Source organism: Rhipicephalus microplus, chromosome 2, assembly GCF_043290135.1.
Source record: "Rhipicephalus microplus isolate Deutch F79 chromosome 2, USDA_Rmic, whole genome shotgun sequence".
Lineage (NCBI taxonomy): Eukaryota > Metazoa > Arthropoda > Arachnida > Ixodida > Ixodidae > Rhipicephalus > Rhipicephalus microplus.
Genome location: NC_134701.1, coordinates 77,442,472 through 77,696,514, shown reverse-complemented (window position 1 = coordinate 77,696,514; position 254,043 = coordinate 77,442,472). Strand labels below are relative to the sequence as shown.

At 45.8% G+C, this 254,043-nt stretch overlaps 4 protein-coding genes across 4 annotated transcripts; all 4 read left to right on the top strand.

The window, feature by feature from the left end:
• Positions 1-14,556: 14,556 nt before the first annotated feature.
• Positions 14,557-43,012, top strand: LOC142785022 (uncharacterized). The gene is made up of 6 exons (XM_075883438.1): positions 14,557-14,659; positions 20,986-21,012; positions 29,908-29,955; positions 32,748-32,763; positions 38,075-38,172; positions 42,592-43,012. Exons 1-6 carry the CDS (start codon positions 14,656-14,658, stop codon positions 42,879-42,881), a joined length of 483 nt encoding a protein of 160 aa, XP_075739553.1. The 5' UTR covers positions 14,557-14,655; the 3' UTR covers positions 42,882-43,012.
• Positions 43,013-47,342: 4,330 nt separating this feature from the next.
• On the top strand, positions 47,343-132,139 carry LOC142789991 (uncharacterized). Its single transcript, XM_075885021.1, has 8 exons — positions 47,343-47,623; positions 51,744-51,975; positions 59,318-59,486; positions 73,816-73,931; positions 84,363-84,507; positions 103,192-103,398; positions 110,738-110,944; positions 131,942-132,139. The coding sequence occupies exons 1-8, from the start codon at positions 47,446-47,448 to the stop codon at positions 132,137-132,139; spliced, it is 1,452 nt and encodes a 483-aa protein (XP_075741136.1). The 5' UTR covers positions 47,343-47,445.
• A 30,563-nt stretch (positions 132,140-162,702) lies between these two features.
• Positions 162,703-168,596, top strand: LOC142785013 (uncharacterized). The gene is made up of 2 exons (XM_075883429.1): positions 162,703-163,009; positions 168,226-168,596. Exons 1-2 carry the CDS (start codon positions 162,812-162,814, stop codon positions 168,511-168,513), a joined length of 486 nt encoding a protein of 161 aa, XP_075739544.1. The 5' UTR covers positions 162,703-162,811; the 3' UTR covers positions 168,514-168,596.
• A 70,830-nt stretch (positions 168,597-239,426) lies between these two features.
• On the top strand, positions 239,427-240,242 carry LOC142789977 (uncharacterized). The gene is made up of 2 exons (XM_075885015.1): positions 239,427-239,815; positions 239,895-240,242. The coding sequence occupies exons 1-2, from the start codon at positions 239,447-239,449 to the stop codon at positions 240,240-240,242; spliced, it is 717 nt and encodes a 238-aa protein (XP_075741130.1). The 5' UTR covers positions 239,427-239,446.
• The last annotated feature ends 13,801 nt before the right edge of the window (positions 240,243-254,043 follow it).

Sequence of the window (254,043 nt, the reverse complement as noted above, 5' to 3'; positions counted from 1 at the left end):
AAAATAGAGAGAGCTGGCTTGTCTCAAGTATATATATATATATATATATATATATATATATATATATATATATATATATATATATATAATTTTATATATATATATATATATATATATATATAGATATATATATATGATCTAACAGACAGTAATGCCAAGGAATGTAAGGGGAAGTTATTAAAACCAATGAAAAGTAAATAAAAAGAAAGAAAAGTGGGAAAAAAGTAAGCAGCCGTGGGCACGAATCGAACCTACGACCTTTGAATAACACTTTTGATGCTCTAACCACTGAGCTATCACAGCGGCCTTCCCTCCAGCCAGTTTTTTCGGGGGTTTATATGTGAATTTAGAAGCAGGAGTGCCAGCCAGCGCCATCTATAAGCCAAGCGGAAGCGACGAGTGTGAAACACTCTTTTATGCGCATGTGTGGCGCCACGTAGCACGTGAACTTATTACGAGCGGGCAGCTGATCAACAGTCCCTCGTATACAACCTAATGACACCAAGTCTGCCAGCCCGAGACCCTCGTTAATGAATAAGGGAAAGAAGTGTATACCTAAGGGCTCGTTTATCCGTGTTTGACACAATATTGGTGTCAATATGGGAGACTTGGTGTCATTAGGTTGTATACGAGGGACTATTTATAAGCTGCCCGCTCGTAATAAGTTCACGTGCTACGTGACGCCACACATGCCCATAAAAGAGTGTTTCACACTCGTCGCTTTCGCTTGGCTTATAGATAGCGCTGGCTGACACTCCTACTTCTAAATTCACATATGAACCCAAAAGAAGCGGTTGGAGGGAAGGTGCTGTGATATCTCAGTGGTTAGACCATCGAACGCGTTATTCGAAGGTCGTAGGTTCGATTCCTGCTCACGGCTGGTTATTTTTTCAACCACTTTTATTTCTTCTTATTTACGTTCCATTGGTTCTAATAACTTCTCCTTACAATCCTTGGCATTACTTTTTGTTAGATCTCATTATTATTGTGTCAAAACACGGAAACACGAGCCCTTAGGGTATACACTTCTTTCGCTTATTCATTAACGAGGGTCTCGTACTGGCAACTTGGTGTCATTAGGTTGTATACAAGGGACTATTGAACAGCTGCCACCTCGTAATAAGTTCACGTGCTACGTGACGCCACACATGCGCATAAAAGAGTGTTCCACACTCGTCGCTTTCGCTCGGCTTATGGATGGCGCTGGCTGGCACTCCTACTTCTAAATTTACATATGAACCCAAAAGAAGCGGATGGAGGGAAGGTGCTGTGTTAGCTCAGTGGTTAGACCATCGAACGCGTTATTCGAAGGTCGTAGGTTCGATTCCTGCTCACGGCTGGTTATTTTTTCACCCACTTTTCTTTCTTATTTACGTTCCATTGGTTCTAATAACTTCCCCTTACATTCCTTGGCATTACTTTTTGTTATATCCCAATATTATTGTTTCTAAGCACGGAAAAACGAGCCCTTAGGGTTGTTACGACGCGCACCTCCGACGACGTTACGAAGGGCGCTACGAATTCTCCCCGCTGCAACCACTGTTTTGAAGACGGCGACGCCAACACGGTCCCGAAGGCGCCACTGCTTCGAACTCCGCAGGGAAGGTCACCAGACGTTTGGTAGCGTAGGTTTCTCAGCTCGCGACTGCTTCTGCGCAGAGCTGATAGACGAGCGGACGAGACGACGGTGAGTTAAACAAGGTTTATGTACAGCGTATATACAGAGGCGTTACAAATTCGGCACTGGGGCCGACAGAGACTCGAAGAGCTGAGCTCTCCTCTCTTAAACATAGGTCTGCTCTCAAACGGGTCTGCTGCGACACACCTGTCGGCTCTCCAATAGGTCTCCTCTGACACGCATGTCAGCTTTCACCAAGGACCGCTGATCGTGACGCGCCGCAGGGCTTCTTCTATATGCACCGGTTCCAACCAAAATGTCCAATTAGAAGCGCCGCTGAACGCGAGGTCAGACTCCTCCAATGGGGGTCGCCGCTGGGCCGCGTCTTTCTTTCTCATCGAATCTGGAGAGGCTGCGCTGCAGGTGGCTGCACCCAAGGACGAGTGACGTCGCAAGGCATTGCGTCAGACCCGCCAGACAGGAAGACGCCGGTTGTTTACTCGACGGGCTCGCTTGCTGAGGTGACTCACTGCACGTGGGCGACAGAAAGGCGCCGTGTGTTGATGCCGTTGAGCTGTTCATCGCGTCAGGCGGGCTTGCGAGCCGGCCTTGACACAGATTGCCTTTTTCAGAGGCATGGACGTTCGCTGTCGACTCGCAGGCATAACAGCACCCCCGCCGCCAGACAATGCGCCGAAAAGACGAGCTGCTTCCACGGGGCTCGGATGTCAGGCGCGCTCGTTCGCCAGGTCCCTCCAGGTTCGCCTCCAGGGCCATGGGGAGAATGCAGCTCCAGACTCTGTTCCGGGAACACATCCCATTCTTGAGGACGGATCCCAGCTCCACTGGCTTGTCGCCACAACTTGCTGGCCAGCTTCGCTCGTCTCTGACGATTCTTGGTTTCAGCACTTGTCGATGGTTCTGCAACTTGTCAAAAACGGATCGACAACAGGCAACACACGACACAAGCAAGTGCCCTCGGTCACCCGACAGAACACCAGACAAAGCATAGTACAACATATACCTAGCTAAGTGTCCATTGGAATTTCTTTCCCTCTACATCAAGAGGCACATGTGGGACACAAGACTCTTAAAATGAGAACTCGAATTTTCACACGTACAACAACGCAACGAATTAGAATACAACATAAAGTTGGCTTTAAGATCACTCTGAACGAGAGCGCTCAGCAAAGGTCGTGATGAGGTCAAAATTTTGCCCCGAATCGCCGGCGAGAAACCGAAAGGTTGAGAAGGTACTAGCTAGAACGCACTGCTCAATGCACCTGCGTTAGCGTATAGCTTTTCCTTTTTTTTAGCGAACGTCGAAGTTGTGCCGCTGGTGTATTATGCTCCACCTCAGTTACCGGCCACTTTTAGGCGACGATACCTATGCGGTACCAAGAGCAGCTCACACTTGCGACGTTGCAAAGGGGAACAACGATACGGCTTGCTACGGATTGACTCCTCACCGCTTAGCTCTATATCGTGTTCGATCACCCTCGTGTTTCCGGGGCGGTCCGAAAACACGTCTCCAAACTCGGAAACAATCCTTCTCAGGTCCTCCTTCCGGACTTCACTTAACCTAGGCTCTAGGTTCAACTGCTCCAAGATTACCTCGGACTCCTTTTCGATTACATCACTATTGATCAAAATTTCTGCTCCTTCTTCCTCTGAAGCATTCAACAACAGATTTACGACCGCTTGACGTAGAACGTATGGTTTCATCAAGTTGTAAATTTTGTTTGGCCGCCTTCCTAATTTAACTTCACAATTGGCATCAGAAAGCGTCGATACTACTTTTGCGCGCCCTTCCCGATTAACCTCAAGCTTGTTCTTTTTGGACGGCCGCAGCAGCAATACCTGACTTCCTACTTCAAAAGCGCGCTTCTTCACCGATTTCTCGTAGTGCTCCTTCGATAGCACTTGTGCCGCTTTCATGTGGCGTTCCACTAGCGCTTCAATCGAGAGGTCCTCACGCTGCTCTCGAATGAGCGTCTGTGGATCAACCCTCGACAGCTTACTCCTACTTTCCGCTACAGGCGAGAGCTTTGCAACCCTCTCGCTCTGACTCAATGGCGCCATGTCGTCTCCCTCTACGCATACCGCGCCGGTCCCTTCGGCGACGGGCCGCTCGCGTCACTGCTCACATGACTCACGCGGAAAATGTCCTCTCTGAGGTTCCGTCGACCCGCCGACAAGGTCACTTGAGAGTTCACCGCATTGAACAAGATCAAGCTTCTGCGAAAGCTTCCGCGCTTGCGATCGCGTGAGGGCCATGTAAGCTGAGTTGTGGAAGAACGATTTACCCTGCTCTTTGAGAAGCTGCTCTGAGTTGTTGGAGAAAAGATAAGGAAAACGATCGTTTAGCGCGGCAGACACAGCCGCTTCGGTGCTAAGCTTACCGAACGGGCCTTCAATGACAACCGTGGTGATTGGTAAGCGAACACTCTGCTCCTCGGTGACTTGCCTGATCCACGCGCATTCTCCTGTAAAGTCATCCGGAGACACCAATGAAGGATGGACAACATCCATGGTTGCCGCTGAGTCTCTAAGTGCTTGGCACGTTTTCCCATTCACCCTAATTTCTTGCAGATACGGCTCCAACAACCGCATGTTTTTTTCTGATTCTCGGATTGTTGCGAAGGCAAACTTTTCCTGAGAGTTTATCGTGATGTGTCCTTCCTTTTTGCAGTTGTAGCAGATTAGCGGCTTCCGTGATTCAAACGCCTGTGTGGTATCAGTGCGTTGTTTAGGAATGTCACTCGATTTCTCCGCTTCCGTTTGCCCTTCCCCTACAGTGTCCTTCAAAAGAGACGGGTCCTTCTTGAAATTACGGTATGGAGCGGGTTTCCGTTGATCAGGTTTCTTTGAAAAGCCCTCTTTCCTTTCATCCTTTTCAACGCGCACTGCCCTGCTATGCAACTTTCGGCGAGTATAATACTCCTCAGCTAAATCTGCTGCCTTGTTTAGCTGTACTTCACCAAGTTTGTCCTGCAGCCAAAGTTTGACATCCTCCTCGATGTAGCGGTAGAATTGCTCCAAATGCAACGCATTCCACCACTCTATCGTGGTCATCATAAACACCTTCGCCTTGAGCCATTCAATTAAATCGGCTTTAAGACGAAACGCGAAGTCAACGTGTGACTCATTCCCCTTTTTAGCATACCGGAACCTTTGCATGAAAGCCTCGGGTGACAACTTATAACGTCTCAAGAGCACTTCTTAACCTCGTCATAGCTCTCAAACGCTTCCCTCGACAAGCAAGTTATCGCGTCGGACACTTCGCCGGGAAGAAGAGCTAACAGGTTCTGCGCCCAAAGAGACCGCTCCAAAGCGTTTCGCTCACAGACGTGTTAAAACTTGACGAGATACTTCGCCATGTCCTCGCCTACTACGAACGGCGGCAGTTGGTCCCGAATTCTATAACCGCTGACCTGAACTGTTGGAGAAGCTATGCTAGGCGCCTGCGAACACTGTAGTATTGCCGAATCTAGTCGTTTCAACTCGAGGCGCTCCTGTCTCTCGGCCTCCTCGCGCTCGCGACGTTCGCACCTTTCAGCTTCTTCACGTTCGCGAACTTCTCGCCTTTCAGATTCTTCACGTTCGCGAGCTGCTACTTTTCGCCTTTCAGCCTCCTCGCGGCGTGCTTTGATATCCGCCCAGGCGTCAACAAACTTCCTCAGCCGACACTCCTTCATCCCTCGTGATCTCAAGGATCGCTTGCTTTCGTTTCGCACGACCCAAAGTAATGCCGAGTTGCTCACAAATTTCGATGAGTTTCTTCACTTTAAGGTTCTCCATCGTTCACACTAGCCTCTTGCTGTTTGCCCCTGTTAACAATTTACTTGCCGTACCCACTATAAGTCAACTAGCAAGACACGCAAGCAATTTTTCACACTTCCGTGTTTACACCCTCCGCATTAACTTTGGTTTCAATGCGCTTCGACTTGGCTTGAAACGATCAAAGCTCACTCTAATGCTTCACACAGCCCTTCTCTAAACTACTATAACCAGAGCTAGAGTAGTCTGGTGAACTGAGGGGAAAACATCAGCCACTCACCGCATCGATGTCGCTGACGCCGGCCGATCCCGCAGCTGCCAACCACTGTTACAACGCGCACCTCCGACGACGTTACGAAGGGCGCTACGAATTCTCACCGCTGCAACCACTGTTTCGAAAGACGGCGACGCCAACACGGTCCCGAAGGCGCCACTGCTTCGAACTCCGCAGGGAAGGTCACCAGCCGTTTGGTAGCGTAGGTTTCTCAGCTCGCGACTGCTTCTGCGCAGAGCTGATAGACGAGCGGACGAGACGACGGTGAGTTAAACAAGGTTTATGTACAGCATATATACAGAGGCGTTACAAATTCGGCACTGGGGCCGACAGAGACTCGAAGAGCTGAGCTCTCCTCTCTTACACATAGGTCTGCTCTCAAACGGGTCTGCTGCGACACACCTGTCGGCTCTCCAATGGTCTCCTCTGACACGCATGTCAGCTTTCACCTAGGACCGCTGATCGCGACGCGCCGCAGGGCTTCTTTTATATGCACCGGGTCCAACCAAAGTTAGAAGCGCCGCTGGCCGCGAGGTCAGACTCCTCCAATGGGGGTCGCCGCTGGGCCGCGTCCTTCTTTCTCATCGAATCTGGAGAGGCTGCGCTGCAGGTGGCTGCACCCAAGGACAAGTGACGTCACAAGGCATTGCGTCAGACCCGCCAGACAGGAAGACGCCGGTTGTTTACTCGACGGGCTCGCTTGCTGAGGTGACTCACTGCACTTGGGCGACAGAAAGGCGCCGTGTGTTGACGCCGTTGAGCTGTTCATCGTGTCAGGCGGGCTTGCGGGCCGGCCTTGACACAGATTGCCTTTTTCAGAGGCACGGACGTTCGCTGTCGACTCGCAGGCATAACAGGGTATACACTTCTTTCCCTTATTCATTAACGAGGGTCTCGTACTGGCAGACTTCGTGTCATTAGGTTGTATACGAGGGACTATTGAACAGCTGCCCGCTCGTAATAAGTTTACGTGCTACGTTACGCCACACATGCGCATAAAAGAGTGTTCCACATTCGTCGCTTTCGCTTGGCTTATAGATGGCGCTGTCTGGCACTCCTACTTCTAAATTCGCATATGAACCCAAAAGAAGCGGATCGAGGGAAGGTGCTGTGATAGCTCAGTGGTTGGACCATCGAACGCGTTATTCGAAGGTCGTACGTTCGATTCCTGCTCATGGCTGGTTATTTTTTCACCCACTTTTCTTTCTTCTTTTTTACGTTTCATTGGTTCTAATAACTTCCCCTTACATTCCTTTGCATTACTTTTTGTTAGATCTCATTACTATTGTGTCTAAACACGGAAAAACGAGCCCTTAGGGTATACACTTCTTTCCCTTATTCACTAACGAGGGTCTCGTACTGGCAGACTTGGTGCCTTTGGATTGTATGCGAGGGACTATTGAACAGCTGCCCGCTCGTAATAAGTTCACGTGCTACGTGACGCCACACATGCGCATAAAAGAGTGTTTCACACTCGTCGCTTTCGCTTGGCTTATAGATGGCGCTCGCTGGCACTCCTACTTCTAAATTAAGATATAAACCCCAAAAAAGTGGATGGAGCGAAGGCCGCTGTGATAGCTTAGTGGTTAGAGCATCGAACGCATTACTCGAAGGTCGTAGGTTCGATTGCTGCTCACGGCTGTTTATTTTTTCACCCACTTTTCTTTCTTCTTATTTACGTTCCATTGCTTCTAATAACTTCTCCTTGCAATCCTTGGCAATACGGGGTGTTAGATCTCATTAATATTGTGTCAAACACGGAAAAACGAGCCCTTAGGTATACACGTCTTTCTCTTATATTTATATATATATATATATATGTAAAATAAAGATTGTCACCGCGGTGCCGGGAGGGTCCGTGACGGCGTGCGTAAAGGAAGGGTTTCCCTTTAATCGGTCGGTCGGCTATTTACCTTTTATCTTCGTCCGTTTCCCTACGGCGACAATCTTGGGTGGCCCGACACACGTCAAGAACTGAATAGCACGCGATATGAACCGTATGTGGATGTACACGGACAGTTGGTTTCGTTCTCAGTGTTGACAGTGGCTCTTCCTCTTTTTTACTTTCTTTCTTTTTCTTTTTCGTCTTTTTTCTCCCCCTTTTTTGTTTTTTTTCCTTTTTTTAGTTCTCTCTCACTCTCGCAAACATCTTTCAAGGCGAGAGGGACGTGGCAGCAACGAAGTTTGGAAGTTTATGTCAGTATAACTCATCCCCTGATGAAGGGAGGACCCCTCCCGAAACTGTTGGGAAATAAATATATTTCTCCTTGTTGACAACGCTCCCGTTGTGCCATATCCCATACCTTTACGAAGACTAACTAGCCCATTGAATTATTACTCCCACTATATATATATATATATATATATATATATATATATATATATATATATATATATATATATTTTAAGGCAACGATTTGGTTGCCAGACACTTGTTTCACTTGCCGAGCCTCTGCCCCACAACACTGGTCAGGCTGATGATGATGAGTATGTACATACGATACAATGACGCGTATAAATAATGCTCACACTTACTTTCCCTCACGCCTGAGTGGCCAGCCCGAACGCGTCTTAGACGGAAACGGAACGCCGAACGAATGGCTTCAGACGCAATACGTGGACAATCTTCGAACCCTGACAGCGATTATCCGAAGAAAGGTGGGTGGGAATGACACGACAGTTCACTGAGGACGGTTGTTCATTGATTGTATAGGGTCTAATGAAGCGTGACTGAAACTTTTTCATACAATCCTGGAGTACGAATGGGCATCCAAAGCAACACTTCATCGGCCGGACTGAAGGAGACGTCGCGATGAGAGCTGTCGTAGCGTTGCTTTCGATCTTGCTGATTGGCTTCTGTATTAAGGTGAACCCGTTGCCTTTTTCCTCAAGCCTTGTGATAAACTGCTCTGATACTGTTGCCGAGGCGTCATTTGGCATATTTAGGAAAGAGACATCGATGGTGAATGTCGGTGAACGGCCGTACACAAGGTATAAAGGTGAGTAGCCAGTAGTTCTTTGAACAGCGATGTTATGGGCAAACGTCACAAAAGGCAAAATCCTATCCCAGTTGTCGTGGTTTGGTGCGATGTCCATCGACAGCATGTCTATTAGTGTCCGATGAAGTCTCTCTGTCAGTCCATTAGTTTGGGGGTGGTAGGCTGACGTCGTCCTATGTACTCTGCCACAGGTTGGGAGCAGGGTTTCGATTAAGGTGGACAGGAACTTCTTGCCGTGATCACTCAAGAGGACGCGAGGTGCCCCGTGACGCAAAACAATGGCGTTGAGAGAGAAGTCTTCGACGTCTGAAGCAAAACTTGTGCGTAGTACATCTATCTCTGCTTACCGTGTCAGGTGGTCGACAGCAGTCCCGATCAAATGATTACCTGCTGGCGTGATGGGGGAGAGGTCTGAGTAGGTCTATGCCAACGATGGCGAAAGGAGTTTCGGGACACGGGATAGGTTGCAGAAGGCAAGCAGGAGGCGAAGTTAGTCGCTTCCGCCGTTGGCACAGATGGCAAGATGCAACATACTTGGCTGCAAAGGTAGAGATGCCAAGCTAGAAAAAACGCTTTCTTAGCGGCTTGTGTTTTGTGAAATCCCAAGTAGCCTGCACATGGGTCGTCATTAAAGGCTTCGAGGACTTGATGACGTAGAGAACGCAGAAGTACTGGAACCCGGTGGTGTCCATCAGTAGTGTAAGTGTAACGATGGAGCACATTGTTATCGAGCTTAAATTGCCGTAGTTGTCGGCGAAATCTAGCATTAGGAGTAGGTGATATGCCATTTAGGCGTTGGATAAAGCGATTGCGAAATGGATCATCACGCTGGCGTGTGTTGAACTCGGTGTAGCGATTTGAAGCCGGCGTGTCGATAACCACAAGGTGTGATAATGTGAGAGGTGACGCAGTGCCTTGCCCACCAGACGAGCAATCAGCTGACATACTTGATGATGACAGTGAAATGGGGCAGCGAGAGAGAGCATCTGCATCTTGGTGACTTTTGCCAGACTTAGAGATGACGTCAAAATCGTTCTCGTGTAGGCGGAGCACCCATTGACCAAGGCGACCAGACAAGTTTCTCAGTGTCGATAGCCAGTATGAGGCGTGGTGGTCTCTAATAACTGCGAAGTGGCGTCCATAAAGTTACGGTCGAAATTTTCGTATAACCCAAACGACAGCGAGGCACTCCTGCTCAGTTATAAAGTAGTTCTGTTCAGCCGCCGTAAGAGCACGACTAGCATACGCTGTGACTCTTTCCCGTGAAGTGGCATCCCGCTGTAGTAGAACTGCACCAATGCCTTGACCTCTCACGTCGGTGTGCAGACATGTAGGTGCATTCTCATTAAAATGGCACAGAACAAAGTCGGTCGGTAGAGCATTCTTGAGGGCTTGAAAGGCACGCTCACAGTCGTTCTTCCAAGCGAAAGTCGATCCGGATGTCAGCAGCTTGTGCAGTGGTGACGTGATGGCAGAAAAATGACCAATAAAACGGTGGAAGTAGGGCACCAGGCCCAGGAAACTTCGCAGGTGTCTCTGATTTTCTGGCCGAGGAAAGCGTATTACGGCAGCAAGCTTGTCAGGATCTGGACAAACGCCATCTTTGCTGACAAGGTGGCCCAGCAACTTGATGTTATTGTTGGCGAAATGGCAATATTTTTGTGTTTAGCTGAAATCAAGCACTAGAAATACACGTCAAAACTTCGTCCAAACAATAAAGATGCTGACGAAAAAAGAGGAGAAAATGACGTTGTCATCTAGAGAACAGAGACTTGTTTTCCATTTTAAGCCACGTAGGATTGTGTCGATCCTGCGTTCAAACGTGGCAGCAGCGTTACATAAACCAAATGGCACGACGTTGAATTCGTACAGCCCGTCTGGTGTTGCAAAAGCAGTTTTTTCTTTGTCCACTTAGTGCATAGGTATTTGCCAATAACCAGACCATAAATTGAGGCTGGAGAAACATTCAGCGCCTTGCACAGGGTCAAGTGGGTCGTCAACTCGTGGCATCGGGTAGACGTCTTTGCACGTGATTTTAATAGGTGTTCGATAATCGACGCAGAATCGCACCGAACCATCTTTTTTCGGACAAGCACTACAGGTGATGACCCCGAGCTGGATGAAGGCCGGATAACATCTCGTTTGAGCATATCACCAACATTGTCCTCGATGATTTTCCGCTCTGCAGACGACACTCGATCTGGGCGACGGCGTACAATTGTAGCGCAACGGCCTGGAGTTCTGCGTTCATAGGAAGCCAACGCAAACTGGCCGTTACCTTCAATTTGATTCTTTTCACCCCGCCTGCCACAAGGCCTCGGTTGTGACAACGCTACTCGAGAGAGTTAAGAACTTATACTCCAATGACAAAGAGCGAAAGAAAGAGGACGCCTGCGTAATTGCTGACCTCAGAAAAAGCGGATATTCAAAAATCTTCATGCGAGCAACCACCCGCCGCTCAGAGCAACAGAGGATAGGAAAACACCGATCAACCTCAATTGGCAGCCCCCCCCCCCTCCCCGAAAGGCGTACCGGTTCCTTACGTTCAGGGAACCAGCGAGATGTTAGCGCGGATCTTCAGGAAGGAAGAGGTTCGTATCGCGCACGTGCCTTCGTGTACGCTGGGCCGCCTCCTCCCCCACACGAAAGGCCGGCCGAGAATGGACAGGCGTCCCGGTGTCGTTTAGGTTATTCCGCGTGCCGAGTGCCCCTCGTCGTATATTGGTGAGACAAAAAACCAACCGGAAAGACTGAAGCAGCACGCCAACGTTGTGCGGAATTTCTACAAAGAGCGCAGTGCAATAGCCGAACATGCTGAGCAGTTGGATCACAAAATATATTTCGAAGGGATGGCCATCCTTGAAAGCGAGCCGAACTGGCCCGCGAGTGCTTTGAAGACGACGCTGCGAGTAGCCTCCGCAGTCACCCCTGAGGAAGGAACCAAGTCGGTTCTGAAACTTCGGGTTTCTTCAAAACTTTTGGTTGGAGTCTAAATCATCTCCCAGTTTCATACCCAACCAGACAGACTTCTGTCGAATGTTTACTTTCAATGATGAACTTATACATTCCCTAAATTGTGAACGTTGTCACATGACCAGAAGCATGGTGCTGAAAACCTTGCTCATATTATAATCGGGCCTTATTTTCTGTGAAGTGTTTGATAGACGGCAGCTGTACATAAAGCACGAGCAACTTCTTAAGGAAAGCAAGGGGGATTATAAGTGGTTGTTTGTTTTGCTGGACACAATATTATAAGAACTAAGAACGCTTCGAAAGAATGTATAGGCGATGTAATGAGTAGTAAATGTAATGTAAGTGTGAATAAAAAAAGTGGACGAAAAAATATCTTGCCGTGGAGAGACCAAACCCGTGACCTTCGAATAACGCGTCAAATGCTCTACCTTCTATACCTCGCCTTGCAGTGATATCTGTTAGTTCTCAGCAACATTATATCTGCCAATAAAAAAGCGTGCCCGTAGGGTTTTACCTCTTTCCTTCGTACTTAGCCAGTGGGACGTTCTGGCAGACTTCATGCTTTCATGGAGTGTGCTTAGGATTATTGGTCAACTGCCAGCCAGTAATGCGGTCATGTGCTAGTGACGTGTTGCAGTCTTGTCGTCACAGCTATTGAGGTGCTCACCCACGCTCCCACGTTTAAATGCACGTGTATACCCCATTAAGTGGACGGGATGATATACACCGTAGAAGCTCAGTTGGTAGCGCATCATGCGCGTGATTCGGAGGTTGCAGGTTGGGTCTATGTCCACGGCAAGCTATCTTTTCGTCTTTACCTTTCTTTACATTTACATTACGTACACTACTAGTAGCATCCATTTTATATTATTTGGCACTGTTGCCTGTTACTTGTAAATAATATTTTGCAATTTCATTGAAGATTATAGACTACCTAAGTTAAGCGATTGAAAACGATATTTTTCTCGTGTACATCATCGAGAAGATATTCGAAACACTAGCTAGCAGATTGTGCAAAGTTTTTCGTAGATGCTACTGCTCTATGTCTGCATGCCATGAATTTGTATAGCAATAGATTCTATCCTTCTTATCTAACAGAAAGAAAAGCATGGAAGTATTGACGGCTATCATCGCAGTAATGTTTTTGTCTCATTTGGTGTACCACAAGGCTCCTGTGCTCATATTTATTATTTTATATTTTAGATAATTCCCTTTGCGACTTCCATATGACGAAGAATCCGGCTGCTTGCGATTATTTTACCCTCTAGCATACCCTCTACCATATTAACTCATCCTAATTATTGTTGTATACTTCACTTTCATCTGAACGGCATTATGTTCGATGTTCACTCTGCTCTATCTGTCTCGACATGGGAGCAGGAAGTTGCGTTCTTGTTCATGCACCGACGGACCTTACTAGGAGGTCGTTTCGCAAAAATTGCCATGCAGGCATCGAAGGCATTTTCGATTGCGAGAGCAAAAGCAGTGGTGGTCTTGAGAGAAGTTAAGGTAGACGCAAGAATATGAAAGGGAGCAGAGGACATTTTCAGTTCGGTTTTCTGTGAGGCAAAATGTGTATGTCTTCATTGAAAAGTGAGAATAAGGTATGGATTGGAATGTCGTGCGTGTAATGTGGTCCATAGATTTGAATTTTGACCAATGCAAAATCAGTTATGGTCTGCCAAAGAGCTACAGAATTATTTACACTAATTACTCGTTTACTATGTCCCAGTCGCCATTCATGAGTACTTTGAAGTTCCGATGTATACATAGATCAAAGCAAATCTTGAAATACGCACATTTCTCTGCGTAATTCGCTAGGAAAATTTCAATCTCATTTTTTTATCTGTTACGGCTGGCTAGCTATCTGGTCACCTAAAACATCCTTTTTTTACAAAACTTTAATTATATAACAACACAAGTACGCTTACTCACTCTACTAGGTCCTAAGCGCAGCATTACACATTGAAATCATTCACTTTGCTTTATTGCTGCTAAATAAATTACTTCACTTCCTAAGAAACTCATTGCTACTTCACTTTTGTGTACCTTTCTAACAAAAGTAAGCAGTCCCGCCTATGTACTTTTCATTAAGTATCGTCCGTATGTCTTCAGGTCGTACGCAGTTGCTCATGCCACCTTCTTACATTTAGGGGCGATGTTCCTTATGGTCTAGGGCGGTCCTTCTCTCCGGCGTAGCTAGCACAGCATATCCACGGACAGACAGACAGACAGACAGACAGACAGGTAGGTAGGTAGGTAGGTAGGTAGGTAGGTAGGTAGGTAGGTAGGTAGGTGGGTAGGTAGGTAGGTAGGTAGTTAGGTAGGTAGGTAGGTAGGTAGGTAGGTACCATCTTGCGTGTACCGAAATGACTTCACCCCGGCCGGGGTCGAACCTTTTATTTTCGGGTGATAGGAGATTGTGGTGGTTCGACCACCTAGTGGGAAATTTTATTACCTAGTCATTTTCTCGAAACGAAACGCATATGAAATCGATAGTTCTTAAAAAATTATTATTAGGGAAAAAGATGTATATTTTAAAATTAGGGCACACGAAACCTCAATGAAGCATTGAAATGTAAGATACAAGCATAACTGTACCAAACGCAATAAAGGAATGAAATGAAGAGCTGATAACGTTCTTTATTTTGATGGGAAAATCAATTACTTGAAAGGTCAAAACTTTCATATAACCGATTCTTGGACAATCCTGTAAGTGGCATGAGCCATGGTTGAGGTATCACCATCAACATCATCGTTGAAGAGTCTAACCACTTGCTCACTGGGCGTTTTTATATATTCTACATTTAATTTTAAAACTAAAATTCTAGCTGGGTTTAGTATCATATGCCTTTACTTAAAACATGTTTTCACCCGCTTTTTTACCCATCCGCCATTTCGGGTAAGGGCTGTCGATACCAGGTCATCATCATCATCTAGGAGAAGAAAGCGCCCAGTCATTGGTCGTTCATCACCTGTTTCCTGAAGCAGCGAATTTTCCCTGCAGAGTCATGGGTAAGCAGGAAATAGTGTTCGAGAGCGTTCATAAAGGGCTGGATTTATCGGTGGTATCGCGAAGTATGTGTAACACAGGTGCCAATTAATAGATATTATCTTAGCGGAACCCAATTCCTGCTGAAGTAAGGCAGATTACTTTCAATGCACAGCCGTCAGCACCTTTAATTAGAACGTTCCAACGCATGGCCTCGGCTCGCTTATACTAAGGTCAGTGCCACCATGCTTTGAAAATTATAAGCTTGCTGCCCTTAAGAATAGAGGTATCACGTGTTGGTTTCACTGGTAAATATATGTTTTTGGTATGCCTGACTGGCGGGTCGGCGGCACTCACTTCACCTCCCGTTTTCGCCACGTTTCACTCATGGCTATGTTATCGGAAGCACCAATGGCGTTCGTTGTCGTATGCTTATCTATACAATGAACTATTGCGTGCGACAGGTTACGCACTTTCCGAGTTCAAGAGAGCGAGAATAAAATATCTCTATTTCACTATTCAAAGTGTCGTCTTGATTGATATGTGGGGTTTAACGTCCCAAAACCACCATATGATTATGAGAGACGCCGTAGAGGAGGGCTCCGGAAATTTCGACCACCTGGGGTTCTTTAACGTGCACCCAAATCTGAGCACACGGGCCTACAACATTTCCGCCTCCATCAAAACTGCAGCCGCCGCAGCCGGGATTCGAACCCGCGACCTGCGGGTCAGTAGCCGAGTGCCTTAGCCACTAGACCACCGCGGCGGGGAAAGTGTCATCTTTGGTGTGATCTCTCCCTTCCAGGAAACAATAGGCTTTCGCTGCGTCAAAGGTCCTTTCAATTCGCCGCAAGAATCATTTGTGTAAAAAGCACAACAAACACGCGTTCATGGCGTTTGTAAAAGTTGCCCAATAAATAAATTTGAAAGACGGTGGAATTGTTGATGTTCGCACTCAAAAACATATCCGCGAGCGAAACGTGGCAAAAAGGAGATGCGAGGTGAGCGGATTCGACCCGCTGGTCAGGCAGACGGGTAACAGAAATTCCCCAGTGAAACCGACGTGCGCTGCATCTGTCGTTAACTGCAGCAAGCATATCATTTCGAACGCTTGACGGCGCTGACCTAAGTCCAAAAAAGCCGAGGTCACGCATCGAAGTGTTCGAGTTAAAGTTGCCGACAGCTGTACTCGAAATAATTCCATTTCAAAGTGCCATAAAGGTAGGCACTCTGTATTCTTTTTAAGCGAGTATTTACAAACGACAAGCTTCACAAAAATAGCGCAGATGCAAAAATTTGTTCTCAAGTAGCATGCTAGAGTCACGGCCTGTCAATCTGCCCCTTTGGTGCGATCTGCGGAGTCACCTTGCTGCACATCGGCGAGATTATCACCCTTCCACGTGCTTGCACAGCGTCGTGCGAAAAGTTGTGCGAATTCTACTCATACTCCCTATTTCGTGTCAGTCCCACCTCTCGTCCTGCGTTGAGCATGCGATGCGATGTTGTTTTTCAAGACTTCTGTGAGCTTTAAAAATCCACACTTTTTATCTACAAGCTACTTAGTTCATTCCTGGTCAACTGGGGGTAATTTCACTTTGCTTGAATCAGCTCGTAAGAAGTCCTAATTGCAGCAAATAAAGAATATATAAACAACAATTTTCCTTCTTAAGAAGAAAAGTAATGATAATATCTGACATTTAACGTGCAAAAACCCCGTTATGACTATGTGCCACGCCGAAATGAAGGGCTTGAGAAATTTTCAACAATCCAATTTTTTTTACCGTGCAGTGACAAGGAGATCACTCTTGACTGCGGCCAGGGTCGTCCTTTTTCCTGTGTTTGTCGTATTCCTTGCGCTAGTATGTGTGACCCACTCATAGGCCACAAAAGACCGTCTCGAAATGAAGCTTCACCTAGCATGCATCAGAAACACGTGAAACTACCGGCGCAGACAGCTCACTCTGTCCGAAGGAAGCTTTCGGAAAAAACCTGCGCTGCCGATAGCTAGCGCCATTCCCGATGCGGCTGGTTTAAAGGGAACTAGCGGTCTCACAGGCGCAAAGGAGCATCCGGCAGGCCACACCGAAGAGCGGAAATCGGGCGGCTGTGATAGAGTACTCGACAAACACAAAAAATACTCACCAAACAAAGACATTGTTCTTAGTCTGTGGTAGGTGTACCCTAAGGATTTTAAACCAGTCGTTTGCTTGCGACATCATGTCTCGTACAATGGTTTCGTGGGCATAACTATAAGTACGTTGCCGATTGGTATCAGGTCCGCGTGCCAATTTGGTGACGTGAATAAGCAAATAATTGTAATGGGCTGCAGTGTCAAACCATCAAAAGTAGAAGCGGAGCTACAGAGATCATTGGTACGACGAAATAACTTTTGTGGGGAGAGTAACATTGGCCCTATTTTCGCCATTTCTCTGTGACCGGTGGCAACGCTGTGAGTAGAGCCGTTGCTTAGCAAGTGCCTCAGCTGTCAATGGTGCTTGCCGTGCAATCTCTAATGACGTAAGATGAGAAACTGGTGAAACCACGCGTCACCAAACCAAGGTGGAGCCGGCGTTGCATCGTATATATTGAAGGGGCAGCTGAGTACGATTCGTTGGCAGATATAGTAAATGAGTCGGAGAGACTGAAAGAAGCCAGTGTTTGTCGTTAGAGCGAAACTAAGACGGGGAAGCAAGCCGAGGAGACGGGGTAAGAATGAGCCTTATGCCTCAAGAAGCGTAATCGTGCGTAGCATAAAGCTAAGCAGTAATATTTACCTTGCGTCTTAATACGCTCACCCATGCATACCCTACTTAAGCAACAACCAAATTTTTTCTATAGCAGGACTTCTAGAGATAAGGCAGTATTACGGTCACTTCAAAAAGTGGCTGGGAGTTTCGACGCAACCTAAGTGCAACACGGTCTTCAGTGAAGGTCTGCTCTAGAGCACCTTCCCTGCGACTAAGAGCCGCTCCAAGCAATTAAAGGTGGCTCACAAACCTTCAAGAGAACGTCACCGTTGATGCACTCCGAGCACATGGTTATGCAACGAAGCTGGATTGCACTGGTCGCTTTGTCACTGGGTCATGATAGTGAAAACCACTGAGTTGGTGGCCCGACCACAATAGGCTACAGGATGAACAAAAACGTATGGCAGCTTCATTACTGAGAATGTGCGTAGAGTGGGCACCCGCATATTCCCGGACGTAGACTCATACTGCTCCTTCTGCCATTGTGTTCATGATGCCAAAGATTGAGGTCCATATGCAGGCTTTCTATGGCACGAGTATAGCCTTTTTTTAGGAGCATCGCAAGTGGGGTTTGAACATAGACGCTAGTTATTGCTGCGCTGTGTTCACTTCCACCGTGTTACGGCAGTTGGATTATTCGTCGTGTGCAGCTAGTTCCGCCAGGTGGTGGACGCTTGCAGATGTAGCGCCGTGGCGTCTGCAAAGCGTATTGGGAGGGGCACACTTTTTTGTACGCCCCCGGAGTTAGCCGCCGGTTTCCGAAACGTTTAGCCACATCTTTATTACGATTGCATTTATTGCTTCCTAATTTATTCAAATTGTATTACTGGCAAGCTTCGTCAAATTTAGGTCGGGGTTTTTGGTATCACTAGCCATGCTACTGCAACACTCGATGCAAGCTGGGCTCCTAATGTGACCCGACATTAACCCCCGAACGCAGAGATGTTACTTGGCTCGCGACTTCAACTTAACTTGAGCAAGTCGGCGTGAAGCAAGCAGTGGGCTTCAAAGTCAGCCTTCGCGTTTCATAGATGCTCATGCTGTCTTGCTTGGTCAAGTCAAGAACGAGCTTCAATGTAGAAACACGCTGCTCGCTTGCTAACGAGGGTAATAATGAAGTTGTTCGCGTAAGGCGTGTGTTACTGCAAAAAAGACCATACTTTTTAGAATAACTGTAAAAACAAAGGACCACAAGCATATTCTTGCCATGTTATGGCTAACGAGCGGCACGTGGTGCCTGCCGCCACAGCGATGCGCAGTGTTGCTTCTGTAAAGCGTTCGTTGCCCGCTGGTTTTAGTGGCCACCCAAATGCGGCGCGTTTCTCCACAGTTGCTTGTTTGGAGGCGAAGCAAGCATCACGTTGGGTTCTTTCGTCGATTTTTTTTTTCAATCGAATGCCACGGCATATATTTGTGCTGACCTGGCTCACGAGCTGACGCGATTTTCCCGGTATTTGCCTGTCTGGTTGGCTGTGTGTATGCCTGTAGGGGGCTAGGTCGCAGTTTGTATATTGTGATTCGTATCCTTTTGTTGAGCTTGGTAAACAAGAGCAAAAGCGGGGGACAGGACATTGCCCTTAGCAGAATTCTGTATCGCGGAGTGCAGCAGTGTCTCGCTGCATGATGGTGAAGCGGATAAAAAAAACCATGATAGGGGCACCTCTTCTTTATGTGTGTGCAATTTTACGTAGCGTTGTGCTACAAGAGATGCCTTTCTGAGCGAAAAACAGCGTCCTAGAAGGAACGAAAGGATAGACGAGGCACACAGACACAGCGCCGAGTCAATTTTGTACCGAAAGAGGCCGAAATTCTCGTCGTGTTTAAAAAAAACAGAAATGGTTTTTGCGGTTACGGAACACTTAGGCGTCGTCCCCACCGAAGTTATTAATACGCACGTGTGTGTAGTTGACACAGCCTGTCACACCTGGGAACTTAGCCACTTCATAAAAGTCCCGCATATCTATAAAAAGTGCTGCCGGCTGCGGAAAGCGCACCAGCATTGCGTACAGGTGCTTTGCGATGAGTAGCGTAACATTTCCTACTGCACGGCAAACTGTCGACTACGGAATGCGAACGAGATTCCCGGTGACGGTTTGGAATGTGCCAGCGCCGTAAAACTCGAGAGCCATGAGTACCTGTAACACTGGGGTCACAGGCTGTCCTCGGCTGTCCCCACTTTCACGAAGCGGCAACATGCCCAGCAGCTGCCACACTGCGTTCTTCGTGAATCTGTATCGAGCGTAGAATTGTTCCTCGTCGTAGAACTCCGTCGGATTTCCTCAGTCACGTAAAGCGGGTCCAAGAATCTTCGGCAGGCAGTGCGCCTCAGACAATGCTACGCTTACGGCGAGGCAAGCAAACTCAAAAGCGGCCACCCTTCGCGCGACGTCCATTCGAGAGGTGGCCATGTTGGAATAACGCATGAGGTCGCTTTCAAGCTAGCTCGCAGCTGGCTTGAAACTTGTCCTGACTTCGATCGAGCCAAGTCGCCTTCAAGTCTTCCACAAGTTCGAGAATGATTTATGGTGACCAGCAAGACTGTCTTGAGTCAAGAACGAGTCAAGTACGAGTGAAGTAACATCTCTGCATTCGGGGGTAAAAGACATGCATTACGTTCCAGAATGTGCTTGATCACTACGCATTTATTATATAGGCTCTATAACACTTTTGAGATAATCGTCGTACGCCTTCAATAAAGGAGCTAACCGCTTTATAATGGCTGCCAAAAAATTGTTTAAAATTCATCAATCGCGCTTTTTCTAGAATACATCAATATTTTAGAATTTAATAAGGTTACATACCTTAATGCGGTTCCTTTTCTCTTCTGTGCCAGTGTGAATGTGCTGAAATGTTCACAAAAAAGGGGGTGGACTGCGATGTAATCACAATAGGACAAGACCCTGCCGCTGTTTTTAAGCACGTGTCTAGGCACTTCCAAGTTTTTTTTCTTTCTTTTTTCTAACGCGTGGAGCATTTTCAGTATGATGGCCAGCGCAGGCACTTGGCGGCATGCCCCGAAGTCTGCGCTAACTATGCAGCTCATGATGTTGATATCATGTCCAACTGGCGTGGACATTGAGGTTACGGCGAAGTAATAAGAAAAGAGGTGACTTCTGGCTGATATCGAGCATTACTTGTAAATGTCAAGCCACATGTAGCGCTCTATTGTATTGTTAGTATGTTCATAGGAGCATCGACGACCAATCGTTAGCATTTTTTTACCACGCTGTGAGAGTGTTGTACCTCCCCTTTAAATGCGCTTTATTTGTCCCATTACTAATAGAAGTGCGCACTTTTTGAAAAAGTCTCAGTGCTATTTTTTATCCGAGCATTAACTTCATCACTATTAATGTTGCCCAATATCTATAACTTCTGCTGATGATAAATGCCCTTTCTGGATTTCTATCAACTGAATAACATTTGGTGGCAGTCCATTACAAGCAGTAAGGACATTGCGCTGAATCTGCCAGCACAATTATTCAGTCGCGTTTATTTTGTTCTAGCGTGAAATATATAAGTAACTACTCTCGGTGCTGCTTTCATTTATTTTATAGTTTACCTCATGGTTGTGATATATTTTTCGGATTTTTTTATCGTTTCAGAGGAAAGCATCGTTTTGAGTCCTTCTGGTAAGCAACCATCTTTTTGTATCTAGATGAAATATTTACTCTAATTTCTTGCGTTGAGATCACTTTTCTACTACAAATTTGCTGGCGGGTTTGAAAAATTTTGACGCAAGCGCCAGAACAACCAGAAGCACAAAAAAGTTGACAAATAAAAATTGCCTGCTCGCCAAAAAAAAACCTACGTTTAAAAAAAACGCTCATGCCCCTGTAGAGAAGAAACATTTTAGCAACGCAGCGTTGACATTTCGGTGCATGCCTCCTTAGGTAACGGCAGGATATAGCGAGCCGGTATTATTACACACGCCGGAACATTTCAAGAGCTGTTCAATCACGGCTTCATGACATTTCTCGCCATTGCATGTCTGCAAGCCAATTGTTACGTTCCGTGCTCTTCTTCCTTAAGCCTGGCATTCAAGGCCTGCGGGAATTTTTCGTGAAGTGTGTGCGAGAATGCTTTTGAGATTTTGAGTTTTTCTGTGACGGGCCTAATAGCGAAATCACCCCAGAAGGTCGAAAATATTATTAGACGCAATAAAGATAGCTCAATAACAAAAACGAAATGTAACCATGTATTTTACTGTCTTTGCATCAACCATAAAGTGGTTAGAACAGAAATTCTTGCAAGGTATGTGGTCCCACTGGTGCGCAATATAAACGCTGCCAAGAGTAGACAAACATTATGGTGAATTAGCACACCTATTGAACATTAATAAATATTACTTAACCTTACTTTGAAAAGCATAACTTCAATCGAGCGGTGCCTATAGCTGACGGTTTTCACTGCAGGTGGCTATTTTTTGCCGAATAAGCAAACGTGAATGCCCCTGGAGGCTTAAGATTATCATAGGTGACATGGCGTTTTTGGGGGATTTTTTTTGCTTAGATAATTGCTATAGCGCGAGAACAGAATGACGACAAAGAAAAAAAAAGAAGACGTCGTCTTCTTGTCCCTTTGTTGTCGTTCCGATTTCGCGTTATGACAATCGTTATGTCATACCAACTAGCCTAAACCGCCACGCCTTCGGTTTAGGTCTCGACTGTGTTATGCATTCTATACTCAGTGTCTTCATGATAAACGGGCAACCACATCTTTTCAATTTTTTCATAGTTTTAGACCCTCCAGTAGAAGGCGCAATTTACGCGCAATACAGTACGTATGTCGTGTTTATCAACTCACCTATACCCTGGAGGCATTGGCGTACTGGTGCGCCCGCCAGCAACCTCTCAGCAAATTTACGTCAGTGTAGTTTCGCTTGCCGCAAAGCGGTGGTATGCGTTATTTAGGCGTTTTAAGAGTTTTAGGCTTCTTTAAAGTTCACTTCTAAAGTGACCAGGTGATGGTTAGGCCTCGTATTCCAATCGCAGCTCCAACTGTTCTCAGCTGCTTGTCGACTATGGTAGCCCTCCCTGATTCAGTGTGCAGAGTTTAAATTTATTACCATGCTTTCTGGGCCGACCATGAACTCACTTTCTTTGAGCAGGCTTCAGAAATTGCAATGAGGTGAATGTGTAGCCAAAGCACGGCTGCACGAAAAGCGGGGTGCGGGCATCGCCACAGCTACGCAATTCTTTCGAAATTATTTCTGTCGTTTTTAAATAGGTTGTCCGATAATCCACCACAATATTTTACTGTAACAAGATTTTCTAACATCAGCAGGAATGCTTCATACGCCATCTCTTTCTTGTAGCAACTATTTTGCCTGTATTAGATACAGCTGAAATCATCAAAAACTATTGTTTTAACGTGCTAGCTTTCAGCGACGCTGCTGATGCGTGCATTATCTGTCTCGGTGCTCGCATGGTGAAGCGGGGGACTCGACTGGTATTAGAAAAAGTAAATATAATTGATGATTATGGATCATACTATGCTCCATGGGCCTATACACAATTAGCAATTTTAATACTAGGCCCGCCACAAATATATGTAGAGTGACGGCTTTTTGGGCAAACTTTATTAAAAATGGCAACTTCTGGTGACCTCTCGCTCGTCATTTGGCGAATTTCCCTGAAACGTCAGTGGAAACCCTGTTACGGCACAGCAACCGTCTGACCATGCCACATGCAGATCGTACGTGGAGCTGTAGGACAAAATAAGGTACGATGTGGACGCATTCAGAGGCTATTTAGAATCAGATTTGTTGTTTCAAATAAGTCGCAGGTGCACATGTTGATCTCTGACGCTTGTCAGTTTGCGAACTCCACCTCCAGATGGCAGTACCCACTATGCCACTCTCGTTGGTGACTTCAAGAATCAGGAAAATTCTAGCGCTAAGAATTGCACAAACTAAAGTGTTTTAAACGAGCAGCAAATATGTTTGTGCACAACGGCGATCGATATTGTGTTGAATGGATTGTATAGATCACTAAGCAAAAAAGATGTGAACTCTATTGAAAGTTTTTGATTAGTTTTAATTTCTTCGAGGTGGGTGACCTCCCAAGCGACTATAACTTCGTTCTGCTTAGCATCAGGCCGGAAGTGCGCTTGTATCTATTTAACGAGTAGGTACTTGGCAGCAGCAATTCTCTGCCTCCCATAGCAAAGGCCGATGCTCAACTATTTCACCAACGCTATGGTGGGTTAAGGTACGCTGAGCGGCCTTTGCAGAACCATACGGAGCCACCTTTCGAGATCAGTACCCAAAAACAACCTAGCACCAAGTCTGTGTATCCCTCTACCCATGGTACGAAACCGGCAGGTTTCCGGTCGCTACCGGGAATCGAAACCGACCCCTCCCGCATTGGAAGCGGACGCTCGAACCATGTAGCAACCACTGTGGTCCCGAACAAATTCAGCAGAAGCTAAATGGTAGCCACAATTTGCACAAGGTGCACCTTACATACACGAATAGACCCGGTATATCTGTCCGAAAGAGTTTAAGCATGTTAAGAATTGAGGATGCACACTCTTCAGAACCAAATTTATTATTGTAATTTTCTTCGATAAGCTAGCCCAGCTAGCTCTAGGACTGTAATATTGAGATGGAGTGCAAGCTATCACAGAGAGTGCATTAATTACTAATATGGCAAATATATCTGGAGAACGCGATCATCCGGCAACGCAAGACCATATGCCACCCATCGCACGTCTGCACACATGGAAACAATACTCGAATGTAAAGTCAGCGAGGCGCTGTTGAGGCATTCACTATGGCTGCCTTGTGAATGGCAGACGCTTTAGTACCCTTTCGAATCTGTAACTTCTATCACTTTACCACAAATGCCGTCGTGCACGGAACGCTACCAGAAGCCAGCCAAGCGGTATCATAAAATCAATAAAATTTATTTTGAGACGAAAGCGTTTTCTGCCGGGTCTACCAAGGCTTCAGTGACATACTTCTGCTCCACATATGACGTAGCAAAAGTACACAGACCAGATGACAAAGAAAAACGCCAGTCAATGGCAGTCCATCCTACGAGCTCTCGATCGGCGACAACAGCTGCTGGTCTTAATATCCACTGCGTCATGCTGGTGAATTTTTAAACAGAAAAGTGGCGTATGAGCTCCATATTATTTCCATAACGGCATCAAGACCAAAGATTATTAACGGTTTTAAAATTATATATTGGATTATTTCGTCGTTAGATGGATACCCATCTCTCATCGAATATGCCAATCAAAACTCAAGCATACCATGTTTTAAAAACAAGTAAAGAAACTTTTCCTGCCTCCTTCAAAATATAAAATAGTTTTGCAATGAACGTGGTATTGTGTATTTTTGTATATTCATGTAACTTTGGTTAAATGCTAAACCCAAGCGATGTAAACTTAGAATATTTTTTCTCCTGTTGTCTTGTGTACTGTTTATTTTTGTTTACATAAGCTGTGCACTAAGCATGGTAATTATTTATTTCCCTGGTTTCTCTCTACCTATTTTTTCTGGAACATTGAACGCATTTTCTCTGGTTTTGCTCCTGGATGTCTGACGTGTGAGTCGGGGATGAAGGCCTCGTCAGGGGTTGTGCGAGTCTCTTTTTGTTTTGCCTTATCGACATATTTCATTTGTTATGCAACTACCTCCGAAATAAACTATTTTATTTTATTTTATTCTCATGGTCACAAAATTTACCGGCATTAAAAGCACGTATTTTATATCAATCACTGCCCTCTCACAGTGATTTGGGGAAGTGTAGTACTGCATCGTGATCATGACATCCACAATTCCTTCAACACGTCGTGTCAATGCGCCTTCCATATTTGTCGTGTTTTTGAAAGGAAAAGTGCAACTTTGCGAACGCCTTAACACCCCACCAGGTGGCCAAGAGTGCCTTGCTATCATCAGGGCTAAGTCAAAGTTTTTTCCCTACCTCTATGGAAGGACCTTCAATGTTGTGAGCCACCACCACGCCTTGTGCCGGCTTGCTAACTTGAAGGACCCTTCGCGTTGTCTAACTTGATGGAGTCTAAGACTTCAAGAATTCGACGTTAATGTCGTCTACAAGTCCAGACAAAAGCACTGTGACGCCGACTGCCTATCTCGTGCCCCCGTTGACCCACCACTGCCGTGTGACGAGGACTGTGCAACTTCTTGGGAATCTTAAGCGTCGATGACTTAGCCGAATGACTGTGAGTTTACACTGAAATCAAGGACCTCATGGAATACATTGATGTGAAGCAGCCGTTGTTCCAAAGGTATTCAAGCGGCGACTGGCGTCGTTTTTCTCGCGGAATGACATTCTGGTCAAGAAAATGTTTTCGCCACACCAGGCCAATTTCCTTATTGTAGTACCCTCGGCATTACGCCCAGAAGTTCTGGAAGCTCCGAATGATGACCCGACGGCTGGGCACCTTAGATGTTCCCGCAAGTTAGCGTGAATACATAAAAAGTATTACTGGTCCCACCTGAATGCCGCTGTCATCGATTACGTTAAAACACACCGAGACTGTTTGCAATGGAAAGCACCGCCAACTAGGCCAGCTGGACTTCTGCAGCTCATACAGGCGCCACGCCGGCCGATCCAGTAAATCGGCATGAACCTACTGGGCCCGTTCCCAACGTCGACTTCCGGAATCAAATGGATCACCGTAGCTACTGACTACCTCGTCCACTACGTCGAGACAAGGGCGATGCCCAAAGGCAGTGCCACCGAGGTAGCACAGTTCTGCGTCGAGAACATCGTCCTGCGTCATGGTGCTCCAGAAATCCTCGTTACCGCTATAGGTACGGCATTTACTGGTGACTTCCCGAGGTGATTTTCGCACACAGCCAGATAAGCCAGTGCCGGACGACAGCGTACCACCTACAGACAAATGGTCTCACCGATCGGCTAAAAAAAGGCCATCGCCCAAAGTCTGGCCATTTACGTCGACATCGAACACAAAACGTGGGGCACCATCAGTTATTATGAGGCAACAATTACCGGCGTGTTGTGTATAGCGCAATTATTGCGGCGGATGCAGAACGCGGAGCCAGCTCCCGACGCGTCCACTAAAAAAGCTGATCGGTTCTGCGAGGGCGAACGCAGAATACCCGAGCTCGGGCAAGAAAGGAGACTCTTTCATTCACACGGTTCACGAGCGGAGTCGTCAAGGTCGCCCCAGTTCGGGACTAGAAGGGGAAGGCTTACTCGGAAGAGCGTCTGGCAAGAAGCAGTCCAGGCGCTGCCATCTTAGTTTAAGCCATTGTTGTCATGCGCGCGTGCCATTAGGAATGACACGGGGACGCGACCACTTGGCTTATCGAGACATAGTGGCGGCAGGGGAGACGGGTATAACCTCCGCCGCTGTACGCCATTACCGAGTGTTGTTAAGATGTTGGGGCGCCTCGCTGTCGCATGCACACCTGGTAAGCGCACAGAGCCCAACGGTGTACTCGCCGCTCTTAAGAAGGCTTCTACGAAACAACATTTAATGAGAGAGCTGACGGGGCTCGAACGTGAGAACGATCACCGACGGAGGCAGCACGGCCTGGCATGAGGGGGAGTGTCACACGCGGAGAACCTATCCCTTTGCGTTTTGTATTTGGTAAAGTGGTTCTTACCAATACAGTGTCTATTATGAAAGTGTTTCTGCAATTTGTTGGGGCAATGCGAGCCCACAGGTGACATTGGCTTGTGTGATGACCCTTTGTTCAACCAAGGGTTAAAACGAGGATGTTTGAATCTGAAATGAGAGGGCGGAGAATCGGGCTTGGACTCGGGCCGACGACTGAGGCTGCAATAAAGCGTCCCTTCACCGGAATACGGCTCTTCCTTCGTGCTGCCACCGTGCACTCGATTCATCGAGGGGACCCATTACGAACCTGAAAGATCTCCCCTCCTTACCTAGTGTAGAAGATTGTCAAGGAGGAGGAAATTAACTTAATCCTTCCGTATGTGACCTTCGTATACAACACGACAGTGTAGGAGACGAGGCAGATGCCTCCATACAAGTTGGTCTACGCAAGGAACCTGGCAGCGACGCTCGATGTTATGTTGCCAAACGTCGCTCTCGAAGGAAACCGCCTCGTCATCGTCTACTTGCGGTACGATGAAGAAGCTCTTCAACTCGCCCACTTGCGCATAAGAAATCAGCAGACGACAGACAGCTACCATTCCAATCTTCGACGAATTTCTGTGGAACACTACCCCAGTGACCACGCTTGGGTGTGGACGCCGATACGCCGGTGAGGACTCAGTGAAAAACTTCGGACAGTACGGTGGACTTCTGAGAGTACAGGGCAGTTTGAACAGTACAGAGTAGTTCCAAGTCTCTGGGCCACTTGACTACAAGATTGCTGCTGATTACATTACGAACTCTCAACGACGCCCAGTACGACCTGAACAGGGTAGTTCCAAGTCTCTGGGCTACTCGATTGCGAGGTTGCTGCCAATCGCATTACGAATTTTCAACGACGACGTGCGCGACCTGAAGCCGTCCATGTCATGCGCTACAAGCCAATGCATGAACAAACCTGATGGCTGTATTATCGTTGTTGCTGCTGTGTTTATTGCTCTTAGTGTTTATTCCCTTACTTACTACTCATTGTACTTTCAACATTTGTTCAAGTATCAGGACGCTGCCTTTTTGAGAGGGGGTCAGGGCCACAATCCTTCATTAAGTTTTGTTATTGCCCCGTTACACTCCAAGTAATGTTCGTCGCGAACCAAGCCTGCAGTGTTCGAGAAGCTTTGGGACTTTTGTGGACTGTTTTGTTAGGATTACGTGCGCAATATGAACATTACAGATTTTTATGGAACCTACGTGGTCGCCAGCAATAAAGCTGAAAGATTTGACGGCACATGTGTAAAGGTCGACGTGCTTCGCTACTTGCCAGTTGATCAACGGACAACGCTCAGATTGCCGTTCTCACTGCCAGTGTGCATTGCTGTAATATATTTTTTCTCGTTGATTGGCCACGAGTTCGGCCGAATAAACAGTTTTATCTTCCAACTACAATGTGCCCCCTTCGTCGACGTCACGACCCCTCGACAATATTGTTGTGAAACATACAGCAACAACTTATTAGTCACACAGCCTGAACTGCGCAAAAGCGAGTTTTTGCGCTCGTGATACACGGCCACTCATTGGCTTGAATGGCCACCAACTAATCACTGGACAACTTGTAAGGTTCGACATAATAAAACACTGCTGAATTCGGATTCGCATTGCACAAAATAATTTCGCCCATGCCTGCTTGAGGAAGCCGATTGAACTGCACTTCATCATCGTTATCTTCTAGCCTCGTCACACACCATTTATATATTTTTTAGGATGAATGAACACCCATTGCGTACTATATCGCCATTGAAGAGCCCTTACTTGTTGTGTAAATGATTTAGACGGGTTCTTCGAGTGGACAAACAAAAAACTGTGAGTTTTCGCAAGAGTTACAGCTCTGGATTAGCCTGAATACATTCAGTCTGAATTAATACATTCCTACAATCACTCAGCACTGGTGCACTATATATTGCGTTTGAATATTGTCCATTGCTGCGTGCGATACATTAGTGTTAAGAAAGACCCATGTTGTGAATAAGAAACAAACATTCTAATAACAGCATGGAAAATGCGACGGCTTCCAATATAATAGTTCATTAGTTAGGTATCATTGAAAATTTCGTGGTGGTGAGTGCCTAAGTTTTCCCATTCTACGATGTTATTTATCACTTCACGGGTTTCATAAAAGACAACGTCAAAATTCACTACCTATGTTTGCGTGGGTGTAATCGTGATAATTAGGAGAACTGTTTTAATTTCAGCGTTATTTCTGTCGCAATAGGCAGCAAATTTCTTCGTGTCCTACTATGGGATGTCAGGGCCAGAAGACGTAACGAGTGCAATTTTGCGAATACTCGATACGACCGGTACGTAATGTATGTGCCCTAATATCCTACAGATATTTATATACTTATCCATTGTTATTTAGGAAATGGCACATGAACCAAAAGGGCCTGCTACTTCGAATTGCATAATATGTGCAGAATTTTTATGCTGAAGGTAATGTGATCTTGTCTTACGAATATTTGCTGTGCAAGTACCAATATTTGTGGCATGCCTGTTTAGCATATTTTGTGTAAGTAATGCAGAACAGATTGGAGATAAGCAAATATTTACAGAAGTAAGGTTTGCATCAAGATGTGGGCGACTAGTTTACAGACCTTGTGTCTTGAAATTGTATTATACTCATTGGAAAGCCTAGCCTTCAGTAGGGTAATTACTTTCATTTAAAAGAAAAAGTTCGTAATTGCCCTTAAAATGAGAGAGCACTGCAGGATAATAGAAATGAATCGGAGGGATGCCATTTACTTGCGAAAAAAGCGAATACATGCTCATAACTTACTGCGCACTGTAAATAACAACGGTGAAAAGCAGCCCTCTGTAAACGTAATCATAGGCAATGGGCCGCTTCGTGAAAGAATTTGTAATGGATAATGTTTTATTGGGTGCTAATGAGGAGTATTACTTTTTGTTTGTTGCAGGCGAGGAGTCAGGTCCCATTCAGAGCCCCGTCATCGGTAGTCTGAGTGGTAAGAGTACAGAGCAAGTCGATAAGGTTCGACAATAATTGAATGGCCTCAAAGTGAAGAGAAAAAAAAAGAGAGAAAACGTAGGGTAGAGTATAGTACAGGTACGTGTAGCCTAGCATAGCAAGGTGATGGAATGAAAGAATGAGGAGGAGGATAAAACATATTAGCGGGCAAATATATCAGGATAGAACAAGAAGGTGGAAATGGAAGCGTGTGTTGGCAAGAGGAAATGGAGAGAAGAGCTAAAGCGTAGTATATTCCTGTAAATGTGATATATCTAGACGCTGCAAAACAGAAGCGAACGTGAGAAGGTGCGAATGAAAGAAGGGAGGGGTGGGGGGATGTATACCGTCGCAACGTAAGTATCGGTGCAAAAAAAAAAGAAGTGTCCCACCGTGGTGGTCGGGGGGTTAAGGTACTAGGCTGCTGACCCGTACGTCCCGGGATCGAATACCAGCTGTGGCGCTTGCATTTTAGGTGGAGATGAAAAGGCTGTAGGCCCACGTGCTCAAATTTGGATGCATGTTGAAGAACCCCAGGTGGTCGACATTTGTGGAGCCCTCCACTACAGGGTCTCTTATAGTCATGTGATAGCTTTGGGACGTTAAACCCTACATATCAATCAAATCTATAAGGAAGTGAAGAGTACTGATATGAGGGTGAGGAAAATAGAAGTGGAGGAAAGATGGACCTACAGCACAAGAAATGAAGGTTCCATATCACACCATGACCACGGAGCAGGGCGCACGTTTGAAATAACAGGGCTTGCTACCCGATAATAGTCACCGAAGGGCGGGGCAATCACTGCTCCAAAATTTTTGCTGCTTTACATTGAGCATAACGGCATGCGTTTCTTTTACCACACACCTTTCGCCGACAAATTTGTCGACTGAGGTGGTTGAAACTTCCTTTCCAGCATTTTTATGGTTAGAGCCAAAATCAATTTCAACTATTCTGCGTGGAATTTAGGAACTTAATAACAGAGTCAGAGCAATGCAGTATCGCACAGGCTGAAATGTAAAAGTGGCGTTGCAGTTGTGTACAAGTTTACCGGGAACGCTGGTAGAGTACCAGCATTTCTTCGTTTTGTCCTTTGCTTCGCTAGGGTGGGTTCATCGGCTCGTTGGACTAGAGTACTTTATATGCTAGCTTTAGGTAGCCAAGTTGCACCACTATTTCCCGGGAGCCAGTCATATGACTTTTGACAAATCCAGCAACGCTAATGGTCGCGTGCTATCACGTGTTCATAGGTGTTTAAAATACACTGCGGAGAAGTCAACACTACGCACACGATGCCGATGCTTCGCAGTGTTATTAGCTTGCTGGCGCCCTTCGCCAAAGCCTTCGCACAGACACCGAGTGCATCCGTCACAGACACTGGATGCGTCTCAATGACGGTACCCTTTCCTCTTCCTTCAGCGTCTCGCCGCGTGTAAAACGCAGTTAATCTAGCATCGGAGGCTTGCAGGCGTGGTGGGAGCAACAAAGCTTTTCTCGTATCTTCATAAAAAAATAAAAAGACAGCGAAAAAATGAATAAATAAGTGTTGCTACTCAGAAATGCCAGCGCTGCTCCTACGCGGGTGGTGAGTGGCTCTCCCGCAAGGCTTTTGAACCTAAGATGGCGTACCTTGGCGCAACTCTGCTACATTAAAGTAGCATATGCAGTAACTCTACGTCGGATTACCTCTCACAGTGCTCTTTCTCATCTTCAGAGATGGAAATGCAACGAGGGTTTGTATCTGCTAGCAGAAAACAGGCTTTTTTTTCGCCCAATGACAACGTCTCGTACGCAGCGTCATCTGTTTTTAACACAGCGTCTGCTGACGTCATTCCAGCTGTTGTCGATAGAAAAAAGGCACTGAGAGGAGCACGCGAACGTCCGTCGGTGGTTCAGGGGCCCTTGAAATTGTATAGGGGAAGGACTTCATATAGGCGCTAGGTTGGGCGAGGAGTAACGACGACAGATTTATTACTATCTAGAAGAATCGTAAAATCCACCGAGCCGTCACACCAGTGAATTTCTTAAAAAGTGAGTGCATTGTAACTGCTCGCTCATTCAGGCGCCTCAACCAGCAATATGTAAGCGTCAGCGGAATAATTCAAATATAGAGCTATGTAAGCACTGGCATTTCGTTGCACGCGATTCGTGCCTTGAGTCTATACAGAAATATTATTCATGTCATAGTAGGTATATTCAAACAGTACTCTCAGTAAGTTCATCAGAACAATTTACATCTGACTGTGCTTACGCGTAGAACTTGCTTCCTCAAAGCGCTTTAGAGAATTGTAAACACAAGCGATGTGTACCAAGCGAACGAGAAAGCAACGCAATATTTCTATTGTAGTACACCATAAAGACTGCATGTTGATCTCAGTAATTCTGTATTTCTTCAGAACTTGCAGCTTGTACAGGTAATGACACCTACACGACAATAGGTCCCCCTATACAGATCGTTTTAACTATAAAACGCGCAGTCTACAAAAAACGTTGCCTTAATGAATGAGTAAATTGTTTTAACAATACACGAGGTTAACTAGGTCGTTTTTTTACCAATCATCGTGTACTAGTGATGCCTTACTTGGCGTTTTAGTTCTACTCAATATGCAATGGCATCGCGGCAGTATATTTAGTGTGCAACGTAGCGTATTTCTTAGGTAATTACTGTATGTCATATAGCCGCTTGCTCATTATTAAGCACCTTCTTGAACTTATTAATCTAGTGAACTGTGTGGTAAAACCTTCTAATGTATATCATTGTTTTCCTTTTTATTCAATTTTACCTTCCGTAGAATTCAACCCGGATGAGTAAGTAGTTTTCTGTATGTATTATTAGCCTTCACTTTTGGCGAGCTTATTGCTAGAAGACCTAAGATGACAAAAATTTTATTTCATTTGACTCGCTTCCTAATGACGTTGGGATGCGCATACGACACCTTGAAAGGCAGGTAGCTCTGATAAAACACAACCGAGCTAGGCTACTCTTTAGTCACCGACCAAGCCTACCCAACAAGACCGGGCACATCGGCATACTCAGACATTGCACCCAACTTCATGTTCATCAAACATGCACAAGACGACACGTCGAGAACCACCGTGGCAGATCTCAACAGTGACCACATGATCATAGAGATGTATCTACCGACACCAGCCCAGACGGGGCGGAACATGCTGAGTTCCGGTGCATAGACTGAGAGTAGTTTTGTTGGAAAAGAGAGGCGCTGCAGTCGACTGAAGAAACATCACCGACATCAGAAAGTGGCGAAGTCACTCAACGTGGACGCCAGGCGTTCAACTAGGACAATAATGACCGATGTCCAAACCGATAGAATATACAGTCATCTGGCACACCTACTCGAGTTTATGATGTCAATCCTGAAGCAATAAAAAGCTAGTGCCTCAGTCATAAGCTGAGATAGTAGGTTGCCGAGCTAGACAAGGCCATGGAAGCACACTGCCACACCCTTTATAGACAACACTGGGATGGATTTTGTAGCTCTGTTCATGGTCAGCTTTACAACAGAAAGCCGTGGCAGAATCTACTACACCTTCTTGCATGTTAAAGACCAAAACGTATCAGAGGCAGTTGCCTTGTCAGTATTCTCCACAGAAGCTTGCGAGGAGTCTTTTGTCGATAAGCTCATTCATAAGCATTCTCTACTGAGTCCAGCTGACTGATATGCAGATTACGGTGATGAAGTACACACACTATACTGGACGAATACTTCACCGAAGAAGAAGCACGAGCAGCATTATTCGTCATATCTCGCTGACCATGTGTGTAGGAAATTTAATGGATTGATTGATAGATGGATATTTGGAGTTTAACGTTCCAAAACCACTATATGATTATGAGAGACGCCGTAGTCTAGGGCTCCGGAAGTTTTGACCACCTGGGGTTCTTTAACGTGCACTAAAATCTGACCACACGGGCCTACAACATTTGTGCCTCCGTCGGAAATTTATGGAGCACGTAATCTCCAGCCGTATCAACAACTGCCGAGGTAGATACATCTGGTAGATAAACTTTCATAGAAGCCCATGGGTTCGAAAACCGGCGTCTCATCAGCTGCTCATGAGGGTTAGTACCACATCTGGGCAAATACTCCCAGAAAAACAAAAATTAAGTGGGATGTGAAGCAATAGCTCGTAAACAGGTGACGTCTGTTTTTGGCACTAGCGCGAAATTTGATCTGAATTTAGTCTTCATAGAACCATGATTGCTAAGGACTCGGACTAAGGCGATCAGTGGCGAGTGGTCCACGAGTGCGGGTCAAGTGAACGCCAGTTGAAATAATAATGTGCTCATAACTATGTAGGAATTTGGAAGTATACCATGCCTCCGTTCGCCTCAACTTTACAAGAAAACATATTCTCGGAACTTTTATTGGGCATTTCTCACATTTTTTGCAGATGAATTAAAGCAGGCTGCATCGTATCTGTAATATTAGCAGCGTTGATAATTTGCTTCACACATACGTAAGTGCTTTAGCTCGCACGTTGCTTATGTTTTTCCGTTCCAACATGAAGAAGTGAGGCCCATGCACGCCAAAATTACGACACTTCAGTTTTTCCAATGGTCAGTATAGGTAAATTTTAATACACTGCACAAATGGTAATCAGAGCAAAACGTGCGCGGGCATTACATGCACTTTGTTTTGCATTATGCATCTATAAATTACCAAACATATGCGAATGCAGATATGCGAATGCGCCTTTTCGACGACACCGTAGCGCATGCGCCTTCTTTCAGTGGTAAAGGGCTGAAAGAACTCCTGGTGTTAAAGGCCTGTGTTCTAGCAATGCCAGTCCTCGCGGCTCCTACCAAACTCTGCCAATACGCCAGAGAACAGCACAGTAAAATGGAAAACGCGAACTCAAGCGCGATAAATAGCATTGCGATCTGCTCAGCGATAACACGAATAACCATAGGTACTGCGTGTTCAGGAAGGAAATCGGGCCGAAGGAGTAGAGTATTGCAAACTATTGCCTTTGTTTCTTATACAGAAGGCACCCGTTACTAGGCATACCTTTTTTGCTTCTGTATCCTTGCACCGCACATAATTTACTCTGATATCAATACAACCACATGGTGTTAAATGTATTCCGCCACATTCCGCCGTCCGTTGGACTCAGCACTCAAGAGGTTCACGAACGGCGAAACGCACCTAAAAACTTCGCGCACAGCAGAGAGCACAAGCGTGGAAAGAACACTAAAACATGTGAGGGGGTGTGTCATATCGCAGACGATTTTTACGAGTGTGCCTTTCCATGCAGTGCACTATTTGCACTGAGTAATAATGGCTTAAGCAAATAGCACTAAGAAACAAATTTTTTATAATAATAAAAGACTGTCATAAATGTTTTGCTGATTGCACCTAAACTATGCTGTTTGGGAAAAAATGTGATATGTAAAACAATAACGATCGCTCCGCCTTTGAAAAAGACGTTTTGTTTTTTGTTTTTTTTTTACTTTTCGGGCTTGTTCTCTCCTAACATAGATGTGCTTCAGCCGCAGCACCCAAAACTCGTCATGTGGGTATTCTTCACAATAGTTTCTGAGCCCCTTTTCGCCCGAACTTTCACGACCTAATTTATTAAACCTTGCAACTACCTCGAGTGTACAAGAGCATAGCCGCATGCCATCTTCATATTCCAGACACAACTGTCATTGCAGGATGCGATGCTCCAGCTTCAGCTTCAGGTCCTCGATAACAAGTGAAACATCACCAAGGCGATCCCGGAATAGTGCCTGAATAAAGTGCTATCGACAGCGTCAGCCATTGTGAAACATCTCGAAAGTTGACTTTGGTGAAAGAATTGGTAACTACGTTAGGAACTTTGTCATTGGAGGAAAGACCATTCTTTTAGAGGGTGATATTACATGCGCAAAACAGGATCTCAGCCGCAGAGGGACCCCATAAGGCTACGCAATCTATCCGATGTTATCCAATTAAATTATGCATGGCCTGGTCAAACGACTCTCATCTGGCAGGAACGTGAATTATATAATACATGCAAATGACATCTCGATCTGGTCGTTTAGGGGTGACGACGGGCAGATGGCCCTACAGTATGGCATATGGGTTGTCGAGGAGTGCTTGGCTGGCACTGTTCCTGGGTTATCTCCTGAAAAGTCAGAACTGCTTTATTACCGGCGTATCCTTAGGGGAAAACTTTTAAAAAGTTTCTGTAAAACAGGAGCAAACAAACAGATTCAATTACGGAGTTAAGATGGAGGCACCGTCTTTTTAGTCTACGCATCCGTGTCCATAAAATGATTATAAAATGCAACAAGGAGAATCGCGAAACAGTACGAAACAACTTCACTTTCAAGGTCCAAACGTCATGAGAGTGCCCAAGACGGTCAAAAATGAAAGCGCTTGACTAAAAAGGCACCGCCTCACTACACTGATCCACATCTTTGTCATTTGTCACATCGCATAAGGAACGTCTAAGCGCAAATATGTATAAAGACGAAAAAAATAAGATGGACACCATAATCCGTAAAGCATACGAAGTGGCTCTTGGCTTACCAGAATACACTAGCAATCAGAGGTTACCACGACTACGAATGCAAAGCAGTCTGGATCATATAGCGGAAGCACAGCCGATCTCTCACCTTGAACGACTCACTCTCACCAGCACAGGAAGGCATGTATTGCAACAGTTGAGCATTTGGGCATGACGCGTCGCCGGCAGCATGGTGATAAAATATAAATGCCTAAGAATGCAAGGGAAAAGATACACGTCGCCTGGTTTCAAGAACCACGAACCCAGTTTAAAATCGAAGCAGCACTAAAGCCAGAGCGACACTGTTATTGATAGCATACTGAAATAATAAGCACCAACATTTCAATGAAACCACGAGCTTTTTGGACCAACGGCGGATTGGTATCGTCGTATTAACAAAGAGAAAGCAACAACGCATGCAGAATCTGGCACCTGTACGTAGCTAAGGAAATAGCTACTGCTGTGGTGATAACTGACGCCAAAACTCAAACAGAACTGACTTTTCGCGCACTGCAGAACGGTATTCTGCTAACAGTAGGGTTGTGCTTGAAGCACGATTCGCATACTGTTGCATGCTGGCCTCATCTACCAGGCTGATTTGTTCTGGATTCCCGCCACTTTTGGCAAACTCTGCCCACAATTCGCCAACCATATGCCAATAAGGCAGCGCACTCCACCGAGTACAACACAACAGCCCATTCCGAAGGCGATGGCCATGTGGAAGAGTATGAGGACCGGGATAAAATGAACTGACCAAAGCTTTCTACTTGAACAGCAATTCTCTTGTCCGCCTCTTGGTAATCTACGTAGAGCCCAAGCAGTTACCTGATAATACCGGCAAAGTAACAGTTACCCTAATCCCGTTTTATATCAACAAATATGCCCCAAGATCTAGAGCACAACACCGGTAAAGTGTGCGAGAGAGACAAAGCTACGCTTACTCACAGGTTCTAAGAAGGTGAGGCGAGAGCCAAACGTATTAGTCTCGATGTTCTTTCAGCGAGGTGAGATGCCGCTCTGCGTAGCGTGGAGCTCGCAAACAAACTATGGTCAGTTTTTGCAGGCCCGTGAAGAGGCCTAGAGGCAAGGCCTTCACATCTTGATATGAAAGTCGCGACCCCGGGCCATAAGCTGCCGGGCAATTAATACAGTTTTTTCCACCGATCTACCTACCAAAGCATACACACTAAGAGCCTTTTAAAATTTGCGCATACAAAAGTGAATTGTATACCTCGTATACTTTTCAAACAATTGTGCCAAACCCCCTTCGGTTGATCAATGCTTATGGTGCTCGGCCACTGGTCCATAGGTCTCTGCTTCAATTCCGAACGTAGCGGCCGCATTTCCGTCGAGGCATGATAGCAGAAGCCCGTCTTTTATGCGATGTTATAGCTCGTAAAATGCATTGTATAAATATCCAAAGTCCTCCACTGTGGCGTGCCTCATCAACATATTGTGGTTTTCGGACGTATAGCTGGTATCATTAATATTATTAGCAATGTTCTTGTGTTGTGTATTCACCTCTCACTATGGCACCACGTAATTATTGTTTCGCATCAGTTAACATTTTGTGATACATCTCAGTAACTGTTCTTTTCTCTTTAAGCAAAAAGCCTACCACCGGCGTATGGGTTTGCCTCGCAGCCTTAGGCGTGCTCTTCTTCATTTGTCTCCTCGTTGTTTTGGTCGTGGCCATCAGTTCTTGTAAGTGCTTTCTTTACTTATCTAAGAAGTCCCATCACTCATAGTCTTATTTGTATGAATATATTAGTTTGAGTATTCTCCTTGTCATGCATTCATTTCCAGGTCACTTGCTTCTCTAAAATCACTTATGAGAGAACTATGTTAACGTTAACTAACAAATAATTTACAAATGCGTGTGTTTTCGCGTATGAAGTGCAAGGTCGCCACGATAAAGTGCAGTAATGATAGGCTATATGAAGTGCAACGTTTCATTTCACCTATAAGCGAGATAACGAGGAAAGGCATCTTATTGCCAATTACCCACCGCAGGCATTGCGTCCCGTGCCTGAAAATCGCGTATTAACCCCATGTCAGTAGAAGTTCTGTTAGTCATTTCTTTTATAAAGCACCTCTTTTGAGGCACAGAAACTTGGCTGAGACATGATTCATGCAAATTCTTATCACGCATGATATGGGTTCTCTGTCCTGACTACTTCATCATCACCGCCCTTAACATCAAAAGGTAGAACATAATTAACGCAAACAGAAACCTTCTTCTACACACAGAAAAGTGAAAGCCTTTTCTATTAATATAACGTTTTGACATATTTGTTATAGTTGCTTACATAAATTTGATTAAGTCTCTTTAATTAAGATAAATACGTCACACCACTTTAATCCCTGTAGATATTAGCCGTGTTTTACATCTTTTAAGATTATGTAGCTGTTTATCTCACACACACGCTGTTTCACAGAAATCTCTATCCTCGCACAGTATTGCCTTGTGATCTCCACGGCTGATGATCAAGAACTCTGCCATCGTTATATGTTAGATAGCCCGCTTGCAAGAATTATATCAAACAGGAATGGTGCGGCATCAATAATCTCCAGCATATTCACTTTCACCAAGTAGCAATCTAGCATGATTTGTAATATGAGTATGTGTTACTATAGTCATCTAGCATGGTCTAGCCATGAGGACAATCGCAATCGGGATCACGTTCGTTACGGCAGCCTCTTGTTATGCCATGCGCTGTAACCTCTTCGAACCATTGCGGAACCATGTCACACGCTGTTGTATTGGCGGGGAAAGCATTGCGGTGCGCACGTAATGCAGTGCAAAACAGTATGTCCGGACAGCATAGCGTTCCAGTACCCATTCTTCTTCTCAGCAAAACTTCTAATGAAGAATGTAGTATTTTGCGACAGGCATGTAGTGCGCCATTTCTCTATTTTGGGCGCAGATAGCTCCGCGTAGCATTCTACACACACACCACAGCGTTCTTCAGACTGTTAAAGGGGACAGAGTAGCTTAGATATGCGTAAGACCATTGATGGTTAGAACTTCTGATTCCTTTTTCAATCAATCAATCAATCAATCAATCAAACTTTATTTCAGGAATGCATACATTACGTGAATAAAATTTTTCAGTACAGAGGAGGTCCCGAAGTTAGAAAACTGTCGGGGGGACCTCCGTTAGAGAATAAGTAAATTGCGATAACAATGCAGCAAGCAGTGAAAAACACTTTGTATGATTTAAACAAAGAATGGTTAAAATTTTGTAATAACAAGGCAAGAAAAGTTCTGTGCAACAGCAAGTGGTATAGTTAGTAAAAGAAATACTAAAATTAGGAGTAAGGCACGACGGCAGAGTTTAGAAAACACGTTTTGTGATTAGGTACTCTTTAAACATTTTGCGAAACGAATAGAATGTGGGACATAACTTTATTTCAAGTGGTATGTTGTTCCATACGGATACACCTGTAAATTTAAGAGTTAGTTTTCCATAATTGCTACGCACTTTAGGGAGAACGAAATTGTGACAGGCTGAAAACCTGGTGTTATTAGTATTGACAAGATGTCGTGTGGATAGCCCTGAAACACATAGACCATGATAAATGAGGCGGTACATCAATATAGCTAACTTTAGAGTGAACAAAAGATTAATTGGAAGCACGGAAAAATAAATAAAGAGTGGCGTAGAAGGCGATTGAAATGGAGCGAAGGCGATCAGACGTAGTGCCCGTTTCTGAAGATGTAGAAGGGGCTCCAGGTGACTGGCATATGTATTACCCCAGGATGAAATGCAATAGGAAAGATGGCTATGAATATATGCATAGTATAATGATAAAATAATGCGTGACTGAAAATAAGGGCGGGCTTTAATGAGAACATGAATGCCAATAGAAGCTTTTTTTAATATTGAGAGTACATGATAGTTATATTTTAAATGCTTGTCTAGTATTACGCCTAAGAACTTCACATGATCCGATACGGAAATAATATGGTTGTTAAGAGATACGGAAACTGGTGAGGGAAATGTGTTCTGTGCGGATGAAAACACTACAAATGTAGTTTTAGAGGGATTCATATAAAGACCATGGAGTTTTCTATATATACATTAGAGAAAACTCTGGCGCTTGGGTCTATGGGAGCTGCAAGGCACGGCGCTTCTTTCAGCATGGGAATGATGGGTAGTACATTAATTTGTCTAATCTTCGTACTTCGGCCTCCGGGTGTGTTTGTGTGGCTTGGAGCTGTTTTATCGCGAAACTAAAATCAGCAAATGTTCAGCGCTTGCGCTTTACTATCTTGTTCTTTTAGACTTACCATTTCAAATCAGGTCACGAAAATCAAAAGGTTTCGTTCTTTCCTTTGAAACAAAAATGACAAACAGCAATGAACGATGCCAAATGTGCGACTTGCCGCCCGCAAGTACGAAGTCTAAACATATACGTGTGCTACGTATTATTACCATGTTATTTGAACAATCACAGGGCCAGAGTACCCTCTAGTTAATTTTAGGAAACTTTATGCTCTTTGACAGACTAGTTATGTGCATGCAGACTGGCTGTTAGAAGGCCAGCAATATTGATTGTGTGCATTCGAGTGATTCTTTCAACAGTAGGTGACACTGTACGTATTGTGCTCACCCCGCTTACTACGAGGTGAGATTACAGACACCATGAAAATTTATTAGCTCCTCTAACTGGCCATACTCTTTTAAGTTATTTTTCGGCAGAGTTACAACAGATCGAATACAAGACTAATGATGGTACTACTTTGTATAACACTTGAGCTTGTTGATATCGTATACATATTGCTTCAGCTTCTGAGAGAAAGAATTTGTAAGACACATTTCTTTCTTTCCAGACTACACGGTTTGTCGTACATATCTCTTAGCAGATGTTTAACCTGCACAGTGGAATTCACACTGCAAAAGGGTTGCATGCCATTGCTTTATCTGTGCACAGTGAATTCAATGTACACGATATATTATTTTCATTAAGTGAAAGCCTCTTTGTTTTCTTTGTTGCATTTCACTAAGGGAGCATTGCAAATAGTTCTCTCCGCAGCTCACCTGACGGCAACTTATACCGAAATTTTTGTTGTGATATACTAGGTGTGTAACATTCGGCTCCTTCACAATCTTTGTATTACTCTCTCTGACCACTCTAATGTGTCATGAGCTCGTGCAAGTATAAATGGGCACAAATAGTTGTGAAACATCTATGAGTAGACTGGTCCACAGGAAGTGACCACACTTCACATCGCGTTTTGTAATTGTGATGATTTGAGCAATCGCAAATGATTGAATACCGGATACACCAATGCAAAAATTCCTGTCTTGCTGTGTCACTAACATGTACTAACGAACTTGAGGTACAAACATACACGTAACAAGCTAGCGCTCATTTTTGTACACTTCCTTGTCCCTTGTTATCTGACTGTGCTGCGTGATCCTAGCATGAACATCGCACGGAGTTAAGGTGGCCACAGGCTTACTTCACAAGTATTAGAAGCATTACATCGCAGCTTTGTTAACTTACTCATACCACAGAGTGCGGTTACGAAGTGCTTAGTGAAGGATTTGAGTGTGGTTTGGTGATCATGGGTGTTGGTACGTGAAAAAGCTTTAATTATTTATAAGCGAGAATCATTCAGTGTGCAGCGGTGGAACTTCCAATATCTTCATGTTGAATTTCTGAAGAAGAAGATGCGCCCACAAACAGCAGCATAACCAATACTCGGCTCGTGTTTTAGATCGCTGCTGTGCCTTTGGACGGTCCTGAACGCTGCCTTGCTGCTGACAACCATTACGTTCTTGAAGAACCAGTAAACCTTATTACATTTGGTAAAGGTGAGAACAGGTTTATTGATAGTTAAAAGACGTAATGGTTTTCAGCGGCAAGGCAGTGTGCAGAATCGTTCAGAGACACAGCAGCAACCCAAAACACAAGCCGAGCGTTGGTATGCTGCTGGACAGAGGAGCACCTTTTTTTCCACAAATGTTATGCTTCATTGTGTAATGGGCCCTCGCAGAACTACTTGTAAATGTATCAGAGATTGGAGAAGCTTATTGTTTGCTTTGTTCGGTTATGCTTCGTACTCTTCTAGCGTGCATTCGAGTTTTCATTATTGTAACAATTTCTTTGCAGCGTACCCAAAAGAAGATTTCGCCAATACCGTCGAAGAAATCTACGGTGGCCGTGGGGATTATGGTGGTAGTGGCCACGATGGCCGAGATGACGCTAGCGATGCTGCCCGGGCCACTATCAGTGGTGGCGGTGGGGATGCCAGCGACGTCGTGAAGACCACTGGAAGCGATTCGAACACGCCGCCACCTCTCAGGAGTAGAACGCCTTTCGCCAATGATTCAAACACGCCACCGCCCCTCAGGAGCAGAAAACCTATCACAAGTGGTGAGCGCCTCATCGAAGGACATTGAAGTGAAATATTGAAAGCACTGAAATTGAAAATTTGAGTTTTGGGAACTCTGATGCCCTTAACTTGATGATCATAGGCTGAATAAATAGGTAGAAAACCAAGGTCAAAGTTTTTATTCAAATCGACGATTTTTACGTGAGACGTCGAGTATTTTAAAGCGTACTTGTATTTTGCGGCGGTGTGTGAATAGCGAGTTTTAAAAGTAAATTGAATAGTGACCCTATAGCGATGACACCGAATCGAATACGAATATGAACCAAACACCATTAGAAAAATTTTCTAATTTAACGCCAACAATTTTCGAAGCATGCCCTAGAACCGTGTGCTGACAATTTTTGAAAGAAGTCCTAAACAATTTTTTCAAAAGAAATATTTACATCCCTCATGAAAGGGCAGTTACCGTTACCTTTAGCGAACCACAATACTACTACACTTTAAACCGACCAGGAACTACAACCTTTCGAATATTTTTTAACTTCTTACAGAAATGCAGCTGTGATTATGTAGAGGTACTCTGTGATCAGTTCTCAAAGCTTACCATTAAAAATATTTCTATGAGCTAACGTCCCGATTCTCGTAGGGAACATAAGTTGATTGCTGACACCATTGCTTAGGTGGCACTGCAAGTTTTAATCAAAACGTCTTCATTCTGTGATCATTGTGGCATCAAAGATGCCGTAAGTATACATGGGCTGCTTGCATCTGCATTTTTCCATGATGAAAATGAAAAAAAAATTATATCTCACTGTTCCCACGTTTTGTCCTTTTGGTAGTTTTTCGTCTCAGGAGATTATTTGAAAACAATCAAAAGATACTCGCTAATTGAAATAGGCGCTACTCAATTTGAATTACGAATTGAAAAGTGAATAGTTCAATTTGTCATTCAAAATTTTCGAACATTGGCACACGCTTCATATACTTTAGTTACATTGGTGCAATTGAATGTTCTCTAACTTCGTATGCCAAGACATTATTCCGAAGTTTTATTTTTGGTGCGAGATTTTCAAAGTGGTGTCATCTTTTACATTGTCTTTTCTCGCTTGCCATCCCTATGCTTTGGAGTAAGCATAGGGATTTTGAAATTTCGAAAGTGTAATTTACTAGCATGAGAAAAACAGCTCATCGTCGTAGCGTCCTTTTAATGCATTTCTCTCAGGCCACAGTCACACGAGATGCCCCGGCCATTAAGATGAGCCCCCTTCGTGATGGCCACTTTGTGCCTAATTGAGAAATAGAATACTGTACTTTTCCCGCCTGGTGTTCCAAAACGTGCACCTAAACCTATGTGTACGCTCCCCATGGCAAGCATCTCATGCACATCTAATGGCAATATAGTAAGAGTGCATGAGCAAGAGAAATCAATTGAAAACATTGTGAAACACGCGTGAGTGTCAGTTAGCAGACGTTTCCGGTTTTCCACAATACGCAAAAGCGTAGCGGAGCGCCGGATAGTATATGCGCTCTAGCTCACTTCATATCAAGTGGCGCCCACTGTGCAGGATAAAAAACAAAGCCAGCTAACACGTAGTCTAGGTCTTCCGAAATTCCAGAAGCGCTGGCCACCACTGTGGTCTACAACATCAATAAATTCATAAACATTTGATAAAAGGGGGTATGAATAAAATCATTGTGTGGTTGTCAATTTTTAAATACAAAGCTATAAGCATTAGGTTTGAGTCAACGAGCTACAGCGCACATGATGATTGATATGTGTGGTTTAACGTCCGAAAACCACCATATAATTATGATAGCCGCCATCGAGGGGGGCTCCGGGAATTTTGACCACCTGGGGTTCTTTAACGTGTGCCCAAATCTAAGCACACGGGCCTACAACATTTCCGCCTTCATCGAAATTTAAGCCCCCGCAGCCGGAATTCCATTCCGCGACTTGCGGGTCAGCATCCGAGTACCTTAGTCACTAGACCGCCGCGGCGGGGCATCTAGAGCGCAAAGCACTGCCACTAAACAGAGAGGAGGTGGAGCACAATGGCTTTCGAAGTTGTAGCCACGTTTCGCTGCTGTTTATATGCGTCTAAAACTATGCTTTAAGGCGTGCGCAAGTGCAGTTTACAACCTGTTCTCCACTATACGCAAATCATTTTCTCGTAGAGTGGAATAATGGCACACAAAGTTGCTCTATAATGTCAAGGGTAATGTCAAAACTATAACAAAAACTAAGCAGCACGCTCGTATGTGATGCCAAGGCGCGAAAAGCAGTCGTCAATCACGAGGAAGCTCCTTGTGTCAAGTTGATGAATGCACAACTTTTTGTAGCTCTCAAAGAGAACATTCACATTGACGTCCACATGAGGATGCTTCCATGGTGGTAACATTTGCACTGCTCCGTCCTGATTAGCCGCTTTTGTCTGTTTTAACATCCCATTCTCTGAAATAGACGCGTTCACCTGGACGTCCAAGTCGATCATGACATGCGCCCTGCTAGTGAGACTTGCTCACTAGCAGGGCACATGTCCGGAGACTAAACAGGCAAACCTTGTTCCCAGTGATTTTGAACAGCTAGCCAACGCAGTTTTTTTCAATGAAGCGGGCCTTAAAAAAAAACTCCGACGAATTTTAAACCATACTGCGATAGCACTGTTTTCAAATAGTAATAACAGCAGTCCTGCAACAGCTACGCTAGTTTATTGTGTGCAGACACTCGTCTTTTTTGTTATATTATTAAGTGATGAACGATGATTCACAGACACCAAAACAGGCAACCGCTTCCTCTTCCATGGTGGCTATCCGTATCTGATGGCTTCGCCAAATCAAGTACACACCAGCGTGGCTGGCCAGAGTGTAAACACAACTCCCTTGCCTTCTCTGCGCACGAAAAGCAAACTGGCATTCTCATCCCATGCGGAAGAGAGCTGTGCCAGCTCGTCTGTACTCAGCAGTGAGAATGTCTGCAATGATTGCGGCAACACCTTTTGATTTCGACCCGCCGACAAGTGAAGCATCCGACGTGCGCCGAATCGATCTCGTCGTTGCAAAGTATTGCACATGCTTACCGCACTGGTCACTTGGTCCCGGAAAAGGAATAGGCAGTCCTCCAGCCAGTCGTAAGCTTCGCACCCCGGCACCGCGATGCCACCCCGAAAGCCATCCTGTGCCCACTTGAAACGGGGGGTCGTCTGTCGGCACTGGGGATCGAACCCGGTACTTCCAGTAGTTAAAGCTGCCGTGACGACTGAATTTTTTATGGAGGTGAAAATACTTGAGGGTCGTGGGCTTAGATTTAGGTGCACGTTTAAGAAGCTAAGTTGGTGGAATTTTTCAGAGCTCTCCACTACGGCGTCTTTCATAATGATGTGGTGGTTTTGGGACGTTAAACTCCAATATTTCCAATCAGTAGCTCAAGTAGACGCGTAAGTCTTTCACCACCGCTGTGGTTACCACCGTATTCAAACACGCTCTTTGACATGCCACCACCTTCGATGCAGCACAAACGACCTCAAACAAGCTGCTTTAGGGGTTGGCAAGACCGCCAAACGTATAAACACATTTCAAACGCGCAGGTTGAAGGCGGTGGTAAGTTAAGTTCAGGTCAAGGAGCGTTTCTCATTTTAGGATTCAGTGTAAGACCCGACGCCAACCACGGCTACACGTTGTATGCAGCTCACAAAAGGAACTGTGTCCGCGTCGCCTTCGCTTCGTAGAAGAAAGCGCGCAATGCATTCGTACGTTGGGCAAGGTGGGTTTTGAAGAAGAGTAGGCGCTTGCGTCACATTCACAAGGTGACCCGCATTTACAAGTCTGTATCCATAATTAGCTACTATTTTTTAAAATTTCTTTTTTAAAAAATTACTTACGGCTGTAAAGTTTCCCATGCATCACTGCGGTGCTTCTCGGAGCACACGTTTGAAGTTTTATTGGAATCGGCAAATAGCGAAAACTTGACCGAGTTTGCCTTTAACAATGGGTTATGTAGCAAGTTCGGCTAGTAGTGATATCGGTCAACAGCAAGGGGATCAACCCAGTCGAGAGGAAATATTGTAAACACTCATTGTGCTAGGTCATATCTATATTACATTTCTGGCTGTCAACTTTGAATATATTGGTGTTTGGACGTCATCACAGGGAGTTTTGAGCATGAAAACATATTTTAGGCCTCAAGACAAGCTTAGCATACGACCTTTGCTGGACGTTTTTGCGCAGTTGCTTGAACCGTTCTGTTTGCCTCTTGCTCGCTATTGGCAAAACACATTGACTTCTGAGGAACGGAGATGCATAAGCACGCTTTAGTCATATGACGCTCTGTGACAGATGTCACTGCAGATTGAAATGTTTAAACCTAGGCAAGAAATCTAGTTGGTAGTGGTTCAGTTCCACCAAAATTATTCATACACATTCGAAGAACGCCGTAAAGAAGAAGCTACAAGAGTGGAATTCAACGGTCCCTGCATATTTCTGTTTGACTACTGCCAATTCATATATCATAAGGATTGTGCAATGAAAGTAAACAGTGTAATGGGCAGACATCAAATTGCTGCTAACATATCAAGCTAAGAAGACGTTGTCACCCGCCAGTCAGTTATATGAAATGATTTCACACCAGTATTGAAATGCTTTTGTCTCAACGGCATTTTTCCCTTTTTACGCCTTTAGTAGCTCCAGTTCAGAGTGTCTCTCAAGCGTGGACAACTACTGCTGAAATACCAACGTCTGCGACGCACCCGATTACCACTACTCCTGCTACCACCACTTTGACAACGAGAGCACCAACCGTTGACCCGAATACTAGTGAGTGACTGTAGAGCCAGGTTGTACGAGACAGACACGCGTTTTCAGTAGCAACGTCTACCTTATTCTGTCAACCAGATAGTCGAAAATAGAGAAGGTGCACGCAGTACACCGGAAGTGGCGAGAGTGAAAGAGACGAAGGAGAAACAGAAAGCAGAGCAGCACGTCAGCACGTTGCTTGGAATGCTGCCCCGCAGGGTTTTTATGACCTCGGGGATGCGCGGTGGCAGCCGCGTCGTGTCGCTCTACGATCAACGCTACTTGAGTTGCGCGTATGCTTTTGTTATGTTGTATTACAGTGTGAATGAAGCGCTGTGCCAGGTGGTAGAATCACTGCTTATTCTCTTCTGGTTTTTGTAACACATACCAAAGCTCTTGATTCCGTCATATCATATGTATTGTGGGAATCGAGTTTGTGGGAAACACTAGGCGAGTAGTTTCCTGGCTTAGAGCCAAGTACTATGGATGTCTTTGTGTATTTTTAGTAGCCCTGGGCATATTGTGGCGTTACCAGAAACTGGAGTAATAAGGGTAGGTCTTTGACGGACGTAGCGAATGCGCTCACGTTTTAGTGTGGACATGAGGTTAGTCGAAATCACGTGCAAGCAGCTTTCGTAGGCCTATTTTCGTGCACATGAACAAGACTAGACAAGCGAGTGCCTACTCGACGCACTACACATGGAACGTTTATTGCATTCCTTTAGGCACAGAGCTAATGCTGTTATTGCAATTTACTATACCAGCACCACCAGCTCAATTATTTTGAGGTAACCATTGATTTTATGTGGTTATCTAGAGTCTGTACTGCGTGATGCTTGGCTTATGGTGACTGCAACAAGTTGCTCAGCGTGTGTCTGCTACACGAAAATGCCGACTAATACAAACGTTATTCCTTTGCCTTGTTTAACTCACTGAAAGTGTCTTTAGAGCCTTCAATTTAACACGGCATAGTTAAAGAGCTACTGGCACACAAATCATGCTGTCGGCGTTGGCATCGACTGCGTTGGTTGTGAGCAAGACATATTCTTGTGAGCTCGTGAGGCATTGCTAGGCATCGCTTACAAGCTAAAAGTATACATGGGGCAAATAAACAAGACATTAAGTTGCTCGGCTCGTCGTATATTCGATCACTGGTCTTCTGCGTAGTAAAAAGATGTTTTTTATCCCTGGTAGTCCATGAAAACTGCGTCAAAAAACAACCCTATGCAGGTGTTGTGTGGTGCGAGTAGTTTTTTTAACAGGTGAAATATGTCACAGAAGCACAATGGTACCTGGCGTGACAACCCGTAATACGCTAAACGAGGTTGTCGCCTAAAAGCCCACCTATTGCATAAATAATCATAATTACCAGCAACAGCATAGAAAATGCCAGGCCTGTGCGGAAAGCGCAGCACAGTCACAGTGAGAGCTGAAAGAGCAGTATTTCTAAATGCCGCGAGTAGTTCATTTATTTCCGACATAATATATTGTGCTCCAGTGGACACTTCGCACGTGTACTTGCAGTATACATGTATTTTAAGCATTTCAAACTGTGAATATTAAACAAACAGGCGGTATCACTAAAGTTACGTGCACTGCACTTAAAGATATTCGAACTCACTTGAATTGGCTGCAGAATTTTTCGAAAGCTCAGCTCCAACTGGTTCCAAGAGTGCTTGGCAATGCTGCCGAAGAATTATCAGCATGCTTATAAAAATAATCAAGCTTTAATGCGCTCAGTGCCATTGCAGAGGTGCAGTTCTTACGGCTCACGACTACTTACGCGAGGGACGTAGTTGCGAACCAGGATGTGGTGGTCGCATTTTGGTGCAAGGTTACCATTTATTTATTTGCACCTTGAATAGTGACCATCATTTCCCGAGCCTTCCACTCCAATGTTATTCCTACTTATCTTGTCGTCTTGGTACGCAACATCACAGGAATCGTTATTATAATACTTATTTCAGCTTGAGATATGCACCCACTTAAATAATAGAAGAACGTAGGCGGGTTAGTTTGCTAATGCATCTGAATCTTGCTAACGTTACCAAACAGAACCGGTGGCGTTAGATACGAGATTGTTCCAAAAGTAAGGTTCCCATATTTTTGTACAAATATAAAACATTCTTCATTGTAACAAAGTGACACATCGTTGAATACCTTACATTGTTGCCTACTTTTCAGCATAGTTTCGATTTTTTCAACGCACTTTAGAAGACGGTGTTCCAGCTTTTGTATTTTTAATTCGAAGACGTCTCCCGCAAACCTGTTGATGTTTGCGTTAGCTCTGCTAGTATTTGACTGTTGCTCTTGAAGGGCAGTGGCGGTGATCCAAGAAGACGCCACTGACGACGTTATTGTTTTGTTTCGGGGTGTAATGAAACACACACTTTCTATCTCCAGTGGCAATAGAGTTGAACAATTTATCTTTGTTGCCTCCTGCAAGAAGATGATGTTGCTTCTCTGCCACAAAAAGAACTTGCTTCCCTGCACCATTTGTGGACTAGCTGAAGGAGCATTAACCCTTCTCCTTAAACTCCGTCATTTGCCCAATATCTTGACGGGCAATTACTTCCGTCCATGGAGAAAATGAATTAGGGCTCGAACTTCGCAATTGGTGGGAGTGCTGATCAACATTTCTATCTCTGACGGCTGCCAAGTGAAGACTGTCCGGCACAGCAAATCGCGCGAGAGTAGGCTTGAGAAGGGGAGCCACTGTTCATGGCAGTATTCGCTGATTTAGCCTTGCACCTTCTCTCGATGCTGTAGGTCATTGGGAACCTTACTTTTGGTACAACCGTCACACCATGCAAGAGCGAGATCTATGTTGGGGAAAGCAGCCATGGTATATACAAACACATGCTACTCTAAGCAAAGTTAAATAGTGCTAAAGGAAGTATTTGTCAGAGAGAAAATGCAACCTGAACTCTCACTCTCTGCAGGTTTGCGAAAAGTTACTATCACACGGTACCAACAAATTCCATCGCAATGAACTCGGGATGATCGGTGAATTATAATACTATCCTTCTTTGTAACAACAGCAATCAAACTGTGGTTTTGTGCAGAAGCTGCATCATTAGGAAAATCGTGGTGTTTGTGGATAGAGGGATTGCGCACGCCCACTTGACTTAATTCCATAAATCCCGGCTCCAAAATCAGGTGTTACGCAAACAGGAAGTATTACTGACGTTACGTGCTCTGCACTTCAACACACTCACACTCTCTGGAAGGGCTGCAGCATTATGCACAGACAATTTGCACAATATGCACTTCCGTTGCAATTGTAACGTGTGACTGTGCTATACCTACGGTATTAGCCTTGAGGTGTTGAGCTGCATAGACTTAAGAACACTAACAGGAATCTAATAGCGCCAACAGTACGTAAAATTGTTAGCAACACGCTTACGTTCCAGAACAATAAGCTCTACGCTCAACAAGACCAGTTATATGAATGCCATTTATTGACGCATAAGCAATATAATAAGTTAGTTGTTACTTGCTCCTTGTTCTATACGTTGCCAAAAGAGACGTCTGTTAAGAGGCTGGCACATTCGCCACATTCTCCTACGTTCAATATAGATTTATTTCCTATTGTGCTTGTGAAGCCTATCGAGCTGACATGAACAGGGCGCTGTGTTTTTCGTATGGAACTTTGTCTATAATTAAAGAAATACAGGCCGCGTTTTATTTTCATCAGTGTGAAACTTTGGCATGTATTAGCGTAAATAATATATTTCATGAGAATCTGGTTTGCGCAATTTCACTAATGTGTCTTATATCGCTTTCAATTCTGGTGGGTTTTTGCATTGATATGAGAAAACATCAAATGAGTTCATCGTTCTGTAGCATAATCTATCTCAATTCCGAGGATTTTTATTTTTTAGCCTGGCTTACCCCATGTCGTATTTCTTTTTACGGGACTAATCAAAATTTGCCTATTGAATGGTTCGTGGCCATTCTGGGTGCGACGAAAAATTGTCCCTTAACACATTGACGATTGTGTTTCCAGCGAGTTCCAAAAATAAACTTCGGCGTAGTTACACGTCAGAACTTGGCATGCAAATCAGGTCGTATACTTTTTTGTGTACGGTGCTTATTTCTTACATGTTCCCGAGTACCGCTCTTTCCTTTTCTGCTGCAGAGCGACCACTACCTTTGGGCTCCCTTATCTGCACCGTACAAACCCCATTTGCTGTCACTTTCCGCCACGTCCCACCTGACGGTATGTGTTCGATAATTCTGGCCTACCCGTTTTATACCTATCTCGGAGTGACCCTAGACCCAGAATACTACGAGCATGATGGTGTCCAGAATATTTTGGACGTCGCAGCGCAGCAGAAGCACACAGAATATGGCATCGGCATTGACTTTGAGTAAGTGGTGCTACTGTTACAAAATTAAAACGCACTGTAATGTCGCATATTGTTCGCTGAGGCACAGGTGGTGACGATGGCACACGTGATGCTACGCACACATCTAACGAACGTTTTGACAAAATACTTTTCGTGCATTGGGCTTTGTCTCGAAGCAAGTCTTTATCTACCTTTATTTTTCTCTGCCAATGAATGGTTGCCGCGTGGCGACTATCATTGTATAATAACAATCATGTTACTCTCATCTTGGGTTGACGATTGCGCGAGCGTAGTGTAAAACCGCTGCGTGGTTGTCAAAATATCCTTCATTGCTAAGAGGTGGGGACTGTCCTTCTTCATAAAGGAAGCAGAACTACTATGGGAAAGCGACACGTGACCATCCTAAAACTTAGTGATAATAACTTCAAGAAATGCATGTATGTCCACCTTGTCACGTGAAAAACTGTGTGGGTATGCGCCAGCGGACTAGTTTTGCTTGAGTCTACTACGTACACTTCGAAGGCCTGACCTTTCTCACGACGAATTCTGCCCTAGGCGACAGAGAGCAGAAGGGAAGACGCCAAAGGAGGTTGTCCGAGTGAGGAAAGCGGAACCACCAACATTAATTTTTCAATTGCTCTTTTCCATTCCCAATGCACTTTCTCTTGAAAACCAGTATTTTTGGAAATAGCGTGGATCACGCTGCCCGAACACCTCTTTGAAAGCAGCACTGCCTGGGAAGCCACAATTCATACCTCTATAATTGCTATAAAGCATACTACATGAGTACTGTTCAAAGTCTAAAGCGATATGGTGCAGGACGATTGTGAACTCTGTTTATTTTAGAGGTATTAGTAATAGACATACATGAAGGTATACCACCGAATGTAGCGTTAAATAACACGAGAAAAGATTTGGTGTATGCAAAGCAACACATAGCCGGTCGACTCGACCGTACACCCAGCATAACCGCATGAAGGGATGGAATTGGCACGAAATTTCCATAATTAACTAAGTGCTAACGCTATGAGCGGCCTCACATATAAAAACACAATGGGATTGAGATAGCACAGGTGAAATAGCTGCAAGTTTGAGAAAACTTTATGGGGTCATTTCAATTGCAAATCGAAAGCTCTTTACTGCGTGATACTTCAATATTCGATTTTGACAATGTACTGTGGCCGTATCAGTGGCGGCCACAGTACATTGTCAAAATCGAATCGGCCGCATAAGTGGCGTCAGCGACTTGCAAAACGTAGTTTCAGTTTCCGCGATCTAAAGAATTGCCTTCGAGATTCTTATTATATACGGTTATATACTTGCTTTCAGCTCTCGCGAAACTAGTCTTCGATATTTGCGCTTTTCCGCCATCGCACTGGCACGGATTCAGCATTATGATTATCGTTGTTTGTTCAAGGAGTTTGCGTAGTTGTGTGTCGGGTTCTTCGCACTGGTTGTTTTGCGTGTACTTTGTTCTTTTCCGCCCACTGTTGGCATCAAAAAACCACATGCATTAACCTCATTTGCGTGGCTGATGCCGTTCCGGCTGCGCCATTCTATCCGTCGGCTTTGTTGAGACTTTGTGCGCCTAGTCCTGCACCAGTGACGAAGCCTGGGAGTCAGTGAAGCAGATTAGTTTTCTTCGACGATGGCTTTCGGGAGTACTTTTGCTCTCGCAAGGGGTTCGACTATCCGCTACAAGCAATTTCGGTCCGACACTATGTCGACAATGATACGTTATGACTCAAACATTCGGACCCATGCAGTGGCCATCTCGCACGGTGTAAGAAAAATAATTTTGATATCCGTGTCTTCTTGCGCAAGTATAGCCAAATGCGATCGCTCACCAGGTGTTAGTCCGGGTTGCACTAGATTTCTGTTACACATTATTTGTTAGAAAAAAGAACTGATAATATTGGAGCTTCTATATAAGAATTAGTCTCAACGTCCAGGACTCAACTGGCTTTAGCCGCCGGCCGGACTTGATTCAGGAGCTTAACAGTACGTTATGATGAGCTAGTTTGTAAATATTAAGTTGGAATACGTGGCGCAAGTTTGCCAATGAGAAGAACGAGAAGAGACAGAAAGAGTGCCAACTCACGTGGGAGTTACTCGAAGCCTTTCACATTAGGAAGAGTGGTGACTCGTGAGTCAGCGCGCCTTTAGTTTGGCTGCATAATAGTGAATTCCAACTGTTGGATCTAGATGTACTTTAGATGATTGCTTCGAATTGTCTGTCAGTCCTTTTTTGCTGTTTTTGTTCCTCGCATTTTTCGCGCAGGCTTGGTTGTGTTTGGGTTTTTTTTTGACATCCTTACATCAGGCATTTCTGTTTGTTGCTATTTCCCAGATATAATGATTGCAATAAATGTTTATTACATCATCAAAATATTCATGCCTACACGTGCGGGGAACGAAATGTGCTGCGCATGTCCTCCAAGGGCCTATATATTGTGAATGCTTCATGCAAATAAACTTAGTTGTGAGTTGGCGCTCTTTCTGTCTCTTCTCGTTCTTATTGGCAATCTAACTTGTGCCACATATTTCAACTTGATCCAGGAGCGCGAGCTGCACTCCTTGGTTCGAGCTTGTGAATTTTACCTCTCACAGATCCAGACTACGTGGTAAATGTTTCCAGAGAGAGTTTTCTAAACCACAAGGTCTAGGATCACACACCCCGCCCCCCAAGATATCGTACATAGTCGGGCTACTGCCGCGCAGTGGACACATTTATGAACAGGATTTGACTCACCAAGTGCTTGAAATATTTGTGGTGCTGTTCGGGTGCGAGTAAACATACAAAACGGTGCTATGCGTTTTTTAAAGTAATTATTGTCCGAAAATTTCAAATAGCCTAAACATCTTATCGTTTTTCCTGTTTCACCGATCTTTCTTTTTCAGGCTATCACGTTGTTTCCTTCAGTGCCATCAAATGCATACTAACGGTGTTTTACTGAAGTTGCATGAATGGCGAGATTATAGTTTGGCGCGAGGAGAAATGAGATGCTAACTTTCAATGTGTTCATTACCTGCCATTCTATATCGCAAAAATACTCTATTTTTCCGTCACTTTTGCAAAACTATCCTCTCAACAGCCCGCTAGTACCTTGCTCACCATGACTTCAATATCGGAGGAATTTTATGACGACCCCGACGACAGGCCACTTATGTTTTTACAAACCCTACGGTCTCGTCAAAATTCACTGCTTGTGGCCTGGCCTCTCGACTGAGGCTTCCATGTACGTCAACTCCTGTCGATCATGCAGCAAGAAAAACGTTCGACATCTCTTGCCGCTGGTCTTTTACAATGTCTCACGTGCCCATCCACTTTCTCCGAGTTCGTGTGCATAGATTTATACGGACCCCTTTCGCTTGTACCCGCTGGTCCCCGCAGGATTGTTACTGCAGTGGACCATCTTACTCGCTACGCTGATACAGCAGCTCTTCTTTTTGGTGGTGGTTTAGAAGTCGCTGGCTTTGTCCTGCGTGTCATTATCTTGTGGCATAGAAACTCGCGTGTTCTCTTTCGTGACCATGGCTAAACATCGCCTATTCATGTCCTCGCTTAAGTACTACAAGCCTGTGACACGATTGATAAGGCCAACTCGGCGCATAATCCGCAACGAAATGGTCCCACCTAGCGTTTTCATCTAACTCCGTCAGACACGATTTCTGATCGTTAGGATTGAAGGCGAAAAGCCACCATATATTTATGAGAGATGCCATAGTGGAGAGCTCTGCAAATTTTGACCACCTGTTTTTTTTTTTCAAATTGCGCCTACATCTAAGCACACGATTCACCTTTCTTATGTGAAAGGCTTTGAGTAACTCCCGCGTGAGTTGGTGCTCTTTTTGTGGCGGCCGCATTTTCGCCTCCATCGAAAATTTGGCCACCGAAGGCGGGATGCGATCCCACCACCTGCGGTTGACAGCCTAGTGCCATAGCCACTAGACCACCATGGCGGGTCAGACGTGATCTGTGTGTATGTTCAGCCCAATCGCAAGTACAAGGACATATTACTACCTTTTGACATATTTGCCTGCAATACTGTCATTGCATGCACGACAAATTACAGCCTGTTTTTGCTCGTGTATGGCATTGCACCTTTTTTGTTCTGGAAACCAGCTTCTTATCTTCGGCCCTTCCTGGAGAGTTCGCAACCCGCGTCACCTGCTGTCGTACAATCGCCTACGCCAACACATCTACCATTCAGGCCGAAAGGAAAGTTATTTGCGATGCGATGAGTTGTGTCATTTCACCCAGCCTACGACGTACTCTTTTGGACGCTTCTTAGCACACTGAGGCTCTGTGAAAAATTTGTTCACTGTTGCCTAGGTCCTTACACCATGCTTGAACAAATATCGGCTGTGCTTTATCGCATCGCTCGTGTAAGTTTCACTCTGACCGCTACCGGCGCGGTGCTGAGATCGCCCATGTCTTGCATGAAGTCCTATATCCGGCGCTTATACCTTTACTTAAGGTACAGCTAGCTATGTGCTTTCGTAACGAGGAAAAGTAGTGTGAGTACTGACTGTGTAGCTCGTAATCTTCACCTGTGCACAAAAGTATTCGTAATGATCACCATTGTTATTTGGCGCTGCTGTCCGGTTTTTTGGCTTGCGCGCCTGTGTTGTAAATTCAACAATTGTTTCGTCGTACCTGACGTCGTCGCACACAACTAAGCAAATCAGAGGCGATCAGGACTCTTGGTACAACCTCTTGTTAAGGCAATGGCACGCCCGCACGTTAATGCTTTGCGTGACTAAATACGTAAATTATCACATGAACACCCATCCAGCTTATCACTCCCTGCTTGAAAATATGAAAACTGTCAACATTAACCGGCGCTATAATAATTATTTTCGCTGCGTAGGAGATAGGCTTTCCAGCACGCTGCTTGCTGCACAGCACTTATTTTATTGCAGTAGTAATTATATGGACACTCTCCCTGAATTTCGTCACCGGCGTGGGCATCGGCGTGGGCGTCGATGTCATGCACCCTATATATATATAAATATCTGTATAAGTGAAAACGCAAGAAAGAAAAAAAATCCGGAAATAGACTCTGGCGCGTGGAATCGAACGTGGAACTTCCACGTCGTGATTGCGAGGCGTGAAACACTGAGCCACCAAGGGGTGCCTTTTTCAACGTTCAAACGGCAAGCTATTTATGTCGACCACTTATTGCTGTTAGCGAAAATTTAGGAGTGGGGGAACTATCGTGTTTTCAGCATTATCAGCGATATGGCGCAATGAGAATGGAGCAGCTATCATCTTTCACGCGTACTTCGGCCCGCGGAGATGAGAGAAGCGGACGATCTCACGCGCGCCGTTATTTCCCAAAGGGGAGAATCATACGTTTCTTCTGGCGTTGGGCTTGAAATGGAACGATTCTGTTGTGCTTACGGGTCACACAAAGGTCACTGCAATCGTTGCAAAGCCTCAGTTTGCGAAAAAGGCGTACTTCTCAGACACAGGGATTAACAACTGAGACGCTTATTCGCGTTTGTCTGTACCTGTGAGTACGTTTCGTGCATCATTTGTGCGAACTAAACGTGGGGCACGCTTCAATCTGCGTGCCACTCTGGGTATGATCTTCCCATTTGTTGCTGTCACGTTCATTGCTTCGCCTTTGCGGCAAACCTGTGACATTTTTTCCAGCACATACTTGGGGGGGGGGAGGGGAATTGTAAAATTTGATTGATTGATATGTGGGGTTTAGCGTCCCAAAAGTACCATATGATTTTGAGAAACGTCGTAGTGGAGGGCTCCGGAAATTTTCACCCCCTGCAGTTCTTTGACGCGTGGCCAAATTAGAGTACACGAGCCTACAGCCTTTCCGCCTCCATCGGAAATGCAGCCGCCGCAGCTGCGATTTGATCCCGCGACCTGCGAATCAGCAGCCGAGTACTTTAGCCTTCAAGACCACCAATGTGGGGCGAACTATAAAATCTATGCATCAGTGATATTACGACGCAGCCATTCTTTTGAAGGTCTGTTGAGCGGAATGACAACAACAAATAGACGCACTACATGGTGTACTATGTGCGGTACATAACCAATCAGGTTCCATGTTGTTCTAGCGATTACCCGGTGTCAAGTTGCATTAGCACTCTATTACAAAAAAGCAAGTCTTACTATAAGCAACAATGTTTTCCTTTCGAACACTTAGAAATACTACGTTTTATTTATTTCGCCTCTAAGTATACTTACGGGAGGCCCCTACCATACTAAGGTAAAATATAATGCACCTTGCTTCATTTGTAGTGGTAGCCGTAGAACATTATGAGATAGGAGCTTGTTCAGCTTTTAGTGAAAGTATTTATGTTGTCACAAAGCACTGTTTGCATTACGTTTGCTGGCGCTGCCAGGTGCAATACCTTGCACCACCTGCAAACGTAGAAGTGATGCGTCGTTGGTGCTGCGCCGCTCGCGGGTGATATCGCAAAGCGGAGCCGATAGAGTGAAAAGACGTGTGTCGAAAAAACACCTGCTATTGCTACAGCGGGCAGGAGAGTTACTCCGTAAGGTACCTTTGGCAAGCAGAGTTGCGAATGGCTCTCGCTAGGAACCACAGTTATTCAGCAAAGTCGCACTGAATTTTTGTCGCTAATATGCCTACCGTGCCAGGAGATCAATATGTTTTGTGAGTCGTAGACCGAATAATAGAGTTGCTGAATAACTAAGCGACGAATAATTTTACAGCACACTGAATTGACTAGAGTCAAGGCTGTTCGCTGAAGCAGCTGCTTAAAGAAATTCACGAATTCGACCAGGCGTCATCTTTTCCACTACGCATGTTTGCTGGACGCATTAGGAACACAGACGGAAAATTGTGCCACTTAAAGATAAAAACAGTACTTCTTGTTTTTGTGAGATCAGAAGGTATCAAGAGATTAGGCTGCTCCTGCAAGAAATCTTACACAAGCGACGTCGCAGGCTTGGATAAAAACGATCCACCTTTAACATTAGTTCACGAAAATGAATTTCACTTTTGATTGAAAACCACCCTCAGATTAGGCATAAGTTTTGGCGCAATAACCTTGATATCCACTCGGGAATGGTGAAAGATGTTCCGACAAAAGGAACGTTGTTTGCAATCTGACAACAGTGGTAAACTTTTAGAATGATGGGTGCGTTGGTTTGGCGCACCTTATGGCTGCTCCCTACAAAGGAAAATATCACATGCCCCACTGCCTTTGTAGTTAGGCCTGAAGTAATTTCCGCAGTATCTAACACTACTAAGTTAACAGAACCTGATTAGCTCTCTAAATCTCTTCTTGTGACTTAACTTGTGGCGCAAAGGCTTTGCATTTCAAACGGATCGTAATAATACATTATTTCTGTCTCTCTCGTGCTTAGCTTTTGTCGCAACCTCGCCAACATGGAAACACTCGTGATAGATCCAAGAACTAAGACAGCAATGGACCTCTTATGGAGCAAGCGGGTGTACCACTACGGCCAAGTAAACCCTACTGACCATCAGATAGACCTGCAAACTCCCACAACCAATTGTGCGCGAGGCCTAAAGGTTAGTGTCGCGAAGATGTCAATAGCCAGTGCTATACAAAATTATCGTTCACTCCGTACTTTTGCGTTTAATAACAGTTACCAATAATCAAAATTGCCTCACACCTAACACACGTGAAAGCTAACCGACAAGTGGCGACTTTAAAATATGGCTATTTCAGATTTCACTTTTACAGTGACAACTATATTAATTTGATTAGGTGTCATCAATCAGATAAGAGTACATGTCCGTATGTAGAATTTTCGTAACAGTTCAACACCAAAATGTCAAAGCAAAGCAACTACCTAAATTTTCTCTGGATTAACCGGAGCTTTCTAGCAGGCATGAAGGTGAGAGCCTTTTTATCTTGCCCTTCAATAAAGAAGGTCAGGAAACTTGCTGTTTATGACCTTTTTTGAATTCATTTCTTTTACGACGAAGCGTGGGATTCGATGCGATGCGTCAGTCAATGAACATAGCATTTGTTAATGTGTTATTCGCCCCCAAACGTCCCGGTCATTCTGGTGACCATCGCAATTGTATTCGTAAAAAATTATGCTGGTACTCCCAACGCGGGACTATGTTACCAATAGTGCCTTGTGTATGGATATACGAGTGACTAATAGTCAGATGCCTGCTCGTAATAGGTTCATGTGCTACGTGACGCCACCCAGGCTCATAAAGAGGGCGGCACACTCGCCGACATGGCTAGTGGTTGCCCTGACTGACACTCCCACGTTTAAACGCACATATATAACAATAAAAGTGGCTGGGGGATAGCCACGGTGGTAGATCAGTGGTGGAGCATTGAACGCGTTTTTTTAGGTCGCAGGTTCAGTTTCTGCCCACGGCAAGTTATTTTTTCATCTTTACAGCCACTTTATTTTCTTCACATTTACAATACAGTTCGATTTAGAAACTTCCCCTATACTTCCCTTAGTAATATTGTCTGTATATCTCATATATATCTATATATATATATATATATATATATATATACATATACGGGAAAGAAGTGTATACATAAGGGATCGTTTTTCTGTATTTTGACGCAATTATAATGATATCTAACAGACAATAATGCCAAGGAATGTATAGGGGAAGTTATTAGAACAAATGTAGTGTGCATAAGAAGAAAGAAAAGAGGGTGAAAAAATAACCAGCTCATGGCTCATTAGTTTTTTACTCACTTTTCTTTGTTCTTGTGCACATTGTATTTGTTCTAATAACTTCCCCTATACATTCCTTCGCATTATTGTCTGTTAGTGCTCAATATATATATATATATATATATATATATATATATATATATATGTATATATATATATATATATATATATATGTATATATATATATATATATATATATATATATATATATATATATATATATATATATATATATTGTGTTCATCAATGAAATTTTAATTAAAGCTGTGGGGAAACCCCCGGCATAAAATATTTCATGTAGAAAAGTTCTTGGAAGCTCATTCATGACACGTCTATGGAACCGGCAACCCGTTTCTTCACGGCGTCGATAACCACTAGGCCGTAAAGAACACAAAATGGTGAGGTCTGAATCATTCGCCCTTGGGATTATGCATGCCTGTGAAGCCCTTCGACGTTGAAGGGGCGTGGTGACCGTAATCTGAGAAGTTGCGCAAAGTGACAAAGGGCGCGTGAAGAGCGTTGGCCGGCCATTTTTACCACCAAAGTGGGGCACGCAATTTAATGCATACTTTCATTCAAACAAAACTCATTCTTCGCCGTGGTGGTACAAGCGATATATACAATTATCGGCTACGATTCACAAGCCACTGGTTCAGTTCCGGCTACAGTGGTTGTATTTCCACAATGAAAATGACGCGCGGGGTCTGTTCGATGTCAGTGCGGTTTTGACATCAGATAATTGAAGCATCCGGTGCCCTGCACTACACCCTGCCTCATTTGTAGATTGGCTTTGGTGGATAAAACAAGAAATTTTGTTAATAATTGTATGGAGGGACGAAGCAAAGAAAGACCAAGAGCCAGGGAAGCTGTGGGCGATGACTGGTCATCAAACGTCCACGTTGTAGCAGTGTCCGGAATTTAGCAAAGAACTAGAGGATGCGGTTGATGTTTGCCAAATCTGACTGACGACACTCCTCTATGATCACGTCTACTGTAGAAGAGCCCTCACACATGAGCTGATGCGTCATCTGAATCTTCTTCAGCACCTGCACGACCTTCTCACCTTCTATCATGTCGCAGTTGGCCAGGCAGCAGAGAGCCAGCACGTCCTTAATGTAGGAGAGTATATGACTCTGCGGAATATTGGGCACGAAAGGCCACTTTTTTGCGCCAATCTAACAGCTGGCAAGTTTACCAAACACGTCTTCTAACCTTTTTTCCATGCTTTCCAGCTGTTGAGTGGTTCTTGGTTGTTCTCATCGCACACCTTTACTATAATTTTCAAGTAGAGCAACAGATTGACTAGCTGAAGCGGGCACATGGGACCCCATTTGTTAAGTACACTGATGCTTTCTAACACGGCCAACCAACTTTCAATGTCGGTGCCATGGGTGCGGCACGATGTATACCAGCATCCTCAGACGGTACAAAAATGGATGGTGGCGATCAAGCGGTAGATGGAGAAGGTACCCAGCACCTCCACACATGCGTTGCCGGGTTGTCAGAGGTGTTTTACAGGAAACGACACTGGAAAGTGGTTGACCAGCACACTCGTGCACCCGTCAGCTACTCTGGTTCTTCGTTTTCGTTCACTTCATGGTTGGTAGGAATATTGTATGACTTCATCAAAGCTTTACCGACCGCTAAACATACTTCCGCGTACATAGCACCCTGGCAACTGTGCTCCCCACTTCGTTGTGCGCTTCCATGCTCAAGAGCGATTTTGCGAGCAAAAAATATCTCCCACTCGAGCGAACATTTGCGCTACGCGCCAAACAGTTGTTTCTATTCTTAGTTTCTTCTATAGTAGGGTCCAACGACCTCAAGGAGGACGCGCGATGCGTTTGAGAAGCAAGACGTGCCTTACATCTGCTCCAGCCAGAGCCCTATTTTCGTGTGACTACAGCGCTCAAGTCCCTCACCTGATAAGTTAAGCGCTTATAAATGTGAGCGTTTCGCCACCATTATGGACAATCTTCAGTACAAACATCTTCTGAATTGCAGCGACGTTAGAAAATCTGCTTGTCGGCAACGAAACTGCCGCGCCGTGTTCCGCCTCGCCAGAGGCGGCCCTCTTACCAGCAGCATTCAGACGCGACCACAATGGATGTGCAAACGGAAGGCAGAGACAGCGACCCAGTAACGCGTGAACTGGGCAAATGGACTTTTATATTCCGTGCGTAGAAGGGCGAACAGCCAAGCCTAGAAACGCAAGTTCTACCCTCTCACTCATTTTCGCTTCCCGCTAAGCCTAGCGCGTCTCCTGTCGGTGCTCCGGCCGACGCTTCCCTTGTGTCTTTCAAGCCAAGCTACTAGGCTCAACAAACAAAACTTCGCGTGGCACAGGTGGTCGCACTGCGACGTAAACAGATTCCCGGCACCATAAGAGTCGATTTCCGGCCACGAGGAGGACTCGCCTTGAGCAAGGCCATGGCGCAGCCAGTCACACAAGATCTGCAGGTAACCGCTGCTGGCGGAGACCTTGGAGAGCTTCAACTTCGGATACCCCCTACGAATAACACCTTCACGGTCGCTACCTGTCATGAGACCACCGCCCTACACTTCTGCTCAACTCAAGGAATTGGTTCTCCGGAAGAACAGCTACCTTGTCGCCGCCTACATAGCACCGTCATCTGCTGCAGTGCGCGGCGTCATCTAGAGAGCCTACTGGGAGGAAACTTCGGAGCATGTGGTAAAAACCCTTCAGACGCGTAACTCAGACGCTGATATCATCGCTGCCCGCAGAATGGGTAGGACCCTCTCCCTACTGATCGCCTTTGCGCACTGACCAGTACCACACACCATACGCTACATGAGTGGAGTGTATAGGTGCACCCAGTACAAGGGAAGCCCGGAAGCTTGCACAAACTGTCGCCGGCCGGGTCACAGATACGACGTGTGAACCCACCCCAAGAGTGACCACTGCTCAAGAACTGGAGACAAGCATGACCAGCAAGATGGCCCCTCCTGTACCCCAATCGGCAATTTCTGTGGGAGCCAGCACTTCAAAGGCACTGAATTGTGTAAGGTGAGAAACCCTGCCACAAATCAACCCACGACACTCTCTCAGAAGACAACGTTTCCTACCAAAGAGCACATTCCCCAACTCGGCAACACCCACCCATCTACGTCTTCGTGATCCTCCAGAGACGTCCATGCGGACGGAACGACCTCTCAGGACACGAAACTGCAGGCTCTGCGGGAAGAGGTGATGCAGCTCAGGGCAGCCTTCTATACCTCCCCGCCAACTCTCCCTCCAGTTTCACCACTCCAATCTTTAACCACCCCATCCCACTAGCGTTCTCAGAAAAAATAAGGCCTGATGAGAGCCCAGCCAAATCCAATGACTTAGAAGCGAAATTTCAGGATCTTGCAGAAAACTTGGAAGCCAGGTTCACAGAGCGCATTACGGTTCTAGTCACTGCACAGAGTGAACTTATGACAGAAGCGCCTATTACCCGTATAATGAATATTGTCCTCTCGAGCATCGTGAACCAAGTAGAAGAGCGTTTAGCTCATCTTACATCTGGGCTCTCAGCAGCCTCTCCTCCCTCATCCCCAATTCCAAAACAACCACTTCGGCCTTCCTCATTACAACATTTCTCCTCCGAAAGGCCGTATTTTGTTACAAATCATCCAATTAAACTGAAGGGGCTTTCGGCGAAAGCGTGACCCTCTCTAGAAAATCGTTACAAATTCTTTGTTTCCACCAAATACTATTGCAATTCAAGATACAAATATTTGCAAGCAACTTCCAGGCTATGCTGTTATTCCATCAGTCTCAACAGATGTTCCTCGCGTGATAACATACGTCAGTAACTCCTTACCTTACGTGCAGCATAATATCACTTCGTCTATCGCTCACACCTTCACTGAAATTTTACCCCCCAACCCTGCACGCTCCCTCTTTTATTCTTAACTGTCATCTTTCACGACAGTCTATTTAGTTACTTTATCCTCTTCTCAAGTCCGCCGCACAATTGGCAGCAATGAATCTCCATCTTGGGTGACTTTAATTGCGCTCACGTGGACTGAGGCTATCGGTGCACCAACCACAGGGTCACAGTCCTATAAAATGAAGCGTTGATGCTCCATCTGACCACTTTTATTGATTACAACCTGCCTAATCGGATTGATAATAGTGTCACAGCTGATACCAGTCCAGACCTCATGCTTAGAAGAAACATCACCGACTTGCAATGCGAAAAAACGAAAATCACATCGGGTAGTGACCACTACCTTATTTGCATTGCAGTGAATTATCGACAACCTCGGCGTAAATTTACCGTTCGGCGAGTTAAGTGGAACCAGTTCCGCAAACTCTGGCAATCCCTGCCAACACAGATTCCCTTCGACTTTGACTCCTGGGTTACAGGAGGACATTCGCCAGATCACCCAAAGGATAGATAACATCCAGAAAATCTATACTTTTTAATCCTCCCTCTCCTTTTATTCCTCTTTACCTCCACCCCTCCTGAGCTACTGTTGAGGTGTCCTCCCCCTGAGAGATAGTTTCAGGGCTCACTTTTATCTTCTTTGCACTTATTTAGAAATCATCCCTACCCGTTATGAACAGTGCACTGGCCCATCTCTCGGAAGCTCATTAACATTACGCAAAGATGGAAAACACAAAAGCACAACCGAAAACTAAAAATTAAACTTGCCAAGCTTCAAGCGCAAATAGAACAGCACAGCACAACCCTTTGCAAAGCTAACTAGGCGCAGATTAGTGAAAATCTCCGCCGAAATCTCTCCACCATTTACGTTTGGAATCTGTTGCGCCACACGCTAGACGCCACGCAATCTAAAAACTAGACGCATCTTAGCAATCACCGCCTCCCTTTTAACCATCGGCAGGACACCGATGCCTTTCTTACAAATGATAAATGCACTTATATTGCACCTGATCATCCTACAAAACACTCCGAGTACACTGGCACTAATACAGAATCAAAATTTCACGCAGCTTTGCCAAAATTGAGCCTAAGCGAGAAGGCTGCGACGCTCTCGCCTGTAGCGGAAAGTTGGCGTGAGCTGTCGAGGGTTTATCGACAAACACTCATTCAAAAGCAGCTTGAGGACCTCTCGATTAAAGATCTTCTGGAAAGCCACATGAAGGCTGCCCAAGTGTTGTCGAAGGAGTACTATGACGAATCGGCGAAGAAGCGCGCTTTTGTAGTAGGAAGTCAGGTAATGCTGCTGCGGCCGTCCAAAAAGGACAAGCTTGAGGTTCATGGGAAGGGCCCACAAAAGTAATATTGAAGCTGTCTGATACCAATTATGAAGTAAAATTAGAAAGGCGGCTGAACAAAATTTACCACAGTAACTTGTTGAAACCATACGTTCAACGTCAAGTGGTCGTAAATCTGCTGTTGAATATTTCAGAGGAAGATGGAGCAGAAATTCAGAGTTCTAGTGATGTAATCGTAAAGGGATCGGAGGTAATCTTGGAGCACTTGAAACTAGAGCCTAGGTTAAGTGAAGTTCAGAAGGAGGACCTGAGAGGGATTGTTTCCGAGTTTGAAGACGCGTTTTCGGACCGTCCCGGAAACACGACGGTGACTGAACACAATATCGAGCTAGCTTGGGAGGAGCCAATTTGTAGCAAGCAGTATCGATGTTCCCCTGTGCAAAAGCAGATCATGAAAGAGGAGATCGCTAAAATGCTGGAGTTGGGAGTCATAGTACGGGCGAGAGCGACTATACATCCCCTCTAATATTGGTTCAAGTGTCGGGAAAAGATCCGAGGCCATGCATCAAGTATTGGTGTCTTAACTCTATAACTAGAGACCAAACTTACCCGATACCAAACCTAAAGGAGATGTTAGAAGCTGTGTCACAGTCCAGCTATATTTTCACGTTAGACCTCGTGCGAGGGTATTGGGATGTCTCCCTTACGGAGCGTGCTAGGCGCTATGCCACATTCGTTTCTCCATTCGTAACGTATCGTCCACTTAGGCTGAGCTTCGCATTGAAAAATGCGCCCTTTTATTTTTCAGCCTTAATGAAGCGCGTTCTTAAAGGCCTCTCTGAGTTGGCTCTGCCGTATCTTGACGATGTCGCCCTCTTCTAAACAACTGGGAAGAACATGTCGAGCATTTACGCGTCGTGCTGAACAGGTTGAAAGAAACTGTTCTTACCGTGAAACCTACTAAATGTCACTTAGGCTGCGGCGAGGTGTCTTATCTGGGACACGTTGTGAGGCTAGGCCGACGTAGACCTTCAGAAAGTAATGCAGCCGCCGTCGTGAACTATCGATGACCAACCACAAAATTCGAGATAAGGGCATTCTTGGGCTTAGCTTGATACTATCAGCATCACGTGCAAAACTACTCTAGCATTACCTGCCCTCTAACTGACGCACTTCGAAATTCCGAGCCGGTTAAAGCAGTATGGGACTCAGAAAAGGAAAATGCGTTTTGCCAGCAGAAACAGGCCCTAAGCGAAAAGCCTGTTCTCTAGGCACCCGATTTCTCTACGAGATTTTTGATTCAATGCGACGCGAGTGATCGTGGCATGGGAGATATATTGTGCCAGGAAGACAGTGCTGGTAACGAAAGGCCAGTTTTGTATTTAGGTCGAAAACTGAGCGGCAGGTAAGAGGCATACAGTACCTCTGAAAAGGAATGCGCTAGCCTCGTGTGGGCCGTTCAAAAGTTAGCCTATTATGTCTCCGGTTAGAGGTTCGGGGTCGAAACAGAGCACTGTCCTCTAACTTGGTTAAATAACATGTCGCTTAAAAGTGGGTGGTTACTGAAGTTGAGCATGGTACTCCAACACCACAACTTTGACGTTCGCTACAAAAAAGGAAAGCTAAACGCCAACGCAGACGCATTGAACCATGTATTTTAGTTAGTACCTTCTCCCCCTTTCGGTCTCTCGCTGGCAATTCAGCGCAAAATTTTGTCCTCATCATGGCCTTAGCTGAGCGCCCTCGTCCAGAGTGATCTCAAGGAACCAACATTATGTTGCATTCTATTTTATTACGTTGTTGTACGTGTAAAAATTTGAGTTATCTTTTTTAAGAGTCCTGTGTACCACATGTGCCTCTTGATGTAGAAGGAACAAAATTCCGATAGACACGTAGCTAGGTATTGTTTGTAATATACATTGTCTGGTGTTCTGTCAGGTGACTGAGGGCACCTGCTTGTGTCGTGTGTTGTCTGTTATAGAACCGTTCTTGACAAGCTGTACAACCATCGAAGGTGCTGAGACCAAAAATCGTCAGAAGAGACAAGCGCAGCTAGCCGGCAAGTTGTGGCGACAAGCCAGTGGAGCTGGGATCCATCCTCAAGAGCGGGATGTGTTCACGGAACGGAGTCTGGAGCTGCATTCTCCCTATGGCCCTGGAGGCGAACCTGGAGGGACCTGGCGAACGAGCGCGCCTGACATCCGCGCCACGTGGAAGCAGCTCGTCTTTCCAGCACATTGTCTGGCGGCGGGGGTGCTGTAACGCCTGTGAGTCTACACCGAACGTCCATGCCTCTTAAAAGGCAATCTTTGTCAAGGCCAGCACGTGAGCCTACCTGACGCAAAATCAGCGGTGTCATCACGCAGCGGCGCTGGTCTGTCGCGCAATGCATAACGAGCCCCCTCAGCCCACGAGCCCGTCGAAGCAATCGGCGCCTTCCACTCTGGCGAGTCTTAAGCAATGCGTGACGACGTCACTCGTCCTTGGCTGCAACCACGCGCAACGGCTCCAGATTGGATGAGATTGACGCGGCCCAGCGCCGAGCCACATTGGAGTATTCTGACCTCGTGGCCAGTGGCACTTCTGGTTGGACATTTGGTTACTCAAAGGATCCACCCGGTGTCTTAAAAGGCCACTCACCAGGTTTCACAATTTTTGAGCTGACAAACGCAATGCGTAGACGACGCATTCATGATCACGTCTGCCAAAATTTGCACCGCTATGTGCTGCGGAAATGGGTCAAATTTCAAGATGAATGTTGCTCCCCTTCCCCTCTGCCGGCGCCGGCGTAGAAATCGAGGGCATGACGTGGGCGTAGGAATGGCCCTACGGACACGGTACACGGTCCTCTACGTAGACGACTCTGCTCTGACGTTGTCAACAGTATACCACGTGACAGAGCAAAAATTATTCACCACAACATGCGTAGTTTATGAATTTGTTGCTTTAGGAGATGATTGATTGATTGATATGTGGGGTTTTACGTCCCAAAACCACTCTATGATTATGAGAGACGCCGTAGTGGAGGGCTCCGGAAATTTAGACCACCTGGGGTTCTTTAACGTGCTTGCTTTAGGAGATGAATAAAATTGAAATAAATAATGAGACGCAATAAAAATTGTGCGCGTTTTTCTTACATTTTTTTCCCTGAAATGCTCCGAGATTCGGCGCTAATGTGAGAGCACTTCGTGTGTGTTCGAGTCCCCGTGGTCAGCGCATTGAGCAGAAAACCGCCGTGGAATGCTCCTACGCGTTCGCGCACTCATGGTGCTCATCTACTCTACCGCGTCTCAGCCAGCGTTTTCAAATATTCCCGCAGAAATAGGCAGAAGACCACAAAATAACGCTGGTTAACAAAGCAACGCCGCTCGCGTGCACGGGGGCTGGGCTTGTTCGGGCACGTCATGCGTACGTCACCTCTTGGTCGGATGCCGGAGAGGGTGGGGAAGAGATTTGGCTTGCGAATACTGCGGTGAGGAGCGGCAAGGGTTTCTAGCTCGCGTCCTCTCACCCTCGTTTCGTGCCGCTTCAAAAAACCCGTTTTCTCCGCTCGTAACGAACCGATTCAAAAAATTTTTGTGGCGAAATATTCCTCATCGGACACCCAACAACTTCCACTCTCTAACTAAAATTTGGTATGGGGCCTGGTGAGTGGCCCTTTAAAAACAGCCCTGTGGTGCGTCGCCAGCAGTAGACCTATGTGTCAGAGAGGAGAGCTCGGCTCTTCAAGTCTATAAACTGTCGGCCTCAGTGCCAAATTCGTAATGCCTCTCTTTCTATGCTGTACATAAACCTTGCTCTAACTCACCCTCGTCTCGTCCGCTCGTATATCAGCTCTGCACAGAAGCAGTCGCGAGCTGAGAAACCTACGCTACCAAACGGCTGGTGACCTTTCCGGCGGAGTTCGAAGCAGTGGCGTCTTCGGGACCGTGTTGGCATCCCCGTCTTTCGTAACAATGCACAACATCTGGGCTAGTAAAGGCACATCTCAAGGCACAGTATTTAAGACCTTCTGCTAGCTCCACTGGCCGCCATATTCTCGCCTCCCTTCACATAAACATACCCACTAATCAATCAACCTGTCTGGTCATTCCAAGACCCTATATAGTGCCTCTATAATGGCCAAACACTTGTATCGCAATGTCCACCCTCAGCATCACATCGCTCGCCAAGTAGCTCGCGCAAAAGCTCTTCACAAGTGTTACGGACAAGCCCAGGATGTCATTTGGGCAGACGCTGCTTGTACAGCACAGCAGGCTGTGGCAGTTGCCTAGAACTCTACACTACCTCATCCCCTGATTCACCACCTCCCCTCAGGCTCTACAGCTGAGGAGGCAGTGGAGACCGCCATCATCTCAGCCCTTGCACAATCAGATGTACAGTCGAGTGCATAATTTTAGAGACCACGGGAGCGCGTGCCGAGGCGCGTCACTGTGCCTTCTGGCGGCTGCACGGCTCTGTCCGGGAGTGCGTACTGTGCACGCTCGTCCCATGTCACCCGGCAGCCTGCCCTTTTGTTCGTTTCAACGGCGCGCATCTCGGAATGATGCGGACGGTGCAAGGTGTCACTTCTGTAGTCACTGTGAAGACAATGAAAAAAGCCAAGCGCTATTGTGACGACATCACATCATTGGCGAGTTTCGGCGTGCTGCACATAGTGCACGTTACTCCTAGGCGATCCGCGGCGTGATCACAATTTAAATGTCGAGTTAGGCAATCAATAAGCTCAGCCAGCAGTGTTGCCTTTTGCGCGCTCATTTGCCGAACTAACGCACGTAGTAATACTCGGTCGAAATATGATTTGTCTGTGAACATGCATGAAACCATCAAACGTCCAACCGCTGCAGAAAAGATCCGAGGAAGAAAGGTGAAAACAAACTCGGTTTATTAAGGATAAATCCTTTATTAAGGCCACTGCGGTGGTGCAGCGGTTTCGATGCTCGGCTGCTGACCCGAAAGACGCATCTTCAAGTCTAGTCGCGCACGCCGTATTTCGAAAGAGGAGAGATACTTGAAACTAGTTTACTGAGTGGACGTTAAAGAACCCCGAATGAGCAAACATTCTCAAGACGTTACTTTGGTGGAGCTTTATGCATTTCTCTCTATATATTGTCATTTTGTCTCGTCGAGACCCCGCACCTATTATTGGTAGGAGTCAAGCCTCGACCCAAGAGTTTCTAGGATTCGAACTTCAGATGTTCATGTGCTGTCTTCTACTATTAGAACCATAAACCCCGATTGAAGTCAACCCAATAATTGTATGCATTATAGTAGATTAAGACAAGTAAGCGTGAATTATGTCTTGAATCGTGTTATGTCTTGAATGGGCCGTTCAAGGATGGTTGTTTCGTGTACCAGCATGGCAGGAGCCCGATTCACACTGCTCGCAGTGCGAAATATTTGCTTGAAGGCCTTGCTGTTCGCACATTGGAATGGCCCCCTGTAGGAGTGGACCTGAACCCCATTGAAAACGTCTGATCTCGTGAAACGCCGACTTGCGGCGCGGAATCTTGGAAGTTCAACGAAGGAGACCCTATTCGCGGCCAGACAGGAGGAGTGGGAAGCACTTTGTTGCCGCCCCGAGATCGTGTCCACGCTTTGCAATTCGATGTCATCTCGTGTGGCGCAATGATTGCCGCCGATGGGCATTTCATTAAATACTGAAAGTAGTGATCTTTCCTGGAAGCAGTTATAGCTATCGTTTTCGTTTTCCTTCTGGCTTATAAGAATAAACTGTTTATTTATCGCGTTTCCTGGCTATTCATTCTGAACGCGTGATATTCAGTGGTTTACTGCATACCACTGCACGCGCGATATTTGCACCAAGAAATGGAACTAGCATAACGTCTTCGAGACAGAGCACAAAATTCATCACTGCAAGATGAGTATATCACGCAACTCTGTTTGAGAAAAGCTGAGAAACTGCATGTTTTCCGCGCTGCATCAAGGGAAAAAGCGTATTGCATGGCGTGCTCGCGTCATGCTATTATATTAAAGGCATTTTCGCCGCTATACTATCGCTCGGGAGTACCGGTGCTTGCACAGCGACTGCAAAAGCGACACGTTGCACCATCCGCGACGTTTCGAGATGCGCGTTGTTGAAACGAGCGAAAGGGCAGACTGCCGGGAGATATGGGACGAGCGTGCGCAGTACGCGCTCCCGGACAGAGCCGTACAGCCGCCAGAAAGCGCAGCGACGCGCCTCGGCACGCACTCCCGTGGTCTCTAAAATTATGCACTCAACTGTACAGCACGTCTTCACTGATTCAAAAACGGCTCTGTATAGTTAAGCAAGGGGCAGAACACAATCCTCTACCTGGAAGTTGTTGAACATGCCCACGCAATATTCACCACAAATGATAGAGCTCCAGTGGGTACCGGCTCATTAAGGGAACCCCGGAAATGAGGTTGCCAATAAATTAGCCCAAGGGTTACTTTGCCGCCCTCTAGACATCCCCGATTCGGGCTTCTTGAAGCAGTGGTCACACACTTTTTCAGAGCTCACGCAAATACCTCGTTTGAACTGCCGCATCTTCCCTCCTCCAAATCCCTCTTTTACGCACTCCGAACAACAACGACAAAAATACGTCTCCAGACTCGCACTCTTTCTTCCCTTCTGTACCACTACTGCGGAACTTCTCTGGAATGTTCCCTCTGCGGCGGACCTTACGCCACCCTTTCCCACATCCTATTCGGCTGCTCTTCTGATCCTCCCTCACAGGGACAGCCTGCCATCTCAAGCTGGAAAGACTGAGAAATTTTGCTCTCTCTCCTGAGGACCCGGCGTTGCCGCTTGCTGTGGTTACTAGGGCCGCCGATGTCACCGCAGTGAGAGGCATGACCGTGTAGACGTGGCGTGGGACCGCGCGGTGATCCAGAGACTCCGGGGGGTCCAAACACACTTGCTAATAAAGCTTTTTCCGTCTGTCTGTGTTAACAAAATCAACGTTTTCTTGACGGTGTGCCAATTCCTCGTCGCGTGTAAAGGCAGTACACTACGGTGGGCAATAAAGACAGCTGGGTCGTGCTCCCCAGAACAAAAACTTAGACGTTTTGAAAAAAAAATGAATCTGTCGCACATAAATCTCTTTCCTAGGGCACCTCAAGTCGGTTCAGCTCTGCTCTTCTGTGTTTTTAGGGGTGAAGATTCTAAGGGCGTGGGTCTGTACATGCACGTCTCTTGTGACCAGTTCGTAATCATGAAGCTGTATGACTCACTCAGCAGATGGCAATAGCGGGAGTGACAGACACATGAACGGACGGACGGACGAACGGACAGACAGACAGACAGACAGACAGGATTCACAGTTTACCGATGAAACCCTCCGAAGCTTCGCCCCACTCTTCGTCATTCACTCCGTGGTTATGCTGTAATTTTTTCCGCGATGTTTGTGGGAGTATTTTCCACACACTGTGCGGGATGAAACGCACGTGACAATTTTCATGAAGGGTTGATAACATCAGTTAATACGTCATGTAGCCGATATACAAACGCATGATTATGAGAGCGAATAGTTTCAAGCCTCCCCCCTTCCATAAAAGTACTTCTGGCTATGCACAATGTAACACTCTTACGAAATTGAATATACGAGACCACGCCTGAACGTGACTCTCTTTAAATGCAAAGCAGTTTAGGAGCGTGGCTCGTATTCTATACAGTGACTCGAGTCTTATAGTCACGCTTAAAATGAAAGGACCAGTGCACTCCCAGAACACTGCTAGAAATGCTGAAAGTTGGGTGAAAATATTGGACCACGACCGAATGAAGGGCACTTTCATACATCAGTTGCAATCTCATATACGTGAACACATACCGGCACTCATCAGTATGACAATAGCATACATATACGATTTCACGTATTCGTTCTATGTAAATGTCAAAACTGAAGAACTTTAATCTGGTCCCTAATTTATTTGTATGTGTGTTCTTTGCACTCACACTTTAGCTAATTCCTGGTCTCACTAACTTTGGAAACCATTTTCATTGCAGAGGCTCCTTGATTTGATTAACGACAAAACAGACAACGTAGATCGTCCAAGCTACACCATATACTCGTACCCACTATTTGTTCCTGAGAATTTCGCTGCTTTCGGAGGTCTACTGAGGTAAGCAGCTTGAAATGAGTTCAGAAAAATGGCGATTCTAAGGCCTATATTCGAGGAGCCTTTTGAAGTGTGGCAGCTTGGGCTAGTTGGTAAGGCATGACAACAGTTATAGCGTGAGAACAAAAGGACGACACAGAGACGTGTCCATGGTGTCCTTGTCTCAGTGTCGTCGAATTGTTCTCGCACTATAACTATCGTAGAGCCTTTTCAGCAGCAACGGGGGATTAATTTATGGCTGGTCACGTGGAAACGTTTTCTGCATATGTGGAAGTACTGAACACATTTTTCAGCTGCCCTGTTGTTACTGTAATGAAATTGATGTGGATGAACTAGCACGTTAAAAAACACCAAAAAACTAACCGGTTTTGTAACTCTTTACGCGACCACACGAAGTTGTGTTTGCTAAACAAACATTACAAAGTATTCCGCGGCGAAACTCGTCACAGGTGGCACGTAGTCGTGGCAATGCTTGTGCAGACTTTAGGTGACATATGTCAATAAGCCAGCGAACGGATGACAACTTCGGTTTTTTTTTTGTGACCTGATGGACCTTGTAGCAGCAAAGGAGACATGGCTATGCAATACACGAGCTCACAACCCGTGCTTATCTTCTATATGGGTTTTATTTTATTCCTCGATCTCATTTAATGTAATGAGAAACCACCACGGCAAAATTCAAATTTTAGCCAATAAGCTTTAAAAAGCATTTTTTATGCGTAAAGGTAGCAAGGAAAGAAAATGTGCGCTGGTTAGTGATAACTTTTATTAGCCTGGCATGCCTCCAGCCGATGTTGTGTGCATTTCCCCCCCCCCCCCCTCTTTCCCAGAATATTCGCATGAAGAAGTTGTTTTACCAAGAATGAATAAATGGGAGTTTTTCAAGGCCTTCAACAGGTTGGCCCCCCTGAAAAAAAATTTTGTCTGCGGCACTGCCTTCAAACCACCGTTATGTGCCCGTCTAACTTTGACAATTCTACAGCACTGTGTAATACGACTTCTAAGTGAGTGTGAATGAGGTTAAATCGGAGAATGGGAGTCTGGAGGCGCTGTGTCAGAGTTCTTCGGTGCGCGCAGCGTAGACGTACGATTGCATCGAGGCACTCTACGCTGCGTGAGAAATAAACGCTATCTGGCAGTTATCTTGGAAAAAAACGGATGGTGTCTGATATAGCAAGCGCACTGCGTCCGTGCCCGCCTCGGAGCCCATTATGTGAGAATTCAAGGCGATGGGTAGGTGCCACTACTGTATCTTCGTAGCCAAGCGAGGAAGCAGCCACCTTTTCGTACGTAGCGTGGCATTGTCAACGCAGCGTGATGAACTGTATGGTCTTCAGAATTACCTTTGTATGCCTTTTTGAGCGTAAAGAAACACACCACATATTATTGATGTATTGACATTGTTCTTTATTCTTTGTTCTTTATTCAATGATTACCCCGCTTAGGCCGAAGGCGCTGCAGCAGGGGGTTTACAATGTCGAGAAAAACACATCTTCATTAATACAGCACACTTGTTCATTCGATAAGTGATTCCATTTTCTAATGGAACGAACGAAAACGAATCAGCATACAAATTAGATCTGGTACAGTATTCTAAAATCTTGAAACAATGATCATTTGGCGAAGAGATATAATGAGGACTGTGAAGGTACTTTTCTTTTCGAATGCCGGTTTTACCATGAAATTTTTGTTACAGAAGCTTTAGCCGCACTTTCTTTCGACGCGATGAGAGTAATTCCCACCCTAGTTCATTTTTCATATTGGTGCAACTGTCATTTCTTGAGTACCGGATTTGGACGAACCTTACAGCTCTATTTTGTATTTTTGAAGCTTTTAACTTGAAGTACTTTGCCAGGGGTCCCACACGGCACAGGCGTATTCAAGCATAGGGCGAATGTATGTTGTATACGCCGTTGATTTCAAACATGCCGGCGCTTGTGTCAGGCTGCGCTGTATAAAATTTAGTGACTTGGCGGCCTTCGCAACAACTGAATCAACGTATGCATTCCATGAAGAGTCGGCTGAAAAAGTTACACCTAAATGTTTATAATGCGGTTTTTGTGTTACTATACTATTACAGATTACATACTCTGAAGCTAACCTAATTTTTTTAAGCGTGAAAGTGACATGAATGCCTTTATTGGCATTTAATGTCATTTTCCACCTTGAACATCATTCTTGGATGCGTGATAAGTCGCTTTGGAGCCGGGCGACATAACTCTCACTTCTAATGTTTCTGTACAAGACACAGTCATCTGCAAACAACCGTATATTAGAATCAATTCCTGAGCAAATGTCATTTATATATATTAAAAATGAAAGTGGCCCTAGGACTGAGCCCTGTGGCACCCCTTAAGTGATGTTTACAAAGCTTGATTTTTCGCCATTTAATACTACACACTGTTGGTGACCTGAAAGGTAATTTTCTATCCACACCAGAACTTTGCTGTCAATGTTTAGCGCTGCACGCGTACCTAGAAGAAAAGAGTGCGACACAGTGTCGAAAGCTTTTTGGAAGTCCAAGAAAAGGCAATCGAATTGTCCTCTATTGTCAATTTCAGATACTAAATCATGGTTAAATTCAAATAATTGTGTTGTACAAGATAAGCCCTTAAGAAAACCAGGTTGTTGAAATGCCAGCAAGTTGTTTGTTGATAAATGTGCCATTATTTCTTTACACAGATTATGCTCTAATAACTTGCAGGGTATGGACGTAAGTGAAATAGGTCTATATTTGGTTACGTCTTTCTTGGTCCCACTTTTATGAATAGGAACTGTATGTGCGATTTGCCAGTCGTCAGGGAGGGCACCGGAGGACAAAGACTTTGTGTAGATTACGTGCAGGTAAAGAGAAGTTGACTCAGCACACTGCTTTAAGACTCGAGGTGAAATTCTGTCCGGTCCAATTGCCTTATTATCGGTAAGTTTGCTTAGTAATGCCCTAATTCCATTCACAAATAACTCTACTGATTGCATTCTCGGCACGGAACTTGTGCATTGCGAAGCACTAGAGCTATATTTCGGCAAGTATACGAAAAGGAATAGTGCCACAGATATGCGCATGTTTGCATTTAAAGAGAATACTCTTGCTTGGGTTACTTCGAAGCACAAATATTGATTTGTCTGTGTGTCTGTCAGTCTGTAGACTTGTCTGATTGTGACTTGAAATGGCTAAAGTTCTACCATATCTGCAGCGCCCACCAATACTGCCTTCTTTCTGCGTTCATACTTGTGTGATTGTCGACTAAGAAGCAAATATTGCGCATATCTGAGACGCAACACGCCAATATTCCGTGGTGTATTTCTTTACACTGCAGAAGGCATATATAAGTAATTGTGAGGACCGTGGAGTTACTCACGATGCGCTGACACCGCAATACTATGCACGAAAAGGTGGGTGCTTCCTACGCTTCGCTACGATGACATGGTGGTGGTACCTACCCGTCGCCTTGCATTCTACACATTATGGGCTCCGAGGCGCACGCGCACGCCACGGGCTAGCTATATCGAAGGTCATCCTTTCGTTTTCTAAGATAACTGCCAAATGGCGCCCATACGCACGCAGTGTAGAGTGCCTCAATGCACTCGTTCGTATCCGCTGCGCACACCGAGGAACTCTAAAAGAGCGTCTCCAGAATCCTATTCACCAATTTTATTCCACAGAACATCAAATGAATGTTTTCGTCACTCTCTTCACATGCAAGACTTTTGTATTTTGACGACATATTCAGTAAAACATGCAGATGCGGGGCTCATTTTAAGTCGAAAATTGCACAAGTATGAACGCAGAAACCAGAGCAATATTGGTGGGTGCTACGGCTGTGGTTGGATTTCAGCCATTTCGGGTCACAGAAAGACAAGTCGACAAACATGCAGACAGATAGACCAAGATTTTTGCGTCGAACTATCCCACGATTAACTATCCTTTTTGAAACAGTGTTCTTTGCCAAGTAAAAGTTGCGTTTTGCCGTCTTGTATTTACGAACGGCAGACTCCCGTTCATGAACGATCAGTGGTAAGATTTCTGTTTCCTGTCTCCGCTTTCGCGTCCCCCCAAAAAGAACTTGAGCATTTCCAGAAAGTTCTTGTCTCTCTAAAAAAAGAAAAATAACAATGTCGACGAAGTATCCACTGAAATTTACAAAATAATTTCTTCGATTTGCATTGTCTCTTTAATTCCTGCGTGGTCATGTCTTTTTTTCACAAATAAATCTGAACGCTTCGATAAAGCTTTTCTGTCTTTTTCTTAAAAAATGAACTTTTTATTGATATCCTCGAAAATAAAAATAACATTTATTGTATGGTGCTCGTGGGAAAACGTACATGTCGAATGAGCTTGCGAAACCGAAACTAAAATCGCACAAAAACGGACAGTAAGACATGTGCAGAAGCAGCACCCACGTAGCTTTGGCCATGCTGCTGTTGTCTATGATCGCGGATGGGTGGCAACAAGAAGGAGACGTAGAGATGGAGAAAGAAGAGGTTAGTCACCAGAACTGTATAATAAACATGGTGTTCTTGGTGTAGGCCTCAGGTTTGTTATTACGCGGCATTCTTTCTCGTGCCCAAATCCCCCGGTCACGCCCTTCCGAGACTTCGACTTCCGATGGCGTCGTTGGAGTGGCTGTGCAAGACCCGTGACGTCATCAACGTCAGCGCCACGCGTCACGCTTCTGGCAGACAAACTGCAGGCTGCCGTTCCTGATGCCAGTCAGGTCGACTCCCACGTTATCTACCCCACTCAGAAGAATGCCGAACTTGTCTACCTAAACAAATAAATCTTCGAAGCGACTGACAACGAGGCTTACGAGGAAGAGCTCGAGGCGCCGGAAGAGCATACGAACGATGGGTCTCTTACGCTGTATCCCGAGTGCGCTTCTTCCTCCGAGAGGCAGCATACAAAGCGACCATTACGAGCGCTGCGAGGTCAGCGGTTACATCAACAGACGCCCACTCCGGTAGTGCCAGCACCTCAGCCCAGAGCGAGCTAAGTGACTCTTCTCTCGAGTAGCCGATATGACAACCAGTAAAGAAACAATGCCGTGTCATTGCACAGTGTTCCTGTCTAAAGTACAAATTCCCACGGTTGCCGGCGCACTTCGCAATTAGCAGTCTTTCTGGGACAATTTCATAGCCATTATTCACCTAAACGAAGACCTTTTACCTATTGGGAAGTTCAAGTACATTCACTGTTATTTGAACTGGGCAGCAAAAAAAGCAAAGTTAGTCCTAACCAAACAGAGTTACATCATCGCCATTAAGACTTTGAAGGAGCGATTTGGTCCACACGACTTCCTCGTCAACGAGCACGTTGACTACCTGATCACCTTATCGCCAGTCCAATTATCGGCGGATGTGGAGAAACTTCTCGTGCTCTACGACAAAGTCAACTTTCAAGTCTCTACCTTGATTGGTTTGGGTGTCCCGTCTGACAAGTACGACGTAGTCCTCCAACACGTCCAAATGAAGTGTCTTCCAGCCGACTCCGCGATTTTATACCCCCAAAAGGTGAAAGAAGTGCCGCAGGAAACGTCCGGTATTGCGACACGTCGCCAGGGTACTGAAATGCTCAATTTCCTGTGCATTCAGATTGAGGCCAGGAAGGGAAGCACGCCAGGACGACCGGCGTCAGATTGGTCGTGTTTATTACCTGAAAAAGACATCGTCCAGCATACGCCAAAACCGGCAGGGGCTCTGCCAACGGCATGCACACTCGCGGTCGAATATGTTGCAGTCACAGAAGGTTGCCCCTTGTGCAATCATTCCCACCACACCATCGCGGAACGTAACAACGAGCTTTCAGTGGATGAGAAATGGGCTCGCTTGTGCAGTGCTCGAAGAGTCTTCCGCTGCGGCAGGAGCAACCACATGTCAAAGTGTTTTCTACGTGCTAGCTCTATTTGTGCAGTTAGTGTCATCGTTGACATCTAATGATCCTGTGTGAGTTGTTCGAGTCTGCTGCACTGACTCGTAGAAACGCGACCTCCATGAATCAGTAGAAGTCCTATATCACCGGGCGAGACACAACTACGCCTAGAGTGACGCATGTTCCAAGCACTTTGAGTGGAGTTAACACAGCCCTTCTGCATCGTGAACTTGTTTACAGCGCAACACCTGAAACACAGAGCTCAGACTGAGCAAACGAAACGTACCGTCTCACAGCAATATATTTCCTACTGCAAACAGGCCGACCGTTGGTTGGGTGTGGGTCGCGAAGGCGTCTCACACTCATTCTTTGTGACAGTTGCAGCCAGCGCACATTCATTCAAGCGGATATTTCAAGGGCCCTCAGATGCCCGGTCATCGGAAACAAGAAGCTGGCCTTAGTTATGTTCGTTCACTCAAAGCCTCACTAAGTAGTGTGCTGCAGACGGGTAGCATTAACTCTCACAGGCCAACGTAGACACAGCGGTGACCACGAAAGCCTTAGATGTACTCGAAGTTTGTGCAGTAACGAACCCGCCGATCAACAGTACAGTCTTCGAGCTACTGTGTGACATAAACTGTAACGTATCAGACACCTTTCATCTATACAAATGGAATCAACAAGATATAAGCGTTTTACTTGGTTCAGACGTGTATTGGAGGCTGGCAAGTGGCATGAGTGAGCGCTTGAACATTGACCTCACGGTGGTTGAAACCAAGTTCGGTGGGTCCGTTCAGGAAACAATGGAGGTCGCAGTAAGCTCGCCAACGAGTGCTCTCTTCCTGAGCTACATAGAGCCTGACTTGCTTTCCTGCCTACAATTTTCCGGCGATGCGGCGTCTCGGTCATATCGCAGTCAAGCTATCTAATTATACAAAGGACGAGTCTCCACTAGCATTTCAGACGCCTGAATGGAGCACCGTAGACTTGTATGCGTGGGACAAAGAACCACTGAACATTGAAGTTTCTCAGACGCTTTAAGGCAGCGACACTCAAATATTAAGGGTATGCTATCTGCAAGCTCGATTTGAAATGTTCAACAAACATTCCTTACTGCGGAGGCACCACGGTGCGTCAATCACAGCGGAATTTAGGAAAGAAAAGACAAGCCGATTTGAAGAACCAAGGGTTCAGTAGAATGTTTATTATACGCTTTAATATTAAGCCGTCCGCAATGATGCTAATGTGACAAAGCTTCACGCTGGCGCTGACACCTCATCGAATGATCACGGTCATCCCTGCCACAACTATGCCCCGCTGAAGGATTCGAAGCTCGACGATATGTGCAGCAACTCATCGTCTTCGAATGTCAGCCAGTCGTCGAGTGGAAGTTCGTAGGTGATGCATCACCTTGTTGGGGAACTAGGTTAGAGTGTCATCAGATCGACCAAAATGCATTGATATGATCAGTTGCGACGAGTCTGAACGTCGATGGGCAACTTTACAGTAGCCCTAAATAACTGTGTCTGCTGACATCTTTACTCTCTTTGCTCGAAGGACATGTTTCGTGTTGTTAATTGTGAATTTGTGTGACTACAAGGCATGTCGCGTGCTACAATAGCTGAACCGTGCAATGTGAGGGCACCCAGAAAAGAGTGGTATACTGTGTGCATCGGTACTCTTTGACAGGGCTTTGAACAGACAAACAAAACGACTTGTTGAGAAAATGTACATTCTTTGTGCTAGCGAGGGAGAATCAACTGCCTAGTGAACACCTTGGCCCCTTGGGAATATGTTGCCGATGATTGCGAACGGCTGGCAAAGGAGTTGTATAGAGAAGAAACAGAAAGTTAGCTACGAGCAGTGAAATAAAAAAATGAAAACCTTGGTGTAGGCCTTGGGTTCGTCATCGTGCGACAGCTGCCACAAACGTTGCCACCGAGTATAGTCAATGATAGCTGAGAAACAACAATGACAGTGGCCATAGAGACCTCACTGTTGTTTTCCTCATAAAACTCGACAACTAGGGAATACACTAGCAAGGCCACTAGAGGAAAATTCACGCTTCTTTTCTTTTTAAGTAGGCCGAGATAAGAAAGGTTGATAAGAACCTTTCACCATCGTTACTAATACGGTAACAGTCTTTATACTCGTCAGATCACCGTTAAATAATTTTATGATTAAAACAGGGAAAAAAGCAAAATAACGTCTGTGAAGATCAAACAAATTGTATCTCAGTGCATAGTTCGTAGATTACTCTTTTTCTCAAACTTAGACGTCGTCAGCGCTTTTTGAACGGCAATAAGTAGCAGAATGTATCCAGAAAGAATACATATGAGGTGATCGACATTCGAAAGAAAAATTTAGTGAACGCTATTGTGAACACACACTCCGTTCAATTAGCGAGCGTTTCATTGAACCAGTTTATGAAATGCCAATAATAATACTAATGTATATTGTTTGCCGCTGTTTCCTTTAGACTTTTCAGTCATGTTGTGTATCAATGCACACGCCAAATTCAATGGCATGTCACGCCCCGCGTGGTTTATCAAATGGCCGGAAACTTAGTGCGCGCATTCAGGCAGGCCTATTGAGTGCACAGCTGGCAATCATGGTAGTTTTTCCAGCAAGGATCATCTTGCTGGATACACCACCGTTTTCGACAATTGTTCGACGTGACGCATTTCAGTATCAACGTGAAAAATATTTTTTTTTGTTTCTCGAAGCAAAGAGAACGAAAATATATACTTGCATGTCGGGCCTATTAGTGGAGTCTTTATATGCTAGTGCTGAAGCTAACTGGTAGCAGCAAGATAAAATAAGCTACACACTCAATACCATTACTTGCTAAAACTCACACAAAACAATGCTTTTCTTTTCCTTATCTCGAAGGTAATACTGAGTCCTCGGAATGATGCCACGTGAATATGACGCGTTTCTAGCTGCACGTCATGGAACGTAACTGACGGGAGTATATCAGGATTAAAACCCCTGTGCCTCACTTGTGCAAAAGACGAGCGGTCTTTTTTTTTGTATGCCTCAGTATTTTCACATGCCTGCGACAATATTTGGCTGCCCCACACATTTACGGAAATCAAGCAGTTGCTGGTTCATCAACAGGCGTTTCAAACCATTGAAATATTGGTTCGGTTAGGATAACCGCCAGTTGGGTATGTTGGCAAAGATTCATGTCGAAACAAGCGGAATATGCACTGAGATTGTGCGAGCGCTTCATCCAGTGTTTTTTTCAAAGTTTCGGTGAATATTACGCTTGCTTCATAATGTACTGTCTCTACTGCAAGTGTCCATGTCTAGAAAATCAGAAGCAAAGCAGTTATTTGTGATAGAAACTTGACTGTTCATTCTAAATGGAAAAAGTGGTGCTTGGTGGCAACAGGCGCAAAAGAACAGAAGAGAACAACAACACAGGCGCACATTCGTTTACAGGAATATAACATTACGGTGGCATCAAGGGAAGATGTACACTTGGCGCAGCATTGCACTATGTCAGTATGTTGACCAATTTTGTTGACGAGACCACCGTTCTACTTAGGCACGGTTGTAAAACTTCCCACACATTACTTAAAGGTTACTACATCGAGAGATGTGGGGAAAATTGTGAATGTCAATCGTGAATTGCCATATCAGAGAAGAAGTACTCATATTTGATAAATACGTCGCACTAAGATTTTTGTTTCTTTTCACCCGCACCCCTCCCCCATTTCGAGTTTTACTTCAGCTGTTGTAGTGTAATTTTCTCTTTTTATTGTATTCGACTTTTTTGTGTAGGCGCATGCACATTGGTGATCTTTTGTGGAATGGTGGTAGTCTTTTTTTAGATTAGAGAAATCGTACCTTGCTCTAATTTTGTAAGCGATATATGTATTTCTTCTTCAATAGGCTTTCCATTGTGAGAGTGCGTCTTTGTCGCCCCGCTGTGGTCGTCTAGTGGCCAAGGTACTCGGCTGCTAATCCGCAGGTCGTGGGTTCGAATCCCGGCTGCGGCGGCTGCATTCTCGATAGAGGCGGACATGTTGTAGGCCCGTGTGCTCAGATTTGGGTGCACGATAAAGAACCCCAGGTGGTCGAAATTTCCGGAGCTCTCCACTACGGCGTCTCTCATAATCATATGATGGTTTTGGGACGTTTAACCCCACATAATAATCAATCAATCAGACTAAGTCTTTGTCGTCACTCTTTTTTGCAGTCCCTGTTCCGTACCCACTTTTTGCACTGAAAACTGGTGGTTAGGACACTCACTTTAGTGACACCCACTGTTGAAACGTTGTCTCATCTCGCTAAGCTTTTAAATTCTACTGCACGCCAACTGTCCTTGCACTGCGAAAGCGAGTGTTGAAGCCAGAGCCATAAACATTTTTCTTCTCGGTAAGAGAGGGAAAGCACCTCTGTGATCTAAAGTGAAGGAGGGGCAAGCAGGTGAAGTGGCGTGTAATTTGGTGCATTGTATGCCACGGTGGAAAAAATTGTTTGGGGTGGTAAATAGACTCAGAGTGCCACGCCATGGTTAGGAAGCTGGTCATACCAGTTACTTATTTACTATGCTGCAGCTCTACTCCAGTGGACATCTTTATCGCCGAGGGATATCACGCGGAGGAAGACACCGCCTTCACCGATTGTCGCATGATTCCACCGACACTTCTGAGCAAGGAGCTCCTCACACCTGACCTTCAAAACGTGTATCCCGTGCGCCTCGTAAGCAACAGCTTCCTCTATTTATTCCACTAGCATGGTTGTTCAAACATGATAACCTGCATATAATTAACGTTTTTTCTTTGTGTGAAGGGAATAAATTCTCGTTTATTTTACCTTCAGAGCATGGGAAAAAGCATTTGCGGGTGACAGGCAGTGTCGTAGCACTCTAAGTAGCCACGCCTAGAATACACCTTTGGCCCATGGCACTGCCTGTAAGACAATCTCTGAAATTATCCGTGCAACATCTTTCATAGTTGTATAGGGACAGCATTCCAATTAGTGCAAGCAGCGTCACGATACACATGCCGCAAAAGTCCTTGTGTGTGTGTGTGTGTGTGTGTGTGTGTGTGTGTGTTTACTCATCTTTTTTATCTGTACATTATCATCATAATCGTGTGTTGCTCATGCGTCCTCATTATTGTCGCGTAGGATCATCATCTTGTATCTTCGTTCATCGTAGCTGTCAGCTGCCGGTTTCTTGGGTCTAATAAAGGTGTTCCAAACCAAAACTTCATACGTGGTGGAGGGTGCTGTTCGATCCCCCGTCGTCATCTCGACCGCTCTACCCTTTCGAGCTACGTTCAGGTCACAGCTTGTGCCAGGTGTCCGGAAATAAGTCGCTGCAAGATGAGGTCAGTGCTATAGCCGTTCCTACTCCACCACGCGGCGTGCCGCGCCTTCTCACGTCATCAACAGCCCCCATCGTGAGCCGCATTCTTTCGCTGGTATGCGCGGTGAAGATGTGGAGGAATGGCTGGACGATTTCGAACGCGTCGGCGCTGCTAACCGGTGGGATACCACCTACAAACTCGCCCACGTCTCATTCTACCTCACGGATGTAACGAAGACGTGCTTCCTCAACCACTTCATCAACATCTCCTTCTGGCCAGACTGCAAAGGTCAGCTTCACAATGTCTTTGGCACCAACTATTCGCGCGGCTCCCGCAAAGAAAGCCCTCGCGGCTCGGATATAGCTCAACGAGGAGTCGTATACATCCTACATCGAGGATGTTCTTTCACTTTGCCACCTGGTTGACACATCAATGACAGAGTCGGACAGGGTACGCCAGCTTCTTAAGGAGATTGCACCCGTCGCATTCAATGCCCTGCAATGCAGAATCCGGCTACCGTTAATGGCGTTGCAAGAACCTGTCAGCGCCTCGAAGAACTTGAGTCTATGCGCCTACAACCGGACAGTGACGCAGCCCGTATTACGGCGGATCCAAACCTACGAGACACGATAAGGACACTAATACGCGAAGAATTAGAATCATTGGGATTCACACTACCTTCAGTGGGTGCCATTCAGTCTCTTTAACGTGATTGGGGTATGTAATCAGGGAGGAGCTCACGTCCGAGACCCACATTTCGCACTGTGCTTTTTTTTTCTTACTGAAGATACTGTAACAACTGAATGTTCTATATTTTGTTTCTTCTCCCGTTAACATAATGTATGAGAGCCCCCCTGACAGTTTCTAACTATGGGGCTCCTTGTGTGTATTACCAATCCTGTACACACTTTTGTGTACACTGACATCGTTGTTGTTGAATAAACTTGAACATGGCCCACCTGGAGCCCACTGCCGCTCACACTCCCCTATCATTACTGCATGCCGCCGCAGCGCCATCAGGCACCATCAGCACGAGGTCACCGCCACGAACGTTTGCGTCGGTTGCTGCTGCACCGCCCACGAGCTTTCCCACAAGCTTTCCATCACCACCACTACCTCAGCCCTCACCTTTCCCTCTCACTGCTCTCTGTCCCAATGCAGTTAACACAAGGTACTAACCTCCTTATTGATCGACTTGCCCTACGTGCTACTAATGCGTCTATCGCGGTCACATTTCACGCTTTCGCCTTAAGCGCCAGCAAGGCGAGCATCGTGGGTACGACATACAAGAACGGGACTGTACAACAGGAGCCTTGTACCAGGGCCGCCGTCATTAGTCACTGCCTCGTCGGTCTCCATCTCCGCCAGCATCGGGTGAACTGCGCAGTAGTCATCGATCAACTCGATGCCGTTAACCATCGTCCTATACCATCGCTCCTCTTCTTCGCTTCAGCCTGCCTCCCTCGCTTCTGAACGTCATCCGGAAAACTAATCAATGCAGTTTTTTGAGGACAAACTGCGTTCCAACACAGGACTCCAATTCTTTCAGCACACCCTTACAATATGATTTCAGTCACAGTTTAGGGAGTGGACAATAATGCTTTAGTGGACACTGGGGCTACGTTTTTCATTATTCGTGCTGATTTGTGTGCCCGTCTTCAAAAAGTCACGATGCCTTATGATGGAGACCAACAGTGATCACAGCCCAAAAAACAGCGATTTGCCCTTTCGCTCTCTGTACTGCCCATTTGCTAATCGACGACATTCTTCACCTTATCGAATTTACTGTGCAATCCCCGTGCTCCCACAAACTCATTTTAGGCTAGGTCTTTCTTCCCTCTGCTTCCGCGGCTATTTGTTGTGCACAACGTGTCGTCCATCTTACTGACACAGACCACTGGCTCAGCGACGAAACCTTACAGGCCACTTCGACTCATCGCTGCTGTAGATATCGAGCTACCACCACATGAACAGCAATTAGTCTCAGTTTTGCCCAACGACGTTGACTCTGGTGACTTTGGTCACTCCGTCGCCCCGTTGTCTTGATAAAGGCATAGCTCTTCCATCAGGTGTGGCTGGCTTCAACAAAAAAATCAGCTGTTCTCGCTGCTACGAACACCACACACGATAATATTTTGCTGCCACGGGTCACTAATGTCACCTTCGTTGCCGATCTGGAGCCTGTGTGCGTCGTGTCGCTTACCTCCGTATCCTCTAAAGGCCATTGTGTTGATCATGCTGCTTCCTCGGCCTTTACAGCAGCCATCAGCAGAGACTTGACAGATTCACAGAAGCAGCAGCTGCTTGATTTGTTGGAAAAGTATGCCAACACTTTTGACGTCCATTCATCCACCCTCAGCCAGACTAGCAGAACAGCACATCGTATTCAGACTGATGGAACATCCATTGTGCACCGCCGTCCGCACCTCGTCTCTCAAGCCAAACGTAGACGATATGCTGCAACGGGAAATAATCCGACTCTCAGCTCGTCCTTGCTCGTCTCCCAACGTTATATTGCGTAAAAAAGATGGTTCAGTAATATTTTGCGTCGAGAACAGAGCACTCAAGATCCACTTGTAAGGACGTATACCCCATGCCACGCGTCGACGACGCCCTCGATTTCCCACAAGGTGCTGAATTCTTTTGAAGCCACGACTCACGTTCCGACTATTGACAAATCCCAATGCACGAAGATGATGAAGAGAAAACTGTGTTTGCAACCCCGGACGGCCTATATGAATTCAAGGCTGTGCCGTTCGGTCTTTGCAATACGCCCACGACTTTCGAGCGCATCATTCTGCAACGCTTGGATGATGTCTTGACTTGTCTTGCAGGCGCTGTTCTTCAAAGTACCTCCAAGAAGTGCCAATTCACCAGAAATATATCAGGGTCCTTGGTCATGTCGTGAGCAACGACGAAATTTGTCCAAACCCTAAAGAAATTGCTGCAGTCCGTCACTTCTCTCACCCCGACAAACTGAAAGATTTGCGAAGTTTCCTTGGCTCACCTCTTACTTTCGGTGATTTATACAAAACTTTGCCTCAACAGTCACACCACTTTATAAGCTACTTGCTTCCGGTATTTCCTTTGAGTGGTCTCAGGGATATGAATAGGCTTTAGACGTGTTGAAAAGTGCCCTCACGACCAACCCTGTACTTTCCCATTTCCACGTTGATGCCCCGACCTTTCTGCACACAGATGCTAGCAGCCACGGTTTAGGAGCCATGCTCCTGCAACGCGACAACTCTACACAAGAGCGAGTCGTTGCATACGCCAGCCGCGTACTCTCTGCAGCCAAGGTAAACTACACGATAACCGAGTAGGAGTGCCTCGTCATCGTTTGGTCGGTGGAGAAATTTCGTCCCTATATGCGCGGCCACCATTTCACCTTCGTTACCGACCAGGTTGTTGACTTTTGACACCCAAGAACTTGTCTGGACGCCTCGGCCGCTGAATTCTATGCCTCCTATTGTATGATTTTGACGTCGTATACAAGTGTGGCAGAAAGCACAGTTACGCTAACGCCTTTTCTCGCTGCCTAGTACCAGCGGCTCCACTCGGCGTTTCCGCAATCACATTGCACAACCCACCCTCGGAGTCCACGTCTACGGCGGTTTCCTCTCTCGTCTCTGTAGACCAGCTGCCTTCGGATGACCTCCATGATTTCTCTTCTCAACAGCTGGCTGACCCATACTGTCGGCGTATACTGTCGTATATCCATACTGTCGGCCACCTTACTGGCAGTTCTCGTACATCTAACGCGAAGCTCCGTCGCCAACTCTCGCAATTTAGGCTGGACAACTCAGTGCTGTACAACAAAATTTACCATCCTGACGGTCAGTGCTGGGTTCCCGTTCTACCACGATCGCTTCGGTCCGAAGTCTATAGAGCGCTTCATGTCGATACGACTGCTGGTCACTTGGGTTACCGTAAAACCTACGATCACCTTCGAAGTCTGTTTCATCGGCCAAGCATTACTACTAGCGTAGCTCGGTAAGTCGGGCCCTGCACTACCTGCCAATGTAGAAAACTACCAACATCTGCTCCCGCTGGTACACGGCAGCCTTCTATGTGCCCAGCCGCACCAATCGAAGTTGTAGGCGTCGATCTTTATGGCCCTCTTCTAGTCAGGGCTGCTGGAAGCCAGTGAATAGTAACAGCCGTTGACCATTTGACGCGCTACGCCGAGACGGCTTCCGTCACTACTGGTCCACCTTCTGAAATTGCTGATTGCATCCTCCGAGCCATTATACTGCGCCTAGGTGCTCCACGTGTATTGCTTAGTGACTGTGGACGAGCCTTCCTTTCGCAACTAGTGAACGAATTTTTTCACACCTCCCGCACAATTCACAACACTGCCTCTAGTTATCATCCCCAGAGTAACGGCCTCATGGAGCGATTCCACCACACTCATGCTGCCATGATCGCCGCCTATATTCAAGCAGACCTTAAGAACTGCGACGTCCACTCTAAGGCAAAAGGGTGTTAAATAGGAGTGTGGTTTATCCTTTTGGGGACTAATAGGGCTGTTCCTTTAGGAACTAACAGCGCCGGGTCTAACAGTTAGTCCCACAGACGAGCTGAAGGGACTAACATTTAGTCCTCACATTTACACCTTTGTGAGTAACAGTTAGTCCCACAATTCACCTTAAGGGCTAACATGTAGTTCTCACTTTCGCACCTTATAGGGCAACTGTTAATCACCACATTTACACCACCGGGCAACCGTTAGTCCTCACAGTGCACCTTGTCTGACGAACGGTTGATTTACTCAAATACTCCAATCGGATAAACTTTTTGTCCTCAGTTCAAACATTGTTTTTTGTTTATTTTCCGTCGGGCATAATAATTTTTTCGCCTGTTTTTCGGCGCAGTGAGCAACAAACTGCGCAGAAAAGAACACGTGAAAAAGTACTAAGCCACCACTGTGTAACTGCTTTCGCAGTCACGACAACAACGAAAGACAAAAGTGAGGTATCAAAATCTTTTATTTTTCTTCATACGCATGAAGTTTCTCCATTCTTTTAAGTGAATTCATGGTGAAGTGTACAAGTCCAGTCTTGTTGTCAAATCTTGTTCATTCATAGTGGAGCTCCTCCGATGGAAGCGATAGATGACAGGCATTGCAGACGCCAGCGCACGCAGCCTTCTGCCTGTTGTGTAACCCCGGCTGCACGTACAATAATATAGTAAAAGGAGTTAGACACGTGACAGAAGATGAAGATGCACGCATATGACAAGTACGAGCACGTTAATAAAAAACAAGCCCTAAAATATGACACACAAATACCTTTATTTTCACATCTCGCACAGTCCTTCTGAAGCTGTTCTGACGAAAGAGATGGATGATGGGCATCGCAGACGCCAGCGCACACAGTCTTCAGCATGGTGTGTGCCCACGGCTGCACTATAAGCATGTAAAATAGTGAGTCACACGTGATAGAGCATGAACACAAATGCACATGAGAAATACGTGCAAGGTGAAATGAAAACATACGTGAGATATGACTAGCTAATAATTTCGCTGTGACGTCACACATCGTCAAAAAATGGCAGCATGTCCGCGGAGTGAATGATGGGGAGTGGGGCGAAGCATTCGTCCGTCCATTCATTCTTGCTTCTGTCCGTTCCTGCGTACGTCTGTGTAATCGTCCATGCGTCCATCCACCCGTTCGTGCGTGCGTCTGTTCGTGCGTCCGTCCCTGCGTTCGTCCATGCATCCGCGCATGCGTCCGATCATGCGTCCAACCATGCATCTGTCTGTGTGTCCATTCGTACAATTATTCAGCACTGCAAGTACCTCCATCTCGCATCTTTTCATCATATATTCTCCATATAGAAGCACCGCCATCCAGCAGACATATCAAGGACTAAACGGGAGGTGACACATGCACACTTTCTTACGGCTTGCGCTTCGGGTTTACTTCCCACCTTTAACCACCTCGAGTTCATGGTATATACTAGTTCACTGTATTCATGTCTATGCGGCCCAACGCTCGCTAAACCTTTCTAAAACCAAGGAGGTTACACCCAGCGAGTATAACGTAGCAACCCTTTCTTGTCAGATCATGCTCAATGTACATGCCAATAGCTGCTAATGGGGATCGCAGCGTGCGCGTTACCTAAAGGCCGAATGCTCCTGTCTCTCATTCCCCCTTGGAAGCCAATAACATGTGCATTGAGCACTTTTATTGTTCAACAACGCACAGAAGAGATCTCTCACCGGAACCACCTTGGAGGTCAAAATCGTAAGGACCGCTATTTCGAGTATGTGCCACTGGTGGTTACGTACTACGAGGGACGCACAAGCCACGCCATAAGGAGCTTCGCCCCTAAAACTCATTTCAATCCCCGTAGCGCAACAGCTTAGGAGCACTTGCCCCAGCCACAGCTCCGCGAACCGCCGTGCCGCTAACAAGTCGGCGAGTCATAAGCGAGCAACCTCGTTCAGCTCGAACAAGCGAATGCGAGACCGAACACGGCGCTGCACGCGGAGCGTCTGCCACCAGCGAACTTCGAACAGGAGAGCGAGCGTACGCTTGGCCGCCGCCACGAACAACTTCGAGCTTGTTTGGAGCTAGCGCCGAAGACATCGACGGTAATGCGGCCCTTTTCCACAAACTCGAGTGAATGCATCGCGCAAATGCGAGTCCGCCGCCGTGGCCGACGGACGGCACCGAGCTGCTTGCAAACCGACTAACGGGAAAGCCAACTGTAATGGCGACCAATTTTCACTGAGTTCCAACACTAGCGAAAACCCCGCCAGCCCGTGCTGGTGCACTTGTAGGGCGCGACATACTACAACCGAGCTCTTTACGAAGACTCGCAACGTGTTTTCGATGACTCCCAAAACAGCGACGAGGTGTCAGCCCAATACCTTCAGCCTGGAGCTAATCGCGGCGGTGAAGACAGGCGAGCACTCGATGAGCGAGAGTACGGGAGTCCGACGGCAATGGCGGCTAATTTCCAGGCGGTCGCGAAGCACAGGCGAACTGCAAATGCCGCAGATAACGTTCGCGATGCATTTCGTGCGTGCGATATACAACACGACCGAGACCAATGCCGGCAAGTGCGATCCGTATCGCACACGCGACAAGTAGAGTAGAATAAAGAATGACAACGTACTTGCTTTAGAATCCAGCACGGATTTCTGCCCTGAGTCGAACTGAAGTATATATGTGATAGGCCTGCTGTCTTCTCGGCCGCCATATTGGCCTTCCCGACTGTTGCTGTTGTCTGTTGGTCGTGACTATCTTGAAGTCGGAGATATACATCGCGGCGTGGTGACGTGTCAAGACTTGCTCCAGACTTCATAGGTGCAGCGAAACGCAAAAGCAGCAGCCCACGCTCATCCAAGCGTACACACAAGCATCACGTCATAGTTTCTAGATTGTCGAATCCAGGCGGCCATAGTCGAGCACTCCGAGCTCGACGCAACGCGAACCATCGCCAGCAAAATACGGGGAAACACTGAGCCAGCAGAGGAGGAGAAGGACGGTTAGTCACCTTGGCAAAGCTTTTCACGCTGCCTGCAATCTCCGGGCGCTTTATCCCTTTCGATCGTGTTTGGAGGCTAAGTGGTTTCCCGCGGCACGCTTCCCTCTGTGGTTGCTCCTCATTGGTCTATCCGTTCATCGCGCACGCGATTTGGGCTCCGTTACTCCTTTTTCAGGTAATATTTCCTTGGAGTGTAGTTCTATCATTCGTGACTTTCGCCAAAAATAAGGCCATTCAGCGAACAACCGGCTACTCACCATTTTACCTAGTTTATAGACGCTCCCCTCTTCCTTCCTTGACGTCTCATTCTTTACCTTTCACGTGAATTAATCGACATGCTTTTCCGAGTAATACGTTTTACGACTCGCGCAGTGTCGCCAACGTGCTCGTTTAAATACACAAGCACGGCAGCAAGAAAGAGCTAGTTTACGATGAATCGCATCGGGCTGTATCCTTTCAACCTGGAGACGATGTGCTCCACTTGACGCCTATTCGCACACCTGGTTTGTGCGACAACTTTCAGCCACGGTTATCAGGCCGTAGACAGTTCTTGAAGAGACTTCACCAGTGAATTATTCCGTGACGCCAATTGTAGCTCCAGCAGATGGCCGTTATCGAACTACTGCGGCCGTCCTTATCTCCCGTATGAAGCCCTTTATGCGACGTTCTTTGCCCCTTAGTGTGGGCATTTAGTTTACCCATTCTCTTCATCTATACATTATCATCATTATCATGTGTTGCTCATGCATACTCATCTTCGTTCGTTCATCGTAGCGGTTGGCTGCCGGTTCCTAAGACCTAATAAAGTTCTTCCATTAGAACACTTCATTATATATTTATATATATATATATATATATATATTAATGAGATATAACAGACAGTAATGCCAAGGAATGTACAGGGGAAGTTATTAGAACCAATGGAATGTAAATAAGAAGAAAGAAAAGTGGATGAAAAAATAACCAACCGTGAGCACGGTTCCTGCTCACGGTTGGTTATTTTTTCATTCACTTTTCTTTCTTCTTATTTACATTCCATTGGTTTTAATAACTTCCCCTGTACATTCCTTGGCATTACTGTCTGTTATACCTCGTTAATATTGTGTTGAAACACGAAAAAAACGAGCCCTTAGGTATACACTTCTTTTTCTTATATATATATATATATATATATATATATATACACCAAGATAAATTGTAAGGTAAATGTGAAGAAAGAAAAATGGGTGAAAAGATAACTTGCCGTGGGCAGGAACCGAACCTTCGACCTTCGAAGAACTTCTTTCCTTTATTTACTAACGAGGGTCTCGTACTGGCGGACTTGGTGCCTCAGGTTGTAGACGAAGGACTATTGGTCAGCTGCCAGCTCGTAATAAGTTCACGAGCTACGTGACGCCACACAGGCTCATAAAGAGTCGGTCACACTCGCCACAATGGCTACAGATGGCGCTGACTGACACTCCCACGTTTAAATTTACACATATACTCAATAAAGTGGCTGAGAGGGTAGCCGCCGCGTTAGCTCAATGGTAGAGCATCGAATGCGTTATTCGAAGGTCGCAGGTTTGGTTTCTGCCCACGGCAAGTTATCTTTTGACCCACTTTTGTTTTTCCACATTTACTTTGCAATTCGGTCTAATAACATCTTTTTTACTTCGCATTATTGTCTGTTAGATTTCGTTATTGTTGTGTCAGAACGCGGAAAAACGAGCCCTTACGTAATATACCTCTTTCCGTTGGATACACACACACACACACACACACACATATATATATATATATATATATATGCATGTAAATATATATATATATATATATATGCATGTGAATATATATATATATATATATATATATATATATATATATATATATATATATTGTGTATACGTTTCAAAAAACTGTTTATTGGTGACGTCTCAACTGAAGACCGATGTTCATCAGACGAAATTCACTAGGCTCTGACGCACTTTTCTTTTATCGCCAAACCGAGGGAGAGAGAGGAGAAAAATAAAAAGACTGAAAGGATGAAGGGCCCATACTGATAATTAGTCCCTCAACCACTTGCGCGTCTGCGTACTTCCACAAACGCATAGCGCATCTATTTAGTGCAAAAGTGAAAAAGCGCACACACAAACGAATGACCAAGCAACCCATGCGTATAGATAAAATCAAGCCAAGTTTCTTTTTTTAGGAGGCGGGGAGAAAAAAAACATGGAAAATTCTTTGGTATATGTGAATGCTAGAAGTAGTTAGTTAGTTGTTATAGCTGGCAAAACACTCGCGCTGTCATGCCATGCAGTGAAAGCAGGGCAAAAGCAAGCTTTGTGCTTCCTTGTGGTCGTTCAGGTGGAAAAATGTTTTCTCCCTTAAGAAAAAGGCAAAATATTCTTATTGACTAACTTTACCATGCATTATTACATATTTCATAGTTTTGCTTCGATCTATATCTTGTGAAAATAAAGCCAGAGGGCGAAACGAAACTGCTGTTTCCAAACTTTTTTTCAATATTCGGCCAATGTTCTTGCTTCATTCGCTCTCAAATTACCTTAATCATTTGAAATAGGAACATATAAAACATAAAATGTAAACACACTGCTGGCTGAAAATTTGTGCTTTTTTTACAAAAACGTTACACTTGAAGCATGTTGCAATTAAGGCGAAAATGTATAAGCTCTCATAATCATGAAAGAGTAGCGCCTTGACTCTAATAAAGAAATTCACCATCTCTCGCTGAAGGGAACCGTGTGTAGATGCGAAATGCGGACGGTAACCGTTACACTGGCGGCAGCATTGGCGCTGGCGCTCGTCGTGGCGTTACGCAGGATAGAAACCTGGGGATACGCAAATAAACGCAGTAATGAAGCTGTGTTTTCTACTGCGATAAGCCAACTGCTACTAATGGGTGGTGAAAGACTGAAAACTCCGATTGGACAGGAAGCCCTACAGTCCACTTCTAGTTACCGCATGCTGCGAATTTTAAATGCGAAGCATTTCTTAGCGAACTTGGGCGACTATGAGCGTATCTATCTATCTATCTATCTATCTATCTATCTATCTATCTATCTATCTATCTATCTATCTATCTATCTATCTATCTGTCTATCTATCTATCTATCTATCTATCTATCTATCTATCTATCTATCTATCTATCTATCTATCTATCTATCTATCTATCTATCTATCTATCTATCTATCTATCTATCTATCTAGCTGCCTACGACTTTTAGCTCTCCTGGCCGTTTCGATAGTGGTATCTATACCAAACTTGGTATGGCATAACATGACTGTATGAAGAAAATATTGGACTAGTCATACCATCAAAATCGTAACATGTATGTCATGAATGTCATGACTTACATTTCATGGTCCTGCAGCTCTTGCGGTGGTTTTGTTCACATGGCATGTTGCAAAATTGGAGTGGTATGGCATGATTGCATAGCGAACACAAGCGACAGACACTAACATGACAATCATAAGATGCGTGTCATCTAACAACATGACTACATGCCACGCTCATGATGCGCTCGCGCCCCTTTCGCTAGCTCCACATATGCTCCCCGCCGCGGTGGTCTAGTGGCTAAGGTACTTGGCTGCTGACCCACAGGTCACGGGATCGAATCCCGGCTGCAGCGGCTGCATTTCCGATGGAGGCAGCATTGCTGTAGGCCCGTTTGCTCAGATTTTGGTGCACGTTAAAGAACCCCAGATCGTCGAAATTTCCGGAGCCCTCCACTACGGCGTCTCTCATACTCATATGGTGGTTTCGGGACGTTAAACCCAACATATCAATCAATCAATCAAGCTCCACGTATACCAAGTACGGTGTTACGTGACATCAATTGATGACGAAATATATGACTGGTGCAAACATGATTATTCTGACACGCGTGTCATATGAAAACATGACAACATACCTCGCTCATAGCGTGCTTACGACCGTTTCGCTAGCTCCACGTATAATAAATTTGCTATCACGGGACGGGAATAGATGACAAAGGTAAACGACACATCCAAACATGATAATCATTACTCAGAAATTATGTACGGCGTCGTTTACCTCCACCTTGTAACGTTGTGCTGATTTTAAAGTGAAATATCAATAATTCTTATTCGTGCTTAGCATATCATCGATTCCCACTGTACGTGGTATCTGCCAATTTTTTATTGCTCACACATACAGGAGAAATCTCCATTGGCACTAGCGTGAAGGTCAAGATCCAGTGCCTGTATTCGGGGTCGCCAGTAAACGATTGTGTAGCGTGAGCAGTCGATTTTCTTTAGTCAAAGCTCGCTAGCAGACGCTGCGTGCGTGAGCGCTTCCAGGTGAGGAATGGTGAGCGTAGGAGGGGAGTGGGAGGATGCGCGTATCCGTTGTGGTGGGCGCATAAACGCCGCTGGGATAGATGCCTAGAGGACAGAGAGAATTGACCTTACGAGAGGAACAATAGGGAAGGGCGTGCATGCGCTGTAAGGGTGGTCACGGCACATACCTTATAAAGCTTGACCATAAAACACTTCGCATATGAAAAATTGTTCCGTTGTAACTGATTAAAACAGCAATGCTACATAAATTTTTTAGCACTACATAGTTTGACCCTGGTGCGCGAAGCCTGAAGCACAACGCAAAATTTCTGCGTGAATTATAACACCTCACAACATCTCGCAGTCTCATATACTTGCACGCCTGTGTGGCGTCACGTAGCACTTCAACTTATTACGAGCTGGCTTATTATCTTATTACCAATAGTCCTTGGTATACAACCTAAGGCACCAAGTTTGCCAGTACGAGAGCCTCGTTGATGAGTGAGGGAAAAAAGTGTATACTTAATGGCTCGTTTTTCCGTGTTTTGACACAATAGTAAAGAGATCTAACAGACAATAATGCCAATGAACGTATAGAGGAAGTTATTAGACCGAATTGCATTGTAAATGTGAATAAACACTCACACACACACACACACACACACACATGTAATATATATATATATATATATATATATTATGAAGTCTCGGTAGTCTTGGCTGCGACAGCGTTTATTTGAGGAAAGACCTCGCAAAACGAACGGGCAGAGCCAGCACACAGACGATGACGATGATGATGAACCAGAGTGGCAATGAGGGCAAAGAGACAAGCGGATGATGGTGATTGTGATTATGCAGGGATGAGGACGATGTAAGTTACAAATGCCCACACTAATTCCGCCCCACTTGAAAGCGGACACCCTGGCCGCCGTAAGTCAAAGTGATGGGGAACGTCGCGTGAAAGGTTTCATGCGACAAACGTGGACAATCTCTGTGCTGCGGTAGCGGCGGTCTGTTGGGGCGACGAGTGGTGTCACACGATAATTAACCGGCGAAGTCTGTTCTAAAACAATGTATGGCCCGATGAAGCGTGGTTGGAATTTGTCACAGAGACCAGGAGTGCGAATAGGTGTCAAAAGCAGCACCTCGTCACCAGGTTGGAAAGACACAACGCGGTGGGATTCGTCATAGATGATCTTCCGCTCGTGCTGTCTCGCTTCAGTATTGATGCGAGCCTGATGGCGAGACTGGGCCAGGCGGGAAATGTATTCTTCGCTAGAAGACTGACATGAATTCTCATGGCTGCTAAAGAAGGAGACGTCGAGAAAGGTAGTCGGGGTGCGTCCGTACACGAGGTAAAACGGTGAGTAGCAAGTTGTTCGCTGAACGGCGGTGTTGTAAGTGAATGTGAGGAATGGTAAAATAGTGTCCCAGTTTTTGTGGTAGGGTTGGACGTAAACGGCTATCATGTCTGCAAGGGTTCGGTGAAATCTTTCTGTGAGACCATTTGTCTGAGGGTGGTAGCTTGAAGCTGTCTTGTGAGTAGTTCCAGATGCGCGCAGTACTTCATTTACAACTTGTGACAGGAACACTTTGCCGCGGTCACTAAGCAGTACACGAGGAGCCCCATGACGCAATATTATTGCGTGAAGAATAAAGTCTGCAACTTCCACAGCTGAGCCTGTAATAACAGAGGAAGTCTCAGCGTAGCGTGTCAGGTGGTCCACGGCAGTCACTATCCATCGTTTGCCAGCAGATGTGACGGGGAGAGGCCCGTAAAGGTCAACACCTACAACCTCGAACGGCATTGAAGGGCACGGAAGTGGCTGTAGAGGTCCAGCAGGTGCCGACGTGGGGAGTTTACGACGCTGGCATGGGTAGCAGGAACCGACGTACCGAGCTACACTAGAAGAAAGGCCAGGCCAGTAATAACGACATCGAATGCGGTCAAGAGTTTTTTTAAAACCAAGATGACCAGCAGTCAAGTCGTCGTGGAAGGCTTCGAGCACCTGAAGTCGGAGAGAGCGTGGCAGTACAGGAACCCAGCGCTGACCGTCAGGGTGGTAGACGTGACGGTGGAGAACCCCATTGTCCAGCCTAAAGTGCAGGAGTTGACGACGGAGTCGCGCGTTTGGTGGATGAGAAACTCCCGAAAGGTGGTCCATGATGCGTCTGCAGTATGAATCGGACCGCTGGCGGGAGATAAATGTTGGCTCGTCATCCGAAAAGGGTTGCGTTATTGATGCGAGCGTATGAATTTTGGTAGATGTGGTGGTTGAGTTCTCACGAACGCTCATATGGGTAGTTGGAAGCGGGCAACGAGATAAAGCATCGGCGTCTTGATGTTTTCTGCCTGACTTGTAAGTTATATCAAAGTCGTACTCCTGCAAGCGTAGTATCCACCGACCCAAGCGTCCGGACAAGTTCTTCGGTGTAGAAAGCCAGCATAAGGCATGGTGGTCCGTAACGATTGTGAAGTGACGCCCGTGGAGATAGGGACGGAACTTCTGAACCGACCAAACCACAGCCAAACAATCTTGCTCAGTTATAGTGTAGTTCTTTTCAGCAGCGGTGAGTACGCGACTGGCATATGCAATAACTTTCTCTAGGGAAGACTTGTCGCGTTGTAGAAGTACGGCTCCTATACCAAGGCCGCTAGCGTCGGTATGGAGGATAGTTGGTGCGGCTTCGTCAAAGTGGCAGAGCAGAGGTTCAGACGTGAGTGCCCGCTTCAACAGGTCGAATGCTGTTTGGCATTCTTGAGACCACAGAAAGGGGACGTTGGAAGCAAGTAGTTGGTGTAATGGAGCAGCAATAGAAGCGAAGTTCTGGATAAACCGGCGAAAATAGGAGGCAAGGCCAAGAAAACTGCGAAGCTCCTTTGGTTTTTCGGGGCGCGGAAAGTGAAGGACTGCAGAAATCTTGTCAGGGTCGGGCCGGATTCCATCTTTGCTAATGACGTGTCCTAAGACCTTGATAGATTTGCTAGCGAAAGAGCATTTCTTCGTGTTTATTTGAAGCCCGGCACCGGCAAGGCACGTGAAAACTTGATCCAATCGTTCTAGGTGCTCAGGAAACGTTGACGAAAAGATAATAATGTCGTCCAGGTAGCAAAGGCAACGTTTCCATTTCAGGCCACGCAGCACGGTATCTATCATGCGCTCAAAAGTCGCGGGTGCGTTGCAGAGCCCGAAAGGCATCACGTTGAATTCATATAGCCCGTCGGGGGTTGCGAATGCCGTTTTCTCCTTATCGTCTTCATGCATGGGGATCTGCCAGTACCCAGAACGCAAGTCGATGCTTGAAAAGAATTCCGCGCCTTGTAGGGAATCAAGGGCGTCGTCAATGCGTGGCATAGGGTACACGTCCTTGCGTGTGATCTTATTGAGCGCCCGGTAGTCCACGCAAAACCGCACAGAGCCATCCTTTTATGGACCAAAACAATAGGAGACGACCAAGGGCTAGATGAGGGACGGATGACTTCCCGTTTAAGCATGTCCGCAACGTTTTCTTCTATAATTTTTCTTTCAGTTAGAGACACGCGGTAGGGTCGGCGGTGTACAATAGATGTCCCAACAGTTTGAATTCGATGTGCTGTAGTATTAGTGCGGCCCAGCTTAGACGAGCAAATATCGAAAGAATTTGCATGTTTCTGTAACAATGCGAGCAACTGCTGCCTCTGTGAATATGTCAATTCGCTGCTGATAGTGGTGGTAAAGGCGGAGGAAGAAACATGCTCACCGAGGCAAGGTTCTTTGGATGCGATGGCCTGAAGTGGCGTGACGAGTACAGGCTCGAAGTCAGCAACACGGGCCACAGTAGTGCCCTGTGGCAGTAAGATCTTCTCCGGTGTAGAGTTGACAGCGGTGACAAGTGCCGAGCCATTGCAAAAACGAACGACACCAGACGGAAGCACTATACCTTTGCGAACGCAAAGTGGTGACGGTGAGACCAATACATCCCCGTGATAGATGCCGTTGGACGTAATGGTGACAATTTGCTCTTGTAGTGGCGGGAGTTCGATGTCTTTCGCAGCGACCAGACGAAGTGGCTTCTGATTATCGTCGTCAAGCATGTAGTCGGTGTCAGTGAGGTGAACGACGCGTTGTCCACAACAAATCGCCGCGGAAGCAGATGATAGAAAATCCCACCCTAAAATTAGTTGGTGAGAGCAGCGGGACAGGACAGCAAACTGGACATGATGGCGGATGCCGTCGATGAAAACACGCACAGTACAAAGCGCGGAAGGGCAAATGATGTTCCCCTGGGCAGCAACTAACGTGGGACCATCGTAAGGCGTCTTTACTTTCCTTAAATGTTCACACAAATCAGCACGTATCACAGACAATGTCGCACCTGTGTCCACCAAAGCATCGACTCGCACTCCTTCCACTTCCACAGAAACCATGTTACACGGGCCTAATGGAGGAATTTCAGTTCTAAATCCGAATGCAGTTTTTCCTCCACAAACTGCATCACTTAGTTTTCCGAACGAATATCAGAGGCGAATGAGGCGGGCCGAAGTGGAGAAGTGGAACGGCGGAAGGGCGAAGGCGAGCGGCGTCTCGTGTTTCGGCTGTTTCGTGGTGCAGTCGATGCAGGAGGAGATGGAGACCGGTGCGGGGGAGACCAATAACGCCGACCTTGATAAGACGCCCCGTTGTACAAATCCCGTTCACGCACATCGTTCCGACGCTCATCTTGCTGGCGCTTCCGGCAGAAACGGGATATGTGGCCGCGATAGCCACAGTAGAAGCATACAGGGCGAGACGAGCGCCCCGGTGGAGAATAGAAGGCATTCGGGGCACTTGGAGATAGCGCGGTCAGGTGGGCCGAAGGGTCAGGGGGCACGGAATGGTAGTTCACAGGGGTAGCGGCAGCAACTGACGCGTAGGATGGACGTGGCAATGTCGCGTGGGCGTCGCTGGGAGGCACGGCAGCAACTTGAGGGTACGTGGCTAAAGGGTGAGAAGCAGGTGGCTGTACGAGCGCAGAGCCAGTCAGGGATGTAAGTTCCTCCCTGATGATGTCACGTAAGGGCATTCCCGAAGGCTGAGTAGGTCGCGGTGTAGGAGGTGTGAAGCCCATGGACCGCAATTCTTCGCGCATAATGTCCCGGATGAGGTCACGCAGATGGCCATCTGACGTGGAGTGGTGGTCGCCGATGTCTGGTTGAAGGCGGACGGAGTCCAGCGCATCAAGGCGCTGGCATGTCGCAACGACATCAGCGATGGTAGCTGGGTTTTGCACAGCGAGGGCATTAAAGGCAACAGGCCCAATGCCTTTAAATATGTGGCGTACTTTGTCCGATTCAGGCATGGATTTATTGACACGCCGGCAGAGTGCGAGGACATCCTCGATGTATGAAGTATACGATTCACCGCGATGTTGTCGGCGAGTATCGAGTGTCCTCTTCGCGACGGCGGATCGAATGTCTGGTGTCCCAAAGACGTGCCGCAGCTGCTGCTGGAAGGTAGCCCAGTCGGGTAAGTCAATGACGTGGTTAAAATACCATGTCTTTGCGACTCCGGTCAGATAAAATGGGACGTAACGCAGTTTGGCGGCCTCGTCCCACCGATTAGCGACACTTACGCGGTCGTAGTCGTCGATCCAGTCTTCTACGTCTTCTCCACGACTACCAGCGATGAGCGGGGGTTCCCGCTGATGTCCGTGTATGTAAGTAGGAGGGGCAGCTTGCGGCGGTGCGTGGTTAATGACATCAGTGCCGGCAGGCTCGGTCTGGGACATGCTGCCTGACTGTGGGCGCAAGCGGCGGCCTGAACGAAGCTCCAGGGGGTATAGTGGGCTGCGAGAGGTCAGAGGACCGAAAATCCACCTCCACCACGTATGAAGTCTCGGTAGTCTTGGCTGCGACAGCGTTTATTTGAGGAAAGACCTCGCAAAACGAACGGGCAGAGCCAGCACACAGACGATGACGATGATGATGAACCAGAGTGGCAATGAGGGCAAAGAGACAAGCGGATGATGGTGATTGTGATTATGCAGGGATGAGGACGATGTAAGTTACAAATGCCCACAATATATATATATATATATATATATATATATATATATATATATATATATATATATATATATATATGAATGTGTGTATATGTGTGTGTAATGGAAAATAAACTTTTTTTAAGACAACGCGCAATCACTGTTCATGAACTTTCCATACGGCATGTGTACATACCTTTCGAAGCCATCTGATCCTTTATGCATCTAGCCATACAACATGACAGTGCAACCTGCTTTCCTAATGCTCAGGCAAACACCATTTGGAGCATGACCGTGAACCCGGCAGCCTGGAGTTCAACCACTTCGTTCGCCGTGTCCATTGGCATGTCAGGCCGGTGGTATAGGCCACGGGACACAGACAGCGATCCCCACGGCCTCGGACCCTACCAGCTTGGGAAGCCTTGCGCGAGCGAGCAACGCCCTGACATCCAACAACAGACGTCCCCGATTGTATTTGTGAGTGCACCATCTACTATTGCTCTTATTTACTGCTGAATATAGAAGCTTGGTTTTTGTTTGATTGCTTGATAAATCATAGATCATATAGAGCTTATATAGCAAACGTTAATCTTAAAATAATGAATAAAAAAGAATGGCCGGCCTTCTTCAAAGAAGTATTACGATCTGCCGAACTTTAAAAAATGAATAAGGCAAGTGTCAAATATTCATTTTGAAAAAGAGAAGAGAAGTAAACAAAAAAGAAGTGAGCAAGGAGCGTCAAAACATTGCCAACCACACCGATGGTAACGAGCGAAGACTCAGCGGCATACTGTACAAAACTATCTAACGTAATACACAAATATACAAACTCAGTCTTAACTGACAAAATGGATTTTTTGCCTGTTCCTTTCTATCTTGGGCTTCAATCTTTTATCATCCATACTGAACACAATGTCTTTTTGTTCTTATTCGTTTTCTTCGCTTTGCTCTCTCGTGTATCACCGTTCGGGCTGCCATCAATTGTTTTAGTTCATTCTTGCTCCCTTTTTTTCCTATATATTCTACTATTCTCTCATCTTCTCCCATAGCAGCCCCCTAGACTCTCTTTAAAAATAATACACTTACATAAACATAAAATGCACAGGCGCATGGTTATATGTTCTTATATACGCGTTAACATATAAAGAACCATATATATAGATTTTGTAAGCTACTCATACCTACATAGTACAAATACGCTATTCCAGAACTTCTCTTTCTTTCACTTTTTCGGAGGGGTATTTTTATGTGTATATGTACACATTTTGTGGTTTTTTTACTCAGTCTTCTGTTTGTGTCATTTCTATGTTCTTCTCAAATTTAATTTCTTTTTTTAATAAGACATTTGATTCTTTCTTACTTTTTTCTTCTTTCCACTTTTCTGAGAGTGTTTGCCAATTTTGGTAATTTTTTCTTTATTATTTTTAGCCAATATTGATCAAGTAAAGTATGCTAAATGATCAGACAAAAAGATTGTGGCGCCAAGGTCGTTTAGTAATTTTAGAGCTGATAATGTATGTTGTTTTTGTACGCAGAAATTCCACGTACAAAGATATGGTCATTCAGTGATGGTATTGCACTCTCTTTGCTGTTGGGGGCATGTCTTATCTCCGTTTTCATGGGGACACCATTCTGCGCTAAGAACTTTGGACTTACAGGAGGACCCTGACAAGAGGCTTGTCCTATCGCAGTAAACCTGTCTTCGCTATCCCTCTGCCTTTCGTTTATGCGGGTAACTCTATCTTTCTAAACGAGGAACTGTATGTCCCCTTTTAGTATGCACGATGCTCTTGCATATGAACACCTTATCGATCAAAGAAGAAAGTCCCACGTCATTTGTTTGGGCTGTTCTCCAATAACCCGGGTCTCTGACTCGGATTCATTCATTCTATTACCTTGTAACATATTTCCTCCATTGTATTGCATGAAATTGCCTCCGGAGGTGCATTGATAAACCGACTTATATGCTCTTCAAAATTATTATTTTTTTGGTTCATGACCCCCTACCCCCGTAACATGGACTGGGGCGCCACTAAATCAACACATTATGGTACAGAAGGAAGCATGTTATGCACAACTTATCATGTAAACAGGAAGCCGTCATCACGAGCCATGCAAAATTGATCACCTAATGATGTCACCGTGGACGTCCTGATTATGTCCCAGATCACAAAATATGCTTATTTCATGACAAGACATCGCCGCCTTCTAAAAGGTGCGCCCATCAAGAAGCCAGTTCTTAGCCAGGCGAAGAGCCGAAAGCTTGCACAAACTGTGGTCTTGGAGGCAGCATGACGATTAGATTTACTAATCAACAAGAAAAATATATCAACAAGAAAAATATGTATATAGACTTTTGCCGTCGGTTCTTCTTAAGTAAATCTATAAAAAACCCTTGCGAATTCCTGGTTATTCCGCTAGGCGCGAGACAATCAGCGTGCATAATCTAAATGGCGTACTTCGGGAACGAGCAGCTGAATTGAAAGCTTGGAACTTTGCTGGAGCTTTCCCTCCCTTGACTGTTGCGGCTGAGGTCATCTTTAAGCATTCCTTGGCCTGTTGAAGTTCATGGAGGTGGCTACTGGCTCTGGTCTGTGTCATCTGCTGTTAGCACTGAATCCCTTAACTTCTCCTTTTCATAGAAAAGAAAGAAAATCTAGGCACTTCAGCTACTGCAGTATAGAAGAGCCTGCCTTCCACTTTTAACGATATATTCATGATACCCTCTTTTTTACCCTATGTCATGGCACCTTGCTAAGCAAAGAGGGCCGCCGACCACGGCACTGCACAGGTTGCCGTACGTCTAAATCACGAAGGAACGACAAGCTGAGCTTGCCCTCTGATACCACCTTATGCTTGGCAGACATAAATCGCTGGCTTACAGCTCTTGCGGATATGTCATCTAACTTGGAAGGCATTAAGGTATCCATTAAACGCATATCAGAAAAGTATGATGAAATTCCTAGACGACAGGTGAAACGAAAATGTGAAATTCGAGACATACAAAAGTCAGTGACTAAGCTTGAAAAAGACCGCGAAAAGGAAATTCTTGATGATCTAAAACAACAGTTGACGATCTTGAGTGGAGAAGTAGAACGTTTAACGTAGAGGTCCATGGTATTCCACTAACACAAAAGGAAAACTTGCTTGAAAAGTTGAATGCCGTGGCTAGTTGTGCTGTGAACATTTCGTGCCTGACATTAAATCATGTTGAGAATGGGCATCGGCTGCCGTACAGAGTTGGGCAGACACCAGGAATCATCCCCGGCTGTGGCGGCTGCATTTCCGATGGAAGTGGACATGTTGTAGGCCCGTGTACTCACATTTAGGTGCACGTTAAAGAACCCCAGGTGGTCTAAATTTACGGAGCCCTCCGCTACGGCATCTCTCATAATCATATATGGTGGTTTTGGGACGTTAAACCCCACAAATCAATCAAACCAGGAATTATCGTGCGCTTTGCAAGGCAGTCTACTCGAGACATGTGGCTGAGCAGGCGAGATGACCTGCGGGCACTTATATTGTATATCCAAATTGTACAAAACATGACAAAAAAAGTTGCGATCTAATGCGACATGCCAGGGCATGGGCATTGAACAACGGCTTTTGATTCGCTTGGCATGCAAATGCAAAGGTTTTTGTCTGTCGTGCTGAACATGATCGAGCGATAGTCGTCCGGAATTTAGCGGACTTTCACATGCTGCTCGTAAACTGCGACACAAAATGAAACTGCGTGTATTATTTTTGTTTTGCATTTTGCTCCCTTCATCAGTTATGAACTCGCTACTTTCTGAAGTGATAGGCTTATCAGACTTGAAAAAAAGATTTTAGAAAAATAAGGCGTGGTAAACTGTATCCACTTCAATCTTCAATTGAGCCGTATCAATGGGAGGAACTTGACTGTCTTTTTAACATTTCTTCAGGGCTGTTTAACGTGATTATGTTCTCTGAGACGTGGTTTCCTTCGTAGCAGGATGCCTAAACCCTTCTTATGTATATGTCGTATTACATGAATCGATCCGACAAGCGTAGTGGTGATGTGTCTATCATGCTATGAAATGACTTCGACTCGGAAACGCTTTCAGATTTTTTATTCTAAATCCCGATTATGAAGTTCTCACAGTGAAGTCTCCTGCACAAGTATTCTGTATATGCTATCACCCTCCCGCTATTGACTGCTCTAAGTTTATTTTTTCATTTTTAGAGTCGTCCATTGAGTTGTTGTGAACCGATACCATTTGATTTTAGAGGGAGATTCCAACATAAACATGTTAGATGTAAACAACACAGCACGACGATTCATGTCTCTTTTGAATATCTAATTATTTAGGAATGGTCTTAGGACACCTACTAGTTTGACAAACCCATATACGACTCTTATAGACCTGTTTATAACTAAATTAGAACAATGGTTTATGCACTTTGGCACTACTATTCGCGCCATCAGCGATCATAAGCCCATATTTGTTTCTACTAATCATAACGTGAATCTCTATTCACGCCCCACCCTCCAACAAGTACTTTCTTATAGATTTTTTAATGGTGAAACATTGTATCTCTTTAGAAAAAAGCTACTGCAAAGAAACTTGCGTGTCATGCTTGAAAATTGTAATCGAGACACTGCATGTAAGATATTTCTAAGTATAATTCTAAAAGCCTATACCGTTCTTCATTTTCCTTAAAACGTATGCATACTGACGCTCGAAAATTGCGGGAAACCACGGATGGCAACATTATTACTATGCCAAATAAAAAAACGAGACCGATTAAATAAGACTTTCATCAAAACTAGAAACCTGAGGTTCTTAAGTCATTTAAGAAGTTAAAAAACTCTGTTACAAAGCAGCTCCAACGGGTTAAAAATGAATACCTTCTATACGAATTTATTATGACTGCGGGACGCTCTGCTAATATTTGGAAGATACTAAATACAATGCTTGGAAAATCACAGGTAGAAATAATTAAGATATTACAGAATGGCGCAGAAATAATAGGTAGTGATATGACAAACACTTTCAATGACTTGTTTCTTACTCTTGACCACCCTTTAGATAGTACTACAGATAATAATTATACGAATTCTCACACAGACCACAAACTATTTCTTACACCGATGATCGACAATGAAGTTGTCCCGTCTATTATGGCATTAAACAGCAGTAACGCCACTGATGTTTCAGGCATTCAAGTATAACCAGTGAAATACTTATTAGATATTCGAGCACCTTTTCTAACACAGATATTTAACCAAAGTTTGTCATACGAACCTTTGTACGTGACATCCAAATCGCTAAATTGACAGCAATAATCAAAAAAGGAATAAAAATAAAATGAGCACCTACAGGCCAATATCCCAATTACCTGTGTTTTAGAAAGGCTTTGAAAAAATATATTCAGAGAGCTTGTAATCTTTAGTAGACCACCAGAATCCTATGCATACGGCGCAATTTATCTTCCGCAAAAAGTTCACCAAGCTTGCCCTCCTTGAACCGAAAGAATGCATATCAAAGAAATTTGAATGTGAAGAAATGGTGCTGAGTACATTTATAGATTTTTGAAAGGCATTCGGCCTTGTTACCCATAGGATTTTGTTGAAAAAGTTGGAAACTTATGGCGTCAGAGGCATGGCACATTCATTAATTTCATCATATTTGAAACAACTAAGTAAATCTGTAATTGTTGCGGGAGAAAGATCAGATGAAAAACCGGTCAGTTATGGTGTTTTTCTGGGAAATATACTAGAACCATTTCTATTTTCACTTTATAATGAAGAAACTCCTACGATAGGTAATACAGACAAGTTCATTACATATGCACATGACACCAGTTTACTTTTTTCAAGGAACGTAAAATAATCACTTAATTAATAAAGGTACTGAAGTGCTATCGAGAATGAAATAATGGACGATTCAAACTACTTAAAAATTGACATTAGCAAAACTAAGGCGATATTGTTTCAACCGCGGAACAAGATCGTTCAACTAGGACCAATAACGTTTAATAATGCAGAAATTGAGTTTGTACTATGAATAAAAAGTTTCGGCGTCTATTTCGATCAGCACATGACATGGGATGACCACATCAATCACCTAATTAGCAAGCTATCTAGTACAATGGGTGTGATGAACTGTGTTTCTTTTGAATGTCCTATAAGCATCATTATGTTCTTGTATAATGCTCTGTCCGTACCAATACTTATTTATGAACTGTTAGTTTTGGGGTAATACTAAAAAAAATTGGCAAGCTCGCAGTTTTACAAAAACGTGTGGTTTGATAGGCGTGCAAGGTTTCATACCACTCACACACCAGTGACCTCGTTATAAGACAAAACATCGTTTCTGTAAAGTCAGTCTAACTATATTCTGTGTCGGCAGTGCTAATCTAGCCAAAAAAAAACTAGTACTCTACAAATGCTAGCGCGATTACAGGTCAACCTAATAAAGTATGATATATTCGCAAAGCTGAATATGTTAAATTAAGAAGTGTCGCGCTAACTACGGTCAACAAATGCTTCGGTTCACGCTCCCAGCTTTGTTAAATAGAATCTCTAAAAAGCAGGTTTTTATTATTCGGGAAACCTCAATTAAAGAAACACGGAAAATTTTCACCACAATGTTCTTATCATGAACATGCCTTGTAAAGAATGCCGTTTTTTTTTCTTTTTCGTTTTCTCTGTTTTTTTACAGAAAATAATTCATTTATTTATTATCTTTCGGTAATACGTCTATACATGCACGTTACTTTTCTGCATGAAGAACGTTCATGTACATTATATTCTGCATGTTTTCATATTCCTGTTTATTTTGTTTTTTTTTCTCTGTTCAGTACCACTTTTTACGCTGTAGGACGTGTAAGGTGGCCATGACACTTTCAAGCTGATTGTATAAGCGTTTTCCGCTGGTCTCCCAGAACATTTTGTTTTAAATAATTGATTAAATATATATATATATATATATATATATATATATATATATATATATATATAATGGCTGCCACCATATCTGAATCAGTGCGGGATAACCTTTGCTAGTGTGCCTCATGTGAATCTTCTTGATTGTCAGTACATGGCAGAGGATTCCAGCAATTTGGACACCTTGCAACGCAGCTTTAGCTATTTGATGTCGTGTTTGAGTGAAATATATAGGAATGATCTGTGTGGGTAGAAACGGCTCCACAGTTTCATACTATCATTGAGTATATTTACTACAAAGAAAAACCAATGCCCAGTGGCTCATATGTAGTTAGCCCAGGAATATTCCGTGGTGAGCATATTACGTTTCTTACTGAACGGGGCACTCTGTGGCTGGTACAAAAGACGTTGCGACTTTTTAGCGGTGTGTGCGCGCATGTGGCTTTGAGCTCCTGAGATTTATGCTTCGCGACTATGTGGGATGTACAGTCGATGATACGGCGAGAAAACTTTTTCTCACTGTTAGTTGAAGGTTAATAATGAAGCATGGAACATAATTTTATTTTTCTTTGCTGCGACTGTACATAAGCGCTCACTATATATAATTCTGGTAATTCGTTTTTGTCTGTTTTTTGTTACACCCACAAACACCGCGGACATGAGGCGAAGTCTATCAGGCGACTGCTGTGAGGGTGCAGCTGGTAAGGCAGAAATTAGTGTAACTTATACTGACCCATGTCTGCGCATAACGTGGTTTCTACATTTACTAACTAAACAGCTGTGTGAAATATTTCGGTGTGCAAAATAAGTGAGCTTTGCATCACTGATAAAGTTGCTAGCATGCAACCCGCATTCATGAAAACAGATACAAATAACGACAACAGAATTAACTTTATTTTGCTGCAGGCGTGCACAATGCCGAGCTACAACAAGTCGTTCAAGGTAGACACGACCTTCCAGGCGGTGGTGGGATACGACAAGGTCGAAGGCTGGCTCTTTACTTTCGATAGTGCAGAAACGCTTCGAAAAAAGGTCAGGACATGTGTCATTTTTGCAGCAGTACTAGCCAAGCTAAAGCGCTTCATAAGCGTGCTGCCTATTTGGGATTTCGATGTATGCCATATGCATTTGTTGATTGAAAAAAAAAAACTTTTTTGTAGTTTGGTAGATAAGCGATAATACGGAAACACGCTGAACCATAGGTCCGAAGTGAAGACGTGGTCGGTAACATCAGCTCAATAAAATACAAAAACAATAACAGGAATAACTATAACAACAACATAAATAACACCAACAATAACACCACAGCTGGGGTTTTGTGTCCCACAACTACGATATGGTTATAAAATATGCCGCAATGAGGCTTCTCAATATTTCTACCATCCGGTGTTCTTTAACGTATGTACACCGACATTGCACAGTACACGGGTCCGTCGCCTTTTGCTTCTATCAAAATACGCAAGCGGCTTGCGCACGAGTAGAACTTCTTCATGGCCTTTTTGGTGTGCATTTCACAGCGTATTTGCCGCCAAAAGACGCACCCAGAAGAAAATGAGCACAGCGACACGGCTGGTATTTCCAATTCTATTTATTTCAGGATGCAAAGCTTTAATACTGAAATACAACGCAAGCGCACTAAATGACAAACACATCTAACAGAAGAAATAACGCCCAAGGAACATAATATCTGACGTGTGCAGTTGTAAAGATTGTTCGATAATACACGCTTCACCGAACGTCTGAGTTAAAAGGCTCCCAAAGCGACGTGAGACATTTAATCATTGCTTCTAAGCCAACAATCACTACGTCCTATAATTGTGGTTCAAACTTGCATGTTTTGTATTCCACAGGCCAATGCGCAAGTTGATTCTCATTGTCTGGATTTAGCTCAGGTTTCGCAGTTCACAAATCACCCGCTGTGTTCAACATAATACTGCCGCAATACTTATTGTTGGCCTAGTTAGTACTTGCCCAATGACATGCTTTGGCGGCAAATAACACAAACATAAAGTAAAGGAACATACAATGACAAGCACAAGTGGCGCTTCCAACTAAAGTAATCCGGGCGCAAACCCAGACTTAAGTACCAACATACAGACATGCGCAGTCTGATTGATATGTGGGGTTTAACGTCCCAAAACCACCATATGATTATGAGATACGCCGTAGTGAAGGGTTCCGGAAATTTCGACCACCCGGGGTTCTTTAACGTGCACCCGAATCTGAGCACACGAGCCTACAACATTTCCGCCTCCATCGTAAATGCAGCCGCCGCCGCTGGGTTCCCGCAAACTGCTGGTCAGCAGCCGAGTACCTTAGCCACTAGAACACTGCAGTGGGGCAGACATGCACAGTCTTTACACAGCCTTACGCTATCCCGCTATCAAATAATAGGGAGTTTTAGAATAGCGCACCGCGAGCCCTTGCGCTGCGGTTGCTGCCACTGCGCATGCGTCGTAACGCGAGTCGGCGATCACGTTTGCGGACCACACGCAAGAAATGCGAAATTGCGTTCTGTGATGGCAGCCCGCATGTGGCCCGCAAGCGCTGGTTTCTAGGCTACGGCGTCGCTGCGATCGTGTGTTCCAGTTCGCAGCAGGGCAAACACTATGCTAAAACTCATATTGCGTCCGCTACGCCCGCAGCGCCCGCAGCGCTTGCAAACGGTATTCTAAATATCCCTAATCTTTTCTCCGATACGTACAACGTCACCAACAGTGCACTGATGCACCTTTCATTTTTCTTTTTAATGTATTAGGCTTCCGCTCACGCGCAGTTTTATACCTACTTCTACCAAGAATCTTAAACTTATTCAAACGTGGTGCACACCCGCTGGCTTTACAATGCAAATGCAAAAGCGCCAAGCCATCCGTCATTAGATTCAATCCTTGCTCCCCAACACGTTCATTAATGCAGTGCCCGGAAGTCCCAATGTACGAGTTGCCACGAGAAAGGGGAATCTCATAAAGAACGCATTTGGCACATGTCCCGTACAACGTGCTATGCTTCTTGTTTAATTTGAAGGCAGCAGAGGCTATAGGAAAGGAGGTTGTTCCGATTAAGAAACCTGAATCGAAGGCTAAGATTAAGGTTCCCACAATATGTGAAGACCTCAAGTTAGAAAAGTTGGCAACAAAAGTTGGCAACAAAGCTACGGCAATAAACATGTTTTTCAGCGCAAAAACACACAAACATGATGTACTCTTAGTGGGTGAACGAAGTATAGTGAGCGAACGGCCCACACGGAAGCTTTCACTTAGTAAGCATCTACAGAAGCTGCTAAAGTGCATTAAGATCAAGGACCACTTCTTCACTAGCAGTTCGAAAGACATAGTGCAGTTCCTGAGAGATAATGAGCACTCACCTAACAATGCCTTCTCAGTGGATGTGGAAGATCTTTTTTACTCAATTCCACATGATGAACTCTTCTTTAAGGTGAGATCCTGCATAGGAGAAAGTCGCGTCATACTCTTTCAAAATGTGGCTGACGTAACGGTAGATAACTTTTTAACTTTGTTGGAAGCCAACCTAAACAGTACTTCTGTATCTTTCACCAAACAGCTTTTTCTGCAGAAACGTGGTATTTGCAATAGATCCTGCATTGCGGCAATGCTGTGCAATATCATTTTATCTAGTGTTGGCTGGTTGCTTGATGAAGCTTATAATCTGGATTGCACCTTGAACGTTGCTAAGGCTTTAGGGCTATGGATGACTTTTTAATTCTTTTTAACAGGCAAAGCTCCTTGACACTATTCGATGATATTTGAAATGTTTTTAGGATTCACGGAAAAGGACTGGTTTTTGCAAAGGAACTGCCGCAAGGTAACACTCTGCAATTTTTAGATGTCCGTTTATCTTTTCATAGCGGGCAAACGTGCTGGCAATATTTTCCTCGCGCCAAAAAAGGAGTAATGCCGTATGACTTGCCAATAAAAAATAGTCAAGCGTGGTATAGCTATGCTCTGCCTGGGATCTACTCTCGAAAAATTGTACACGCACATGATGCAGACGTCTTTCGAAAACCAGTTCCAGCGACTTGAAGCAGTGAATTTCAATAACTTGTTATTGGCAGCTGTCTCCGAAGCGCTTTTGCGGAAAGCAAAAAGGGAAGGTACTAGAGGTGCTACGGGGGAGCAAGTAACTGAAATTGTAAGACCTACAGTGATTGTTAATGTTCATAAGGTCTCCCACAACATGAAAAAGGTAGCATGCCAGTATGGAGTACCTGTCGCCTTTTCCGCGCCCGCAAAACTGGCTCAGCTCTGCCCGAGAATTGCTCGAGGGGTGGAGGCGAGCCGTCAGGGATTCGGCGAGAAACATGACACAATGTACGAGAAATGCGCCAAAGACGTTGTTTATGAGATTCCCCTCTTATGTGGCAACTCATATATCTAGACTACCGGGTGCTGTAATAATGAACGGGTAAGGAAGCATGAAATAAATCTAATGAAGTATGGCTTGGCGCATTTGCCTACGCATTGTAAAGCCTGCGGGTGTGTACAACGTTTAAATGAGTTTAAAATTCTACGTAGAAGTAGGTGTAAAACTGCGCGTGAGTTGATGGAAGCCTATCATATTGAAAACAAAGGCGAAAGGCGTATCAGTGCACCGTCGGTGACGTTGTACGTATCGGAGAATTTTGTTCAATAGCTTGATAGCGTATGGCTGTGTGAAGGCTGCGCATGTCTTCATGTTGTTACTTAAGTCTGGGTTTGCGCCCAGACTTTAGTTGGAAGTGTCGCTCGTGCTTGTCGTGTATGTTCCTTTACTTTGTGTTTGCGTTGTTTGCGGCCAAAGCATGGCCACATGTCAGGTGAATCTCTTCCGCCATTCTTATTTTTCATTTATTTTCATTTATTTTATTCGGACATTTCCGCAGAAATGCCCACGAAGGGGGCAAAAGGAGAGTGTGTCTCCTGACTTGGCCCCTCTTCGTGAGGCACCTCGGGCAGGTAGAGCAGGACAGTACAAAACACCATAACATATTTTGAAATACAATACAAGTTGAAAAACAGTGAATACTATAAATATTACATGCATTACATATTTCCTTTACATACACTGTAGACTTGTGTTCTGTTTATTACATTGTAAATTCGCTTCTTAAATTGTGTTATGTTTTTAGCCTCCTTAGCGTATTCAATTATTTCAGGAATCCTGTTGCACAGAAGAATGATTTGGTTATTAATTGACTGTACACCATAGTTAGTCCGGCACATTGGCCCGACCAACGCAACAGTACGCAGATTATACGTAAGATCTCTGCTTAAGTACACATCAGAAAAAATCTGGAAATTATCTTTAATTTTTTTGAAGATTAACATGGCTAGTTGCATCCTATAGCACTCTGGGAACGGGAGTACATTATACATATAAAAAAGAGACATATTAGTGGGGACCGAGGTACTTATCAAACCTAGTGCGCGTTTTTGAAGAAGAATTATACTTTCTGTATTTGTTTTGTTACACGTACCCCAGACTAAAATGCAATAAATGATTTGCGAGTAGATAAAAGAAAAGTAAAGCTGCCGTTTAACTCTCCCTGGAAGGAGATGCTGTAAGCGTCGAATTAGACCGATCGATCTTGATATTTTTATTCGCAGGTTGTCCACATGGTGGGACCAACTAAGGTCACTTTGAAAACACACACCCAGAAACTGAATTTTATTTACCTGCGCAATATTTTCTCCATTAAATATCAGAGAGATAGCATAATCTATAGGCCTATTTTTTTGTTTGAAGAGCATAAATTTAGTTTTTTTTATGTTTAGTTCTAGCTGATTGACTGTAAGCCATGATTTTAGTTTATCCAACCAAGAATTTGCAGTTATTTCAATATCGCGAAGATCTAAACCAGAAAAGAAGGCATTGGTATCGTCGGCGTACATGACTATGTTTGGTGTGAACTGAATGTTAACTATGTCATTGATATAAAGTATAAAAAGTAGAGGACCAAGTATCGATCCTTGGGGAACCCCATACTTAATTACGCCCAAATCAGATTTATAATTGTGGAGCTGTACATATTGTTTCCTGGCCCAAAGATAGCTTTTCATTAGATCAAGCGCAATCCCGCGTATTCCATACAGTTGAAGTTTCCTAATTAATATATCGTGCTTTATCGAGTCAAAAGCCTTACGGAAATCGAGAAATATTCCCACAGTGTAAATTTTTTTTTTCAAAGTTATGAAGTAGGCTGTCCTTAATACGGAGTAAAGCAGACTGAGTTGATCTACCTGGTTGGAATCCACACTGTTCTTCACAAATGACATTTCTGTTTGCTATAAAAGAAAATACCCTCTTATATATCAGGCGTTCCGCGACCTTAGAGAAAAGCGGCAGAATAGAGATTGGGCGATAATTTTGAAGTTCATTTTTATCACCTCCTTTAAAAATTATTGTTACGCGAGCTATTTTCATGGCACATGGAAAAATTCCCGTCAAGAAGAGTCTGTTGCATATGTAAGTGAATGGGGCGACAATCAAATCAGCAACTGCCTTGATAGGTGCTGCGGAAATGCCATCTTCTCCTGGTGAGCTGTTCTTTAGTGAGCATATGACAGTGGCTACTTCCTCCTCGGTAACGGGTAATAAAAACAAAGAATTAGTGGAAGAGCTTTCAATATAGCATTCAGCCGGTTTAAGGTCAGTCGCTTGTGTTATATTACTTGAGGATCCTGCCTCAAGGAAATGAAGGTTAAATTTGTCTGCCAGTGCCTTGCCACTGAAGTGAATATCGTTTATCTGTATATAGCTAGGGACAGTGGCTTGTTTTCTTCCTATCAATTTATTAACCGAGCTCCAAACCATTTTTGAGTTGTTAATCACTGTAGAAAACTTGTAGGCATAGAAATCTATTTTCGCCTTCTTGAGGTCTTTGTTTACTTTGTTTCTAAAATTTTTAAACTCAATGAGGTCAGTTTGTTCTTTTGTTTTCAAAAAGTGCTGGAAAAGTTTGTTTTTTTTATTTATCCGCTTAAGAAGTGCCGGCGTAATCCACTCCTTTCTTGCTCTCCTGTGTTTCTTTACAACAACGTACGGAAAAGCAGTATTGTAGTTACTAACCATTTTTGACATAAACAGGTTGTATGCCTTAGACGGATCAGGTTCTCGGTACAGGTCATCCCAATTGCAGTTAAACATTAGAGAGCGAAAACGGAGAATATTTGGATCGTTTATATCTCTACGCATGTATTTTGGAGAATTCTGCAGTTCTGGCATTGTTAATAGTGCGAAAAAAGGTAAGTGGTCACTTATACCAGAGCTGAATACTCCGGCTAATGCACTGTCAGGGGATAAATTAGTGAAACAGAGATCAATGATCGTTTCTGATGTGCTTGTTATTCTGGTAGGAGTGCTAATGATGTTTTCGCAGCCATGAGACAACATTAACTCCATTAATTTTAGCTTAATAGGACCATCTTTTGATATATCTATATTAAAATCACCAAATGATATCACGAACCATCGATTAGAATTAGCATGATGTTGAAGCTTCTCTAAAAACTCAAGAAGTGAGTCAGTATTACCATTCGGGGGGCGGTAGATCAGTACTATTACAACCTTGTTGTGTATCACAGTAACTGCTTCGAAATCACTACACACAACACAATAGTCGGGCCACGCCTCATAGGGCAAATTTTGTTTGATATACAAAGATACACCGCCACCGCGTTTTCCAGTTCTGAATACTGATTCCATATTGTGATTTCCCAAACTGACCACGTCTGACTGTGAAGAAAACCATGTCTCCGAGAAGCCCATGATATCAAAGTCATAGTTGAGGTGTACTAATTCGCTTTCAATTTCCTCACCCTTGTTCCTCATACTCTGTGCATTAATATGATAAAGGGAAAGACCACGTTCAGAAAGAAAGTTCGAGTCCTTAATCAAATTCTTGAAAGAGACAGCATTGTAATGCATCGACTTGATCATCAAAACAGAAAAAAGCCATAAAAGGCGATAGGTACAGTAAGTGTTTAAACAATCTTGTTTAGATCATCTTCAGATGCAATTCGGATTGCGCGTGCTTCTGAATTCTTTCTGACAAAAATCTTTCCCTGTGGAGACCAAGTGAATCGATAGTTCATCTCGGTGGCTCTAGTCCTTGCCATCCAAAGGAGCTTCTTATTTGCAGGAGTTAAGTTATCAAATAGCTGAATATTACTGTTTTTTTCTCTTAGTTCGGCACGTTTAGCAAGCCATGCTGCCTTCAAGCTCAGTCGAGCGAATCTTATCAGTATAACTGGGGGTTTCCCTTTACGGGGTGGCAAGCGATGCATGCTTTCAACGTCACAGTCAGATAGTGTCTGCAGGTCAAGCCTCTTCGCAAGGTCGTTAACTCGTGACAGGGTATCCTCTTTTTCAATAAACGGCATGCCATGAATTTCCAGATTCTGGCGGCGACTATATTGCTGAAGGTCATTTAGTTCTAGGTTTATCTTGCGAATTTCTTTTTCGTCAAAATTTTGTTCCACAGCTTCTACTCTGTTGCGGAGGCTTTCTATGTCTCTATCGTGCCTTGCGCTGATTTCAAGAAGCTTGTCATGCGTATCTGACATGTGCTGAATGGATTGTTCAATGCTGGAGACTGCTTTAATTCTGTAAGGTCATCGACCTTAGTTGTCAAGTGCGCCAAGCATTTGTTAATTTCCGCAAGTTGCTGGCTCAAGGCTTCCGTTAAAGCTGATTGATCAGCGTTATTATTCATCTGAGTGTGCCTAGATGAAGGCACACGGCAAGTCTGACATTTTAAGGCTCTCTTTGCCTCTTTCCCTTTCTTTTTATAGGTACGTTCACTTATTCCGATACATTCTCCGATGTGATAGCATTGCCGGCATTCTGCACATGTTATGACATCCTCATCTTCAGAAAAGTATTGTTTACAGGATTCACATACGTCACTCATTGCAGCACTTGTCTAGTCACAAAATACAAAACTCGAGGACAGCAGTAGCGGCAGGAGCAGTTTCAAGCGATAAATAACGTACCAAAACTAACCAACCTGCGCATGGGCAAGAAGACAGTTAGGACCGTGCTCCGCTGAACCGTCTGCCGCCACTGCTGCCCGAAATGTGGTTGAGTCCCACGATGCGACCGAGTATATAAAGGGCGGGGGGCGTATCACCAGCTGGTCCGTCAAGTGCCCGCGCAGCGCTGTGGTGGATATGCGGATAGTACCAACTTTCTTTGGTTTCAGTTGGTCATTCCCGGGGCAATGCAGGCTGGTATGGATGCGCGGATGACGTCCACTTTGCGGGGTTTCTGCGCATGGGCAAGAAGACAGTTAGGACCGTGCTCCGCTGAACCGTCTGCCGCCACTGCTGCCCGAAATGTGGTTGAGTCCCACGATGCGACCGAGTATATAAAGGGCGGGGGGCGTATCACCAGCTGGTCCGTCAAGTGCCCGCGCAGCGCTGTGGTGGATATGCGGATAGTACCAACTTTCCTTGGTTTCAGTTGGTCATTCCCGGGGCAATGCAGGCTGGTATGGATGCGCGGATGACGTCCACTTTGCGGGGTTTCTGCGCATGGGCAAGAAGACAGTTAGGACCGTGCTCCGCTGAACCGTCTGCCGCCACTGCTGCCCGAAATGTGGTTGAGTCCCACGATGCGACCGAGTATATAAAGGGCGGGGGGCGTATCACCAGCTGGTCCGTCAAGTGCCCGCGCAGCGCTGTGGTGGATATTCGGATAGTACCAACTTTCCTTGGTTTCAGTTGGTCATTCCCGGGGCAATGCAGGCTGGTATGGATGCGCGGATGACGTCCACTTTGCGGGGTTTCTGCGCATGGGCAAGAAGACAGTTAGGACCGTGCTCCGCTGAACCGTCTGCCGCCACTGCTGCCCGAAATGTCATATATCATGTACAAATGTACATATCAGATACAGAATACCACTTTTGTTGCTATATATACGGCCTTACGGTCTAGTACCCCGGAAGTAAGGGGTGGTGCGGTTGACACAGCTCGACAGGGGCTTGAAGACGAGTATCCACAACACCACCCTGCCAATTTCGTGTGGTTGTGGCCCTTCGAGTAACCTTATAAGGATGTGGCACCACCACAGTTCTTACGGTCTTAGTTTGCGTATCAACAGTCACTGCTTTATGCTTGCTTTTGGAATGAAAGGCCTGTACGGCGAAGCGCTATTTTAACGTTACCACGCGATCAGATTGCTGTCGTTGCGGTCTTTTTTCCTGTAGATATTGAAATGCTAGGGACCAGTGTACTAAAATTTGGGAGCACGTCAAGGACTTCAGGTGCTCTAAACTTTCGGGACCCACCACTAAGGTGTCTCTGGTAATATTGTTTCGTAAAATGAGACGGGACGTGACTATTTGCCAGTGTGTTTACACCGATTAAATTGGACCGTAGCACACAGAGTGTGCATACCAGTCCTATTCGTCGTCGTCCACAGAATGGTTCACCCTTCATGCAATAGCTACGTAGCATTACCCCCCGGTTGTAAAAGCACCGGCTAGGTGCATTATATACGTGTTCTTCAGAGCGAGGGTGGTATGGTTTCAACCTATTAACGTGGAATACGTCACTGGGGGGGGGGGGGTTGCAGACAAATTAGTCTCGGAGACTGGAATTACCTCATAGGTAACGTCCGTTACCCGTCTTATGATATGGTAAGGTCCCTTGTACTGAGATAGGAACTTCTCTGATAATCCAACACGACGAACTGGGCACCAGAGAAGTATTACAGAACCAGGTGAGAAGTCAACGTCGACATGCTTGCTATCTAGAGAGACTTCTGAGTTGCTTGTGAAGCCAACAGCTTAGAGCAGGCAATCTGACGTGCGTGGTTGGCACGAGCGATAGCATCACGTGCGTATTCACTTGGCGGAGGTGCAGTAGTGGGTAGTAGGGTGTCTAGTGGTAAGGTCGGATCATGGCCATAGAGCATATAAAAAGGTAAATGACCTGCGGTATCTTGACGAGATGAATTATAGGCGAACGTCACGTGAGGTAGCGCTAGTTCCTAGTCATGATGGTCAGATAAGACATACATCGAGAGCATGTCCCTGAGGGTGCGATTTAGGCGTTTGGTAAGGCCGTTTGTTTGAGAATGGTAGGAAGTGGTCAGTTTGTGTTGCATTGAGGAAGAGCGATAAAAGTCATCGAGTACACGTGAAAAAATGCACGTCCACGATCGGTGAGCAATTGCCGAGGAGCGCCATGGTGTAGAAATACATCATGGAGCAAAAAGTTGGCAACGTCAGTAGCAGTGTTGGTGGGGAGCACTCAAGTTATGGCAAACTTGGTCAAATGGTCTATAGCAACGGCGATCCACTTGTTTCCAGTGTTTGATTTAGGAAATGGTCCGAGGAGGTGTACACCAACACGAAAGAAAGGTTCGGTAGGGATGGAGATTGGGTGAAGGAGTACGGCAAGGGGTGCGGCAGGTCGTTTTCGACGTTCACATTTAACGCAGGAGGCCATGTAGCATCGAACGGACCGCGTGAAACTACGCCAAATGAAGCGGCCTCGAACGCGGTCGTACGTGCGATATACGCCCAACTGGCCGGCAGTTAGTTCGTCGTGAAGCTCATGCAGGGCCGCTGAACGGAGATGAATAGGAACGACTAGAATTTGCTCAGGGCCATCTCGCTGGACGCTACGACAGTACAGCGTGCCATTTAGGAGAACGTACATGCGGAGTGACGCGTCGTTAGGGTCAGATTCCAGACGGGCAATGAGTGACCACAAGGAAGGATCGCGACGCTGTTCGTCACCAATCAGACAAAACCCAGACATGGACATGACGCTGCAGAGGCCAGGCTCGTCGACTGATTCATCTGGTTACTCAACAGGGTAGCGGGACAAGTAATTGGCGTCCAGATGGAGGCGTCCAGACTTGTAGGTAACTGAGTAGGAGTACTCCTGATGATGCAACACCCAATGACCAAGTCGTCCAGAAGGGTCATTCAGTGAAGAAAGCCAACAGAGGGCGTGATGATCTGTGACAAGGAACGTGTGGCCATACAAGTAAGGACGAAATTTCTAAACCGCCCAGACAAGGACAAGGCATTCTCGTTCTGTTATAGAGTAGTTGCGCTCAGAATTTGGTAGGAGACGACTTGCATATGCAATTACACGATCACTGCCCCGCTGTGTTTGGGCCAATAAACTGCGCCGATGCCGTGACCGCTAGCGTCTCTGCGCACTTTTGTTGGAGCATCTGGGTCAAAATGTGCAAATATTGGTGGTGTCGTTTGAGCGGTGATTAGTCGCGAGAAAGCGTTAGCTTGAAGGGGACCCCAACAAAAGGAGATGTCGTGTTTGAGAAGGCCTGTGAGCAAGTGTGCGAGCGCTGCAAAGTTCTTCACGAACCGGTGGAAGTAAGAGCATTTGCCCACGAATCTGCGAACTCATGAATAGAGCGCGGAATGGGAAAATTCGTTACTGCGCGTACTTTTGCCGGGTCTGGTCATACACCGGAAGCGTCAACAAGAAGGCCCAAGACAGTAATTTGACGAAGACCAAAGCGGCACTTCGAGGAATTCAGCTGGAGACCTGCATGTGTGAATGTTGATAGAGCGGTCGAAAGGCGTTCAAGGTGTATGGCGAAGGTGGGTGAGAAGATTCTCGCATTATCTAAGTAACACAAGCACGTCGCCCATTCAAATTCTTGAAGCAGCGCGTCCATCATTCTCTCGAAGGTTGCTGGGGCGTTGCACAGACCAAACGGCATTACCTTGAATTGGTGAAGGCCGTCGGTGGTAACGAATGCAGTTTTCTCACGATCCATTTCGTCTACAGCAATTTGTCAGTAGCCAGATCGGAGGTCCAGAGATGAAAAAAGGTGGCGCCATGAAGACAGTCAAGTGCGTCGGCAATACGTGGAAGAGGATACACGTCTTTCTTGGTTATTTTGTTGAAGTGCCGATAATCAATACATAAATGCCAGGAGCCGTCTTTCTTCTTTACCAAAACCACTGAGAAGGCCCAAGGGCTTGACGATGATTCGATGATGTCTTTCGATAGCATGTTGTCCACTTTCTTCAGAATCACTGCTCGTTCTGATGCGGACACGCGGTAAGGCCGACGGTGGATGGGCCCAGAGTCACCGGTGTCAATTCGGTGCTTGACAATATTAGTCTGGTCATCACAGATATCAAAAATGTCACCGTAGGATGCCAAAACGCGGCAGATAGCGTCGGTATTATCAGGCGAAAGGTCTGGTCCAACCATAATTCGAAAGATGGCTTCGGCAGAACCGGGTAACCGCAAGACTTCGTCTTGGTCCGGAACCGTTAAAGCGACAACGTTTATGTCATCATCTCTTATGGCAGTGAGTTGAGCAAGCGACGTCTGGTAAGGAGCACTTGAGGAATGAGGCCAAAATTTAGGAGCGGAAGAAACGCACAGTTTTCCACTGTGGTGGCGATGGTATGCGGCACTGTAAAAGTGCGCGTTAGTAGTGCGTCTGTTATCGGCGTAACGATGTAGTCTCCGTCGGGAACTGGAGGGGTCGATTAAATACAGACGTATGTTACAGCTCAAGGCGGCAAACGAACAAAAGTGGTTGGAGCCAAACAGCTGACGGGCTTTTCACAGGCATCAGAGAGCAGGGAAAGGTCGAGGCTGAGCATGCCAGAAGAACAGTCAATTAAAGCCGAGTGTGCGGAGAGGAAATCAAGCCTAGTGTGAGGTCATGTGGGCAACGATCTAGAACGGCAAAAAACAAATATGGCATGAGGACCAGCAATGTTGACATGAGCAGTGCACATTCCAACGACTTCTACAGGGCCGCTATCAACAACGCGTCTTTTCTTGAGTCGTAGAGGGTGTCATAATCTTCGGCAAACGGCGGCGTAAATGTGCGCTCATAATAGATAGGTGGGTGCCTGTGCCAACAAGGGCAGTAACAGGAACATTGTCGACTTTTACTTTAATGAGACTGTGGTGTGTGGGCAGCGTCAATAGAGAATTTCCGGGCGTCGTTTGTATAGCAGCATCATCTCCATAAGCTACAGTATCTAGTTTTTCTGCTGTGATTGTCCAGAGAAGCTCGGCGAGCAAAAGTGCCGAGGCGGTGGAGAGCGGGATTGGTGGCGCTGCGGTGACGGGAAGCGGCAGTAGCAGCAACCGGAAGAAGGGGCGTCAGTGGGGAGAGGCTTGTGAGGAGGCAGCTAGTAAAAGCTTTTAGGTGTAGCGGCTGGGCGTCCAGAAGTGGTAGGGCGCATTTAAGTAGGGTAGCTCTGACCTGGTGGGTTGGACCAGCGGCGACGGCAAGAACGAGAAATGTCAAGGTTGATGACAGGAAAAGCAGATAGGCTGGTCGTCAGGGGATCGCCATTGCGTAGGGTTCCGAAGGGCAATGATGGAGAAGATGGGCAAGCGTTACCTGAGGAGTATGGGCGTAGTTCAGGGTGAGTCACGGGACACGCTGACGGAAGACCAATATTAGCAAACTCCTGCCTTACCACAGCTTGAATTAAGGCTATAGATGGGTGTGATGGGTCACTGGCTTGGTTTGTAGAAGCCGGTTATGAATGGGAACTGAACAGGCAGCTTCAAGCTCCCGACGAACATTTTGGGTTACTTAGTCATACCTGGGTGGTAGGCGAGTGGCTTAACACGATTAAGTTGCGGCTGTGTTGGGCAGCCATGTGAATCTCTGCGTGATACGGCGGCTTTTGGCGTGTTCAAACCGCCGGCACTCTTTGATGGTTTCATTGACGGTGGTGACGTTAGTGTATACAAGCAAGTTGAAGGCATCATCGACGATGCCTTTGAGCCCAATTGATACCTTCTCAAGCTCGGGGATGTGTTCGTCAACCTGGCGGCAAAGGGCGATGACGTCGTGAGTATACGTGACATCGGATAAGGTAGACGTCGGTGTCCGAGTAGCCAACTGATCTCGCGCAGTTATCTGTCATGCAGCGGTGTTCCCAAAAAGGTCACGGATCTTCTCCTTGAAAGAGTCCCAGCTGGTATTGTCGGCTTCGTTCGTCTCGAACCACACCCGTGGAGGACCATCAAGGTAGAAAAGCACGTTGGCAAGCATGAGTGTCGAGTCCCACCTAAAGCTGGCGCTGATCCATTCACACACGTTGAGCCACTTGTCAACGTCAAGGCCATCCTGTCCGAAAAATACGCCCGGATCCTACGTAGGTAGGAATCACAGAAGACGGATGGTGAAGACGATGATCCTTGAATTTGTGACATGGTAGGACCCGTGATGATGCCGCCGTTGCGGAGCTTCGTGATGGGTACAGGGAAGGACCAGCACGTTCACCACAAATGTGTTACGTAAAATGACACGGCTCGTGATAACACCACTACCTATCGCCTGCAGCAAAAAAATTCGCAGATCTCATGTAAAGTGGGAGTGAATTATATGCAAAGGACGAATCAGGAAGGCTGATAGCTCAATTGAAGATTACCTCAAAGTTACCGAAGCGGACGTAAATTATGCCGTACATGAATTCCACGTCACGATTACTATGTTTGGACGTGTCTTTTACCTTCGCTGTGTATCCACGTCGCATGACAACGAATCCGGCGTATGCGGAGATAGCGGAACGGCAGTGAGCGAGTTATCAGTAGCATTTACTCGCGTTTTACACGACACGCATATTTGCATTGTCATGCTTAGACGTGCTATTTACCCTCGTCATCCATTCGCGTCGCGAAATACAAAATTTGGTATATTCGAAGCAAGCGAAAAGGCCGCGAGTGCACCATGAGTGTAGTATGTTGTCATGTTCTTGCATCACACGCAAGTAATGATTATCATGTCTGCGCCAGCCATATAGTTTTGGGATCCATTGACGTCAGGTAACATGAAATTTGGTAAATGTGAACTAACGAAAGAACCGGGAGCACACTATGAGTTTAGCATGTTGTCATGTTGTTACATGACACGCATGTCATGATAATCATGGTTGGATTTGTCATTTACCTTTGTCGTTCGTTCGCGTCTAGTCATACCACATTTAGCATATGTGAAGCTGGAAAAACAGCCGCGAGCGTATCATCAGTGTGACATGTAGTCATGTTGTTACATGACACGCATCTCATGATTATCGCGTTGGGCGCAGTCACATATTTTGTTTATTCATTCACGTCCTGTAATACCAAATTTTTATGTTCGAAGCTAGCGAAGTGGCCGCCAGCGCATCAGGAGCATGGCATGTAGTCATGTTCTAACATGGCACGCATCGCATGACTGTCAAGTTTACACCAGTCATACACCTTCGTCATGCATTCACGTCCCGTAATACCAAATTTGGTGTATGTAAAGCTAGCCAAATGACCGCGAGCGAACCATGAGTGTGGCGTAAAGTCATGACTCATTATTTACATGACATGCATGCCAAGATTTCCAGGTTAGGGGCTGTTACTTGTTTTCGCCCTGCAGTCAAACTATACCGTACCAGTTTTGCAACATGTCATGTGAACGAAACCACCGCAAGAGCAGCAAAACCATGAATTGTAAATGATCACATTCATGACATACATTATATTATATTGATGTTATGACGAGTCTGTTATGTTCGAGATACAGTGATGTTATGCCATACTAATTTTCGTATCGATATCATTATTGAAACGGCCAGGAGAGCTAAATGTCGTAGATAGATAGATAGATAGATAGATAGATAGATAGATAGATAGATAGATAGATAGATAGATAGATAGATAGATAGATATAGTAGGTACGTTCAACGTCGCCGTAGTTCGCTAAAAAATGCTTAGCATTTAAATAAAAAGCAAGAAACAAAAAAGAGCCTTCTTTGGACGGTAGTGACCGCAGAGTGATTGAGGGAAGCATGTTCAATGTTATTCACATAAAAACAACGCCAATAACGAGAGACAAGAAAAGAAGCACAGAGACAGCGGTACTAATTTAAAACAAGATTGATTTGCTTTAACAGCGCAATATATACTTGAGCAGTATCTGACAAATAAGAGGAATGACAAACCAAATGAGCGGCTGAAAGAGCACGCTCACAATGTCTCTTCTACAGTGTCAGGCCACCTTGGAATTCACTGCCGGGACTGTGATTATGTCCCCCACTTACAGCAATGAACAGTCATTAGGTGTTATCGGAATCGGATGATACGCGAAATTTATGAGGCCGGAGAAATGGAAAGGCTGGGCAATCTATGTGTCAGCAGGCCATCGATCGCTCTATCACAAAAAGAAATAGATTTTCTTCAGAATGTAGGCACACGTGATGTTCATGGCGCGTCATCACGATGATTACTTGCTTGTGACGGGAATTCTGTTTTCTTTGGTTTGTCATTCCTCTTATTTGTCAGATACTGCTCAAGTACATATGGCGCGGTTTCATGTCCCTCGTCATTGGCGCTGTTTTTATGTGAATAATGTCGTACCGACCCGCCCAAGCAACCACGTTAGCTTGCTCAATGCCTTTGTTCTTTCGAAACGGAATCCTGGTTCATGGCATTGCCTTAAGTATAGATCGAAGATTGTGCGGAAACATTAATATTTAGATTGGCTGCACGTACGTACACAGGGTATCCACTGTTTCAGGGAACATGAGACATGATCGGGCTGTGCCTGCGCGCTCGCTAAAGAAGCGCACGCAGGTGCAGTCTAGCCCGGCCGTGCATGAGAGCACGAGGCGGCCACTCGGCACCACCGCCAGCCGGCGACTCCACCGTGTTTTTCTCAGGTGCTGCGAGCGTTGTTCTTTCGTCCTTCGTCACTTTTCATTTCATTTCATTTATTTAATACTTCACAGTGCAAAGGGCATGGGAAGAAAAGGCTCGACAGAGCATAACTAGGCTTCCCAGCTGTTTACTGTCCAGCGTCACGCAGTCGCAGTGCACACAAGTTGCAAATAAAAAAAAATGGCAAACATTTATTACATACAGAGAGTCATCAGCATTTAAAACAAAAGAAGCACTTAGAATACTTCAAGAAGGGCCACTCCACGATTGAAAGGCCAGATATAGGAATACTTAAAAACGCTAGAATTCCAGACCTACGACACACATCAATGCCAACATCACTTTGTGCGGAAACATTTAAAAGAAATGGCAAAGTAATTCTTGACATTTCGGCTCCGTAGTTCATGCGAGAACACTTCACCTTAATTTTTTCATCAGCCTTAAAGGGTATATAGAGACGTATTCGGCTATCACTCTAAAAAAAGGGGGGGGGGAGGACGAAAATGGAGAAACAGGCTTCGTTTCTCCTTCGGCGCAGCGATTTCTCCGTTTTGGGTACTTTACTTGTTGCGCCCTCTCACGGCAAGGACCGAAGGAGCAACGTTCTTTCTTCAATGTTCAAATTTCTCCTCAATCAAGGGTGTCTTGCACGCGCGCATGAGCACGTCAAGCCTAGCCGGCCGTGGCCAGTCACGAGCGATTACTTTTACCTAAGATTGATGCAAGCAATGCAGGAGTGACGTTTTTTTTTTCAATCTCTCCAGATGGCGCCAGCTACCGCCTACATCACGGCTGTGACGCTCTCACATCTCCAGCTACTTGTATAACGTTGAACATTTATCTTACTTCACTACTGAGTCGGAATGGTTACGCTGTGGTTTAGTCAACAATTTGGAGGCACTTCTCGTGACCTGCGGCCCCGTAAACGCGTGGATAACGTCGCTACACTATGTGAATCGGCGAGCAATAAATACAGCAAGCCTAGCATGCACTCTTCGGGTGAGGACTCAGCAGTATCCGTGTCTTTCAAAGTGAACGTCGCCTCACTGGCCGAACGAAACCTACTTGCTCCGTCGTTCTCTTTTGCGTTGTTTTCATTACCACACGTTCGTCGCTTGTTTTTATAATCATTTTGTGCGATATCAAGCTCAGCGGTACCGTTTTTTGTCACTGTCAGGGCCGCGTACTCCATATAAGTCGAGAATATATGCATTTGCAAAGCCTGCTCGCTTCGCTAACCTGGGGTCAGCCATCTTAAATTTTATAGGAAGGAACGTGTTTCTCCGTGGCAAAGAGAGCAACGTTTCTCTATTTAAAGACAAACATTGGAGACATCGCCATTTCTCCCTAAATGGAGAGAATGTCACTCCATTTTTTAAGAGTGTTGTGCCGTTTAGTGAAGCATCAATATATTTTCTTTTAATTCATATTTATATCGAAGAGTTACGTGTAATTTCTAGAGACTAAATACTTTTGGATTAGCAGTGGTCTGAAAGAGCTGCGCAGAAGGATAATTTCTCGGTAAAGCGTTTAAAAGGTGTAAACCTTTCTTTTGTGAAATATAAACCTTTTTAAACATTGTCAACGCGGTAGTAGTGCCCCATACAAGCTCGCACTAATTAACATTTGACATAAACGGAGATTTCAAAAGCAAAAGTTTGATTTTGGTAGAAAGAACATGATTATCACGATATAGAAGACCAATAAAGCGTGAGGCAGCTAAGCATATTGGATTAACATGAGCGTCCTAGAGCAGCTTTTTATTAAACCAAACAGCGAGAATTTTGAAAACTGGCACAGTTGCTATGTTTTCCGATCCATAGCTTAAAGATTCTGCAGCCGTGCTGCGAATCGTCACGAAACAAACAGCGACAAAAAAAAACGCGCATAGTGCTTGCTGAAAAAACTCGCTCTGGCCTCCGGCCGGTGGTGACGCTTGATGTTTAAACTGCGGAAACCCTGTGCACCTGAGAGAAGAGTAGTACATGCATTGGCCCTTGCTTAGCCCTGGTGTTGTGCGATGTGGTTTGGCTCAACGTCAATCACCAGCTTGCTGATGTATTTAAGCACAATGACAGCGAGTTCATTTTAGAAAATTTTATATATGTAGACGACTCTTTAGATCCACTTAAGCAGAATATTTCTTTGACACACTGCGATGAAATTTTAAGACTTTTTAGACAAGATTACGAGACGCATTGTTTTGCGCACCAGCTTCCCCGTTTTTTTTCATTTTAGTTCTTTTTACTAGAGATGAATTTCAGCAACAGGCATGTTTGCAGGTAGTATCCCCACGTGCGCAGAAGGGGTTGTATTGTTTTATTCAGCCACCCCAAAGAAACAGAAAATTGTGACAATTGCTCTGTCAGGAATCAGCCCTAAATAAATCACATATTCCCACAGTGCAGCCTGTTCTTGAGAACTAGGTACATCGTCGCAGTATAAGGCAAGTTTTTTTGCCTCAGTGCTAGCGTCCGTGGCGGAGACTCTCGAGCAGAGGCTCAATGACAAGTAGCAAGCAGTTATAGTTGGTACGCAAACGAGGACCGCACGGCCTGCCATGGTGGCATATTTTCACAATGCTATCCACAACCTACGAAAGGTGGCAGGCAGGTATATTGTCATCATCATCATCATCATCATCATCATCATCATCATCATCATCATCATTATCATCATCATCATCATCATCATCATCATCATCATCAGCCTGACTACGTCCACTGCAGGACAAAGGCCTCTCCCATGTTCCGCCAGTTGACGCGGTCCTGTGCTTGCTGCTGCCAATATATACCCGCAAACTTCTTAATCTCATCTGCCCACCTAACCTTCTGTCTCCCCCTGACCCGCTTCCCTTCTCTGGGAATGTAGTTAGTTACCCTTAATGTCCAGCGGTTATCCTGTCTACGCGCTACATGCCCGGCCCATGTCCATTTCCTCTTCTTTATTTCAACTATGATATCCTTAACCCCCGTTTGTCCCCTAATCCACTCTGGTCTCTTCTTGTCTCTTAAGGTTACACCTACCATTTTTCTTTCCATTGCTCACTGCGTCGTCCTCAATTTAAGCTGAACCCTCTTTGTAAGTCTCCAGGTTTCTGCTCCGTAGCTAAGTACCGGCAAGATACTGCTGTTATATACCTTCCTCTTGAGAGATAGTGGCAATCTACCTGTAATTATTTGAGAGTGCTTGCCGAATGTGCTCCACCCCATTCTTATTCTTCTAGTTACTTCAATCTCGTGGTTAGGCTCTGCGGTTATTACCTGCCCTAAGTAGACATAGTCTTTTACAACTTCAAGTGCACTATTACCCATCTCGAAGCGCTGCTCCGTTCCGAGGTTGTTGTACATTACTTTCGTATTCTGCAGATTAATTTTAAGACCCTCCTTTCTGCTCTCCCTGTGTAACTCCGTAATCATGAGTTGCAATTCGTCCCCTGAGTTACTCAGCAATGCAATGTCATCGGCGAAGCGCAAGTTACTAAGCTATTCTCCATTAACTTTTATCCCTAACTTTTCCCATTCTAGGCTTCTGAAAACCTCCTGTAAGCATGCGGTAAATAGCATTGGGGAGATTGTGTCCCCCTGCCTTAAACCCTTCTTGATTGGTATTCTGTTGCTTTCTTTATGAAGCACTATAGTAGCAGTTGAACCCCTGTAGATTTCTTCCAGATTGTTTATATATACTTCATCTACGCCCTGATTCCGCAGTGTCTGCATGACGGCTGATATTTCTACTGAATCAAACGTAGAAATATCAGCCGTATATTGTACCACTCGCTTTATCAGGTATATTGAACCACTCGCCTTATCAGCCCCGCTTGAACTCGGGAATCTGTGTCCCCTTGTATACCTCACGTGACTTGAAGGGCACTTGTTTCTATGCAGCATCAGTGAAGCCTGCGAAAGTAGCGTCTATAAATTTCAGATATGCTTTGAAACCGTTGTTCTCATAAATGCCTTTTGTTTTAAATATGCCTATATGTTCTCTGTTTTTCTCGTTCATTTAGTGTAGAAGTAATGGTATAAATAAGACGCAAAAGGCACACAACATGAAAAGATTATCGGCAAACAGAACTTGGATGACAGAACTTCGAAGCAGACGTGACATTGGGGTTGGGCATCCTTTTATCGCCAACACATTGGCATAACCGAGGAGGGAGGAAAGGATCAAATGCCTTCGGCGAAATTAAAAATAAGGTTCTGGCTCTGCCCTTGTGCCAACGCGAAATGCATACCGGCAAAAAAAAAAACGAACGTGTGCTTTTTATTCACAAAATTGCGGCAGTTCTTTGCTCGCACTTACTGGCATTCGGCCATAATACGGATAATATTGTTCAGGGTTTTACGCCTAAAATAGCATTAGGCCATTAGGTGTGCAAACAATTTACTATTATGAACGTTTACTATAATATAGACCGCGACTGTGATGCAGTGCTACTTTTTGTCCGCAGTTATGTGAGGCCAAGAGCAACGTGACAGCGCTCAAGCTGAACATCGTAGCGGCCAACATTGGTTCTGAAGACTACACGAACCAGTGTGGACTCGGACCGTTGTCCCGGCTGCGCATGCTCAAGGCCTTGTCCCTCTACTTCGCGCACAACTACACGTCGAGCGCGGATAAGTCTAAATGCCTGCAAGTCAACGGTTAGCCAAACCCGCGATTTGAATGAAACTTATTCTGCAATCTATATACGGTGTCTACATTGTGATAATTTCAAATTCCCGCTTGGTTTGCAGCATTTCGTAGTTTTTTTTCTTACTTCACGATATAGTGCTTGTAGACACCAGTGACGGCGGACCACTACGGCGCCAGAAGCTGTCCTTGTGACAGCATAACAACTTTCGCTGTAAAGAATTGTGGCAGATCGCACACACTCTGGCAGTTCGTTTTGTGCGATACAGTCAGCGACTAGCTGCTTTGGTGCATTTTTTTTGTTGCGAGTCATCCCGAGGGCCAGTTATGTTCGTGTAAATTGTGGGCCCCGCGTAATCTTCCCAAGCATGTTTGCTACACTCGAGCTTAACGGCGGCGGCATTTCCGATGGAGGCGGAAATGTTGTAGGCTCATGTGCTCAGATTTGGGTGCACGTTAAAGAACCCCAGGTGGTCGAAATTTCCGGAGCCCTCCACTACGGCGTCTCTCATAATCATATAGTGGTTTTGGGACGTTAAACCCCACATATCAATCAATACACTCGAGCTTAAAAGACATATTAATGCCTGCTCGACGTAATCAGCTCTCACGCCTGAGCTCAGGCATAAGTAGACACTTTCGGAGGAGCGTACGTAACAAGCCTACGTAACAGCATGGCTACGAGAGAGAAGTGCGCATGTGCAGTACGTAATGTATCTATTGCACAAATGCATGCTGGCGCCTGAAAAAGTTATCACTGCGTATCCACGGAGTGAGTGATGATGAGTGCGGCGAAGCACCCGTCCGTTCGTGCGTCCTTCTGTATGTATGTATGTATGTATGTATGTATGTATGTATGTATGTATGTATGTATGTATGTATGTATGTATGTATGTATGTATGTATGTATGTATGTATGTATGTATGTATGTATGTATGTATGTATGTATGTATGTATGTATGTATGTACGTACGTATGTATGTATGTATGTATGTATGTATGTATGTATGTATGTATGTATGTTCACCTGCCTGTCGGCCCGTCCGCCCATGTGTTTCCTTGGATATGCTGTGCTGGCTACGCCGAAGGGACATGAGACTGCCTTAGACCATATTTATGAAGCTTCCCCTTCAAAAACCCGGCCCACGCAAACGTAACCATTCGCAGCGTAGCTACACGTGGCATGGTCAAAAAAGTTTGGGTGGGAGAGCAGCCAGATTGCGAGATGGCACACAACATAAAACCGTTGATTCAACGATGCGGTATGACTTGGATGACAGTGGCCTTTATTATGGGTGCTAGCACACGTTGACGGTAAGACTCACACGAAAGTTCTTTCTAATCCCACGCATTACGTCTAGATGATTGAAATGCACCCCGGTTTGTTTGATACGATAAGCTGAAATTGTTGTCGAGTGCTTCGATCGCAGCGTGCGCAACATGTCGTGCTGCGTACGTAGGACTCCAGCGTACGCCCATCTAAAGAAGCCTAACTTTATCTAAACGAAATGCGCATAACGATGTGATGACGTGCGTTCTATGACTAAAGTTCGGAAGAACATTCTTCCGTGGTCAGAGAACCCTCGAAGACAAAGTACCGGGTCAAAGGAAAATTCAATTGATGTTTATTACACTTTTACTTAGGCACACAGCCCACGATGCGTTCAAATTCACGTTTCGCCGACAGGACGGTTGTGTGATCCATTTTCATAACACAGTTGCACGACCTGTCTTGGCTGTGCTCTCCCAGTAAGTTCGCTTTGAAGTTACAGAGAGCTCGAAGGACCCTCAGACAGTCGTCGCGTTTACAAAAGAAGTTCGCTGCCCACACACAAAGAACAATCGTGACAGTTCACGTTCGCCCTTAGTGAGTTCTGTTCCTGTATTTTTTCTGCTTGAGGAGCGCGCTGCAAGTTTTGAGCTGCTGTCGGTTCATGGTGAGGCGTTAATGTTAGTTGCTAGAGCACTCATATATTTGCCTTTATGGTGAAACAACGCACAATAAAAGCTCATTAGCCGCTGTTAAGACATGTTTAATTTTTATGTTATACCAGTTCTAATAACAGAGAAATCGTTCATGTTCTGTTCTCTTTTCACCATTTCTCTGTTTCTATTAGTCGCTATACATTTATATCTCTTTTGTCTTTGTGTGCCCATTTGCGCTCGGTATCCCATTTTCCTTTTAGTTCTTCTCACACTGACACCTCTTCTCAGCCTGACTTTTCGTTGCAACACCATTTCTGCACACAGTATTTATTAACCTCGCCACGGTCACCATCTTGAGGTGCCTTCCGTTGCTATACCGAGAAATCGAGGTATACCCGAAACCATTGCGCGGGCATTTCGTGGTTCTCTTTATCTCTTCCATCTTCCTTTCTTCGCTGACGGCAAGTGCCGCCATCTTTTACTGCACTTTGGTTCTCGTGGTGGCGCTGCGCGTGGTCTCGGGCGGCGAAGCTCGGTGTGGCCAAAGCACGTGCGTGCAGGTACCGATTTCTTGTCGAGTGGCACCCGCTGAGCACGCGTCTTCTTTTTATTTCCTGCGAAATTGTCCTTCGGGATTCGGGGGACAGTAGAATGCCTAGGTGTTTTGGCATCCTCGGCGGGCATGATTAGCTTTGTGTTAGCTCCGGTTCGGTACGATAGCCCAAAGAGCCGTGTCTGGAGCTCCAGCGTAGTCGCTATACGGGGACGCGCACTTGCCAGAGGAACACGCGTATGAGATTCGCTCTAGCGAATAGGCCTAGTAGTCATCGCGTGGCTACTAGGACCCGCGAATGACAAATTTTTTGAGTTGTGTGTCAAAGCTCGCTATCGTCAGCTGCAACGTGCTCATCGTTCCCCCTTTTTTTGTACCCCCTCACAGTGTCGCTAAATTATACTGAGCAAGCAAGTGAAAACTAGTCACGAAGGAAACGCAAAAGAATCGAAGACGTAATAAATATTGCCATTCCTAAAAATATATGATAAAAAATTGTCAGTCAAATACGAAGGGGAGTTCTGAAAATCACATACATCTTTGTACAGTGGAAGTGGGCATAAATTTGAAGGAAGGCACGTAGCAGCCTATGCACTTAATCACAAAAGTAAACTCTACATTTGCTTGAAGGCGCGTTTTTCAGCTCGTTATTGTTTTGAATTTGCCTGAACGTATTTTCGACTGAATTATCTATTGAAATTCTCTCAACGTAAGTTTGAACACTGAAGTGAAGGCGTGTGTGCTCTGGGTGTGGCCACGCCCTGTTAGACACCTAAATTGAGGTGGGATGAAATGTGCCTCATACACTGAGTGAGTAGAACAGTAGAGAGAGCCCTACGATGATCCTTCGCATAAGAATCGCAGTAGCCTGTTCTGGGGGGGGGGGGGGGCACACAGTTTTTTCGGGGTCCAGGATAGCTAGTAATGAGGAAAACAACTAGGGGGACTTTTTGACAGGTGGTATACGCAGATATAATTCCAAAGTGCCCCCAATATCTAAGACACGTAGAGTGCGGGGGAGAAATCGACGTAGTCACGAGGGCCGAGCAAATTCAGACGTAGTGTTTATTAACATGCAGGGTGGCAGGAATAGGTTGAAGGGGGGGGGGGAGATAGAAGAACAGAAGGAGAAGCTGATGGCAAACGGGTTTGTTGACACGCATCTTAAGGACATGAAACAACAACCTAGCAATCTGGTCTATGCATGGGAATATCGCGATAGAACATACGGCAGCAGAAAGGGGGGTGGTACTGAGGCATTTATTCATAGAAGCACAAATTGGCAAAGGATCAAGCAGGAGTTCAGGGAACATTTATGGCTAAAAAGTTAACTGGCAGGCTGATGACGCTCGTTAGTTTTGTATACTTGTGGGCAGCGGCAAAAGCCGAAGAGGAGAACCAAGACTAGGTGCAGTGTATAGAAAATGACAGGGAAGAATCAAGTGCGAGGTAGTTATATTAGAATATTTCAATGCACGCATAGAAGATATGAATAGATATACTGACCCAACAGGTAGAATGCTAATAGATATTTGTGAAACCGTGATTTAATTGTTTGCAACAGTACCGAGAAGTGAGAAAGGCGGATAACTTGGGGGTTTGGAAAGCTGGCAGTATGCGATAAATTATGCAATATATAATAATGTCACATAAGATACATGATCAACTAAGGGTGATGAACCTAAAACAATACGGATCCAGAAGCTTAAGTAGTGATCACAAACGTATCAAGCTGAGTTTTGGAAGATAAATGAAATTGAGAAGGAGGCATAATGAGTAGCGACTGTTACTACCATCATCATAATTGAAGTTTTTCGGCCTTTGTGAACGGGACAAAATAATTCGACGCATTCCAAGCAAGGGTGTGCCGTCAAGACGGGTTGATTTCCTCTCGGCAAAACCTGAACGACGGGTTCGGGACTGGTTCGCGCAAAGAAAACGCACGAGCCAAGAGAGGCCATTGTGAGCACGACTCAAGAAAGGCCATTGTGTTTGCTGCGAGCAAGGCTTTCGAGGCAGACAAGGAGGCAGCTGGGCCATTTTTGAGGTCACCGAGGATCTGGAAATCTCGGAACCAGCATGGTATTTGCAGTTCAGGCTGAAAGCTAGAGCTAAACTGGTTGTGGCTGCATCTTGCTACGAGAAGCGGAGCCCCGGATATGCGCAGCTAAGCCACAGCTTCCAGCAAACAACCAGGAATGGAATGTGGGGTTGAAGGAAACAAATGGGCACTATCAGCTGTAGCCCTTGCAGGATCCGCCTCGACGACGAGGGATCAGTCGACCACTCCTCCTTCCCCCTTTCTCCATAGGATCGGCTGAATGGGGTAGCATATATTGACAATATGCTGGTACACCATTTACATTTCCCTACCGAAACAGTCAGGCAAGTTTGACAGGTGTACTGGCAGCCGGTTTTTCGAACCTTACCCACTGCCAGAAGAATCTTGGAAACCAAGATCATCGGACGTGCGCGAAACTTGGTGACCTGTGCGAAAACGTCGGCGCAGTGCGTTTGTGATCATATTTGGGCATTGTGTAGACTGTGCCCTCTCCACATGCATTGTGTGGTGTCTTTCCCCTTCTTCATGGGTGGAGCACCTACACCATGGAGCGCCGTATTGGCTGAAGCCGCGGACAATACGCCCAGGGTTGGCAAAGCGGCGCTATATAAGCCAAAGACTTTTTGTGTATTTTAAGTTCTACAGTTCAACAGCTCTCCTGTACATTTCTGTTCACTTGATCACCTCCTTTATAATTCTCAGCTACTAACCATGTAAATAAATTACTGTCATTTTTACGAGCGCCTCATCTGACTTCTTCGACGATGGGTCCTAGGATGGGGGCCCGCTACCAAACTGAGACCCGTGGGACCCGAAGTCGCAACCCCACACAGTAACAATTATTCAGAAAGGCAAAGAGATGCAGCAAGTTACGAGATTGAGAAAATATTCACGGAAGATACTATAATAGCGTAGAATTACACATATCTAACTCGATTGCTTGAGGTAGAGCTTGCTAAGGTACGAGTCAAATATACCGAGAAAAGGAGACACAAACCCTCGAACTCTTGAGATGATGAAGTTAAATAGAGTCATAGTAAGTCGTCAGGAAGCCTCCATAGAACACAGCAATGCTAAAAAGAAGGGGGAACCGGAAGGTGATGTCAAAATAAAATGAGAACTTCTTGAGTTGCTGAAGGGTAGCGTCCAATCTGCCCAATGAAAAAAAACTAGAAGGTAGGCGCTTAACGGATGGTGGCAGTAAATAAAATTGTTGGAAAGGCAGCAGCAAATTCTGGTACTTTCTCAATTTCATGAGTAATAAGAGAAGCATAGAACAGTGGTGTATAACTACAGTTCAAGGGGTTCGACTAGAAGGGGTTGAGGCAATAAAGTGTATGAGAAGATTATTGACAGAAAAATTTAAACACCAAGAAAGCGCTGCATGCACCATACCAGATGAGTATGGACCATTTACCTCAGTGGCTACACTGGAACAACGAAAGTGGGAAAGGGTAACGAAGAGAGTTCCTGATAGCACATAAACAGGCGCACACGGCAACCCAAATATACTAATAAAGAAACTAGAACTAAACTTTAAGCAAACATTAGGAGAATCAGCGGGCAAATCAGTAATCGATGGTGAAGCCCCCAATAATGGAAACTAAGCAGGTTGAGCATGACCGATAGAGCAAAGGGGGACAAAGCTGCTGGAAACGACTACCGTCCTATAACAGTGACGTCAGTAGTTTACATGCTGGTGATGCAGATAGTAAAGGAAGGACTACAGACATTGGTGGAGAGTGAGGGGCTGCATGGAGAACTGAAAACTTGGTTCCGTAAATGAAGGAATTGGAAAGACAGTCTTTTTTCATTAATGCAGTATATTGAAATAGCGGGAAAAATACACAGGCCCCTGTGGTTAATATTTCTAGATATCAAGGGAGCTTACGATAGTGTGATTCAAGAATTGTGGGATATACCGGGCACACTAGATGTGAAAGATGGAATAACTAATCTTCTAAAGGATATCTATACCATAACAAGGCAGAAAGAACAGGTATCCGAACCTATATAAGTACAACGTAGGCTTCGGCAGGGATGACCCTTGTCCCCTTTGTTATTTATGCTGTATCTACAGGGACTAGAAGGCAAATTTGACAGGAGTCGGCTCGGCTTCAGCCTATCTTGCCAAGCAATGGAAACACGTTGAACAGGCATTGCCAGCATTGGTGTTTGCAGACGATATAGTATTAATAGCCGACAACAAAGAAGATCTGCAAAGATTCATAGACATCTGTGGTTATTAGGAAGATAGGTTGAATTTGAAGTTCAGTAGGTAAAAATCGTCAATCATGATATTTGATGATAACGAAGACCGTGAGCATAACGTACCAGAAGTCATGCTATAAATAGTGGATAAATACAAATATTTCGGTGTATGGATGAACAATAGGACTGAGTGCTTAATGCAGCACGAGAGTTACCTAAACACTAAGGGTAACAGAAATGCAGCTGTAGTAAAAAAAGGGAAATGTGAAACTTCAATAGGTATGACGTAGTGAGAGGGGTTGGCGAACGTGCCCTGGTCCCGGGTTTGACGTTCGGGAATAGTCTTTTGCATACTATCAGAGGTTTAAGCAAGATTCGAAAATAATTAACGTGGCATAGGTAGACTTGCCTTGGGAGCACACGGGAACACCCCTAATGAAATGTTGTTGGCCCGTGTGCTCCATTTGGGTGCACGTTAAAGAACCCCAGGTGGTCGAAATTTTCGGAGCCCTCCACTATGGCGTCTCTCATAATCATCTGGTGGTTTTGGGACGTTAAACCCCACATATCTATCTATCTATTCCTAATTAGGGGGTACAGGGTGACATGGGATGATAATCGCTTGAGTAAAGAGAAGCTAGCAGCAAGATTGATTTCGAGGAGCGATTTAGATAAATGGGAGAGGAGCGTTGGGCTAGGAAAGTTTTCAGCTACTTGTACATGAAGAATCTTGATACGACATCGAGGAAGCAAACTCGAAAATTGTCAAGCCAGTATTTAGACAACAGCAGAATACGAAGATGAAAGAAAACATCGAGTAAGAATAAGGTGAAGGAAACAGAGGGGGACATGTGGATGATTGGAATGCTTACGAAATTATCACTCTATACGTACCAAACTTTCAGATAGGAAATTTCACAAGAAAAGACCTAGGATAATTCTCGGAGTAGTTCTCTGCTGTTCGAGGCCAGAACAAGAATATTGCAGACCAAGACGTATCAAGCCAAATACGAAGGCACAGACACGTTATATAGTGCGTATGAAAAAAACGAGGAAACGGCTGAACATTTGATAATGTTTTGTAATGGGCACCACCCTATAGTCAACGATAATGGCATGGTTGTTTTTAAAGCATTAGAGTCCAGAGACAGTAAACTTTAAACGGGTAGAAATAACCAGGAGAAGGCTAACTGAATGGCGTCTATAATGAAGGAGCCCATGAAATTCGATCCTTTGACACATAGTGATAGTAATTAAGTTTATAGCTAGGTGGCGTGAGCCGCCGCTTGATCTAAAAGAAACAACCGGATACATTCATCCATGCCTCCATCCAATGCCCCCCTCCAGGCGAACTCTGCGCAAGCTTGATGCACTCAAGAGAGAGAGAGAGAGAGAATGCTTTATTCACAGGATCCTGCGTGGGGTAGGTGCCGGCCTCACAGGGCGCGGTCTACCTTTCTAATGTTCTAGTCTATGCAGTCCGAGAAACACTAGGCCATGAACTCGAGGGTTGAACCTGACCCGACCTAGGGTAGTTCTACTCAGTTTTCAACAAGCATAGTATTTCTGTACGATAAACTTGATGAACGTGATGCTCCCTGAAATAATTATACGGGCTATTGCAACGTAAACTAGTCTAAACAACGCGGCAAGCAAGTGGACAACTTTTCAAGAGACCTGACAATCTAGAGGCCTCAATTCGTTTATTAAAAGCGGAACTGCGACTCTTCCTTCCTGTGCTGGAACCCTTTGCTCCAGCGTCCCGGGAGTAGGCGCTGTTCTGCGTGCCGCCAAACTAGTTTGAACACTGAGTTTTTGCGGCGAGGCGTTCGGCATTTTCGTCAGCTGTGTTTGCGTTGACGGCGTGCTATATGGACGTGAGCAGGTGACGGTGGACGTTGCCCTGTGGCTCGTGAAGCCCGAACTCGCGGTCGTCTCTACTCCATTGAGTATCGAGCCGCGCGAACTCTTGCTCCAAAGGAGCACAAAACTGGGATATAAAACTAGTGTTGCCCACCCACCCTTCCGCTCGCCTTTGTGTAACCCCTTGGGCCGGCTGGCAACCATACGATATCATAGATAGCACAAAAGAACGCGAGGACCAAATTACTGGTTGTGTTTCCTACCACGTTCGCTATCTAAAGGCATAAGTAAGCCACGGCTGCCGCCACCTTGAAGTACCCAGCGCAGCTCTGTGATGTCACGTGCAAACAATATATACTATACAAGGCTTCGCTCTGTTATAGAAGTGTGCCTAATGGATTCGGAAGATCCCACGTACCTTGGGAATTGAAGTTATGCGAAGGACTGGGAGGTAAGGTGACCATGTTGTAATTTTCTTTATGAGCAAACGTTATGGACTAATGCTAAATATATGCATGGATGTTGCATGCACCTACAGGAAGGTTCAATAATAAAGGGCATACTGGAGCTCTTGTAGTCTGTGCGGCTGGCTGCGGCAACTAGTTTCGTGGAGGAGCAGTGAGTGCGGTGGACGGCGCTCGTTTGTCGTCTGCTACAGTTACTGCTGCTCTTCAGCTCGTCGCGAAAGGCAGCCTAGGTCGCACAACCTTAAGAATAGTCCCCTATGAGAGAAATGACGAAAATTATCTAGAATCAGAAAAGTGTCACCTGACACATCAGCCTGATTGCCGTATTTTGTTCGCGTCCTCGTTAAATGAAGAATTGCCCGCATCGAGAAAGTGTTGTGGTGGCGTCAGGTGAAGGTGCTTGTAACTGCTTTGTGAAGCTTACGCACTGCAGCAGCTCAAATCTGCATAGTAGGTATCAAATATGCCCTCCACAGGGAAAAATATTCTCTTATATAGTTATGCTAGAAGACGTCTTTAACGAAGTCATGCTTCGTTAACCACCAAAAGTATCCATGAAGTAGCAGTTCACATCATCTCATTTTTTTTTAGCTCTGCCACAGTTTTCCATGTCAACATGGCTATGCAGCCGGCGGACCAATTTCAAAGCGTAAGGACGACTGGCTTCGCGACGATCTGAACTGTAGCGGGAACGTAGGAGAAGACAAACGAGTGCAGCCCACGGTTCTCCTGCGCGAAATTAGTTGCCGCCGCGGGCTTGTGGGGTCGCCGAGCAGACGACACGCGCTCCGGCGTTCCCCTTAACAATGAACCTATCTGTACATATGTTGAACAATTGCACATGTTTATACAACAAGAGCGCAAAAGCGCACCTGCTTTTTTTCACTTGCGCAGCCATGCCAACAGAAACCTAAGCATTAGCAACACCTGGAGTGATAAGCTGATAGGAAGCGCCTGCGCTCGCGAGGATGCTAGGCCTTGGCATGCCTACATAAATCAACTTCAGCGCATGACGCCTAACTACTATTGACGTTCACCTGATATGATGGCTGTATAATGCGAGTACATATGGAACTGGATAGCCAGCCCTGCAACCACATTTGATGCTCCACAAACAAAACGGTCTATTTGAAACGGAGTTCCGATACCTGGCATGGCTTCGTGGTAGAGTGCTTGATTGCTACGCACAATGCTTTGGTTTGATTCCTGCTGGGATCCTGACATTTATTCCTTGCATTCTGACGGCTCAAAGTTGCCGATGTCATGTGGTTTGCTTAGCGCTCACGCATTCAAGATACCCATTTGTGTTGTCGCCGTTCCTATGTAGATGTGATGTGTTCGTCACCTGTACCTTATACCCGCATATTAGAGGCCCATGCCCACCCATGGGTATGTGACACTCTCTCGCGGGAATTGTTTGACGACGTACGCGATAAGATTATGACACTATCCATGTCATAATGTTATAATACATGAATATATTTAACGTAAAATGCTTATCAGGGCAGGGTTCATCTAAGCTTTTGTTGCGTGCTGTGTGAAAAAAAACGAACTCTATGATGATGTGGTAGCAACACACAATGTTCATCATCAGTCACAGGAAAAAATACAGCAAGCACTGAGGTACAAAAGGTACAATTCAAACAGAGAGAAAGGAAGGTTGATTTTAAAAAATGACAGCATATCCACGGAGTGCATGACGAAGAGTGGGGTGAAGCACCCGTCAGTCTGTCTGCGCTGCCGTCCGTCCACCCGTCCGTGCGTCCGTTCGTGCGTCACTCCGTCCACGCGCCCATCCGTGCGTGCAGCCGTCCGTTCATCCGTTCATCTAGTGAATACTCCAAGTACTGCCATCTCGCAACTTTTCATCGTATATTCATTATGTAGAAGTACCGCCATCCAGCAGACATCCAAAAAACTAAACGAGAGGTGGCGTGGCCAAAATAGAGGAGCGGCACGCGAGAACTTTCTGTCTCGTTCCTCTCTCTCTATCTCTCTACCTTTTAGTCCTATACTTTTATTCCCATCTCTACCCCCATCCCTCTTGAGCTACTGTTGAGGTGTCCTCCCCCTGAGAGACAGTTAGGCGGCTCACTTTTCTCTTCTTTTCTCTTAAGAATCACTTCTCCCCCTCTGACGGCCTGCGCTTCGTGTCTAGTTACTACCTTTCGCTGCCTCTAGTTCATGGAACTGCGGCCCAACACTCGCTAGACTTTGCTAAAAGCAACGAGGGTACGCCCAGCGAGTTCAACGTGGCAACCAGATAGTGTTAAAAGTGCGTCCTTCTGATGCTACTTTTTTCAGTAATCATCAAATTTGAGGCAAGTTTTATTGCAGATTAAGTCACCGATTCTCTTGTCTGTAAGTTATTTCATCAGGAACAACCATTGTTTTTTTATGATTAACGTGTTTGGGTTTCCTCCTCAATTCAAATGATCACGCGTGAGCACCTCTAGTCCATCTGAGGAGGTGGTTACGTACTACAACGAAGTTATACTACTACTACTACTACTACTACTACTACTTACTACTACTACTACTACTACTACTACATGCATAGCGGACGCACGACCCATGGCATAAGGAGCTTCACCACTCAAAAATGACCAACACGAGTTCAAGGAAGTACGTTCAAAAAAGAAACACTCCAGGCATACGTGGAAGGCACCTCCCGGTCACAGCGAAAGCTAGGAAAGCGGCATTTCGAAGCCTTTTCAAAACACTTATGGGGTAATTGCTACAAGCACACTTCCTTGATACCCATTACGTACGGCAATAGTACTGAAAAAAATTGTGTAGTAGGCTGGAATTCGCTATGCTATTTTTCGCCATTCTTGTGAGAAGCGTGGTATCCTTTAAACACATGCAAGAAGCTTTGTGCCAATTGTTGAAGCAGTGGCTGACGACTATAAGGAAGTATGCCTGAAGTGGGTATGCCCCACAGTTAATTGGTGAACAAGAACAAGCTTCTGTAATGGGTTAGGGCATTGGACGACCCACTCGTTATGCGATTGGCATTTTTCGATGACTGGTTGTTCTTTTTCTGTTTTAAAACGCTTTATAGGTCGTATTAACGCGATTGCTTTCCCGACATTGCCTGCCTAAGGCAAGTTTGCCACTACTCTAGACATACGCAAACCATCTTGGCTTTCACGGACGCTTCCCTCATTGCTGTAGGAGCTTGTTGGGCTCAAAAAGCCGATGATGGTACCGAGTGCCTGATTTCTTTTTCTAGTCATCGCTTCGCGCCCGATCAAACGAAATGGCCTATGATAGAGCGTCAGGCGTTTCGGATCATTTAGGGACTCAAACATTCGACACATCGGCATTTGGGGCCTTGGCTTTGGGGCATTTGCTTTGCAGCGCTACGACAAGGTGTTGCAAAATAGAAAGGGTACCGCACATGCTGACGTCGACGTGCTTTCCCGGCTGACAAACCTATTCTGGGAGAAGGTGCAGTAGCCTGAGAGCCCCACAGCGGCAATCAGTGAAGATGGGGGAAAGAGTGTTTTGAGCCATGTGATTGATTGATTGATTGATTGATGTGTGGTTTCTAACGTCCCAAAACCACCATATGATTATGAGAGACGCCGTAGTGCAGGGCTCCGGAAATTTTGACCACCTGGGGTTCTTTAACGTGCACCCAAATCTGAGCACACGGGCCTACAACATTTCCGCCTTCATTGGAAATGCAGCTGCCACAGCCAGGATTTGAACCCGCGACCTGCGGGTCAGCAGCCGAGTACCTTAGCCACTAGACCACCGCGGCGGGGCGTTATGAGCCATGTATGTGACTGAGTGATGAATTTATGGTGCAAACTCGGCAAGAACACCTTCGAATGCTGATGAAACTGTTGCACATCATACAACAGTCTACAATAGTTACCAAGTGAATTCACAGGAACTGCGATTTGTAACCGTTTGCTTTCACCTGCCGATGTTATTGTTGCGTTTTAGGGGCGAAGCTCCTTAAAGCGGCACCAGTTCGTCCCTCGTAGTAGTAGTAGTCGTCCTAGTGTGTAACCAGTTTTACATTTTGAACTCCAAGGTGGTGCCGGTGGGAGATTTCTTCTGTGCGTTGTTGAACAATAAAAAATTCGCAGCGAGCGCATTCATTAAAAGCCAAATTATCCTGTCTCTCATACCACTTAGCAGCCATTGGCGTGTACCTTGAGCACTATCTGATAAGAAATGGTTGCTACGTTATAATCGCTGGGCGTAACCTCCTTGGTTTTTGAAAGGTTTAGCGAGCGTTGGGCCACAGTGCCATGAATACAGTGAGCTAGTATACCATGAACTCGAGGTGGTGAAACGTGGGAAGTAGACACGCAGCGCAAGCCGTAAGAAAGTGTGCATGTGCCTCCTCTCGTTCAGTACTTGGAATGTCCGCTGGATGGCGGTGCTTCTATATGAGGAATATATGATGAAAAGATGCGAAATGGTGGTGCTTGGAGTGTCGAATAGGTGGACTAATGGACACACAGACAGATGCATGGACGCACGTACGGATGGCTGCACGGACGGATGGACGCATGGACGGACGCAGGAGCGGATGCATGAAAGAACGCAGAGACGGACGCACAGATGGACGTGCGGACGCACGAACAGACTCACGCATGGACGGGCAGATGGATGCACGGGCGGCCACACAGACGCACGCATGGACGGATGGATGCTTAGCCCCACTCTCCACCATTCACTCCGTGGATATGCTGCCGATTTTTTATGAGGTCGGATGTGACAACAGCACCCGGTCATTCTGTGACTGCATGAACTGCATGATGTTTGGCATAAGCTTGCTGTATTTAGAAAGCGGGGCAGCTCACTAATTGCCTTTATCATGTCAGCTGGAACTGAAGACTGGATGAGGTCTTTGTTTTGTTCTTCTTTTTGCACAGCAAAAAAAAAAACTGGGACATTTTACGTGCTTCCTTTTTAGGGTCGCATTGTCGCACGCTCCGGCATACTGGGAGTGGCCCGACCTCCACATAGCGGGGGCCACCCTCTTGCTGGGAAGCTTAGCTACAGCTGTTAATCCACCATACACGTGCTGGTTGAGCGCGGTCAGCTTTTGGACGGTAAACTTTCTTGGGGACCTTCGACGCAAAAACTTTGGTCTGTCTATGTGTGTCCATTTGTCTGTTTGTCGACCCTAATGGTACCGGACACTTTAAGCGGCACCAGCGGATATCTCAAACGGCCGCCCCCATCCGCAGCGCCCACAAATGTTGCTCAGGGTTAAGCGTTCATACTTGTGTGATTGTCAATTAAAAAAAGAATTGGCAGATCCCACGTACAGGGGCGATCGATGATATACGAAGCATGGATGAGAAATGTTTTTATGTCGCTTTAAAATGAGCACAACGTTACGAGGTGGAAGTAAATAATGCCGTACATAACTTCCGTGTCATGAGCACCATGTATGGATGTGTCAACTACCTTTGTCCTCTATTCACGTCCCATGATACCAAATTTACTATATGTAGAGCTAGCGAAATGGCCGCGAGCACGCTATGAGCGGGGTATGTTATCATGTTCTTACTTGCGCGCGTGTCGTCCGTTCACGTCACGTAATACCGTGTTTGGTACATGTGAAGCTTGCGAAACGGCCACTAGCGCATCATGAGCGTGGCATGTAGTCATGTTGTTACATGACACACATCTCATGATTACCATGTTTGCACCAGTCACCTACCTTCGTCATCTAGTCACGTTCCATAATAATAAATTCGGTATACGCAAAGCTTGCGAAACGGCCACGAGCACATCATGAGTGTGGCAAGTAGTCATGTTACATCACACACATGCCAAGATTATCTTGTTTGCACCAGACACATACCTTCGTCATTCATTTTCGTACCGTAATACCAAACTTGGTATATGTGACGCTAGCGAAACGTCCCTGAGCGCATCATGAGTGCGGCATGTAGTCATGTTGTTACATTACACGCATGTCATGTTTTTCATGTTAGGGTGTGTCGCTTGTGTTTGCCATGCAATCATGTCATACTGTACCAGATTTGCAACGTGCCATGTGAACGAAACCATCGCAAGAGCTTCAGGACCATGAAATATCAATCATGACATTTATGACATATATATCATGGTTTTCATGTTATGACTACTTAAATATGTTACTCATACAGTCATGTTATGCCATATCAAGTATGGCATCGATACCATTATTGAAACGGCCAGGAGAGCTAAACGTCGTAGGCAGTTAGATAGATAGATAGATAGATAAATAGATAGATACTTGTGCAATTGTAGATTAAAGAGCAATTATCGCGCATGTCTGGGGCACCATAACAACACGTATATATTCTGCATGTGCGCCTTTTACTAGAAAATGCATACATAAGTAATTTTAAGGACCCTAGCGCCTATCACGCTGCGCTGAACCTGCAACGCTTGCACGAAAATGCAAGATATTCCAACGCCTTGCTAAAACGACATGGCGGCGGCACCTACCCGTCACCTTGCGTTTTACACCTTATCAACTCAGAGACCGACACTCACGCTGCGCGCTTCGTTTTCCAGGATAACTTTCCATGATATATAATGAGGAAGGAGAGAGTGAAGCGCGGGGTAAGCGAGCGACGAAAGTAAAGAGAATATAAGAAAGGTGGACACGGTCGCAGGAGTCCGACGAAGAGGCACCACTCGACGAGAGCTCTTCTCGGCGTCAGGAGATGGCGTAGTGCAATCCAGTCGGCCAGAGCTGCACTGTCGTCGAATATCGGCGTCAGGATATGGCGTAGGGCGAGCCCAGTCGCCCAGAGCTGCGCTCTCGTCGGAGATTGCGAGGGCACAACCAGTCGGCGTGGAATCCAGCGAGCGAGAGTAGACCTAGGATCCCTCTCCTGGGGTACCAGGGGCCTGGTTATTTGCTCTTGCGCTGCCCTTCCCAACCACAATGTAACAAAATGGACCCAAGAAAGTGTCAATTTATTGGTGGACACTTGACGCACAATGCTAGGAAATAAAACAAAAGACCACATACTGTGAATCGCGCAGAAAATTGATGCCTATGATCAGTCGTTAATACCTTTCTGCTATCTTAAACAGTATCATTTTTTGCTTCTTGCCGTAGATACAAGTCGACGGCGTTGTTGTTTTGGGTTATTTAAATTTTTGTAGAAATTAATTGTGCCTATCGGTATGATTTTGAGGGCCTGGAACAGTGTTTTAGCTGCCTGTCATCGGCGCCTAAAACACACTTCTTCAGTGCCTAAAAATCCCGCCTCTAGCATACACGTATACATGCACATCCTGGCTGTAAGGGATTGAATTCATTAAGATGTTTAATAATATTGGAGACAACTTCGCCATGCGGCAAACTGCGCGAGTATGTTTAAATTTTGACGAAGCGCAGCTATTCTTAAAGCAATAAAGTTCTCTTGCCCTAAAAATTCTCCCAGCCGCTTATTAATGTACTGTGGGAAATTCTGGCTTAGAAGTAAATACTGTCACGTTAAAGAGACAGGAGACGTTTTTAAGGCGTCCTCACAAAAGTCCGAAGAGCGGTCGGCTCAGCGCAGCCAAAAACAGAACAATCGCACGAGGGGAACTGCCACTTCGTCTGCCTCTTTTGCGCTGGCAGATCAAGCGCGCGGCACTGCCCCTCCTCCCTGAAGAGCATCGCCTCGATGCTAAACGAAGCGTGTATCGTAAAAAAAAACATTGTCACAGTGTGTGGTACGGTTTTAACCGCACCACGTGCACAATCTCGGGTCGTAGCTGTCGGCGTCGGGGTGGTTGGCTTCCGTCCGGAAGGACTTCGTAATTGACGTCGCTCACTTGTCGTAGCACTTTGTACGGGCCAAAATACCGACTGAGAAGCTTCTCAGAGAGACCTTTGCAGCGCACAGGGGTCCAAACCAACACCTGGTCACCTGGTTTATAATCGACTTGTCTGTGGCAGCGGTTGTAGCGCTGTGCATCGACGCCTTGTTGTTTCTTGATGTTTACGCGGGCTAGTTGACGTGCTTCCTCGGCTCGTTGCACGAAACACTCAGCATCTTCGTCGAGATTCTCGATGTTGTCAATGTCGCATGGGAGCATTGCGTCCAACATCGTCTGAACGTCCCGACCGTATAGAAGACGAAACGGAGTGAATCGTGTGGTCTCTTGCGTAGCGGTATTATACGCGAATGTTACGTAAGGCAGTATTTCATCCCACGTCTTGTGCTGTACGTCTATGTACATAGACAGCATATCAGTCATCGTTTTGTTAAGCCGCTCGGTCAGTCCATTTGTCTGAGGGTGATACGCTGTTGTCTTGCGATGCGTGGAGTAACTTAACTGAAAAACTTGTTCAAGGAGCCTTGCTGTAAACGCTGTTCCTCGGTCTGTGATGACACAGGATGGAGCACCGTGGCGTAATACAATTCTCTCGATGAAAAACTGAGCAACTTCACAAGCCGTGCTTTTAGGAAGCGCCTTAGTTTCAGCATAGCGGGTTAGATAATCTGTAGCGACGATTATCCACTTGTTGCCGGAAGATGACAAGGGAAACGGACCCAGGAGGTCCATGCCGACTTGATCGAAGGGTGTTCTGGGTGGCTCGATAGGGTGAAGTAATCCCGCAGGCTTAACAGATGGGGATTTTCGGCGCTGGCATTCGCGGCAGGCTTGAACGTACTGTTTAACGCAAGCGGCAAGTTTCGGCCAGTAGTAAGACTTTCGTACCCTAGCGATGGTTCGGGTGATGCCCAGATGGCCCGATGGAGGCTCGTTGTGGCAGGCAAATAGAATTTCCTCACGCAGCTCTGCGGGGACGACCAACAGGTAAGTTTTGTTGCTGGCGGCTGCGTTCTTCTTGTACAACACGCCCTGTCGTAAGCAGAAGGATGACAATCCGCGAGTTATATGCTGGGGCAGTGATACGTTGCGGCCCTCTAGATGTTCAATGATAGGTCGCAATTGAGCATCTGCTCGCTGCCGTAAAGCCAAGTCTGTTACGCTTACGGAGCCAAGGAAAGGGCAGTCCTCTTCGAAGCTCTGAGCGGCAGGCTCAACTGGCGCGCGTGACAACGTGTCCGCATCTTCGTGTGCACGACCGGACTTGTACACGATAGTGACGTCGTACTCCTGCAGACGTAGGCTCCACCTTGCCAGTCGTCCGGAGGGGTCTCTGAGGTTCGCAAGCCAGCACAGCGAGTGATGATCCGTCACTACTTTGAATGGACGGCCGTAAAGGTAAGGTCGAAACTTAGCAATTGCCCACACGACAGCAAGGCACTCCTTCTCCGTGGTACTGTAGTTTGACTCCGGGCGTGTTAGGGTTCGGCTTGCGTAGGCGATAACCTTTTCAATTCCCTCCTGCCGTTGGACGAGTACCGCGCCCAGACCGACGTTACTGGCGTCGGTATGAATTTCTGTTTCGGCTTCCTCGTCGAAATGTCCAAGAACAGGTGGTGATGCCAGGCGAAGCCGAAGCTCTGTGAATGCTGATTCTTGTTCAGCACTCCAAACGAACGGCGCATCGTCTCTAGTGAGTCTAGTTAATGGTTCGGCAATTTTCGAAAAATTGCCTATAAAGCGCCGGTAGTACGCGCATAGACCAAGAAACCGCCGCACACTTTTCTTATCGGCAGGAGTCGGGAAGGCTGCGACAGCGGCGGTTTTCTCAGGGTCAGGACGGACGCCTTCTGCGCTTACGACATGTCCAAGGAACTTTAGTTCTTCGTAACCGAAATGGCATTTTTGCGGCTTTAACGTAAGGTTAGCCGTCCGAATCGCCTCAAGTACTTGTCGTAGTCGCTTCAGATGTTCGGAGAAGCTGGTTGAAAACACGACCACATCATCCAAGTACACAAGGCAGCTTTGCCATTTTAAGTCAGTCAACACAGTGTCCATCATGCGTTGGAAGGTAGCTGGCGCAGAGCAGAGTCCGAACGGTAGCACCCGAAATTCGTAGAGGCCATCCGGCGTGACAAAGGCGGTTTTTTCGCGGTCGCGCTCATCAACCTCAATTTGCCAGTAGCCACTCTTTAAATCCAGGGAAGAAAAATACTTCGCTCGTCGTAGTCGGTCAAGCGAGTCATCAATACGCGGCAGCGGATAAACATCTTTTTTTGTGACGTTGTTGAGCTTTCTGTAATCTACACAGAAGCGAAGCGTACCGTCCTTCTTCTTAACCAGAACGACCGGTGAGGACCAGGGACTGTTCGAAGGCTGGATAACGCCGTCGTCGATCATTTCTTTCACTTGCTGCTTGATAGCTGCGCGTTCTGTCGGCGAGACGCGGTATGGCTGTTGGTGAATAGGTCTTGCGTCGTCGTAAGTGATTATCCTGTGCTGTGTAATTGGCGTCTGACTCACTTTAGACGACTGAGCAAAGCACGCCCTGAATTCAAACAATAGCTCTCGCAAGGCCCTCTGGTTCTCTTCTGGCAGTGCACTGTTCATGTCAACATCTATTACGGTTTGTCCATTGCGGCTACTGTCTTCACAGGCAAAACACTCAATGACGTCCTCCAAGGCTTCAGCGTAGGCGACCGCAGTACCCCGGAAAAGGTGACGATGCTCATTGGTGAAATTTGTAATCATGACCTCGGCTGTACCGTTCCGAATGTCAATGATGCCTCGTGCCACAGAAATTCCAAGCGCCAGCAGCAGGGAGACGTTGCACTCTGCCACTGTTTCGCCGTCACTGGTTCCTTCGGAAGTCACCTGAATTAGGATACTTGCACGAGGTGGTATTGTGACACTGTCGTCGGAAACACGGAGGGCGGTTGTACGGCGGTTGGAGTCCCTTGACGTAGCGTTGACTGTCGAAAAGGAAATGCAGCGTCGCCGTAGGTCGATTACGGCGCCATATTCCCGAAGAAAATCGAGGCCGAGAATTAATTCGCGGGAGCAGTCACGTAGCACGATGGAGCTGACCAAAAACGTGCAGCCTCGTATTTGTAGCCTGGACGTGCACAAACCAACCGGCGTTACAACATGTCCGCCAGCTGTACGTACATGCGATCCTGTCCAAGGCATTATCACTTTCTTCAAGGTACGTGCCAATTGTCCGCTAATAATCGAGTAGTCAGCACCAGTGTCTATTAAGGCAGTTAAATTGCGACCGTCGAGCAGCACAGGTATGTCCATTGAAAAGTCGCTCAGCTGGGATACAGGCGCCGGCGTAGTCGAATTTCCGTTGGTCCGATGTCGCGTCGATTGTAGGGCGAGGTCTTCATCACGTCGAGAATCAGCGGCCTCGCCTCGAAAGGTCGCTGGCGTTAGTTTTCCAGGCGAGGGCTCGGAGACCGTCCTTGCGGCCTTCGATTTCCGTTGCCTGAATAAGATGACGACCGCGGTGACGGTGAGCGCGACTGACGCCTGAGTGGGACGTTCTGCCGAGCGATAAAATCTTCAATTTCTGGTGGTCTCTGTCCAAACCGGGGGCGGGGTGAATTGGCAGGAAAACCCTGCAGCCCAAGTCGGCGGTACTGGCAGTCTCGGTAGAGGTGACCCGCTTCACCGCAGTGGTAGCAAAGCGGTCGTCGGTCGGGCATGCGCCATATGTCGGATTTACGCATGACGGGTCGAGTGTCTGCAAAATAAGGGACCACCTGTGCGGACTGCAGTGTGGCGTACGGGGTTGCGGCTGGTAGTGGGACTGGTGCAGGTGCGTTGTGTTCGAACGTGTCGGTATAAGTGGTGCGCTGGAAACCACTCACTGGGGATGGTGTCGTGGACGACGGAACGGTGCGTCTCAATACGTCTGCGTAGGTCACCCCTAGAGGTTCACTTGAAGTTGCGAACGCCTGAAGTGGTGCAGCAACCTGCGTTGGTGTCTCGCGGCGAGGTGTGCCGAGCGCATGCTGAACTTCGTCACGTATGATGGTGGCGATGCAATTCGTGGAAGGCTGCTGCTGCGCCTGGTTCAGCTGTTGCAGCTGTTGTAGCTCGTCGCGAACAACCGAACGTATCAGCTCGCGAAGCGCTCCCACGTCGGTCGGGAACGAGCCTAGCCCGGTGGTATAGGTAGCATTCACTTGCCGATCGTACTGGTTCCGCTGCTGCAGCGCCTTTTCCATGGCGACGGCTTCAGTGAGGAACTCCGCGACCGTTCTAGGCGGACTACGAATGAGTCCAGCGAAGAGCTGCTCTTTCACACCTCGCATCAAGTGTCGCAGCTTCTTGTCTTCCGGCATGGTTGGATCAGCGCGAGTGAACAGATGAACCATATCCTCCACGTATGTAGCCACACCTTCATTAGGCATCTGCATGCGGGACTGGAGGGCCCTTTCAGCGCGCTCTCGACGATCGAGACTCGAGTACGTTTCGCGGAGCCTGTGACAGAACTCATGCCACGACGTTAGGAGGCCCTTGCGGTTCTGGAACCATGTGCGAGCACCATCCAGAAGACTAAAGTACACATTCTTGAGCTTCGCTACTTCGTCCCACCCGTTGAAATCCGCTACGTACTCGTACTCAGCCAGCCAATCTTCCACATCTTCATAGAGGCCACCACGAAAGGGACTCGGAACACGTGGTTTTTGTAGCGTGTAATGAGTGGGTGCAGCTGCGGGTGCAGCGGTTGGAGCAGCGGCGGCTCCAGCGGTAGGGGAAGCGGTGACAGCAACAGTATTCTCCATACCAGTCGACGTACTTGTACTGTGAGGCACAAACTCGGGGGACAGTCCTCGAATCCTCCGACTGAAACGGTGTACCGGCGTAAGCTCTGGGTTTTGGGTCACGTTCCGGCTGCTAGAAGGAGTCTGTTGCATAGGTGAGGTTACCCCGCACCTCCACCATTAAAATGTCACGTTAAAGAGACAGGAGACGTTTTTAAGGCGTCCTCACAAAAGTCCGAAGAGCGGTCGGCTCAGCGCAGCCAAAAACAGAACAATCGCACGAGGGGAACTGCCACTTCGTCTGCCTCTTTTGCGCTGGCAGATCAAGCGCGCGGCAATACAATAGCACTCAAAATTCCACAATGCGATATGCTTTGACTTTGTTCAAAGTCACTAGAGCAGCATGTTCCCTTCTTTTGCGATCAAGTTGGATGCGGCTTTCTAAATCTGCGTTAGCAAACCATATTAAACAGTGTTCTCTGAAGCCAATTCTATTAGGGTTTAATTATTTAATTTCTGTGATCCTGCTTGTTATTCTACTATGAAGCACCCCCTTAAGAAGCTTTACCATACTAGAAGCAAGGGAAATTTGTCTTATTTTTTCTATGTTATAGCCTTAACCTTGTTTTTTATGTATCTGAATATATTTTTGTTGATTTCTAATCGTATGGAATCCAGACGTGTCTTAATATAATCTACAGTGTTCAGGAGGTCAACTGGCGATACTTTAAAGATTAATTTTATCAATGCAGCTGTAATTCCACCTTGACTGGGAGCTCATGAGAGTGAATTTAGAGCAACCTGAGCTAATTCTTTCAATGTAATTCTAGTAAAACCCATTATTACCACGAGAGGTCTTCAATCATACAACTTGCTTGATGTGAATCGACACTCTTGTCCTTTTGCTATGACTTCCAAAGACTTTTTCATATCATTGGGCGACATTATTTTAGAGTCTACATTAGTTGGAAATGGCAGAATATGACGCGATCTGAGCGACCTAAACAGGGCACTTTTGTTCTTAGGGTTAGAAAGATAGTTAGAATGTTTGGTATCGTATTTGTCTTTAGCTAAGCAAACTGTGCGCCTAAAATATGAAGCATAAAACTTGGACCAATTACGTGGACACTGATTATACAACAGTGTTTTTCAAGCGGCCTGTCGTCGTTGGTAATACCGTGCACACTCAAGGTTTCACCCCAGACTGATTTGTGCTGTTTGTAGAGTTTACAAATCCAGCTTTTTCAGAGGTTCTTTTGAGCAACGCACATAGTTTCATAGCTTTTGCGTCTTCTGTCTCTTCAGAACGAATGGTCAAGACAGATGGTAGATCTTGTTTAACTGTATTATATTTTATATATACTCGGTTCGGACTGCATGATGGTGATGAGGACAAACAATATAAAATATTACTGGCAAGTGATTGCTGTTGGTGACACAGTGAAGACAGCTCATGACGAACTTGTGAGGGAAGAACTATCAAAACTTAAATCCAATGCTCCGCGAGACATGTCACTTATAAAAAAAGCTGTTCGGGAATCGAGGCACGATAAATTGTTATCTGCTGTTCACCCCTACACTCGTTTACCAAAACTATCGGTTAGAAAACCCCAATAGGTATGGTGGGAATTGAAATCTCCCACCAGAATTTTATCTAGATGTTACTGCAACGTCCAAACATCGTGCGTCTAGAACCCCTGTAGGGAAGTATGCATTAACCAGTAAGAAAGGCAGGCAACCTGTCAAAGTGATTTCTGCGGCGAAAATTTCGCTTTCCAGTGACATAAGCTTATACGCAATTTTAGCCTTTAGACTTATTTTATTAATATTCAAAAACGCAAGACCTCCTCCTTTCGATAGACCGTGCAGACGGAAAGATTTATATCTATTTATTTGAAAGGTCTGATGTGTTGAAAGCCAGGTTTCTTGCAATGCAATTATATCTCGATTGAATTTAGATGCTAAGAATGATAAATTGGGTACTGCTGAATGAATTGATCGGCAATTCCAGTGAAGAATTTTAAGTGACCCTAAAGTTTGGTGAAAATGGCTTGGGTAACTGCCTTATTTAGGATACTTTCTTTTAGAAAGTCGGCTATAGATGGGCTGTTATTTTGGTATTTCTTGGACTGAGTTGCTAAGTTGAGCATCTTTTTTGTTCAAACGTTATCTTAAGCGCTTTAGTGATCGGGGGTAACTCTACATTTCACCTGATTCCGACTTGTCTTCCCCAGTAGCTTCACTTTCACCCAGAGTGAGTTCAGCGGATGTACTCTCGACTTGAGCACCCTGTGATTTGGTATCTAAAACTACCTCTTTTGAATGTCCTTTACTTTCGCTGTTTTCAGTAGGTGGGCCAATATTTTCAGCTGTGCCCAATAAGTGGGCCATCTGGCTTGTGAGTATATGGGCCAATGTCTCACAAAGGCTTCCGGATAGGCGTTCCATCGCCTTTTGCATTGCTTTATCAATTGCTTCCGCAATAGAAGCAGAGAGCGACCCTTCCATTGCTGGTACATGACGGGCTGTAATGCTAGCATAATCTGTTTTGTGTTTGAATTTCAGCTACTGCTTCCATACGAGAGCATCACCTACGCTCAGCTATTTCAAGAGTTTGCAGTTCACGAGCCTTTGCAGGAGAGTTTGAAGTCAGCAGCATGCGCTCCCTGACATAAGGAACACTTTTCACTGTTACCTTGACACCGTTTAGAATCGTGCCCTTCTCTACATACTCTGCACCTGACAGAAGACCTGCAATCTTTCATGGTGTGTTTCTAACGCTGGCGCTTAACGCATTGAAGAAGGCAATGAGAGAGGTTCGACTCGGTAAATGATAGGCCATGCTTTAACTTCTGATGGTTAGATTGCTCCCACGAATGTTACTATGACGGACTCGGTTGGTATTTTCTTCTTGTCAGCAACACGTGCGCACCGATAAACTCAAATAACACCTGCTGGCGAAAACAGCTCTAGAATTTCAGTTGGTGTCATGTTGACGTCAACGCCATGGACTAGACCTCTGGAACATGCTAAATGCGGTTAAATGGCCGCGCTCACCGGATGAGATGTGAACATCGTGCACTTTAGGAGATCTTGCACACAGGACTGGTCAGGAGAAAAGCAGAGTATAGTGCCTTTGCCGAACAGGCGGACCTCGGTGATTGACTGGAAGTGGGCCGTCAATGACCGCATTTCCGTTTGTATCACCTTTGAGTTTTTCATCTGAATGATGGTCTCATTGGTAGGAGTTAGCGCACTGTGACAGGAACAGACGATATGCGATTGCGCAAGAAAACATCCACTGGCAGCTCCTGCGGAGAAATGGACGAAGACCAGTGGAAAGTCCCTTATCCCGGCGAAGAATAGGGCATTCTGTCTTGTCCAAACTAAACATAAATGCTTCTCGACCAACTATAGCACTCTAAAAAACTATGAAAGCCCTATAAAATAAAGCACTACTCACTCCTTGGCCAAGACCCTTCGTGAAAGCAAGAGCTTCTTTCCCGATCACCGTTCTTCTACACTCGAGTACGTTTTCTTCATCTGAAACTATATGCACTATGCCACGCTTCGTCATTTTCCGGAGAAGCGTTATACCCGTTACACTTGCAAAGAATTTTGTGAGGTTTTTTATGGGGGGGGGGGTAGGCAAAGCTTCTCTTAGTCTAACCTTGCTCTTCGTGTGGCATAACTGAGAAAACAGACTAGAAAAAAAAGGCAGTATCTCTTGAACAGTACAATAGATGGTGCTGTCCTATAGAAATACATACCAAGTGCAGTTTGGTCAGGATATTCTACAAGGCTCTTTACTGCCACTCTTCAGTTTGCTGCTGCGCGGGTTGTACCTGGGTGTGCGAGGAAGGAGTGCCTCCCTCAGTATTCTGGATGGCCACTGTAAGTGGCGGATCGTTGGTGAGATATGGGCGAAGCGGATCGGTGGGCGCGTTGAAGAAGCTTGCGCTCGGCTTCCTCGGCTCGCGTCTCGCCGGTTTTTCCCGCGCGCCGTCTGCATTCTCGAACGCGATCGGACTCATGCACGGACAGACGGAAACACGGAGGGATGCATGGATGGACGCACGCACGGACAGACGCACAGAGAGACAGACAGATGAACAGACGGACTGATGGATGGATGGATGGATGAATGGATGGATGGATGGATGGATGGACGCACAGAGAGACACTTTGAGGATCAGACATCCAGATGAACTGACGCACGTACGGACGCATGAATGAACACATAGACCAAAACAGGGACGGATGCATGGACGGACAGAAGCACAGATGGATGTACGGACGCTTCGCCCCACTCATCAGGATTCATTCTGTAGATATGCTTGAACAGCGTTCTATCCTGTCTACTTGTTTCCTGTGTCCAGTTTTTATCTGTGCTCTACTTTTATTTTTAAATATGCTGTGAGTTAAGCTGTGGCTGACGATAATGAAGAATACTGCCTGAAGCTTGTGTAATAGGTTGGAGCATTCGATGACCCAGATGTAACTCTGCGCTATGTGACGCTTGGTTGTTCTTTTACTGTTCTAAAACGCTTAAACGCTTTATTACTCGTAATAACGTGACATCTAACGCACCTACGGCTAATTCGCAGTGGAGTTTCAACCTATCACTGCGACTAAACAATTCTCTTGCTTAATTGTGGGCTCAATACATAATTTCAAATTTGCAATTGGCACTTGAAATCATGACTAACAAGTGTAATGAAGCATTGCAGAAACTATTGGGAAAATTCAAGTCACAATCGGCCGATCCCCTCCACTGGGTACGATCCATGTGCAGAGGACAACAAAAACGACAACAACAAGAACAACAACAACAATCATTGCGAAATGGCTGTATCTGGGCGTTGGAGTTTCAAGCAACAGCGTAGTTATGTGTAATAAAGAAAAAAATTGGCAGCATATCCACGGAGTAAATGATGGAGAGTGGGGCGAAGCATTCGTCCATCCATTCGTTCTTGCTTCCGTCCATTCATGCGTCCGTCTGTGTGACCGTCCATGCGTCCATCCCCCCATCCATGCGTGCGTCTGTTCGTGCGTCCGTCGCTGCGTTCATCCATGCATCCGCCCATGCGTCCGTTCATGCGTCCATCCATGCATCTGTCTGTGTGTCCGTTCGTCCATCTATTAAACACTCCAAGTACCACCATCTCGCATCTTTTCATCATATATTCCGCATTAAGAAGCACCGCCATCCAGCGGACATTCCAAGGACTAAACGAGAGGTGGCATACGCACACCTTCTTACGGCTTGCGCTTCGGGTCTACTTCCGAGCTTTAACCACCTCGAGCTCATGTTATATACTAGTTCACTGTATTCATTGCACTGCGGCCCAATGTTCGCTGGACCTTTCTAAAACCAAGGAGGTTACGCCCAGCGAGTATAACGTAGCAACCTTTTCCTGTCAGATAGTGCTCAATGTACCTGCCAATGGCTGATAATGTGAAATGAGAGAGAGGAGAATTCGGCTTTTACTTTCTTATGGCTTGCACTTCTATCTACTTCGCACCTTTAACCACCTGCATTCTATATTGGCTACTTTTCAACAGTATTAGTTTTATGGTCGGTGAAGTGGTGAATAGGTGATGCGCCGTAGTGGGATGTTTGCAAAGACGAAGTTGTGGGCAGTAGGCAAATGTGGAACTACTAGCCCGGAGAACGAACACTGGCGTCGCTGCTGTCGTGCCGAAGTGATGTCACGGCAAGTACTCGCCTTACAAAAAAAATTGTAGGAATGACACAATGCTGAAAGTTTAGGGCAAATTCACCTTAAAATCGGCCAATCCCCTTCTTTGGGTACGAGCCATTTCTACAGGGAAACAACAACAACAACAACTACTCGCCTACTCCGCCGCCGACGCATGCCGACGGTCGCTTCTTTCCGAGCCCGCCGTATACCCGCTCTTCTGTGATACGGTGGTGATTTCTTCTCAACTATGAGTAGCAGGTCGCTAAACGTACAGAGTAAAGGTATTTATTGCTGGTAAAGTTTAACTAGGCTGCAGAATCCATAGATCCAATTTGAAAATGAGGGTGCAGGAAAACGACACATTAGTTGTTTTTACAATGCATGTACGCGACGAAATCAATGCTAAGAAAATATTTGCGCTGAATGGGTCTGACTTCATTACAACTTGGCATAGACTACGTTAAGCGTTTGTGCCAAAGTATTACAAATGAAATAGGGACGTTTTAGGTTTACTCACAGAACTGCAGTTTACCGTGAAAGTTACGTCTGCCTCTGCAAATAATGTAGCTCAATAGAGAGATTTCCGCATTGGGATGCAAGATATCTTAGATGAATTGGTCTTTGATGCACAATCACTTGTAAAAGTAAGAAAAAAAGTAACTCTGCAAAACACAAAATGGTTTTCGGTAGTCTGAGACGTCGGACCTCATGTACAGATTTCTTCACAACACTCGTCAGGATTACGAGTTCGCATACTCTGATTTACGCGAACAGCTGACTCGATCTACCACCACGTCCTAAACGGTAATGCTCATTTCACTTAGGAGTACTGCTCAAAGCAATCGTCTGCAAAACAAACGCCAGAAAGTCGTAATGAACAGTTTCAATGGCGCACTCGGCTTCGGGGTCCACGTGATTATGAAACGCCATTTACCTCATTGAAGCAATGATTGGTCTCGGACGTCTTGTTCATATACAGATTGATGCTGTTCTGGGACAATCAACTGTGGGAAATATTTATTCATCAGGTGGCTATCTGAAGCGGTACTTGCAAGCGTGATAGCACAGTTGCTAGGATGTTGCACGCAGACACTATCTGAAATCACTAGCAGTTTCTGCAACTATTCATTCACCTTGTTTTTCTAGTGAAACCGACCACCGAGGTCATTCCCCAAAACATAAAGGTAAATAACGTGATGAAATATGAGCAACTGCACACAAGAAAATCTAATGGAACAGCCGCGGTGGTATTCTAGGGCGAGTGCATTTGAGATATTTTGCGACACTCTATACTAAATTAAGCACGTGATCACAGAGAAAAAAAGCGCTGCCAGCAAATACTCTGATGCGTCCGATACAGATACAAATTGTGGAAGCGAAAAAATCACACATTTTAAAAGAATAGGCCGTAAACAACACAACCTGAAATGCAAGTATACGCTGTCGTATACGTTTCAAAAGCGCGACATGATTGCGAGGCATGCGGCCGAGTAATTGTGGTAAGTTGCCATTCTTTAACCTGTTGTACATGCATTGTCTTGTGGAACCAACTTTGAGGTAAGCAGTGCGACCCCATAACCAACTTCATTAAAGTGTGTGTGCGTCAGCGCAGGCAACGTTGACAATTCTACTGAAAGCAAAAGTTCAGTTTTTCATTTTTTTTGCCAGAAATATAATCGGTGCTGTTTCGTCATTTATTTTGAGCGTGAGACAGGCATAAAGTGAACTCCAGCACCACAACAGCGTTCGAAGCTAGCGCGTGTTATGTATACGCGCACCACAGCAAGATTCGAAGAGTCCGTGCCGTGACGTCATGCAAGGCTCCCACCGGGCGGCGCCACTCCAACTTCTCGGCGCTAATAGGCGGTCACGTACATACATGCAAGGGACGGACAGACCGACGTCTTTAGATGCTTCACCCCTTAGAAATAAAACCAGCGTAGCTCTGTTATATGGTCTACGAGGACTCTGCCGACACGCATGAGATCCGGTTGCGAATCGCACTGTGTCCTTAATATATTTATTTACTTATGATTTTTCATTTCCTGTGAAAGTGGTTGCGGGCATATTCGGCGGGGGCGTACGCGGACAATTACGATGCAAGTGACCTTTTTTGTGATCTCATAACAGCTTTCGCTGTAAAAGGCGCCACGAGCACTATACTATACACCCAGTAAGAAAAGTTTGATTAGCTTGGGTTTATGGACATAAAGGGCTTTGTCCTAATGAATCTGCTCATTCTTTAGGCAAGTCGTGAATTAGTGGACCAATTTCACCATGTATAATTTTCATCAACCGCTTATGTGAGTGTTCCTTGTTTTAGCAAGCATGCCATTATTTATGTCTTAGGTGACACAGCACTGAGAAACTCCACTGAATATGAACACATGTTATATGCTTGGCAGATAGCCTTTTATGAAACCCGTAAATTAAAAGTGTCCATTACGAGCCTGCGCTGCAGGGTGCAAAATCTAGATTTCTATAAGCACAGGTCTGTTCAGGCACTTTTGCCACTGGGAGCATTGTGTGTTGAACTAGAAAAAATAGATCATTTCTTTTTCACCAGCAGGCGGTTTACTACAGCACGGAAAACACACCATAAAACACCTATAGGTGGTAATAATTGGAATGGATTTATCTGATCCTGCCATTTGGCGTTTCGTGCCTCTATTTCTGGCTGCTGTAATGTGAAGATATGCGTGATTATCAGGTACCGCATTATTCAAACAAATCAGATAATAAGCTAAGCACTAATACTATACGCATGTGTCTACACCATTACATGCGTATAAAAACTGAGAATGTTCATATATTTTATTACATTGTAGCTTAAAAAAGTAATGTCTTTTTCATTAAAAATATATATTAAACTGATATGTGTGATTTGCGAAGTAATCAGCATTCTTTCAATTTTATGACTGGTTCTAAATTCTTACAATATTTCACAAGACCACTCCATTTTTCGCTAGTCCCTCAAAGTGGGTGTGCGCCCAAGTAAAGTTAGAGTTTCCGGACAGACGTAACAAACAATTGATAAATGAGGTAATTAGTCGTCGTAAATTACTCAATTATTAACAACGGGCAGCGAATTTCAGCTTCGCTGGCTAACGAGCAGCACCGATTGCTCGGGCGGCTACATTTTCCTGCTACTGCCAAATTCATGGTCTCGAGCGTTAACTTGATCTGTGGAATCAGCATCATCGAGAATCAGTTGCGCTGCTCGCGCTCAGTCGGCAAACGCAGCAGTGGTGGGAACCAACGTTTCCTAACCAACGTCTCGAGTTTTCGCATCCCGCTCTCAACGAACCTCGTCTACGGCAACGACATGGGGACTCCTGACCCAGGTGCTTATTCACGGAGGCAGTCCTTTGCTCAACAGGGTCGCAGCGAAGTTGCAGCGGAGGCAATAGTCCCACCAGGAGCGACTCCCGTAGTTCCGACGTACGTGCCCCCGGCGAAGGTCTACGAGGACGATGAGGAGGAGGTCGAGGAAATCATGAGGCCTCAGAGACAAGTTGTGCAGGTAAGCGGGCGTTTCAACTCTTCAACATTCTGGTGTTGCTTTCACTGACAAGAAATATTGTTGATTGATTTGATTGATTGATTTGTGGGGTTTAACGTCCCAAAACCACCATTTGATTATGAGAGACGCCGTAGTGGAGGGCTCCGGAAATTTTGACCACCTGGGGTTCTTTGACGTGCACCCAAATCTGAGTACATGGGCCTACAACATTTCCGCCTCCATCGGAAATGCAGCCGCCGCAGCCGGGAATCGAACCCGTGACCTGCGGGTCAGCAGCCGAGTACCTTATTGTTCACTGAGGTTGTGCGAAAATATTGCTACTAGGAATGAAATTTTACAAACGTAAATATAACAAGAGGTTAAAACGTGTTCTGAAACGAGTGTGATAAATAGTTTCGAGCAAAACAAGATCTTCATGCGTTAAAGGTTTTAAACGTAATAGATGCTGCGCCGTACTTGGAGAGTGTACTTAATGTGTGTTTTATTTTCTTTACGTTGTTTTAATTGCCACTGCATTGAAAGGTACCCATAAAAACAGCTTCACGAAGGATTCTGCATATAGGTTCGTGTCGAGGGCAATTTTTTTGCCGTGACGAGTTATTCATGGCAATAAGAAGTGCGTCTAGGTGGCAGTTGAATTAGAGTGCACGCTGGCTGTGTGCAATCCCTGAGAAGCCCATGAACATAACTCGTTTGATAGTCATGTGCACATCCATCTTTGGTGAAATATTTATCTGTACATCTATTGATTGGACACATGGGCTTGTCGGAGCGCATCTTGAATACCTTTAGGGCGCATGACTTTTTAGATGCGAAGCAGCTCTTCGACTAGCATGCGTTACGCTGTCCCTCAATGCGTCCGTAAGAACGTGCCACAACGCGCTTCCTTCATCGAAGGTCTTGGAGCGGTGCCAAGTAGATCCCGCCGCAACAGCGCGATGACATCGCGCTCCTCTTGCAGTGCACGCTGACGTCGCTCTCTCTTTCGCGGCCACGCAGTCGCCGCCTCGTCCACTTGCCAGCCGCACCAGCCACTACCGCCGCTCGCTACACCACCGACTCGTTAGTTTACGCGCAATGAACCTGACGCAAGCCTAACGTTTGTACGTGCCATTTCCCTCTCGCTTAACCCTCTCCGCCGCTCAAAACGCTTGAGCGCACATCGAGTGGTAACACCCTTTCGGCTCGTTAATCATCGATGGAGAGGACGCCGGAAAACGACGCTCCTTCTCCCGTCGAAACATCCACCTCGCTGCGTGCTATTAACCGACCACTAATCCATGGAAGTCAAGGCAAAACGCGCGCCAGCTCCGGTCCAGCGACCATGTCTATTCTCAAGAAAGGACGACTAGGAATGCTCACCGTAGCACCCACGTTAGCGCCGTTCAACTCTTGACGCCACCTGTGCCCAACGCTGCTCCTTCGCAACGCATTAGGGTTCCCTTTGGGAAGATGGTGTGAGTCTTTACATAGGTTCGATGGGAACGACTTTGTATGCAGCATTTTTGCAGCCGATAACTCTCTACTGAAGACGTACTCTTTATTCTAAGAGGCGTCTCGTAAGTGCTGTCACTCTGTATCGTCCTTTGTTGTGACTGACGTCGTAGCTTCTACGGTAGCACTGATGCATTGTTCATGCTCAAATAAGCTATTCTCGACATTCAGCAATAAAATACACCGAGTAAATGGTGGGGGTTTCCCTCAGACAGACATGCGTATGGTAGCCCAGGAGTTAATAAAGTGCATGAAATAAGAATAGGGCGCAAAGAAAAAAAAAGAAAAAGAAGAGACCCACGCATCGAAACCCACAGCTTTTTCTCACGTGGTAAAATTTTCCGCGGGTTAACAAAATGCGGCCAATGTAACAGCAGTTTACCTTCGGCTTGAAATACCCTGAACGTATTTCTTAAAATGTTCAGAAATATAGGAGCCAAATCGAAGTGCCTAGTAAAAGAAGGTACCATGGTAAACACAAATCCCCCCCCCCCCTCTTTTTTTTTTAATGGTGAAGCTGCGTCGTGCACACGTGTCGCCGTTATCGCGAGGCCGGGTTCGGGGAGTAAAGTGACCGATGCATAAACATTTTGTTAGCAGGAGAGCAAAAGGGCGGTAGCGTAAGAGGAAAGTGTACGATAGGGTCAGCACTGCATCACGTGCGGCTGCTTTTCCTTTCAAATGCAAAGCATTTCTTAGCGAACTTTGCAACTTAGAGTCTATCTATCTATCTATCTATCTATCTATCTATCTATCTATCTATCTATCTATCTATCTATCTATCTATCTATCTATCTATCTATCTATCTATCTATCTATCTATCTATCTATCTAGCCGCCTACGACTTTGAGCTCTACTGGCCGTTTCGATAATGGTATCGATACCCAAACTGGTGAGGCATAACATGAATGTATAACGAGCATAAGTGACTAGTCACAACATGAAAATCATGACATGTATGTCATGATTGTCGTGATCTACAATTCATGGACTTGATGCTTTCGTGCTGGTTTCGTTCTCATAACATATTGCAAAACTCGTATGGCATGGAATGACTGCATGACGACCATAAGTGGCAGCCTCTAACGTGAAAATCATGACATGTATTTCATGTAAATCATGACTACACGTCATACACTCATGGTACTATCGCGGTCGCTTCGCTAGCTTCACATATACCACGTTTGATAATTCGTGATATGAATGGATGATGAAGATATATGACTGATGCAAACACAATATTCATGACATTCGTCTTATGTAACAACATAACTACATGCGACGCTCATAGTGTGGTAGCGGCTGTGCGCTAGCTTCACATATACCAAGTTGGCTATTACGTGAACTAAACGGACGACAAACAAAACTGCCAGGCACAAACATGATAATCTTAACATGGAAGTGATGTACGGCATAATTTACATGCCCATCGCTGCTGGGGTTGGTATTGCAAACGTCAGTGATACCGTAATTTTGAGACTGTAAACAACATACTGTCATCTTACCCAGGTAGCTGAGTACGCATAACATTTTTACACGTGTTTACTGCGTACTACATCTATGCGCCTCATATTGTTGTGGCGATTTTAAAGTGACATATTAACTGTCCTCATACGTGCTTCGCGCATCATCAATTCCTACTGTACATGGGATCGGCCAATTTCTTGTTTCGTTGGGAACCATCTTATCTAGACAACGCAACAAAACCACCCGTAAATAAAGAGCTTTGGACATAAGGAGATGTGGGTATTTGTGTGTTACCGCTCGTCAAGCGTTTTAAACTGAAGATTAGTCCTACTTGATTAGTCCTACTTGGCACTTCTTTGGCTTCTCCTATCCTCATTCCTTTTGTATTTTGTTTTTGTTTAAAACATGCCTTCTCAAGAATTTTTCTCGAAGCTCACGGAAATAAATCCTGGCTGCGGCAGCCAGATTTTCGACGGAGACAAAAATGCATGATGGCCGCGCACGTGGATTTATGTGCTCAATAAAAACAGGTGGTTCAAACTTCCAGAGCCCTTCACTACATTGTCTCTCATTATCATAATATGGTTTCGGGATATTCAATCCCATGAAATATTATTTGAATATGTTTGTAAAAGACATTTTGTTTTTCAGCCGAGAAAAACACCTTACCACGCACCTTATGCTTAAGCTTGATGTGCGTTGTTTGTTCAGTAATCTTCCAGGGGTGAGCGGGTACCTGTGTTGTTGTTTTATGCTTTCTTAGACCCTGTTTAATAGTGCACTTCGTTTTCAGCCCTAAAATAGCATAGTAGTATTCTTGGGTATGAAAGTAATAACATTGAAACTCTTCCCCGTTCAAAAAACTAGCATGCATTCACAGCAGGCCTTAATAAGAAATTATTATTTTAGCCATTTCAACTTGCGATGTATGAGCGGCAGGGTCTCCTCGGACATGGCGCTTGGCATCTGCTTTGGCATTCAACACCTGTTGATTCTTGTGTCAGGAACTGTGACCCTGTGCGTGGTCAGGTCAATGAGCAGCAGTGGCATACAAAACACTCCTCTCATTTATACACGTATCGTTCATCTTTACAAAGACTCTCGTCGCAGTATCTTCTCTGCCGTCGCTTAAATCATCTAAGGGGGGGGGGGGGTGTTTCTTCGGCCGATTTATACTTTCTTTTTCCCGCTTTGGAAGAGCCTTCCGCTGCCCTTTGCTGCTGTCACTTGTTTCGGCATCACTATTACTTAACCCGAGTTAACCTCTCAGTTTCTTCTGTTAAAGTGGCTGATGCGAAAATGACAAACGTGACTTAAAAATAAAAAAAACGCAGCATTATGTGCGAAAATGACAAACGTGACTTAAAAATGAAAAAAACGCAGCATTATACTTCGATGTTAGAGCTTCCCATAGGTAGCATTTGGTGCCATCAAATTTACTCGAGAATTTTGATTGATAGGCCTGGTTGGTGCATTCCAGATTAAAGCTAAACAGTTCCTAAAAGGGGACCAAATGAACAAGAAGGCACAGTTACGAGTTTAGCTGGGTGCTGGACAGCGTATTCTTTTATCAACATGCTTTTGAACCCGTAAAAGCTAACAAAAAAAGAATTCCTTCCATATATGTGTGTGAAACCACATCCTCTTCGTTCCTGATTTTTTATTTGTCTCGCCTACACTGGCGGTGCACGTTTCGTCGGATTACTGTTCTAATTTTTAATTCCTGGCCAGGATTCAGCACTCTTCGATTAAATTTCAGTTCGAGGCGAAATTTCAATATTTTCAAAACCTATCGGTGTTTTGATGGAAATTCACGTGCGATTGTGTTACGGATAGGTGAGCTATTTGCACCACACTTTGAATCACCGCTCATTTGTAGTCCATAAAATATATCGATAGTCGAATTAGAGAGTAAATGTAAATAAAAGCCAATTCTGTTCCCGGAGGAAGCGTAGACTATTTTGATACTTCTATTAGGTGGTGCATGTGTTATCTACTTAAAAGATGTATGTCAAGCGCTAATTATTGTTCGCTTCATAGGTGTGCCAGATGTGATAGTTAACGATGCAACACTACAAATCGACGGCCTTGGCATTTCTCCGAGTGCTTGCGTAGCATATGTTGTCCTGAATGCGAAAACCCTGGCATATGTGCCTATGCGCTTTCTAAAGCTGCCTCGGCAATATACAAGGCGTATTAGCTGGAAACATCTACTGAACAACAAGGAGTCATGAATCTGTCGCTTCATCTGCAGCCGGTTGTTGGTGGCGGCGGTGTCGTTGGCGGTGCCTCCTCCCGCGGACCCAGCGCGCTCTGCATAATATGCACGATGATGATAAGCATGGTTCTGGCCTCGGTGGTGACCTTCTACATTATCAACAAGAACAGGGCGCTCATGGAGGTCACCACTACGTCCACCACGCCGCCGACGACGAAGAAGCACGTGCCTTTCTCCCCGAACGACACGGGTGCTCTCGCTGACGCCGAAGAAGACTACTTCACAGGCGACGACGAAGAATCGACGGTCACGCAAGACACGTGACTACCAGTCGCCTTGAATGCAGTATTGGCGATCAGCATTGTGTCGTTTTGTGTGTGTAGTTAATAGCAAATCAACTAAACTAACAGAAAATAAAATTTTGTCTTTATTGAAATACCTTTATAAGCGTTTTATAGTGCAGCTATTAAAGAAAACTTGAAACGGTTCTGCCGGTATAATACAGACATATTTTTGCGCTTGTTCAATGAAATAGAAAAGGGTACTAAACGCTCCAGAAAAAGGCACTTTACAGTAATCAGGACCTTTTTGAATTAAAAATCTCCGCATTCACCTAACCCCTGAATGCAGAGATGTTACTTGGCTCGCGGCTACGACTTGGCTTGAGCAAGTCGGCGTGAAGCAAGCGGCGGACTTCAAAACACCCAAGTCAGCCTTCGCGTTTCATTGATGCTCAGGCTGTCTTGCTTGGTCAAGTCAAGAACGAGCTTCAAAGCAGAAACACGCTGCTCGCCTGTAAACGAGGGTAATAATGAAGTTTTTCGCGTAAGGCATGTGTTACACACAAAAAAGACCATACATTTTAAAATAACTAGAAAAACGAAGAGCCACAAGAATATTTTCGCCATTTTACGGCTAACAAGCGACACGTGGTGCCTGCAGCCACAGCGATGTACAGTGCTGCTTCTGTAAAGCGTTCATTGCCCGCCGGCGTATGTGGCCACCCAAATGCGGCACGTTTCTCCACGGTTGCTTGTTTGGAGGCGAAAGAAGCATCGCGTTTGGTTCTTTCGTCGTTATTTTTTTTCAATCGAATGCCATGGCGGTATTTTCACGGTATTTGCCTTTCTGTTCGCCTGTGGGCATGCTTGTATTGAGCAAGGTCGCATTTATATATATATAAAAAAACAAGTTCTGGCAACAAATGTTCTTCGTATCTTTTTCTTGAGCTTGGTAAACAAGAGAAAAAGCGGGGGTCAGGACATTGCCCTCACCAGAATTTTGTCTCGCGGGGTGCAGCAATGTCTCGCTGCATGATGGGGAAGGGGATTGAAAAACCCGTGATAGGGGGACCTCTTTTGTGTGTGTGGAATTTTACGTAGCGTTGTGCTACAAACGATGCCTTTCTGAGCGAGAAACAGCGCCTTAAACGGGACGAAAGGATAGGCGAGGCACAGAGACACAGCGCCGAGTAAATTTTGTACTGAAAGAGACGGAATCTGTCGTTGTGTTTTAGAAAAAAACAGAAATAGCCTTTGCGGCTACAAAACACTTCGGTGTCGTCACTACGGGGGCCTGTGTCCAACCTGTGTTAGAGTTCGGCTGCGTTCTTTTTTCTGGTGCGCCAGCCTACAAACTTTGGCCGCTCGTTCTATTGAAAAGAGATGCTTTACGGCTCTGCTTAGGACTTCCAAAGTATACTGCAAATGCAGTGTTATACCTTGAAGCACGAATACCAACCTTATTATGTCGCTTTAACATTCTTACTGTGCAGACCTTTTTACGATTATATGAAGCAACGTTTAACCCTGAACAAATTATTTTTATTTCTAATCCTGACCTAGTATTCTCCTTGCACTGGCCCAGACTTCACAAACCACAAATAGTATTTGTTCAATCGTTACTTGAGCCTCCAAATGTACAAGTTCGTGATCTGTATCTTTTACCTGAGCAATAGCTTCTCCAGCAATAGTTTACCATAATATCTTCCCAACCCACGCTAAACTATTACCTACAGGCATTTTAAATGGTTTATTGCAGGACCATTTAAGTATTCTACCAACAAATGTTATTTTAGCAACGGACGCATCTCAATCGGATGAAAAATGAGGCGTTGCAATATATTGCCCCGTACTTGTTTGGTCTCTTTTACTTCGCTTACCAGATTTTCTTCCTGTCTTTCTGGCTGAATTTATGGCAATATTGTTAGCTTCGCGAAAGGTAAATACTTCCATTGCAGTCGTAGCAGTCATAACTGATTGATTATCAGTGTGCTCTTCTCTGTCCGCATCTGGTCACTCACCCATACTGAAACTTTTTGAATCATTGGTTCCTTGTCATCTCCGAAGTATTCAATTATTCTGGGCACCAGGGCACAAAGGTTTGTTGTTAAACGAAATAGCTGATTATCTTGCGAAGGCATCACTTTCGACACCCATCATTCCTATTTTTCCTCATACAAAACACATTACGATCGCGCGATTTCGCACACTTAAAATCAGGCAAAGTTTATAAGACCCTGCACTGACGGCGTCTCCGGAGTACAACCACTTATTTTCCTGGAGCAGTGAACTGTCTAATTCAAGGATAACTGAAGTTGCATCACAAAATTTGGTTGGCGTGTTACTTTCCTCAATTTTTACTTGCATAGATCAGGTATAATGAATTCCCCTATGTGCATTTACTGTAATAAAGAGGGAACGATCAGTCATGTTTTATTACAATGTCGTCATTTCAATTTATTCAGGCAAAGCATGCTAGCACCACCTCTTCAAAGACTGCGCTTGCCATTATCACAACCTGATCTTTTTTTGTTTGGAGCCTCTACGCTGGGTTTCAGCCACAGGGATGTTTTATTCGCCGTTCAGGAATACATCACTGCGACTAAACGATTTCTTGCTAAATTATGGCCTCCCTATTTTTCTTTATTTTTTCTTCAAACTTTATATCGGCATTGCAAATCAAAATTAAATTACAAAAGTTTTGTAGGAATGACGCACTACTAAAAGTATAGTGCAAATTCACCTTATAATAGGCCAATACTTTCCATTGGGTACGAGCCATTAGCACAGGAAAACAACAACAACTACTCCTACCATTTTTTTTTCATGGCTCGCTGTGTAGTCCTGAATTTAAGCTGAACCCTACTTGTAAGCGTCCAGGTTTCTGCCCCGTAGGTAGCAGGGAATGTGTTAGCAGCATGCCTTAATGTTATTTATTAACAAGTACTGCTGTCTCGGTTTTCCAGATATTGCTGGTGTAAATACAGATGTTCAGCACCTTGAATGAATTTTAACAAAATACATGTTTACGAAATTTTTTCCAATTTCTTAACATTCCTTCTGCGCAAAGAGCCATCAAGCTTCTTCCAAAAATACACGTTTTGCAGAAAAGTAAACGAAACAATAAAACAAAAACAATCCTGAATTGATTTAATGGGCACAATATTTAGAGGATCAAATCGCCGGGTGCGCTGTGCAGAAGATTTAACGAAGTATATGGCTGCCAGAACACTCGAGCAAGGGTAAACTATCTCATTTAGGGAGGAGGATGACAGGATTGCAAGTGCGCCGATTTTTTAGAGGGGCGCAGCCATAAAAAATGCCCATGCGAAGTAGGCGAGAAACGCCGGCTATAGTGACGAAACAAAAGTAATATCGCTTAAAAAACTGTTTTACCGTAGTTATTCCATGTTTATGGTGAGGCGACAGAACAACCAACGCATATTCGAGTGTGGCCAAAGTCCTATGCATTGCCAGCATTCTATTGTATAGTTGCTTTACGTGCGTTGGAAACATAATAGTTTTCGAAGAGCTCGTTGCGCATTGTTTCTATATTCCTGCATTATTTATATTTGCTGCGCGAGCTGCATCAATCTGTCTAAACTACGTGCGCCAACTAGACTCAAACCGTCATTCGTATATGTATAAAAAAGGCTGTTTCTTGTTTGACAAGGTCGTGATTACAAATTATTTTAGGTTTGCCATGTCTCACTTCCCCTAAAACAACGTCGAGGCAAAAAAACACTATTCAGCGCATTCTTATCTAAAGTCGTAGTTATGGTTCTAATGACAACGCAGTCATCAGCTCATATTCTAAGTTCATTTGAGTATTACCATGAATTTCTTCTCCTAAATTTGTATAAATAGTAAACAAAAGCACACCTAGGACCTAGTCGTGAGGAGCCCTCCTGATGCGATATGTACGTCAGTTGACTTTGTGTGGTTAAACGGAAGAAATGCTGAGCCCAACAACAAGTAATCTGCCATCCAACAACCAGGTTGTTCTCGCCAAAAACATTCTGAAAAATCTAAAAATTTTGTATGGCTGCCCATGTCAAAGACCTTCAAATAGTCAATTCATATTATATAAACCTGGTTTCGATCGCTTAGAGAAGAAGCAATGTCATGCGTAAGCTGCAGCAACTGTATAACAGTAGCACAGTCAGCACAAAAGCCATGCTGGGATCGTGAAAGTATATTGCGTTCATTTAGTGTATTCTACAAAGTGTTTGTTAATGATATGCTCCTAAAGTGTAGAGCTGGTGGAAAGCAAAAATACAGGCCTATAATTTTGTATCTGCAAAGATTGCTAATTTCCACAGGCGGGGAACTGGTGCAAAATTTACTGGTTTTCAAATATCACCATAAAAATAGTCAGCACACCATCCTGAATGGCCCTTCAGAAACATATGTTACTGCATAGGTGATTTATGTATCAGCACGTAGCACGTCTTCATTCAAACGACTGACGGTCTGCAAAGAGTGCACTTGTCCATATAGCACGTTTGAAGCGCAATATTCCCATAGACACTCTTTAACTCACCCAGTGGGCTTTGTCTGCGCGGAGGGAAATGTTACTGCATAAGTGATCTGGGTATGAGCCTCTGGGTAGCGGGGAAAAGGCAGAGTTGAGAAGAAGACTTTCGGCTAGCGAGATAGGCCTCCGTTGCACGAAACCTTCAAGCCTACCGGTATGCCACGGCGGAATAAACACATTCTAAACGTAACAATATTTTTAATACCGTCCGGGCCAGATTGTTTCGAAGATTCAGCACTTGCTATAGAGTAGTTGAAAACCACATAAACGCAGGTAGTTTGCTGCACGCGGTAAATCAAGGAGCGATGCCGTAATAAGTGGGAAAATGATTTGAAGTAATTAATAAAGACATTACCTATAGCTGGGGTACTGGCGGAGGATTAGACAAAAAAAATGAACGATGAGGACATAGACGATGCAGAACTCATCGACCACTACAACCTGGATGAATTGTTTCCATAAATGTAGCGGAGGTACAATTAAAGGGGTAGTTCTTAGGCTTTTTCACTTAAGCTACTCTTTTACTTTTCAATGCAATAAACGAAGAAGCATTCTCATTACAATTAGAATAACAATTCATTAGCGCTTTATGCGACGAGTGAAATCAATTATACCCTTATGGTACCATGGGTGTTTTGGGTTTCATTTATTATAATTTGTGGAACATACTTCAAGACGCACTCACGCGCAATGTGACAAAATTTAGGAACGAGTGCATCTGCATTGCGAAAATTGTTGCATCATTCAAATTCTTCAAGTTGGAAGGCTAAAATGTTCATTACGAAAGTGTCATAAACTCTAAATGAGTTCACGACAGCTTTGATCTGATGTCTTTGAGGAAAACACGCCAAGTTTAAGGCGGCTTCCACAGTTTTTTGGGCAGAAAACTCTTCGACGACATCACGTTTTACACCGTGTGATAGAAGCGCGCAGCCTTATGGGGAACTTCGGCTGGAGCTAACTCTCTTTCATCTCATCTCGCTTAACTGCAAATTGCTGGCGTATGGAAATACGGTCGCTCCCGGGGAAATAGCGGTGTTTTGGCAGAGATATTATTGAGAGAATAAGAATGCACGAGCCGTTCCTTCGTGCCTGCTAAAATAGCACGCATGCTATAGCAGTCACAACCGCGTATTTATGATCAAAGTTCGCAGTTGCGGATCGAGCCACGCAGCCTCGTACCTGTGCATCTCTTTACACTCCTTCGCCCAGCGAAACACTGACAGGGCTCTTTTTCCCGTCGAAGAGCAATCGATGGCCGGCATCACGGGTGGAGTGTGGTTATCGCGTGAGCCATGCGTGCGATGGAGATGGGCAGCTTCTTTCATCTAGGCGTCAACAGTGTCCCTCGCTAGAGCTCGAGATATTTTATAAGCGGGAAGAGAACACAGTCTGCGTACAAAATTTATTTGGACTTGATACGGAACATGAGAGTGACATTGAAAGCCTGCAGAGACTGTCCCTAAGCTTCTTCTTACAATAAAGTATATAAAAATACCATCGAATAGATCTTCCCTTTCTTGAGGATGGTGGGGTTGTCTTTGCTGGAAAAAAAAATCGTTGATTAGGAGAATGAAATCTTCACGAGCCCCTGCTTTTGGTTTTGTTCTCCATTACGCTCCAATACACTCCCTTCACTACAATTCTTACAGGCAATATTCATTGGACATTAATGTCTTTTGCACGCTGGAATGTGAGCGCTAAGCGTTGGGCCAATGAAGATTTCGAGCTTGTGGAAGGCGGAGTATGAAACGATCTACAACTGGCAATTCTCGCATATGAATAATTTGAATGTATGCAAGCTAATCAAGTCTCGTCAATCACCGTAATAAGGTCACGAAGAGTGCCAAAAGAATGAGAAACGGCAAAAAGAATTACACACTCAATTGTGCATCTACAGAAGACGGGCACGCAAACACGGACAAAAGAGAGCAACCAAGACACCGCAAACACCGTTCTGAAAAAAAAAATAATGTTGCAGAAAAGAAGGTCAAGTGATGTATTTTAGGCCAAGATTCTCCGGAGCATGTTAAAATAAGACAAACGGCGGCGCGCCGCAGTCATTGAACAGTGGTGGCGGTGGCGAGTGGTCTCTCACAGAAGTTCGGCGTTGGCACGAACAGCGTGAGCAAAAACGGTTGGCGGCGCACAGCTCTCTCTATACGTGGCCTCTTAGGGAAGGGTCTAGGTGATGGGTAATAGCGGCAAGGGAAACAGTGTGGTTACTGAGGGTGTTTTCGCAATGAATGGTAGATGCGCTGTTTGGTGCGTCGGTTTTGGTTTCGCCTGCCAAATCAGCCAGCTTTAAACGCTTCCCGACGAATACCAGTGGCCGCATTTTTAAACTTGGAGAGTGGCTATGGACTAATTGTAGGAAGCACTTGAATTCGCCCATTGAACGTAATTGAATATTTGCACCGGCTAAAAAGTTACTTTTGTTAATTTCATTATTACTGCCGTAGGAATGTTTGTGCGCATCGGAAGATCTCCTCTTCAGCCGTAAAGGAAGTGCCGCAAGTAGCACCCAGATACGTCTTTACAGTAATTTTTCAACAATATTGGTCACATTTTTTTGAAACAGCCTTCATATGTATAATTACGAAAGATTATTTGATGTTATGAAGGCAAACGCGTGATACAACAAGATCTAATTGAATTCAAATTCTGCCATAAAAAATTTTGCAAATTCCACGAACTTTGGGAATTGAATTCGTGGGAAGCATGCTGTGGGAAAGTGAGCGTGCTGTAATTTTCTTATTGGGAGAAGCGTTACGCATTGATGCTAAAGGTATGTACAAATATTGTACACGGACAGACATAATGTAAACAGTCGTATATTTACTGTTGCGTAACATAGCCAACAGCAACATGGGTATTTGCAACAACAGAATCGATAAGCTAATACTTAGCGCTCGTGCAAGTAAGGCTACTAGTGCTGAGCACTGCTAGATATACAAGCTTTACTGAATGACACTTTACTACAATTGTCCTTAACCCGCCATGACAGCTGTATGATAGGCGTAGATCTGTGCTGTTTATAACATTGGATAGCCAGCACTACAACCACCATTGACATTTGAAAAATATTATGGCCGACATGAAAATCAGTTCCGACACCTGTCGTGACCTTCGGGTAGAATACGCGATTGTGACGCTGAATGCTGGGCCTTGATTCCGGCTGGGAACATGATATTTATTGTATGCGTTCGCTGGGTCAACGCTGCCAATGCGAGCTTTTAGGGGTGAAGCTACTTAGGGCCAAACTAGTTGGCGTTCGTCATGCTTACTAAATTCAAACCGAAACTGAAGACCTGCACAACGAAGAACGACACCATATGTGTAGATAACCAACTCAGTTTTGTGAAATCGACTAAACTACATTACAATACAAGACCAAAGAGGGAAAAATCTTTGCAAGGAAAAATGAGCCGTCACGTATTCTTCGCGTCGCGAAGCTCAGCAACCTTCATGAGGTAGAGTAAGTCGAGCACATGCCTACTGTTTCTCACGCGAAACGTGCAAAACCGCGTTTTGACAGTCTCGGAAATCGGCGGGTTGTCACAAAACAAATGTTAATTTTCTGCACTGCATACTAACACTCATTCTGCTGTAAATAAATTGGACGACATACATTACCGGTTATCGCACATAGGTTTTTCAGTTCGAGGTCATCATGTTTACCGAGGCATGGTATCACGATGCTGCAGAAGCGATAAAAATTCCGAAATATACTTCCATCTGTATAAACCAGAGCCCTAAAAAAAGGAGGCGGAGCCATGGTGTTAGTGAAAAATTGCATGAATCGTTTTACTGTGGAATAATTTTCTAGAACCACGAATGATTTTGAAATTCTCACTGTCGAAAACGGCGCTAAAGAGTACACCGTTATGTACCGTTCACCTCACGCGAGTGTGAGTCATTCCTTCACATTTTGATAAAGCTACCTTTGTAATTTTAATGATGATGCTTGCACTGTCATTCTAGGAGATGAAATAAATACAGACTGCTTGCAACATTCAACAAGCCACAATACTGTCACCTCAAGGCAGTTAATTTTTTAACCAAGTCGTTTTCTTACCGCTTGACGTCACATGTGCCGGACGCGTTATGGCGAGCTTATGTTATGAACAAGCCCTCCTAAAACAACGCAGCAGCAATATATTTGACCACTAAATTCAAACTTATTGAAACAACCCAGCGTAAATCTTTGGATGGGCAGCTCACTCCGCTGCCACCTTTTTTTTTCACTTTTCTTGAGTGTCCGTGCATCCGCGAAGATTTTGGGTCTAAAATGGGAGTTACATTTTTGGTAAGTACGGCGTTTTACTTCGTTGATCGGAACGCATAGCAATTGATTAGCTTGATTTTCACCATGCTGGAAAGAACAATGTGTTTTCTCATTATTATTGTTTGATTCGCTTAAACTGATGCGCACACACACATAAAGAAAAGAGGAAGAAAGCAAGCTGGCAACTGCCACCTGGAGGAGCACAACGCCTGCTCACGCTGTCAGAAGCAGGCGTTGGAAAGCAGGAGGAGATAAAGGCGAAACAAGAACGAGTGGGATAGCACTAACTCTTCCGTTGGGTCTTTCGGTTTAATTAAACACATGATGATGTCTCTATACACTAGTCGTCCTGGCGTGAGTTGGCATGCACGCCACAAAACCAAAAAGCAGCGGGATGCATGTTCGATAATGCCAAAAATACAGAATGAATTGCCAGCACTCGTCATGGTGTATGCGGCAAGCACTTTCACGATAGATTTCTTGTACTATGTTGGGGCTAAAATGTTATATGGCTATAACATGCCACTTTCTGCGAAAGTCAACACAAGAATAAGCGACCTTTATTGAGATCACGCTTTTTTTCAGCTGTCTGCAGCGGAAGAGTGGAGAGAATGATGTTGTCCTGGTGCTGTTATTTCGCGTCGCGTATTCAGCCGTTTCTTCTGCTATCAGTCGTAATGTGCGCAGCTGCTAGTATGCGAAAACATAGACGTCAGAGACTGGAAGAGTGACTGATAACGAGGTGCGATATTAATAAATAATAGCCGAGCAAGTGATTCGTACGAGTATTCTATTGTTCTCGTATCTTGTCACAACAGCCAATACGCCCCGCGCAAAGAGACACATGTAGTGAAATCAATAATTGAACACACATGCGGTTGAAGTTCCACCTATATAAATGTATTTCATATAAAAATAATCGTTGGTTAATAATTATGATGATGGTTGCAGGTCGCACAAACCATGGTATACTTGTTAACAGTTACTGCGCAAAAGAACTTGTGAATACCTTGATGAAAGGTTATGCGAACTTAATAACCAATGTTAAAGCATTTTCCCTCCTCGGCCACTTTATACCACTCTGAAAACTATCGTTAGGTGTTGCAGTAAATCGTATGTGGCTGTCTACGCCGATTGAAATGCTACATCTCGGTCGCCGTCTTTTCGCTTAAAAGCAAGAGAGAGGTGCGAGCCGCCGCGCTTGCCTCAGTAAGCATAAATGTACGCGATATGTGGGACTACTTCAACTTAGAGGTTACTTAATAACTTTCATACCAACCTATCTCTAACCAGAGCACCTCTTCCCTTATTGCGTTCATGGCTCCGTGCGCAAGCGCTCCATCAATAGCGCGTGATGCGACGCGACAATGAAAGCATGTAGGCTCGTTAAGGACCTTTTTTTAGCAGATGCTGCGTTGCTTTGCAGCTATAATACAAACCAACGCCTCCTAGAAAAACTATGCTAGCAACAGAATAGAAAGTTGGGCGAGTTGGTGCGTATTCATATTCAAAGAAAAGCGGCGCACAAAAAGACGGAGACAAAGAAGAGAACCACACACAGCGCTGCACTCACAACTGAAAGTTTAATTCGAGCAACAAGAATTTAAAAAGTAATAGCCGCGCATGACAAGTGAGGTACAACGAGATTAAGTGATACGCTCATCAATAAAAGTGAACTCTTTTTTGTGCAATGTAACCGAGGTCTGGCTTACGCAAGCATCACGTGACTTGTTAATATGATAGGCTTCAGACACCTCACGGGTGAATTGATTGTGGTGCTTAAAAATAATAACAGTGTTAGACAGAAGAGGTGTGCACCCACACGTGGCACAATGCGAAGCTAAATGTGTGTGGTTCTCTTCTTTGTCTCCGTCTTTTTTGTGCGCCGCTTTTCTTTGAATATGCTAGCAACGTCGTCCTCTTTTCAATTGGGAGCCTCCTGCCAGCTTGCAATCTCGGAGGCCATGCCTTCTGCCTTGTGTTGCGACCAGCCACCGCGTGAGACCGCTCACCTCTGTACCGCTCAGTCACGTGACATAATTATCTGTCACGTGACATCACAGCTGCTCGAAGGCAACTGTGAGAGCATTGCTGTGTTCGCAGGGGGCGGCCGTCGGAGACGCTCGCCTTCGTACCGAAGGAGGAGGGTAAACTCAGAGGGTAGGGCAGCGTGTTCGCGGCTCACGTTTCAGGCATAATTTTTTTGAGGAGGCGTTGTACAAACATATGCAACGCTTGCAATGTGAGAATGGCTGCGCCCGAACAGCCTGAACCACTGGAGACATGGAGGAAGAAAAAATAGAAGAGGGCATGCCCAAACGGCGTGCTACGGGAAAAGTGTGGAGGAAACACGAATGAAGGAAAGGTAGGAGAGGGCATGCCGAGCTGGCGCGATACGTGAAAAATATGGCGGAAATTACGTCATAGCGGCCATATTGACTGGGCACATAGGCGGCGTGGTTCTGGTTACGTGCTGCGCAGTGGAGCTGGTCTAGCAGTCCGCGGCCGCGGATGGGGGCAGCATGTGTGCCTGCAGGTCTCGTGCTGAGCCGTGGTCTGTGCCAATATCCGTGCTCTGCGCCGCGGCATTGATTACGCAGTGTTCTGTACTCTGATTGGCAGTTACTGTACTCTGATTGATTCATTTATTGATTGATTTGTGGGGTTTAACGTCTCAAAACCACCATATGATTACGAGAGACGCCATAGTGGAGGGCTCCGGAAATTTCGACCACCTGGGGTTTCTTATCGTGCACGCAAATCTGAGCACACGGGCCTAAAACATTTCCGCCTCCATCGGAAGTGCAGCCGCCGCAGCCGGCATTTGATCCCGCGACCTGCGGGTCAGCAGCCGAGTACCTTAGCTACTTGACCGCCGTGGCGGGGCGATGAAACTCCCTTGTACAGCCATATTGTGGCTTTATGTGGCATAACTGGTGCGTGCTAATTTTCGCTACTATCAGCATCAGCAAGAATCAGAGTCAGTCGGCACCACTAACAGTGGCCGTGGCGTAGTCTTTCGATGGATCGCCCCGAGTTTTTGTGCCCCGCTCTCAGCTAACTTCGCATCCCGCGACAGCGCGACCCCCGCAGAGGTGGGTGCAGCCTCACGGAGGTTTTCCATGGTCCCAACGGCAGCTGTTCCAGCATCGGTTGCCGTGGTCCCTGTGGGAGCAGCACCCCTCGTCCCCATGTACGTGCCTCCAGCGCAGGTCTACGAAGAAGACGAGGACGAGGTCGAGGAAATCATGAAGCCTCAGAGGCCCTTCATGCAGGTAACTTTCACAGATCCTGAATTTAATGTTTAGAACAGGTGTTTTCCCGCATGAACTGAAGCAGGGTAAAATAATCCCCGTACATAAAAAAAGAGATGCTTCGTTATTGAATAACTACCGCCCCATTTGCATCTTACCCTTTTTGAGCAAAGTAATTGAAAAACTGATCTGTACACGTCTCACAAATTACCTAAACAAATTTAATATACTATCGCCTTGTCAATTTGGCTTTCGTTCTGGCTACTCCAGTGACCTTGCGCTAATCTCACTTACTGACCAATTAAAAAAGGCTATTGACAACGGTTACTTTGCGGGCGGTGTTTTCATCGACCTAACTAAAGCTTTTGATTCAATCAATTATCACATTCTTTTCAATAAACTTGAAGCATTTGGTATAACTGGCCCAACATTACTATTATTGCGTAGTTATCTCTGCAACAGGACACAGAAGGTGGTAATTTCTAATGCATATTCTTCAACCAAATTAACTAATATCGGTGTACCCCAGGGGTCCATTCTGGGGCCCCTTTTGTTTTTACTTTATATTAACGATTTGCCGAAATGCCTTTCTACATCCAGTTGTATATTATACGCCGACGACACCACAATTTTTAACTCCGATAGCAGTAATACATCCTTAACTGGAAAACTAAACTTTGATCTGGCACAGCTCGTTCGGTGGTGCAGTAATAACATGTTAGAAATTAACACGTCTAAGACAAAATTTGTTGTCTTCTCTTCACCACAAAAACCCTTGCCTTCTATCCCTCCTGTTATAATTGCGCGCATTGACATCCCTGTGAGCGACTGCTGTAGATTCCTAGGCGTTGAACTCGACAATAACTTGAAATATCACCGACATGTTGCATATATTAGGAAAAAAATGACGTATGGCATTCGACTACTGATTAAATCTCGTCTTTATTTCAATCCATCAATACTTATGTCACTGTATTTTTCTTTTGTTCATTCGCACATTTCTTACTGTATTACTTCATGGGGCAACACATACACCACTCATCTTACTTCAGTTCAGACAATTCAAAACCAAGCGATAAGAATTCTCACATCAAGCCCATATCTCTCTAACGCTAAGTCACTACTTCACGAAAACAATATATTAACTGTATCTGAGCTAGTTAAATATAACCTTGGTATATACATGTATAGAACTATAAATAACCAACTTCCACATTTCACTACCATTCTCTCAAATAACAATGTCACAAGGTTTGCCCTTAACAATAACTTTCTACTGCCAAAAGTTCGCACCAATTATGGCAAACAAACCATTCATTTTTCCGGAATTTCTTTTTGGAATAGTTTGCCTTCCGACATTAAAGTATGCCGTTCCCTGAAGGAAATTAAATCGAAGTTAAAAAATCATATCATGTCAACTAACTAGCCTGTTTTCCTGTTTCTTATTTGATTCCTGTTCATTGTGAGTTGTGTTCTGTAATCATTTGTCATTGAAGTTAGCACGTTATTCTTACTTTTTGTTTCCGTGAGATTACAAGGGTATATTCTTACTTTATTTGTTTCAATTGCATTTTACTGTAGCTCTGTCTCCCTGCTATGTACATCACAATCATTCTCAATTCTACATTGTACAAGAGGTCCCCTTGCAGTCTCTGACTATGGGACCTCTTTCTGTATATCATGCACATGTATTCTTCTTCATTTAGCACAATAAAACCTTCTGTTCTGTTCTGTTCTGTTCTCGTTCATAATTTGCACTCCACGCTACTGTACGTAGACTTTAGGTCGAACCCTTCTACGCATGGCCTCAGCTCGCTTCGAGTCAGGTCAGCGGCGCCACGGGTTTAAAATCATATGCTTGCTGCAGTTAAGGCTAGATGTTGCGCACGTTGGTTTCACCAGCAAATTTATGTTCCCACTCTGCCTCACCGGCGGGTCGAATGTTGTCATTTCGCATACCGCTTTCACCACGTTTTGCTCATGGCTACGTTGTCGCACACCCATGGCGTTCATTGTCTCATACTTATCTCGACAATAAACTGCTGCGTGTGACAGCTTACGCACCTTGCGTGATTGAATTCGTAGCTGCTGCTCAAAAGGAATAACATATATAAAGAGCAGAGCAAACACACGTTTAGGGTGTTTGTAAAAGTTGCACATTATATCTGAAATGCAGTGGCGTAGTTCATGTTTTGATTCAATAATTTTCAGACAGCATGAATTGAACTATTCTTTCAATTTATAGTGTGCTTCCCTGCTCGGTTCACGCTGCACTGAAGATGTGGTCTTGGGGAGCAACATTTGTGTGGGTAATAATAACTGCCATTTAGCGTTCCAGAACCGTGATTTGATTATAAAATAGGATGGCAGCTTAAGCTTTTATGCGATAACTACGCACGGAAATTGCTTTGTTGGCCATGTATCTATGTGTCTTCCTTGCTGAGAACACGCACAAGCATTGCGCTCCAAGAGGACATCTTTCGTGCAGCGTGAACCGAACATAAAGACACTTCGTAAATTGCGAGAACATGCAGTTTCATTGACGCTGTCTGGAAATTATAAATCAGAACATAAACAATGCCACCACAATTGAGAGTTATTTATTGTGCAATTTTACAAATGTCATGAACATGCGCTTGCTCTGCTTAATATACATGCGATTCCTTGCTGATAATTCAAACTGATAAAGTGCGTAAGCTTTCGCAAGCATTGGTTCATTGTCGAGGTAAGTATACAACAACAAACGACATGGGCGCACGCGATAACGTAGTCACGAGCGAAACGGGCTGAAAACGGGAAGCGAAGTGAAACAGAAATTTCCTGCTGAAACCGACGTGCGCTACATCTATTGTTAACTGCAGTAAGCATATTATGTTCAACGCGTGGTGGCGCTTACCTCGGTTCAAATGAGGTGAGGTCACGCATCCGAGCGTTCTAGTCAAAGCTGCCGATGCTTTACAACAAGTACACTCCTAGTGACTTCGGAGAATGAAAAGTATACAGTACAGACGGTTAACCAGCAAAGCACGTGAAATAGCCTCGCTCCTCACAAGTTAGCAGCAAGGAGCCCTTTCATCAGCACTCTCTGTCGGTGCCTTCACAGGCTTCAATGTTCAGTGAACAGTCTTCGCAGTCAAGTTTGTCTCTATCCGTCACTGTCGAAAGCTACGTAAACACATTTTTTTCCTGAAAGCCACCTTTCCTTTTTATAGTCGTGTGCTCAAAGAACACATCGCTTGCAATGTGCTGCCACCTTTCCACAAAAGAGACATAACAAGCAATGCAGCGTAGGACGTACAGGTGTCTTCTGCGCTGGCTCTGAAACCAACTCACGAATAAATAATGGCGTTAAGAGCGAGATTTCCGATCAAATATGTCCAGCTGTGGTCCAGCAGCGTGAATACAACTATTTATTAAATCAATCGATCACCCTGAATATCCCTCCGAAGTCTGCTTGAGTACTAGATGAGCCCGCAACGTCACCTGCACTCGGTCATCGTCAGGACACACGATCCTACAACTCTTTTCTAATAAGGTCTGTGGTTTGGACGTATCTCCTATTGAATGCAAAGACTGCGATATTAAAACTTTTCGAGGTCACGTGACTTCTTGCGTACAGTGTCACGGGTCTCATGCAGGACAAAAATACTGACGGATATGCTATATACACGAGAGACAGAGTAAGCTGGATCAAGAAAGCGATACACTTACAATTCACCAACCTACCTGTCTAAGCTGAAATGGCATTCACATAGTGACTTGACGGTTTATGGGCACTGCGTAAACCGACGTTGACAGCGCAGGCGATGCTGCTAACGTGTGCATCGTATCCATCATTCTGTCGTGCGTAACGTTAAGGAAGTAGTAACATAAATACAGAATACGCATACTATTGTAAAATGACATGTAACCTTAAAAACACCTCGGATTTACTCATTCTAATTGCGTGCGTCTCCCATTAAATTCTTTCACTGGCGGGCGGCTCCAGCAAACCAGCCCGCGTGTTCTGCATCTTAAGCGCGGCGATGGTAATCGCCACTGTTGCCGCGATAGCGACTTTCTACTTTACTCCCTCGAGCCAGCAGTACACGGAGGGAAGCACTGCCTACACCTTTCCCAAGACGCCGGGAACACAGCTGGTGTTTGTCCCTAACGACACAGCAGCCGAAGTGGATGATCGGGCCAAGGCCGAAAAAGGCAGCGAGGACACCACAAGCATTCATGGAGAGACTACGTCCATGCAGAGCACGTGACTACCGGCCCCTTTCGACGGCACAGTGACGAGTGGCGTTAAGCCATTAATTTCAAGCGTATACTACTAAACCTATTCATTTGAACAAATATTTTGCATCAATTGAAACATATTTTATATGCTTATATAACATGGTGCTTGTGTTCGCACTTGAGGGGCTTCAATACTGCGTGCATGCAGTGATGGCATGGAATAAAAATATAACCTGTTTTTGTGGTATTGCTGTAATTATTGCCTTTGCCACCAAGGAAACTGCCGGAACAATGCGCAAAGGTAAACTCAAGAGAACAATCACTAAATGCATGTTGTGTAAGGCACCTCTAAGTTCATTGGTTGCAAAGTAGACATTGCCAACCAGATTTCACTTCCATTCTGTCGGAAATAAGCTAGCCAAAGCGGAAGAGGCGTTCACACGTGGTAAAATGACCATGGCCATTACCTAGTGGTTGCTAGATCTTCACTTTTGGTAGCTCACGGGCACTGCAGTTCCCAGACACCATCATTCTACCTCAGAATTGGGTGTAGTGTATGTTTGAGATAAATCGAGCTGTCCACATTTGAAAAAAAAGCAGACATTTGCAGCAGCCAATCGTCAGTTGAACTAGAGGACCAAAAGTAAACCTGCCTGCTGAGAATCTAAGGAGGTATTAGGTCACGTTGCTGGACGAGGATATATCGCTTGAACGTTTTTCTAAGTGTTGGTTTTTATTTTGTTTTTTAGTGAACACTGCTGGTCTCTATATACTACTTTTTGTTATTATGATTGCTTTTGAAGGTAATCTTTCCAAGTGAATCAGTGTCTGTTCTCATTACTGATTAATTTATTTGTCCTACTCGGGAGTGCTGCACGATAACTAATCATGAACACCAACCTTCTCTGTTCACGCTCTTGAAAAGCAAATTGCTCTGCTACAGATTACACCACTTCTAAACTACGCTCGTGTCGAGTAGCGCTTTTTTTGGAATCATTGTTTTGTAAAACCCTGTCCAGCTCTGAGCCAGCACAGCAAGAAGCCTTGGTCTACCAAGCCCGGACCATGGCATTAGTGTCTCCCACACTAGGAGGTCCAACCACTAGCCACTCAACTTGTCATAATAAATATTCACTCTCTTTATCACCTTTTTCTCTCCATCAATTCATATTCAATCAGTATTCGATCTCTTCACAGGATGGAGTAGAGCTTTGCATTCGAGGCATATACTCACGCTGCGCGATTAGCCATGAACCAAGTGGTTTATTGCCTGCTTGCACCATGTTTGAAAGAGCCGAAAATCCGCCTTCAGCGCCGCAGCGCTTCATTCTCCCACATCATAATCGTCACACTTGTGTTAAATGAAGCATCTCTCAGTTCACTGCAAGCAGCTTGGTCGTTTATATCGTAGATTTTGTCGCCTACGTCTTATCGCTCTCATGGTCGTCTCCTTTACTTTTCACACATAAAATATGCGAAAATGGGCGTTAGTGTAAGACGAACACGATGCGCAGCTCTTTGATAAATAGCATGAAGTACCTGCCTCGTATGTCATGAAACCCCTTCCTTCAGTCACTTCTAGAACATAACCGCATAGGAGTGGCAAGGAGTGTGGTTATGATCACCGGTAATTGACAGTTTGTACCAAACCATCATGGTGACGCAAAGCTTTATGCGATTGCATTATGGCACTTGTTTTGCAGGCGGGACAAGCGTCGGCGGCGTTGTCGGTGGTTTTGTCGGTGAGAGAAAATCAGAGGAACGGAAAGATGGAAAATTAGGATCATAGCCGGAACTGAATTCATACATTAAGCATGTTATTCAAATTTTCTACCACACAGCTACGCCAGTGCTTCCAGCTACTTATGAGAAAGACCCTTTATTGGCCTTATACTGTTGCGACGTTAGCTGTGGTTGCAGTGCACACTATTTGCTTTTTTAACGATGTATGAAAAGCTTATGAATCAACCAGTGATCAACCATTAAGGTGAAAGACAGAACGCCTGTTTTATTATATGCGTTTCGTCGTACGTGCCCTTCATTTCTATAAAACTGGCATCTGTGCTCTAATGTGAATACCGCCATGACCTTGTATTATCGGACACCTTCAGTCATCACTATAAACGACGTGCTTGGTAAGCCCACTTTCGATAACTTCCACCTGTGGAGCGGATAGAGGGGTCTTATGAGCCTTCCTCCACCTCCAAAGTTTTTGTTCCCATAAACACGCACATGGATAAATAGCTAAGGCCTTCAGAAAATGGTTCCGACCCCTGCAAAAAGATGTATTGCTATGGGCCTGCCCATAACGTATGCATAACTACTCAAAATACGCAAATAAGTTGGTCTAACTTGCAACACTTGACTCAAAGCAATAAAAAATGCATACAGGCCCTTACTGTTCTACAGCTTCGCATTACATCCGAATGAGTGAGACCTGCCAATTATTTTCACAAATGCATGTTCAAAGGACCACCTCAAAGTAGTGAAAAAACTGCTACTAATTTTCTTTTGTTTCTTTATATAGGTTATTTCTCCTCCATCTAAGTATAGAATATACAATTTCATTATGAAGAGCTTGAAAAATATTTACCCTGGTATCTGCATCTAAGCTGCAAGTGTCGTAGAAAGACGATAGTCTTGCGTGTGTAGAGAGTGAACGCAACATTTATTTGATGTTCTGCTCAAGAAAATTGGTGAATGGTATTCTGGAGGCGCTGCATTAGAGTGCCTCGTGCGTGCAGCGGAGGCGAACGAGTGCATCAAGTCACGCCACACGTGAGACTTGAGCGCCATCTGGCAGTTTTTTTTTTCAAAAACAAAGCGCTTGGCTCTGAGACGGGTGTGCGCGCCCGTCTCAGATGTGATAAGATGTAGAACGCAAGGCGACGGGTAGGTGCCACCACTATCTCGTTTTAGCAAGGCGTTGGAAGCACTCGCCTTTCTGTGCAAGCGTTGCAGGGTCAGCGCAGCGTAATAAGCGCTATGGTCCTTAAAATTACTTGTGTATGCCTTTTTAGTAAAAGGCGCACATGCAGAATATATACGTGTTGTTATGGTGCCCCAAACATGCGCAATAATTGCTCTTTAATCTACAATTGTACAAGTACGAACGCTGAATCTTGAGCAACATAGGTGGCCGCTGCGTTAGGGGTCGACCATTCCGCATACCCAATGCTGTTAAGAGTGGACAAACAGACAAATGTATAGACAGACAAACAGACAGACAGACAGACAGACAGACAGACAGACAGACAGACAGACGGACTGACAGACAGACAGACAGACAGACAGACAGACAGACAGACAGACAGACAGAAAGACAGACAGACAGACAGACAGAACAAATTTTTGCGTCGAAGGTCTTCAAGAAAGACTATCGTCTTTAAAAAAAAGCATGGCTGCTCGGAATGCACAGCACAGTCACTGCAAAAACTGGAGAGCGGCCTTTCTAGAGTCTTTTTTCAACACTTGCAGCAACAACTACGAGCACACATGCATGGTACTCACTACCCCAAACATCCTCATTTATTTCTGCACTGGTGAAGTGTCTATACAATGTGATTTTTCGCCACTCTTCGGGAAAACGTGGTACTGACTACACAGTTGTAAAACAATACATGCACTTCTTTGATTCTGTGGCTGACAATGACGAAGATATATGTCTGAGGGTTTTGTAAAGGGTAACAGCAATTCTTCTGCACTTTTTCACGTTTTTTCAAAGGAACATTATTAGTGTTGTTCTTATCTAATTGCTCTCTTTTTAGCAAGCGTTGTACAAAAAATATCTATTATAAGGTACAGTGTGTCCGATCCCCGTGGTGGGTATGAGCCAAGATCTTTTAGCCGACAAGACAAGACAACAGCAATCAACAACCCACGTTTTACGCATTATTATTGTCTGAAGCCTGGTTGTTACTGCACTGTTCTAAGGCTCTCTATTACGCATGTTAACGTGGTTCTTTATTCGAAATGAAGCTTGGGCAGTGTCAGTTTGTCACGTAGTTTAAAGCATCATCGCAGCTTTCTGGTAGCGTACTATAGCGTGCCTCACAGAAAAGCCGGGTGCGATTCCCACTCTATCCTCTCTGTTTCCCTTTTATTAAGTTTTTTTATTTCTTATTTCGTGTGGTAGTGGTTGTGAACACCCGCGGCGAACATCTATGGCGCCAAAAACTACCCTTGTTGTGATCTCAAGTTCCCTTTCGCTGTAAAGCTTGGCAGATCCCACTTGCCACAGGTGCCGATGTTATGAGAAGTATGCGAAGCACGGCCTCTGTAATGTATTACGTTGATCAGGCGAAACGTATCGAAATGGCGCGAAAGGTAAGTACAAGTGTTGTGCGCCCAGACGTGATTGAATATTCGCAAATTTCAAATGCGAAGCATTTCTTAGCGAACTTCGCCGGCTTTTAGCGTATCTATCTATCTATCTATCTATCTATCTATCTATCTATCTATCTATCTATCTATCTATCTATCTATCTATCTATCTATCTATCTATCTATCTATCTATCTATCTATCTATCTATCTAGCCACTTACGACTTTTAGCTCTCCTGGCCGTTTCAATAATGGTATCGATACCAATCTTGGTATGGCATAACATGACAGTACGAAGAACCTTATTCACTAGTCATAACATAAAAATCTTGATATGTATGTCATGATTCTCATGATTTACATTTCATAGTCCTTCAGCTCTTGCGGCGGTTCTGTTCACATGGCGTGTTATAAAACTGGTATAGTATGGCATGATTGCATGGCCAACACAAGCGACAGACCCTAACACGAAAATAATGACGTGCGTGTCATGTAACTACATGATTACATGCCACGCTCATGATGCGCTCGCGCCCGTTTCGCAAGCGTCACATATACCAAATTTGGTATTACATTACGTGAATGAATGACGAAGGTATGCGACTGGTGCAAACATGATATTCATGAGATGTGTGTCATGTAAAAACATGACTACATGCCACGTTTATGATGCGCTGGCGGCGTTTCGCTAGCTTCACTTATACCAAATTTGGTATTATGGGATGTGAATGGATGATGAAGGTATGACACTGGTGCAAAGATTATAAACCTGAGATACGCGTCATGTACCAACATGACTACATGCTACGTTCATGATGCGCTTGCGGCCATTTCGCTAGCTTCACATGTTCTGAACTCGGTATTACGCGACGCGAACGGACGACACAGGTAAATGTCACATCCAAACATGATAAATACGACATGCGTCTCATGTAACAAGATAATTGATGATGATGCTCGCGTCCGTTTGGCTAGCTTCACATGTGCCAAATTTGGTATTACGTGACGCCAATGAACTACGAAGGCATGTGACTCATGCAAACATGATAGTCATTAGATGCGTGTCACGTGAGAACATGACTACATGCCACAGTCAAGGCGCATATACTTTTTGACGTGACGCGGTGCGCGTGCTCGCGGGCGTTCATTTTGTCACGTCACGCCGGCGTTGCACACTCAAGGAGCCGGTCTGGTCATATATTCGCATGCGCGCGCCGCGCTGCGTTGCTTTGACGCGTGCGCGTTTCAGCGCGTCCGGCCTCCCTTTGTCACGTAAAGAGAGAGACGCAGTGTTGTCTTGATAACGCCTCGGTGCGAAGTTTAACATGTCGCATTTCGTGCCAGTTGCCGTCGGGCCGCCCCGACGGACGCTGGTCGCGCCTGGCGTCAGACTACAGAGGTCTCGCGTTTGCTAACGTTGCAGCACTGTGCCAAGCGTGCGCGTGCGTCAACGCTACATTGGAGTAGATTGTGCGCTTCATGATGCACTCGCGGCCGTTTTGATAGCTCCAAATATACCAAATTTCGTTTACGTGACGTCATTGAATGACAAATTATATGACTGGTGCGAACATTATAATTCTGACGCACTTGTCATATCTGACACACGTATCATAACGACATACCCCGCCTAGCTAAACGGCTGCGTGCTCGCAGCCGTTTGGTATCGCGTTTGGTATCGCGTTTGGTATCGTTTGGTATGGCGGGACGTGAATAGATGACAAAGGTAAACGACACATCCGAACATGATAATCATGAGACGGAAATCATGTACGCATCAGTTACCTCCACCTCGTAAGTTTGTGCTGATTTTAAAGTGACTTTCCCACTCTACGTGGGATTTGCCTTTTTTTTCTATGACCAGTCCACTGTTATGTAACGATACCAACAGAAAGGAGTGTAATAACACCAGAAGCGGTAAGCTGATAAGTATATCACTTCTGTTTCCAAGAATAGTAGTCGAGGCTATTGCTACGTGTTAACAATCAACTTCTTCCATGGGGGGGGGGGGGGCGCACACTCACAGGACTTGAGACACAATAAAGGTTTTAATTAATGAAAAGATAACAAAGAAAAATGTTCTCACCAAAGAGACACTCACTCGAGTCTGTCGCACGGGGAGACACACACAGCGTCGTCGAACTACGCAATGTCTCTCGTGCACGCACACACACATACTGACTGTTACACGAAAGCGCATATACTGCTATACAGGCTACACTTGAGCCATTCATCACTTTATATATAGTCATGTCGCAGAACATAGGTGACTCAAGCTACCGGCTGAATAGTTAACAAACGTAGACCAGCCTAATATAATACAGAGCTCAGCTAGTTAGTGCGTATTTATTATAAAATGACAGGGCGTACAAACATAGACAGTAGAATGAAGTTAGGTCACCAATGTCACCTGTGAAGGTGTTTGTGGAGTCCAAGTTTCTCTCTTGTTTTCGTGTTCGCACGCCCTGTCTTTTCATATTGATGAACTTCAGTGAACGGCACCTAATTATACAACTGACGGTAACCCGACGTGACGGCTGTATCATCGAATTGCAAATAAAATGTTTATGTAATTTGATAGCAATCAACTTAGCCACAACTGACATTTCGTGAAAACTGCTCCTGCCTAGGGTCTGTTTCCCAAAGTAAAAGGCTTGGACCAGCTCTTTGGTAGAATTCCCACGCAGAATAAGTAGATTCAATTTCTGTTGGTACTTTAAGATTTATTCTTTGCATTCGCCAGGTTTACGTTGTGAATATAAGTTTTAAAGGATACTGGCACAAAGTTCTTATGCCCAGATAGCCGGTGCGATCGATTCCCGTGAGCGTGCATATGTAATCCGCAAGATATCAACAGCGAATATAGCATAAAGTATATTTAAAATAATTTTGAAGTTTGCGGGAGCGATAGACTCTATGGCGCAATCAACAACATCAAAACAAATCCTTTGGGACCCACTACTTCCCTCACGCGACGCCGCTACAGCAAGTTATGACGATGTCATAGCCGCCATTGTTTTGTCACACTTACTCCAGGCGACTATCACTCAGCAGCTGCTCGCGACTCTGTGGCCGTGGTGCACCAGTACAAACCTTTGTGTTCGCTTACAATGCTGTCCTGTTTCCTGTTTGAAAAAAACTTCATGTGAACCATGCGGATGTGAGAAAGAATTGTGTGTGCTGACATGGTCGAGCATTGCGACCGCTGGGTGGTGATAGTTGCGCCCGGTGGCTTTTTCCTCTTTGAAACCTAAAGTGACATTGGTCCGTAGTACGGAACACATAATTGATTGTGTCGCGCGCTGCAGAAAGCAATGTGCCGTGTTGACAATAACACCCCACCCCCCCCCTCAAAACACAGCGCAAAAAAATGTGAAGCCAAAACTTTTGTGTCAGTATCTCTTTAATGCTCTCGGATTTAAATCAGTTAAGCTTTTTTTTTCGCCATCCCTGAGTAGATACAAACCCAGTGGCGCGTAGCCGCATGCAACAGCATATGTAATAAAGGCCACACGTGTCATGAGGAAAGGGTTCGATGACTTGCAGGAGGGAACTTCACATTATTCATGCCATGGCCATTCATACATACTCGTGAAACCTTCTCATCGTACCATACTAGTTTTGTCTATAACAAATTTAAAATGTCGTTACGAGAGCACAGTGGGTGGATAGATAGATAGATAAATAGATAGATAGACAGACAGACAGATAGATAGATAGATAGATAGATAGATAGATAGATAGATAGATAGATAGATAGATAGATAGATAGATAGATAGATAGATAGATAGATAGATAGATAGATAGATAGATAGAATCGCTCCAAGTGCTCAAACGACTGGATGCGGAGAAGTTCGCGAACACTTTTGAAACAGTGAGTCGTGCGCTTCTCCTTCTTTGGGCATTTTAGTTTGTCTATATTTTTCAAATATTTCATTTGTTGGCACTTAGCCTCGGCATCTCTTGCAAAAACGTCATCATTGCTTTGGCAGCGACATCATCATTCTCGCGTGTCACAAACGAGTGCTCAAGAAAGCGCCCACCTTCAATTTCTTACGGCTGCGACTGAAGCCGACGCAAGCAGCAAAAGACACCGCCCAAGCTCCTCCTGTGCTCCTCGAACGACGGCACGCCGCCGGCAACCTCCTCGGATCTATTACCAAGAGAACCCTAGAAACATCTAAAAGGAAAAGGGCGTGGTACTGCAGAGTTGCAACACGGAGCACGGAAACTACAAAAAAGATCCCGCCTTTTCCCCAGCTTCGCCTGTGTTTCTCGCTGATGCAAAGCCTGGGAGGCTCTAGAAACCAGGGCGAGTGAACATAAGCGATCGGTGAAAGGAAGCGACCCAGGAGATAAACCCATTGTGCGAATCTAATAGTGGTTAAAGGCTGTCCTACAGTGCCAGCGCGTGAGTGGCCGATGGTGACGTGGGCGAAGAGTTTTGCGGTTGAAGGGGGGTCAGTTTAAGTTGAAGTGTGGGCAAGTTTTGAAGAGTGTTTCCGAGAATAGTAACCCCGGACACAGCGGGATGATCCCACTGAAAAACAACCTACGCTCTATGGTTGCCGAACACATATGGCTGACCTAGCCAGTCATAACCCAAGCTTAACTAACAAGGTTGGGCCAAGGTTGAGTTTGTTTAATGGCATCAGATGGGTCGACCACTGGCTGCCAACATAGACTGGAGGCAATAGGCCGACCCTATAGATGGCAATTGGGGCAAAAATAAAATAAATATTCGTGTGAAAATAATCTAGTTCAGTGTAGGGACAGTTGACGCTGAACCCTCCAAAAAGAAATTTTCGCTTAGCGAGAAATATTTAGAAATATTGCGTGCGGTGTAGGAAAACAAGTTTTTTGAACAGATGTCATGCAATGTCGGCTTGTGTCCGTCCCATAGTTACTGGCCAGCGGGGTAGGTAGCAGAGCATGGCTCAACAATGGATCACGTTTGGTCACCTGGGCATTAGATGCCGACATATTGCTTATCCTTGCCAACTGTTGACGGAACATTTGCGGCCAACTAATTACATTGGCAACCAGCGAAACTGATTGCCAATCAGGGCCCCACTTGTGCCTCCATTGGGCAGCCGAAAATAGCGGTTGCCGAGCCCTGCTGACTTGTTTACCAAACACTGCCGTTGGCCTACTTCAGTTGGGTCGGTAACCAGCGCTAAGTTTTGTGTGAATGTTTTCTTGAAGAGAATCATTCAAGCTTTGTTTCAAGAACTTTGGGCTGAATGCGTTTGAAGATCCATCTAGTCTATAAGTGTGCTTGAATAGTTCATGCATGACAGCGCGTGGTATTTGTATTTGATTACTGCCGAGCGTGCCTGATTGCGTAGTGTTTGTTCTGCCATATATGAGAATATTTTTTTTTCTTATCAACTGTCCACTCTGCTTCGATCTTGGAATCACAGCTTGCCTTTGCTAGCGCACCAAAGAGATCAACACTAATTTGTCGTTGCTCTCGAGGTGCGTTTTGGGGGACCAATGCATTAGCCCTTGGAATCAGCGCGGCGATGGCCTCCCAATTACCAGGACAAGTGGCATCCCGTCGACTCTCACTGACGCTCACGTCAAGTACCTTCTTAATCGTGAGAGCAAGTGTTTGACATCATGAAAGCGCGAACGCCTAAACACTGACACTCTAAGTTACACTGGACTGCGCCTCATCGTCAACCCATTTTGGCACGTTTCTCGAAGGGGGACCCCTCGACATCCTCCGCCTTCGCCCTTGCCTCTCGGAGTGTGCGCAGTCCTCCCAATTCCTAACGAGGCTCGCTCTGGACATAATGGAAGATCACGTGATCCGCGCTGTCACATCACCGTATAAAAAAATTAGGCTTAGAACAGTTTCGCTTTAAAACAATATCTGGACTGCTCCATTTTGCCGCTTTTATTAGCATCAAGTAGCAGTATCGTCATCCTCAGCAGCAGTATCCTATATTTATGTCTAGCCCTCTTCGGTGGTCAAGTGGTTGTGGTGCTGATGGCTGAACCGCAGGGCAGCAGTCCACCATAATCACTATACGCAGGTGAGTGACTGCTGAACCGCAAGGCCTCATTTTCGAAGGAGGTGAAAATTCTTGAGGCCCATGTACTCACATTCAGGTGCACGTTAAAAAACCGCAGGTGGTCGAAATTACTAGAGCCCTTTATTACGGCATCACCAATAATCATATCGTAGTCTTGGGACGTTTAACCAAAAAAGTTATATTAACTGTTGTCTAAATTTATGCCTACAGCATAAATTTGTACAACAATGAAACATGCCATAAATTTATGGCATGTTTCATTTCTTGGCGGTGTTCGCGCTACACATGATGGTCATAAAGCAACGCGGAAAGAACGATAGACGGTGCAGTCAGAGGCCAGGTCAATTGTGAGGTAGGCCGAAAAGGTATGCATCTCCAAAAAGAGTGCGCCAAGCGGGGAATGAGTAGCCGAAAGTCAAACAGCTCGTCGGAATCTGGCGCAACGTTTCTGGCTCTAGTACTTCACCACTAAGGCTTTAGTCTTACCGTCGTCTTAGCCGTTATGTAGGAGTCCATTCTTTGGGTGATTCCGCATCTAGGTGTTTCAACACTTCTTTTCATTCTGTGAACTGCACCAAAAACCTTCAAGTGCTTTACTTGACCCATTCTTCAACTGCATATCTTTCCTTTTGTTGTGGAGATTCAAGGTAGATGACGGCAATTGTGTTTAGTATTTCAAGTACTGTTTGTCGGCGTAAACACTCCAAGATTTCTGGGGCATTTCTTGATTCTAAAACGATTGCAGATCGCAAAATTAGAGCAGAATCATCTGGGTATTCTCCTGATCGCATACATTTTTGAAAAAATTTGCAGACCACTCTCTCTTCGATATACATTCTTCTCTTGCTTGTTGAAAGCCAAAGTTTCCTTGTTTTCTTCCTTTTTTACGCACAGCAACGTATATTGTCATTGAACCGTTGCTGTCGTGTCTTTATTTGTTCTCTTCCTTGGTTATTAGGACCGGGGGCCCGTATTCACGAAAATGTCTTACACTACATATTTTCGTGAAAGAATGTTTCGACCCATTAGAAATCAGAGCATATCATTGCCGAAGCGGCTCACCAATACGAAACAGCACTTATGAAAAGGAAGTTTTGTGCATTTGTCACCAATTTTTCACCTGCTACACATGATGAGGGGTTATTCCATGAGCACCCTCATCATCATCATCACAGTGGCGGGCTTTCGTGAATTTTCGAGGAATAATTGTCACCAACATCCATGTGACTGCATTGCAACGTCTCTTCACGTCGCTAGATAGTGACTATCATCCTAGTTTTGAACGTCGACGTCTGCAAAGCAATGGCAGAATGGCCACAGAGGAGGCTGTCATGCCCACGGATTTGCCGCAGCTTGCCCCTGTTACAACGCCACACCCAGCCGCTGTTCCAGCGGGCGCGGAGACTACCGTCCCAGTAGACGTGCCCCCGGAGCGTATCTGTGAGGAGGACGAGGACCAGGTCGCCGAAGTCATGAAGCCCCACTAAGCCACGGCTGAGGTCAGCACTCTCGTAAAAATTAGATACAAGTTTAGGCCAGTAGGTCTTTTTCGAAATCAGGAGTAGCGTAGTCAAAATTGAAAAGAGCACAAGTTCCAATATTTATGGGACAACAGCTTTCAAAACACTACAGATGGTAGTAAGCGGCTGTCTTCACCTTCACATTTCCTCATTTTGGTTTGCACTAAACTGAGTCGCAGGCCTTTCGCTTTGCGAAAATACAAAGCACGAGCTTTCCGGATGTTCAGATGCTATCAGAGTCATCGTAATATTTAACGCGACTACACAAGTATCGATACTATGTCACCGTGCTAAAATCGGTAGTAGAGCCATATGGACTGCGGGGTTCGGAGCGGCGATTTTAATGACTAAGGCGATTGCGGTTCAAATTCTCGGTCGCAATCATCTGACTATGCTTTCACTTTCACTTTCACTTTCACTATGCTCTTAGTGCACAATGCTTTGGCAAACTCGAGCTGTGTGTAAAATAAGTCACAGTTCACCGCTAGGGTGAAGCACTGAAATTTTATTGTGATAAGAAGCGAGGCTTGCAGCCAACTCTTTTGAACTCGATCTCACGCAACTCTACAAAACGCTGGTGTAAGAGAACACGGCCGCCTCAGAGACGCTCCTTCGACATTCTCTTCGTGTTCAGAGCGCAACACACTGAAGGGAAGTACGCATTCGTCCTCCCCAACGAACGACTAGGTGGGCTTCGCCACATAAAGGATCTAAATCGCGCGCCTTACAAACGTCTCCAAGCGCTCGCGTCCGCATGGGTGCGCGCAATATTCACCGCAATTCGTATTGTGTGAGGTGACTGCATGACGAACATTTATGAAAAGAGGAAAGATGAAAGTCATGTCATGCATTCCGCGTACATTATTTACATGCCATGCTCATGATGTGCTCACAGCTGATTGACTGGCTTGATCTTCACCAATATTGATATTTTGTGACGTAACTCTATGGTAAACATTGTTTAGAGGGGAAAACATAAAAATCGTAATATGTCTTTCATGTTCAGCATGATTGACATGTGGCACTCATGGTGGGCTCTCATCTGGTTAGCTAGCTTGATATTTACCAAAATTAGTATTGCGTGAAGCGACTATATGACCGAAACAAATGACGGGTTAAAACATGAAAATCATGACATGCATTTCACGTTCACCATGATTGACGTGGCGCGCTCATGAGATGCGCTCGTGGCCAGCTTCCTAGCTTGCTTTTCGCCAAAATTTGTATGGCAAGAGGCGAATGTATCACCAACATGAATGAAATGTCCTAAAATGATAATGATGGAGCGCATTCTATCCCCATCATGATTTACATGCCACGCCATTGGTGTGTTGTAGGCTATATGTCTAGATGTAGAGCGACAATGCCATTTTGTGATATGACTGTACCACAACATAAATGACAGATGACCACATGAAGACCATGAGTACTTGGCGAGCCATCTATCTTCGAATTTTCAGCGACGAAAATCCCGCTCTCCCTCTCCTTGACGCTCTACCTCCCCGGGTCAATACTTCGCTTTCGTCGGTGTTGCTGCGGGATGATCGGCTAAGCTCGCAAGCCCACGCCAGATAAACTGGGCACAGAGGCCTCCGGAGGTGTTACCGCTGTTAAGCTCTGGTCAAAACATTTCTGCTGTCAGCAGAAACCAACCCGTTTCTGCTGACATTTCCATTCGTGTCGACAACCATCTGGTAACTTATATGGTCAACACTGGCGCCTACTAACTCAGTTATGAGCGCTAAACTTGTGGCTGAACTCAGGAAGGTTAGGACTCCTTGGGGGCAGGACCGAGCCTTTTGACAGCTAGAGCTCACTTTTTGACACAATGGGGAGATGCAACCCCGGGCTGCAAATCCGTGAGTCGACGTTTTATACTTGTTTCATCGTGCTGCCCAATTAAAGTTATTCTTGGCATAAGTTTGTTCCGCGAGCGCGGCGCTGTTATTGATCTTCGAGACTGTTTCGTAACGTATGCTTACGACTATTCTCCGAAAACTAGAGTTACCGACGTGCAGACGACAGCACTTTGCACTGTCGACGACACCGTCCCATTTTCACCACAAACCAACGTGTTTGTTACTGTACAGGGTGACATTGATCATGGCAGTAGAGGCATCGCCGAAGCAAAACTTTCGATGCTCTTGGCTCGACACACCTGCGTCACCCGCGGCAAAATCTAATTTAAACGTGGGATGACTGAGTTGTTCGTTAACAATCATAGCGGAGAATATCAACATTTCGCGAAGCGAACAACCGTCGCTCATTGCACACCCATCGACGATGAAGCTTGAACGACGATTGCCCCGATTGCTGCAGTCGTTAAAAGTGACACCATGGTAGCCGATGCAATCAATGTCAATCTGAAGCTGCCATGTGTGAAGAAAGAGCAAATCCGCTGTATTATCCCCGCGTTCATTGGCTGTTTCGCGTTACAAAATAAAAAAAACACCGACCGTAAATCACCGCATTGTAATAGACCCCGCTAAACGGCTCATACGTCTGTGCGCCAAACGAGTGTCACAAAGGAACAAGAGGCCATACGGTCACAAGTGAAGAAAATGCTGGAAGACGATATAATATTGTCACAAAGACACAGGCACGCAGGTACAAAATAGGGCGTTTACTTTCGCAACCCAAGAGCCAGAAACGCGAACACCAGAGCACGCGCACACAGAACTACTTCGTTGTCCTCTTCAGAGGCTAGCTACTATAGTTGCCAGCCTACCTTGCGTCAATTCCCCCTTTCAAGAGAGACCGTCCCGGTCGATTGACTGAGATGCTAGAAGTGGCCATAAAAGAAAAAAAATTATCACGTCAATGAAAAAAAAGCCCACGATGTTGTGGATAATAAGGAAAAAGTTCGAAGTGTTCATAAGTCGCAGGCGTGGTACGGTATCATCCGTACTACATGGACTACTTCTGGACGTGGACGTCTTCGGTTTAAACTGGTGTGGGAGCTTTGGGGAACTACCTCGTAATTCACGTCACTGAGGCAGCGCATAACTTCGTAAGGGCCAAAGTAGCACCGCAATAGCTTCTCCGAAAGCCCACGATGTCGAACTGGTGTCCGCACCCATACATAGTCACCTGGTTGATAGTGGACGCTCCTTCGGCCTTGGTTGTAACGGCGAGCGTCGATATCTTGCTGCGCGCGAATGCGGTTCCGTGCAAGCTGGCGGGCTCCCTCAGCTTTCTCAACGAAGTCGTCAACGCTGTCATTTCCGCTGTTGTCCTGGTCTACGGGGAGCATAGCGTCTCACGGTGTTGTGACGTGACGGCCCTAAACAAGCTCGAATGGTGTTAGGTCTGTGGTCTCTTGCACAGCGGTGTTATAGGCAAACGTGACGTACGGCAAAATTTCATCCCACGTTTTGTGCTCTACATCAACATACATAGATAGCATGTCGGCCAATGTTTTGTTTAACCTCTCCGTCAAGCCGTTTGTTTGGGGATGATAAGCTGTTGTTTTCCGGTGGTTGGTGTGCGTCAGCTTGGTGACTTGTTGCAATAACTCTGCCGTAAATGCTGCTCCGCGATTGGTTATGAGAACAGCATGTGCACCATGGCGCAAAACAATGTCGTGGACAAAGAACCTGGCGACTTCAACTGCAGTTCTCTTAGGCACAGCTTTGGTTTCTGCATAGCGAGTCAGATAGTCGGTCGCGACAATTATTCACTTATTTTCTGAGGATGACGTAGGGAAGGGACCAAGAATATCCACTGCTACTTGCTGAAATGGTGCTCGAGGTGGGTCTAAAGGTTGGAGGAAACCGGCGGGCTTTGCGGGTGAAACTTTACGCCTCCGACAGTCACGGCAGGTGCGGACATAGCGCTGAACGGACGAATACAGCTGTGGCCAGTAGTACTTCTGTCGGATGCGCGCTAATGTCCTAGCAAAGCCTAAGTGACCGGCCGAAGCATCGTCCTGGCACGCCTACAAAACTTCCTCACGCAGTGCCATTGGAACGACGAGGAGAAAAGTTTCCTGGCTGCTCTCAAGATTTCTCTTGTAGGGAACATTGTTCCGCAGGCAATACGTAGTCAAACCACGCGAGAGTCGGCGTGGGACGATAACGTCTTCTCCTTGAAGATGCTGAATGACAGGAAGTAGCTCAGTGTCCTCACGTTGAAGCTCAGCCATCCGCACCACATCGACGATGCCAAGAAACGGTAAATCTTGTTCAGTGTCAGATGACGTCGGGGAAATAGGAGCACGAGATAGGCAGTCAGCATCTGTATACTTATGTCCTGATCGGTAGACCACCGTTATGTCATACTCTTGAAGGCGGAGGCTCCAGCGGGTGAGGCGGCCTGATGGATCCCGTAGATTGGCAAGCCAACAGAGCGAATGGTGGTCACTGACCGCTTGAAATGGCGGCCGTATAGGTAGGGTCGAAACTTGCTAATGGCCCAAACGACTGCTAGGCACTCTTTTTCGGTGGTAGAGTAATTAGCTTCTGCTTTGGGAGACTGCGGCTCGCGTAAGCGATCACACGCTCTGCGCTGTTCTGCCATTGAACTAGAATGGCTCCGATTCCCATGTTGCTGGCGTCTGTGTGGATCTCGGTGTCGGCAGTGTCGTCGAAATGTGCCAGCACTGGAGCTGTCTGCAGTCGATTGCGCAGCTCTACGAAGGCTTCTTGTTGTTCTTCCGTTCATACGAAAGTTACATCTGGCCGTGTCAGTCTTGTAAGAGGTTCCGCAATTTTCGAAAATCCTTCGACAAAACGGCGGTAGTACGCACAGAGTCCAAGAAATCGCTGAACAGCCTTTTTGTCTCCAGGACGAGGGAAATTGGCAACGGCAGCCAACTTCTCCGGATCTTGTCGAACACCCCCCGAGCTAACGACGTGGTCGAGAAACTTGAGTTCCTGATAGCCGAATTGGCACTTTTCGGGCTTGATGGTAAGATTCGCTCTCCTTATTGCAGTGAGGACACCTTTTAGCCTTGAAAGGTGCTCGTCATATGTGGTTGAAAACACAACGACATCATCCAAGTATACAAGACACGTCTGCCACTTTAGTCCAGCTAGTACAGTATCCATCATGCGTTGAAACGTGGCAGGAGCGGAACAGAGACCGAAAGGCAGCACTTTAAATTCGTACAGCCCGTCAGCCGTCACGAACGCGGTTTTCTCACGGTCGCCCTCGTGAACTTCAATTTGCCAGTACCCTGACTTGAGATCTAGTGATGTGAAGAACTGGGCGTGGCGTAGACGGTCTAAGGCGTCATCAATCCATGGCAGGGGGTAAACGTCGCGTTTCGTGACTTTGTTAAGCCGTCGATAGTCGACGCAGAAGCGTATTGTGTTGTCTTTTTTTTTACTAAGACGACAGGTGCCGCCCACGGACTTGTCGAGGGTTGTATGACGTCGTCATTCAGCATTTCTTGAACTTGACGCTTAATCACCTCTCTTTCCTTCAGGAACACACGGTATGGATGTTGGCGAAGAGGCCGTGCCGACTCCTCGGTAACAATGCGGTGTTTTGTAACGGTGGTACGCTGAACTTTCGATGCTATGGAGAAGCAGTCCGAGAATTCCCTCACAAGGTTTAGCAGCCGCTCTTTTCGTGAATCTGGCAAGTCTGGATTAACGTGAATGCGGCTTCCCAGGTCAGCACAAGCTTTTGCAAGCGATGAAGTCGTATACATTGTGCCGACATTGAAAAAGTCGGCAATTTCACTGAGGAAAGCGACAGTAGTCCCTCTAGGAACGTGCTGAAACTCATTGCTGAAGTTGGTCAGCAGAACTCGAGAGCGTTTATTCTCTAACCGAACAAGGCATCGGGCTATGCATATGTTTCGTTGGAACAGCAGCGGGATATTTGCCTCAGCAATACCTTCATAGTCGTTGAATTTGTCAAAAACGTCGCAGGCTACCAAGGTGAACACGCTACTCTTCGGCGAAAACGTGACGTCATCGTCAACAATTTTCAAAGCATTGACGTAACTGCCGTGAAGGTTGCGCGCTAAAGCGTGCGCCGTAGAAAACGTCACTTGCAACTGTTGCAAATCAATCACGGCTACATTATCACGCAGAAAGTCCAGTCCGAGAATTAGGTTCCTCGAGCAACTCGGCAGTGTTTCAAAATCTCCGAGATACGTAAATCCGTGAATACTGACTCGCGCTGTGCACCGCCCCACCAGAGTAAGAACATGGCCTCCTGCCGTACGTATCTGCGACCCAGCCCACTGGGTAGAAAGCTTCTTCAGCCTGCAGGCAAGACCCATGCTCATAACAGAAGTGTCTGCTCCAGTGTCAATTAGCGCCATTACTTCTTCGTCGTCCCCAGTTACCGCAATGTTTGATGTCACCACTCTTCGCATCACATTTGACTGCGTCTGTACATCTTTTTGCTGCTGCTGCTGTCGTCGTAGTGGAGGATCTTCCGTAGAGTCAGCGTCAGCGGCCTCACCTCCGGAGGTCGCTGAACTAAGTTTTCCTGACTTGCAGGACTGGGTGAACGGCGTCTTGTAGCGCCACGTGAATAGGCTGGGCTCGGTGACCTGTAGCGAGCAGGCGACAACGAGCGAGGCTCTTGTGACCGATGTTCGATACTGCGACGATTTGAGATGAAACTCTCTCTTTCCTGTGGTCGCTCGCCTGGTCGTGGACGAGGGGCATGAGGCGAAAATCCACGGAGACCCACACGACGATATGGACATGTTCGGTAGACGTGTCCGGCTTCCCCGCAGTGGAAGCAAAGGGGCCTGTGGTCGGGTGTACGCCAGATGTCACTCTTTCTCGGTGTTGCTTCGGCGATCAACGGTGAGCTGCGAGGGCGGAAGCCTACCTCCATTTGCTGATTGATTGATATGTGGGGTTTAACGTCCCAAAACCACTATATGATTATGAGAGACGCCGTAGTGGAGGGCTCCGGAAATTTAGACCACCTGGGGTTCTTTAACGTGCACCCAAATCTGAGCACACGGGCCTACAACATTTCCGCCTCCATCGGAAATGCAGCCGCCGCAGCCGGGATTCGAACCCGCGCCCTGCGGGTCAGCAGCCGAGTACCTTAGCCACTAGACCACTGCGGCGGGGCTCCATTTGCTGAGCGTGTCGCTCATTGGGGTAAAATACGCTGGTTGAACTGCACGATGGAGGACGTTGCACTGCTTCCGCGTAGCTCATCTCGACGCAGTGCCTCTGTTGTGGTTCGGATGGTTGGGGAGCGTGAACGGCTTGCCGTAGCTCGGCGCGTACCATCTCCGCAATGGAGAGCTGCTCTGCAGGTGAAGCAGTCCCTGCATCTTTTGTAGCTCTTGCTTAATGAGAGCTCTGATAAGCTCTCGCAACGCGCTGATGTCATTGCCGAGAGTGACAGAAGTGACCTCACTTGGGTTTACACCACGGTTATACTGTCTGGCACGCTGTTAAAGGGCCCTCTCCATGGCAGTGGCTTCCTCAACGAACTCCGCAAGGTTTGAATCAGGCCGGCAAAAATCTCTTCTTTAACACCACGCATTAGGTGGCGAAGTTTCTTGGATTCGGACATAGAGGGCTCCGCACGCTTGAAAAGCCGATCCATGTCCTCTACGTAGGTCGTCACCCTTTCGTTAGGGCCTTGAACCCTTGCCTCTATAGCACTCTCCGCTGTCTCTTTCCTGTCCTCTCGGGCAAATGGCTTCAGGAACTGCCGTTGAAACTCATCCCATGACGTAAGCGCTGCATCATGGTTCTCAAACCACGTTTTCGCGGAGTCTTCCAGGAAGCAGTACACATAGCGTAGCTTACGCTTTGAGGTCCAATCGTTGATGACGGCGACCCGGTTGAAATGCTCGAGCCAGTCGTCGGCATCTTCAAAAGCAGCTCTGTGAAATGTCTTCGGCGTCTTGGTCTGGTTGATAACCAGGTGCGCTGGTGCTGGCGCGGTGACGTTAGGCGGTGTTTGATTCATAGTCCTCTGACGTTTAGGCAGCAAACCGTGCTGTGGCTCGAGTCGCTGGAGACGACAGCTGGAACGTACGTGCACAGGGGTAAGCTCGGCTGAGATACTCGATGGACTTGCGTCAGGGGTGCTCTCAGGGGACCGTATCATCTACCGTACCCAGCACCTGCACCAGAAAATGTCACAAAGACACATGCACGCAGGTACAAAATAGGGCGTTTACTTTCGCAACCCAAGGGCCAGAAAAGCGAACACCAGAGCACGCGCACACAGAACTACTTCGTTGTCCTCTTCAGAGGCTGGCAGCTATAGTTGCCAGCCTACCTTGCGTCAATATAACCCTCGAACAGTCCATGGTTGTCCCCCGTCGTAGTGGCAAAGAAGAACGGCACTCTTCGATTTCGCTTCGATTACTGAAAACTCGACAATGTGACAATGAAAGATGTTTACTCTGTTCAACGCATCGATTACCTACTATACAGTCTCCGAAGCGCCCTATACTTCTCCTTCATAGATTTACGCTGGGGCTACTGTCAAGTGAAAATTGATGAACGCGACCAAGAAGAAGAAGCATTCATAAATCCTCATGGTCCGTATGAATTTAAGGTGCTACCATTTGGTGTGTGCTCTGCTGATGCGACATTCCAGAGGACAAAGGATACCGTTCTGTCAGATCTTGAGTGAGAAGCATGCGTAATTTACTTAGACGACGTCGTTGTCATTTCACAAACGTTTGAGCAGCACTTGCCGCGACTTCATTCTGTCTTTGTTGCGATTCACATGGCAGCCCTATCGCCTAAACCAGAGAAATGCCACTTTCGTTACGATGAACTAGTTCCTCGGCCACCTTGTTAGCCAAGATATTATTTGGCCGGACTCAGACAAAACATTACTTGTAGCTGATTTTTCACCACTTGCCAACAAACGTGATGTGCGTCGGCGTTTCGGCCTCTGCGCATACCAGAAATATTTTGTGCAAAATTTCACAACAATGGCTGAACCACTCACCTGTCTGCCAAAAAAATGTGTTCCCTTCGTGTAGAGCTCTAGCAGAGCAAATCTAGCTTTCTCCGAGCTTCAGAAGCGCCTCCAGACTGAGTCCTTACTGTGACACTACGATAAAGTACCTGCACTGGACTACACACAGATGCCAGCAACATCTGCCTTGGTGCAGTCGTCGTCCAGGAGCAAGGCGGCATCGAAAGTCGTATTGCTTAAGAAAGCCAGATTTTATCATCTCCGGAGGCAAATTACGCAACCACTGAAAAGGAGTGCCTAGCTGTTGTCTGGGCAATATCTAAATTCAAACTGTAACTGTATGGTCGCAAATTCAGAGCTGCTACCGATGATCGTGCACTCTGCTGGCTCGCGAATCTCAAAGACCTTCCAGACGTGTAACCAGGTGGAGTATCTTCAAGAATCTCATTTCACAGTCGTGTACAAGTATGACTGGAGGCATACTGACATGGACTGATATTTTTGAGCTCCTCTTACGACAGCGTCAGGTGCTCATGATCTCTATGGTTGTTTTCTCTTCTCCATCACTGCAATCCACTAGACAGAACAGCTGAAAGATTCCGAACTTCGGCAATTCATCGAGTATTTTGAAGGCCGCTGTCCGCATCCACCACCAACATTTGCACGCTCACAATTATCGTACTGTGTTCGCAGTGATATCCTCCATAAAAAGAACTTCGAATCTGACGTGGCTGGGTACTATCTCGTCGTCCCTTCAGCGTTACCAGCAGATGTTTTGTCTTTGTATCAGGTGGTGGTGGTGGTGGTGGTGTTGCAACAGGCGGGGTTAGCATGGCCTGCATGGCCGGCAATTGTTTCGCCTGAGCATCTCCTGAATTTGGAAAATGTCACCACGTGTCAGACAGCCCAGTGTCTCGCAGGAAGACTAACGAAATTCGTTGCACGTTCATTCTAGTTGCCGCGGGTCCTTCAGGAAAGATGACGTCATCAACTGTCCGGTGCCTATCACAGCCTTTTCGCAAGGTGCGGATCATCGCCACCCTTTGCACATCAAACTGTGGGCAAAGCCAAATGAAATGTTCAATATCCCCGATGCCACCGCAGAATGCACAGAACGGGGAGGCGTATCTCCCAGTCTTAAATGACTAGGCCGGGGTGTATGCAGAGCCGGTTCTTATGCGGTACAACAGCGTCGCTTCTTCACGAGAAAGTCCATGAATTACACATGCTTGGTGTGGAAACTTGTAGATTGCCTTGAAATGATTGCGTATCACATCTTTTTTGTTCTGGTAAGTCTTGGGAATTCTTACTTTAGGAAACGATGTACGTGCTTCGCATGCAAGGGCATCAGCCTTTTCATTGCCCTCAATGCCAACGTGGGATGGGATCCACTGGAACTTTATATTAAAACTCCTGCCATTTAGGTGTTTGATTAGTGCCAGAGATTGCCTGGTGAACTTTTCTTGGGGTAGGCCACGATGCAGTCTTTGTAGCGCCGATTTGGAGTCCGTCAGCACTACAACATCTCGCGCAGAAAAAGATCGCAATTTTCGCAAAGCCGCCGTGATTGCAGCGCTTTCTACCGTTGTGGACGAAACCACGCAATCCAGGTGGCCCGACCATGACACGCCAAGTCAGGGTATGCAGAAAGCCGCTGCACAGCTATCCGTTTGTGTGCACACTGATCCGTCAGCGTACACTTGTGGGTGACTGCGGCACATGGTGCTCAAGTGGTCCAGCGCAAGAAATTTTGCTTCCGCGGCTGGAATGGTGTGCTTCACTGGTAGATTGGGTACGCTGAAGTTACACGCAACATCCACAAAAGACCATGGCGGGTCCATAGGGCGCCGTTTAGAAAGTTTCAAGCCTAAATATTGAAATGTGTTTAGTGCCGCGTTGAAATGTGAGCCAGTTTTTGCTCTTAGCCGCCGGAGAAGCGCCGTGCCTGCGAAGGACTCGCCCAGTCTTGACAGCTGCGTCAATAAGGCCTGAGATGCCAAAAGGCGGAGCGGAAGAGACTCGGCTTCATTGGTGACCTTCGTGTTTGAAGCCGCCTGAGGGACTCCCATCGCCAAGCGAAGGCCCTTTCTGTGCACTGCCTTTAGGCGTTCGAACTGGCTTGGTGATGGTGATATCAGGGGCAGCTGATAAAAAATGCGGCTCATTATAAGCGCAACATTCAATTTAAACATGAACGTAGGATTGTTGCCCCAACGGACCCCTGCCATGCGACAAAGGGCGTTAATCCTTTGCACTGATGCAGTGACAATACCATCAACCGCACGTCACCATAATAGCTTGTTGTCGATGGTAATGCTCAGGAAACGGACACTTGTTGCACAACGAATTGATAGGCCTCGAATATTCAGTGACAGACGTGTTGACTTCCGTCAAGCTCCCGGGAAGAGCATGAAGGCCGATTTTTCCGCTGATAAAGATAGGCCAAGTGTCAACAAGCGACGCTCAATGATTGAAATAGCGCTCTGTGCTATCCGGGCCAAACGTTTGTGCTGGTATCCTGAGATCCAAATGCAGATGTCATCGGCGTAGATGGATATTTTAACTGCTATCACAGCTAAGTGCAAAGTGTCGGGAAGGCTGGCCATGGCAGCGTTAAAAAGCAAGGGAGAGAGCACTTCCTTGTGGGACGCCGAGGAAAACGCGTCTCTCTTCGCTCGTTATATTTGCAAGCTTGACACGGACACAGCGGTCTCTGAAAAATTCATTTACGAACCAAAGAGCAATTCGCGACACACCCATGGCTTGGAGCCCGTTCACGATGCCTGCCTGAAGCACACAGTCATATGCCTTGGCAACGTCCATGAAGACGGCGAGTGTCGAGAGTCCGCTGACGTGGTGGTGCTCGATGTGGCTTAATAGGTCCAAAACACTGTCCTGGGCACTCAGTCGTGGGAGAAATCCGGTCATACACGATGGTCATCGTCTTCTTTGTTCAAGGTACCAAGTTAATCTTGTACATAATAATCTTTCCATAAACTTGGATACGCATAATGTACGAGATACCGGTCGATATGACGCGAGACTCGTAGGATCCTTTCCGGACTTTAGGACTGGCACCACCCATGCTGTCTTCCAAGCAAATGGGATTTCTCCCGTGCTCCAGACATGATTAAATATGTCCAAAAGGGCTCTTTTTCGCTCATATGGTAGATTTGTCAGCATTTGATTGCTGATCAAATCGGGACCCACGGCACAGCGTCTTCTTAATTTGCTAAGTGCCATATCCAGCTCTCAAAAGGTGAATGGCGTATTCATCGTGTGAAAAAACTGGGGTGACAGAGAAATCGCCGCTCCTGGTGATCTACCAGATGTGTACATGTCTGCGAAATCTTCTGCAAGGGTTTGCTAATTTATTCCTTGTTTCAAAGCGAGTGCTTCGAATGGCCTGCGTGTTTGGATCTTCCCAGAAAGACTATTTAGACTATTTATTACTGCCCATATCTTTGTCAAGGGCGTAAACGTTGACAAACTCTCACAGAAAGCGGCCCAATGATCTCGTCCTAATTTTTTTTGTATGGCGACGAATCGCAGCGTTTATCCTGTTATATTCGGTTTTCACAGACGGACTTCCTTTGGTTCACATTATTTTCCGCTCCGCCCGTCTACGTGCCGTGCAGAGGTTCTTCAATTTCAAGTCAGGAGCAGGAAAATGGTCAGGCAGTTTCAGCTCGCTTGCTTTGCAACATATCTGCGAACAGCTCACCAGTGGATTTGTCCAACGCTTCTCTGTAGGTGTCCCAGCGTGTTACATTGCAGAATTGTCGACCAGCAGTTTTAAATACCAGGATATTGGTGAAGATGGGGAAATGGTCGCTGCCCATCCTGTCTGGAGCCGTGGTAGATGATACCAGAAGGTCCGTGGAGTGAAGTACAAGGTCTATTGCACTCCATAAACCTGGTGGTCTGAAAAATATAGGTTTGCCATCGTTCGCCACACATAAGTCGGCAGCATCTGCAGCTGCTAGAAGTTCCTTGCCTCGAAAATCTACACTCTTATCTCCCCAGAATGAAAGGTGCGCGTTAAAATCACCACAGATTATTTGAGGAGCGGGACATTGAGTGCAAAGATCCTTTAAGAAAGTCTCCATGGAGACCTTTTTTCGTGGGCTTATGTACACCGATACCACACTCAGTTTTCGGTTTCCCAGGCGCACTTGCACAGCAGCAACTTTCAGTGAGTTGGAACAGAGGTCTTGCACTGGTGAGGCGACGTGAGGTATTTCCCGCCTTATGTATATCATTATGCTTCCATTTGCAAACGACGTTATGCTCGGGTTGCCGTGTCGGGTGTACCCAGTGAGCGTCGTTGCATTTGGTAGACCGGCTTCAGAGAGGGCTAGAATCGGTATTGGAATGTCGCGCAGGAAAAGGTTGAGTTCGCACAGACGTTTTAGAAGACCGGCGCATTTTCATTGCATTATTAAGGGCACTTTTGAAGGACGAAATAGACCAGGTGGGTGAGACATTGCCATTATTCTACTTTGTGTTGGTGGAAGCAGAACAATGTAACACTGACTCTAGAGCCAGGACTGCTTCCAACATATCCTTCGTTGAACTCGCAGGCATCTTAGCGACGTGTGAACGTAGTGCAGTGAATAGAGCGCGAATAACGTGCTCGAGGTGTTCTTGTTGTTTGCTTCCAGATGGTACTTGAGGTGGGCTCAGTGCATCAGCGTAGGTGCGCTTGGCGGACTCTTTCGTGATACATTTCTCACCAGCGTTGAGAACTTGCGTTGACTCGGTAGCAGCTCTTGTCAGATTTAGGCACGGAAAATTTCCTGCGTACTCGTTTTCTAACCCGCCATGTTTTGGCGCGCCGGACGTCTTCTTTGTGAGTGATGGTTCGTTCACAGTCTTCGGGCCGAGGACAAACGTCTTATTTCTTCGCTGCGCAGCTGTTCGTGCTGGACATCGGCCCTAGCTAGCTGGGTAGTCGCCACTACAAATTGCACACACATGTTTTTCTTTACTTGTACACGTCTTGAAGTCATGAGGCCCCCCACAGCACTTACACCTTTGTCCCCCACGACAGTGCTTAGCAACATGTTCAAAACGCTGACATTTAAAACAGCGTGGCGGCTTCTCCACGTAGTCTACCAGCTCGTGTCTGGTGAAGCCAAGGTTGATCTTCTCTGGACGTTCCGAATCGGGAGCGAATGTGAGAACCACAGAGTTAGTGCGCCTTGATTCCCACTCGGAGGATGAGGTTTGAACCAGTCGTATGATTCTTCTTGCGTGGTATACTCCCCGAGGTCTCAGGTAGGTTAACAGCTCTTCATCCGAGTACCATCTTGAGACCCCTTTTATACTGCATGTATTTTTCATGTAGCTGTGAGGTACACGAGCAGATATGGCATGGCCGCAGATAGTGTTAATCTCTAGAAGCATATTAGCTTGTAGTTCTGTCTCTATATCCAAGAGCAGGGCTCCCTGTGCAGTGAAACGGCTCTTAACTGGGGCTCCACCGAGAACCGTTTCAATTTCCGAGTATAGGTCAATAGGATTCACTTGCCTCAAGTTAGCTCCTTCGGATGTTGGAGCAATTAACACCGGAATGCCCACCGTTCTGTCTTTGCGTTGTCACACAAGGCGGAAACCACCCTCGTCTATGTCTAGATCGGTGAGGTTCGCCCCGTTGTGGTCCCCGACGACAGCTGATTCGTCCTCTGATTCAACGCTGTGTTGTCGCTTGCAGTCAGGTATGCTTGCACAAACCAGCTGGTGCTTCTGACCTGGTGTCACACCTTGGGAGGTCATGGCGGCGCTTTCCCTGACGCTTGTTTCGTTTCTTCTAGCACCTTTCGAAGCGGCGGACTGCGTAGCACCCGTCGATCGCCGATACGGCAGGTACCTTTTCGAATCGTCCGACGTATTGAGCAGTGCTGAGCCGTAGTATAAACAAAAATAAACAATAAATGCAGACAGAGCTACTTAGCCCTGTCTTTGTATCACATTGATCTTTCGTCTGGCCACTTGGGATTCACACGTATCTTGGCCCGGATTTGCCAACACAATTACTGGCCTAAGCTCATTCGAAATATGAAGCATTACATAAAATCGTGTCAAGAAATCTAGCACTGTAAAGCACTACATTAGCGCCCAGCTAACCTTTTCAAGCCCGTTGATATTCCAACACAACAATTCCAGCGCATTGGCAGTGATCTGCTCAGACCATTTCTGAAGTCTCACGACAGCAACCACGGGATTGTAGGTGCTACTGAATACATGACGCGTTACTCCGAAACGAAAGCACTACAACGGGGCACCACTACTAAGTTTGCCCACTTTTCATGAGGACCATCGTCCTCCGTCATAGAACACGAGCAGTTGTCAACTCACACCACAGCAATCTTGGTATATGCCGAATAGCGAAAGGGCCACGGGGGCACCATGAGCGTGGTATGTAAATCATGCTGGGAGATGATTTAGACTCCAACCAAACGTTTTGAAGAAACCCGACGTTTCGAAACCAACTTGGTTCCTTCGACAAGGGTGACTGCGGAGGCTACGTAGCAGCGTCGTCTTCAAAGCACTCGCAGGGTAGCTAATGACCCTCCGCCTCTCTCTCTCTCGTTTTGCCGTAAAGCGCAGTCCGTGTGAATACGCTGGGGGAAGTGTTCCGAGAGAGCGGTTGATATTATGGGCTGTCCTCTGTACGTGCTACGACTCGGGTAACATCTTTCACCTACAGTTCGGCTTGCTTTCAAGGATGGCCGTCGCTTAAAAATCTATTATGTGATCCAACGTCTCACATATTCGGCGACTGCATTGTGCTCTTTGTAGAACTTCCACACATCGTCGGCGTGTTGCTTTAGTCGTTCCGGTAGGTTTTTCGTCTCGCCGATACACGACGAGGGGCACTCGGCACACAGAATTTCGTAAACGACACCAGGGCTCCTGTCTATTGTTGGCCGGTCTTTCGGGCGGGGGAGGGGGCGGCCCAGCGTACATGAAGGCACGTGCGCGGTGCGAACCCCTTGCTGCCTGAAGATCCGTGCCAACGTCTCGCTTGTTCTCTGAACGTATGGAACCGGTACGCGTTTTGGGGGGCTGTCAATTGAGGTTGATTGATGTTTTCATATCCTCCGGTGCTCTGTGCAGCGGGTGGTGGCTCGAATGAAGTATTTTTGGGTATCCGTTCTTTCTAAGGTCAGCAATTACGCGGGCCTCCTCTTCCTTTCGCTCGGTGTCATTAGAACATAAATTCCTAGATTTCTCGAGTAGCGTGGTCACAACCGAGGCCTTGTGGCAGGCGGGGTGGGAAGAATCGAATTGAAGGTAGCCACCAGTGGGCGTTCGCTTGCTATGAACGGAGAACTCCGGGCCACTGCGCTTTCTTGACACCTGGATGACGAGGAAGGGCAGGCAGAAGTCGCTTTCACATTCGGACATGAATTGTATGGCTGTGTTCATGGAATTTAAGTGTTATCGGAAGTTGTAAACTTCAGCCGTCGTAATGACGCTGTACATGAAATGCAAGTCTTTATTTTGTTACAGTCTGTCACGTTCACCCTACAATCACCTCACGCAATACGAATTTTTGTGAATATCAAGGTAGCCGACCAGCCGTGGGCACTCACGAGCATGCCATGTGAACCTTGCCGTACATAGCATACTTGCTATTGTTTTCATGTTACCGAATTTCCTTCATGTTCTTCATACTCACACAACAAAATAACGAAATTGGTGTTCATGAAGACAGTGAGCCAGCCGTGAGCTCAGCATAAGTGCGGCATATGAATCATGCTGCACATGACATCCATGTTATGATTTTCATGTCAACACATGGTGTTTATGTTCGCTCAATAGCCGCGCCATACAATATCAACTTTGGTGTTTAGGAAGGTGATAAACCCACCTCAAACACGCCATGAGCGTAGATTTTTGTGAGGTCATACATGACATTCTAGTCATTAGTTTCACGCTACCACCTCTAATTTACATTTTTCACATAGATATATCTCATCATTGAAATTTCGGCATTCATCATTTTAATTCAATAGTCTCTTGAGCCACGACACTGCGTCACGTGAATTGTGTTGGGCATAATAAGGATTTCATGGTTTCCACATTCCAGTCACTCCCGATCGCCTGACACTCTTTTCACGTCAAACAAATTGTGGTGTATAAAAACGTTAACGAGGTGGCCACAAGCACACCAAGACATTGGCGTGTAAATCAGGAGGTTTTTAACATGCATGTTATGATCTTCATTTTATAGCCTGTCACTTAATTTCGCCGTACGGTCATGTAATACGACATCAATTCTGGTACTCATACTAATAACGAAACATCCAGGGAAGGACAATATCACTGGAGAATAGACTTATAGATAGATAGATAGATAGATAGATAGATGTTCAAAGGCGAAGGTGTTCGCTAAAAACAAAGAATATATACATGCTTCGGCTTCGCATTACTGAGTTCTGACTGTCGGGCGTCTAAATGCCTAGAAGTTTGCATAGCCTTATCGTGTGAGGACACGTGCACGCAAGTGTAGGCAAGCAAGAACTGCCGATATTTCTTTCTTAATCAGTTATTTACCACAGAATGCCTTTGAGGCTGTAGAACAGCTTCAATTGCATTGGACCAAATATGGCGGCGGATCGGATGTTCACGGTATTTTCCCCCTTCAATTGACTTTAGTAGAAGGGTAGCCTGCTGACGGCGGTCGAAATAACAAGATGACGCACGCACCCCGCGTAGAACGTGGTCGTACATTGATAGGTCGTAGTTGTTGCTCGAGAAGTTTCCCTCTGTGATGGTTACGGACGTTCGTCACTATGCTTGTCGATAGCGGACGAGAAAGGATTAAAGTCAATAATTGATGCGAACAAAAGAAGCTTTATATTGCACACTAGAGAGGAAATGACATGCGAAAATAAAACTATATATCCAACTCTACACGCCAAGCATCAAGCCACCTGCACGAGAGTCAAACCTCCATTATGCGGAGAGCTCGCGGCTACGCTTACTCAGTGTCCAGCGCGTATAGTTCCCGGTTCGCAAGCAGAAACCGCTGCCTCAGAGTTTGGATCCTCGTCGTCCCGACACGATGCGGTCGTCGACGTGCGCGAGGGCAAAGGTGGCACGGCTGGAACGGCTGACGGCACACGGATGCGCTACCGTGTGCAGCGCCGTTTAGTCGGACGTCGCGGCCAACCCAGCAGTCAGGGTCGCAAATCCTGAGGTCCAGGGTCAGGCCACGGCTCACGAGGACCACGCCCAGTAGGCCTCGCCCACGAACCTGCTCCCGGCCACTGCACCCAGGCAGGAGCCGTTCAGCAGGCCCTGTCCTTGGACCTTGTACAGGCCGACGGACTCGACCTCGATCGGACACACCGGAGCTTGACCTGGCCGACACGCACGGGTCCCACGTCCGGCTCAGGAACGCTGCCAGGAACTCGTCCTCTCGAGCAGCGCCCCCCTTCGTCTGCCTTCGTGGCCTCAACCCTCTAGCTCTTTTCCGCACGTTTCTTCTTCTTCTCCTCTTCTTTTTCAATTCTTGTTATCGCCTTCGTGCCACCTGCCCTCCGCTCGTCTTCTTCAGTTTTCGTTTGACGTTCCTCGGCACTTTTAAGTCCTTTTAGCCACAAATCGTACCTAAACACAGCACTTTTGTGTCCTTTCCTTACAAATATCCCCCTGATCAAGAAAGTTGTTTAGGGGGAAAACAACTTTTCACAAGCGCGCGAGGTAGAGTACCCAAAAGCGAAAACATAGCCAAACAAAAAGATTATTTACAGAAGTTCATTCCGTTAGGGAAAGGGTGAAATAACCTGAAAAGAAATTTTGCCACCATTAAACGCTAACCAGTGGAGAAGTCAAATGCGGCTGAGGTAGTCGGCACCTATGTTGTCGGAGCCCTTAATGTACTCAACCACAAAGTCATACTCAGTAAGCAATAGGCTCCAGCAGAGTACTCGGCTGTTGATTTGTTTTGCGGAATATATGTAAGCAAGAGGCTGGTCGTCAGTTTGCAGCACGATCGCGATCGGTTTCCGAAGAGGTACACATGGAACTTTTGGATAGCCCACACAAGAGCCAGCGCCTCTCTTTCGATTGTTGAGTACCGTGACTCCCGTTCGAGCAGTTTACGGCTTGCGTAGGCAACTGGATGCAACATGCCGTCGTGACGCTGCATTAAAACGGCTCCAATGCTGGATGAAGATGCATCCGTGTGCAATATGAATGGCTCTTGTAAGTCCGGTGATCGCAGTACCGGACCAGACGATAGTATACGCTGTGGTGTTACAAACGCTTGTTCATGGCATTCTTCCCAGATGACCTTATTTGGACCTCGCTTCCTAGGGAGTTCCGTTAGAGGTGATACTACAGCGGAGTAATTGGGGACGAAATACTGATAATAACCGGTTAAACCTAGAAAGGAGCGAACTTCTTTCTTTGTCTTCGGTCTCTTTGAGGCCTGAATCTTCTCAAATGTCTCAATCTGGGGTCGGAGAAGATTGTTCTCGAGAATGTGTCCCAAGAATTTCACTTCGGCAAAAGCCGCCTCACTTTTCGATGGCTTTATTGTGAGAGGAGCTGCCCTGACACGTTGCAGAAACTTGGTGAGAGTTGTTATGTGCTCGACCCAAGTTTGTGTGGCTATAAGCACATCGTCAAAATAGTGATAGATGTTCGGTATTCCACCTACCACTCGTCTCATTAGTCGGGTGAACACAGCAGGCGCTGTTTTGATGCCGAAAGGCATGAATCTGAATTGGTAAAGGCCAGGAGAGGACTGAAAAGTGGTGAGGACCTTCGATGCTTCGTGCATCGGCACCTGCCAGTACCCTTTGGTGAAGTCGATCTTCGAAAAGTAGCGGCTCTGACCTAGTTTGGCAAACATCATGTCCACTCGCGGTATCGGTTCGTTGTCTGTAACGACGAATCGATTGAGCTGTCTGAAACCAATGCAAAGTCGGTTGTTCCAGTCTTTCTTCTTGACCACGACGATGGGAGCTTGATACGGGGACTCCGAGGGCTCAATGATACCTTGTGATAGCATGTCCTGTACTTCTTTTTCTACAGTTTCTTGGATGGCGAATGGTATAGGGTACGGGCATACCTTTACCGGTGTTTCAGTGGTATGGCGTTACTTGCACTCGACGAGGTCCGTCTTCCCTGGCACGTCAGATAAAACATCATGGAACTCTCTCAAAATTTCCTTAATTTAGTCTGTCTGCGGGCTGTTCAAGTTAGTCGCTACTAACACATTTTTATATGTTTTCCTTTGGTGCAGGGCAACAAAGGGAATTTCTCGCTCATCCACATTGTCTGACTGCACAGAAACGGCAGCTTGTTGTGCTTCATTTCTGGGCTCCCTTTCGTGGTATTTCTTGAGAATGGTAATGTGAAAAAGACTTCTCCGTGTTCCGAGATCTATCTCGTAGTCATAGTCACTGCGTTTTCCAAGCACTGTGAAGGGTCCCTTCCATGTCAAGATCAATTTATTCTTGTCTGATGGTAGCAACAGCAATACTTTGTCTCCGGGTGATAGTGGTCGAACTCTTGCTTTCCTATCGTAATATTTCTTCTGTGTCATTTTCGCCTTCAGGAGTTCTTCTTCGTGTGCTACCTTGCAGGTGTCTTGCAGTCGCTCCTGGAGATCTATAACATACTCGTATGTTGTTTTCGTTTCAGGATCGATGTAGGCCCCTGTCCACAGTTCCTTAAAAATCGACATTGGCCCGCGTACAAATCTGCCGTAGAGGAGATCGAACGGCGCGAATCCAAGGCTCGTTTGGGGAACTTCACGGTATGCAAAGAGCAGGGGAGCCAAGTATCTGTCCCAATGTTGCGGCCGTTCTCGACACATGCGGTGAACCATTTGTTTGAGAGCCAATAAATCTCTCCACAAGTCCGTTGGCCATGGGGTGATAAGGTGTTGTGGGTAGCTGACGAAATGAAAGTAGCCGACCGAGTTCCTGCATGAGACTCGAACTGAACGACTTTCCACGGTCGCTCACTATCTCACGGGGCACTCCAACGCGGGAGAACATCTCTACTAGTGCTTCCGCTATGCGCTCTGCCTCGATGCTCGGAAGTGCCACCGCATCCGGGTAATGTGTAGCGAAGTCTCCCATCGTTAAGACATACTTGTTGCCCTTGGATGACGTTGGTGACAGAGGGCCAATAATATTGATGGCGACCCGCTGAAAAGGTGCGTCTATGATAGGCATATTTCCCAATGGAACTCGTCCGACGAGGTGTTTAGGCACGGTCCTCTGACATATGTCACACGACTTCACGAACCGTATCACATCAGCCTGTACACCCGGACAATAAAACTCTGTAAGGACACGATCTGTTGTCCTTCTTTGCCCTTGGTGACCAGACAGAAGGGCCTTCATGAGCCATTTTCATTACGGTGTTCCGAAAATCCTTGGGTACTACAAGTTGCTCCAAGTCTCGCCTTTCTGCCGTGCGGTGGCGCCGGAAAAGAATGTCGCGTACCAGCACAAACTCAGTGACTGCTGGCTTCTTAGATATGATCTTCCCCAATGCGGCGAAGCAGGTTTCCAGCGTGGGATCTGCGTGCTGTAAATTCTTTAGCGCTTCGCGGCTGATATCCAGTGGTTGGATCCGAGGAACAATCAGTTCACTGGGCTTTTTCCTTTCTTTTCCTGCAGCCGCCGACATGTCATCTTGTCATCTTCTATCTGATGAGGTTGCATCTTCAGGTTCTTCTTCAGTGCACACTGGATCACGGTGAATCTGTGCTAGTTTTGGACGTCCTGCTGGCTGCTTCGGGGCCGGTTGGGAAGCTGACAGTACACCAGCATTGTTGCCAAGCATGACTTCATACAATGGATTCTCCATACAAACAGCAAGCACCTGTCATCTGAAAAACGGAGAATCTATGTACACCTCTGCTTCTGGTAAGTCTTTTGCAGATCGGTCTAATGAGCGAATGGTACGGGTGTTGCCAGTCAAGTTGCAGTCAGGTACTAGTGATCGTTTCACCACTACTGTATTGCAACCGGTATCCCGCACTACGGTAAGCAGCTTCCCTTCGAGATAGCCCTTTACAGTTGGCATTTGTTTTGACCCGTTGTCGCACGTTGCATTACTTTGTGTCCCATCACACATGTCATGACAATGTTTCTCATCTTGATTGTCAGGCGCATCTTCCATTGATTTCTCATGCTGCGCTTTCTGGTATCCCAAGACGGAACATGATGCCTCTCTACGTTTTCCCGAGTTTGAGGGACAACCATCGGATCTGTGCCCTGACTTCTTAAAGATCCAGCACGACGTCGACTTGGGCACTCGAAACTTTGTACAGCAATCGGAAGCTCGATGACCCGGCTTGTTGCACAGAAAGCAAAGCAGTTTTCCTTTGCTTTCGCTGACAGTGTCAATTTTAGCTGTAGCCATAGGTTTCCCTTTTTCGTCTTTTCCTCTAGCGAGATTCACAATTCCCTGAGCTTCCAAATATTGATCAGCCGTCGTTGCCAACGTGTCCAGGTTATGACATCCTCGCTCCTTCAGGAAGACAGCCAACTTCTCGTCGCACCGCCTGAGGAATTGCTCGGACACCATCTTGTCTCGCAGTGCATCATATGTTTTGGGAGTCTTCGCCAGCTCCCGCAAATGGTCGTAGTATCCACAGAGACGTCCCGCGAACTGTTGACCTGTCTCAGTATTCTCTGGCCGGGCATCCCTAAACTTCGTGCGGCATCCCTCCTCTGTATAACGGAACTGCTGGAGGAGCGTCTGCTTGAGCTTTGCGTAGTCCGTAGAGTCTTCTGCAGACATCCGTCCTACCACGGTCAAGGCTTCTCCCGTTAGACACAAGCTCAGTGACAGGGCCCACTTGTCGGTTGGCCAGCCTTGGCTCATGGCAACCCTCTCAAATATTTGGATGTATGCATCCAGTTCGTCCCTACTCTCATTGTAGGGCGGAATCATTTTGTGTGGGCTCCGGAAACTCTGACCACCACCCATAATATCGTCTGCAGAACTCGTGCTCGGATGCTATGCTTCTGCGACATGACGTCGCTCCTCGAGCAGGAGCCTTTCAGCCTCCATGCGAGCTATTTCACGCTCATGCTCCACCTGTGCTGCTAGCCGTGCCTCCTCTCGATCTTTCGCTCTCTGGTCCCTCATTGCTTTTTCCTCAGCGCTCACCCATGCCAGCAAAGCCTCACCACTCAGCCTCATCTCCTTCCCTTGCTCAACTAGCCTTTTCTTGTCGTCCATTCTCGTCCGCCACACACAAACAACGTGAGGCTCTCAGATGTAATGCGAGAGCTTAGTCCTGTCTCGCGGACGCCAGAAATTGTGATGGTTACGGACGTTCGTCACTATGCTTGTCGATAGCGGACAAAAAAGGATTAACATCAACAATTGATGCGAACAAAAGAAGCTTTATATTGCACACTAGAGAGGAAATGACAGGTGAAAATAAAACTATATATCCAACCCTACACGCCAAGCATCACGCCACCTGCACGAGGGTCAGACCTCTATTATGCGGAGAGCTTGCGGCTACGCTTACTCAGTGTCCAGCACGTATAGTTCCCGGTTCGCAAGCAGAAACCGCTGCCTCACAGTTTGGGTCCCCGTCGTCTCGACATGATGCGGTCGTCGACGTGCGCGAAGGCAAAGGTGGCACGGCTGGAACTGCTGACGGCACACGGATGCGCTACCGTGTGCAGAGCCATTTAGTCGGACGTCGCGGCCAGCCCAGCAGTCAGGGTCGCAACTCCTGAGGTCCAGGGTCAGGCCACAGCTCACGAGGACCACGCCCGGTAGGCCTCGCCCACGAACCTGCTCCCGGCCACTGCACCCAGGCAGGAGCCGTTCAGCAGGCCCCGTCCTTGGACCTTGTACAGGCCGACGGACTCGACCTCGATCGGACACACCGGAGCTCGACCTGGCCGACACGCACGGGTCCCACGTCCGGATCAGGAACGCTGCCAGGAACTCGTCCTCTCGAGCAGCGCACCGCTTCGTCTGCCTTCGTGGCCTCAACCCTCGAGCTCTTTTTCGCACGTTCCTTCATCTTCTCCTCTTCTCTTTCATTTCTTGTTATCGCCTTCGTGCCACCTGCCCTCCGCTCGTCTTCTTCAGTTTTGGTTTGACGTTCGTCGGCGCTTTTAAGTCCTTTTAGCCACAAATCGTACCTAAACACTGCACTTTTGTGTCCTTTCCTTACACCCTCTATCGGTCTCCCTCGTTAAAGGCCAACTCCAGCTATTTTTGAGGTCAGTAGATCTCAATGAAATTCACTGAGTAGGTTTATTTGCACGTTTGCACCATGCATGCCCAATTTCAGGTTTGAGAGTTTCGCTTATTCTTTTCAAATAGATTTTATAGCTTGCCTCGTAACGCTCACCTCGCTTGCCATAATTATTGGCAACATTGTGTGTGTGATTTTGAGTTTTGCCTGGCAGAAGTGACGAACTGGTGTGGCCACTGCAGCGTTTGCTTGTCTGCCGTGAATTGGGGGGGGGGGTTGGCCGGCGCTTCCTTGGTTTAGCGTGTGATTTCCTTTTTTCTGTTGATGGGCGTGCGATAAGTGCAAGTTGTGTTGCGTTGTGAGCCACACACAATTCGCCTTCTACTAACCATAACAGTGTAAGCATTTTAGCCGATTGCGGTGGACGGTATGGACCGGTGATGCCGTCTGGTGGGTGTTGTGTCCAACCAGACCGGTTCCGGCAGCGTCACACATATCTTTACGTCAGACGTAGAAGCGCACAAGGTTGGGTTATGGTATCGGCGTTTTTCGATAATTAGGAAATATGCTTGAATTTTTTGAGCATTTAACTTATCGTGCGCGTCAGAAGAGTGTCTAAGGAATATGAAAGCACCATTATATTGAAGTCGTCAAAAAATCGCCGGCGTTGGTCTTTAAAGACGGACGGAGCGTTTCATCTCTGCTTGAGCATTCGATGGTAGGTCGAAAAAGCGGGAGCATCTCATCGTATGCGCGTATGAGTGGCGATTATGGGTCCGCTATTTTGATCTACGCTTCAGCCACATACATCCCCCAAGTCATGCACTGTCGCCTGCAGGTAGAACTTGCAATGCACTGCATGATCTCATCAATTCGGATTTTATACGTGACATGATAGTGACGGCAATGACGAGGGAAACGGGAAAAATCCGTCGAGACTGTTCCTGCTGCAACAAAAAATACACATTTGCACATCGTGAAGACACGACCAAATAATTCCGTATTCCGTGCTGATTGTTTTACTCGGAAAGTCGTGATTTTAGTCAAATATATAGAGCTTGCAGTGCTTGTTCTCAATTACACACCTAAAGAATTGTTTGTATTACAGTATCTTTCTAAAGGAATGAAACGATCTAACGAATCGCAAACTTTTAGATTCAGTTGAGCCTAATTAAACAAACAGCCACTATTTTCAAATGACCTTCTGGACTTGTACACAATGTCCAGTCAAATGGTATTTATATACCGCCTTAAATAGGCATCATTTGTGTATAGCTCAACCAGTGTGAAAAATCAAGACAACAGAACTGTTAGTAGCTACTGCAAATATTCGTTCTGGACGCATTACATTACGTGAATAAGTTCATTAACTGCGTAACTGGCATGAGTTTAGTTCGAATAGCAATTATGTGGATACTCAAGGCGAATTTTTGCTTTCGTTATTGGCCTCATGCTATGTATATATTCAAATCTGATGACATTGTCCCGCGTTGTGTTCTACGTGTGGCCGAGCCAAAAGTTGGCAAAAGCATTAAACGGGCGCGGCTAAGCCAGCGGTGAAATGCACCCACCTTATCCGTCAAAAGGACCAGGAAGGCGTGCTGGTGGGGAGGGAAGCTACTTCTCATTGCCATCACCACATCAATTCGCTATCTTACCACTTCACTGAAGCGACATCCAATATGAAAATTACTGCTTCGTTTCCTCATGGGGTCAGGTTGCACTGTACCACCTTTTTTTCAGTTGCACCACATCATATAGAATAGAGTAGACAGCAAGATATACTTCATATAACAATTTCTTGCTCTCGCATTTCTTGATTTGGCCTGGTTGAGACGGCATAATGCTATTTAGGAGTACCTTTTTTGCTTTAGTTCAAAGGTTTCTTTTGCCCCTAGTAGGGCGCCTCGGGAATGCGCCTTGGCCAGCTTCTCTATTCTCAGCCTGACCGAGAAATCAGTGGCGAGGACGGTCGCCTACAGAAAGTCGCCGTCACCGGCGACATCATTGCCTCCTGTGATGCCGGGTATGAATGTGACGCAGGGGTTGGAGACCAGTGAGCACAGCATGGGTGACGACTACGGGCAGACGGAGGGGAACCAACAGGCAACGACATCCATTGACAGTGCATTGCCCAGTCTCTTCCCCAAAAATTATTCTTTTCCCACTTTTGTCATTTTATACTATATTGAAGCGATAATAATAAAATAAAGACATATCTACTTGCCCAAGTATAACAAACGTGCCCACTCCATCAAACTCGTAGCGTATACTTTCCAACCACTGGATGGTAAGTAGTGCCATTTATATGTTTAATATGCAAAGTAGCTCATGGTTGAGCTCAATCCGGTGTGTGTGACCCCCCTTACTGCGCACGTGCAACAGCTGGCCCAAGAAATGCCAGAACCTGCTCGCGTACTAGCACGTTCGGGCTTCGTAAGGGGTTGGGTAAGACGCTTATTCATCTCCACCTTTCTCAGCAACACGTGATGGCACTGTGAAAGGAGATTCTGCAGATGTACCAAGCGCACGTGTTCTCGCGTAGCGTGGCAATAAATTCGAGTGGCGTCTCCAGCAATAGTTCGGGACGAGTAAAACCAACAGAAATTACAGTGAATTCATGGCGAGCTTCACTTGCAAGAACGCGTTTCAATCAGGCAAGGTGCCCGTGAAGAATGAAGCTTTGACAAGGTGCTGCTTCGCATGCACTCATGGTTTATTGATTGATTTGTGGGGTTTAACGTCCCAAAATCACCATAATAATATGAGCGACGCCGTAGTAGAAGGCTCCGGAAATTTCGACCACCTGGGGTTCCCTAACGTGCAGCCAAACTTGAGCACATGGGCTTCAGGCTTTTGCCTCCATCAAAAATGCTGCCGCCGTAGTTGGGATTCAATCCACGACCTGGTTCCCTTTATGGGGGGATGTTGTAACATCTGTTCACAGAGCCCCATGGTTCGGAAACCGTTCGGTCGCCTAAAGGAGTACTGACAGAATTTTGAGGTGCGTCAAAACGGACGTTTTTCGTTTCCTTAAAATGTAGTGTTACCGTTCTCCCCACTCCGGAAATTGGAAACACGCATAAAATATATTAATTTAACTTTCAAGTTTTCATCTCCTGGTTCCTGCGAGGCAGCTCTACTGTCAGGCACAGCGCTTGATGTTTCAAGTCAGGTGCACAGAAAATTGAGCCGTCATGTAAATGCACGTGCGTTGGGGTTACGACAAAAATAAAATGAAAGAAAGCGTGACCAGCGCACCTTTTCGACTGCCTGTCTTAGCAATGGGCCATCGACCAGCGTCATTCGTAGTTGTGCTGTGCGCTGTCGATTTTGCTGCGACGCTTCGTGGTCACAACAACAGTGATCGAGCACTGAGACACTTCTGTTGTATGCGAAAGGTGACGAGTGTGATTTCAATGTTTTTCCGATCACCGCATTCCTGTTTCGCGATGCCACCCACTCCTTGTTCCGTCAAAGGCTGTTGGTATTCTGGTCTTGGTATTCCCGAATGAATACCAAGACCGGAGGCGACGTTAGTATACAGTTTTTCGAACGAACCAATGGTGACACAAGTGTGGGTAGATTTTGTGCATCTCGATCGCAGCTGTGACTGGACACCAGTCAAGCGAAGCCGGATTTTCTCGCTGCATTTTGGGCCCCGACTGCTACTGAATCGGGAACCATCGGTACTTTCTTCACTTCGGCATCGCACTGCCAAAGAAACGATAGCTGAAGCCAAAAGTTGTGCCCACGCTCTACGCTCTTCAACACAATATCGCCATGCAAATCCAGCATCAGAGCCCACACGCAAGCGTCTCTGTTACCAGCAGACGATAGAGCTGCATTGGTACGTCACGATTTTCTGCGAATGCCTCAGTCCCCACATCCCCGAGGCATACGTCAGCCTGACTTGATTAGTCGCCGTGAAGCTGCTCCTTCGAAATCGATACCGAAAATGGGTTTAGAAAAAGCGATATAAAAATATATTCAATGCGTTTCGAGGCACCAGAATAGTATTTCCTGGGTCTTCGATACCAGTGCTTTTATTTACAACAGAAGTCCGAAAATTTTCAAAGTTCGTGTCAGTACTCCTTTAACCAGGGGCCGTATTCTCTAACTATTCAGCTTCCGAAGGGCTATTTCTCCACGCGTTACTGGTTGTCTTTGTTGCTGGTAGGTAGGCGTGGCTAAAGTATTATGAAGAATTTTCTCGAGGGGAGGGCACATCATTATTCTAAATCGGGGGTGAAGGCAGACAAATGATCAATTTGCGCCATCGTTTGTATTGTTTAAAATTGTCTTAGTTTAAAAATGAAATATATGAAGTTACAGCCCTCACAGAAACGGTAAAGACACATGTAGTACTTGGATCTGAATCTTGGTTAGACAAGAAAATAAACGACAATAAAAAATTTCCAACTTACTACAGGAGAGAGAGGAACGCTCATGGGGGTGTTGTTTTTATTCTTTGACGTTGAAGCTGACTTAACGGAAATCATTTGCTGCAAAGTACTTTAAAACAATCGCTGGTCTATAGCTTTTGTTTCTTTCTACGGACCACTGAGCTCTAGAACCCCTCAAACCATTTAACTTTAAGCAATGGGCAGCTGTCTTTACAGGTAACTTGAGTTGTTTTCGCAGGTGATTTCAATTTGTCAGATGTCGCATGATGACACTTTACCCCAGCGCTGGGTAATTCATTCCTTCTTTATTCGAGCTTCCGCGATATGATAAATGCTCACTTGTTTCAGTTAGTGCAATAACAAACGCGAGTTATGGCTAGCAGTGCAAGTGTACTTTATTTATTTTTTGGCAATACATCTAGTTTTTTGTCTTCTGTCACCTCGATTCCAAGTATTAGTGATCATGATCTTGTCGTCGCTAAACTGTCCTTCGTAACCAATATTCGTCGCTCTGGGCACCCTCACTAGGACTTTTTAAAAGGTGATTACCCATCAAAATCATGTGAACTAGACACTTTTATTCCGCAGTTTGTAGTTAACAGTCCATGTTCAGAAATAAATACATATTGAGATGTTTTTAAAACTAAAATACTGCTACATTTTCTCCTCATGTTTCATTATCGCCTCGTTCCACTGCCAGTATTTCTCCGTGCAAAGCACGCCTACACTGTTTGAGAAACTTCAAACCAGAAGTAGATCATTTTGTTAAGATCGCACCCACTTCGTGAACATTACAGATCTTTCTGAAACCGACGTCGCCACTAGCAATAACGCTAGAATATTCAATGGCAAGTGTATAAATGCCAACGTGCTTCGCCGCTTGTGAGTTGATGGAGCACTGATGCTCTGTTCGCTGCTATCAGTGTCAGTGTCTTGCAGTAATCACTTTTTTGCGTGGCCACAACTTCGGCCCATATAATCAAGTTTCATCTTTGACCTTAATTCTGCTCCTTTCATTCACATCATGAGTCCGTGATATCTAATGGAGGTGCTCATTCGTTCATGTACTGGATATCCCGTCAAGCCGTGAAGCCAGCCCACGTCGCGAAGACGACACCGACGCCAGCCACGAGCACCGAACAAGCCGCGGGCAGCAGGGTTTACCCCCGGCGTACGGGCCCCTGCAAAACAATGCTCGGAATGCCAGGCCGATGACCTTGACCGCGGCAACGATGACAACTGCTGTGCCACAGCCCTCTATCATCGTGCAGCAGCGAAGGGAACGATCGATATTGTGTGGGTCATCGTTTGATGGCTCAAAGTTCTGGCTCGAGACATACTACCGAGTGTCTGATTTCCGCCACTGGGACACAGCAGAGAAGCCCCGTCGCGTGTACTTTTATTGGAAAGATGCGGCAAGGACCAGGTTCGAGAACACAGAGTCTTCCCTTCAAACCTGGGATCTCTTCCGTGGTACATTTCTGGACACGTTCAGGAGCATCGCCTGCAAGAAAATAGCCGTGACGTTGCTGGAAACGCGAGTGCAACTCCCGAATGAATTGCGGCAATCTTCGTGGAAGAAATGACGCGACTGTTTCGCCACTTTGACTTTAAAATTCTAGAGGAGACGAAAGTTTGGCTTCTCATACTAGGGGTCAAGCAAGAACTGTTCACTAGACTGATGCGAAACGCCCCGAAGTCTGTCCAGACATTTCTGTCGTAAGCAACATTATTCGAGAAGACGCTAGAAATCGAGAAGACGCTAGAACCCGCTGCAAATTCAACGTAATTCTGATGTCCAAACGTCATGGTCAGAAGACAACTTGATGATGCAACGTCGAAGCAGCGGTACAAATTGTCGTAGTCGTGATCGGACACCACGACTCAACTGCAACGTAAAGTGATGAACTACTGACATCGACCTTCTCGTTGACGGTGACAGCGTCACATCTCCTGTCGACACCATTGCCAGCTATTTTGTCATCAGTAGTACGTCCACCGTGAGTTTGAAAAAGTTAAGACCGCCTGGGAAGGCCTCAAAAGCCGTACAGCTGGAGGTCACCCAGCGACGCCGGCAGCAATTCGTGCTTCCAGAGTTACCGTTCACAGCGATAATTCTCCCTCAAGCTTCGTCCTACTACCAGCGCACGTTGGCGTGGACTCTTAAACCTTCATGGTGGTGTCATCGACTTGAGAACGAAGTCGCAAACACTATCTCCCCCCCCCCCCCCAAAAAAATACACTGCCGCCACACACGCCGTCAGTTAGGCAAACCCTAATTGTGCTGGACGACCAAGTCGCCTCTCCTCATCGCTCCAGTATCAGCATTTCCATCAGCACTCAAAAATCAACAGACATGTGAAGCGTCGTTGACGGCGACCAGCACATGTTGATCAGCTGCGACATTTGCGTTGCCAGCCTAGCTGGGAGGAGAAAACGCAATGTTAATGCTCACGAACTTCAGCAGCAAGCACACGCACGTGAGAAGAGACACGACGGTTGCGTACATCGAAGATATACTGGAAGGAAGCAACGATTTTGCGACCACCAATTCTGCCAATTTTGCTTCATTGACTCAAGCCCCTCATCAGGCTTTCGACGTTAATCCGAGCCTCCCGACGAATAAACAAGAACTGCTCAGAAATCTGCTCATGATTTACAGGAACTGTTTTTTTGTCGTCAAGAATTTGACAGACCCATGTCGCCAAACATCGAATTGTAACAGAAAAAATGCCAGGCCACTTAGTAAGAGCCCATACAGAAATTCGACACGAAAACACGATTCCATAAAGAAACAAGTGAACGAAATGCTATGGCACCATTATCCTGACAACAAGACTTCATAGGCATCACTGGTGGTGTTAGTAAAGAAAAATAATGGGACATACGCTTCCGCGTTGGCTATCGGTGCCTCAACAAGATTACGGCGAAAGCCGTATACCCTTTCCTCCGAATACACGAGACCCTTGACTGACTCCACAACGCGAAATATTTTTCATCAAGATACCTCAAGACAGGCTACTGGCAAATCAAAGTAGACAAGTCAGAGCGAGAAAAAACTGCCTTCTTCACACCAGATAGCCTCTTCGTGTTCAGGGTCATGCTGTTTGGTCTTTGCTAGGTATCAGCGACGTTCAATCGCGTTCTGGGCACCCTGCTGACTCGATAGAAGTGGCAGACTTGCCTCGTGTACTTGGACAATATTGTCATGTTTTTCTCAAGCTTCGACGAGCATCTCAGGTACCTTGAATCAGTACTTCAAGCAATCGAAACCTCTAGGCTCACTCTGAAGCCAGAAAAGAGCCACTTTGCATATGAAGAAATTTTTTTCTTGAGATATGTGACAAGCAAGTTCGAACCATCGTGAGCCCAGCGAGCATGCCCCGACTCGCAGAAGACAACAGCCATCGCTGAATTCCCGCCACTCGCCGACAAGAAAGCCGTGCGTCGATTTCTCGGCCTGCGCATCTACTACAGGCGTTTGATCAAAAATTTCGCCCGCATCGTCGAACTACTTACTAATCTCAGAAGACTGACATCAAGTTCAAGAGTGAAACGCTGAAAGAAGAAGCTTTTCAAGAACTAAAACGACGCCTGCAGACATCATCAACTTGCGCATTTTGACGAAGACGCCGACACAAAAATCCACACCGACACAAACAGTGCAAGGCTTGGAGCGATACGGGTACAGGAGATTGATAAGCTTAAAAGGATTATCGGTTATACAAGCTGGTCGCTATCTTAGGTGGCAGTCAACTATTCGACAACAGAAAAGGAGTGTCTCGCCATCATCTGTGCTACCTCTAAGATTTCTTCCTGCCTCTATGGCAGGCGTTTGAAAGTTTGAGCGACCCCCACGCCCTCTGTTGGCTAGCTAATTTGAAGGGCCCTTCAGGTCCCCTCGTGCGGTGGAGTCTGTGACTTAGGCAGTTGAACATCACCGTCATTTACAAGTCGGGGCCAAAGCAGTGTTATGCCGACTGCCTGCCCCCGTCCCCGTTGTCCCACCTCCACAGGACAACGAGAATGGCGACTGCTTGTTGGGAACCTTCAGCGTCGATGGCTTTGCATATTTACAGCGAGCCGGCGCAATGATCAAAGGTGTTGTGGAATACCTCCAAGACAAGAATGCCGTTGTTCCAAAGGTGTTCAAGCGAGGACTATCATCGTTTTTGTGGCGTAACGGCCTCCTCAAGAAAATTTCCTCGCCACATCGAGCCAACTACCTCAACATGGTACCTTCAGCGTTACGTCCATATGTTTTGGATGTTTTACACGGCCATCGGACGGCTGTACACCTCGGTGTTTCGCGTACGCTGGCAAGAATACGGCAGAAGTACTACTGGCCGCACCTTTCCAATGAGGTCCCTCGTTATGTGAAAACATGTCGGGACTGCCAACGACGAAAAAACCGCCGAATAAACCAGCCGCACTTCTCCAGCCCATCGATTCACCTCTCCTGCCGTTCGGGCAAATAGGCAAGAACTTACTGGGACCGTTCCCGACGTCTAATCCTGGGAACAAATGGACCGTCGTAGCTACCGACTATCTCACGCACTACGCCGAGACAAGGGCTCTGCCCAAAGGCAGTGTCACAAAGGTATACAGTGAAATTCTCCATCAAGAACGTCGTCCTGCGTCACAGAGCTCCACAGGCCCTCATAACCGACAGAGCTACGGCCTTTGCGGTGGAGGTAACTCAGGTGATCATGAGGTACAGACAGACAAGTCACCGCCGGACCACCACCTACCATTCACAGGCCAATGGTCTTAGCGTCCTAATTAAACTATAGCGGCGAAAGTAGAGAAGAAAAAGACGTGAGACGACGTCGAAGGCGGCCGATGGGGTCATGCCGATCTCGCGACTTCATTTGTAGGCTGAAGCCAGCGTTTTTAGATACTAAAAACGTTGGTTGAAGCGAAATGATGGTCACTACCAGCATCCGGCAAGTCAGGCACGTGAACTCGTTCTGCTCTCGGACAGCTGGAGCTAGAATCAGCTGCGTGAGAGGCGTGGCATGGTGGTCAGGAAATGATGATGATGACAATGACGACGGCTTTACAGGCCCCCCCTCCTTCTGGCACTTTGCGTAATTAAAAGGTATATGGGAAGATAAAGAGAGCGACAAATACTCTTTACATTAACGGATATCCGTAGGTAAGGTGCCTGTTAGGAAGTCAAGGTTGTCAACGTGGGTGGGCCATCGGGAAACAGAGAGTGTCTGGCTGGCGGCACTGGGAAAAACGCAGCGGACGAAGCTGAAAGCGCCGAGTGGTGGATGTCTTAGACACATGCGTCTCACGATAACTTGGCGGAATCGTTCGATAGCGCTCCCGGTGGTTCAAGGAGACGCGGCTGACAAAGGTAGCCACAGGTAGAGCCGTGGAAGGTCACTCAAGAGGCCGCGCTGGCAACGTGGGCAAAACGGTGCGACTAAATGACGTGGAGGAATGATATCCGAGCACTTATGTGTAACAGCCGTGGCAGCTTCTACGACAGTGCACCTGGCGCCAACATGACTGTCGACAAGGAGCAGTGGTCCGGTCATGCTGGTGCGCACGTCGGCGACAACAAAACACTGACATCAGCGTTTCAAATCGGTTCGTGTGCTGGCGCGGGTGGTCAAGTCGACGGACGCGCAAGAACCGTGCTCGAAGAAGCGCACGATGGTCACGGCGGGCAGGCAGGTGCATGGCCAGTGGTCAAACAAACCACCGCGCAGATTCTGTAGACATCTGGGCCATGACGAAGGGCATGTAGGAAGTCATGGTTCATTCCTTATGGGTCGTGTCACTCTTCAATAACTCTGAAGGTTGGTCAATCGGTGCCCCTCGACTCGTGGAAGCACCTTCAGTAGTCGGCGCACGAGGGCTCGCGTGTAAGTCGGCATGGCTGATGATTGCCTTGGTCGCAGGCGCAATATGTGTCTTGTTCTCTGCCATAGCCGGACGAGGCACGTCATATGCAGGCGCGTCGGCCATGGTTGCACCATCCCGCACGTTCAGTCATGTCGAGGGGCACGAGCTTCTGCTGCATGGTACATTGAAGGCGAGGTTAGTGGCTGCTGACAGGACGCACAGAGCGCTGTTGTATTTAGGGAGTCACCTTCGGACAATGTCGACGGCGATGCTCCGCCATCGGGGGTCAAATAGCGGGCGTGACAATTTCCGTGGTCCCGGCAGGCTCCAGGGTGTGCAGCAAGGTTGAGTCGTGGAGCATGAACCAGCCTGAGTTGTTTCGGGTGGAGGAGACGTGCAGAAGGCCGACATGCCTGATGGACCGTCGTGCGAAGGTTTTGAGGAAACTCACCTCTCAGAGGGGAGGTCTGTCAAAGTAGGGTGGGGCGTCTTCTACCTTGTCGCCGTAGTCAGGGGCAGGATTCGATGTTCCTGCGGCTGGATTTGAGGCAGAAGGAGTCACAGCAGGGGTAGCGAGGTCGCAGTCAATGGAGGCTTGCGGGCTGGTTGGTAGCGCGCGCTGCAACGCAGTGGCAATGCCGACGTCGCCGGACCCCTGATGCGGGCGGTACGTGAGGCCGTAGCAGGCGAGTAGCACAGTGCAGAGGGCGTCATAGGAATGCGAGCTTGTGTTCGATTTGGCAGCAAGATTGCGAAACTCGAGCGGCAGTGCGTCCAGCAAGATGGCGTGCATAAGCGTCTGGCCACGATGCCATTCACAGCGATAATGACGTCGAGCGGCATGAGCCATGCCTGAGGTAAGGTCGGGTGGAACGACGGCACTGGCGGGCCGAGTCGCGGGAACATGGCAGCTGATGGCTCGTCGAAGGGCGCGTTCTCCTGGTCACCACTGTAGCGAGAGAGCGTAAAGAGAAGAGACAAGAGAATACGTCGTGAAGGTGGCCGATGGAGCCGTACTGACCTCGCCACTTTATTAAATGCGAAGCCTTTCTTAGCGAACTTCGGTAACCTTAAGCGTATCTATCTATCTATCTATCTATCTATCTATCTATCTATCTATCTATCTATCGATCTATCTATCTATCTAGCCACTTACGACTTTTAGCTCTCTCGGCCGCTTCGACAATGGTATCGACACCAAAATAGATAGGGCATAACATGACTGTATGACGAAAATAAATGATTAGTCATCACATAAAAAAAGACATGTATGTCATGAGTGTCATGATTTACATTTCAAGGTCTTGCTGCTCTTGTGGTGATTTTGTTCACTTGACCTGTTGCAAAACTGGTACTGTATGACATGACTGCATGGCAAACACACGCGACAAACCGTAACATAAAAATAATGACATTCGTATAATGTAAAAACATGACTACATACTACGCTCATGACGCGCTCTCGGCCGTGTTTTTAGCTTTACATATGCCAAACTTCGTATTACGTTACGTGAATGGATGACGATAGTATGTAACTGGTGCAACAAGATAATCTTGAGATGGGCATCACCTAAAAGCATGACTAGATACCACACTTTGAAGGCGCCATTATACTTCGACGTGACCCGGCACGCGTCCGCACCGGCGTTCCCTTTGTCGCGTGACACCGGCGATGCCATGCCAAGCGCCGATCTGTGGTGCAATTTTATGCGCGTTCCGAATCCGGACGGCAGTGCTCTTTCATAAAGTCACTCGAGAATGGCTCATTCAACCCGTGGGGAATGCCATGACGTTCTATGTCACGTGTGGAAAATACAGATGGAGGCGTTTCGCTCCATCGAGTCACATTGGATTAGCCCACTTGAGCCGTGACGAATGCCGTGACGTCCTATGTCACGTGAGCCAAATTCTGACGGAGGCGTTCTGCTTCATCGAGTCGCAGGCGATTGGCCCATTTGAGCTATGACGAATGCCGTGAAGTTGTATGTCATGTGATCCAATGTGTCGTTTGTCAGTTCCTGTCGATTTTCCGGACGGAGGTGAAGAAATAGTCGAAGAGACTGTCCGATCTTTAACGGATGGATTGAAATTGCTGCGAGGCGACATAAATTGGATTTAAATCTAAGCGCTTCGCGCCTATCAGTATCCGGGTACTTTGAGAACAAGTCGTCTCAGTGGGCCTCATGCAGTTATGCTGTGGCTCAAGCCCCCTCCGTTGTCGTAGCCACCCCGTCTCTCCTTCCATATCTGTTGTGGTAGACAGACAGACAAACGCGCACACAGACAATCATACAGACAACCATACGGACAGACGTATTGACAGACGGAAAGACAAACAAACGGACAGACAGACAGGTAGACGGGTGGGCGGGTGGGCAGACAGACAGACAGACAGACAGACATACAGACAGACAGACAGACATACAGACAGAAACACAGACAGACAGAGACCAACGAGTGTAAAGACTGAGCTTCATTGATTTACGAAGTTCCGAATCCCTCACCGGCGGCCCGCGGACGCCTCGGCTCATCGGCGGCTACGTCACATGCACGTGATCTAAAAGTCCCAAGCCAACCCTAGCGGCCTCAGGGCATCTGCGCCCTTGACGCTGGCTGCATCCGCTGTGGCGTCTGCTATGCTGTCTGCATCCTCCATGGCTGTGACACCGGCCACAACGCTGACCCAATTCTAATCTAAACAGCAGTTAGGTAGTGAATTATACCTATCTCTGTTGTTATGCAACTTACTGTAAGTGAACTACTCGAGGGCGTGCGCATCGCAGACCATCGTGGTCGTTCCACCACTGTTTTTCCCAGCGAGTATAACGCGTGTTTGCCTAATCTTCGGGACTACGCACATCCTCGACGTGGCTAGGAACACCCATAACAATAACTGCGTGCGCAAACAATGCGAAATCCCGAAACATTCGAGAATCGAACAGAAAAGCAAAGAGAGATCAAGAGCACGTCAAATATTTCCGTGTCTAACTTAAGATGGCCGCAGTGGCATGCGTCCTGCGCTGTCGGCTGCCCTGCCCGAAAGAAATTGTTCAAACGGTCTCAGGCTGCCATCAGGCAGCCAGGCACGCGAAAAAACAACATGCGTTCGAGCGATTCTGGACCAGTAGGTGGAGCTTCCAGTTGGTCTCCGAGAAAAACGAATGCGGCGCTGGCGTCCGGGGCCATGCGGAGCCGTCTGGGGTGTGTAAATCTATGAAGCTCACAGACAAACAGATTGAGGGATGATTCACGGTTTACCGATGAAGCGCTTTCAAACTTCGCCCCACTCATTATCATTAACTCTTTGGTGTTACGAGCATGCTCCGTTCCTTGCAGAGACACTCAGTGCGTCCGACACCGACTCTGGGCAAGTTCTCGTAAGTCGGAGACACGACGCGGATCCCACAGAGATGCTCGACGCGTCTCGTTTCACATCGGGCACGTCCGGCAGAGACAATGGACACGTCACCTTTCAATTATGCTGATTTGGTCCTCAAGCCAACGTCAAAATTGTGACGCAGGTCTCCATTTCCCACGTTCGCTGTTCGCTTACTCTCGTCCTCACGTTTGATGTGGAGCACTCACTTTTTGACGTAACAAACGAAATGCATCCATCCGTATTCAGAATGCATATAAAGTTGCACCACTGCCTGTCATATAGACCTTTTCACTCAAAGCTTCCTAGGTGCCGCCATAGTCCTCTCTGGGTTCTTGTGAGCGTGCGGGAATCTACAAAAAATGCACTGCCAAGGCTGTGACGTCGGCTTTTGTACTCCCGTGCAACAGCCCAGAAAAGAGGAAATTCTCTTTTCGCTGTTCTTTATTCTATTCTGCTCTTCCTGCTTCACGATATGTTTTTTGCGCCTCAGTCTTCTGCACCAAGTATGCACCAACTAGCCCAAAAATAAGTCCTTTTGGAGGAAATTCTCCTCTCCGTAAAAAAGGTGGATGCTCGCTGGCGCGCGCCGCACTGCGTTGCTTTGACGCACGCGCGTTTGGGCGCGCCTGGCGTCCCTCCATAGCAAAGTGACGCAGACGCAGTGCTTTCTGGGTAACGTCATCGGTGTAAAATGCAGCATGTCGCATTTCGCAATGGTTGCCACTGGGCCGCGCCTGGCGTTTTGCTAGCGTAGCGTTGCTGCACCCAGCGTGCGCGCACGTCTACAATACATCTGACTATTTGGGACCTTAATGAGGCGCTCGCCGCCGTTTCACTATTTTCGCATATACCAAATTTGGCATTAGTGGATCTTCATGGACGACGAAGGTATGTGACTGATGCAAACTTGATTATTATGACACGCATGTCATGTGAGAACATATCAACAAAGCAGCTCCTGATGGGCTCGTGGCCATTTCGTTAGCTCCACATATACCAAATTTGGTATCACTTGACGTGATTAGATCACGAAGGTAAATGTCACGTCCAAACTTGATAATCATGACATGCAAGTCATGTACGGTAAAATTTACCTACGCTTCAAAGATTTGTGCTGATTTAAAGTGACATATGAACCATCCTCATTAGTGCTTTGCATATCATCGATTCCCACTGTACATTAAATCTGCCCAGTTTTTGTAGGCTGAAGCCAACGTTTTTATATACTAAAAATGTCGGCTGGAGCGAAGTGGCGGCAGCTGCCAGCGTCCCTAGAGCCAGACGCGTGAGCTCGCTTTGTTCCCGCTCAGCTCGAGCTCGAATCAGCTGCGAGAGAGGCGTGGTGCAGTGGTCAGGAAATAATGAGGATGATGGCACTACATAGACCATCGCCGATATGCTAGCTAGGTACGTCAACGTCGAGCGCAAGACGTAGGATGAAATCCTTCCGTACGTGACATTCGCGTACAATAAACCGTCCAAGAAACTACGCAGATGACACGGCTGAAGTTGGTCTATGGAAGAAGCCCGGCAATGCCGCTCGACGTTATGCTTCCAAAAGTCACTTGTGAACACAATCTCTACGTCTCCGCCCACCTTTGGCGCGTGGAAGCAGCTCGTGAACTATACTCGGGGACAACTTTCTGTGGCAGTGCAGTCAAGGCTACAGAGCCAAACCACGCCATTTCGTCCGTGTCGCTGCGCAGCTGGAAATAGTTCCACAAAAAAGTTTTCGGTGCGTAACCTAACCATTAAAAAATGTGCACTTATAATTTTTAGCTGCTAATTGATAATGTCACAAAAGTATAAGTGATAAATATTGACAGATCCCACGCACAGTGGGAATTGTTGATATGCGAAGCACGAATGGCGAAAGTTCATATGTGACTTTAAATGAGCACAACGTTACGAGGTGCAAATAAATTATGACGTATACGACTTCCATATAATGATTATCTTGTTTGAACGTGTCATTTACCTTTGTCATCTATTCACGTGACTTGATACTACATTTCGTATAGGTGGAGCAAGTGAACGGCCGCAAGCATGCTATGAGCGTAGCAAATAGTCAAGTTTTAAATGACACGCATGCCATGATTATCACGTTTGGACGCGTCACTTGTCTTTGTGGTCTACTCACGTAAAATAATACCAACATTGGTATATCATGAGCTAGTGAAATGGCTGCGAACACGCAATGAGCGTAGCATTTAGTCATGCTTTATACGATACGCATATCATCACTATCATGTTTGGACGTGTCATTTACTTTCGTCATTTATTCACGTCAAGTGATACCAAATTGTGTCTATGTGGAGCTAGCGAAACGGCCACGAGCACACCATGAGCGTGGTATGTTGTAGCGTTCTCACAGGAGGCGCGTGTCATCATTATCATGTTCACACCAGTCATATATTTCATCAACCATTGACGTCACGTAACACCAAATCTGGCATTAGTGGAGCTAGCAAAACGGCCGCGAGCGCTTCATGAAGCGCCCAATAAACTCCTATGTAACTTTGACGCGCGCGCACGCTGGGCACAGCGAAGTGCCCGATATACTCCGATGTAGCGTTGACGCGCGTGCACGCTGGGCAAAGTGACGATACGTTAGCAAAACGCGAGCCTCCAGGTGCGACCAGCGTTCGTCGACGCAGCCCGGCGGCAACTCGGCGTGAAATGCGGCATGCTGCATTTCGTGTCGATGAGGTTACCCAGACAGCACTGTGTCTGCCTTTCTTTGTGATGAAGGGACGCCGGCCGCGCTCAAACGCGCATGCGTCCAAGCAACGCAGCGCGGCGCAGGCAGATCGCGCCTGGCGTAGCATGACTGGCTGACGCGACGAAATGAACACCGGCGCGCACGCGTGCCGAGTCACGTCGAGGTGTATTGGCGCGTTGAGTGTTTCGTGTAGTCATCTTCTCACATGACACGCATCTCATTATTATTATGATTACGTCAGTCACATACCTGCGTCATCCGTTCACGGGACTTAATACTAAACTTGACATACGTGAAGCTAGCAAACTGGCCGCAAGCGCATCATGAGCGTGGCATGTAGTCATGCTGCTACATGACAGGCATGTCATGATTATCATGTTTGGGCGTGTCATTTGTCTATGTCGTTCATTAGCATCGCACAATACCAACCTTGGTACATGTGAAGCTTGCGAAGCAGCTGCCAGCTCTTCATAAGCGTACCATGTAGTTATGTTCTTACGTGCAGGCATTTCATGATTTTTATGTTTGCACCAGTCTCATACCTTCGTCATCCATTCAGGTGCCCTAATACTAAAGTAGTTATATGTGAAAACTAGCGAAACGGCTGCGAGCGCATGATGAGCGTGGCATGTAGTCAAGTTTTTACATGACACGCATGTCTTAAGTTTCATGTTAGGGTCTGTCCCTTGTGTTCCCATGTAGCCGCCATGTAGTCATGTCACACCATATAATAGAGTTTTGCAACATGTCTTGGGAACGAAACCACCACAAGAGCAGCAATACCGCAAAATGTCAATAATGACATTCACGACATAAATACCATGATTTTCATGTTATGATTACTAAAGTATGCTCGACATACACTCGTGTTATGCCATACCAAGTTTGGTATCGATACCGTTATCGAAATGGCAAGGAGAGCTAAAAGTCGTAGGAGGCTAGATAGATAGATAGATAGATAGATAGATAGATAGATAGATAGCTAGATAGATAGATAGATAGATAGATAGATAGATAGATAGATAGATACGCTCCATATCGCCCAAGTTCGCTAAGAAATACTTCACCTTTAATATGCGAATTAGCGTTATATTTTAAATTTCTGGGGTTTTTTTCAGTTGCCGCGATTGCCACTGCCGTCGCACTGGCTGCTTTCCTTCGCCATCTCCCTTCAGAAAAAAAAATGGCCACCACGTCACCACTGCCTCCTTCCTCCGGTTGCTCGCAAATTCACTTGCCGCACAAGATATTCAAAAAGCTTGAGTAGCAAAAGCTGCCAAAAGAAACCAAGCAATTGGTTGGCAACGTGTACGCCCAAGTGAGACTGACGCAACCAGGACTCTCCATCGCTTCCTTGTATCGTCCGGTTAGCCAGCTTACCGGCGTGAGCGAGCGTACTGCCGCACGGCTCAAGGCAGATGGGTTAAAGGGTACCCTGAAGTCCCAAAAGCATAAAAGGCTTCTTTTCGCACTTCGTCACGAGCAAGAGTTACTGGGAAGACAAACGTGCAGCACTACGATAGTTTTACCCTGTCTGCTCTTCGCTGGAAAGCACATCAGTACTACATTCGCAACGAGATGTCAACGGCAGAAAAGATCCTCAGCGAGGCAATCGGCGACACTGACATGGGGTTACCGAAGCAGCTGAGTGTCAGAACAATGCGCAGGCTTCTAAAAGACATTGTATTTTCATTTCGGAAGCGAAAACATAACTGTGCACTGCTGGAAAAGAACGACATCATCGGTTGACGGAGGAAATATCCGCGGACCATTCGAGAAATGCGAAAGGAGAAACGGTACGCACATGATGTTACTGCTTCGATTTGTTGGACAGAGTTATAAATGTCAACGATGTCAATCAAAACACAAATGCTCGTAAAAAATCGGAGTAAGAAGAAGAAATAACGATGGAAGTTCTCGTGCCACTAAATATTTATTTTTAATTAGCCCGTTCTCATACTTGTTGCCGTTCATCTTAATTTGTAATTTTTTTATGTCTTGCTTCTACATCTGCGGCTCATATTTGTGTTTTCCCTCTTATTCTGGTTAAGCAAGCCAAGGCACAAGTAGGTATCGTTGTGTTCCTATGAAGTATGGACAGCTCTGAATAAAGGTATTTTGTTATTCATGTGAGTAGGTACCTTCTGTGAAGTTTTTCATATTTGTATTTTCCAGTATCGTCAAAAACTGCAAATATCTGTCTGTCTGGCAAAATGATATTAGACGCACATCATAAATTTCTTCTATATAAACAGACTTCTTAGGTTAAAAACAGAAAGCTTACACATATTTCTCTTGATTTTGCAGGGCTTAAACTACCTTGACGAGACTTGGTGAATGCTTGACACACCAAAGAGAAGGTGTAGGAGGACACCTTACAAAACTGTGCTTCTCGCACCGAGCGGCAAAGGTGGTCATGTCATTGTCCTTAATGCTGGAAGCGAAAATGGCTTCGTGAATGGGGCATCTCTTGTTTTCCAGGCGAAAAGGAGTGTTGCCAGTGACTACCACAGTGAAATGAATAGCCCACGCTTTGAGAGATGGTTCAAAGAACAACTGTTTCCAAACATTGAGCCACGGAGCGTAATTGTCATAGACAATGCTTCATACCATAGTTTTCAGCTCAAAAAGTTGCCCTCGACGTCGTCACGCAAGGCTGAGATTAAGTCTTGGTGGACCAAAAAACAAAAACAAAAATATTCCATGGCCTATTGACCAGCAGAAGCTGGAGCTCATTCAGCTACTTAACCAAAATAAGCCCCGTTTTTCTGAATAACAAATTCAGGCCCTGGCCAAGGTTGATGGTCATGACATAGTTTGGCTTCCGCCTTACCATTGCGATTTCAACCCCATTGTAATGGTATGGAGCCAGGTCAATGGTTATAGTGCAACCAACAACAGGCTGTTCGCTTTTGCTGGAGGCGAAACACTTCTGGACAAAGCCATTGCTCTTATGACTCCCGAAAACTGGGCGCGCGACTGCGCTCATGTGGTGCGTCTTGAAGAGGAGGCCTGGGAGCAGGATGGTGCAATCGGAAGCGTGCTCGACTGCATCATAATTACTCTGGGGTCTTACTCCAGCAGCTGCAGAAACAATGATGTCAGTAAATTGAGTGGTATAGAGGAACTCTGATGAACCCGGTGTGTGCTGCCTGATGTGATGCCGATTGTTTGTGAGATGCCATGTATTTCTTTTTTATGCCTAACAGCTTAGAAGTATGCTGTGTAATTCTAACAAAACAGGGCGTGCAAACAAGGACACAAGAAAGAAGCCAAGATACCACAAACGCCGACTAATTAGTGATGATGTGCACTATCCGTTTACGTGATTCTGGTTGCATGCAGAACCAAGTGATCATTTATATGTTTGTTGTCAGCCTGTGAATTAGTCCTTGAATTGTCAGTTGTAGCTCGCACTTGTATTTCACACATAAAACAGCAGCTGAGGAGAGCAAGCAACGCTGAGTGTTGCATCACTTATCTTGTTTCACCCGAAAGAAATGGTAGCAAAATATTGATTAGAACCCAACAAACCATGAACAGCCTTTCCAAATGGCTGTTATGAATGGATGAACTGACAAGACTGGGAGGATTATAGCTCGAGAGGTGCGAAATGGAAGTGGCTTCCGTAAATACATTGCCCCATAATTTCTAACTGTATCACTTATCTGGCAAAAAATACCATCATCATTTACACCACGTGCACGGATAATATTTAGTACCCACTTGCTCAAGTTTTGTTTGTCTCTGATACTGCACATGTTAATTGCTTAAGTAAATCACGTTGAGCACAAATACTTTTTCAAGTGCGTTTTTACAGGGCCCAATGGCTAGGTCTTAAGGGAATACGCGCAGTGATGTGCGCGTCTTCATGAAGTTTTTGCTGTACATTGCAGTGAGGTACTTCATGTAAGTGCTTACGGAGTCATTAATGTTTCGTTGAAGATACATGGCTGTCTGGCTTAAAAGTTGGATTGAAAAGGGGGAACAGTATTAAAGGTCTATTCCTGTGACTGGTATGTGTGCGCATTACCACTTGAACGACTTTTAGATTTTAGCCAGCTGGTTAGGCAGTAAATATAGAACAGAACACGTTGTTTTAGGTGCTGCAATTTATCACGTAGCGATATTTATTCCTCTTGACAAATGCTCGACGTGTCCAGAATGAGCTGTCTGCAACAGGCCGTGGTAGCCATATGTCTTAAAGGGGTTTCCTTGCTGGTTCAGTAATAGTTCGCGTGAATACCGGCCACAGCCATGAAAATGCAAAGTGTAATGAGGAGGGAAGAGGGGTGGTGTAATTTCCAGGCTGAGTATGGCTCAAAATTTTGGCGTTGGACGAAGTTAGCTAATGAAATGTGCTTTACGATGTCAGGAACCAATTATTGCTGGCAAAACGATAGGTGACCGTATAGTTTTTAACTTTAAAACCAGCGCTAATTGTGTAAATGTTCAGAAAGGGTGACCTTTTGAAGACGTGCAGGTTTACACACTTTCCTGTTCTAAATAAGTAGCCTAACAAGTTCGAAATACGATTGCTATCCTGAGACGTACATAACCGGCATCATGCAGTTTCGTGAGAAATGACCGCATGCTCGTACGGTTTTAATGGAGGAGACGAAAACAACCAGTGGTTTGGATTGAGCACAAGATTCGTGGGTTTTGCAGTGGCGGTAGGTCGCCGCTATACGTTTTCGGAGCCGCGGAGCGCGTGGGCAGTAGTAGGCCGCTGATGCCTTTTGATGCCAGTGCAACTCAACACGATACAACCTGAATTTCACTTCGCGCCGCAGCATGTGAGTTCCTCGGTATACCGTGTCAGTACTATGTAAGCCCGCTACACGCATCAGTTTTCAGCTCTAGAGGAGTTAATATATCCATGCATGCCCTAAAAATTGCAGCGCAGAATAACACAGAATAACACAGAACACAGAATAACACAGACAAACTAAGCGTAGGCAACAAAACGCCAATATGCCTGCACGCGCGGTAATCGTGGTTCAACGCAACCGACCAACAAGCACAATCGAAGAAATAAACTGCAGTAAATACGCATCTGTCACACTGAAACTCAAACCGAAACAAGTTTATCGGGGACTACTTTGGTGCAGTAACAGAGAGCAATTAGCTTTACCCCCGTAGCTCTCCCTTCATTGCCACAGAAAGTTGTCTCCAAGTATAACCCGTATGTGCATTAAGAATCAGCAGACGACCGACAACCAGCGCTACAACCTTCGACGAAGCTTCATGGAGTACCAGCCTGAGGACGTGTTTGGGTATAAATGCCAATACGCCGACGTAGGCTCAGTGAAAAACTTTTGCTATGGTACTTCGAACCATACAGAGTAGTTCGATGTCTCGGCCCACTCGATTACGAGGTTGTTTATGACGGCATTACGACCTCTGAACGGTGCTGTGCTCGACCTGAAGTAGTCCATGTCGTGTGCCTCAAGCCATTTCATGCGCGAACCTAAGGACTGCATTTTGTTGTTGTTGCTGTGCTTTATTGCTTGCACTTATTCTTCATTTTCTTTATTACTCATCTTTACTCTTTGTTAAAGCATCGCGACTATGCTTTTTTCGGCAGGGGACAATGCCCCATTCTCTCCTCATGTTTTGCTCTCGCCCCATTTCACAGTAAGTAATTCTCAGCGCAAGCCACGCCTATACTGTTCGAAAAGCTTCGGGACGGCAGTAGTTGATTGTTTATATCGCACCCGCTTTTTGAACTATACAGGTTACTCTGGAACCCACGTCACCACTAGCGATAACGTTGTTTTATTTGATAGCAAGTGTATAAGTGCCGGATGCTTCACCGCTTGTCACATGATCGACGGCCAATGCTCTGTTCGCCGCTACTACTGCCATTGTCTAGCTGTATTCTGAATTTCTTTTTGCATGGCCACAGATTTAGCCCGAATAGACATTTTAATCTTGGACATGAAGACTGCTCTTTGTTCACGTCAAGAGCCCGCTACAATTTTGTTTTTAACCAAAACATACATCATCTCACATCTCATTATTTCCCAGCGCCGAAACAATAAACCGTGGAATACTAAAGAAGTCAAATCTGTACGTTCATAAACATGGAAATTCGGCAGATCACACGCACATGGGAGTCACCGTTATGCGAATCATGGGGAGGGAAGGTGACTGTGTTGCAATGTTTTATTGAGCGACACGTCATCAAATGACGCTAAATAAGTGTGTAATCAATACACGTACAGACATATGTAGATGAGTTGCAGACGTTTATATATCCATTTGTTTCTACTTGCACAACAATGCCAACTGGGAACATGCGTATTAGAAACACCTGACGCTGATATGACGTTCTGGTGCTCGCGAGAATCCTGGCCCTGAACACTGCTACATAAATCAACTTCAGCGTATGGCAACTAACGACAATTGGCGTTAACCCGACTTGACGGCTGTATCAAAGGAGTACATACAATAGCGCAGTGTTCTGGTCGCTACTTTTGCTGTCTTCGACCTTTTAATAAAAAGAGTAGTTTACTAACACATAATAAAACACACGCCACACAGGATACGCTCAAAAGCCACACATGCTACTAAGCGCCACACAGGCCAACCTCCACGAGCGCCTTTCCGAACGTCGTCTCTTCCTTCACTGTCTACAAAGAGACACATGCAATTCAAACATTCGGACGTCTTGCAACGCTCAACGCCCTCGTTAAGGCTGTGCTGAGTATGTTCTTGACTGACTTAACATGCAAATGTTCGGCTATTCTGATACATGAATTTCTAATAAATTGCACACGAACGAAACAAGATGAGTAAGAAACAGAAACAAAAAAAAAGTCCACTCTGTACTCTGCAGCGTCAAGTACTTTATGGCACGCAGACATTCGCTCGTTCGTAGCGTGTCTCTTGCAAGGGAATGCCGTAGTTTCCGGCCATCTTGACTGTCTTAACCTTGGGGAAAGTCACAACACACACGATGCTGGTGTACTCTTGTCTAGACTTCGACTTCAACACCTGGTCCAGCTCAAGCTTCAACTTTTGGCCCATCTGCGGTGAATCTTCCTGTGGATTTGCACTGGTCTTTCCCATTTTCTCGGTGTCGTCTGGTTCTGTTGTCTTCGGCTCAGTATTTGCTTTCGGGTCGGTTTTGGACTGTTCATTTTCCTTTCTTACCGTCTGCTCTACAGCATTTTTTTCCTATTTTTCTGATAGCTTGTCTTCCGTGTCGTCCTGTTCGCTTGGCTGGTCTTCTGAATTTGCGTCTTCTGCGACGTCGCCTTCCTCCTGCTTAACCTTATGTGCCTTTTTTTGTCCGTGGGCTGCTTTTTTGTGATCTTACTTTTTCTCTTTTTTGTCTTCGCCGCAATGTCCTGCTGTTTGTTTCGCCATTCCGGGTTTTTTCTCGCTGCCTGTTTTCGTAGCGCCAGGTTGCAAATATGTCTGCTTTTCTTTGTCGTAAGCTTCAGCTTCCTTCCTGTCTTTCAGCTTTTCGTTGGCTCCAGTAGACGTCTTTGGCTTTGGTTCTGAACCTATTTTCGCAGTCCGTACCCTACTATCACCGGAGTTCTCGGCATGTGGCGAGGGTCGTTCAAAAACGGGCTCACGTGTCTTCTGCGGGCCGCAACTGGCGCCACTACTGGTTCCTTTAGAGACTGGGCGTCTCCTGCTTACGCCGCGGCACTTCCGATTGAAAGTAGATGATGGCCTATCGCGTGAATTCTAGAGCCATGGTGGACAAAGGTACGACGGAAACATACCTCGAAATCCTCCCACGATGTGATTTGGGAGCTCTTCGAATGGTACCTATCATTGGCAGCTCCAACAGGTCGGGCCTTGGCAGTTTGTGGCGTGTAAGCAGCTGACCACTCATAATGTTTCTATGTTCGACGAACGTTTTCAATCCACTGGCACGCAGAATGCATGTTCGGAGCCGTAAAAAGAGCTCACGTTGCAGCTAAAGTCGGTGATCACTTCGAACGTTAGCGCTGGTTGTGGTTGCGCTGCGCCGGCCGAAATCAGTCGTTCCATCACAGTCGATATCAGTCTGTCCTTTTCTTGGAGACCTTGTAGCGGTTCACGAGCCGTGATAGTGTCTCCATGGTTGTAGCCCGCGTCTCCACCACCATTCAGGTTGACTCGATCATCGGTGTGTTCCCCTTGAGGGTTAGTTAGGGTTACCAGTTCCGTGCACTGATAAAACGCACATTCACTCATCCGTTGGCAACTGGATTTCCGTCCCACTTTTGAAATGTTGGCTTCGACCTCGTAATAAAAGGAACAGTTTACTAGCGCATAATAAAACAGACGCCACACAGGCTACACTCAAACGCCCCACAGGCCAAAATTCACGAGCTTCACCCCGAACGACGTCATCTTCATTAATTATCTACATAAAGGCACGTGCATTTTTAACACTTGGTTGCCGCCGGTGAAGGTATCGACACATTCACAAAGCAGATAAATATACTTCTCCTACACTAATTTATTTGGCTAAAATACTCCTTATTGGCGCTGTACACACTTGCACGCTACACATTTAGGACAACTTTGCGCAGCCCTCGCTGCAACCGGCTGTCATGACGTCCACTGTGTGACTGCCTTTCCGGCTCTCCTGGAAGCATCCCCAAAGCTAGCCCAGTGACAAAACACCAAGGAACACACAAAAGTCTACGTTGGCGACACTCCATTGAGTGTAACGATTTCCAACCCGATTGTAACCCAAGCGCCGGGTTCTCCAGTGAGTTTGATCTTGAGAACTGCTGCCAACCTAAAGATTGTTGACCTAAACTAAACACACACAGGAAACTACCGCGATGTCTGTTAGGCTTGGACCGTGCAGCTCCCCGGCATACCATCCGACGACACGAAGAGCAGTCGGCGGCGCCCCTAAATGTGAAACAGCTCCTTGTAGGAAGGCAACTAACGCTAGCACAACAACGCCGGTGCGACCAGCGCAAACCCTACTCTTCGGCAAACGCGTGACATTGAAACAAGCCAAAATAAAAAAAATATCTACATAAACATTTACGCGACAATGTGTCATGTTTACAAAATTGCATAAGCAGCACTGTTGACGTTTTCCTAAGAGGAGGAATAAACTTCATTGTAAGAAACGAGCAGGTTCAGGTGGGCGGGCTTAGGTCTCCAAAGGTGGGACGTCAAGGGCTTACCTCGACGCTGCCTCACGGGCGTGCTGGGTCGTCCAGGTTTGGTCGTCAAGAGCGGGCTCTACAGAGCCTCATGACGCTTCGACGAATATGTCGTGGTGTGAGTGTGTCTGTATTGATAAACGGACGGACCATCCGTCCGTCCATCCATCCATCCATCCATCCATCCATCCATCCATCCATCCATCCATCCATCCATCCATCCATCCATCCATCCATTCATCCGTCCGTCCGTCCGTCCGTCCATCCATCCATTCATCCATCCATCCATCCATCCATCCATCCATCCATCCATCCATCCATCCATCCATCCATCCATCCATCCATCCATCCATCCATCCATCCATCCATCCATCCATCCATCCATCCATCCATCCATCCATCCATCCATCCATCCAAGTTCGCTAAGAAATGCTTCACATTTAAAATATAGAGCTTTTTTCAAGCACTGTCACTTGTGGAATCCTACATTTTACATGAAGCAAGATGAAAGAAATAAGAAAAAAAACCGCGAGATTGATGCGTGGTGCACACAAAAAGTTCCTTCGCACCCTCAGAAAGGGTCATAACGGAGAGGACATTCACAAAGAATGTATAATTATTGAAAGTTTTCTAATATTTTGACAATTCAGAATGAAAACTAGTATTTTTAATCAAAAACTCAACATTCAAAAGAACAACTCAAGAACAATTAAAAATTCACAGTCATATTTCAAAATATTTGCTAGGAACATGAAGTCGCTTACATCGCTTGGCACTGAAAAAAAAATTATTTTGGCAATCACGTAAATGCGCTTCCATAGCATTTTCGAAGTCACTGACATCTTTTAAAACAACAAGTTTGTTCGGCAGTTTGTTCTACGTTTCTATGACATCTGGAAGAAAAGAATATCGAAATATATCAACATTTGTTCGGTTAGGTTTTGTGCCACACTCGTGGTACGTTCGGGGATTTCTTTTGTCTGGAGCGTATAAACATTTCGCCTTATCTATGTTCAGTTGATCGTGCAATATTTAGAACAATACTTTCATCCTATATTAATTTACACGTAGTCGAAGAGGGTCTGGATTGCATCTCCGTAACATCAGTGTGACTGATTCCTTCCCTCGGTACGATGAACAAACAAGGCGCGCCTCTAGTCTCGGTATTCTTTCAAGCTTCTTCTTAAGAGTGACTTGACGGGGACTTGAAACAACAGATGAATATTCTAAGACTGTCCTAATGAAGGTGGTGGATGCAATATGTTTTTCGTCGCGCGATGCATCCTGCAACTTCTTCATCAATAGCTATACCTTTTGATAGACTTTTGTGGAAACGTTATCTATGTGCACGTTGCATGTTAATTTTTTCGTAATTGTTACCCCAGGGTACTTGAACTGGGTCATATTTACCAACAAGTTCGCACCAATGCTGTACAAAAAGGAATGGATCGTTCTGTTTTTGCAGATGTATGTATGTGTAAATATAGAACGATTTATTGCCATTTTTATTGCCTACACTAGTTATCTAAATTTTCGCAAAGAGTTCTGAATTTAAATTTGGTCGTTTAGTTTGCTAATTGCGGCATAAATTAAGGAGTCACCTGAGAAAAGTTTAACATGAACACCCTCTTCTGCCACACTACTGATATCATTGATGTGCAGGAGAAACAATAGTGGTCCCTACACAGAGTCTTGGGGCACTCGCGAAAGTACCGCCAATGGTTGTGACAAGTCACTATTCAATTTCACTACCTGCGCACGATGTGGTAAGTAAGCTTCAAGCTGTTTTATTACCAGTTCATTTATTCTGGCATGACGCAATTTAAATATTAACTGGACATAGGAATCTATATCAAACGCTTTCGCGAAATCCACACAAATCCCATCAACCTGTTGTCTCATATCTCTAGCACCCACAAAACCATGAATTCTTTCTATTAACTGGGTTACGGTTGATAACCCCGTCCTGAAGCCATGTTGCTAAGGGTACTGCAAAGCGTTCTGATCCAGAAATCTGAGTATGTGGATTGCAAATATGTGTTCAAACTCTTTGCAAGCAACGGAAGTGAGTGATACTGAACGGTAGTTTGTTGCCAGTTTGCGATTGCTGCTTTTAAATACAGGAATGACGAATGCAGTCCACCAATCTTGTGGCAGTGAGTGCGTCGTATAAGAGTTCTTAAATATATTAGTTAGATATAGTGACATCCATCCTGCGTATTGCTTGAGGAATACAGTTGATCTATCCGTGGGACCACTCAATTTTTTTCTATCTAGTGTGAGTAGCTGCTGAAATACCCTCTCCCTATAGATATTTCAAGTGTTTCGATTCAAACAGTAGGACAAATTTGTAAGGCTTCTTCCGTAATTTTTGTAGTTTCTGCAGCTTATTGATATATATGTCATGACGAAAGCAGAGGCCTTTATTGCTTATTTTCACTCTCTGTTTTCACAATCAAAAGGCTGGTTCCTAAATCACATTACGTCCTTAGCTCACAGAGATGAGGGAAATCAAGCTGTCTGAAGATGGTATCGCAATATTGCTGCGGAAGATTAACATCTGCTCGGCTACCAGTCCTGACTTTGTTTCGAGATTTGTTCTAAAGAACTGCATTTTCTATCGCTCGTTTCTTAGCACTGTTATTTAAAATATACCTTCAAGTAGGTGCTCCACCTCCAGACTGAAAAACTGCAAATGTCATTCCAATTCACAAAAATGGTTCAAAAACAAGATCATATACCAACAGGCCGATTTGACTCACAAGCGTTGCGTGCAAAATATTAGAACATGTTATTCACATGAATAAATTGGCACACCTTCAAGATGATAGCTTCTTCATTGCAGCTTGTAAAGGCTTCAGGGCTGTCTTTTCATGTGACAATCCACTGATAGAATTTTGTCGTGGCAATGCTGCGTTTACTGACTTCTGTTTGCAAGTTACTGCATCTTTTTAGGCTTTGGGAAAGCATTCGATATCGTACCTGACACACTGTTGCTAGAAAAGTTGACTGGTCTCAATTTGCCAAATCCCTGCTGAAGTGGTTGGAAGCATACCTGCTAGATAGAAATCAACGCGTGATACTTGAAGGTGTTCGCTTTTCAGATGCTCAGTATTCTCAGCTGTGCCACAGAGGTTCGTCTAATAGCCTCTGCTTTTTTATTATTCAATAACAATCTAACTGAACACTTGTCATGCCGTGTGAGGCTATATGCAGATGACTGCTGTGTTTACCGTGAAATTTCAAGTGAATCAGACAGTGAACAGCTACAAAATGATCATAACAAAATGATGTCTTGGTGTTCAACTTGTAACATAATACTCAACCTGTCCAGATGCAGACAGGTTGGCAAAGGCTGCAACAGGAGCGACAACAAGATTATGAAGACTCTACATCAAGAGAAGAGAAGGCTGATTTCCGCAGAAGATCTGGTCTCCCAGAAGCAAAGGAACGACGCTCCAGATGCAGAACAAGGTCGAGCACGAGATAAAGATCTTCATCGACCCGTGGATCTTCATCCAATTTTGACTCCAGAAAATCGGCGACACTACACCAATTCCGATCCAAATTTAGGTCCACAACAAGGCCGTCACTACGGGAGACCCGAAATTTAAAGTGAGCTGGGCAGGCATGGTCGAGGGCGCACGTGCGCGGATTGACGGGGAGACTGCAATTACCAATGAGTTAAGGGAACTAAAGCACGAGAACTCGCAGCAGAGGATATTGTTAACATGCATGAGTGATGAAATAAAAAGGCTCAACGAGAAAAATGCTCAGCAAGCCAGATAACTCGTGCTCCACATGTGAGCACATAAGAAATAACTGAAATCCCGGAGAACAAGATGAACTAAGGGTAAGATTCCCCTCCTCTCATACACTAGCCTCAGACGAGAAGTGTTAAACAAAATGACGCGACGGTAGATAAAACGTTAGTTGATATACAAAAGACTCTTGAGGTGACAAAAAATGAAATGAGAAACAGGACGAAATTATGAACCGAATGACTATGGCAATAGCAACAATTATGAATAGATTAGACGTTCTAAAACAAAGCAGCTACCAGACAATTGACTCTTCTTCGGTGCAGCAGAAGCGCCAGAATTCATATAAGATTCCCAACCACAGAATTAAAAAAGATAAGACTCTCTCCAACCACCCACTACCATTCCATGGTTGCAAGCGCAATGACGCGGCCTAAGAAAGCTTTCCCAATGTGGCAATGCAACTGTAGGAGTTACAAAAACAAGAAGTCAGTTTTGCAGCAGTACTTAATAGGCAAAGATAAACCGGATGTCATAATTTTGCAGGAAACACAGGGTATTGCAAAGCTAACAGGATACAGATATTTTGGCTATGCCCAAGGGGAGACTAGGGTAATAACCACGCTCGTAATAAGAAGAATCACGTGCGTGCAATACAACACAGTGATGGTGCACATTGCTAATATCTTATTGAAACTCCTCCCACAAAGGAAGACAGGGTGTTGCTTAATTATTCAGAACATTTATAGCAACCTTTCGCAACATAAGAATAAATTTAGGAACCTATTCCAGAAAACACCTAGCCTGGCTGGAGAAAATCTTGTAGTTATAGCAGGAGACTATATTGCACGGCACACAGCCTGGGAATATCTATATACAAGACCAAAAGGAAGGATCTTATGGGATGACTCGCAAGAGTTGGGCCTAACGCTCGTCACAGATCCCGGCAGTCCAACCAGAATCGGCACCGTGCTAAACAGGGACACAACCCCAGACCTAACCTTTACCAAAAATATTGTAATGGCAGCGTGGCACAACACATTACAATATTATTGGGCAGTGACCACTGCATATCAGAGTTACACTTCACGTATGACCCAAGTAGTCCCCGCCCCCCCCCCCCCCCAAAAAAAAACTAATAGACTGGTAATTGCTTCGTAAAACGCGAGAAGCTACAGAACAATGACCAGTCACATACATAAAACAATGGACTAAGCAGTTCAGGGAAAACGTCAAAGGTGCTACTAAAATCGTGCCACCTGAAATTACCTTAACGAAATGTGACAGCAAACTTCTCCGCATGTGGGAAGCTAAGCAGTCACTTCAACGCAGACTTAGTGGCTAAAAACATAACAGGAAGTTCAGAAAGTGCATAGCGCTCCTCAACAAAAACATAGAACAATATCCTAAGCAACTCAGTGAACAACAACAGGACAATATTTGTAATTTTATGGACGGTAAATTAGGCACCGGCAGAACCTGGCGCTTGCTCAGGTTTCTACTTTATCCGGAAAATAACAAGAAAAACAACAGCAATGCTATCACTGAGTTAATACACGGCTATGAAGGCACGAAAGTGGAATTTTTCAAAAAATTTGAGAAGAAATACATCACACAGGCAGCTCCTTGTAACCATTCTAGCTACAAAGTAATGCAAACTCGAAAATTGACGAGGAAATTGAAGAGGCAGAAATATGTGCGGCCTTACAAAGTTTAAGCAGCAAATGAGCCCCAGGACCTCACAGTATAAATAACAAAACTCCAGGAAACCTCCATGACGAATCAATCTCTAAAATTAACCGAATACATGAACAAGTGCTTGATAAAAGAGGAAGTACCAGTTGAGTGAAGAAAGCGATGATAACGCTCATTCCAAAGCCTGGTAGGAAGCTTGCCATCGACAACCTCAGACCGATTTTTCTAACATCCTGCGTCGGAAAATTACTAGAACTTGTAATTTTAAACAAAGTTGGCAACTTCTCAGAAGACAATAACATCTACCCAGATACAATGATAGGGTTTTACGAAAACATTTCCGAACAAGGTGCGATGATTCAGCTCAAGCATTATATATACGACAATAAAATGCGCTCTACAAGGAGCCATCTTGGGTCTTGACCTGAAAAAAGCTTTTGATAACGCTAACTATACAGCCATATTGAAAAACATTGAACGGATAGGACTAGGGCGGCGGTTGTATAACTACGTTAAGAGCTTCCTGTCAGACAGAAAAGCAGTCATTTTCGTCGGAGGACTCAAAGTGCCTGAGATCGACATCAGTGGCGCAGGCACGCCGCAAGGCTCTGTCCTATCTCCGATGCTCTTCAATCTTATCTTATTAGGGCTTCCCGGAAAACTAAATGAGATTGAATCTCTACATTATTCAGTCTACGCGGATGATATTACTATCTCGCTTTGTGATGGGAGTGATGACTTTATAGAACAATGACTGCAGACCGCAATAAACACAGTGGAGAAGCACCTCATAGGAACAGGTCTCCCGTAGTCCGCGGAGAAGTCGGAGGTTCTTCTGTACCGTCACACGCTTAGGGGTAGGCCTCCCGCTGGATATGACAGACACGAGGCTTATGAAGAAATTAAGATGCACACAGGAAACGGTGAAAAAAATTTCCCTATAGTAAACCCACTCAAGGTACTGGGCCTTGTAATAAAGAACAAAGTTTCAAAAAGGGAAACCAATAAAAAGTTCGAAGCGAAGGTAACAAGCACCGTAAAATTAGTAAAACTAATTACTAGCAAGCACCAGGGTATGAAGGAAGAAAGTATCGTACGGCTGATACAATCTGTTGTAGTTAGTCAGACCACATACATAGCAGCCTCCCATAATTGGTTTGCAGCCGAAAAGACCAAAATTAATAATCTCATAAAAAAGGTGTACAAACTAATGAAAGGGATTCCCATTAGTACACGCACATACCTTTTTCTAAAGCTATCACTCTGGAACACCCTGGAGGAACTCATAGAAGCACAAGTGTCTCAGGTGGAACGACTAACAAAAACCCCTACTGGACGGAATATACAACGCAAGCCAGGAATCAAATACCACAACCAAAACGGAGAAAAGAGGACGATCACGAGAGAAACTTGTGAGAAACTTCTGGTACCTAATATACCCAAGAACATGCATTCATGTTACAACAAAGGTAGACGCACGAGTATAGCAGAAAAAATGATCCAGAGCTACTGGTCAGACGACAGAGCCGCCTTCCTAGACGCAGCAGAATACCCAAACAGAAAGAGCTACGTGGCAGTAGTCGTAGATCCCAACCCGAAGCTCGTTACCAGCGTGTCAGTTAATACCAAAATGTCCGAGACAGCAGAGAAAGTAGCCATTGCATTAGCACTGGTCTCACGAGTGCTCAATACATTATTAGTAATTTACAGGCGGCCATTCAAAATTACGCTAAGGGCCAAATCTCCCCAGAGGCGTGGCACATCATGAGTGTGAACGAAGCAATATTTTCCGCTGTAGGAAAGAATGACAGACAACTGCTCTAGTTCCCAGCGCATACAGCTGCAGACGTTCCCGCAGTCGATCCCAACAAGGTAGCACACTGTGAGGCTCGAGGTCTTACTTGCCGAGCTGAGCAAAGAGTGACTTCTATGGGTCAGGTGAACGTGAAGGAGGAGATATGGAGAGAAAAAGATTGATTAACCACATTCCATGATATAACTAACTACAACCAAACGTAGAGGCGAATTTATCCACCACTTTACTCTAAACTCAACAGAGCAGAGTGCATTGCTTGGAGGCGGTTAAAGACAGAAAGATACCCCAATCCCATGCAATTAAAGACTTTCTATTCTGCCATATACGAGAGTGATACATGCGAGCTATGAAAGTCTTGTAGAACCACCCTTCAAGTCATGTTGTGGGGATGTCGAGTAGACCAAGATCAAATGGTTGTCTCCTCGATATATCTGCGGGTGCAGTGGTCGGCCTCGGTGCGAAGCTCAGAAGTCACGGACCAACTTTGGGCTGTCCAACGAGCTCTGGGGGCAGCGCGAGAGCAACAGC

Excerpts from the sequence above, each read along its gene's own strand:
- LOC142785022 (XM_075883438.1), top strand. Across the intron at positions 21,013-29,907 it reads CATCGTTTTGAGTCCTTCTG|GCGAGGAGTCAGGTCCCATT; the intron begins GTAAGCAACCAT and ends TGTTTGTTGCAG. Across the intron at positions 38,173-42,591 it reads GGTCGTGGCCATCAGTTCTT|CGTACCCAAAAGAAGATTTC; the intron begins GTAAGTGCTTTC and ends ATTTCTTTGCAG.
- LOC142789991 (XM_075885021.1), top strand. The coding sequence starts at position 47,446 with ATGCTTTTGTCTCAACGGCATTTTTCCCTTTTTACGCCTTTAGTAGCT. Across the intron at positions 47,624-51,743 it reads AACCGTTGACCCGAATACTA|AGCGACCACTACCTTTGGGC; the intron begins GTGAGTGACTGT and ends TTTCTGCTGCAG. Across the intron at positions 73,932-84,362 it reads GCTTTCGGAGGTCTACTGAG|CTCTACTCCAGTGGACATCT; the intron begins GTAAGCAGCTTG and ends ACTATGCTGCAG.
- LOC142789977 (XM_075885015.1), top strand. The coding sequence starts at position 239,447 with ATGCTTGACACACCAAAGAGAAGGTGTAGGAGGACACCTTACAAAACT. Across the intron at positions 239,816-239,894 it reads AAAAACAAAAATATTCCATG|GCCCTGGCCAAGGTTGATGG; the intron begins GCCTATTGACCA and ends TAACAAATTCAG.
- LOC142785013 (XM_075883429.1), top strand. The coding sequence starts at position 162,812 with ATGGGGACTCCTGACCCAGGTGCTTATTCACGGAGGCAGTCCTTTGCT. Across the intron at positions 163,010-168,225 it reads CTCAGAGACAAGTTGTGCAG|CCGGTTGTTGGTGGCGGCGG; the intron begins GTAAGCGGGCGT and ends CTTCATCTGCAG.